General features: G+C 39.2%; 3 protein-coding genes and 1 pseudogene across 8 annotated transcripts; 3 read left to right on the top strand and 1 right to left on the bottom strand.

Moving 5' to 3' along the window:
- Positions 1 to 41647: 41647 nt before the first annotated feature.
- Positions 41648 to 77487, top strand: GABRR3 (gamma-aminobutyric acid type A receptor subunit rho3; the record flags this gene model as incomplete). Its single annotated transcript, XM_080803581.1, has 8 exons — positions 41648 to 41753; positions 48435 to 48502; positions 50877 to 51100; positions 54981 to 55063; positions 56739 to 56879; positions 63462 to 63614; positions 72861 to 73057; positions 77185 to 77487. The coding sequence occupies exons 1-8, from the start codon at positions 41657 to 41659 to the stop codon at positions 77485 to 77487; spliced, it is 1266 nt and encodes a 421-aa protein (XP_080659707.1). The 5' UTR covers positions 41648 to 41656.
- A 13141-nt stretch (positions 77488 to 90628) lies between these two features.
- Positions 90629 to 124537, top strand: RIOX2 (ribosomal oxygenase 2). Of its 4 annotated transcripts, XM_080800743.1 has the most exons (11): positions 90661 to 90746; positions 91518 to 91637; positions 95958 to 96429; positions 109659 to 109778; positions 110871 to 110999; positions 115888 to 115991; positions 119144 to 119246; positions 119679 to 119850; positions 121596 to 121684; positions 122972 to 123058; positions 123499 to 124537. In XM_080800743.1, the coding sequence occupies exons 3-11, from the start codon at positions 95992 to 95994 to the stop codon at positions 123655 to 123657; spliced, it is 1401 nt and encodes a 466-aa protein (XP_080656869.1). In that variant the 5' UTR covers positions 90661 to 90746; positions 91518 to 91637; positions 95958 to 95991; the 3' UTR covers positions 123658 to 124537. The 4 variants fall into 4 exon arrangements, with proteins under 4 accessions (XP_080656867.1, XP_080656870.1, XP_080656869.1 ...); XM_080800741.1 differs by lacking the exon at positions 91518 to 91637 and having other exon boundaries at positions 90629 to 90667; XM_080800744.1 differs by lacking the exon at positions 91518 to 91637 and having other exon boundaries at positions 90629 to 90667; positions 119682 to 119850; positions 123499 to 124124.
- CRYBG3 (crystallin beta-gamma domain containing 3) lies at positions 123863 to 240929 on the bottom strand. 2 transcript variants are annotated; one of them, XM_080800720.1, is made up of 23 exons: positions 240565 to 240929; positions 223802 to 223868; positions 206933 to 207360; positions 196390 to 198332; positions 192074 to 194064; positions 190731 to 190775; positions 189858 to 189973; positions 188768 to 188915; positions 183033 to 183169; positions 181597 to 181711; positions 179803 to 179838; positions 177680 to 177813; positions 173484 to 173610; positions 164458 to 164600; positions 164223 to 164349; positions 163124 to 163156; positions 157279 to 157388; positions 153610 to 153736; positions 135837 to 135976; positions 133049 to 133172; positions 127701 to 127859; positions 126297 to 126456; positions 123863 to 125549 (listed from the first exon to the last, which is right to left on the bottom strand). In XM_080800720.1, exons 1-23 carry the CDS (start codon positions 240711 to 240713, stop codon positions 125461 to 125463), a joined length of 6648 nt encoding a protein of 2215 aa, XP_080656846.1. In that variant the 5' UTR covers positions 240714 to 240929; the 3' UTR covers positions 123863 to 125460. The 2 variants fall into 2 exon arrangements, with proteins under 2 accessions (XP_080656846.1, XP_080656845.1); XM_080800719.1 differs by having other exon boundaries at positions 192074 to 198332.
- On the top strand, positions 201233 to 201994 carry LOC308350024 (glyceraldehyde-3-phosphate dehydrogenase-like; annotated as a pseudogene). Its single transcript has 2 exons — positions 201233 to 201385; positions 201490 to 201994. The product of its transcript is annotated as a glyceraldehyde-3-phosphate dehydrogenase-like (transcript).
- Positions 240930 to 266789: the final 25860 nt, after the last annotated feature.

Here is a 266789-nt window from a genome sequence, read left to right as displayed (position 1 = left end):
AAGCAAGGGCAAAAATGAACTATTGGGATTTCATCAAGATCAAAAGCTTTTGCACAGCAAAGGAAACAGTTAACAAAACCAAAAGACAACTGACAGAATGGGAGAAGATATTTGCAAACGACATATCAGATAAAGGGCTCGTATCCAAAATCTATAAAGAGCTTATCAAACTCAATACCCAAAGAACAAATAATCCAGTCAAGAAATGGGCAGAGGACATGAACAGACATTTCTGCAAGGAAGACATCCAGATGGCCAACAGACACATGAAAAAATGCTCCACATCACTCGGCATCAGGGAAATACAAATCAAAACCACAATGAGATACCACCTCACACCAGTCAGAATGGCTAAAATTAACAAGTCAAGAAATGACAGATGCTGGCGAGGATGCGGAGAGAGGGGAACCCTCCTACACTGTTGGTGGGAATGCAAGCTGGTGCAACCACTCTGGAAAACAGTGTGGAGGTTCCTCAAAAAACTGAAAATAGAGCTACCCTACGACCCAGCAATTGCACTCCTGGGTATATATCCTAAAGATACAAACGTGGTGCTCCGAAGGGGCACGTGCACCCGAATGTTTATAGCAGCAATGTCCACAATAGCCAAACTGTGGAAAGCGCCTAGATGTCCATCAACAGATGAATGGATAAAGAAGATGTGGTATATATACACAATGGAATACTATGCAGCCATCAAAAGACATGAAATCTTGCCATTTGCGACGACGTGGATGGAACTAGAGGGTATCATGCTTAGCGAAATAAGTCAATCGGAGAAATATAACTATCATATGATCTCTTTGATATGAGGAAGTGGAGATGCAAGGTGGGGGGGTTTGGGGGGAGGTAGGAAAAGAAAAAATGAAAAGATGGGATTGGGAGGGAGACAAACCATAAAAGACTCAATCTCAAGAAACAGACTGAGGGTTGCGGGGGGGAAGGGGGATGGGAGAGGGTGGTGGGGAAATGGACATTGGGGAGGGTATGTGCTATGATGAGTGCTGTGAAATGTGTAAACCAGACGATTCACAGACCTGTACCCCTGGGGATAAAAATACATTATATGTTTATTAAAATAAAAAAATTAAAAAAAAATAAAAATAAATAAAAAAAATAAATAAATAAATAAATAAATAAAATCTTAAAAAAAAAATCAGGGTGAATGAAACATTACAAATGGAAACACAGCTGAAAAAATAACGAGTGTTTTGAAAAGGTGGATTCAATTTAAATAGTAAAAATTATAAGTCCTAAAAGAAATTGAAGAAGACACAAAAAGATGGAAGACCATTCCATGCTCTTGGATGGGAAGAATAAACATCGTTAAAATGTCTATACTGCCCAGAGCAATCTATACTTTTAATGCCATTCCAATCAAAATTCCACCAGTATTTTTCAAAGAGCTGGAGCAAATAATCCTAAAATTTGTATGGAATCAGAAGAGACCCCGAATTGCTAAGGAAATGTTGAAAAACAAAAATAAAACTGGTGGCATCACGTTACCTGATTTCAAGCTTTACTACAAAGCTGTGATCACCAAGACAGCATGGTACTGGCATAAAAACAGACACATGGACCAGTGGAACAGAGTAGAGAGCCCAGATATGGACCCTCAACTCTATGGTCAAATAATCTTTGACAAAACAGGAAAAAATATCCAGTGGAAAAAAGACAGTCTCTTCAATAAATGGTGCTGGGAAAACTGGACAGCTATATGTAGAAGAATGAAACTTGACCATTCTCTTACACCGTACACAAAGATAAACTCGAAATGGATAAGAGACCTCAACGTGAGACAGGAATCCATCAGAATCCTTGAAGAGAACATAGGGAGTAACCTCTTTGATATCAGCCACAGCAACTTCTTTCAAGATATGTCTCCAAAGGCGAAGGAAACAAAGGCAAAGATGAACTTCTGGGACCTCATCAAGATAAAAAGCTTCTGCACAGCAAAAGAAACAGTCATCAAAACAAAGAGGCAACCCACGGAATGGGAGAAGATATTTGCAAATGACAGTACAGATAAAAGGTTGATATCCAGGATCTATAAAGAACTCCTCAAACTCAACACACACAAAACAGATAATCATATTAAAAAATGGGCAGAAGATATGAACAGACACTTCTCCAAGGAAGACATACAAATGGCTACCAGACACATGAAAAAATGTTCATCATCACTAGCCATCAGGGAGATTCAAATCAAAACCACATTGAGATACCACCTTACACCAGTTAGAATGGCCAAAATTAGCAAGACAGGAAACAACGTGTGTTGGAGGGGATGTGGAGAAAGGGGAACCCTCTTACACTGTTGGTGGGAATGCAAACTGGTGCAGCCACTTTGGAGAACAGTGTGGAGATTCCTCAGGAAATTAAAAATAGATCTTCCCTATGACCCTGCAATTGCACTGCTGGGTATTTACCCCAAAGATACAGATGTAGTGAAAAGAAGGGCCATCTGTACCCCAATGTTTATAGCAGCAATGGCCACGGTCGCCAAACTGTGGAAAGAACCAAGATGCCCTTCAACGGATGAATGGATAAGGAAGATGTGGTCCATATACACTATGGAGTATTATGCCTCCATCAGAAAGGACGAATACCCAACTTTTGTAGCAACATGGACAGGACTGGAAGAGATTATGCTGAGTGAAATAAGTCAAACAGAGAAAGTCAAGTATCATATGGTTTCACTTATTGGTGGAGCATAACAAATAATATAGAGGACAAGGGTAGATGGAGAGGAGAAGGGAGTTGAGGGAAATTGGAAGGGGAGGTGAACCATGAGAGACTATGGACTCTGAAAAACAACCTGAGGGTTTTGAAGGGGCGGGGTGGGAGGGTGGGGGAACCAGGTGGTGGGTATTAGGGAGGGCACAGATTGCATGGAGCACTGGGTGTGGTGAAAAAACAATGAATACTGTTACGCTGAAAATAAATAAAAAATTAAAAAAAAAAAGAAAAAAAAATTATAAGTTCTGTTTAAAAGGTAAATCAGATAAGAAAAGATGACAGTCAAGGCAGATAAGAGCCCCTAACTACAAATGGATCCATGAGGTTTATGAGCCCGGCAAGCAAGTGAGAAGGCTGGGTTCTGTGGACACCCAAGAGAAAAAAAACCTCGGTCCTCATCATCACAGTGCATTTCATCAATGACAAATTATGCACAAGTCTAAACATAGAATATGTTTTATGCCCTCTCTTACTATCTAAAGCAGGGTCTATGCATTTACAAACAGCTGATCTAATATATAATCATTCAAGGGACTATTTACCAGTCTTGGATTCACAGCTCCCAGGCTTTTATGAAAAGACTATCCAAGTGGGTGTCATTCCAACACATGTTAACTTCCAGACCTAGTCACCAATTCTGTACAGAAGTGAAGACTTTATTCTCCAAGTCTCTGCTGGCCTGAAACATTACCCTAACGTGCCTGCTTGGTAATTCAAAGGTAGGAAATGTACCAAAAATTGAGGGAAGACAGGGTTTGTTAAAAACTCAGTTCTAATGAGACTAATGCTTGAACAATAAAAATATATGGAAAAATTGTATAATGTTCTATAAAAAGGCACCTGGAGGTTTTTCCCCTGTAAAAGAGAAGCTAGTTTGAGCAAAACTGTTCTTCTCCCTTTTCACTGGAAGTAAGAAAAGAGAAAATTTGTTTGAGACTTATGCTAAACATGAAGAAACACCAGCAGAGAGGCTGGTCAGAGCGGCAGTAATCACCGAGCAAGCATACTGCTGTCTAGCGCCTGCAAGAACCTGATTATCCTTTTTTTTTTTTTAATTTCTTTTCAGCATAACAGTATTCATTGTTTTTGCACCACACCCAGTGCTCCATGCAATACGTGCCCTCCCTAATACCCACCACCTGGCTCCCCCAACCTCCCCCCCACCGCCCCTTCAAAACCCTCAGGTTGTTTTTCAGAGTCCATAGTCTCTCATGGTTCACCTCCCCTTCCAATTTCCCTCAACTCCCTTTTCCTCTCCTTCTCCCCATGTCCTCCATGTTATTTGTTATGCTCCACAAATAAGTGAAACCATATGATAATTGACTCTCTGATTATCCTTTATAACAATGGGTGGTGCCTCTCAATACTTGTGGTGAACTTTTTCTTTTTTTGCATATTTCCAGCAAGTATCATCTTAAAGAAGATTCAAATTGAAGGGGAAGTCACAGACTCCCTTAAAAAGCCCCATAACTCTATGATTCTTAAGTCAGAAATCTTCCTCATTCTGTTTGAGTTCCAATGTAAGTTAAATGACAGAATGAATTTTAATTAACAAAGACACAAAAAATACTAAAAGATTGTTTCTGTAATTCATTATCCTGGCCCCCAAAAAAAGTTAATAAAAATGTAACAAAATTTCAGATGCCTTGAATCTCAGTTCTACCTCTAAATTACTACATGATTATTAGCTTTATGACCCTTGTTTTGAAGTTCTCCTCTAAAGCACTGGATTTCCTCAGATACATTTCCACCCACAGCCTGTGTGACCATGACTCCTCTCTGCTACTTACCAGGTAGCATGAGATGGTGGTGAAGCACACAGTGCTATAATTGATTTGCATGGGTTCAATTCTTCATGTTACAAACATATATCTTCATATCCAAAAGTTTTCAGAGGAAATAAACATAATGTTTATTTTCTATTTAATTCAGGATATTCCATTTGAAATATAAATCATCTGAAAAATATTTTTCATTAATTTGTTACATCATGGAAAAACTCTTGGTACTCAAATGATATTTCCTATCATGTTTTCATGGAAAGAATAATTGTAATAAAATAAAGCACCGCATTCTCACCCAATTCTTGTAAGAAGATGCAGAGATGCCATAAAATATAAACTTTCATGAAGAGCTCTTAAGATACAAGAACAAAAATGTCAAAGCCCACTATTTTTCTCCCGTTATTTTTCCTTGAAAAATGCAGTTTGGAAGGAAAGATATTTATTTCTTTCCATCTTCAAACCCATTTATGAGGAGAATACTGAAACTCCCTCAATGCCACCAAAAGATTCCCTGTAGAATGAAATCAATCTACTGGGCATTATAGACTAATCAACAAATCACTTATAACATCCTTTAGTAACTATTATTTTTGTAGCTTAGATCCTTTTTCTGCAAACAAAAGCATTACAGGTTAAAGGTAGGAAAAAAACGAAAATGTAAAAAAGCAGAAAGAGAACAAATTGCTTTCATTTCACTAATCACTGATGAGTATAGTTAACTTAGTGTGTATATAGATATATATATAGTAAATATATACATATATTTAGTATATATTTCCCCTATCATTTACCCATACATGTATTTATGCATACTTTATTATATGTAATTAACATATATTTGTATTTGTATATCTTATATTTTATATATATTTGTATATAGTACATAAACATTTTATAGATACATATAAAAATAAAATTATGGCACTACTGTACATAATTTTTCATAAACTTTTTTTTATTTAAGTATGACATACAATATTGTATTAGTTTCAGGTGTACAACATGGTGGTTTGACATTTGTATACATTATGAAATGATCACCATCTAAGTATAGTTAACATCTGTAATCATATATAGTTATTACAATATTATTGACTATTTTGTACTTTACATCTCCATGACTCATTTATTTTGTAACAGGAGATTTATAGCTCTTAGTTGCTACTGATTTAGCCCATCCCCCTATCCTTTTCCTTATTTGTTCCAAATATTTTTGGTGGAATCGTTAGGATTTCTATGTATAGTATCTTTTCATTTACAAATAGTAAGAGTTTTGTTTCTTCTTTCCCAATTTGGGTGCTTTTTATTTCTTTTTCTTGTTTCATTTGTAAGGTAAATTTTCCTATTAAGAAAAAAAGAAGAATTCAAAATCTAAGGTGATGGTTATGAATATTTGAGCAATTTTAGTGCTTCGTCTCTCAAAATGTGACCCAAATCCCATTGGCAACAGAATCACCTGGGATGCTTCTGAATAATGCAGTATCTCAAGCCCACCAATGATCTATTAAATCTAATACCTATGGGCTCATGTACACTGAAGTTTAAGAACGAAAACCTCAAATGAAAATCTCTGTACCATTGGCTTCTCTTCGCTTAACTGGCCAGCTATAAATGCTAAATAGAGGCTATTCACTTCACTCAAACTATATAAATTAAGTAACTAGTGTATGCTTTGAATATCTCAACTGATAGTCAATGAATTTATTTATATACTTCATTATAATAAAAACAAAAAAGGAGAACTGTCCCTCATAAATAAAATATCTGCTGAAATATGAGACTCTTAGAAGGCAAGAGAAATATTTCTTAGTAAAGAATTCCAGTTAGGTTTTTGTGAACTGTCTGTATAAGTATAGCCTTTCACCCCAAACTGATTATCTGATGACATACTGAAAGAAAGTAGTGTCATCTGTAATTTTTTCATGAATGTACTTGTTTTTAGGCAGCAAATTCCATGTCCAATTCACTACCATAGAGACAGTTTTGCTGGATCTCCAAAAACAGTAAAAGAATATTCATATGGGATTAAATGGTAATGCTATGTATAAATCTTATATCATTACATTTAAGATTTTATTTATTTATTGGAGAAAGAGACAGCGAGAGAGGAAGCACAAGCAGGGGGAGTGGGAGAGGGAGAAGCAAGCTTCCCACCAAGCAGGGAGCCTGATGCAAGGCTCTATCCCAGGACCCTGGGATCATGACCTGAGCAAAAGGGAGACGCTTAACAACTGAGCCACCCTGGTGCCCCTATCATTGCACTTAAAACAACTAAGGTCATATCTTTCCTTTACTAGGCATTTATTTATTTCAGCACCTACAGTTTCAGCACTTACAGAGCCTATGCTCTGTGGTTTCATACATTTTCAACTCACAATCATGCTGGTTACTAAAAATTGTGAGTGATAGGCTTGCTACATGGTCATAAGAAATTCAGGAATTGAAATGATAATGACTGAGAATTTTCACAAAATTAATATCAGACACCAACACACAGATTCAGGAAGCATAGAAAACACCAAGCAGAAAAATTCCATAAAACTATACCTAAGCATATCATTTTCAAACTCTACAAAATCAAAGATAAATGTCCAAAAGAAGCCAGAGGAAAGAACACCTCACCTATAGAGAAATTAAGAGAAGAATTCACATGTATCAATGCTTTGGCATTTATTTTGTGTGGCTAAATGCCTGCAGAGGCTTTGAACTGATTTTAGCCACTTCTGTGAATACATGCCCTAGATAATACCCCACACAGTAAAGAATGTTAAGTTCCTGTTTGACTTCCACCATACTCCTGGTGATAAACAGTCTCTCCTGCTTCCAAGCTACTTCTTGTGCACTCCTTAGATAAGACCCCTCAGAGCTTACCAAAACCTCAATATTTTTTATTTGAATTGACCAATCCAGCCTTAGGTTGGGGACCCCAGAAACACTTTAACCAAAGACCTCAATAAAGGTGTAAGCCTCAGTTCCCTTTGCTAGCACTCTGCCTGTACCCTGCCTTGATATCCTTGTGTGGCTCCTCAAGCATGCTGTGTACTTCCTCTAGGACCTGTGGGTAATAAACTTTTCTATCTCACTTTCCCCTGTGGTCTTTGTTGACCAGTGGCTCACCATCCAACACTCCACATAAGACTCTACTAAACAAATGTTAATTTAACAAAATTACAACAATCCAACTTCTCCTCAAACACCATGCAATGAATGAGTATAGAGTGAAACATTTTAAGTATTGAGAGAAAAAAACACCCATATGTACACTGCAAAATATCCTTCAAATGTGAAAGACAAATAAAGACATTCTTAGGCAAACAAAAATTGAGGGAATTTGTTCCCAGTTGAGCTGCCTTGTAAGAAATGTTAAAGTTCTTTAGAGGGAGGGAAAATGCTATAGGTCAGAAACTCATATCTACATAAAGTAAGGGAAAAGATCAAAGAAGGAATAGGTGAAGGTAAGATAAAAATTTCTATTTTTGTTATACCTAATTGATCTAACAGGCAATAGTGTATTTAAAATAATATCACCAACAATGTATTTGACTATGTAAGCTTATGTATATATCATATATGTATTTCATATGTTTATGAAGTGAATGACAATAATTATACAGGGATGAGAGGCAAGAATAAGGATTACTTTGTTATTGTAAGGTACTCACACCACCCATGAAGTGGTATAAATGTGGAAGTGGACTTGGATTAGTTGTAAATGTATATTACAAACTCTAGGGCAACCACTAAAAAGTTTTTTTTTTTTAAGGAAGTATAATCAATAAACTAAGAAGAATGGTTGGAATCATATAGAATATTCAATTAAAACCACAAAAGCCAGAAAAACAATAGATGACAAAGTGGGAGAACAATGGCAACAAATAGAAAACAGTAATGACATGGTAGATTTGTTTTTATTTTAATTCCAGCATAGTTAACATGCACGGTTATATCACTTTCTGATGTACAATATAGTGATCCAACAGTTCTGTACATTTCTCAGCGTTCATTATGATGAATATACTCATAATCTCCTTCACCTATATCACCCATTCCCCCACCCATCTCCCCTCTGGTAACCATCTGTTTGTTCTCTATTGTTAAAAGTCTGGTTTTTGGAGATTGTTAACCTACAATATGGACAAACAGAGTATAAATTGTATATTTAGAGTAGGACTTAATTATTCAGCATTATTACTAGGAATAACAATCTCCAAATATTTAAAATCAACTATATCAACTTATCAACAATAAGTCTACTACATTACATAACAGTGATATTTTTTTGAAAATATTTTTATGAAATCCAATACATACCAGTAAAAAGGATGGTCTTGGATTAAATAAAATTTTTTCAGATCTCCCTCAATTAAATGTATCTGGTCACAGCCTGATGCGTTTTAGGGCATTGGCAATTTTGGATAACTTAAGATTCACTAGTACTACAAAATTGAGAGATTTTCTACAATGTTGTAGATCCAGGTCTTTTTTTCCCCCTCCATCTCCTAAAATGCCTCCATTTAGGATATATTTTCTTAATTTGAATACAGATATCACACACGTGCGTGCACGCACACATACACACACACATACACACACACATACCTGTTGTGTCACCTAGGATAGGCTAGATTATACTGTAGAAACAAATATCTCTAACCAATGGTGTCTGTTTCTGGATCAGGATCTTGGACTGACAAAAGCACCATCTCAAAGTGTTCTTCCCCCATCAGTTCGACAAAGGAAAGGGATTTGACCAATGTGTTCTGGCCTTGCAAGTTCCTACTAGAAAGTGGTTGTGAAGGTCAATTTTACCTGTCAAAGTGGTGAGGCTATGGTGTCCAGTTGTTTTGATCAACAGTGAAGTGTCCTGAAAGAGAAGGAATTCTGCCGTCAGATTACAACATTGAAATCCTGGCTGAGTTTCCAGCCTGCTGCCATACAGAATTTGGGCTCAAAACTAAAACACCAACTCTTGTGTAAATATCCAGACTGCTGGTCTGCCATGCCCATTTTCAACTTCCCAGTTGCACAATTGCACAATTCTGTGTTCAACAATTTGAGGAACCATCAAAATGTTTACCATAGCAGCTACACCATTTTAGAGTTCCAATCACAAGGTGTATGGAATTTAATTATTCTATATGCTTGCCAACACAATAGTTGTTTTTTCTCTTTATATTATAACCATTCTAGTGGGGATGAAATGGTAGAAGGTTATTTTTAAATTAAACCAGCTTGGTTTTTTTTCTTACTTCTTGTTTTCCATTTTATGTTTAATGTTGTAAAATTTGGACCACACCTTTATAGTCTATGTCTAATAATTTTATTAAATATGTTCATGTTCCTTTTCTTTAAAAAAAAAAAGTCTGGGTTTTTTTTTTTGGTTTTTTTTTTAATATTTTATTTATTTATTTGATAGAGGTCACAAGTAGGCAGAGAGGCAGGCAGAGAGAGAAGGGGAAGCAGGCTCCCCGCTAAGCAGAGAGTCTGATGCGGGGCTCGATCCCAGGACGCCGGGATCATGACCTGAGCCGAAAGCAGAGACCTTAACCCACTGAGCCACCCAGGTGCCCCAAAAGTCTGTTTTTTGATTTGTCTCTCTTTTTTGTTGTTGTTGTTCATTTGTTTTGTTTCTTAAATTCCACATATGAGTGAAACCACCTGGTATTTGTCTTTCTCTGATTTACTTATGTATTATACCCTCTGGACCCATCTATGTTGTTGCAAATGGCAAGATTTCATTCCTTTTATGGCTGAGTAATATTCCACTCTATCTATCTACATAGATACATACATACATACATACATACACACATACATACCACATCTTCTTTATCTATTCATCTGTCGATGGGCACTTGGTTTGCTTTCATAATTTGAGTATTGTAAATAATGCTGTAATAAACATAAGTGTGCATATATCCCTTTAAATTAGTGTCTTCATATTCTTGGGGTATATTCTCAGTAGTGGAATTATTGGATCTTATGGAAATGCTATTTTTCATTTTTTGAAGAATGTCAAGTGTTTTCCACAATAGCTGCACCAGTTGGCATTACTACCAACAGTGCATAAATGTTCCTTTTTCTCCATATCTTCACTAGCACATGTTTCTTGCATTTCTTATTGTATTCATTCTGACAGGTATGACATATGTCATTTTGGTTATGCTTTGCATTTCCCTGATTATGAGTGATGCTAAGCATCTTTTCTTGTGTCTGTTGACTATCTGTATGTCTTCTTTGGAGAAACAGCTGTTCATGTCTTCTGCCTCTTTTTAATTGGATTATTTGGGGGTCGTTTTTGGTGTTAAGTTGTATATGTTCTTTATATATTTTGGATACTAACCCTTTATCGGACGTGTCATTTACAACTATCTTCCCCCATTCAGGATATTATCTTTTAGTTGTTGATTTTTTTTCCTTTGTTCTGCAGAAGCTTTTTATTTTTATGCAGTCCCAATAATTTGCTTTTGCTTCCCTTGTCTAAGGAGATATCTAGAAAAATGTTGCTACAGCTGATGTCAGAGAATTATTGCCTGTGCTCTCTTCTGGGATTTTTATGGTTTTAGGTCTCAAATTTAAGTCTTTAATCCATTTTGAAGTTTATTTTTGTGTATGGTGTAAGAAGGTGGTCTAGTTTCATTCTTTACATGTAGCTGTCTGGTTTTTTTCAATACCCTTTGTTGAAAAGACTTTTTCCCATTGCATAGTTTTTATTCTTTTGTTGAAAATTAATTGACCATGTATTCATGGGCTTATTTCTGGGTCCTCTATTCTGTTCTATTCATCCACGTCTATTCTTGTTCCAATACCATACTGTTTTGATTACTACAGTTTTGTAGTTTATCTTGAACGCTGGGATTGTGGTACCTCCAGTTTTGTTCTTTTTCAAGAATGGTTTGGCTATTTGGGGTATTTTGTGGTTCCATAAAAAAATTTAGGATTATTTATTCTAGTTCTGTGAAAAATGTTTTTGATTGCTTTGAGTAGTAGGGATATTTTAACAATATTTGTTCTTCCAGTTTAAGAAAATGGAATATCTTTCCATTTGTTCATGTCATCTTCAATTCCTTTCATCAGTGTTTTATAGTTTTCAGAGTGTAAGTCTTTCATCTCTTTGGTTAAGTTTATTTCTAGGTATTTTATTATTTTTGATACAATTGTAAATGAGATTGTTTTCTTAATATCTTTTTTTTGCTGTTTCACTACTAGTGTATAGAAATACTACAGATTTCTGTATATTGATTTTGTATTCTGTGAACTTACTGAATTCATTTATCAATTCTAGTAGTTTTTTGGTGATTTCTTTTTCTATATATAGTATATATATCTTATATATATACTATATATATATATATATTTTTCTATATATAGTATCATGTCATCTGCAAATAGTGAAAGTTTTACTTCTTCCTTACCAGTTTGGATCCCTTTTATTTTTCCTTCTTATCTGATTGCTGTGGCCAGGACTTCCAGTACTATTCTGAATAAAAATGGTGAGAGTGAACATACTTCTCTTATTCCTGATCTTTGGGGAAAGCTCTCAGTTTTTCACAATTGAGTATGATGTTTGCTGTGGGTTTTTCACATATGGCCTTTATTATGTTGAGGTATATTCCCTCTAAACCTATTTTGTTGAGAATTTTTATCATGAATGGGTACTGTACTTTGCCAAATGCTTTCTCTTCATCAATTGAATTGATGATATGGTTTTTATTTTTTTCTTGTTGATGTGATGTACCCCATTGATTTGCAAATATTGAACTATCCTTACATCACAGGAAGAAATCCCATTTGATTGTGGTGAATGAATTTTTCAATTTATTGCTGATTTGGTTTGCTAATATCTATGTTCATTAGAGATATCGGCTTGTAGTTCTTTTTTTTTTTTTAATAGTGTTTTTATCTGGTTTTGGTATCAAGGTAATGCTGGCCTCATAGAATAAATTTGGATGCTTTCATTCCTTCTATTTTTGGGATAGTTTGAGAGGAATAGGTTTTAACTCTTCTTTAAGTGTTTGGTAGAGTTCACCTGTGAAGCCATCTGGTACCGGACTTTTGATTGTTGGGAGTTCTTTGGTTACTGATTCAATTTCATTGCTGGTAATCTGTCTATTCAAATTTTATATTTCTTCCTGATTCAATTTGGGGAGGTTATATATTTCTAGGAATTTATCCATTTCTTCTAGGTTGTCCAGTTTGTTAGCATATTGTTTTTCATAATATTCTCTTATAACCTTTTGTATTTCTGTAGTGTTGGTTTTTCTTTCTCCTCTTTCATTTCTGATTTAGTTTATTTTAGTTCTCTGCCCCCCCTTTCTCTCTCTCTTTTGGGTGAATCTGGCTAAAATTTTATCAATTTTGTTGGTTTTTTAAAAGAACCTGCTCCTGGTTTCATTGATCTGTTTTAGTACTTTTTTAGTTCCTATTTTGTTTATTTCTGACCTAATCTTCATTATCCTTCCTTCTACTGGCTTTGAGGATTTTTGCTGTTGTTGTTGTTTTTCTTCTTCTTCTTTTTCTAGATCCTTTAGGTGTAAGGTTAGGTTGTTATTTGAGACTTTTCTTATTTCTTAAGGTAAGTCCGTATTGCTATAAACTTCCTTCTTAGAACAGCTTTTGCTGCATTTCATAGATTCTTGGGCCATTGTATTTTCATTTACATTTGTCTTCATATATTTTTGACAGTGTAGATATTAACCCAAACATATCAATAATCACTTTTAATGCTAGTGTTCTAAGTGCACCAATTAAAAGACAGAGACTATTAGAATGGATCAAAAAACAGAAGCCAGCTATATGTTGTCTACCAGAAAACCATTTTAAACTCCCAGAACTACTAAGTGATTATAGTAAGGTTTCAGGATCTGAGGTCAATATACAGGAGTTAATGCTTTTCCTATGTATCAGCAATGAACAAGTAGAATTTGAAAATAAGAACAAAATACTGTTTACATTATCACACAAAAAGTGAAATACTCAGATATAAATCTAACAGAATATGCACAAGATATATATGAGAAAACCTACAAAACTCTGATAAATAAAATTAAAAAAAAGAACTAAATAAGTTGAATAATAAATAAGTGGAAAGATACTCCATGCTAATGGGTAGAAAAATCAAAATTATTGAGATGTTAATTTTTCCCAATTTGATCTTTAGACTTAATCAATATCTCAGAAAGTTATTTTGTGGATATCTACAAACTGATTCTGAATTTTATATGGAGAATCAAAGACCCAGAATAGCCAATACAATATTAAAGAAGAGCAAAGTTAGAAAACTTATGTTCCCTAGTACCTAGTAAGCTACTTACTATACTTATTGCTTACTATAAAAATGACAGTAATCAATACAATATGGTATTGGAGATAGAAAAGACAAATCGATCAATGAACAGAACAGAGAGCCAGAAATATACTCACATAAATATAGTCAACTAATCTTTGGCAAAGTAACAAATGTAATACAATGAAACACAGAAAGTGTCTTCAACAAATGGTGCTGGACAAATTGGACATCCACATGCACAAAAATTAATCTGTTCACATACTTTACACCCTTCACAAAATTAACTCAAAATAGATTACAGACATAAATGTAAAATGCAAAACTATAGATCTCCTAGAAGATAACATAAGAGAAAACCTATATGAAATTAGGTATGGTGATGCCTTTTCAGATACAACACCAAAGGCATGATCCATGAAAAAAAATGATAAGCTATCCTTTGTCAAATTTAAAAATTTCTGTGCTGCAAAAAGCAATGTCAAGAGAACAAGAAGACAAGTCACAGACTAGGAAAAATATTTACAAAAGATACAGCTGATAAAGGATAATATCCAAAATTTACGAAGATCTCTCAAATCTCAACGATAAAAAAATAAACAAGCCAATAAAAAATGGGCCAAACATCTTAACAGACACCTCACCAAAGGAGATATACAAATGGCTAATAAGAATATAAAAAGATGGGGCAGCAGGGTGGCCCAGTTGGTTAAGCATCTGCTTTCACTCAGGTCAGTTTCCCAGTGTCCTGGGATCTAGCCCTGTGTTGGGCATCCTGCTCAGCAGAGAGTCCGCTTCTCCCACTCCCTCTGCCCCTTGTGATCTCTCTTTCTCTTTCTCTCTCTCAAATAAATAAAATCTTTTTTTAACTTTATTTTATTTTTTCAGTGTTCCAAGTTTCATTGTTTATGCATCACACCCAGTGCTCCATGCAATAAGTGCCCTCCTTAATACCCACCACCAGGCTCACCCATCTCCCACACCCCTCCCCTCCAAAACCCTCAGTTTGTTTCTCAGAATCCACAGTCTCTCATGGTTTGTCTCCCCCTCTGATTTACCCCAACTCCCTTCTCCTCTCCTTCTCCCAATAACACAGAGGCATGTTATTCTTTATGCTCCACAAGTAAGTGAAACCATATGATAATTGACTCTCTCTGTTTGATTTATTTCACTCAGTAAAATCTCCTCCAGTCCCATCCAATGGAATATTATGCTTCCACCAGAAAGGATGAATATCCAATTTTTGTATCAATAAATAAAATCTTTTTAAAAAAAATATAAAAAGATGCTCCACATCATATGTCACCAGGGAAATACAAGTTTAAAAAACTATGAGATACCACCACAAATCTATTAGACAGCCAAAATCTGGAACAGTGACAACACCTGGCAAAAATGTAGAGCAACATGAACTTTCATTCATTGCTGGTGGATATGCAAAATGGTCCAGCCTTTTTCTAAGACTGTGTGGTGGTGTCTTATAAAATGAAAACATTCTTACTATATGATCCAGCAGTTACACTTGTTGGTATTTACCAAAAGAAGTTGAAAACTTATGTCCACACAAAAACTTGCCCACAGATGTTTATAGAAGCTTTATTCAGGGACTCCTGGGTGGCTCAGTGGGTTAAAGCCTCTGCCTTCAGCTCAGGTCATGATCTCAGGATCCTGGGATCGAGCCCCGCATCTGGCTCTCTGCTCAGCAGGGAGCCTGCTTCCTCCTCTCTTTCTGCCTGCCTCTCTGCCTGCTTGTGATCTCTGTCTGTCAAATAAATAAATAAAATCTTTTAAAAAAAGAGAAGCTTTATTCATAATTGCAAAAACTAGAAAATAACCAAGATGTCCTACATTATTGGTGAATGGATAAATAAACTATGGTACATACAGACAATAAACTACTATTCAGTGCTAAACAGAAATGAGATATCAAAGCCACGAAAAGACATGGAGGAAACTTAAATGCATATTACAAAGTGAAAGAAGCCGACTGAAATCCTGCATACTCTATGGTTCTCATACATAATATTGTGGGGAAAAAAAACAGAACTAGTAAAAACATTGGGTTGCCAGGGTTTGAGGGGAAAGCAATAAACAGGTTTAGCACAGGGGATTTTTATGTCAGTGAAAATACTGTATATGATACTATAAAGGTGAATACATGTCATTATTCATGTATCTGAACCCAGAGAATGCACAACACCAAGAGTGAAGCATAACATAAACTACTGACTTTGGGTAACTATGCTGTATCTACATTAGGGGTCTCAATTATAACAAATTCCCTCTTCTGGTTGAAGATGTTGATAATAGGGAGATTATACATGTGTAAGGGAAGTAACTATGTAGGAATTCTTTGTACCTCCCTCTCAAACTTAAACTTCTGTAAAAAAAATTGTCTTATTTTTTTTTTAAAACAATCTGGAGATGAACAGTGGTGATGATTGCACAATAATTCCAATGTACTTAATAATTCTGAACTGTATACCAAAATACAGTTAAGATGGTAAATTTTATGTTATGTTTTTTACAACAGTTTTAAAAACTGAAGAAATAATGTCATTTTTCTATATGCTGGCAATGTACAATTGGAAGCCAAAACTTTTAAATCAATGCTATTTATAATAACTCCAAAAACATAAAATACATAGATAAATATAACAAAATATGTACTAGACCTATATGCTGCAGACTATAAAACACTGATAGACAAAATCATAAAATACCCAAGTAGAGGCATAAAAGATCTAAGTAGGTGCTTGTTGAGTAGATGATTGATTCTACCACATTGATCCAGGTTTAATGCAATGCCAATGAAAATCCTAGAAGAATTTTTTTTTTTGTAGAAGTAGAAAACTAACTCTAAAACTTGTACAAGGAAAAAAGAACTAGAATAACTAAAACATCTTTGAAAAAGAAGAATAAAGTTGGAGCAATTTAAGATTTATTTACTATGAAGCTACAATGATCAAGACATTGTAGTATTAGCAAAGAGATAACATAAGACTAACATAACAGAATAAAATTTCTCCCATAAGCAATGCAAAAACATTTTTGCCAGAGAAAGGATACTAGAGAAAGAAGTATCATTAATATATACTAGCAACTGCATATAGAAGAGAGTAAACTAGAAAGACTTGGGGCAAGGAGGCTAATTTAGTTATAGATTTATATCAAAGGCAAAAAGGTCTATGCCAAAGGGAATACAAAGGAACTGCAAAAGAAATTTTGAAGGAAAAAAACAAATTTTTTAAAAAAGCAAATCTTGAAAGGGAAGAATCAGAGATTATTTCAAATTTTTAAGACTGGGAGACCGGGAGAATAGTGATAGCATGATCTAAATCATGATGTTGGAAATGCAGACTGTATTAGTAGAAAGCAATAAGATTGGCAGCTAACATGAATTGTAGTGATTGCTATATTTCAATGGACCAGACATGGAGCTAAATGCAATTTATTTTGATAGAAAGTTTCTGTTACACAGTGTCCACTTGTTTTTTTTAATATTTTTACTAACATATAATGTATTATTTGACCCAAGGGTACAGGTCTGTGAATTGTCAGGTTTACACACCTTACAGCACCCACCATATCACATACCCTCCCCAAAGTCCATAACACAACCACCCTCTCCATACCCCTCCTCCCCCCAGCAACCCTCATTTTCTTTTGTGAAATTAAGAATCTCTTAAGGTTTGTCTCACTCCCGATCCCATCTTGTTTCATTTTTTCCTTCCCTACCCTCCAAATCCCCCCACTCTGCCTCTCAATTCCTCATATCAGGGAGATCATATGATATTTGTCTTTCTCTGATTGACTTATTTCGGTCAGCATAATACCCTCTAGTTCCATCCACGTCATTGTAAATGGCAAGATTTTGTTTCTTTTGATGGTTGCATAGTATTCCATTGTATGTATATGTGTGTGTGTGTGTGTGTATGTATATGTGTGTGTGTGTGTATGTGTGTGTGTGTGTGTGTATATATATATATATCTCACCTCTTCTTTATCCATTCATCTGTTGATGGCCATCTAGGTTCTTTCCATAGTTTGGCTATTGTGGACATTGCTGCTATAAACATTCAGGTGCACGTGCCCCTTCAGATCACTACATTTGTATCTTTAGGGTAAATGCCCAGTAGTGCAATTGCTGGTCGTAGGGTAGCTCTATTTTCAACTTTTTGAGGAACCTCCATACTATTGTCCAGAGTAACTGCACCAGTTTGCATTTCCACCAACAATGTAGGAGGATTCCCCTTTCTCCACATCCTCACCAACACCTGTTGTTTCTTGACTGATTAATTTTAACCATTCTGACTGCTGTGAGGTGGTATCTCACTGTGGTTTTGATTTGTGTTTCCCTGATGCAGAGTGATGTTGCACACTTTTTCATTTGCTGTTGGCCACCTGGTTGTCTTTTTTGCAGAAACATCTGTTCATGTCCTCTGCCCATTTCTTGACTGGATTATTTGTTCTTTGGGTGTTGAGTTTGATAAGTTCTTTATAGATTTTGGATACTAGCCCTTTATCTGATATGTCGTTTGCAAATATCTTCTCCCATTCTGTCAGTTGTCTTTTGGTTTTGTTGACTGTTTCCTTTGCTGTGCAAAAGCTTTTGATCTTGATGAAGTCCCAGTAGTTCATTTTTGCCCTGGCTTCCACTGCCTTTGGCAATGTTTCTAGGAAGTAGCTGAGGTCAAAGAGGTTGCTGCCTATGTTCTCCTCAAGGATTTTGATGGATACCTGTCACAGATTGAGGTCTTTCATCCACTTTGAGTCTATTTTTGTGTGTAGTGTAAGGAAGTCCTCCAGGTTAATTCTTCCACATGTGGCTGTCCAATTTTCCCAACACCATTTGTTGAAGAGATTGTCTTTTTTCCATTGGACGTTCTTTCCTGCTTTGTCGAAGATTAGTTGACCATAGAGTTGAGGGTCCATTTCTGGGCTCTCTATTCTGTTCCACTGATCTATGTGTCTGTTTTTGTGCCAGTACCATACTGTCTTGATGATGACAGCTTTGTATTAGAGCTTGAAGTCTGGAATTGTGATGCCACCAACTTTGGCTTTCTTTTTCAACATTCCTCTGGTTATTCGGGGCCTTTTCTGGTTCCATATAAATTGTAGGATTATTTGTCCTATTTCTTTGAAAAAAATGGATGGGATTTTGATAGGGATTGCATTAAATGCATAGATTGCTTTAGGTAGCATAGATATTTTCACAATATTTTTCCTTCCAATCTATGAGCATGGAACATTTTTCCATTTCTTTGTGTCTTCCTCAATTTCTTTCATGAGTACTTTATAGTGTTCTGAGTACAGACTCTTTGCCTCTTTGGGTAGGTTTATTCTTAGGTATCATATGGTTTTGGGTGCAGTTGTAAATGGGATTGACTCCTTAATTTCTCTTTCTTCTGTCTTGCTTTTTGTGTATAGAAATGCAGCTGATTTCTGTGCATTGACTTTATATCCTGACACATTACTGAATTCCTGCATAAGTTCTAGCAGTTTTGGAGTGGAGTCTTTTGGGTTTTCCACATAAAGTATCATATCATCTGCAAAGAGTGAGAGTTTGACTTCTTCTTTGCCGACTCAGATGCCTTTTATTTCTTTTTGTTGTCTGATTGCTGAGGCTAGGACTTCTAGTACTATTTTTTTTTAAGATTTTAAGATTTTTTAAGATTTTAAGACAGAGATCACAAGTAGGCAGAGAGGCGGGCAGACAGAGAGGAGAAAGCAGGCTCCCTGCTGAGCAGAGAGCCCAATGTGGGGCTCAATCCCAGGACCCTGGGACCATGACATGAGCCAAATGCAGAAGCTTTAACCCACTGAGCCACCCAGGGGCCCCTCTAGTACTATTTTGAATAGCAGTGGTGATAGTGGACAGCTCTGCTGTGTTCCTGACCTTAGCAGAAAAGCTCTCAGTTTTTCCCCATTGAGAATGATATTCACTGTGGGTTTTTCATAATTGGCATGAAATTGAGATATGTACCCTCTATCCCTACACTTTGAAGAGTTTTGATCAAGAAAGGATGCTATACTTTGTCAAATTCTTTTTCAGCATCTATTGAGAGTATCATATGGTTCTTATTCTTTCTTTTATGAATGTATTGTATCACATTGATTTGCGGATATTGAACCAAAATTGCAGCCTAGGAATAAATCCCACCTGGTCATGGTGAATAATCCTTTTAATTTACTGTTGGATACTATTGGCTAGTATTTTGCTGAGAATTGTCAAATCTGTGCTCATCAAGGATATTGCTTTGAAATTCTCCTTTTTGGCAGGGTCTTTGTCTGGTTTTGGGATCAAGGTAATGCTGGCCTCATAAAATGAATTTGGAAGTTTTCCTTCCATTTCTATTTTTTGGAACAGTTTCAGGAGACTAGGTATTAATTATTCTTTAAATGTTTGGTAGAATTCCCCTGGAAAGCCATCTGGACATTGACCCTTGTTTGTTTGGAGATTTTTGATGACTGCTTCTATCTCCTTACTGGTTATGGGTCTGCTCAGGTTTTCTATTTCTTCCTGGTTCAGTGTTGGTAGTTTATATGTCTTTAGGAATACATCCATTTCTTCCAGATTGTCAAATTTGCTGGTGTATAATTGCTCATAACATGTTCTTATAATTGTATTTCTTTGGTGTTGGTTGTGATCTCTCCTCTTTCATTCATGATTTTATTTATTTGGGTCCTTTCTCTTTTCTTTTTGATAAGTTTAGCCAGGGGTTTATCAATCTTATTAATTCCTTCAAAGAACAAGCTCCTCATTTTGTTGATTTGTTCTACTGTACTTTTGGTTTCTATTTCATTAATTTCTGCTCTGATCTTTATTATTTCTCTTCTCCTGCTGGGTTTAGGATTTCGTTGCTGCCCTTTCTCCAGCTCCTTTAGGTGTAGGGTTAGGTTGTATTACTTGAGACCTTTTCTGTTTCTTGAGAAAGGCTTGTATTGCTATATAGTTTCCTCTCAGGACCACCTTTGCTGTGTCCCACAGATTTTGAACAGTTGTGTTTTCATTTTCATTTGTTTCCATGATTTTTTTCAATTCTTCTTTAATTTCCTGGTTGACCCATTCATTCTTTAGTAGGATCCTCTTTAGTCTCCATGTATTTGGCTCTTTCCAAATTTCCTCTTGTAATTGAGTTCTAGCTTCAGAGCATTGTGGTCTGAAAATATGCAGGGAATGATCCCAATCTTTTGGTACCAGTTGAGACCTGATTTGTGACCCAGGATTTGATCTATTCTGGAGAATGTTCCATGGGCACTAAAGAAGAATGTGTATTCTGTTGCTTTGGGATGGAATATTCTGAATATATCTGTGATGTCCACCTGGCCCAGTGTGTCACTTAAGGCCTTTATTTCCTTGATGATCTTTTGCTTGTATGATCTGTCCATTTCAGTGAGGTGGGTGTTAAAGTCCCATACTATTATTGTATTGTTGTCAATGAGTTTCTTTGATTTTGTCATTATTTGGTTTATATAGTTGGCCACTCCCATGTTAGGGGCATAGATATTAAAAATTTAGATCTTCTTGTTGGACAGACCCTTTAAGTATGATATTGTGTCCCTTCCTCATATCTTATTATAGTCTTTGGCCTAAAATCTAATTGATCTGACCTAAGGATTGCCACCCCAACTTTCTTTCGATGTCCATTAACATGGTAAATTGTTTTCCACCCCCTTACTTTAAATCTGGAGGTGTCTTTGGGTCTAAAATGAGTTTCTTGTAGACAGCATACTGATGGGTTTTGTTTTGTTTTGTTTTGTTTTGTTTTAATCCATTCTGATACCCTGTGTCTTTTGATTGGGGCATTTAGCCCATTCACATTCAGGAAAACTATTGAAAGATGTGAATTTAGTGCCATTGTATTGTCTGTAAGTTGACTGTTACTGTATATTGTCTCTGTTCCTTTCTGGTCCACTACTTTTTAGGCTCTTTCTTTGCTTAGAGGACCCCTTTCAATATTTCCTGTATGGCTGGTTTGGTGTTTGCAAATTCTTTTAGTTTTTGTTTGCCCTGGATGCTTTTTATCTCTCCTTTTGTTATCAATGATAGCCTAGCTGGATATAATATTCTTGGCTGCATCTTTTTCTCATTTAGTGCTCTGAATATATCATGCCAGTTCTTTCTGGCCTGCCAGGTCTCTGTGGACAAGTCTGTTGCCAATCTAATGTTTTTACCATTGTATGTTACAGATTTCTTGTCCCAAACTGCTTTCAGGATTTTTCTCTTTGTCACTGAGGTTTGTAAGTTTTACTATTAGGTGATGGGGTGTTGACCTGTTTTTATTGATTTTGAGGGGGGTTCTCTGTGCCTCCTGGATTTTGATGTTTGTTCTCTTTGCCATATTAGGGAAATTCTCTACAATATTTTGCTCCAATATACCTTCTGCTCCCCTCTCTCTTTCTTCTTCTTCTATGATCCCAGCTATTCTAATATTGTTTCATCTTATGGTATCACTTATCTCTCGAATTTTCCCCCTATGGTCCAGTAGTTGTTTGTCTCTCTTTTGCTCAGTTCCTTCTTCTATTTTTTTTTAAGATTTTATTTATTTATTTGACAGACAGAGCTCACAAGTAGGCAGAGAGGTGGGGTGGGGGGCGTGGTGGAGCATACTCCTCGCTGAGCAGAGAGCCTGATGTGGGGCTTGATCCCAGGACCCTGGGATCATGACCTGAGCCAAAGACAGAGGCTTTAACCGACTGAGCCACTCAGGTGCCCCTATTTTGTTCAGCTTCTTTATTCTCCATCATTTGGTGTTCTTTATCACTAATTCTCTCTTCTGCCTCATTTATCCTAGCAGTAAGAGCCTCCATTTTTTATTGCACCTCATTAATAGCTTTTTTTATTTCAACTTGGTTAGATTTTAGTTCTTTTATTTCTCTAGAAAGGGCTTTTATTTCTCCAGACACCATTTCTTCAATATCTTCCATGCCTTTTTCAAGCCCAGCTAGCATCTTGAAAATCGTCATTCTGAACTCTAGATCTGACATATGACCAACGTCCATATTGATTAGGTCCCCAGCCATGGGTACTGTGTCTTGTTTTTTTGTGGTGAGTTTTTCTGCCTTGTCATTTTATCCAGATAAGAATATATGAGTGAGAGAATAAAATATTAAAAGGGTGGCAAAGACCCCAGAAAAATGTATGCTAACCAAATCAGAAGAGACCCAAAACTGGGGGGAGAGAAAAGGGGGGGGCATATATATATATATATATATATATATATATATATGATTATATAGAGCTATAGATAGATCTATGTAGATAGATAGATAGATCTACATATATATTAGATTGGTGAGTAGAACAGAGCCACCCACTTGATTTTGGGTATATTTTGGTCTCTTAGAAGAAACTACCTCCCAAAATTTTAAAGAAAGAAAAACATATATGTACAAAAATAAGGGTAAACACGATGAAGGGATGGAATATGACAGTAGAGATGAAAATTTTAAAAGTTCTAAAAAAGGAATTGATAAGATAAGTTGGTTGGAAAAAGAAAAAGAAAAAAAAAAGAGGAGAGAATGTGCTCAGGCTGGAGACTAGAGTCATGTGCTAGATACAGGGTATATTTTTATCTGTAAGAAGAAATTGTATTCCAAAATTTTTTAGAAAAAAAAATACCTATATGTATACAAAAAATAATGTTAAATACAATGAAGGGATAAAATATGACTATAACAATGAAGGTTTAAAAGGGATTTTTTTAGAATGGTATTGTTAAGATAAACTAGTCAAAAAACATTAAAAGAAGAAAGAGGAAAAGTTAAAAAAATAGAATAAGAAAAAAAATTTTTTTAATTTAACTTTGCAAGACTCAAGGATCATGGGGGAAAAGGCGTGAATTCTATGCATTGCTTTCCCCTAGCTCTGGAGTTGAGCTGTTCTCCTTGATCGGTAAGTTTGTTCTTGGCTGAATGTTCTTGCTGTTCTTCTGGGGGAGGGGCCTGTTGTAGTGAGTCTCAAATGTCTTTGCCTGAGGTGGAATTGGACCACCCTTGCCAGGGGCCAAGCTAAGTAATCTGCTCAGTTCGCTCTCAGGAGCTTTTGTTCCCTGAACACTTTCCATAGAGCTCTGGAGGACAGGAATGAAAATGGTGGCCTCCCAATCTCCAACCCAGAGGATCCAAGAGCTCGGGGCCCTGCTCTTCAGTGTGCCCTCAGAGATAAGCAGTCAATCACTCCCACCTCCCTGGTCTCTGGCCGTGCTCTGTGCTCACCTGGCCTGTGACCCAGCGTTTTTACCTCCGGCGCACAGCCCCATTTGGAGTCTCCAAACCCAGCAGATTCCTGCCACACAGCTCCTCCAGGAGGAGGAAGGTGAGTCTCCCCAGATCTGCCACTTGTGGGGTCCCTGCTTGAAGAGCAGTGGCCCAGCAGTGCCTTAGATCATGGTTTAAGGTAACCCCAATCTGAAACCTCACTTCTCAGCTCTGTCTCTGTAGTTGGCTTCCCCACTCTGATACCTGGGAGCTCTGCCACACTCAGGCACCCCTGGACTTTCTGTGACCCCACTGGACCTGAGACCACACTGTCCCCAAGAGGGTTCCACCCCCGCTTAACCTCTGAAGTGATGTCCCTCAGTGGAGCTGATTTCTAAAAGTTCTGATTTTGTGTTCTGCTGCTCCACCGCTTGCTGGGAGCCAGATCCTGCCCCTGCAATCTATCTCCCAGTCAATTTGGATTCACTTCTCCACACATCCTACTTTTCAGGGAGTGGTCAATTTTCTGTTCTTAGAATTGCTGCTCTTCTTCTTTTCTATCTCCTGTTGAGGTTGTAGGTGTTTGAAATGGTTTGATAACTATCTAGCTGAACTCCTGGGACCTGATGTCATATCAGTCTCATAGTCCCCCACCATCTTGCCTCCGTTCCCACCACAGTGTTCAGTTCTACTCCTAGCAGTCCCAGAGATAAAAGTGCCATTCTTACATGTAGGTAAGAAGTGAAACCTTCAAAATATGCTCACTATTCAGAGAAACCACACCATTAGTCAATCTACATTCGAGGTAAATAACTGCCTTTTCCTCTGATAACAGGGAACTTTTTTCTTTGAGTCATTTGGCATTATGCTATTAATCCTTTCCTTTAATTTTGTCTGTGCTGTTAAGCGCAAATCATTGAGATTCACCTTTCTTGAGGAAGAGGACACTAATAGTGGGATCTGGATGGGTATGTGTAGTCTATGCTGCCATCTAGTGATCATATTGTACTATTGCATGGTGATGAAGATTGCTTTGCTTTAATGTCACCCACTTTCCTCTAAAGCTGAGCAAGATTCTTCAGTCTCCTCTCATTCCTCAGCTCCTTCTGTATCTCAGAATTGAAGTTGGGAGGGGACAATAAATGGTGGTAAAAAGAGTAGAAGCTTTACTGGGACCTGGTAATTCTGGAAAAAGGAAAAGAAAACACCATTTCTGAACGAGAACAAAGATTCGGGGGGAGCAAGTGCCCCCTACTGGCTGCTCTTGGCATGGCCAGGTTATATTTCCAAAGAACCAAAGTAAAATAAATGAGAAAACAAATGCAAATGAAATGTATATAATCTCTCCAATCTCAGTTTCTTCATGTATTGAAAAGAGGAGGGGATAGTCTAAATGATCTCCAAAGTTTTTTACCATACCAACATCCTACAACTCTATGATTTTCATCTCAGGATATTCACGCAGATACATCAGGAAATTTCTGGAGGCTTGGACTTTATGGTTGTTTTTCAGATGTTCTTGACCCAGTCTAAATAAGATTTTCACTTCACTTTCCTTTTCCCTCTTTGGAGGCAAAATCATAGCTACATGACCCATGATGAATACATTGAGGACACAGCCAGACTGAGTTTTCTCTTTGGCTCCCTGTCAAAAGGATAGTAACTGACTGATATCATCAGGGTGGACGAAGAGTGAACAAGAGGCAATTTATTCAAGGGGGACTTAAACCATTACACAATTCTCCAGTGACCCTGTGATTCATTTTGTTTCCTTGTAGTTGCCACTTTCTAATTTTGACAGATGTGGTTTTCTGCTTTTCTCTTAAGAAGCTTACTGGGCTTTCACAGAAAGTACTACAGGGATAAGGTTAAGGAGTCGATTCAGTATCAACAGAGACAGATGTCTTATTGTGATTGAACTGAAACCCTAAGACTTTCCACAGGCCAACTCTTTGTAGCCTAGGCCAGTGTCTTATTTATATTTTGATTCAAACCATTTCCCACTTAAAATTCATAGCTGACAAAAATATAAACTACTTTTATTCCTCCCTTAATGTTACTATTGATATGGGTAGTTGGTCTAGCAAAGATCATTCAGTAAAACTGTCAGAAGGATTTGCACCATTGATTCATCCCTACAATGTGGAGAGGGGCACACCAATGTGATTTAAGTGGTAGTGGAAGGCATATGATCTGCTAGAGGTGTCTAAAAAACATGTGCTCCAAAATAGCTCCACTATCACCAAAAATGTAGACAATTTCTGCTTTAGTGCCTCATTCCTTCAGGTTAAAATACTGCTTCAAAATCCCCTTTTAATGTCTTGCTTGATTTTTTTTTTAAGATTTTATTTATTTGATAGAGACAGAGGTCACAAGTAGGCAGAGAGGCAGGCAGAGAGAGAGGAGGACGTAGGCTCCCTGCTGAGCAGTGATTCCTGATGCCGGGCTCGATCCCAGGACCCTGAGATCATGACCCAAGCCAAAGGCAGAGACTTTAACCCACTGAGCCACCCAGGTGCCCCTTAATTTTTTTTTTAATCAGCTACCACAATTATGCTATGAATTCAAAAGTTTAGCAGTCAACAAAAGTAGTCTCAAGATGATGGGACATAACATTTTGATAGGGAGGATGTGTAAAGCAGAGCCTATAAATCAGAATTTCCCAATGGGTGTTCTAGAGGAGCACTCTAATTGAGGAATATTAGTAAGTACTGTAGATTGTCCCCTCCTGATGGTGCATGGGGGAAGAGTGAGGCACAAACAAGTCAGCTGTAAGAGAATGGGAGCAGGGGACAACAGTAGAAAAGACTGTCATCCCGAACAACTCCTCAGTCTCGTAGTTACTAGAAAGTGAGTAATAATCAACAAAGCCGGAGTAGATTACACATTGACCTCATGGTACATGGTCTTGTACATATGTAAGAAGAAAGGCAAAACATGTCTGGTCTTGTAGTACATGACCTACAATGAGCAAGCTCAAAAGAAAGGATTGTCTGACTAACTGCTGATGCTCTCTGGGGAAAGGGAGATAACAGAAAAATGAAGCAGGCGACATTCTGCCCTGAGTGAGCTGGGCATCCCCAGCTGCTCAGTTTCAAGGACGTATATCGTCCTCTCCCCCAGAGTCCTGTTGCCAGTACATATTTTTCTTAAGGCTATATCTAAGCATGCTTGGTAACTAGCATAATTTCTCATAAGTTATATTTTAAGCAGTACGTTGTTCTGAGGGATGGTTACATTAGATTTTTTTTTAAAGATTTTATTTTATTTATTTGTCAGAGAGAGAGTACACACAAGCAGGCAGAGAGGCAGGCAGAGGCAGTGAGAGAAGCAGGCTCCCTGCTGAGCAAGGAGCCCGATGTGGGACTCGATCCCAGGACCCTGGGATCATGACCTGAGCCGAAAGCAGCGAGCGGCTTAACCAACTGAGCCACCCAGGCGTCCTGGATTTTTTTTTAAAAGGAGATCTGAGGCCAACCAAGTTTGGGAAACAGAATTCGGGAAAACTAAACAAGCTCTTTTAATAAGGCTTTGGATGTGTTAATAATCATTCAACTAATATTTATTAAACATGGACTATTTCCCAAAAATTGTTGTGTTTGGAATACTCCAAGGTACAAACAAACAAAGATTGCTCTTTTGTACAGCTTACATTCTAGCAAGGTTAGACAGAAAACAAACAATAAACATAACAATTAAGCTGTATAAAACATGCTAAGGGCCAAAAAAGGTTGACTGTAGCATGGGTTGTTGGAAGAAAGGGAACATACTACTTTTTTTTTGAAGAGTGGTCAAGGTACGTTCCATTGAGTAAATGACATTTGAGCAAAGATAAGGAGTTACCTGGGTACCTGGATAAAGAGTGTGTCAGGCAAGTGTAACAACCTATTTCCATCTCAGTTTCCTGAGGTGGAAACATTCTTGCTAATGTTCAAGGAACAACAGAGGTCTGTGTTTGCAGAACAGCTGATGGGAACGGAAGGAACAGTAGGAGTCAGAGAAGCAAAGAGATGAGGGAGTTGTAGATTATGTGGTGCTTTCCTAGCCATTGTAAAGACTCTGTAAATTGAGAAAAAGGGGAAGCCATTCCAGGGTTTGGAAGAGAGGAGTGACTTTACTTGATCTTTATTTTGAAAGAATCACTGGTTGTCATGAACTAAATGAAACAGAGCAAGGGAAGAAGCAAGCAGACCACTTAGGTCACTGTTGCAAAAATACAAGCAAGATGGTGACTGAAGACCAGAGAAGTGGCTGAGGTGGTAGTGAGAAACATTCAGGTCCTGGATGTATTTTTAAGGTGGATTGGACATGGAATGTAGGAGAGGAGTCAAGAAAGGACAGTATTGTTATCAGTTGTGATAGAGAAAGTTGTAGGTGAATTAGAACAGAAATATTAATGAGCTTACTTTTGGACATGTTGAACTTAAGATACTTATCAGACATCCAAGTAGAAATATTAAGCAGGCAGTTGGATGTGTGTCTTAGTCCATTCAGGCTGCTGTAACATAATACCATCAACAGGGTGACTGATAAATGACAGAAATTTGTTTCTCACGGTTCCGGAGGCTGAAAGTTCGAGATCAGGGTGCTAGTGTGGTCAGATGAGAGTCTCCTGGGTTGCAGATTTTTCGTTGTATACTCACATGGTAGAAGGGGTGAGGATCTCTCTGGTGTCGCTTTAATAAGGGCACTAATCCCATTTTTTGGAGGGCTTCATCCTTTGACCTAATTACCTCCCAAAGGACCCACTTACTAAAACCATCACCTTTGGGGGTTAGGATTTTAACATATGAATTTTGGGGGCCACAAACACCGAGACCATAGCAATATGAGATGGAATTTTGGAAGAAAGACCAATGATATAAATTGGGGAGTGTTGGTATGGTTTTTAAAGCCTTGAGGCTGGATGAGATCCCTAAAGAAGTGAGTTGACAGGAAAGACCAGTGCTACAGTACTGGGGTACTGAGGGTGGGACCTTTCCAATATTATGCAGTCTGATGGAGGATAGAGAATCAGGTAACAGGACTAAGGAAGAATAACCAGAGAGGAAAACAGGAGAGTACAGAATTCCAGAAGGCAGGTGAAGAAAACGTTTCAAATAGGAGGGAGATCAGGTGCGTCAATACTTCTAATAGCCCAAACAAGATAAGGACCAAGACTAGACCATGGAACGAACAACCTCCAAGTTGTTATAGGACAGGAATACTTCCACTGTACCATGTAATGTGAACTATAAATCCCTGAAAGGGTAGTAAAAATCTATTTCCCAAACTCACTTAGCACAGACCAATTTTTCACAAAATATCTCGTGTAGCCATGAACTACTTTGGGACATACTGGTGCAGATAATGGTACTAAGTGAAGAGAACAAACCTATGTAGCATAGAGTGGTAGGCTCAAAGGGTCAGGTCCTGCATCCCACCAGAGCACTGAGGAGCAGAACAAACTGTGACCACAAGGAGGTCCTCCAGCAGCCAAAGTGACAGTAGTTTAAGACCAACAACTCTTCTGGCATGTCTTCTGTTGACAAGCTCTTTGCGGAAGAGGAAAGCTTAGTGGCCCAGAAACACATGAGAAAAGTGCTGACTCGTGGGAAAAGGAGTGAAAGGAAGCCTTCTTTAGAATGGAATCCCCAGGCCAGCAGGGGGCGCTCTCACCCCAACCAGTCCTTGCCAACGGCGGACCCAATAGGAAGAGAGAAACCACACCAGAGGATCCTACTTGAATATCCGGGCAGGAGGAAGAAAGGCTCTCTTGCCGCTGGCCAATGAGAGACTGTCACAACTCTGGCAATGAGAAGCCACTACACTCGGAATTCCCAGTTGATTCCAGCGGACTGTTTATAACAGCCCCTCCCAGCGTTCCCCTTTCCTCCACAAAGGTGAGTTCGTCCCCTTTTTCTATGGACTTGCAGATACCTTGCCGTGGCTTGCTTGTCCCGGACTGCAATTCTCTCCCTGTGTCTGCCCGTAAAATAACAGACAGTTTTATTTCTAAGGTTGACACTTCTCTAGCCAGTAGGGAAATTAAAATTAAAACTACAGCCGCGGGGTGCCTGGGTAGCTTAGTCGTCAACCAGCTGCCTTCGGCTCAGGTCATGATCCCCCGAGTCCTGGGATTAAGCCCCAAATCGGGGTCCTAGAATCAAGCCCCGACATGGGGTCCTGGGATTGAGCCCCACATCCATCTCCCTGCTCAGAGGGAAGCCTGCTTCTCCCTCTCCCACCCCCCCAGCTTGTGTTCCCTCTCTCGCTGTGTCTCTGTCAGATTGAAAACAAAAACAAACAAACAACAACAACAACAACAAAAGAAAAACTACAACAGCCATTGGATTAGGTAATATTTAAAAACCTGATAATACCAAGCTTAAAATAAGAGTTTTAAAAATGAGGACTCTCGTGTTTTAGGGGTGGGGGTGTGAATTGGTATATTGGTTTTATGAGCAATATGGTAGTATCCAGTAAATCTGAAGGTGTGAAAATTGTTCAGCCTCCCAGTTTTACTTCTAGGTATGTACCCTAAAGAAACTCGTACACACGTGCACAAGGAAATATTTACAAATATTCACTGCAAAATCGTTTATAATAGATAGTTTATGATAGAAAAAGAAGAAGTAATGTCTGCCAATAAAATAAGTTAAATGTTAGTTAATCACACACACTGAAATACCATATAGCAATTAAAAAGTGACTTGACTAGAGCTACATCTATCAGCATAATAAATCTCTAAACAAAATGTTAAGAGAAAAAGTAGGTTGCAGAAGTAACAGTATAATAGGACACTTTTTTTAAAGTTTCTGAAACATACAAAAGGTTTGTATGCTATTTATGAATATGTACATGTAATAGTTTGACTGTATATGATGATAAACCCTAGAGGTTAAGGGGAGAGGTAAAAATTTATTACATCATTCTGTATATTTGTAATATTTTGTATTAAGCACATATTTTAAAGAGGAAAGCCATGGCTAGGAAGCATACAAGAAGGTTTTATTACATTGGCTAAGAGAAGATGTAACCTAAGTAAAAATAAATTAATGTGCCAAAGCAATAATATAAGATATAAGGTGTCAAGGAGACAAATCAATTCCAGGAAATTTAAGAATTTCCTTCAACTCTAGCTCTGAGAGGAAAATGGTATTCTTCCTCAATTCTGGTAAACAGGTCAGCTGTAGCTATATTGCTCACTTTGTGATATTCCTGTTGGAGAAATTTAATTTCACTGACATACTCATTCTTTGGACCTTTGCATACATAGAAGAAATGTTTCCAGGGAATATTTCTACTCTATGGGTGCAGAGAACTTTTAGGAATGTGTGTGATCATAATTTAACAGTGACAATGTTCCTTATGCACGGCCCAAGGCTAATTTCTTTTTTATTTATCAGGCTGCTTAACATATTAAATCTTAAATTGAACCATGTATGCTTTCAATGGAATACACAATCATCTTAAAATATGATTATTTGCCCAACAAAAATAATAATTTATTTTTTGTATGCACTATGGCAATCTGTATGCATTTAGGGAGAGAAAGATTAATAATTTCTGGTTGAAAGGGAGCCATGAGAAAAAAAGATCTTCAAATGAATAATTAAAATTAAATTAATCATCTTTGTTCCTTTCAAGCATATTATTTTGCTGGATCATTAAATATATTCAAATGATATTGTGTTGGATTAAGGGGATTTAATGCCTAACCTCTCTTCTGTGTCTGCCGAGCACTGCGGCTGAGAGTTTATTGAGTAGGGGATCAGGCATCCCACTAAGAACCTTCCCTGGAAAGAGGAACTAAAAGATGGAAATGGAAAATGAAAAGATCTGCTTTGTTTTCCCTAAACTGCGGATGAGCCAGACAGATGTTTGCTTGTATGTGATGTGAACCTACTTAATCTACTAAAACAAAAGACACCGCATTGAAGGCAGTGCCTCTCCCTTTTCCTTGATACCTTTACTTTGCCCTCTATTTCCTTTTCCTTTTACTTGACACTCTATTTCCTTTTAAAGAGACGCCTGAAGAAGCACTACGGATCGCAGTATCGGCTGCATCCATCTACATTCCTTTCTTTTGGAAGAGATGAGCCTGGCTTCCCAGTTGGTCTTCTTCACCAGCATCTGGATGGCACTGATGCCAGATAATTGTGCTGCTTCTGAAATCATGAAGTCCCACCCGCAGTGCTCCTCTTCAATGAAAAGATCCCGGTAAGAGAGTCATAGTATATCCGCTCCTCAGTCATTGCCCTCCCGCACCAGCTGCCTCAGACCTATGGGAAACCTAGAAACAAATCTCCACAGGTATCACATATTTGTGGGTGACTGTCTCTAGAGATAGCATTCACCCATCAAAATAAATCACTTCTGGGTAGCATCAGGAAAAGCAGAAGCCTGGGTCTCTCTCTGGCAATTGTATGCTTGTTTTTGGAGAAAACGAGGGCTTGCATAGAGATCTTCTTTCAGGGAATGTATTTCTTCGATGAATAATGCACTTATTGGGGTGCCTGGGTGGCTCAGTGGGTTAAGCCTCTGCCTTCGGCCCAGGTCATGATCTCAGGGCCCTGGGATCGAGCCCCGCATCGGGCTCTCTGCTCGGTGGGGAGCCTGCGTCCCCCCACCCCTGCCTGCCTCTCTGCCTACTTGTCATCTCTCTCTCTCTCAAATAAATACATAAATTTTTTTTAAAAATGCACTTATTACTACTGATAATGACATAAGTTGAAAGTTTCCCCAAATTTGTTTGAGTAGAAATTGGTCTAAGCAACAACTTCTAATGTCAAGGACTTCGAGAGTAGATAGTTCCATATATCAATAACATAGTAATGAAAAGTATTAAAGCCATTTGTTGCCTTCCAAGGTGAGTTTTCATACCTTTGAAATATTACCCTGAATGTCAGTATATTATCATTATTATCTTATGAATAATTGAGAGCATGTGCGCACGTGCTAGCGAAGGCACATGAGCTGGTAGAGTGTTCATCCTGCTTTACCCATGGGTTTTAGTACTAGGGGTCCCAGGCAAAAGGAATGGTTAGTCACCCTCCCATGCAAGTGCCTTTAATAGCCAAAAAGTGACTTCTTGCCTTGGGGAAAGTCTCTCCTTTTCACCAAGTGCAATACTTTGAAAAATACCCAGGAGGGGAAATTGAGGAATTTAGGTGAGTTACATCACCCAGCCAACCTTGGCAATGAATGAGGTGACAGCTGTTTCAGCCAGATTGCCCTCTCATCTTGAATATTTATGAGGCACTCCCAATAAGATCAGGAAAATGAACATGAAATTTTAATAAATCCTTGTGAAGCCTCAGGTTTGATGACCAGAAACAAAGGAAGCGGCGAGGGGGTGGGGTTGGGGAGGCAGGAAAAATTTACTAGACTCCTGATTTCTGCGCTGCTCTTAAAAATCAAGGGCCAGGGCGCCTGGGTGGCTCAGTGGGTTAAAGCCTCTGCCTTCGGCTCAGGTCATGATCCCAGGGTCCTGGGATTGAGCCCCACATTGGGCTCTCTGCTCGGCAGGGAGCCTGCTTCCCTTCCTCTCTCTCTGCCTGCCTCTCTGTCTACTTGTGATCTCTGTCTGTCAAATAAATAAATAAAATCTTTTAAAAAAAAAAAATCAAGGGCCACCTCTCACACTCTTTTTCCATGATTTTTTTCCCCACACTCGGATCTGAGATAATATGAAGTTTTGTCCAATTTTGCCACTTTCTGAGTCTTCTTCAAGGCAGTTAGGCAAGCAATATTTGGGGAGCATAAGGTCATACCACCAGACTGAGGAAAAGAGAGATTGTCATAGGAGCCAACCCATCACACAGACCCACTATCAATGGCAGAGTTGCTGCAGAAACATCTACTATGTGTGGTCCTTTAGGTGTTCTTTAAGGGGCAAGAGGAGAACGTCAGTTCTTTGTGGTGAGGTGCGAATTTTTTTGTTCTTATATTGGAGGTCTCCTTGTTAGACCATATGTAAATGAAGAGGGAATCTCAGGGTATCTGCTTCTCGGGGCCGAACATGTCTTTTTTCACTTCTCCATATCCTAAGTGAGGTACACCTTTCAGCAACAAGCTAGAATATATCTCATTGAAATTTCTATTAGTGTCTTTTGTTCTTCAGAGAAAAATCCTCTCGGGCAATAAGGATTGAATAAACCATCAACCGTGGTTCAAAAGTAGCCACTTAGAATGAAAGCCATCATTTTCCCTGAGTGAACCGAGTAATCCACCAGCCAATTTCTGAGCTGTCATTTGTCAGTCACTCATGCAGATTTGAAGGCATTTTTGACAAAAACACAGAAGTTACTCTATTAGGGTAGTTTCTAGAGTAAGGAGCCCAGGATTCTTAGTATGTGAATAAATACTGTGAGGTTCTTTGCCCCTCACTCAATCTGATTATCAGTAACTAAGTAAGTAATGAATTAGTTAATTAATAATCCATTCTCTTATAACACAAGAGAACTAATAGAATGAACATTGAAGAAAGGCGTGATCTTTCTTTAAAAACTGCAAAGTGGATGCATTTACATAACCTGGCATTCCTGTGTATTATTTTGAGCTGGTTTTCATACAATCAGTCCCTTAAATACTTTGCTATTAATTATTTTCTTTCAGAATATCATCTTACTCTTTACCCAAATATTCCCCTTTTTATCCAAATATTGTGAAAATTGTTTACCTAAAGATACCTTTTGTTTCTTAAAAACAAGACAGGAGGAGAAGGGGAATTGGCGAATAAAGTAAATTCTGGCTGGTGATAAATGTCCCTGTTTGCCTAGGGAAGAGATTTGGCTCCCTGATGATACAAAGAGGATTAGGCATATAGACTCATTGAATATTTATTCATTCTTCCAACAGTTGTATTGAGTGCCCTTTTATATGCCAAGTGCCTGTCGGGGATTAAGGATACTAGGGGAAAGATGCAGTGTCTCTGGCCTCAAGAATAGTGAGTAGAGTGCAGAGTCAGCCTATATTGGCTTGCAAGAGCCAAGTGTTACCATTTCCAAGAAATCTGTTTGCTAGCTGTTGAAAATAAACATCATTAAAAATTAAACTATGTGTATAATTTATAAACATACGATTAAATAATTATTTCTTAAAAAGGTAATAAGGGGCACCTGGGTGGCTCAGTGGGTTAAGTGGCTGCTCAGTTCATGATCTCAGGGTCCTGGGATTGAGCCCCACGTTAGGCTCTCTGCCCAGTGGGGAACCTGCTTCTCCCTCTCCCTCTGCCTGCTGCTCCCCCTACTTGTTCTTTCAATCTCTCTGTGAAGTAAATAAATAAAATCTTTAAAAAAAAAAGGTAGTAAATACTTAAAACTCACTGCTTCCTTATTCCTTTACTATATTTTACTATTACCTCATTCTTTCAGTTATTTACATCTATCCTGTCTGTAAGATAGATATTCTATCTATTACATTAAATCATGTTAAATTACGTTATGTTATATTTTATAACACTACACCATGCCATATGCACATCTGTCATGTCAGTACCTTGAAATCAGCCACATGGAAGTATTGACATTATGGAAATCAGCAAACACACAAATAGGGCTGGGGTTTTTTTATTTTTGTTTTTCTACTCCCGGAGAACAACTTGCTAAACATTTACCAGCACATCCATGAATCTAACATAAAGGGATGGTCCTAGGGATGGCAAGTGCAAGCGCTCCTGCAAGGAAGACAGAAGGCAGTGGTAGAGGTTGGGCCAACTACAGACAGCGTGCTCCTCTGAAGCCCATAGCTGGTCAGGTCCAGCCTTTTCTTGTTGCAAGAAGACTTGACCCTGGTGTTGCCAGATTCTTTGATTTTGTAGAAGACGCAGGAAAGTAAGATTTTCATGTGAAATTTTCCAATTTAATATAAGGGGTGGACTACGCAAAAAAAATACCTGCAGCTCTTATACTGGTCTAATTTGCTTATTTCACAGATGGAGAAACTGAGGCCTTATCACTGAGCTCATGATTAGATAGAGACCCAAGTAAGATATAGAAACTGTCGTGTCTCAAATGGGGCCCTCTCTCTGGGTGGCTCCTCCACAGAAATGTTTCTCTGTATGGGGTTTTTTCCTTTATAAGAGACAGTATGTTGACTAAAGTCAGGTATACCTTCCCAGAATTGGAGAATTCAGGAACAGCTCAGTCAAAGCCACAAGACTTGCTCTATAATATGCACCATGTCCTCCGTAAGAAAGAGCAAGAGCCTCAGGGACCTAGATATAAGCATCAGATCCAGAAGTATGACGGTGGTCCTAGTGATCAAAAACTGGGTCTCCTAATGTTCCTACTTTACTGCATTCATGGATTTGCATCTATGTAGCCCAATAGGACATTTTTGCTTCATTTAGTATTTTTTAAGAGGAAAATAATAAATCTGTGCAAAGAGTTTTTTAAACATTGCCTACACATTATTTGAGACTACTGGGTTTCTTTGGTGTACTGGTTCGTAACAGAGCTCCAGTGAGAAAAAAAAAAAAAACTCCATGTTAAGCAGCAGGACATGCTTCAAGAATGACAAGGAGAATGGAATGATAAGGTGGAGAGTGGTGCCTAAATCCTTCCTTGGAAAAGATCCAAGATGGCAAGTTCAACTTGTTCCCGATAATTTATAAAGCATTTATTACACAAATTCAATAATGGAATTTTACATGGAAACAACACAAAGAATCTCAATTATGCTCTCCCTTTTCCAGGTTCTAATCCTTATTCATATAGCTCCATGATTTTTCATGTTTAAGATTATAGTATAGAAACTATTTTGTATTTTTTTAGATTAATCAATTTCTACATTGTTTCACAGACATTATAATGGTTGGTAATTTTAATCACTCCATAATATTACTTTGAATTAAAGGATCAATTATTATTGAACATTTATTTTCAGTTTTGCACTGTTGTGAATCACAGCAGCAAATATTTTTATGCATGTAGTTTTCCCTGTACCAATAAAAATTACAAAATTCCTGGAAATGAATTATGAGTCAAAGCATATGAATTATCTTCATAGCACTTGAAATTGATTTCTAAAAGGGTTTTGCAAATATTTGCACTGTCACCTACAAAGTATAAATGTTTCCATTTTGTCATACCATTTTAACATGGTTTTAACATGGTTTTAACATGGTTTGCTACTGAGATTTTGTGTTTGGGACTCATTTAATAGGTATAAAATGGTATTGTTCTTAATTGATATCTTGCTGTTAACTCTCTACATTAAGTGTTTTCTATTTTTATTTTTTAAAGGTTTATTTAGGAGAGAGAGAGAGAGAGAGCGAGTGCACACTCACACAGGAGGAGGGGCAGGAGGGGAGGGAGAGAGACAATCCAAGCAGACTCCCCGTGAGACCAGAGCCTGATACTGGGCTAGATCCCAGGACCCTGAGGTCATGACCTGAGCCGAAATCAAGAGTCAGATGCTTAACTGAATGAGTCACCCAGGCACTCCTAGATTAAACATTTTTTTTAATTATGCTTGTTAATTATATCCTTCCTTAGGTAAATAGTCTATTCATGTCAGCTTACTTGTTTTCAACTAGTTTCATCCTAGTAAATTAATCAAATATATAGACCCTTGGGAAAACAGCTTTGTAAATAACCTGCTGAGTGTTAGTGACTCAATTAAAATGAGTTTTTGTCATTCCATTTATTTAACCCCAATGCCTCAGAATGACTTAAATGTATTTACTTTTCCTCATCTGGCTCTAGTACTTTTTAATTCTTTGCATAACATATCCTCCTCAAAGACTCCCTTAATCTCTCTGAATCCACTCAAAATCCAGTCTTTTCCTCCCCCACTTTCTTAATCACAAAATTATAGTAGAGTTTCTGATACGAAGAAGAGGGAGAGCATGGAAATAGGTTTCCTTTGTTTCATCCAGGAAGGAAAAGATTCTAACTCAAAGTGAAAAGTGATGACTATTACAAGACTTACACCTACTCTTCCTCAATATTTGTTACACTTTGTGGGCAAAGACAAAGACTGAGAGTGCTCATGTAAGACTTCCATGAACTGAGACTTCTTTGCTCTATCCTATCAGCACTGAGCCTTTTAGAAGATCCTCTTCTCAGATGTTATCCAAAAACCTTCTTTCAGTAGCTACTAAAAATGAAGTTACTTTTTCTAGAAAAGGGGAGAGGGCAGGAGACACAAAGTGGTTTAAAGTGATATATATATTGAATTAGACCAGAAAGTTCTGAGCTAAACCTGGTGCTCCATCATATATTAACCTCCTTAATAAGCATATTTGCTTCTCTTACTTTCGTCCTATTTTGGTCTTCACTTTATTAATTTTTATGTACATCTTATTTTATAAGCCAGGGTCTTCATGCCAGGACACCTATACTTCTAAAGGTACATGCAAGCTATCAGAGGGGCATGTGGGCACAGATAGTTTTACAACAATCAGTTTCTGGATCTTTGACTTCCTCTGACCTCTTTCTTAGAATTAATCTACCCGGAAAACTTGACTTCAGTCTCCTTCATGATGGCTCTGTCTCATTTGGAAAAATAAAGGTGTACCTCTCCCTCTTCCTGAATATAAAATCCTCCTAGGTACAAAGAGATCATTATAGATATTATTATTAAGTGGTAGTGCATGACTCTCATGTAAATAACACATGGTCTTCCAAACTAGGTGACTTTTTTTTCTTTGTTTTCAATAAAATCGAAGGAAGAACCTAATTAATTTGTCAGGTTACAAATCACTAGAAATAATTATTGATGATAGAGCACAATGTGAGTTTCGGAAAGTAAGAAAGAATTTAATTAAGTTACATTGCTGAAACAATGCTGAAACAGAATTTCTTCAAAATTCATGTATGTATAAGTTTTTTTAATAATTTCATCTATAAAGTAAAGAATGGGAATATAATTTATGCTAGATCTGATTTCATTATAGCAAGGAGTAATATCCATATACATGATATAATTAGGGAAAATATACAATCATTTCATCAAGAAATACCTTTCTAATAAATTTTGTTCATAATTTTCATAAGTATCAACATTAATATGAGTTATGTTTTGCTTCATTTGTATAGTCATATGCTAAAAGAGTTCATTTCAAAGTGAATGCATATATTCTTGCAAAGAAATATATGAGGTGATAAAATTCTATGAAGAAAATAAAATGGAAATACAAGTTCAAAGAAAGCAAAGAATGATAGAAAATTTCTTATTTTTAAAGAGAAGTCTGTTTCGTGTATTTTTTTTAAAGATTTTATTTATTTGAGAGAGCAAGAGTAAGCACGAGTGGCAGGGGTGGAGAGGAGAGGGAGCAACAGACTCCCTGATGAGCCCAGTGTGGGCTGGCATCAAGACCCGAGCCAAAGGCAGATGCTTAATCAACTGGAGCCACCCAGGCACCCCATTTCATGTATTTTAAAATGTATAATGTGAATATGTAGAGTCATTGAATACATTAAGGGGAGGAATATGAGTTTTCTTTTAAATTGTCAATATTTATCAATATTTAAGTAAATTTAAATTTTATAATGAGAAAATCATAGACATCTTTAAATGTGTGAGCACATAGGTTTTCAAAATTCTTTTATAGGGTATATAAGCCACATAATCCTTTTTGCAAAATAGGTAGGGTACAGATAAAGTAAAAAATAAACAGGTATGGGACATCTCACTATGCATCAGAAGAGCCCCTGAGGTAAGAACAGGTGTGTGTCCTTTCGGTACTGCCAAGAGTGCGCTTCTTAAGAGGCTCTGTGTTCAGTGTTCTTGGGATTCTTAATTAAGATCGATCCTTTCCAATCTCATGATGCTTCTGAAAATGTATGCTTCTGAAAAGACACATGAGTGATGACCATTTAGTCGTATTATATTACCAAAGAAGTTCACAAATTTTCATGAGTTTTCACCAAATTTACATTTTATTTTTCCTAAGATAGTAACAATTAGCTAGCTTTGATTAAATGTCTACTATTTTCCAGACCAGTGGTTCTCCTAAAAAATCGTTATAAATGCAAACTCTGGGCATGGGTCCCAGCAAACCAGGTGATTCAAATGCATGCCAAAGAAGATATTATTTAATATTTACCAAACATCCTGGCATGAGACCTTGAACATAGTAGGCATTTAATAAACATATTAGCTGCTATTACTTTTTCAATAAATAGCTCACCCTTGCTCCTGAAAAGAAATGTTCTAATTAATTTGAGATCCTTGGAAGAAATAGTTCTATGTATTCAGTTATTTGTAGGATATAATGACTTCACATGTATAGAATCAAACTCATTGTCTTCTACCCAAGACAGATTTCATCTTCCAACTTCCCCCATTTCTCTCAATGGCAAAAATAAATCTCTGAGGGTCTGTACCAGAAACTTTCCTATTGAAAAACCATTCTGGATGGTGATAGATGCCCATAAGCCTAGACATATTTCTTCATCCAGCTGTTTCAGGATGTGAAATTCTCACCATCACAGGCGCTTTATTGAGCTAAGAAATTGCATCTACAAGTCTTCCATTAAAGTTCACCATGCTTTCTGGAGAAGACATTTATGAATGCAAAAGCATATCAGGAATTCAGGGTAACTGGAATTCACTTAGAAGGCCCCTCAGTGTCTGGCTTGTTATTGCTTTAGCTGCTGCTGCTGACAGTGAGGTTGGCAGGCATCTTTCTCAGGAAGGAGCTGAGCAGAGCTGCTAGCACCTGGGACAAGAGGATTGCTCCACTTCCAGAGGAGCTGTGTTTCCACAGACATCCTGCCTCCACACTTAGCAAACCACTGCGAAGTATGGATCACAGGACCAAAAATGAGTCAAGGAGATTCAGCAACTTTCCCAAGTTCACAGACCCAAGGGAGTAACAGAGTAACTCCCAGATCAGACTCTGCGGGTAGGGGGGAGGGAGTGTTGGGGGGAGGACACCCAAGAGGCCACACCCCACTTTGCCTTTACCCCAGAGAACTGTAGATGAAAATTGACTTCACCTACTTCACAACTGGACCTGACATCAAGTACAATCCAAATACAAAAACAAGTACAATGCCAAATCCATCCATTTTCGCTCTGGATTCCTCTCCATTCCCATTGCCATCCCTCAGGTTTTAGAACCTATTACAGACATTCTGCTCTAATCTCAACTTGCACCTACACTTTCTGCTCATTTTGTCTTTGTAAAACATTATTTTCATCAGTTTACAATTTTGCAGTGTTTTTTGTTTTTATCTTTGTTTTTGTTTTATTGTCTTAGTGCAGAAGTCGTTTGACTTTCGTGACCCCAAGAATCACTTAAGTAACATGTTTAATGCAGGTTCCTAGACCCTGTTTCCTTGGGTTCTGGTTTAAGTGATCTGGGGTGGGATGCGTGGATCCAAGGTGGTAGTGACAAGGTTTTCCTGGTCTAAAAACCTATATTCTGAGAAACATTACCTTCCAGTGCTTTACATCCAGACTTGGTTTATCACCTAAGTTGCTCCAAATTTTGGGTTACCTTACCTGCCCACAATTATATAAATAAAGAGTAAATGTTGGCAGCTCTTTAGTTATTTGTAGTATAAGCTGAGAAAATGAGCTTTAATGGTTATATTTCAGAAGATACCAAGTTGAATGCAGAAGGCTAATCTAAATTAAATTACCCAGAACATGTATATCTCAAAAGTATTTTCCCCCTTTTGTAGGGATAGCAAACAAGAAGCCAGAATGAGGAAAGATGACAGTACCAAAGCATGGCTCCTGCAATACGAGCAACTTCTCCATATAGAGGAACACGACTTTGCAATGAGACCTGGGTTTGGAGGTGAGTATTATCTTCACAAAACTCTTATGCCTCAATCCCTTGCACTGTGAAAATGAAGTAGAAAATTTGAAGCAATTAAAACCAAAACACAAGACCATCAATTAAAAAAAAAAAACAACAATGATATTCTCTTGAATGAGAACAACTGATAAATTTTAAATTGATCAAAAAAAGATAGATAAATATCTCTAGTAAGTATCCATACTATTTACTAATTATAAATAGTGTGTGTTTGGTAAATAGTGAATGGGTAGATCATGCCTATACAGCAACTTATTCTTCAACTAAAACCTATAAATTAGATTCTGTGATGATAGCCATAATATCTTATTGAATAACTTTATGAGCTGGAATGCCTGGCTTTGGTGAAAGGACTAACACACTAAATGCCATGGCTTCCTATGAAAACCTCCGTTCAGATTTTTCTTTTTATTACTTCCAGCACCTTCCAGAATGTTGGAGTGTCAGGCACTGGACTGAGCCTGTTAATGCCCTAGCTTATTCCATCTTCCCAGTGCCTCGTGAGTAGGCACCATCATGATCCCTAATACAGTGTGGAAACTGGGGCGTAGAGAGGTTAGGAGATTTGCCCAAAGCCATGGAAAAACCAATATGTGGTGCAATCAAGATGCAAGGGCAGGTAAGCAGGACTGAAGGAGTCCATGAAAGGACATACTTGGAACAAAGTCTTTCCTGCCCTCAGATTGCTTAACGTGAATCCAGTTGTATCCCTGGGGGTACCAAGTTTTCCAGAGACCCACAGGATGTGGTGGAATCAAGCCGTGAATCTGAACTCTCCGCCTTACTGCTAAATCCATCCTGACACTTCTGAAATTGACCTAAGTCTCCACTCCCACCATGCCTGAGCTAACAACTTTCCATAATACTAGGTGTGGCTATAGCAGAAGTGATTGTGAGGCTGAGGAAGGGGAGGGGGGGCGCTCAGCTATAGGACAGGTGCAGCTTTTTCATAAACAACTCATACTTTAAGTTTTCAGAGTAAGGTAACACCCGTGGCACTGGCTATCTTGTGGTTAGGACCGAGGGAAGCACAGCAGGCATGTAGGTACCTCAGAGAACTCGCTTGTTAGCAGATAAAATAAAACAGCAGGTTAGGAAGTTGTGATGTTGAGGGATGTTTGTTGTTTTTTAATTTCGTGGAATCCATTGGGTTGCAATTCTGAGGGTCTGGCTTTGATTTTATTAGGTTCTTGACTAAAACATTAACAAGCATCAAAGTCACCGAGGGGTTCTTAACAACAGATTGCAGAGCCCCACCCCCACACCCAGGTGGCAATTCCCAGATCTGGGTGGAGCCAACAATGTGCTTTTCTAATCAATTCCAGGGTGATGCTGATACAGCGGGTCTGAGAATCACATTTGATAATTGCTGAATTAGATTCTCAGCATCAGATTAAATGCTGGGGCGTTTCATTTTGTGGTTTTCCAGAGTATTTCTAACACTTATTGAACTTAATTTAAGATTTTAGAAGCCTCGCAATAATCAGGTTTAAAGATGTGTTTGTGTTTTACTTCCGGAACTTCTCCTTTATCTTGTTTTCTTCAACATCACTGCTCCTCAGACATGTCTTCCTTACTGGAATTCTCCCCAAAATGCCTGAGCCCTCAGCTACCATTCCCAACAGACCGTTTCTTTCCCCCAACGAAAGTTTGTCCAAAGTTTGGATCATATACTCTACAGCCATCACGCAATTATTCTGTACCTTGGTGTCCACGATTCTATAAAAAGTTTGTAAAGTCTCTCCTACCAACTTTTAGCTGGAGAAGATGTTACAAAGATAAACTTGCCCCGCCGTGGGCCTTTCAGGCACTAGAGGGCGCCAGTCTCACAGAAATGACTTGGACCTGGCCTTCCCTGAAGAGCAATTAGAAGCTCAAAATGATGTACGCTCTTCAACACCAGTACAAAAAACCGCCTTAATTCCTGTCACTTTAGGTTCCTCAATTAAATGAATTCCTATCTTAGAAGAAAGGGTTCTGTGGGTCTATCTGAGACCACTGAAAGCCAGAAAGATTGAGAGAAAAATGGCTGTCCTTGAATTTGGACCTTGAAACAAGCACTCTAGAAAGGCTTTATCACTCAATGTAGTTCAAGGACTGGCAGCAGAATCACCTGGGAGTTAGTTAAAAATACAGACGCTCAGGCCCCGCTCAGGCTTTCTGAATCAAAATCTGCATTTTAATAAGATCCCCAGGTGATTTGAATCCACTTTACAATTTGAGAGACACTGGAGCAGATGACTGAGGGAGGACTTTCTGCTCTTACCTTAAAACACTTAAATCTTCATTCTCCCTTCCCTAGATCATCCCGGTCCCCCAGAAAAACATAAAACTGACCTTAAATTTCCACTTCTTTTGATCTGTTCGGGATACATGTTAAGATTTTATTTTGAGTGAGAATGCTTTATTAAAAAACAATTATTTTTCCTGAGGCTACATTGTGGGGTTATTAAAAATGCAATTGAAACGTGCTACTTGGTGGCAGGTGGCAAATCATCCCACAATGAAGAAATTTTTCTGACAATCATGGACTGGGGCTAAATGGTGTCCAAATGTCTTATGTGTTCAGTCAGCTCAGGCAGAAAAATCCATAAATTCAGGCAGAATTGTCAGCCTGGTAGTTCCGTGAAAAACAGTCCTTAACCATATCTTGTCTTGGTCAGAACAGCTTCTTCTACCAGTGACCCACTGTTCTCTTAAAGCTGCCTTCCCAGGAAATCAGGCTGCAGGAGATACAAGCCAGGCTTAATTTATCTTCTTCTTTATACTTGTCCATAATATAAACACACGCACATACTTCTTTCCTCTTGAGCTAAATGTAACTTCAGCACTTCTCCTGCCTTAATGTGTTTTCCTAATTAGCTTTAACATTAAAACCAGCTGCTACTGCAGTGTTTTTTACTTTTATAAAGCATTAGAAGATTAATTGACTCATTATGTGGAAACAGGAGGATATAAATTTAGGGGAACTTTTTGTTTAACTTGGGTTATAAATTGCAGCTCATTTTCTTTATGTTTTTCCTACCCTTTACATCTCTCATCACCGAGGGCTTTTGGTTTCAGTCTTAGAGATGATGATTTCTTTGTTTCTTTAAAATGAAATCAATTGAGCGTCTAGATCCTGGTTCCTGAGTCAAGACAAAACCTAACGTTGTGAAAGCCGCGCATGGAATCTATGTTTGTCAAGCACAAGGGCTAGTCTGGGAGCCAGAGGGACCTGGCTGTGTTCCTTCATTAACTAGCCTTGGGTTTCAGGCAAGGCTGCTAACATCTCCGAGTGAGTTACGTCATAAGTCAGATGGAGCTAACATAGGTTCTACCTACCTACCTAACAAACAGCTGTAATGATAGTATGAGATAATATATTGTATCATGTATTTTAAGTGCACTATACACATAAGATATATGACTGTTATTTAACAATCTTTATCCCAGCATGCATAAAAATAGACTGATGGTCTATCTTTATGTATATAAAAAAGACTACAAATGTGTGTGCTACTACCTACATATTGATCCTGGGAAATTAACACATAATGATAATGGCTAATGTTTCCTTATTTTCACTATTTTCCAAATGCTTTATATATGGAATTAATGTGAGTATTTGTGAAATTGTTATTGTTGGTGGTGTTCTACGCATTACTGATCCAACCAATGCTGGACAGTTTGGTCGGTAAGATGTTTGAACATTTAGTCTCACAGCAAGGCTATTAGGTAAGCACCATAGATTTATTTCCCCTATTTTACAGATAAGCAAACTGAGACTTGGGGAAATTAAAGGATTTATGGAAGTTTTGGCTTTAACTCAGGTTTAGTAGCTAGAAATTCCATGATTTTTAATCCATCCGCTTCATTACTACCCTCTCTTTGAGACTCAGGTCCTTATCTGTAAAAAGAATGGTATTTGGAACTATAGCCAGCTCCAAAATTCTGTAATTTTACATCTTGCTTTTACATGGCCCTCCCCCTCACACTGTCCTTGAGAATATATAGATGCCTAGACCCTAAAGTAAGGTACACTTGGGCATGAAGTCCAGAGGAGCCAAAAATGAAGTCAGATGGCATCTGAGGGCAAACACTTTTCTTCAAAACGGAAGCGCTCATTCCCCTAAGAATAGAATTGAATGGATGAAGAAAGAAATCAATAACGTTTCCAGGAATCCGTTCCTGATAGACAGACCATGTTTTTGCCCCACTCTTTACCCCAGACCAGTCTTTCAACAACCCTGAGGGTCTAGTGCTTTCCAGTGGTGGCGTGAATATCTCCGTGAGTGGTGACTTTATGACTTCCCCAGCCTTGCAGGAACAGTCATTAGCAATTGGGCTCTGCTTACAAGTCACAAGACTCTACATGCAAATTGTTCGCAGGTTTTGTCATAAAATAAGTGCTCTGTGAGGAGCTCTGAATCATTTTCTCGTCAGGAGTGGACTGATTATCTAAACGTTTGAGTGCAGGATTGGGACTAGTAGCTTGCAATCCTATGAACAGGTTTGCATTTTTGCTGAATTGCAATAGCAGTAACATTTATTTCGTACCACTTATGGAGCACCAATTAAGTTTACTAACTGTGTATTATTTCTAGTCCTCAAATAAGTCTCCACGGTGAGTACTGCTACTAGGATTTTATAGGTGAGGAAACGAAGCTTAGAAATGTCACTTACCCTGGATCACGGATGAGTGGTAGAGCTGGGTTCAAACCCTACTCTGTGACTCTAATGCCAGAATTTTAACCAGGACATTTCTGTTACCTCTCTAAAATTTCACCAAGCCTTTCAGTCCCTTGGACTATTGGAGTTAATGGGAATATTTACTCATCCTGAAGCAATTCTGAAAGGCCATGAATTTCTATTTTGATATCTCTACTAATTAAAGAAAAAAGTAAACAAGACAAAAGCATCAGAGCTGAACTCAGTATGTAATAGAGTGATCCCAAAGAGTTCCCAAGTTAATGCATAACCATAATTATTATTAAACAATTCTTAAATAGAATTTTCATAATTAATGTATAGAAAGTAATTGATCTAATACTGCAGGAAGTCGTTGGTGGTTAAGATGCAAGCAAAGTGTTCCTGAAGCCCAGAGTGAGAAATGTAGTTGGGTGACAAGCCCAGGCCCTCTCCAGCTGGAACACCTGTAAGTAATGATGTGAGGGCATATTACGGAACATAAAAGGAAATCTGTCTTGATAAAGTGATGGTAACTTCAGCCAATTAATGAGGGGAATCCTAAATGGTGAACAGGGACTGGTGAGGCATATCTTATTTTATAATGTGTTGCGCATTTATTTTTTATCTGTTTTTTAAGAAGATCTTATTTATTTATTTGACAGAGAGAGTGAGGGCTCTCAAGCAGGGGAAGCAGCAGGCAGAGGGAGAAGCAGACTCCCCCGATGAGCGAGGAACCAGATTCAGAACTGGATCCCGGGACACTGAGATCATGACCTGAGCCAAAGGCAGCCACTGAAATAATTGACCCACCCAGGCGTGCCATGTGTTGCGCACTTAAAACGCAATCATGAGGCACTTTGTTGAATGATAGGCACATATATGTCACATATCACAAATCCAGACATTAGTTAACCTCAAGGAGCAAGTTTTCTAGACCAACCATCTCAATCTTAGAATCTTGACTAAAATAGCCACCTGGGATCCACCTAGGCAAGATGTCTGTTTCTTCAAAAATAGTTGAAAGCATTTTTTAAAATTCAGAATTCTACAGAATTAAATTCTTATCCGTGAAGACTACATGTATAAACATATAAATTATTTAACATATATATACAAATTCTGTGCACGGTACTAAAGATAAAAGTTATCATCATCGGTTTACCCTCACACAGGAACTGATGAAACCCTTGGTGAGGTGTAGCAAGGAAGTATCTTGGTCTCTGTCTGGTCTAGATTCTCTTATGGCATTGTCATCCATGTTCTCGGGACCCATGAACTGGATTCATTGAGACCCAACTTCAAACAAATCTTGGCACTTGTCTGAGTTTTCTCCAATTCTGACTTCCAGTACATTCTCATCAAACACATTTCTAAGGATGTTTGCTTCCTCCCAACTGCAGATTATGATTACCGACGTCCTGCAAAGAGACGATTGTGAATGTGTGGCATCCGTGCTTAGCACTGTTCTATCTACCATCTGTTGTCTAGCCTGCCACGCCCTGCCCAAATGAAAGAAGCTGATTTTCTGGCAAGGGAGAAAAGGCTCCAACATTTTTCAGAGTCATGAACTCCACGACTACTCCGGTCCCTGGTTATAAAATACGATCCTTACAATCGAGAATACATAATTCTATATACTCTTGGGCACGGTTTTGAAACATTGTTCTGTTTTGAATCGCTACTAGCTAAAACAACTAGAACAAAAAACAAAAATTGAACCTACTACTTCTATACTCTAAGTATACTATAAGAAGGAAAATATTGAGTTGTTTCTAAGCAATTGTGCAATACTTATTGAAATAACATTTGTTTACATATGTGCCTTTTTATTGTAATGGACTATCTAATAATATATCAATAGATAGTGGAGAAATTTACTGTTAAATTTTTTTAATTAATTCACTTACAACATTGTTCTCTCTCTGCTTTGAATGTTACCAAAATAATTTTAATGATTTCTCAATATATCATTCATTCTTCTTTCTGAAGGGTCTCCAGTGCCAGTAGGTATAGATGTCCAGGTTGAAAGCATTGACAGCATTTCAGAGGTTAACATGGTAAGTTTCTCTATAAGATATTGGTCTTTTCCTGAAACGATAGAGAATAGTGTCAAAATCACTGGTGTTTTAATAAACCAATTTAGTTATGTATATTACTAATATGTATTTTTTCATAGAGTTGAAGTTACTTTGCTCTCTATTCACTTCTTTCTGCTTTAAATTTAGATTTTATATGTTACTTTTCTCATATACAAATACTACAGTTAAAGATAAAATGTAAAAAAAAAAAATAAAGTAGGAAATCTCTTCAGGAAACCAGACCTAGAAAATATAAATCAATTAAATTGGAAGATCAGTAATCTTTTTATATATGTACTTAACATTTTTATTTATAGTGATTCCTGCAACTAGTCATTGCCATCCAAATGTTAACTGAATGAAAAATTATAGAACATATAAAAATTCCAGCAAATTCTAAACAAACTTTCTATGATTTATTTGTTTTGAACTTCAGTTAATGTTCTTCTAGTTCTTATCATTATCGAATTCAATATTTATTTCAAGTTTCACTGTGAAACTTCCTTCATTTTGACCACCTTCCTTCTAAAGGGAATAACACCAATAGTACTCACTACTCAAAAATGCCTTGTTTAGAAAGTTTTGGCTCTTCCCTGACCAAAACCAGCTTCTACCGACATTTTCTTGAGTCTGTTGTACTCCAGGAACAAGTACTGTTTTCCTCTTCCCTGGCATAATCTCTAAATTATCCCCAAATGATGCAGTCTGCATCTAAAATCTCATTGTCTTTACCCCAGTGCCCCTAAAACTAGGCCTCATCCTTCTCTCCTGAATAAGATGAGCTATGGGACTCAGTATCAGCTAAAATGGCACTGGATTCGCCATGCCCAAAGTGAAAATGCTTTCTGATTATCAGTGGCCCCCAGTGTTGGCTTCTTTTTCTTCTCATTTCTCATCTTCCCACCCTGAATTCACTTTCAGTTCCTTGAAGTTTTACCCCACTCTCCTCTCAACATGGTGTTCAGCCTGATTTCTCGTAATGGTGCCCACTAGTGGTGGTGTTGATGTGTCCCTGAAATGTACCAATGTCTGCTATTTGACTACCTAAGCTCAGATCAGATTGAGCACCTAATTCTAAATATATGCTTACTAAAGCAATCCATGCAGTAACCCACACAACTCCCTGTAGAGCAGTGTTAATGGGAATGAATGAATCATTCTATTTATTTGCTCTCACCCTAATTCAAAATTACACATGGCTGGTGTTCCCAGATTAACCTAGAGCAGTAATACAATGTACCTCTATTCTGAACCTTAAAAAAAAAAAGCTCATCATTAATTGGTGACTTATTTGTAGTTTACTGAGTTTTGTCTTTCACTTATATAATAAACGTCAAAGTTCTGTCTCATGTGCTAGTTCAAGAATAATTTGAGTATTGTTGGGAAATAAATGTTAGTAAGAAGTAAACAGTTGTGCAAGGTGAAACACATCATCATCATCCACACCCAATGACTTGGATGTAGCTGGGTGAGTTTTTGTTCAAACAAACAAGATGTTAAATGTAGCATCTGAGAGCCAAACAAAGCTCAAAGTATTGACCAATCATTTTTTTTTTCCTAATAAAATAATGCTAATATTGCTCTGCCCATCCACCATCTTTATCACTTCACAATTGGGTTACACACTAACAATCCAGTTCCCTGAGCCATTTTGGGTCAGAATCTCAGAATACTAGCTTCTGGGGAATGTGCTGTTTTAACAGATTCACAGGTAAGTCTTTTGCACACTAGATTTTGAGAACCACCATTTCTTGGTATTCTTTCTCTCTCTCTCAAGCTGAGGAAAATCGTTGTCTCCATCTCAGGATCTCTGACAGCATGCTTCCTATGAACAACTCTAATAAATGCTGTATCCATTTTTGTGGGACTGTAGTTTATTCAACTTGAAGTCAGGGCTTCTTTAACAAAAAAAAAAAATATATATATATATATATATATGAATTTATAGATACAGAAATCATTATAAAGGTAAATGTTTATTTACAAAGAAACAATAAGTCAAAATAAAATACTGGTCCATGTAGTTCCAAACCCTTTACTTCCAAGATCTCTTTAGGTGATTTACCAGTGCTTACATAGAAATATTTCCTAGTTATAACCTGGCTTCCCTTCCCCAACTTGAATTCTCTATGGTTCCTAGAAAACCAATATTCACCAGATTCTAGGTGAAGGAGAGGCTTTGCAGTTCAAGCTCACTGGCTTCATCCTAAATCTACCTGAAAATACAATATAAGCCATTCACTTTATAGGTCATTAATACCCATGCCAATCAGTCTAGGACTAATGGTATTAATTGATCATCCTGAACCATAGTCCTACTGGCTTTGACTTGTCTCTTTTTCTCTCTGCCTAGGACTTTACAATGACTTTTTATCTCAGACATTACTGGAAAGATGAGAGGCTCTCCTTTCCTAGCACAACAAACAAAAGCATGACCTTTGATCATAGATTGATCAAAAAGATTTGGGTGCCTGACATCTTTTTTGTCCATTCTAAAAGATCCTTCATTCATGATACAACTGTGGAGAACATAATGCTGCGCGTATACCCTGATGGAAATGTCCTCTTCAGTCTCAGGTAAGGTGGGCTCTGTACCTTCTTTGGCTTCCAGGGTTGTCTACACCAAAGCTTAGTGGTTCTCACTTCTGACTAAACTCACAGTATTACTGTTTGTTTAGTCATGTTGAAGATTGGGACACAAGCAGAAAATGTGATTTTTCCTTGTTCTAACTTTCACGTTTTAAAGGCTAGTTTTCTACTTGACTCAGCATATCGTTGGAGAATAATAGAAAATAAGGGTGGACAGAGTGGAGCTGAATTATGGAAATCCCTAAAAGTCTGGCCCACAGTTTTATAGGTGCACAAAATTGCTTTTCTTTTTTATCAACTGAACATGACCAAGCAGTCTTAGAACCTTGGATTAATTAAATAGTTTTCTTAATTCTCTCCTTCATTTTTTACAAGAAGGTATAATCGTCATTCAAATTACTGTGCATTTGTTTACTCCCTTTTCATTTTTTTAATTCAAAACATTGTTTTCTGACACTATGCTATAACAGCCCTCCATCTTTAATTCACAATATGTTCTTTTAGCCTAATGATCCTGTACATACTGAATAGCTTATCATTGGTAATTCTAAAAATGTCTAGTAAATCCAAGTAATTCAATGTTTTTCATGTCTTAGAAATCCCAGAAAGTCTCTAGCAAGACTCTGAAGAAAAAAAAAAAAAATGGCTCCCCAACGGATTCCACATCCTGGTCCTTGGAACGTGTGAAAATTACTTTATTTGGGGGGAAAAAAAAAATCTTTGCAGATGTGATTAAGTTAAGGATCTTGAGATAGGAAAATTATCCTGGATCAATTGGTTGGGACCCAAAGGCTATCAATCAATCATAAGCCTCTTTGTTCATGAAAGGCAACGTGACCATTAAGACAGAGATTGGAATGATAAAACCACTAGCACAGGTCTGCCAGCAGCTGCTGGAAGCTGTAAAAACCAAGGAATGGATTTGTCCCTGAGAGCTTCTGGAGGAGCAGAGCCTTTCTGACACCTTAATTTTAGCATAGTGATACGAATTTCAGACTTCTGTCCTCCAGAACTGCAAGAGGATAAATTTCTGTTGTTTTAAGTCACCAAGTTTGTGGTAGTTTTTTACAGTGGCAATAGAAAATTAATACAGATTCTTTTTGTTCGCCAAAAACACCGTGCTCACTTTAGGACAAAGATGCTGTTGCCATATTGCTGTCAATGTTTTTAAAAAATGCAATGAAAGGACAGTATTACTTTTGATAGAACTTTTAAGTCAGGAGTACCTTGGGACTCGAATACGTACTGGAGTCAGGCCTCACTAGGAATCAGGAGCAGAATGGCAGCATCTGGCCATGGAATCAACTGTTAAAAACTTTTAACTTTTTAAAAGTAATTGTTGTGATGAAAGAATTAACTCTAGTAGATTGTCCTTACCCTGCACATTCCAAATAATGATTTCTGGCTCAATCTCCAAGCCCTTGAAATATCCTGCCTGGTAAGAGGATCTTTTTGACCCTGAGGCTTTGGGCCATAGCAGACAGTCTATGCTAACAACAGGATTTATGGAGGAGGTTTTGAGCTACCTGGTATCACCTTGACCTCTGGACCAGCTGGAGACCAAGTTCAGCTAGACCTATGGAACCAACTCTCAATTAATACTTTGGACCTCAGGGCTCAGGTAACTTCCCTGGTTGGCAGTACCCCACTGGCAGTACCGCACTGTTGGGACAGTAGCACTGCCCACATAACTCCACTAGAACTGGACAGCTGGAAACTTCCTATGGTCTCTACTGGATCCTGTTCTCTGTGCCTTTTCCATTGTTGATTTTTATCTATGTCTTTCTCATTGTAACAGCTTTAATGAGTTCTGTGAGTGCTCCTAGCAAATCATGGAACCGGAGGGTGGTCTTGGGGAATCCCCAAACATAGAAGGACTCAAAATTGTTGCCCACACAGTTATTCTATTTGACAGCACAGCCAGTCCAAGCCTGGAGCTAGGTTACCTGGTTCCAGGCTTTGTTCTGACACCATCGACTGACAAAGCTTCTCTCTTTGGCCAAACTCTGCTGGGCTCCTCTGAACTTTCTTCTCACTTAATCCCTGACTTTTGAGCTTCTGTGTTTGTCTCTCTAAGTGCATTCAGCCAAAATCTTCCATCCACAATATCTGATCACCCTCCAAATCTGATCAGATTCCTCATCTTCCACCACCCCAGGTGATGTCTGATCACCCTGGCCTGCCATTAGCAAGAATCCTGTTAGGACCTTTTAGCCAGAACTCCCCACCCCCACAAACTACCTGTGATGTTTCCTCTGAGTAATGTTTCTTTTCATTGACCCTGGCTATAACCCTGCTCCTTGGCTATAATTTCTACTTTTCCTTGTTGTATTTGGAGTTGGCCCCACTCCTCTCACCCTTGTTAATAAACCAAATTACAGTAGTCCCCCTAAATAAAATCTCCCTTACTGTTCTTGAACAAGGGTCATGAGTAGTTTTTTCTTTACCACCACTTATTTAACCACTGTGGTTGTTAACTTATTCATATCTACTATGAAGGAGGTAGACTCAAAGATTTCACAGGTCCCTTCTGTACATGTCTACTTATATGTGTTTTTTTTTTTGTAAATACAATACGGTAATGTGAATGTATTTTCTTCTATGATTTTCTTAATATTTTCTTCTTTCTAGCTTTACTGTAAGAACACAATATAAAATACATATACAAAATATGTGTTAACTGACTATGTTGTTAGTAAGGCTTTAGTAGTTCAGTTTTTAGGGAGTTAAAAGTTATACATGATTTTCAACTATGCAGAGGTTGGTTCCCCCAACCCCTGCATTGTTCAAAGGTCAGGTGTACCAGGAATATACAAAAAATGAGTATGTTTTGTGACACAGCATCATCCAGATACCTCCTTGGCTTTCATTTTGCTGCATGACTATTGAAGATAAATTGGCTCAACTTCTCTGATTAGCTTGGGGGCACGGGGGTACCTGGGTGGCTCAGTTGGTTAAGCGACAGCCTTCAGCCCAGGTCATGATCCTGGAGTCCCAGGATCAAGTCCTGCATCGGCCTCCCTGCTCAGCAGGGAGTCTGCTTCTCCCTCTGACCCTACCCCATCTCACACTCTCTCCCTCAAATAAATAAATAAAATCTTTAAAAACAAAACAAAACAAAAAACAACTTGGGGGCATCACGGGTAGGAGCAGCTGTTGCCTTTGTTTTGTGCAGACTTGCTCAGGGGCCTTTTGTAAACCTCTGATCTGCTGTTGTGTATACCAGAGTTCGTACTTTGAGGCAGGATCATAGCATAGCAGCCTCTGCCTAAAGCCAGAAAAACCTAGGAGAATATAAAATTTGAAAAAACAATTCTCATCAGTATGCAAGCCTTAATGGCACCTGAATTATGCATTGTGCACATAAATCTATAACTGAAAATGCTCCAGGCTTTCTCCTTCCTTCTGGAAAAAGAATTTTCTCAAGTAAACTTGTTTTGTGAGACAAACCTTCACCCATAGGTTTTTATTACCACCATCCTAGCCCTTTATGACTAGAAAAAAAGTTTGGATCTTCCAAAGAGCAGAAATATTTAAATCTACTTAAAAGTTGTCTCCCTTTGAAGTATGTTTTTCTGAAGACATCAGAGCCAAATAATACAGAGGGTGTGGACTAGGAGACAGTGAGATCAGAAACAATCTTTAGGGTGGGAATTCCTGCGTTAACCCTGTGTTTTCGGCAAATCACACACCTTCCTGGGTTCGTCTCCTTAGACGTTATTTCGATAGAGGATGGCAATGCCTGTTTCCCATTATTCTTGAAAGGCACACAAAACAAACACCACAGTAAGGGAGCTTCAATATTGCATGTTTATTTGGCCATATGGTGACATGATCTGCACTTTTTGTTCTCTCTCTCCTTTTATAGGGTAACTGTGTCAGCCATGTGCCTTATGGATTTCAGCAGGTTTCCTCTTGACACTCAAAGCTGTTCCCTTGAACTGGAAAGCTGTAAGTCTTACTTCCTGATGGAGTGAGTACTCATGATCTGAACATACCATCACATATCTGCATGTATATAAGCATGTACTTACCAAGCATTTACAAATCTTGATATAAGTTAAATATATTGATTCAAAATAATTATTTTTTTTTAAACCAAAGATGATGCAGATTGTCTCTCAAAAGAGAACACCCAGGGAAAGGATGTTTTCATAAGTATGTATTCTGTAGTTTCCACCTGATTATAAAGGAACAAGTTCCCTAAAAGGGTATATTCTTGCTAATGTTATTAACATAGACTGACATACCTCCCAAATTTGGAAAGCTCTGGATTTCGTTTTCCCAAATAAGTCACAATCTTCCATTAAATGTGCATGGGCTCCCTAGAAAAAAGGCAGCTATAGACACAGATCCTCTAATCAAAGCTGTCAAAGGGCTTCTGAGCTGCCTCCTTGTCAATCACTGGTGCTGAGCCCTCAGTGGTTTTTGACACCACATTTTAAAAGCTGACTGCAGGTTTTCGTAATGTGGCCAGAACGCTGGGAATCTCAGTGGATGCTCCTCCCCAAATGCATTAGGAGCTTTCTATAACACTATTTGATTTCAGAAGAAAATTCATTTTTGTTTTTGTTTTTTTCTGGTGAAAAGTTCCTTTTTATTGACACATTCCGTTTTTAAAAACTGTCCCTTGGTCTCTCTTCATCCCCTTATCCCTCCACGTGACAGTCTCCATTCTTTTTAGATTTCTTGTCAGCTAGGTATTAAGTACCTTAAAGCAAATGAAACTGAGGTTAAATGAGCCTTTCTAAGGGGATTTTTTAAATTAACATATACTGTGTTATTTGTTTCAGGGGTACAGGTCTGTGAATCATCAGGTTTACACATTTCAGAACACTCACCATAGCACATACCCTCCCCAATGTCCATCCCCCAGCCACCCTATCCCTCTACCCGCCTCCCCTCCAACAATCCTCAGTTTGTTTCCTGAGATTAAGAGTCTCTTATGGTTTGTCTCCCTCTCTGGTTTCATCGTGTTTTATTTTTCCCTCCCTTCCCCTATGATCCTCTGTCTTGTTTCTCAAATTCCGCATATCGGAGAAATCATATGATAATTGTCTTTCTCTGATTGACTTACTTCGATTAGCATAATACCCTCTAGTTCCATCCACATCATTGCAAATGGCAAGATTTGGGGGTTTTTTTGATACTACATAATATTTCATTGTGTGTGTGTGTGTATATATATATTTTTTCTTCTGAAGATGTGATTATACATATATGTGTATATATATGTATAATCACATCTTCAGAAGAAAATTCTTTATGAATTCAGCTCATTTTGGAATTTCATCCAAGAGAGCTACAAAACTAGAGGGCCTTGATGGCCTGGGGTCAGGCCTCTGACTTGGAGCAGGTGGTTCTGTGTGTGACAGGACTCAGGGCACACAGGGAGGGGAACAGTGATTTGGAGAGTTTTAACAGGACATGTGGGCACAAGAAAGACCACCACACTATGCCAGTGATTAGGCCCCAAGTTTTGGAGATTATTCTTTTCTTTTCTTGGTATGGGTATAATTAGTCTATCAGCAAACGTTTTTCAGGATCCCATATCTACATGTCACCAGACCAGGCACCTCATGATTCCGGTGATTCCGGTGACAGGAATACTATTCTCTTGTTTTAGATGCCTACAATGAAGAGGATCTAATGCTGTACTGGAAACAGGGAAACAGGTCCCTAAATACTGATGAGCATATTTCCCTGTCTCAGTTCTTCATTGAGGACTTCAGTGCATCCAGTGGATTCGCTTTCTACAGCAGCACAGGTGCCTTATATTATGTGGACAGTTCATCAGCATTTACTGAACACCTACTGTTTGCAAAGAACCACAACCTGTGAAGAGACCTGAATCCAAACGCATGTCCCGTTTGACCAGCACCCTCTTTCCTTCTTCACAGGCAGCCTCCTCCACCTTTCCAGTACATGACTTCTCTTCCTTGTGCAGTCACCTCTGAATAAACGCCTTGCTTCCACGCCTGGCCTCTGCAGTCTACTCTGAACACAGTAGACCGAGTGATCTTTGAAAACATAAAGACCACAATCCTTTCTTACTTAAAACCTTCCAGTGTGTTTCTACCACACTTACAACAAAACTCAAGTTTCTCAAATGGCCTACAAGGCCCACATGATCTACCTCTGACCTCACCACTACACCCGCCCCCTCCGCTCTCTGCACACTGGCCTTCTAGCCTGTCCTCAAACACACACCTATCTCATTCTCCCCACACAGCTTCTGCTTCGGCCTTTTCCTCTCTCTGCCTGGAATGATCTTCCCCCAGTTTTCTCATGACCAGCTCCCTCCTCCCATTCAGGGTGTTGTTCAAATACCATCTCACAGAGTGCTTTCTTAACCATCGTGTCTAAGGTAGGCCTCCTTCCTCACTATTCCCTGTCTCTATTTGTCTTCACAGCACTTAACACTACCTAAAATATATCTCTAGTTAACTGCTTTCTTGTCTGAGGGCCTGACTAGAAAGAGTGCACAAAATCTGTCTGCCTTGTTCACCATTTCTTCCCAGCACCTGGAATGGGCACAGCACATGATAGATACTCAATAAATATCTCCATGCTTGCTTCGGCAGCACATATACTCAATAAGTATGGCTGGGGGAGTCAGGCAGAAACACAGAAAGTCCATTCAATAGCAGGCCTATATTGTATACTCTTCACTATGACAGTTGTACTTGTCATTTGGCAACATGTATTCTTGGTACTTTTTAAATTATACTTGATGCCTGTTGATTAAAGTTGGAAGTAGCTTCCTCTTCCCTGGTTATTAGCATTCTGGGTCATTTAAGGAAGAATCCCTATAAAATGCCATTTCATATTTTTGAAGCCTGGAAAATGTATGCTGCCACTGAGTTTCAGAGCTGTCCTGCCTAGAATCTTTTTACCTACTGACTCTTCTCCCTGGAAGTGCTCTATTCTGCCCTTAGACTCTGGAGAGGGTTATCCGAGTGTTATCTAAAAACCTGAATCATTAAGAGAGCAATCAAAAATGTACATCACAGGGAAGGTAAAGGTCTTTCTAGAACCAACAGCTATGTAACCATTTAGATCCAGAACAAATGCTCTGTTTCACTTATTTGTCTATAATGCTTGGGATACAGCAGGTAATGCTACTAACTGTAATAATGCTTAGGGCCTTGTCTAATTATATAAGTAACACACATATTATTTGTTTTAATCATTTGCATACCCTTGGTACATAGTGGATGCTCAATAGGTAATTGCTAAATGAATGCATGAGAGGTAAATAATTTGAAAAAAATTCAGAGATGTTTAAAGAAAAAGCCTTTGTAATCCTACCTCCCGGAGATAAACTGTTATTATTTTTATAAATTTCCTTCTCCTTTTTGTTTTCTCTCTTTGTATTTCTCTATATAGATAGATACAGTTGACCCTCAAACAACACAAGTTTGAGCTGCACAGTGCACTTAAATGTGAATTTTTTTGATACAGTATGGTTCTGCACATGTATTTTCTCTCCCTTATGGGTTTTCTTAACATTTTTTTCTCTAGCTTAATTTATTATAAAAATACACTGCATAGTACATAAAATGTACAAAATATGTTTTACTCAACTGTTATGTTTAGTGAGGCTTCTAAGCAGCAGTAGACTGTTAGTAGTTAGGTTTGGGGGACTGGAAGTTTCTATGTAGATTTCCAACAACACCAGGGCCAGCACTCCTAACCCCTACATTATTCAAGGGTCAACTGTGTGAGTATTTTTATCAGGATTTTTAATGTTCTGAGTCCTAAATTTAATTAATATTTAAACAAAGGAATGCATTCAATGAACAATGATACATACCAGGTATAATTTATAACTATTTTCATTTTGCTGTTATGATGAAATAACTTTGGCACATGATAGACTATGACTAAGTCTCTTCAGTGTTTGAAGCTATTACAATGTCATATATAGGAAGCATAGAAATTCAAGAGTATTGCTTCCTGCACAGAATATATGCTGCATATATAAAATGACAATGTCTCTTCAGATTTTGAAACACACCTATCCAAAATATACACCCAACCATCCTCTTAAAAAGAAAAGTTTAATTTTCATTTCCAAATTCTTATTTCACCAGTATGCCATTCCATTGGCTTCACCATCTTTTTATTTGTCCTAGTCAGGCTTTTTAAGCCCTACCAGACAGGTCCAACACTAGCTTATTTTTTTCTTTTTCTAGTCATGTTTTAGTCTACCTAAAGCCACACAGAATACTTATATCGTAAAACTTATATTGTAAAACTCAGAAAGATGCTTTTAAGTGTTTTAAAATCCACTAAAAATTCTCAACAGTCCAGTGTGGTTACAATTTTTAGAAAAAACATTTTTATTTCTAAGAAAAATTTTAAAAAGAAAAGAATTAGGTTTAAATATACATGGTTTTTATAGCACGATAGAAAATTATCCATGATAATTTTAAAAAATTTTAAATAATGTTATAGAAGAATATATATATAATCTCATATTTGTTATTTTAAAAAGAACTTAATTATGTAGGGGAACCTGGGTGGCTCAATCAGTTAAACGTTTGCCTTTAGCTCAGGTCTTGAGCCCAGGGCCCTGGGATATAGCCCTGCATCATGCTCCCTGCTCTGTGAGGAGTCTGTTCTCCCTCTCCCTCTTCCACTCCCTCTGTTTGTTCTCTCTCACTCTCTTTCTGTCAAATAAATAAATAAAATCTTTTTTTTAAAGGATTTTTATATATGGTTTTTGAAGTCCAGAAAGATTAACAATTGATACTTCTGAGAGTTGAGTATAGAGTGGCGATATTTTCAATTTTATTTCAACATGTCTGTATTTTTAAATTGTTACAACATATACATTTTTTTCTTTTTTTTTAAGATTTTATTTATTTGACATATGGAGATCACAAGTAAGCAGAGAGGCAGGCAGAGAGAGAGGAGGAAGCAGGCTCCCCACCAAGCAGAGAGTCCAATGTGGGGCTCAATCCCAGGACCCTGGGATCATGACCTGAGCCGAAGGCAGAGGCTTATAACCCACTGAGCCACCCAGGCGCCCCCAACATATACATTTTTAATAAGAAAGATTGAAATGTGTTTTAAGACTATAAAAATATAAGAGTAAAGCATTTTGGAAGTTGTAGTCAAATATCGTTTTTTTAAGATTTTATTTATTTATTTATTTATTTGAGAGAGAAAGAGTGGGAGTGCGAAGGGCAGAGGGAGAGGGAGAGAGTCTTAAGCAGACTCCTCACTGAGTGTGGAACCCCACATGGAGCTTGATCTCATAACCCTGAGATCATGACCTGAGCTGAAACCAAGAATGGGATGCTTAACCAACTGCACCACCCAGGTACCTCCAAATATCAAGTTATTAATCATATATGTGTTTATTCAATGATGCTTAGGTTTCAGAAAGATTAACACTTAGAAATTTATTTTAGCTTACAAGTATAGGATAGTTCTGCCTCACATTATCCACGAATTATTAAATATGGTCTCTTGAGACCTAATCCCAAATGTTTTTCTTGGATTAGTATCCTGTTTGAACATATGAGCTTCATCAGAAATAATCTGTTTATATTTTATCTTCATCCTAGCATTATAACAACCCCCATAACCTCTGTATGGTTATACAGCTATACAGAAAAACTGCACTTCTGGTTCTGGTTAGAAGAGCCAGAAATAGAGTTATAATTATACAACTTTAGTTTCCATTTGATAGCTGAACCATCAGTTCCCACTTTTTCCTTGGCATCTTTACCACCTCCTGAGAATATTAACAAGCAGGGGAGGGCTTCTGCCCTCTCTTGACTTTCAATGTCCCTCACAATCATGCACTATAAATTTACAAAGAAAAACAAAAATGACTCCTGCCCCTAAAGAATGCATTGATAATTACTCTTTATTGCAGCATAACATAGTGGCTAAAAGTTCAAGTTTTGGAGATGCACTGCATGAGTTCAAATCCCGCCCCTGCCACTTACTAGAAATGTAGGCAAGTTGCTTAGTCTCCCTAAGCCTCAATGTCTTCATCTTTAAATTGGTTTTATAACACTCTCTACCTCATGGAGTTGTGAAGATACGTGATTTAATACATTTAAATAATTTAGAATACTGTATGCCATAAATACCTTTGAATACTGTCTGCCGTATGGTAAGTGCTCAGGAAATATTAGCTAGTATAGCTAGTATTAGCTCATCACTGTTTTCATCAACAACATCACCAGGATCCTTTCCAAACAGAATGCGGCCTTTAGTGTCACAGGCCATTGAAGGTGACAGTCTCCACATATAAAAACCTTCTCGAACATTGTCTTGAGACTGACTCCTCAGTCACTTCCCCTCTCTTGCATTTTCCTGGCTGCCAACTCTCTAGCCTTCTTCTCCCTTTCATAAACTCCTCTTCTTTCTACCATGCAGCAACCTGGTGGAGTCTGATAGGCCGTTCCGCCCAAAATGTGGTTCAGATGTCAAAATTGATGATGCCACACACATAGCAAAAGGGTAAAAAAGAGATTTATTACACACATTATGCGGTTTTCTAGAGAGAGCAGGGTAGGCTCCCAAGTAGGTCTGAAAATGGCTTGAGAAAATGGGGAGGGGTGACTGGTTTGGGGTTTTATGGTGGTTAGAGGGTGGGGCTAGGTGATGTCTCCCTTGCATGGTTTGAACTTCCCATGCATGCCAAAAGAGAGAGCACCCAGCTTTCTTATTGGTTTGCCCAGATGTGGGACAGAATGGGGAGGGAAAGTAGGGCTTGGGAGATACAAGAAATCAAATATCAAAAGTAGAGTCAGACTCTTTATCACACGATCCAAAATGAGGGTTCCACATCTTTTCAAGGCAGCACCACCTTTCCTGGTGGTGGAGAGAGCTCTTCCTGGCCCATAGCTTCAACCACAATACCATCCCTAGTCTCCCCTGCCCTGAAGAACCACACAACAGAACAGGATTTCTCCTGCTCGGTTGACAAAAACAAAGTTATTATTCAGAAAATTATGAACAAAGAAAGGACCCTGTTACCAAAATTTCATTCATAGTTAAAACCATATAAACTAACAGTGTCTTTCTTTATGAAATTCTTCCACAACTTTTCCTTATCTCCTTTAATCTCATGATAATTATATGAAAGTGTAATATCAGGGAGGCTGTTATCCCACTCTACAGCTATAATCAAAATTCTCAGCTGCACACAATAATGGAGTAGGACTGTAACATGGGTAATATTAGACAATGAATAGTTCAAAAAATAATGTATATTCTGACTTTACAATGCACTATGTAATGTGTCGTTTATTTCCCTTGGGAATGAAATTTTTTGCTATTCCTGGAACATATATATATCAACTGATGGTGAGAGAGAACTCCAGAACAGATAGGGACAAGAAGGGTCATCAGCATGTAACTGAGAATAGAATACTAAGAAGAGAGTCTGCCAGTTCAGGGTGGGTTCGCTGGACTTATGTTTTGGGCTGAATGCCTAAATAGTGACCTGATCCATCTAATAAGTGTGCCATCTTGAGTTTCCTAAGAAATTGCTATTGAGACTGGTACAAAATGTTCTCTAAACCCTTTTGCAATGCTCGTGATTTTGCTTTATAAGGACCTATAGTCCTTGTTTTTTTGGCTTTACACTTCCTTCCAGCCAGTGTGAAAAAGGAAACCTGAAAAAAAGTGTATGGATGTGACCGTAATTATTCCTTCTGATCAGCATGAATCAATCGATATTACCAACATGAGTTTATATAATTCCAACCAGAAGCAAAGAAACATCATCATTTGATGACTTTTTTCAGATTTATTATAGATGAATTAATGGTACCCACCAGTGTCTGAAATAATACCGTTTACAGATATTCCTTTCACCCACTCCCATTATGAATCCGTTGCTATCTAGATTCCAACTTGGAATCCAATGACTCAGTAGCTACTGTGAATCTTTTCCTTCAGATAAAATGTTCCCTTTCATTCGTTAAAGCTAATAAATGGTTTATTGGCTATTGCCCCAGTCATTAGTCATGTATTGAAGACTTGCCCACTTGCAGAAACAATGCAAACACAATATATTTTGGAGAAAGGTTTTTAAAGGCCATTCCACAAAATATAATTACCAGTCACTCCTGAATAACAGCTATGAAATTTAAGGGGAATCTTCGAATCACAAAACTAAGCAGACTACAGGTCAGTTCAACAAACACTGATGGAGCGACAGGCTCAAGCCCTGTCCTCCTGCTGGGTAAACAAGGGTGAGTGTGTTCAGTTCCATGTTCCCTTAGAGCTTAGAGTTTAAAGAAGCATGTGATTTCACTTAGTGTGATGTTTACACTGGGACACCTGTTCTAAGGAAAACTCTGGCTTTTTCTCATAGGTTGGTACAATAGGCTTTTCATCAACTTTGTGCTAAGGAGGCATATTTTCTTCTTCGTGCTGCAAACCTATTTTCCAGCTATGCTGATGGTGATGCTTTCGTGGGTTTCATTTTGGATTGACCAGAGAGCTGTCCCTGCAAGAGTTTCCCTGGGTAAGTGTCTTTGTGAAATGTTAATATCAGAGAAAGTTCCAGAAGATTTAAAAAAAAAAAAATGGAGAGGAAAAGAGTCATGGTTTAGTAGGTGTGGTTAGAGACACGCATTCAGGTTACAACGTTTATCTTCACAACCTCAGGGGCAAACTGTAATTGGACTCTTTCCTTGGGAACTGAGGCATTAGGTATGAAGCCTGCACCAGCTGACCAAAAGGGAAACAATAAGGTGAAATTATGAAACTACACAGCATAAACAGCCTCACTTTAGAAACCTATCTCCTCACTTTCAAGGAAACCTCCTTATCCTTGCCCGAACCCACTTCACTTTGTGTGACAAACCTTTGCATCCTAAAAAAAAGAACCTTCAAACTAACTTACACTGTACTATTGGTATTTTAATACATGAGTTCTTGGGTAGGGGGCAATGTTAATTAGACATCGGGGCTTAACCTAAACACCAAAAATCAGAACCAACCACAGTGAAGTTCCAGTTACTGTGGCTCTTTACTTGGCAAGAGATTCAGGGGCCGGGGTGGGAGGGAGACATCGCCAGCTTCATTAAGTCATCACACAGGTATGATTATCTACTCCATCTAGCATGCCACGTGCCACTGTCACACATACTGATTTATGGGAACGATTTCAGGCCCGCTTAGTGGTGACTGAGCTCTTATAATGTGGAAGATGCCTGGCTAAGCACTTCGATAACCTGTCACTGAATCAGAACCCAAGAGTCAATCCCACTTGCCTTCTCAGTTGTTTAAGGGCAGAGCTCCCTCATTTCAGCTGATTTTGTTCTTTGACCTGTAATGCTCTACCCAGACAGAAGATTGTTATAAGTGCTTCCCAATCATTGTAATTATCACACAATTCATTCCAGAAAGGGTGATTTCTAAGCTAATGTTCACAAATTATATGCATACTTCAAAAGATCATTTGAAAGACATAAATTGTCATTAATATTAATAATTTGTTCACCTCTTTCCCCTATTAAAAGCTTCAATCTATAAGCACTTGAGGCTTGACTATCTTCATGGGAAAAAATACCACCTGAATGAGTAATTAAATTATTGCGGCTGGGCCTTCACATCGGAGCAGTCGCGCCCTGACCTCACTACACAGTGGGGCAGGGGAGAGCTGCACAGGAGATGAGAGGCACATTTCCAGCCCTCAAGACAGAATGAGAAAGACGTTCAGTCTCTAAAGGTTTATGAACATGATTTTCAATCAGATTCGTGAAGCCGACGGCTCAGCTCCTACACTTTGAAAACGACAAGTAATAAAAGCTGGTTCCAGGGCGGGCTGGGGAGAATGGAGAACACTGAAGTGCCTTTAAGTCGCCCCTGAAATTCTATGCTTGTTGCATCTACATCTGATTCCCTAAGGTGTTGGGAAATTGCTATGCAGATTTATGTAAAATAATATATAAATCAGAACTGTCTCTCTCCCCTCTTAATAAAGGGAACTATAGTATTCCTATTCCACTGCTATCCTCTCAGGCTTTTGGTTCCTAACACCCTCAAGTTTTTTCAAAGATATTTTGTGCTCTGGGGGCACCTGGGTGTCTCAGTCTGTTAAGCATCTGACTCTTGATTTCAGCTCAAGTCATGAGATCAAGCCCTACGTCAAGCTCTGTGCTGGGCCTGGAGCCTGCTAAAGATTTTCTCTCTCCCTTTCCCTTCCCCTCAATGTTCTCTCTCTCTCTCTCTGTGTCTCGCTCTTAGAAAAATAAAATAAGATAAAGATATTTTGCACTCTGCTTTACTAGCTGTTTCCAAATACTGGGCCACCTGATCCTCCAGAAATTCCTTCTAACTGTCTATCTCATTTGCCTTTTCTCAGTTGTTTCCCCTTCATCACACCCTGAGGTATTTAACACTATTAAGCCTCCTCACCAAATTCAGAACCAAGGGTAGTGGTCAAAACCCCTGCCTCCTCTTTCTCATGTGCAAAATGAGATGATTAATACAGCCTTCTAAGGTCACTTATTACAGAATAAGCCTTCTGAAATGAATGGGAGCACTCGTCTCAATGGCCTGGCCCATAGTGTTTGATAAAACTAAACAAACAAGCAGTAAATTTGTTTGCAGTACTCTGCGCTAGCCTACGTTTTTTCCTCTTTTAGACTTTTCTTTCACTTGTCTTCCTTGCACTCCTTGAGTCTGGGATAACTCCCTCCCAAGGTTTTGCTTGCTTTTGATTCTCTCATCAAGTGGAACAAGCCTCTTGTTTCTGACTACTGTCTCTACGGGAAAAAAAGGAAAAAAATCCCAAATCTAAGTCTTTGTCTCAGATCCTTCTCTCAGGTTCCAGATAGTATTCCCAGCTGCCTGCTGCACTTCATCTCCAGGTACTGCAAGCACTCCACATTTTCAAAACCCAGCAGGTTATTATTGCCCCCTCCACCATCCCTGCCCTAACTCCATTTTTTCCTCTTGGTTTTTCTTGCTCTTTTAAGGGCTCCCAAGGTGTTGAATCTTTCATATTTGGATCCTCAATTTCCTTCTTAGTCTTTAGCAGTCATTCTTAGGTATTATCAGGAACCCCAGAGAGCTTTAGTTTTTGTGGGTTATGTCTATCATTATTAGCCATGTTGGATATTCAAACAGAATTTTTTTAAAATATGTGTTAGTCTATTTAAAATAACAATAATCATCTCATTACAAGTTAACACATTCTATGAAAAATAACTTTTTTCTAAAACAAAAAAATTAGTGAGAGGAGAATTATTATTGTACATCTTTGCAGATCTTTAATATCTGGCCTTCTGGAGAGCAGTTGGATTCTCATCTCTGCTTCTTCAATCTGTTGTAAAAGTTTCAGTTGAAATACAGGGGAAAAAAACTGGCCTTGCTCAGATATGTGGTTGGAGAAAAAAAAGCCATATTTCAATAGTGTTTTCCAGTAATTGTGCATAGTCTTCCTTGACACTGTACCAAAACTCAGCAAGTGACAGTTTCATAAAGGTTAGTTACAGTGTGGAATCTGAAACCATATCAATGAATTTTTTTCTATTCTATTAGATTAAAATGCATTGATCTACCTTGCATTTTGACTGGATCTTTTTACCTAGGCATCAATCATTTGAAAACTATTAGTGCACTGAACTATATCTTCCCAAAGCTCACGTAATTCACTATACAATGTCAAAAAATCACATTTGGGGCATCTGGGAGGGTCAGTCAGCTAAGCATCCAATTCTTTATTTTGGCTTAGGTCATGATCTCAGAGCCCTGTGTTGGGCTCTGTGCTCAATGGGGAGTCTGCTTGACATTCTCTCTCTCCCTCTCCCTTTGCCCCTCCCTCTGCTCACACTAAATAAATAAGTAAAATCTTCTAAAAAGTCACATTCATTAATGTCACCATTAATCTCGTGAAAAAGTATTTGAGTATTGGGAAGCTCTCAAGCTTATAGTGATGGATATGTATTTAACATCATTCGAGTTTTTATTTGAAAGCTCAAATTTTATTATTAGATAACAAATATCAGGGTTGTTTTACTTCAAGTGAGAGGCTTACATTACTCAGTTTTGAGAAATGTCTGCCAGATACCCAAATCTGGACAACCATAATTTGTCTGTGAGTTGTTACTTTAAGTGAAAGTGGTGCTCCATTTTTCAAAATGTCTGGTGTTCAGTGTGTAACTCAATGGCCTGAGTCCTTTTCCTCCAGATAGCCATTGCTCTTTGGTATGCAAAAGTGCCTTCTATATATCTCTCATTTCATCAACCAGAATATTAAGAAGGCATATACACAAGGGTTATAATGTAATAAAATTAACAGCTTTTCCTGATTTTTTTTATTGTGATGCTAAAAGCTAAAGAACACAGTGACTGTTAGAGTAGTTGGGTGCTTCTGCCTTAATTCATGTGAAGGCAACAATAGCTTTTCCCACCAGTGCTTCACACCATTGCAAATATCAACATAATGAAAAAGGTAAATAATATCTTAGTGTGAAACCCATCTTCACTACACAGACCCTCTGAAAATGTCTTGGAGAGCCCAAAGGGCCCACTGACCACACTTTGAGAACTATGGCTATAAGGTATCTAAATCTTCAGAGTCAGCCTTCTTAATAATATCCTTGTGTTTTCTTTCCCATTCCTCTTGCCTTGACCAGACCTGGGACCCTTGTTAATTTTCCCTAAATTCCTCTAACCTCTACCTACCCAGGGTCATCTTGCAAGGCTGTGAAATCTGACCCAGATGGAAGTAGGGAGCAGAACGTCCAGCCCAAGCTCCATGGAACATGGTTTGGGGTGACATCCTTCAGAAAAAGCGGGTGATATCCTCCAAAAAATTTATTAATTTGCACAAAGCTGTAGTCTGGGCTTGTAAAGGCCTTACAGTTGCTTATTTCATTTCCTACTCTTATGCAATTCAACCCTACTACCAGAGTAATATCTCAGAACTCAACTGTGATCACAATACTCTCATCTCAAATGCCATTGGAATAAATACTCTCAGTTTGGAATCCAAGGTGTCACTTGAAAGTTGCCAAATGAAATAAGGGACACTTGGTTAAATTTGAGTTTTAGACGAGGATCAAATAATGTTTTATAAAAGTATATCCTAAATATTGCATGGGATATACTTATACTAAAACATTATTTGTTGTTTATCTGAAATGCAGATATAACTAAGTGTCTTGTATTTTTATTTGCTACATCTTCAACCATATTCCTGCCCCAGTACAGTTGCCCTAAGCTTCAACCAGTTTGAATATTCAGTGTTCTCAAACAGCTACCCATGCCTAACTGCTTATCTTCCTGACAGTACTTTGGTACCTTTATTCTTGTTCTTACTCTACCTAGGATGCTCTCTACACCTATCGTTCTCTGTCAAACTCTTGCCATTTCTCAAGCCACAAGCTTTTACTAATAGCTCCAGGCAGACATGGTGTCTCCCATATTTGAACCACATGGTGCTTTGTATCTCTCCTAAGGTATCTCTTCTAAGGTATCTCCTAAGGTATCTAAGGTATCTTAGGTATCTCCTAAGGTATCTCTTCTACTTCCTCTATTTTGTATGTATCCATGGAGTGCCTTGGTAGCTTATCTTGTGTCCTCTATTAGAAGGTGGATTCCTTAAGGACAAGGATCATTATAACCATCTTTTTTGTTCCTAGGTGACTAACACAATACTCTGCACATATTTGTGCTCAATACATAGTTGTTAAATTGCCAATGTGTAGCCCACCATGTTTTTAGTTAACTATATTTTAGTTACTAACTGAAAACAATGATGATTCATTGCTGGCTAAGACCTTTCCACATTTGGACTCATTTGTGAATTAAGGATGAATCATTTGCTGGTTAAAATCCTTTCACAGTTGTCATGTTTCAAATGAAAAACGATAGAGGCTAAACAGCATGGAAGTAACCCTTGTGACTTAAGACATAATAGCTACCATAACTTGGAATGTGGGATGGGTTAAAATACTAATCTATCTTTCTGTTTGATTTGGTGTAGAGAGGAAGTGAGACTATTAGAAAGCTGTCCAATGATGTCCTAACCCTCATGGAAGGATGAGTAATATTGTACTTTCATCTCTTCCTCTATGTCCTTCCTTTTCTTGCCTCCATTTTTCTCATTTGGCCCCCCTGCATGGGGTATGCCATCTGTGTACAGCATATTATATCTTGGGGTCATTTACCAGGAAACAGACAACTAAAGTGTTCAGGCATGTCATCACTGATAAAGAAAAATGTCTCCTAACAGGGAATATAACATATAACTGAAAAAGTAAGTACTTAGGAGCAATTCATTTAACCATCATAGAGGTTACCAGAATTCCAGGCACTGGACTCTGGCACCACCTTCGTGGGATAATGGTTGTGGTTTTTGGCCATAGAGTGGTGGTGGTAGGATATCCAGCCTGCCTTTCTTTCTCTCACATCACTTAATATTTTCTTTCTGCTTAGGCTTACACGGAAAGTGTTTTTACTCATTTAAAGGCGAATGTAGATACCTATCCCTTCAAAAGAGCTACCCACAACACAACTACTGAAGGGATGAACTGACTCAGTAGTTCTACAAGTCATGCATACATGCCCTACTATCATCACACCAGCCAATGAACCTCTCCTTCATATATGGCCCAAAATGGCCAATGAAACACAAAAAGGAGTAACTTTTGACAGACCAAAGGGTTTTGTAGGGCCCTAAACGTGTCCTTAAGAGTTAATACAGTGAAACACTGTGGGCTAGGGGAGTTGAGTCCCATGTACCAGACTAAATATAGTGTCCTAACATTTTCCTGACCATGCCCAGCAATATCAGTAGGTGAGAAAATAATTTTCTAATTCCAGCATAGAAACTTTATTTGACTAAATGGTCACTTTATATATTTAAAATGCCTTTACTAGGATGTTAACTTTAATGGATTTGAAAGGAATACATTTTGTTAAGATTAATGTATTTCTAAGGAGTGGCTCAAGATGTAAGTGTGTTTAATTAGTAGCTGTAATACTCCTGACTCAAATTCTTTTGCCTTAAGAATTTATATATCAGCTTTCTCATCCTTTACTTGCAAACTCAAAAAAGCCCTCCTCCCCACTCTCATTTTTTTTATTGCTCATTTTAAACAAGGAAAATCTAAGATATTGGTTTCAAAAGAAATAAAGCTATGGCAAATTAGCTGCACTTACCCTTTGAAGGAAAATGACTGATAGTTACTGCTCTCTGGCAAAAAAATAGATAATGCAGTTTCCTTTACTGGCCCCATAATCATCAATTTAAAATGCATGACAATACCTGCCTGGCATATATACTCACATGTTTGTTCTAAATCCTTATTTTGTCCATTAAGCCGCATGTTACTGTCCATTGAAAAAAATCAAGTTCTATCTTAGAAGACCAGTAAGAAAAGACACTGAAAATTTTTTGAACTAATAAGGAAAGCTACTGAATATGAATGTTAATGTAGGATTCAGTTTTACCAGTAGTGTCTTGAAAAGAGTGAGACTTTTAGCTTTTTGAAAAACACAAAGTACCTTCACACTTCCTGACATAATTTCTACCCTGTTTTGTTTTGCTTTTTAAGATTCTATTTATTTATTTTGAGAGAGAGAGAGAGCATGAGCAGGGGCGGGGCACAGAGGGAGAAGGAGAATATCTCAAACAGACTCCACACTGAGTGCAAAGCCCAATGTGGGGTTCGATCTCATGATCTTGAGGTCATGACTTAAACCAAAAACAAGAGTCGGACACTTAACTGACTGAGCCACCCAGGTACCCCTTTACCCTCAGGTGTGTAGTGTCTTCTCTCAGAGATGCTTCATGTAAAGAGATTGGTTTATAACCTTTTTTTAAAAAGGTTTTATTTATTTATCTTAGAGAAAGAGAGAATGAGAGTGAGTGGGGAGAGGGGCAGAGGCAGAAGGAGAGAATCTTAAGCAGACTGTGCTGAGGGCAGAGCATGAGATGGGGCTCAATCCCACAACCCTGAGATCATGACCCCTGTGGACATCAAGAGTGAGATGCTCAACCAACGGTTGAGGCACCCAGGTGCCCTGAGATTGGTTTATAAGACTGAAAACAAAAAGAGATTCCCTTTACAGATCTAGAATAAGAGGCAGCAGCTTTGCCTGTAAAAAGTATGGGTTCTACATTCAAACAGAAATGTTCCGATCCTGCTCCTGACAAAACTTAGGCCAGTTACTTACCCACTCCCAGCTCACATTTTTTTCTGCAACGTGTGGCTAATATTTACCTAGGTGGTGGGTAAACATTCAATAAAGGCAAGGAAGCTTTATTTAATCATCTTGGCTTCAGCTACTTGTACACCTGTAATGGGAATAAAAAAATTCACATCTCCACGCTTACGTAGCAAGGACTGCAAACAGCATCCCCCAATACTCGGACTCTGGATATTACAGTTGTTGGGGAAGCCTGGGACTCAGTGAGACCGTGGCCTGCATTCAGTGGTATGAGCTACAATGGCACTCAGGTGTCTTCTCCCGGAGTTCAAACCAGTGTGAAGGTGAGATCCCCCCCACCTCCTGTGGTAACTGCCAAATTGCCACATCGTGTTTGGTCTGGATCATACAAACACAAAAACTTAATTTGAAATTGAATAGCTCTGTAGATTCATCATTGTCTTTGATATGGGCTCCCTCAGACAAGAACCTTGAAGAATTATTGTACAAAGGGTAGAAATGCGTTGGTGAAAGCTGTCTACATGCTGTGTCTGTACATTTAGGAGTAAATCACGGCGTTCTTCCTGCTGTTTGGGACTCTGTCTGTTGACATTAAAATGTCCTCACAACTTATAAAAATCATTAAGGACTCCATTTGTGCCTCCCTGGTGGGAAGTTAGGAAATAAAGCCATGCCAGCTAGTGTACATTTCAAATATTTACAATACTGTACTTTCTCTCCAGGCAGCACTCTCGCAGCAACCCTCTGAGAAATTAGTGCAGACACAGACTAGCCCTCCCCCAGGCCAGCATTTTATTAAGGAAATCTCGGAGTCAGTCTTTCTCCATTGTCCCCCAGAACGCTGATATCATCACCTCTGTAGCTTATGCCTGAGAATAAAGAAAGGAAAGGACGGGAGAAAGGGAGGGGGAAGGAGAAAGAAAGGTGGGGGGGGGGAGTAACTGGCATTTCACAGGTTCATGGTAAGTATTTACACTGAACTGAGTCTCCGCCAGCACACTTCATTCTAAATCTCAATTGAACTATAGTTTCAGTAATGAAGGACAACATAATAGCAATACTGATGGCTCGTAAGTATTCTATTCGAAAGAAAAATATGAAACATGACAAGATCACTCCCTGATGAATGAAAGATAAAAGACTGACTCAAAGACAATTTCTTTAACAGGAAAAGTGTAAAATGATGGGAAAAGGTAGTAGGAAAGGCTTTAGAATTTGTTTCTCCGGAGATTTTTAAAATTGAACACATTTTTATTTTTCTGGGTTGGTTTAAAGAGGCCCAGCGGAAACAAAGGAATGCATCCTTAGAGATATGTATGAGCCTGTGAAGTCTTTCCATGGAGGGAAGGAAACACTACGGATAGTTGGGGTAAGGGCAAGAAAAAGATAGAAAGACAGATCCAAGGAGAGCTTCTTGCTTGGGCTCATGCTGTGTATGAGGGTAACGTGCAGGGATTCCTCCCCCCATCCCAACCTTGCTCACCAGATATTGTGGGCAAATACATCCACTGGTATAATCCAGCACCAGATCCCAGAACGGAATGGTTATGTCTCTGACCTTGTCGCTACTCTCCAATGGCAGGAATCACGACGGTGCTGACTATGTCCACCATCATCTCTGGCATGAGCCCCTCCATGCCCCAGGTGTCCTACATCAAGGCCGTGGACGTGTACCTGTGGGTCAGCTCCCTGTTTGTGTTCCTGTCAGTCATTGAGTATGCAGCTGTGAACTACCTCACCACCATGGAAGAGCAGAAACATTCCAACAAGACAGGGAAGGTACTGCCTGGCTTTTGGAATATGAAAAAGACTCTCTTTACCTATAATCCCCTCCTGACAGTGTCGTAGGCCCTTGTATTAAGTCTCCATGCCTTGGCCAGATACAAGTTTACAGGATTTAATATTGAACCTTATTCTGTCTGTGCTGGCTGCTTTCCTCAGCATCCTTACTCACCTTTGCCAGGAGTTTTTTTGTGTGAGGAATTTCTCTCAGTGTGCCCTCTCCATTGACTCTATCCTTTGAAGAGAAGTGTTGATGTGCAAACTATACCTTTCAAGTAGGTGATGACGATGATGACAATGATGAGAATAGCTACCATGTAATGTGAGTTTATTATGTATTGGTATCATACTAACCACCTACCATACAGTATGTCATTTAATTCTGAGTAACCCCAAGAGGTTATATCTTTCTATATCACCTTCATTTTACAGAGGAGAAATGGGAGCAGATAGGGAGTAACTCGGCCAAGGTCACACAGCGCAAGAGGAATCAGGATTTGTTTCTGGCTCTCTCTCATTCCAATGGCTGTGCTCTCAATTCCTAAATGATATATTTCTCTCCACCAGAGCTGGGATTTATGTTTCTCTTCTTGTCACTTGCGGGAGTGGTAGAACATAAAGAGAGGTTCTCCTCTCCAGAGGATACTGGGAATAAAAGGTGTCTTTTGGGTTCTAAATGTCATCACATGTTTCTTGAGCCATCGTTTAATAAATATGGGTAGATTGACATCTACCTGCTTCATTTCACAAAGGACTGGGGCACCAGTTAGCTGTTATTATGAGAACTGATATAAGATATAGTACTTCAGAAACCTAATTGATCATATCAATTTGTTTTTAGCCTACACTTGAGACTATGTGTGTGTGTGTGTGCATACACACAGATATGCACATAATTTTAATGTAATATATTCACATTGGTTTAAGAAATTCTTATATGCACAATTATACATGCCCAAAACATTATTTAATATTTGTTACACTTGTGGTGAAAGCATTTCTTACTTTTCAGAGTGTTTTATAGCCTCTTTTCAAATTAAACCTTCATATCAGCTCCAGGAGGTAGGCCTAGAGATTAGTATCTCTATTTTTAAAATGAAGCAGCAGAGTTTTAGTGAAGGAAAGTGATTTGCCAAAAGATTCACAGCCAAGAGAGAGGCAATTGCAATTCAGATCTCCTGTAATGCTACTTCATTCTTCTATTATATATCCTTTGAGTTAAATCTGTAATAGGGGCTGATTTTGCTTTATTGCTGACGCTTCCATTTCTTTTGTTGACAACGTGTGAGTATGTGTTCCTGACACATACATACCCACGGTGACAGCTTGGCAGGTGTGAGGAAACCAGGAACTTTTAGACAAGAATGCAGTAATGGGTGTGTACACATCACCTGGGATTTGTTCAGATTTTTGTTCAGGGTGTGGGATCAGTGAGTCTGCATTTCTAATGAGCCCCAGCTGCTGTTGATCCATTACCCACACTGCCAATAGTCATGATTTAGATAATCCATGAAGTAAAAAGCAACAGAGAAAAAATGTGTGATGAGGAAAAGAATTTTGTTGTTGTTCTGTTTCGTTTTATGTGGGAAGTGGTTAACTCAAGTAAGAGGCACTGTAGTAATCCAGGGCCACCTCTCTCTAGACTTTTGACTCCAAACTTGTCTACATCTCCCCACACCCACCAGCCACAGAGCCCATGTGTTCACACTACTGAATTTCCTTTTTCATTAGATGGGGTTGTACAAACTCTTCTTGTGTACCACTAAGAAGAAAGTCTTTTGAGTTAATAAGCATCATATGTTTTTGAAGATTTTTTTTTATTGGGGTAAAATCCATATAATGTAGAAGTTACTATCTTAACTGTCTGTAAGTAGTGTTAAGAATATTTACCTGGTTGTGCAAGCAATCTCCAGAACTTATTCATCTGACAAAACTGAAACACTATGGCATTACACAACTCCCCATTTTCCCCTTTCCCCAGCCTCTGGAAACTACTAGGCAGTACCTTCCCTGTCTTTACAAGGTGAGTCCTGAATTGAATTGAATATGTAGGTTTAGTACAGTGATGAAGTATTAGTGAGACCTCCTGGTCACATATCTAAGGCACTTCCTCCCCACTGCTTTATCAACAACAAAGGTGACATCATCCTCTGTGTCTGTTCCCTACATCTTTCTCTCTCTAAAACTCAGGTATAGAGGAGAGAAGTATCACTGGTTATCCCCCAAAACTATAGACATGTCTTTCTACCCTGCGCCTCACCAGGGCATTCTACCCCTTTAACCATTTCTCATCTCAGACAGCCAGTCCCACTATCCTTGTTAAAACTGCTATTCTTGTTAAAACTGCCTGGGCACTCATTGCAATAAGAACTTAGCATTTGTGTCGCATTCTATAGTTTGCAAAAGTTTCATACCCATTTGTTACACCATTTACAACTGCCTTGTGAGATAAATAGGAGAGAAATGCCAATATTCTGAAAATTAAGAATGATGTTTAGGAGACAACCTAAAACACAGAGCTAGGAAGTAGTGGCGTTAGGTTTGGCATCACTTCTTCGGACTCCAAATCTTGTGCTCTTTCCTATTGCCCCACAAATAGAGGAATGGCAGGTAGGACTCTTCTTTGAGATAATTGCACCTTTGAAGGAGGTGGTTTCACTAGTGTGAAAAATTAAAGACCCATTCTAAAACTGTTTCTACTAGAACAACCAACTTACACATTTGTGGAAATTAGCACCTTACTGGTAAATTGTATACTCTAAGATTTAATCAGTTATATTATTGTTCTAAATTATCATAATGTCCAGTAGGATAAGCCTGCAGTGTTCTGGGTGACTATAGTGAAACCACTGAAGAGACTGTATTAGTTATTCTATCCTCAGATCCAGAGTTCAATGTATTAGTAATGTTATTTCTGCTCTCTGAAGTTAGTTTTTGAGTCTTGATCTATTTTCATTTTACTATGAGAAGTTTCTACGGCTAAAACAAAAAAAAAAAAAAAGGACAACATAACTTGAGTATGGGTCTTTGGTTAGTTTACTGACTACAAAAAAAATTCTCTGTCTCATTAATTCAGTAGAATATTGGGTTTTTAACTGCTATGAACCAAATACATGTCCTGGCAGAACTTACTCTGTAGCTCCAATTTGAATTCCGAATAATTTCATCCAGTGGTAGCCTGTTCATATTTGTTTGTTTCTTAACTTCACTATAGTTCAAGAAGTGATTCAATTTTCTCAGAAAGAAATTAGTAACAGCTGCTTTGTAGACACTGTTCTGTATCAGCAAGAACCAAGATCTCCTTTAAAGTAAAACCTTAAGGAAATATGGTAGTTCAGATTCAATCAGGCACTGGAGTTAGAAAGCACTGATAATTCTCTCCTGAAAAATAAGCCAGTTTCAAGTTGTTTAATTGGGCCATGACAGTATCATTTATAGGTACTTCCCAGCAAAAATGGGAAGACTTGGCCAATTTGCATTTAAAAAGAGCAGCTAAAGTAATTTCCATCCCCTACTCCAAATTTAAGCATAAACGGATCACCGGATGATATTGTTCTGGTTTTGGGCAAAAAAAAAAACCAAAAAACAAAAAAACCTACACTGACTGGGTGTATTGCTATGTTTTCTCTAAAGAGAAAAATATGTTGAAAAGCAAATCCAACTGGCTTATATTGCTCTTCTGATAAATCATATTCAATTTCAACTTAAACTTATGGCAAATAATTCATATGACTCAGAAACAAAGGGAAAACCTGAAACAGTATTCCTTTCTGGGGAAACATTTGAGTGTTCCAGTCTATCAGGCCAGAACTAAATTAGAAGACATTGACGTTATAATTGTGAAACATTTATTTGTATAATGTTCAAATATCTCTATAGAGATAATAATAAACCTTGCTAAATCCTTATTAAAAACAAATCTCTATGATGATGTTTTCCATTTATTATTAAAATGACTTTTAGCCAGATACCAAAAACAAAACTGGAATTCTATTCTCTAAAATAAGCAAAACATTCTTAGCATTTCTTGGAACTATTTTAAAAATCTAATTGTTTAGACTTTTACTGTAATTCCTACGTACAGAACCATATTCATGACTTACTAACAAAAGTCTTTTTGTCAGCCTTCTGGAATGTATAATATTGATAGAGTTCAAGCCATGGCCTTCGATGGTTGTTACCATGACAGCAAGACTGAAATGGACCAGACTTCCTTTTCTCTACACTCAGAAGAGGACTCCGTACAAGAAAGATCCACAGGCAGTCCCAGCACAAATTCATCTCAGATAAAGAGAAGGCAATGCTTAGGAGAGGATGTTGGTAGAATCATTCTGGAGAATAACCATGTCATCGACACATATTCAAGGATTTTTTTCCCCATTGTGTATATTATATTTAATTTGTTTTATTGGGGTATATATGTGTGAGGAGAAATTCCCAATATATAATACTTGTTTGGGAACAGATTATGTTAAAAAAAAACAACAGCAACAAACAATTCTTCACTATCAGTTTGACAGTACTAGACTAAACTGGGAGTCAGCCAGTCAAGTCTCCTGGATTACAAAAGATTTGAAAGTTGACTGGTTTACATCTAGGCAAGAGTTTAAGGTCCCAGAAGAATTTGACTCCATATATAAGAGTCACAGGCGTGCACATGACAGAAAAACAATTTCCATAAGGAAGGACTTTGTAACTACATCTCCTAGATCTTCCTTGCTTTATAAATATAAACTTTGTATTTACCTAAGGAATAAAGCTATGACAATAATTTGAGAAACATTTATTCCTTAGTGCTAGTCAAGTACCAGATTTCCTAACAGAGTTGAACCCTTGTAAGGAAGAACATGAGCATCAAGGTGGTACTATGGATACTCTGGACAGCTGAGATGCCCATGAAGAACCACCCTGTGTGTCTCCAACCAAGTCTTTTATCTTATTTCAGTATTATGTTTTATATATTGTTGACTCCAAGAGCAGAAAATCTAAACTTTGCTCCTATCCTAGTATTAAATTAATACATCAATCTTCAATAATAGGACCTTACATTTTGTAGTTGAGTTATAGTTTTATAGCTTTGGGGAGGCATTTAATTAAGTAGTTACTATATTCACCAAATATTTATTGACCTCCCACCTGTGCCAGACACTTTATTAGGTGTTATGTAGTTTAAAAAAAATACAAAATGACGTTCCTGCTGTCAGTGAATACTCAGCCTATCAGCAATAGTGAACTGGTAGCTTTCATAAATAATAAATGCAATAGCTGTAAAAGTAGAGGTTTATACACTATACTGAGTTCTGAAAAGCAGATACCAAAAGAAGGAAAAGAACATGCATGAAGCATTGGACTCTCAATTTATAAGCAGCTAAAAATGCTTCCAGACATGGCATTGAGTGAAAATTGAATGAAATTTATGTACCCCGCAGTAATCCCATAGTAACTTTGGTTGAACCAAATAAATCAGGTCTAGTGGGTATTAAATAAATGTATGTTAAGTAGAAAAACCTCCAATGATCAACATTCATTTTGTAGACTGGGAGTGTGCATGCTTTTGTGTTAAGTATTTTGTGAAAAAATTCCATTTAGAGATCAGCCCTCAGTAGGAAGTATGAAATAGTCCCCTTCGTATTTTGATTTCTGGCATTGAATTAAGGGAAATAAATTAAATGGTGTGTTACTTTCAGTGTATTGCCATTTATTTCTCCATAAAGTGAACCAAAATCATTTGAGTTATTTTGTGCCGGGTGAAGAGATAAGTAACTTCCTGCTTATTTACCAATAACATTGATTTTGGTTCTTTGCTGTGAATAGACAGGTACTAGAAAACTTATTTTCCTTTTTGGTGCAAGATTTTTTTTTTTTTAAGATTTTATTTATTTATTTGACAGAGATCACAAGTAGGCAGAGAGGCAGGCAGAAAGAGAGGGGGAAGCAGGCTCCCCGCTGAGCAGAGAGCCCGATGCGGGGCTCGATCCCAGGACGCTGAGATCATGACCTGAACGGAAGGCAGAGGCTTAACCCACTGAGCCACCCAGGTGCCCCGGTGCAAAAGATTTTAAGGCAAATTCCATTTCTATCATAACTTCTCTAAGTATCTGGGATACTCCATTCTATTGTTTTTTTCTTTTTTCTTTTTTTTAAAAAGATTTTTTTTTTTAATTTATTTATTTACCAGAGAGAGAAAGAGAGAGAGAGACAAGCAGGGGGAGCAGCAGGCAGAGGCAGAAGCAGGCTCCCTGCTCTACAGGGAGGCTGATGTGAGGCTTGATCCCAGAACGCTGGGATCACGACCTGAGCCAAAGGCAGAGGCTTAACCGACTGAGCGACCCAGGTGCCCCCTCATTCTATTTTTATTTATCTTTTTAAACTTCTTTTCAGTGTTCCAGAATTCATTGTTTATGTACCACATCATAATACCCACCACCTGGCTCATCCAACTTCCCATCCCCCTCCCCTCCAAAACCTTCAGTTTGTTTCTCAGGGTCCACAGTGTCTCATGGTTCATTTCCCCCTCCAATTTCCCCCAACTCACTTCTCCTCATTCTATTTTCTTAACACAAGTTTGGTAATTCTTTCAAAACTTTTCAAGGATTATATTTTTCTAAGAAACTGCCCCAAATTGAGGTAATATAATTTATGAAAATCCTTCTCCATATAATTATACATAGACCATAAATACATTTTAAAACTATTTATCTAATAGTTTAAAAGTTTGACTTAAAAGGAATAGTTAATTTTGTAGGATTATATTTTCATATATAGAATTGGTTAATATCCTGGGTGGTTCTTTGAGAATGTGTAGTTATTATTTGAGCAGAGCACTACAGTTGGGTTAATACTTCTGATTCTGACATACTCTGTATATAACTGATGTTAAAAAAAACAAAAACAGACAATTCTATAAATGAACAGAACAAATCTACACTGTTCCCTTCTAACTTTCTGGTTCTTCAGCTATGACTGTTTTTCTTCTACTTTGAACTATGCCATTCAGGATGTCTAAAGCTTCCCCTGCACATATTCTTTTCACAATTTCAAATCAAATGGATCCCTGAATACATTTGGCAGTCTAGGCTAGAAGAATAGGTCTCCACCACGCTACTCATATACTCGGCATTCCTCCTAAGGAGCATTAATGCACAATTGTTAGCCAATCAAACGTAGCTTTTGTTAATGTCTAGAAATGGTCTTTGCACTCTTCAGTAATATCTAAAATATGTTTGCTGCTCAAGAGAATTATTAGCATTCAGAATGAGCCCCTGGGATTTTGGCCAGTTTTCATCTCCTTAAATCAGTGGCTTGTGAAGACTGTGAAGACAGAACTGTTCCTGTGAACTTGATTTCTACCAGGGAGCACCAAGGGTTCTGGTTCTGTTATTTCAGAAAGAATGAAATCACAGCTACCTGAGAAATGTATGAGTGACAGCATATAATAGTTACCTCATTTTGATTTTCACTTCATTTACTGATCGCAATCCAGAACAGATTGCGTGTGATTGTTCAGTGAGAGATAAGCTTGGATAAAATGTGAGGATTTAAGAAAATAAGCTGCTTTCCAAGATTTAAGAAAAAGCCAGCCAGCTCTGTAAACTGCCTAAATATAGAAATAGGGTACTTTATAGGGATTGCTCTGGAAAAATCTATGCAAAGATATATTTTTAACTTATTTTTTATTGTTTTCTGATTACAAAAAAATATAATTTCATTACAAAAATTAAAAATAGCAAATGGCAAAAAACATCTACTTGGAATAAATTAACATTTTAATACATATTCTTAGAGTTTTTCTATGACAACATACATTTTTCTAATGGAATCATTTTGTATACACTTGCATGTATTAATTTAAACCCTTATATCATACCAAACACTGTGTTGGGCATACAGTAAAGATGGACACTCCCTAACCTATTGAACTTACATTCTAATTGGGAATGTGTCTAACTTATGCAATTTGTAGCCAGGTTTTCTTCTCTGGATCATAAGCAACATTTCTTTTAAGTTATTTAAATTTTTTTCATAAACAACTTTTTATGTTATTTTTTTCCTGCAAAATAATTTTTATATGCTACAGACCAGTCCACTGAATGAGTATACTATAGTTTATTTAACCCATCTCTTCTTGTGGAACATTTGCTTTATTTCCTACTGCCTGTGATTATAATGGGCTGCAATTAACAACATAAAGAATATTTAAAAGTAGGGGCGCCTGGGTGGCTCAGTCAGTAGGTTAAGTGGTTAAGCATCTGTCTTTGGCTCAGGTCATGATCTCAGGGTCCTGGGGATCCAGCCCCATGTTGGGCTCCTTGGTTAGTGGGGCATCTGCTTCTCCCTCTCCCCCATCCCTCCCCTTTCTCTGTGCACTCTGTCTCTCTGTCTGAAATAAATAAATAAAATCTTTTTAAAAAAGAATATTTCAAAGTAAAATTATTTTAGAAACAAATACAATTTTTAGCCATACCCAAATTTCAACGTTTATTTCCTTTATAAGAATTCCTATTTGCCACTAGAATCTGCCATATCAGACTCACTTACCTGTCTGTTTAAATGGGTATATATCCCATTTAGACATTGTATGAAACATCTATATTAAACCAGTCCTATTTATTGAAATTCTACTTTCTTCCATGACTGTGATTTCCATCACAAGCCCTTTTTGTAAGTAGGAAGTAATTGAGATTGCAAATATTTGTATATGAGTTGCTACATAATCATAATGTATGGTTACATTGTCTTAATCCTTGCAAGTGGATTAGTTTTCACGAATCAGGTCTATAATTTTGTATTGTGCCACTCATAATCCCGTTGTAGTTACTCACACCCACACATACAATCTTTTAACATGGAGATTAATGAGGAAAGAAATCATACCTAATTCTATAGTCATTACTAAAGTCAAAATTCCACTGAGATTAACAACACCCTCAAAGAAGTAAGAGAAAAAGGTGGTAAGGAAATTGCTATTTCAACCTCCATCCTATACCTGGTGCTGCTGTTACTTCCTGGCAGCATCTTAGGCAACACAGTCAATGTCACAGTCCATCTATCTCATTTGTGAAATGGAGCCACCTAATCGCTCTTTGTAAAACACTGCTTTAAAAGAGCCAAACTGTAACATCCTGGTCATTTTATTTATTTATTTTTTCATTTTATTTTATTTCTTTTCAGTGTTCCAGCATTCGTTTTTTGTGCATCACACCCAGTGCTCCATGCAATACGTGCCCTCCATAATGCCCACCACCAGGCTCACCCAAACCCCCACCTCCCTCCCCTCTAAAACCCTCAGTTTGTTTCTCAGAGCCCACAGTCTCTCATAGTTCGTCTCCCCCTCCAATTTTCCCCACCTCCCTTCTCCTCTCCTTCTCCCCATGTCCTCTGTGTTATTCCTTGTGTTCCACAAGTAAGTGAAACCATATGATAATTGACTCTCTGCTTGACTTATTTCACTCAGCATAATCTCTTCCAGTCCCGTCCATCTGGATACAAAAGTTGGGTATTCATCCTTTCTGATGGAGGCATAATATTCCATTGTATGTATGGACCATATCTTCTTTATCCATTCATCTGCCGAAGGGCATCTTGGTTCTTTCCACAGTTTGGCGACTGTGGCCATTGCTGCTATGAACATTGGGTTACAGTTTACCCCAAAGATACTGATGTAGTGAAAAGAAGGGCCACCTGGTCATTTTAAAATTATATCACTCTCCAACTGCAGTTTGACTTCCCTGAACTTGACAAAGAACTTGAACATTTTGTTTTCTCTTGTGAAGAAACTGAAAGACAAAATGCGCTGGGAGGATATTTGTTAATGAGCAACATCTCAAAATAAAGGAAGGGGGCCCAGAAATCAAAACAAAAACAAAAACAAAAAACAGAAAAACAAGGGAGTCTTATTCAGAGGTGGAGGTGGAAGTGGTCGAGGCAACCCTTACCTTAGAATATACGACAGCAGCATGGTCATTTCTCAGAAGATAAAATGGTGTGTGTGGGGGGGCAGATTTTCTGACTCTTGCTTCTTTCCAGGAATCAGGGGCTTCAGATAAAGTTCAACATTGTCACTTGTTTTTCCAATTCTAATCTACTGCTGAATCACAACGTTTTTTGATCAATAATGGGGCCAAGTGCGGAAAAGAGATTTCAGTCACTGAGAAAAATTACCATAGTTTTCTTTTCAATATATTGATACTTAATGTGATGTAGGAAACATTGAACTACATTTTGTTATCAATTAGGTCACTTGATGGATGAGCTATTATTTTTGGTCCCAGGATCGATACAGTTCATTATAGAAACTTATTTTCTACAAGAGTGCTCCAAAGGCTTTCTACAAAATTATGCAGCTAGTTGTTCACTCCTTGCCTTAGGCAATCAACAGGAGATGAAGTTATAATATCATTAGCTAGTATTCTTAAACCTATTGGGAAGCAATAACAGTTTCTCAAGTTTGATAGATAAGCCTGAGTCCTGTAAAAGGGACAGATAGGTTTTAATATTTCCAAGAAGACTAGCTACTGAACCAGGCCCCCTAGGAAACAAACTGGTTGCACACATTCATTTCTTCTCTTCTTCAGAGAACATTAATGCAGGTGTTTCAAGTGTTTTACACTTTTAAGAAGTGTTACGAACACAAACCTGCACATCAGATAAATTTTTAGAGCAATCACACCACCCCAGAATAACTTAGAATAGGTTTTGTTAATTAGGTTGTAGCTTGGATGAAGTCATATTTAAATTAAATGCTGAATCATTGTGAAAGAAGCCTCAGAACCTGCTAAAGAGCTTTTAAATGAACATGCAGTTCAGGTACACAGTAAAGAAAGAGATGGTTTTGTGAAAATGAGCTCTAATAATTTAATGTGACTTATAAAGATAATGTGAATTTGAAGCAGGAGCGAAAAAAAGGCAAAAGAAAGAGAACGGTAGGAGCAAAAAACGTGGTTGATTCATAAAATGAACTCAGAGTTCCATAGTGTGTGTCTTAAGGGAAGATTTGGATTTGAAGGTAGAATTAATTATATTTTATTATTTTGGATAATATCCTGGTCTAGATTAATGCAATCAGATGATTATTGCTCATTTGTACAAAAGATGGTGTGTCTTTGGGCAATCAAAGTAATTAATTGCATGTTGGTCCCCAAGTAATCAATGTAATATGCCATCCTGACCGAAATAATCAAATTATTCAAGTTATTAGGATCATCTGATTCTCTCTTGACATTATCTCTTACCCCTTTTATGCAGTATATTTAGTGGTAGAATTTCTACTTGATTCATGTGGATTAACCATTTATTATATAGCAGAACCCTATTTTGTATGAAATATTCTGAACTCGTTGGGTGTACAGATAGAATGACTTTATTTTTAATATACTTTATTGGCTATTACTTCTCTGCCCCTTGCTGGCATCTCAGGTAGATCCCACAGCTTTTTGGATACTTTTGAGTTATTGATCAACCAGCCAATCAATCAGCAACCATATATAGACACACATACATGCATACATACATATAAAACACTCACTTTGATGATGGAGATTCAAGTATAAAATATAGACTGATTTAAGTGTGTCTTCACTTTTCTCACCTCAGTCTTAAATCCTGAACTGTGGAAATTGTCCTAGGAAAAAGGTAAAATTTGCTCTAGTACATGCCTCTCTCCTACCCTCCTCCATTCCACCAGGTTCAGCGACAAGAGATGGATGGGGACGATTAGGGAAAGAACTGGCAAAAGTCTTTTCAGTGATACGTGTTTTAGTTCTTTTCATTGGTTGATGTCCACTGGGTGACAGGTAGGCCTGGTGTCATGGGCATGAAACCAGTATCCTTACACAAGGCCTCACCCATGGGTTTAATGCGCACAGTTGCCATCTTGAATTTCTTAATAATGTAATCTTTGAATGCCTTTTGTAAGTGAAGTCTGTTGGAACAACGGCCCATGTACCAAGGCCCAGGGCGTGTAGTTCTGCTTCTGGCCCTGTGGGATGGGTTCTGGACCTTGCTTTCCTGCTTCCCTCTTCCAGCCCCACCAGAGCCCCACACTACCCCCGGCCCTGATGGGGACCTATATACCAATCCACACATCCCACAGTAGTTCCCTGCCCTAGTCTGATGGTACCATGCTGTGTTTAAAGAAGTCCTGGACTGGAGCAAGGCTGTCACCCACCTCCTATGCAGGGACAGTATGAGCCTGGGGTTAGAGGTGACAATTTCCTGAGTTTGGTCAATCTGCTTTGGGTTGGGGCCTGACCAGTGCATCAGGAAGTTTTATTTCCCCATCCCCGGCCTGGACACAGCAGTGTTGGTCCAGTGGTTAGCAGGAGGGGGTACTCAGTAGCCTGTGAGCCATGTGCTTCTGTGCGAATGTGGATGCTGAGTGCCACTATAGGGCCGTCCTATGCCTGTGAAGGTATGCACTCACCTTTCAAGTAGTCCTGTGTTTGCTAGAACATGAGATTGAATAGCAAAAACAAAACAAAACAAAACAAAACAAAACAAAACCCCCACCACCATTATAGTGAAGAGAGAACCTGCAAAGGAAATAAATCATTCTATATTTTAGTACCTTTAATGGCACTTCCCCTTACCTTTGGAACAAGACATTTATGTTTTCATTTTTTACACAGCCCTGCCAATGATGTAGTCGTTCCTGGTGGCGGGTGTTCAAATACCGAAGCTTTCCAGGGATACTGGTGATGGGTCTTTAGAGGTCTACACACTGTAGTTCATTGAAGTTAACCCTGAGATCTCTGACTGACCTCATGTGATTTCATACTCCTTTTCCATCCATGCCAAAGTTTATGCATCTATTTTTATAAGTAACAGGAGTCTCTAATTTTCTTTTTTTAAGAGTTATTTTCCTTTTCTATATTCAGAAGCAGTTTATGTAAAGTATATTTTTCTCTTCCTTGAAAGTTTAAAAAGATTCATTAGTAGTTCTGTCAGTTACCAACTACTGCCACCTTAGAGATTAAGCAATTGGTCATTATTAGGTCATTATGAGCCACCCTGGCGCCCACCTGTTTACTTTTTAACAAAGCAATCCAAGAAGCATGAACGTAAAGTACCTGTGTAGGAGCATATCTTATTTTTATAAGAATCATGGACAAGGGGTATCTGGGTGGCTCAGTGGGTTAAAGCCTCTGCCTTCCACTCGGGTCATGATCCCAGGGTCCTGGGATCAAGCCCCGCATCGGGCTCTCTACTCAGTGGGGAGACTGCTTCCTCCTCTGTCTCTGCCTGCTTCTCTACCTACTTGTGATCTCTGTCTGTCAAATAAATAAATAAATAAATCTTTAAAAAAAAAATCATGGACAAGTTTGTTTCAGGGTTTATGGGTAACATATTTAGTGACAAAACTCTGAGGAAAACAGTCACTGGTCAAAACCCAGGGTGTATTTTATTTATTTACTTATTAAACTTTTTTTTAAAAAAGATTTTATTTATTTGAGAGAGAGAGAGCACAAAAGGGGGAGGAGCAGAGGGAGAGGAAGAAGCAGACTCCCCACTGAGCAGGGAGCCCAATGCCGGGGCTGGATCCCAGGATTCAAGCTAAACAGCCTATCACTGACTTTCCTGTAGATGTAGGCTGTAAAAGAAATTAGACTATAAGCAAGACAAGAAAATGGGAATACTAACCCAATCCAATTTTGTAAGAATTGAGTAACTACACTGTGCAAAGCTCTGTCCTAGTTTTCAGAACAAATGAAAGCAATTTCCTGGCTCCAAAGAGTTTATTTATTTATTTAAGATTTACTTATTTATATTTAGAGAGAGAGAGAGGGCGACATAAGCTTCATCAGACTCCCTACTGAGCATGGAGTCCAATGGGAGGCTTGATCTCAAGACCCCGAGATTGTGACCTGAGCCAAAACCAAGGGTTGGATGCTCAACGGACTAAGCCAAGCAAGTGCTCCATAGCTCCATGGAGTTTAAAACATAGTTATAGAAATATGTAAAATATAATTCCAAACAGTAATTGTATACTTCTTTCAAGTCAGTTGGATTGATTTCAATGAGATGTATCACAGCTATAACTTTGGAATACTTCAGCCTGGGTCATTAAAAAAAAAAAAAAAAATGTGGTGCTTCCGAAGTTACCATAAGTCCAACCAAGATTATTCCATGGTAATATGGCTATGTTGGTTAGAAGGTGACTTGCTGGAGAAGTGTAGTCAATGAAGTGAAACATATATGTGTAAAAGGCTCAGTTGCATTTAATTCATCATATGAATCATGTTCAAGATCTTGTAGTGGATTTAACAATAATGCCTCTGAGGAGAATAGCATTTTAAAGTTTTTTTTAAAAGATTTTATTTATTTATTTGACAAAGACAGTGAGAGAAGGAATACAAGCAGGGGGAGCAGCAGAGGGAGAGGGAGAAGCAGGCTCCCCGCTGAGCAGGGAGCCGGATCTGGGGCTCAATCCCAGGACCCTGAGTTCATGACCTGAGCGGAAGGCAGATGCTTAAGGACTTAGCCACCCAGATACCCCTAGCATTTTAACGTTTTAACATTCTTCTGCCTGCCTTATCTCACCTGAGACTCACAGCAGCTTTGTGAGTTGGACAAATTAAGCAAAATTAACCATTTTTACACATGCAGAAAATGACTCCGAAAAGAGTCGATAGCATGGGGTTTTGACTTAAGCCCCGGATCTGCTCTCCAGTGGTTGTATAACTTTGAGCAAGTTATTTAACCTTGTTATGCTTTGGCTTCCTTATATTATATAAATTGTTTCCAAAAGTTAGGATGATAGTAATTATGGCACAGATATTTAATAAAATCATATATAAGAAGGAAATTACTTAGATCTTTTCTGGACCAAAGTGAATACAAATACATAGGGGGCACTATTCACACAGTTTAAAACAATGTCCGTGCTTTCTGGAATTCTGCAATGGCATAGTCCTATAAAATAAAAGTAAGTTTGGAAACAAAAATTCCTAATACAAATATTAGTCACCTTACAAGCTCCTCAGTGTATATAGACTGAATGAATGATTCCAGTCAGACTGATTTTTCTCATAATATCCTGTGGAAATTGGTGCACAGACCCTTAGGCTTATAGAATCTGAGAGCCAATAGGGGTAAGAATTGTTTGGTTCAATCTCACTTTATAAGTGAGGAAACTGACCATTAGCAAAAAGAGAAAGCTAAGTTCATATACTGGGCATCTCCTCCCCTGAGTTAGAGCCAGTAACCTTAAAAAGGACACTCACACACCATGATTCTAAGATTCTTCATGTCCATCCTGAGTGGAGGTGGAGGAAGGACAGAGATGTGCTGGTGCAGCCTGAAGCCCAGGCAGGGCTGCCTCAGTGGGGAGCAGCAGTGAGGTGCTCCCTAGGAGGAACAGCTTAGGAGATCACAGGAGAGGATGACACACTTGGCTTTTAAAGGGCAACACAAAGGTCATACACACAAAGCACCCCTACAGGACTGCAGTTTATTTTTTGTAAGAATCCTAGACAAGTCTATTCAGGTTTCTGTCCAAGACAAGATAAGGATGGAATCCTCTGCTCTCTCCTATCATCTCGGCAGCTCGCTGCCAGGCTCCACAGGAGGATCACTAGGCTATTGGATTCAGATATGTGGGGGCTTCTGCAGGCTTGTCTGGGCAGGGCTGGGTCCCTAACCATCCATGACTCAGCTATCTATGACATCGTTTTCATGAGGAAATGGATTACAGAAACAAAATAACCAACTTCTTAATAACTCTGGAATAAATAAGCTGGAGACTGCAGAGCAGTCTGCTGCTTGTCCTCTGGAAGAACTTTATTTTTTTTTTTTAAAGATTTTATTTATTTATTCAACAGACAGAGATCACAAGCAGGCAGAGAAGCAGGCAGAGAGAGAGGACAGAGCAGAGAGCCCGATGTAGGGCTCGATCCCAGGACCCTGGGATCATGACCCAAGCCGAAGGCAGAGGCTTTAACCCACTGAGCCACCCAGGCGCCCCTGGAAGAACTTTAAACTCAAAGGACTAAAAGCAAAAGATGAAGAAACCAATTACTCCCACAGTAGGTTAGGAAGGTCATAGATGCTGGAAGCTCTTCTCTCTCCTCCCCTCCTTTTCCTCACTTTCTCTCCCTCCTCCTTTTCTTTATAGGCATGCCAGCCGCCCTGTTTAGATCTAAAAGAATGAGCATGACTTTCGTTTTGTTTTGTTTTGCTTGTCATGTTAAGAAATCTGGATTATAATGAAAATATCAGAGAGAACACATTGAAAGGCAAAATTTGCAACAGGGGAATTCCTATACACGATGTATGATTTTCCCTAGCAGAGCTGACTTCAGTATGTACTTTTGTTCAGTTAGACATCTTAGGGGCTATTCTATATTCTGGGAAATGGTTTTTTGTGTTGACATTGAGACTTTACGACAAACACAAAGTACTGCTTTTCCATGTAATGGACATGGGTAAGAATTTACCATTTTTTGAATCCTTGTAACATCAATACTGTTCTTACATTATCTTGAGTGGATGTTTTGTAGTCAAAATAAAAAGAAAAGGACATTACCAATATGTCAACTGGATTAGAGGGATTTTTTGTAGTCTTTTATGAAGACAGATCTTTCTGAAAAAGTCTTTGCTGAAAGACAGATCTCCCAGATCTAAACGTGATCTTGTGCAAGCTAACCTCTCCAGACTCCGCTTCCTCTGCTGTAAATGGAGGCAAGCACAAGGTTGAAGTGAGGATGAAGTGAAGAGCACATGAAACACTTCGCAGGGTCCCTGCTAGCAAGAACTCAATTCAAGTTTTGCTATTCCTGTTAGTTTGGGACAAGTGTTAGACAAGGATATACTTTGTTTCCGTTTGCTCACCTGTCAGAAATAGGCATTGGTCTCAATCATTTTGACAGAATGAAATAATTTCCTTTGGGTCTTCTTTGGCTGTCTACAGAGCAAAGGAAACACGCCAGAGCAGAGATGTGCCCTTGAACCCGGTGTCCGGTTGGTCCAGCCTCCCTACCCAAACGTTTCTAATAATGAGTCAGACGTACAGAGCCTCAGGCCGAAATGAAAAAATTGCTGAACTTCCAGTATCCTTTTAAACCAAGATTAATTCTCACTGCGGGAGCAACGCGATATAAATTACCGTTGACAATACAAAACAGCACATCATAGCATAAAGAGCCCAAAAGAAAGCGATGGGAGCACCTGGACCTCTAGTTCCCTAAACTTGGACAGCTCACCTCGCCTCTCTGGGCCTCAATTTCCCCATAGTAAGAACCCGGTTGTACTAAAACTGTTGCCCCAAATCCAGAGGCTCATCCGCCTCCAACTAAAAACAAAACAAAACACAAACACAAACACAAGAACCATCTATGTCTTTTAACACTAAAGGGAAAAACAGGCGGGCGTGAACACCAAACCCGGACGGGTACCCCGGAGCCAGAAGCACGTACCACCAGATCGAAGGGGAGGGGCGGGAAGGCAGCGGCGGCAGCAGGAGCCTGAGCGGGCCGCCCCCCAGCGTGCGCACGCCGGACCGCCCCGCCCCGCCCCGCCCCTCCCCTCCCCCAGCCGCCGCCCCGCCCCGCCCCTCCCCTCCCCCAGCCGCCGCCCCGCCCGCTCGCGGCCGCGCGCAACAGGCCGAGCTGGGTGAGTGCCGTGGTATCCGCCTGCTGTCCCGCGCCGCTCCTGGCGGGGTCGTGAGCGCTCTTCCGCCGCCAGAGCGCGGGTGCGGGTGGGGCCTGGGGGGAGCCCAGAGAACCGAGCCCCGGGAGCCTCGGGGGCCGGGCTGGCGGGCGCTGGTGCTTTCGGGACCGAGGACGCGCGCTGACGCGCTCCGTGATTACGGGGACCGGGGCAGGGAGGACACGCCGGTTCTGGTGCTGCCCGGATGGAGGGGTCGGGTCACGAGTGACCTGGGCACCGAGAGTGGCCCCCATGAGCCGCGGGTGGTCTGGAGACTGGGGCGAGCGCTCGGAAAGTTTGGAGGCTCGGCCGGGAGAGTGACGCTCGCCCTGGCCCCGGCGGCAGGCTGCCTGGGAGCGCGGCCTCCACGTGGGCTGTGCTCCTGGCGTCAGGTCGGGCCTAGGAGACAGGCTTCCCAACGGGGGAACCTGCAGCCCGGGCTGCGGAGCAGGGCAGCTGCGGCCCCTAACTTTAAAATTCCAGCCCCCACGTGCAGTTCACTCAGCACGTGTGACTAGCCTGGTGGCCCGACAATGGGTTGTCCAACAGGTTAGTGAGGCCAGGTTGCTGACTGTTTTCAGGAAGCAGGGGCCTGGGAGTCACGGGATGTGATTAGTCCACTAATTAATTGTAAATTCGGCGCCAGGCCATTGATTTCACTGGACTCGCGTTTAAGTGGAGGAGCCTGATTTTCCCAGCCTCTGCCACAATCTCTTGAATGGATGATTTTGCCTCTCCCGCCTCATCCTTTGTAACGTCGTGGGTCACCAAAATACATGAATGTGGTATAATCCATTTTCTCCTTAAAATGCAGCAAAGAAGATAACTGCCAATTACAGCTTTAGGTCAACAAGAGAACCAGTTTTCCCTCTGGATAAACGTTTCTGTTGAGCAAAAAAAATGGTTTAGGTCAGCGTAGGCGACCTCCTTACAGGTAATATTTCTGTCCTGTGTGTGTGCTTTTGAGCAGAATGACTATCCTCGGTGTGAATGGATCCAAAATTCCTGTGGAGAATTTACTAGTTCATGTGGATTTCTAGGCCCCAGCTACCAGAAGGACTAATCCAATAGGCTTCATATGGGGCCCAGAAATGTGCATGCGAACAAGTATTCCTGGTGACTACCCTGTAAAACACTGCTCTGGAGATTATAAAGACACACCTCCCGCCTCTGGTTGGTAATAACCACTGAGGGCTAATGTGCCATTCAGCTCTTGACAGTGCAGTGGAAAACCCAAACTACAATTGCCATCAGAACAATCCCCACTGAATAAACTGTTTTCCCCCAACCCTGTTTTGTGTAAGGGTTTTGAGGACTTTTCTCTAAAATTATATATAAACGATGAAAAAGGAGAATTCTGCAGACTTTTCTTGGAGACCCATGTGCCACGTTCTGTGCTGGGCGCTGGGAACGTTCAGATAGCTGTTGCCCTCAAGAAGCTGTGTTGACTTCTTGTCAGGGAATATTTCTACAGAAAAGGAGGTTAGGACACTTAAAAATATAAAGGCTCTGTTTATATTTATCAGCCGTGGAATGGTTATCAGTATTGATTTTATTGTAGAGTTCATTCTTTAAAGTTGGTTAGATTAGTTTTTGTTTAATGAACTGAGTTTTGGTTTAATCTTTTTACACTTTAATGTTTATAGTCAACTCAGATTGAGAACATTTGTTTTAACCTTAAAAATTGAAATATAATTGATATATAACATTACTTTCAGGTATTTAACATGATTTTCTATTTGTATACATTGTGGGATACCAGTTGCTGTTTGCTTTTTGTTTGTTTTAAGATTTTATTTATTTATTTATTTGAGAGAGAGTGAGCAAGAGAGGAGAGAGCATAAGCCAGGAGCGGAGCACAGAGAGAGGGAGGAGCAGACTCCCCACTGAGCAGGGAGCCCACTGTGGGACTATATCCAAGACCCCTGGGATCATGACCTGAGCTAAAGGCAGCTGCTTAACAGCCTGAGCCACCCAGGGACGCCCCCCCCCCATTACTTTTTCTTTTTTTTTTTTTTTTTTAAGATTTTATTTATTTATTTGATGCAGAGAGAGATCACAAATAGGCAGAGAGGCAGGTGAGGGGGGCGGGGAAGCAGGCTCCCTGCTGAGCAGAAAGCCTGATATGGGGCTCATTCCAGGACCTTGAGACCTTGACCTGAGCTGAAGGCAGAGGTTTAACCCTCTGAGCCACTCAGGCGCCCCCCCCCCATTACTTTTTTAAAGCTTTTTTTTTTTTTTTTTTTTTTCCCCTGTAGCTTTATAAAAATATTTACTCTAACTTCTGTTTGGGTGGTCTGTGAGGTTTGTGGTCTGGCTTGTGTTGGCTTTACTTTTCTAGAAGAAGGTTTTTCTTGTTTAATTAGTATATTTTTTAGATTCTAAGATAGGCTTTTTTTACTTTTTCTGAAATTGTGATGCATCTTAAGATTTTTACATGTTTAATGTGATAGGGTGTGTCATCTCTTCTCCCCTCCACCCCCAAAAGCTGTTAAAAAGAATGGTTGTCTTACAATATGGGTAGTGTGAGAATCAGAGAAATAGTATATTTTCCCAGTAACCTCTTAGCCAGTTCCCAATTATCTGAGCCTCAAATCATTTCAATATGAACATAGAAAAACAAGATATGCTGTAACTTTTGGCAGTGTTGAGTAGTGAAATTTATATTCTAACAAAAGCATTTGTTATGCAGTCAGTGCTGGGTTTATTTTATTGGTGATTATAGATGGGAAAATGCTTTAAGTGATTTTATTTTCAGCTTAAGTATTTTGTGTACTTCGTTTAACCACACTTCCTGGAGAGTGTGCTTATACTGTATTTATAAATTGTGCTTAAAGAAAAGCCTTTTATTGTCCTCTTCCTGCCGTCCACATCCCTTAAATAAATTTTAAACTGACCAATTGTGAGAGATAAGAGATGTATGGCTAACTATGAAATTACTTTTTCATTATATGATACCTTAATGATACAAACCTTCTGAACCAATTTAACACTTTTTAAAAATTGGGAGCAATGTGTTGGGGGTCTCTAAGACCATCCCTAGGTTCAGTCGTTTGCTGGGACTCACAGCTGATTTATTAAAGCAACAGACTAGGTGCTTAATTGGCCCAGCAACTAGTTGTGACAATACATGTGAAGTATTGCCAACCAGGGAGGCTCATCACACACTTCAGAACTCAGGGTTTTTATTGGGGGCCAACCATGTAGGCATCCTCCGCCTGGCACTAAGCCCCAACCAGAATTCCAGACTCCCAGAAGGAAAACCGGTGTTCATTATAAACCACAGTGCATAAACAATATAGGCACAGTGAGTTACTTTTATTAATTAAAGATGGTGGAAATGCTCCTGAAATCTAAGTTCTCAGACAATAGCCAAACACGGGCCTTTTGAAGGACAGGCAGTAACTCTTCTGCACTAGTTGTGGTCTTTACTGAATCTGTCTTCATAGCTCCTTGTTTCTATACCACATCTGGGTTCTAAATACTAGCAATACTTTGTCTCACTGAAGCCTTGATTCTTCAGTTGAGAAATCAAACTGGTCTCAGGAACTTAGGAGGAATAGGGAATGTGGCTTATGGATGACATATCCTAAAACTCCGAAAAAAAAATTTTTTCCCCTAAGCTTAAGCTCTTATTCCTCCAATGCAAGCTTTTAGTGTCGATTTGTAATCGTTTTCCACCTCAGTCCTGTGTTTTCCTATCAAAAGCACTTGATTTGAGCTGTTTATGGGTACAAAGTTAGAAGCTAAAATGAGGCCACTAGAGTTGCTGTATATTTTGATGTTTCCACTTCCTAAACTGCTCCATTTACATTTGGGCTGCGTTCATTTATAAATTAGTTGTTACAGTGTGTAACACGTATTTCCAGGTACTTTTTTGCCAGGCCAGACCACTAATTCTACTTAGTTCACTGTGTAGCTGAAATATACCTTAGTTATAATAACAAAAGAGCAGAAAACAGTGTTCTTACAATTCTGCTAGCCCTACAAAACAGAAAACCATAACATCTATAAGTTACTGGACTTTGGGAAAAATTGTTTTTTATAAACATAATGGTTCTTAGCCTTTTTGGGGGGCCAAAAACTCCTTTAAGAATCGGGTGAGAGCAATGTGCCTACCCCCCAAATATACAGGGACACATACACTTTGAAATAGAATCTTGCAGTTTCTGAAAAGTAATTTGAAATACCATCCTTGAATCCCAGGTGAAGGACAGCAGCATCATAAATGTGACAGTAGTTGCGGTTTGGGGGCAGTTCTGAGAGAGGCTCAGCAAAGCTGGGTGTCGCTACTCAGATGTGGGCCGTGGACCAGCAGCAGCATTATTACCTGGGAGCTTGTTAGAAATGCAGAACCTCAGCCCTGTCTCAGCTCTAGATGCCCAGGTGATGGGCGTGCATGTTAAAGTTGGGGGGAGCACTGTGTCTGAGGTTGCTGATGTGGGTATTTTATTGTGTCTTCTCTTAGTTTAAAAGTTAAAGCTTTTTAAAGATGGGGTATACCTATCTTTAGCTTTTACTCTGCAGCCTCTAACTCGTGTTTTTTTGGTTTGTTTGTTTTTTTGTTTTTTTTTGGTTTTTTAATGGGAGCGGGGTTTCCCATAACGTAGCAATTTTCAAGAATAAGCTGCAAATCAAAAGTGAGGAGGTTTATGTGGTGAGGAAAAAAGATTTGGGAACAGGCAGCTTCTCGCTCCCGCCACCAGGTGACGCCACTGGCCCAGGGCACATTGGTCGCCTTCCTGAACAGCAGTTGGGGGTGGTGCTGTGCCGAGGAGCACTTGGCAGTAGGCCCCTCTTGGTAGTTCTCGAGGCAAGTGTTCATAACTCAAGAGTACATCTAATTAGGTTTGGGACCTGGTGCTGACAGAAGCCAAATTTGGGATTTTTGACTGCCGTGTCAAGGGCTGCCGGCTGAACCTGTGACCAGGAACTGCCAAGACAGCAGAACCATTCATTTGGGATCATTATACCTCCTAATAAACAGACAACGAATTTCACGACTTAGCGCTGATGTACAAGAAAAACATGCTTTCCTTTAGATGAATATGTAATTGGAGTGGTTGAGGCTGAATCCTATCTTGGGACTTGTGGTGTTGGCTGGAGGCTCTGTCACATCCCAGAGGAGATGGCATTGACTTCCAAATTCTCCTGAAAGTGTCATGGTCACACAAGCTGTGTGTGCATGATCTGCTAACACAGACACTGGCACCCCTAGTTAGCCTAACCATGTGTGTGCTTTGTTCTTTGGTAGGTCCATTTCCTCACTGCTTTGTCTTGAGAACACAATGATGCCGAAGAAAGCAAAGCCCACAGGGAAGGGGAAGGAAGAGGGATCTGTTCCCTGTAAGCAGTTGAAGATGGAGGCAGCTGGTGGACCCTGCTCCACTTTGAATTTTGAAAGCCCCAGTGATCTTTTTGAAAGTTTAATCTCCCCCATCAAGACAGAGACTTTCTTCAAGGAATTCTGGGAGAAGAAGCCCCTTCTCATTCAGAGAGATGACCCTTCGGTGGCCACATATTACCAGTCTCTGTTCAGGCTGTCAGATCTGAAGATTCTCTGCAGCCGGGGTATGTACTATGGAAGAGACGTGAATGTGTGCCGCTGTGTCAACGGGAAGAAGAAGGTTTTAAATAAAGATGGCAAAGTGCACTTCCTTCAGCTGAGAAAAGATTTTGACCAGAAAAGGGCAACAATTCAGTTTCACCAACCTCAGAGATTTAAGGTAACAGGTTCTCCCCATCACAGAATCGTTTTGTGTGTTAAAGTGCTAACATTTGGCCCCAGATCAGCTCAGGGATGAACCTGGGATGATTAGCGTCCTGCCAGTTTAAATGCTCTTTAAATCCATTCCAGATTAGGAGATCCTGTGTTATCTTTTGGCTAAACTGTTAGAATCACCCAACAACTCAGGGAGACATAATTCAGTATCATCACACTGCAAAAACTGTATTGCAAGTTTATAAATTAACATTAAACCTCCAGGAGCATGTTCTGTGGGTGGCTTATGTTTCAGTGTGTATGGTAGATGTTTCTATTTGGTTTGTCCTATCATTATAATTTAAGACATGATAGTGTCAGGGTGATCATTTTCTTCTTGAAGTTGGTTCCCTTTACTGCTCACATTGAGCTAAGCAGAGGCTTTGGAGCTGTGACCAGATAAAGTACCAGATGCATGTTTAAGAAAGAGACTTTACCCTTATTAACAGCCTCCAGGTAACTTGGAGGGTGTGGGTCCTGGAACTACTCCCAGGGAGGCCATAATAGGTGGAAAGTAGCTTTGATTTGCAAGTCTGGGAGTCTTGGCTTACTTTTTATTTATTTTATATCAGGCTTAACATTCAAGAAATAATTGACTTTGTCTCTGCTCAGTTTCTGCTTCATAAAATAGAATCTTAGCTAATCTGCTTTTGTAGAGGTTTGAGATCTTTAGGTGACAGGTGGCCCAGAACAAATGAGGGCCTCTTTTCAGTTCAGAAATCCCCTTTCATGACCCATGGCTGAACCAAAATGGCAGCATGGGAGGAGGAGGAGAGCTGTCTATGAGGTTCCCTGGTGAGGATTCTGGCTGTGTGGTGGCTCCTGGGTCTTTGTCATCAGTTATCAGTACTGTTTCCTATGACTGAATTTAGTTGCTTTGTTGGAGCCCATTGGCCAGATCTAGTGAATGCCTTTTCCTCTCTTGTCCAGAGGAACTTGAACCTATTTATGCTTTGGATAAAGTATAAGTATTCTTAGATGTTTCAGTACAAGTCCTGATTTCAGATAGTCTATCTCATGCAGTCATAAGAAGTTGAATTGTTCCAGGAATGCCAACCTTTTGGCCCAAACACTGAAAAAGAATTTATAAATAACTTGCCAGACCAAGTCATGATTTTAATTCAGGAAATATGGATACCATGGTGCTTCTCTCTGAGCTAGTCCTTGACTCTTTCCTTGGATAGAATCAGCACTTTTTTAAAAAAGTGGGTTTTAGACACTTAGTAACTATGAACATAAAAGGTCAACGAAGTTGATTATATGTAATTTGGTAACAAACTAGTAAAAGGTTATTATTTGCCATATGTGTGGTGTCCTTAGTGGCTGTCATTACTCTAGAATCATCTTGGGCTTTTCCCTGCTCATCTCTTAAGTCCTGCACATTTCTCCTCTGATTCCAGGTGGCCAAGAATGTATTTCCTTTGCCCTGTTGACTCAGCTCTTTGGCCAGGTTTAGGAAAGTGGGAAGGTTGAGCTTTCTTGGTCAAAAGTCAGCCCCCTGGCTAGACTGGGATGTACCCTGCTAATTTTCTCTTTCCACCACTTGAGAGACCTATAGGAGCTCACCCTCTTACAGTGGATGCTGGGTTCTAAATAGTTTATTATGAGGAGGTTTAGTGTGTGTGTGTGTTTAGGAATGTGCATATTAATATCAGGATAGAAAAAGTCTAGAGGCAGTTCATCACTGGCTAGGTTGAGAGATTGTTAGAGTAGACAGTGTCTTATTTGTTGACTTTCAGAATGTGTACAAATTCTTATTCTAGTTGGTCTGGAAGTGAATAAGGAGGTAATCAGAGAGCCCTAAGTTGTTCCCCACCTTCTTTGGATAATCCATATGTCAGAGGTCTGAGTGTGTTTACCAAATCCACATGTGTTCACTTTTGAATTGTCTTTTTTTATATTATTTATTTATTTGAGAGAGAGAGCAGGAGCAGGGGAAGGGTGGAGGAAGAGGGAGAAGTAGACTCTCCCCATAGAGCACAGAGCCCAATCCCAGGAGCCCAAGATCATGACCCGAGCTGAAGTCAGACGCATAACCTACTGAGGCACGCAAGTGCCCCACTTTGGAACCTTCTAACAGACATTTGAAATAAGGCATTCACTGTGGTCTCTATTTTGTATGTGAAAATATTGGAGTTCAGAGCTATGGACCTTTTCCATAGCTGCTAAGTAAGGACTTCTGACTCCAAATCTGAGGCATTTTCCTGCCATACTTTTAAAGATGTTGATTGCTACGTAGCAGGGCTTTGCCATGTTTGTTTTTGCCTTTCTTTAGGTGTACCCATGGGCTTCTGGTTCCACAAGCAGTTGCATTCAATTTTGATTTTTATGAGTAGGTCGATGGAGAGAGAAGGTTGTACCTGGCTAGGGGAGAAGCTTCTACCTTCCCTTTTCACTGCTCTGGGGTTCTCACTGTCATCTCCAGACAAAGTTGGGAATCCTGACTTAAAGAAGACAGGTTTTGATTGCCTGGATGGCTCAGTCAGTTAGGTGTCTGCCTTTAGCTCAGGTCATGATCCTGGGGTCCTGGGATCGAGTCATGCATTGGGCTCCCTGCTCTGCAGGGAGCTTGCTTCTCCCTCTGCCCACCCCCTCTTTCTCTCTCTCACATGAATAAATAAATTTTTTAAAAAATCTTCAAAAAAAGAGGTGTTTTGTTTTGTTTTAAGATTTTATTCATTTATTTGACAAAGAAAAGAGCACAAGCAGGAGGAGCAGGAGAGGGAGGAAGAGGCTCCCTGCTCGGCGGGAAGCCGGACATGGGGCTCGATCCCAGTACCCTGGGATCGTGACCTGAGCCAAAGGCAGACACATAATGACTGAGCCACCCAGGTGCCCCAGAAGACAGGTTTTAAGAGCCTTGTTTGTGCCTAAGTAAGTCAGTGTTGGTGAGGCAATAACACTTGTATATTGCCTTGCAATTAAGTTGTTTTATCAGTCAGTGGGGGAGTACTCATTTTATAATAAAGATGCTAAAGTCATTTAGTTTGTAACTTCAACTTGGATTGAGGTGGTTTGACTTCATATCTCTTTCTACTAGGCTGTACTTAGCAGAATCAGAAGCTAAAGGTCCAGGAGAAATGGAAAAATTATGCAACCGATAGACCCAGATGCTTGAGCTGGGAGCCATAAAGTCACCCATCTGGTCCTGAGATGCCTCTCAGGCCATCAGAAGGAGTAGTCCTGGTTTTCTAATGGTTCCAGTTATAGTATGGGTGTAATTACAGAGCCAGATCCTGCTGGCCCCTCCCTGGTATAAATTAGGCTCTTTGGGGGCTCTCTTAACTCCTTGGAGCTACTCAGAAGCCATTAAGTTATTCTTCCTCTGTTAAGTAGAACCCTTGATCAGTAGCCCAGTGGTCTTTATAAAGGTGTCTCCTAAAGTGCTTGTCCTACTGACCTAATTCTTTCCCACTTGATACTTTTAATACTGTAGATCCTTTTTCAGTCAAATGGTAAGACTGACTCCCAAGCTGTGGTCATTGGCTGACTCCCCAAATTTTTAAAAATACATTTTAGTGTCTTTTGTGTGCCAAGCATTGTACATTTGTATCCTTGAGACTGAATGTCTTTAATATCCGTTAGTGTCCTCGTAGTGACTTGTGTTTCCTTTAAGATGATTCCTAAAGAGGCAGTATGGGGCTAGGGCTAAAGGGCTCTAGCCAGACTGCCTGGATTTCAATCCTGACTCCGTCATATGTTAGCTGTGTGTTCTCGTGCTTTGGTTTCCTCATCTGTGAACCAATCATTAAGACATTGCTCCCCTTATGGAACAGGATTGTTGGGAGGGTTATATAACAAGTGTATGTAAAGCACTTAGAAACAGGGCCTGGCAGAGAAGAGGGGCTAATACCTGCCTGGCCTGATTGCTCCCCTCCTCTCCTCATCTGCTTGGGAAAATCAGCATTCATAGTCTCTCTCTCAGGAACTACTGTAGAACTCTCCCTGCACACCCCCGCACCGCTCCCCACCTGCAAAAAAATTCTTGTTCTTTAACAAGTCTTTCCCATTTCAGTAAGGTGAAGCAGGCACTAATTAATTACCCAGGCAAATCTAGATGGGTTTTAATCCCCTTCCCAAACCCCATCGTACTTCGTCATAATCCTTCACAGCCCGTGCTACTTCCAGGGTACATCTCCACCTCCTCTTCCCCCCACCACCCTGCTCATCTCTGGCCCGGGCTCCTGCCTTAATAGCTTCCCGACTGATGTCTCTTGGTTTTCTCCAGGCCACTCTCCACACAGTAGCCAGAGTGAGCTTTCAGAAATGTACATTAGCTCTCGACTCTATGGTCAACTAATCTTTGACAAATCAGGAAAGAATGTCCAGTGGAAAAAAGACAGTCTCTTCAACAAATGGTGTTGGGAAAATTGAAGAGCCACATGCAGAAGAATGAAACTGGACCATTTCCTTATACCGCACACAAAAACAGACTCAAAACGGATGAAGGACCTCAATGTGAGACAGGAATCCATCAAAATCCTCGAGGAGAACACAGGCAGCAACCTCTTCGACCTCAGCCACAGCAACTTCTTCCTAGAAACATCACCAAAGGCAAGAGAAGCAAGGGAAAAAATGAACTACTGGGACTTCATCAAGATCAAAAGCTTTTGCACAGCAAAGGAAACAGTCAACAAAACCAAAAGACAACTGACAGAATGGGAGAAGATATTTGCAAACGACATATCAGATAAAGGGCTAGTATCCAAAATCTATAAAGAACTTATCAAACCCAACACCCAAAGAACAAATAATCCAGTCAAGAAATGGGCAGAGGACATGAACAGACATTTCTGCAAAGAAGACATCCAGATGGCCAACAGACACATGAAAAAATGCTCCACATCACTTGGCATCAGGGAAATACAAATCAAAACCACAGTGAGATACCACCTCACACCAGTAGAATGGCTAAAATTAACCAGTCAGGAAATAACAGGTATTGGTGAGGATGCCGAGAAAGGGGAGCCCTCCTACATTGTTGTTGGGGATGCCAGCTGGTGCAGCCACTCTGGAAAACAGCATAGAGTTTCCTCAAAAAGTTGAAAAGAGAGCTACCCTATGACCCAGCAATTGCACTACTGGTTATTTACCCTAAAGATACAAATGTAGTGATCCCAAGGGGCACGTGCACCTGATGTTTATAGCAGCAACGTCCACAATAGCCAAACTATAGAAAGAACCTAGATGTCCATCAACAGATGAATGGATAAAGAAGAGGTGGTATATATATACAATGGAATACTATGCAGCCATCAAAAGAAATTAAATCTTGCCATTTGCGATGACGTGGATGGAACTAGAGGGTATTATACTTAGCGAAATAAGTCAATCAGAGAATGACAATTATCATATGGTCTCCCTGATATGAGGAAGTTGAGGGCAATGTGAGGAGTTTGGGGGGTAGGAAAAGAATAAATGAAACAAGATGGGATTGTTAGGGAGATAAACCATAAGAGACTCTTAATCTCACAAAACAAACTTAGGGTTGCCAGGGAGAGGGTGGTGGGGTTATGGTCACTGGGGAAGGTATGTGCTATGATGAGTGCTGTGAAGTGTGTAAACCTGGTGATTCACAGACCTGTACCCCTGGGGCTAATAATACATTATATGTTAATAAATTAAAAATTTTAAAAAATATATATACATTAGATCTTGTCATGTCCCTGCTTAAAATCCTGCATGACTCCTGATTCCCTGCCTTGCCGATTTCTCGGTTTTCTGTAGTCTGCACTAGGGTGGAAGCTTCTTTTTTTTTTTAATTAACATATAATGTATTATTTGCCCCAGGGGTACAGGTCTGTGAATCATCAGTCTTACACAATTTACAGCACTCACCATAGCACATACCCTCCCCAGTGTCCTTCACCCAGCCACCCTGTCCCTACTGCCCACTGCCCTCCAGTAGCCCTCAGTTTGTTTCCTGAGATAAGAGTTGCTTATGGTTTGTCTCCCTCCCTGGTCCCATCTTGTTTCATTTTTCCCTCTATTCCCACCACAAGCCCCTGTCCTGCCTATCACACTCCTCATATCAGAGAGATCATATGATAGTTGTCTTTCTCTGACTTAGTTCACTTAGCATAATACCCTCTAGTTTCATTCACGTTGTTGCAAATGGCAAGATTTCGGGGTTTTGATGGCTGCATAGTATTCGTGTGTGTGTGTGTGTGTGTATGTGTGTGTGTATGTGTACCACATCTTCTTTATCCATTCATCTGTTGATGGACATCTAGGTTGTTTCCATAGTTTGGCTGTTGTGGACATTGCTGCTATAAACATTCGGGTGCACGTGCCCTTTGGGATCACACTAATGTATCTTTAGGATACATACCTAGTAGTGCGATTACTGGGTCATAGGGTAGGTCTCTTTTCAACTTTTTGAAGAACCTCTAAGCTGTTTTCCAGAGTGGCTGCACCAGCTGGCATCCCCAACAATGTAGGAGGGCTCCCCTTTCTCGGCATCCTCGCCAACATCTGTCATTTCCTGACTGGTTAATTTTAGCCATTCTACTGGTGTGAGGTGGTATCTCACTGTGGTTTTGATTTGTATTTCCCTGATGCCAAGTGATGTGGAGCACTTTTTCATGTGTCTGTTGGCCATCTGGATGTCTTCTTTGCAGAAATGTCTGTTCATGTCCTCTGCCCATTTCTTGACTGGATTATTTGTTCTTTGGGTGTTGGGTTTGATAAGTTCTTTATAGATTTTGGATACTAGCCCTTTATCTGATATGTCGTTTGCAAATATCTTCTCCCATTCTGTCAGTTGTCTTTTGGTTTTGTTGACTGTTTCCTTTGCTGTGCAAAAGCTTTTGATCTTGATGAAGTCCCAGTAGTTCATTTTTTCCCTTGCTTCTCTTTGGTGATGTTTCTAGGAAGAAGTTGCTGTGGCTGAGGTCGAAGAGGTTGCCTGTGTTCTCCTCGAGGATTTTGATGGATTCCTGTCTCACATTGAGGTCTTTCATCCATTTTTTGAGTCTGTTTTTGTGTGCGGTATAAGGAAATGGTCCAGTTTCATTCTTCTGCATGTGGCTCTTCAATTTTCCCAACACCATTTTTTGAAGAGATTGTCTATTTTCCATTGGACATTCTTTCCTGCCTTGTCGAAGATTAGTTGACCATGGAGTTGAGGGTCCATTTCTGGGCTCTCTATTCTGTATCAGTGATCTCTGTGTCTGTTTTTGTGCCAGTACCATACCATCTTGATGATGACAGCTTTGTAATAGAGCTTGAAGTCTTGAATTGTGATGCCACCAACTTTGGCTTTCTTTTTCAACATTCCTCTGGCTATTCAGGGCCTTTTCTGGTTCCATATAAATTTTAGGATTATTTATTCTCTTTCTTTGAAAAAAAAATTGATGGTATTTTGATAGGGATTGCATTAATTGCTTTAGGTAGATTGCATAGATTGCTTTAGGTAGCATAGGCATTTTCACAATATTTTTTCTTCCAATTTATGAACATGGAATATTTTTCCATTTCTTTGTGTCTTCCTCAATTTCTTTCATGAGTACTTTATACAGTTACAGTATATAGTACAGTTATCTGAGTACAGACTCTTTGCCTCTTTGGGTAGGTTTATTCTTAGGTATCTTGTGGCTTTGGGTGCAATTGTAAATGGGATTGACTCCTTAATTTCTCTTTCTTCTGTTTTGCTGTTGGTGTATAGAAATGCAGCTGATTTCTGTGCATTGACTATATATCCTGACACTTTACTGAATTCCTGTATGAGTCCTAGCAGTTTTAGAGTGGAGTCATTTGGGTTTTCCACATAAAGTATCATATCATCTGCAAAGAGTGAGAGTTTGACTTCTTGGCCGACTTGGATGCCTTTTATTTCTTTTTGTTGTCTGATTGCTGAAGCTAGGTCTTCTAGTACTATGTTGAATAGCAGTGGTGATAGTGGACAGCCCTGCTGTGTTCCTGACCTTAGTAGAAAAACTCTCACTTTTTCCCCATTGAGAATGATATTCGCTGTGGGTTTTTCATACCTTTGATGATATTGAGGTATGTACCCTCTATCCCCACACTGTGAAGTTTTAGTCAAGAAAGGATGTTGTACTTTGTCAAATGATTTTTCAGCATCTATTGAGAGTATCATATGGTTCTTGTTCTTTCTTTTATTAATGCATTCTATCACATCGATTTGCAGATATTGAAGCAACCTTAAAGCCCAGGAATAAATCCCACTTGGTTGTGGTGAATAATCCTTTTAGTGTACTGTTGGATACTATTGGCTAGTATTTTGGTGAGAATTTTTGCATGTGTGTTCATCAGGGATATTGGACTGTAATTCTCCTTTTTTGATGGGGTCTTTGTATGGTTTGGGGATCAAGGTAATGCCTCATAAAATGAGTTTGGAAGTTTTCCTTCCATTTCTACTTTTTGGAACAGTTTCAGGAGAATAGGTATTAATTCTTCTTTAAATATTTGGTAGAATTCCCCTGGGATGTCATCTGGCCCTGGGCTCTTGTTGGGAGATTTTTGATGACTGCTTCAATCTCCTTACTGGTTATGGGTCTGTTCAGGTTTTCTATTTCTTCCTGGTTCTGTTTTGGTAGTTTATACGCCTCTAGGAATGCATCCATTTCTTTCAGATTGTCACATTTGCTGGTGTATAGTTGCTCGTAATAATTGTTTGTATTTCTTTGGTGTTGGTTGTGATCTCTCCTCTTTCATCCATGATTTTATTAATTTGGGTCCTTTCTCTTTTCTTTTGGGTAAGTCTGGCCAGGGGTTTATCAACCTTATTAATTCTTTCAAAGAACCAGCTCCTAGTTTCGTTGATATGTTCTACTGTTCTTTTGGTTTCTATTTCATTGGTTTCTGCTCTGATCTTTATTATTTCTCTTCTCCTGCTGGGTTTAGGCTTTCTTTGCTGTTCTTTCTCTAGCTCCTTTAGGTGTAGGTTAGGTTGTATACTTGAGACTTTTCTTGTTTCTTGAGAAAAGCTTGTATTGCTGTATACTTTCAGGACCACCTTTGCTGTGTCCCACAGATTTTGAACAGTTGTGTTTTCATTTTTATTTGTTTCTGTGAATTTTTTCAATTCTTCTTTAATTTCCTGGTTGACCCATTCATTCTTTAGTAGGGTGCTCTTTAGCCTCCTTGTATTTGAGTTCTTTCCAACTTTCTTCATGTGGTTGAGTTCTAGTTTCAAAGCACTGTGGTCCGAAAATATGCAGAGAATGATCCCAATCTTTTGGTACCAGTTGAGACCTGATTTGTGACTCAGGATATGATCTATTCTGGAGAATGTCCCATGGGTACTAGAGAAGAATGTGTATTCTGTTGCTTTGGGATGGAATGTTCTGAATATATCTGTGATGTCCATCTGGTCCAGTGTGTCATTTAAAGCCTTTATTTCCTTGCTGATCTTTTGCTTAGATTATCTGGCCATTTCAGTAAGGGGGTTGTTAAAGTCCCCTACTATTATCATATTATTGTCAATGTGTTTCTTTGATTTTGTTATTAATTGGCTTATATAATTGGTTGATCCCATGTTAGGGGCATAGATATTTAAAATTGTTAGATCTTCTTGTTGGATAGACCTTTTAAGGTTGATATAATGTCCTTCCTCATCTATTATTGTGGTCTTTGGCTTAAAATTTAATTTATCTGATACAAGGATCGCCACCCCAGCTTTCATTTGGTGTCCATTAGCATGGTAAATTGTTTTCCACCTCCTCACTTTAAATCTGGAGGTGTCTTTGGGTCTGAAATGACTTTCTTGCAGACAGCATATCAATGGGTCTTGTTTTTTTTTTTTTTAATCCATTTTGATATCCTGTGTCTTTTGACTGGAGGCATTTAGCACATTTACATTCAAGGTAACTATTGAAAGATATGAATTTAGTGTCATTGTATTGTCTGTAAGGTGACTATTACTGTATATTGTCTCTGTTCCTTTCTGTTCTATTACTTTTAGGCTCTCTCTTTGTTTAGAGGACGCCTTTCAATATTTCCTGTAGGACTGGTTTGGTGTTTGCAAATTCTTTTAGTTTTTGTTTGTCCCGGGAGTTTGTTATCTCTCCGTTTATTTTCAGTGATAGTCTAGCTGGATATAGTATTCTTGGCTGCATATTTTTCTCGTTTTGTGCTCTGAATATATCATGCCAGCATGAATATATCATGCCAGTATATCATGGCAGTCCTGGCCTGCCAGGTCTCTGTGGATGGGTCTGCTGCCAGTCTAGTATTTCTACCATTGTATGTTACAGACTTCTTGTTCCGAGCTACTTTCAGGATTTTCTCTTTGTCACTGAGACTTGTGAGTTTTACTATTAGATGACGGGGGTGTTGATCTATTTTTATTGAATTTGAGGGGGGTTCTGTGTGTCTCCTGGATTTTGATGCTTGTTCCCTTAGCCAAATGAGTGAAATTCTGCACTGTAATTTGCTCTAATATACCTTCTGCTCTCCTCTCTCTTTTTCTTCTTCTTCTGGGATCCCAATTATTCTAATATTGTATCACTTATCTCTCGAGCTCTCCCCTCATGGTCAAGTAGTTTGTTTGTCTCTCTTTTTCTCAGCTTCTTTATTCTCCATCATTTGGTCTTCTGTATCACTAATTGTCTCTTCTGCCTCATTTATCCTAGCAGTTAAGAGCCTCCACTTTTTATTGCACCTCATTAATAGCTTTTTAGATTTCAACTTGGTTAGGTTTTAGTTCTTTTATTTATCCAGAAAGGGTTTTTTCTTCCCCCCTCCGGAAAGGGATTCTCTAGTATCTTCTATGCTTTTTTCAAGCCCAGCTAGCATCTTGATAATCGTCATTCTGAACTCTGGTTCTAACATATTACTAATGTCCATATTGATTAGGTTCCTAGCCGTTATTACTGCCTCTTGTTCTTTTCTTTTGAGGTGAGTTTTCCTGACTTGTCATTTTATCCAGATAAGAATAGATGAATGAGAGAAAAAATACTAAAAGGGTAGCAATGACCCCAGAAAAATATAATCTAAGCAATTCAGAAGAGACCCGAAATTGGGGAGAAAAGAAAGGAGAAAGAAGGAAAAAAATACACACACACACACACACACACACACATATATGCTTATATATATATATATATATGATTAGAACAGAGCCACACACTTGATTTTGGGTGTATTTTGGTCTGTTAGAAGAAACTGCCTCCCCAAATTTTAAAGAAAGAAAAACATATATAGAAAAAAAACATATAAAGAATGAAAAACATAGGTATACAAAAATAAACATGATGAAGGAATGGAATATGACTGTAAAGATGAAAATGAAAAAAGATTCTAAAAAAGGAATTGATAAGACAAGAAGTTGGTTGAATAAAGAAAAAAGGAAAGAAAGAAAGAAAGAAGAGAATGTGATCAGCCTGGAGACTAGAACAAACCCATACGTTAGATTTAGGGTATATTTTGATCTGTTAGAAGAAACTGTATACCAACATTTTAAAGAAAGTAAAATTTACATGTATACAAAAAATAAGGTTAAATACAATAGAGGGATAGAATATTATTATAAAAATGAAAATTAAGGGGCGCCTGGGTGGCTCAGTGGGTTAAAGCCTCTGCCTTCGGCTCAGGTCATGATCCCAGGGTCCTGGGATCGAGCCCCGCATCGGGCTCTCCGCTCAGCAGGGGGCCTGCTTCCTCCCTCTCTCTCTGCCTGCCTCTCTGCCTACTTGTGATCTCTGTCTGTCAAATAATAATAAAATATTTTTTTTAATATTTTATTTATTTATTTGACAGAGGTCACAAGTAGGCAGAGAGGCAGGCAGAGAGAGAAGGGGAAGCAGGCTCCCCGCTAAGCAGACAGTCTGATGCGGGGCTCGATCCCAGGACCCTGGGATCATGACCTGAGCCGAAGGCAGAGGCTTTAACCCACTGAGCCACCCAGGCGCCCCAATAATAAAATATTTTTAAAAAAAAAGAAAAGAAAGATTTTTAAAATGCTATTGATAAGATAAAGTAGTTTAAAAAGGTTAAAATAGGAAAGAGGAAAAATTAACAGAAATAGAATAAGAAAAAAATAAAATTTAAGAAATTTAACTTTGAAAGACTAAAGAATCATGGGGAAAAAACCATGAATTCTATGTGCTATGTTCCCCTATGTCTGGAGTTCCGCTGTTCTCATTGATCGTGAACTTGGTCTTGGCTGGATGTTCTTCTTGATCTTCTGGGGGAGGGGCCTGTTGCAGTGATTCGCAGATGTCTTTGTCCTAGGTGGAACTTCACCACCCTTGCCAGGGGCCAGGCTGAGTAATCTGTGTGGGTTTGCCTCTGTAGCTTTTGTTTCCTGAATTCTTTGCGTACAACTTTAGAGGACGGGAATGAGGATAGCGGCCTCAGATTTCTAGCCCCATAGGAGCCAAGAGCTCAGAGCCCCACTCCTCACTGCACCCTCAGAGAAAAAGAGTCAATCACTCTTGTCTCCCTGGTCTCTGGTTGCACTCTGTGCTCTCCCAGCCTGTGACCAAGTGTTTCTGTCTCTGGCACACAACCCCGTTTGGAGTCTCCAAACCCAGCAGATTCCTACAGCGTGCTCCCGCACTGCTCCTCCCAGAGGGGGAAGGAAGGGGTCTCCTCGGATCTGCCACTTGTGGGGTCCCTGCTCAAAGAGCACTGGCCCAGTGGTGCCAGAAATCATGGTTTATGGCAACCCTGAGATGAGAGCCCACTCCTTGGTTTCGTCTCTGCAGCCGACTTCCCTACTCTAATACCTGGGGGCTTTGCAACATTCAGATATCCCCAGTCTTTCTTTGACCCTGAGGGTCCTGAGACCACACTGTCCCCATGAGCCCCCCCCCCCCCCCGCTTGCCAGGAGCCGGCCCCTCCCCCCATGGACTATTTTCCTGTATGTTGCCTCGGATTCACTTCTCCGCACATCCTACTTTCCAGAAAGTGGTCGCTTTTCTGTTCCTAGAATTGCTGCTATTCTTTTCTTCGATCTCCTGTTGAGTTTTAGGTGTTCAGAATGGTTTGATAACTATGTAGATGATTCCTGGGACCCGATGAAATTTAGATCTCCTACTCCTCCACCATCTTCAGGATGGAAGCTTCTTGAGCGCAGAACTATTGGCTCTTTCACTGCTGAATTTTCAGGTATCTGGAACATGATAGCTGTGCAGTAAAGACTTGCTAAGTGAATAAGAACATGTTCTTGCTCTTGTTTCTGACATATTTTTCACCTCTTCTCCCACCTTTCTTCCTTTCTTTTTAAGGATGAGCTTTGGAGGATCCAGGAGAAGCTAGAATGCTACTTTGGCTCCTTGGTTGGCTCGAATGTGTACATAACCCCTGCAGGATCCCAGGGCCTCCCACCCCATTATGATGATGTGGAGGTAAGAGGAAGAAAAGTGTTCTGCTCAGGGAAGGAGTCACTGCAAGTGACTGAGTTAGATGTTGGGATTCAGTTCAGCTCCCTGTCCTTCTTGCTGTGTGGTCCCAGAGATCTTGACTTCACCTAGATGTTGGGTCAGATCAATTCCACCAAACTGGTTTCTTGCTCCTTCTCAAAGGGGAGAGGTGGTTCCTTGGTTTACTAATATAAAGAGCTACATACTCCTATGAACAGGTATTTATTGAATCTGTCTATAGAAAAGCGTGATTGGCTTTTTCTCTAATTTCACGACGTAAGGTTTTTAGTAAAGTGAGGTCACAAGTAATCCTTACATCTGCTTTCATTTTGTCCTTTTTCTGGAGCTGCCAAAAATAGATAATTTTTTCCATTTGCGAAAATCTCAGGGCAGCTTGAACAAAGGTCATGGTTTCACTTAAGGTCTGGCCCCTTGACAAGTGTTGGTTCACTGTCATGTGGCTGCCAAACAAGTTAACTCTTTGGCCTAGGGAGTCTGTTGCTTTCCTTTTATGCTAAGACAGGTTATGAACACAGAGTTATTAGTAAAAAGCCCCTTTTCGCCCCTTTGAAAGCACTTTCATACCAATACATTGCCTAAAAGTTTTTGGTTTTGTTGTTAATATTTTAAGCAGAGCTTTGAGATACCTTTGGCTGAATGAAGAATAAAAAACTTGAAGTTTTCTTGTCTGCCAAGGATGATATTCAGGATTTTAGACCCTGAGGAATATATGAAGCTTGGCTTTTCCATCGGAGATTATGGGCTTTCAGCTGTCTGATGGAAGATTTAAAGGCAGGAGATGGGGGGATATAAAGAACTCAGTGAGGCTTTATTACAGTGAAGAGAATGAATATCCTTCCAGTATTGGGGCTCATGATTACCTGTTTTTAAAAGTGAAAACCGGCGGTGGCAACTTTTAAGTGTAGAGTGAAATGCCTCACTAATCTCTCATTTTTATTTTTTATCTGAAACTTGTAATCCATCTGAGCCTTTAGAGGGCTAATCCTCTAGCACCACTCTGCCACGTGAATTGTCAGGAAGCTCGCTGACACTCCTGGGCCCTGTGGCTCTCTGTAGGTCTTCATCCTGCAGCTGGAAGGAGAGAAACACTGGCGTCTCTACCACCCGACTGTGCCTCTGGCCCGGGAGTACAGCGTGGAGTCCGAGGACAGGATTGGGAGGCCGACCCACGAGTTCATGTTGAAGGTACGGGACTTCTGTCCTGGCTGCTGCTCCTGACACAGGTTTCAGTTTGGGTTTTAGTGTGTGTTCACTGGTCCCCGTGGGAATATATGCAAGAGTGTGGGGTCAGGCTGGCTCTCGCTCGTTAGCATGTGCAGCTTCTAAAGGAGACTTGGTGTTTGTACCTGTAGAACGACTGAGGAAACGTTAAGTTCATTTTCCAAACAACCTGTCTCCAAATATAATCCAAGTTCAACACGAATGGATTGTGAATTGGCTGACCACTAATTTCTCCAGAGTAGAAGCGGGAGGTTTGGCCTTGGGCAGCTTCACCAAATCTAAGCCAGCCCTCGGGACCTGGCTATAGCTTACTTAGGCAGAGCACAGCCAGGGACCCCTTAGTTTTTTTTGTTGGCGAAATTCTAGCATGACCCACTTTTCTCCTGATAGTACAGTAGACTCTCTGAACTCCCTCGCCTTCTCCCTGTGTATAGTCACCAAAAGAATAGTAGTAGTCTTTTGCATATAGTAATTAAGGAATCTTCCTCAAGGATGCCAGGTGGCTTGATCATGGTGACTAGTTCGCTGGCCTCTTGCTATAGAGGGTCTGTCTTTGAGCAGTTAGCCTGGCTAGGATCACAGCCTATCCCTAGCAGGTGAGACTTCTGAGAAAAAAAATCGTACAGGGATAAGAATAGGTTCATAATTCAACTTTATATGTTGAATTAAGATAAAACAGCTCAAATCATTCAAAAAATTCTACCAACCTGATAGACTTGCATATAGTTATTATTGTTGCATTTCTTGTGTCTTGAACTTGTAATTAGTTATTACTCAGTGCTTTATGGCCCTTTCTTGATTTCAAAAGCTTTTCCTGTTTGCCTGTGACTGGGAGAAATAATCTCCTTTTGTAGGATGTGTGTTTATATTACAGGAGATTTGAATAAATACAATTAAAGGTACCTTTTTTTTTTTTTAAGTTTTTGGTCAGCAGTCAGCAAACTATGGCCCATGGCCCAAACATATGTCCTGTTGCCTTTTTTTCGAAAATCAAGTTTACTGGAACACAGCCACATCCCTTTCTTATTTGCCATCTAGGGCTGCCTTCACATCGCACCTGCAGGGTTGGCTGGTTGCCATGGAGATCACGTGACCTGCAAACCACAACTATTTACTATGGAGGCCTTTACAGAAAGAGTTCACCAACCCTCTCTCTTGGTGAAGCACATTTAATAGGCTCTTGGTTGATTATTTTTAGGCCATAGACTAAGCTGTTCATGGTGTCTGAGGCCAGCGCCGAGTTACCTAGCCTGATGACTGGCTACTTGCTATGCCCAAGAAGGTTGGTCTTCCTAGTGGTCTTCAGGTATAGATGGTGTGGGTTCTGGGAGGCAGTGCTGGGAGACTGGGAGGAGGTGTGGTGATGCCCATTAATCACACCCATCCTATCTCAAGTTCATTAAGAGCAGTCCCGAGTCTCCTGGGAGGAGAAACAAGCATTGTGTACCATGGGTTTTTATTCGAGTTGCATGTCTGTATACATGTGGGGTTTAAATCAGTGATGCTCTTCAAATGAAATCTTGTGTAAATGCCCAGTGTATGAAACAGAGAAGCTGAGTCACTCTGGGTGGGGAGGGCATGAAGGCCACAGTGAGGGTCACCATACCCAGGGTCTCAGGATGAAGACCCCTCCTACAATGGAAACACCACTCTGGTTTGAGGATCTGACACACCTAGGTTTGAATTCAGCTGCTGTTACTTAAGAGCTGTGCATTCTTGGGCATCTTATTTGTCTCAGTCTCAGTTTCTCCTTTTTTGAAAAGGAGATCATAATAGTTACCTTGTAGGTTATAAGAATTAAAAAATGTGTTTCAGTGCCTCTTTGTAATGAAACTCCTTGGAAGAGATGGCTCTATGTCAACATATTTATTGCTGCTTATCAAATTCCCCCAAATTCTCAAGAATTCAGTGGCTTAAAACAACACAGATTTATTAACTTATAGTTGTGCAATTCAGCAGTAAAAAGGGATTTGGTTTCACTTGGCTGAAATCATGTGTTGGCAGGATTGATTCCTTCCAGGGGCTCTAGGGGAAAATTCATTTCCATGCCTTTTCCAGCTTCCAGAGGCCGCCTGCATTCCTTGGCTCACGGCCCCTCCTCCATCTGCAAAGCCAGCAACGCAGAGCCTCGCCTTTCTCCCACTGCCATCTCTGGTTCTCTCTTGCCGTACCCTCTTCCACTTTTAAGTACCTGCCTGGATAATCTGGAATAATTGCCCTGCCGGCAGCCTTCATTGGCCTTGTCCATATGCCCTAAATATTCATAGGTGCCCGGGGTTAGGACGTAGACAGTAGGGACCCTGTCACCCTTCCTGGTCTTCTCTCCTGCTCTCGGGCACTCCTCCCACCATGCTTTCCTCCATTCCTCCAGAACCATTCTCCCCAAGGTTACTGGGGGCCTCCATGTTGTCAAGATCAGTACAGTGCTTACCTGCTGCATCCAGCAGCCCCGTCAGCCTAGCTGGATGCAGTGGGTCATTCCTGCCTTCTTCACTGGGCTTCTGGGATGCCACCCTCTCTTCTCTTGCCCACCTACTGGCTGTTCTTCATTCTCCTTTGCTCTTTTGCCCTCAGTCTGCGTCTCTGAAAGTTAGGGTGCCAGGGCTTATTTCCTGGACCTCTTTCCTCAATCCGTACCTACTCCCATGGTTTTAAATTCCCTCTGGACTGTCATATTTTCTGTGCTATGTTCTGTCTCTAGCCTACATATCTAAACTCTAGACTTATGTCCAGCTACCTACTTAATATCTTCACTAAAAAGGTAAAAGGTATTGCCAGTTTAATATTCTGCAAAGTAAACTCCCATTTCCCACCCTCTCCCTAGCCTCCTTTCCTGTAACTGGCTCTCCATTTTCCTGCTTGTTCAGGATAAAACCCTTGGATGTGGATCTATACAAAAGCCTCCTATTTGGTATCCCCATTGCAGACTTTTTTGACGTAGCAACCATATGATCCTTTTGAGTTCCATTGAACCCTTTGCCCAGAACTTCCTTTTGAGAGCCATTGAACCCTTTGCCCTTTCTTTTAAATCTAGAATAAAAGCTGAAATCCTTAAAACAGCCCAGAATGCCCTGTCATCTGGCCCCTCTACTGCCTTTTCACTTCATCTCCCATCATTTCACCCTCACTACTCTCCTACCATGTTGACCAATGCTTTTCAAAGGTGCCAAGCACATTTTCAACCTCAGGACCTTTGTGCTGCTCTTCCCTCTCCCTGGAATCTTTTCTGCCCAGGTAGTCCCATGCTGGCTTGCTCATTTCCTAAAGTCTCAATTGAAATGTCATTGTAGCAGAGTGAGGTTTCAGTGCCCATCCTGAATAAAAATGGCACCCATTACCCCAGGCACACCCTGCCCCCCCACTCCCATATGCTTCATTCCTCTCCTTCTGCTTCTTTCATTTTCACTGTATTTACCACCGCTGGACCTTATTTATTTACTGCTTTATCTGCCGTGCTCCACTAGAATGTTTTTATGGTATCCGTTGACTCTTCTTTCTCCTCAAATGTTTGCTCTTTGTCTTGAATGAACTACCAAAGGGCAGGCCTTGTTTTGTTTGCCGCTCTATCCCCAGTGCCTAGCATGGTGCCTGGCATAGGAAGAGGATGGAGATTGGTTAATCAGATGTTTGTGGTATGAATAAATGCACAAATGAAGGTCTCATTCAGAGGGGTGGTGCAGAGACAGTCAGTGAGTAATAGGTGTAATTGTGAGTAAAGCATTTGCTTGAAGGAGTAATTTCCCTGTCAGCTTGGTGTCATTCAGGGTGCATGAGCCACCAAGACAGTGCTCACGAATATGTTTAATTGTATATTGTTTCTTGCTTTAAGGAAAATCTTAACATTAAGAAAACTTTTGTTTTCTTTTCTTTTTTTTTGTTTGTTTAAATCTGCTGTTTCTTGAGCTGCCTCTGCAGGGCCCATGCTCTTCACCAGTGAGCTGACTGCTTCCTGTGGTGGCAGTTTTTGGGTTTTTTTTAATCCCGGTGGGATTAAGGAGGGTGTAGCCTCTGGAGTGATTTAGGAAGGATACTTCTGTCCCCTGGGTTGGGCGAGACCTGGGACAGAGTAGAAGAGGTTCACCTGCCCAAGAGCGTGACTAATCTTCCCTCACATCTAGTTTTTAGGTTCAAGTGAAGGGTTAAACATTCATTGAGCCTCTGTTGTATACCTGATGCTTTGGTGGCTCAGGCTCTGGGGAATACATAAAGGACCTTGACCCTGCCTGGAAGAGCTCACCAACTTGCTGGTGAGGAGAGGGCGGGTGGCAGGTAGAAGACTAATTATAGTACAACCTCCTGCCGTCATGGCTCCAGGAACTCTGGAGATGGCATCTCCTTTAATCCTGAAAATAAGTCTGTGATTGTTGGGCCAGTGCCTCTGTTTTACAGGTGGAGGAGCTGAGGCTTAGGGGGGTTCAGTAATTTCCTGGGGTCACTAGCCTGTAAGTGGCAATGTCTGTTTGACTCTAAGGCTCCTACTGTTCACTCCACCACTTGAAGGGTAGACAGAGGAGGGTGCAGGCTCCCCAGGGTGTCACCCGCTTGATCCCAGGATTGGGGCAGGACAGTTTCAGTGTACCTGCTCTTAGCTTGTGAATAAAGAAAGTGGGTACTAAAACCCTCTCCAGGTTTGGGGTTCACAGTGACAGGCTCACAGGCATGGTGAAGCTAGACTAGTGGGACCCCAGGAGCCCAGCACACAGACCACCTCAGGAATCACAAAGTAGGTTTCTAGAATGGAAGACTGAAACCCAGAGCCTATTTTTGTCTCTTTAAGACATGGAGGATTGAAAAGACACCCTCCTTATTAACTCCCTTCTCTCATTTTTTTTTTTTTTTTAATTTCCTTCAGCCAGGTGATTTCCTGTACTTTCCCAGAGGGACCATTCATCAAGCGGACACTCCTCCAGGGCTGGCCCACTCCACTCACGTGACCATCAGCACCTACCAGAACAAGTAAACACTCTCCTCCCAGCCGTCCATCCCAGGGAAGCTCAAGTTGTGGCCCATGGCAGCCACATGCAGAAGGGAATGAGGGGGTTGGCCACTGCTGTCCTGTTTATCCAACCTCAGGGGTTTCCTTCGGGCTCCCTTGCTAACTTCCAGTTCCTTTATAGAGTCCTGCCCATGCCGCGGGCCCATCTGGGGTTCCTCCTGGGAACATCCTGAGCCTAACTGTATAGAACATTGGGAGTTGCCCCATGAGGCTCCCAGAGTTTGGGCAGAAAGAACTGCAGCGGTTCTGTGTTAGTGAAGCCAGGGTGGGCTTGTGGCCTCTCTAACATTTTCTTATTGCAGTTAAATATTTATAACATAGAATATGCCACTTTAATAATTTTTAACTGTACAATTTGGTGACATTAATTATATTCACACTGTTGTGCAACCATCCCCACTGTTTCCAAAACATTTTCATCACCCCACACAGAAACTCTGTATCCACTGAAACCTCCAGATCTCTTTTAAGAGTTCCACTTTTTATAAAGTTCATGAAATTGAGTAGGAAAGGAAGTCTGGAACAGTGAGACCTAAAAGCACATGTGCTGAACACAGTTCTAATTAAAACCGTGTTCCATTTTGGTGAGTGCCGCCTCACAGGACCTGGGCGGCAGCAGCCTCCCTGTGAGCAGTTTCCTGCCAGCAGCCACCTTCCTAGCACCTGCCAGTCGTCGCCGCCCTGCAGCGTGCAGGCACCAGACCCTGTGCAGTTGCTGGGAATGCGGCCTGGGACTGAAGGCGCTTGGAGAGAACTTGCGCTCTGGAAGTGGTGGTAGGAGGGGAGACGGACCGGGACATAGTTAGCACTGGGATAACTCCATCATGGGTGTGCAGAGGAGACTCCTGAGGAGCACAGGGAAGGCTTCAGAAATGACACCCAGGCTGAGTGAGTCTTAAAGGATGAGGAAGCAGAGGTGGGTCAGATGGTCAGGGTAGGAGAGGCATCCCAGTCCCAGTGGACAGCAGGTCCCCTCCTACCTTCAGAGCCATAACTTGCAAAACAAGTAAGCATGACTTCTTCCTCATCTGGCTTTTCTGGGTGACATGAACCCATGTGTTTAAGAGGCTGACCAAAGCAACTAGCTGGAGCCTGGCCTATAGTTAGTGTAGTCCCTACCCACAAGTAGGCCAAAGCTTGTGTTATGCTTCCTTTATGAAAAATGCTCTTCTCACTGTCACTAGGCATAGCCAGGAACAGGTCATCACGGCAGGCTCAAGAAGAGCAGGAGAAATTGCGGAAGTGGGGTTGTAAGAACTGGAGAAGGGCCAGCCCCAGGGAAGCTGGAACCAGAAGTTCACAGTGGGTGTCAAGCAGCTCTGGGCCTTGGCAGCCATCTTGGCCCTGTGGGTGTCTGTGTAGCTTCTGGTGTCCTGCCGTTAATGTGACTAAGCTACTCCCCCATTCTGGGATTCTCTGTCTTTTGCATCCACTTGATGCCTCCAACTAGTTTTCTGGTCAGTGGCTTTTCGTGCACTTGTTTTCCTTCCTCATCTCCTATTTACTCATACCATTGACTCATCCGTAAGCCGTCATCGGTTACTTATCTGACCTCCCTTTATCTCCCTGGATCTAATAGCTTCTACTTCTGCTAAACTATTTGCCAATCCCAAGAGTGAAGATCTGGTGGGCTGCCCCTGGGTCCCACATGTGCCTTCTCTGGTCAGCGGGGGATGTGGACAGTCACCATGATTGAGGAGTCTCAGGTCAGACGCTGACCTGTGCCTTTATCGGTGGTGCTGGAGCTAGAATGGGACAAACTGGAACTCAGGAACCATTGCTCCCCAGAGATATCCCTGTGCCGTGGGCCTGGTACCCCTGACAGCACTGGCACGGTGAGGATTGGGGCCTTTCCCTAAACCCTCTCAAGGGTCAGTTGCTGGGAGTGTCTGGGATCTGGGACAGCAGCAGGTTAATTTAACTGTTTTGCCAAAGTGAACCCCTCAAGAGATATTAATCTCAAATTTTGGCCCAAGATCCATTCTGACTCTAACAAGAGCACAGAGCTCAGTTTAACTGCAATGACCTCTCTTCATGAGTAACTGCTGCACAATTTCACCTATGACCCTGCAAAAGAAGAGCTTCTTTTTGTGCTGGTAAAAGATCTCCAGGAGGCGGCTCATTCAGTCAGATGTGAGGCTGGGTGTAACATTAAGTTGCAAAGTGTGAGGACACCAAATGGTAGACATCTTAGGGAAAGTGTCACTGATGTGACTTTTGTTTTCTGACACTTTTTTGGAAGGAAGCATAAAAGTGTTAATTTTGCTTACTGAATGAGAAGCAAAAGTCATACTGTGAATTCCCATTTTTGCACATAGCCAGCTATTTGAAATCTGGTGATACTGAGGGAAGATTTTAAACAGCTAGAAATATTTAAAGAGAGCAACCCCACAGAGCGTTTCTACAGTGGCACACGTTTAGGAGTGCGCCAACTGTAAATGGCCCAGACAAATTCAGGTAATTGAACACTGATGCTCATCCCTAGATGTTATTTTTGGCCACTGGATTCTACCCTTCTAGCCCTGCTAGAGTTTAACAAGTTGCATATTGACTGTTTTGAAATTAATTGATGTTGGATATTTCACTGAGGAAGAGTGCCCCTCTTTTATAAGGGAAAAAGGAAAATGTAATGTCTAACAGTTCAGATAATGTGTAACAGTCCAGGGATTTTGCTGTTAACCTAAACGTATTTCTTTTGGAATTTTTTAACATAAACTATTTTTTAGGTCCTGTGATTGTTAAAAATTTCCTACAGAGCTCCTCTCATAGACATTTGTGTTACAACTGAAAACATTAAAAATAAATTGGGCCCTTGAACTTCCTACTTACACCTGTTTAGGATTGTGTGGTATCTTTTAAGAAAAGTCGTGAATTAAAGCCTAGCTTCCCACCTTCTAACTTTCCACATGAGTGTCTGGGAAAGGGGAGGGGGAGAAGCAGTGTGATTGATGAAGGCCTTCAAGTTTTTTTGTGCTGAGTAATGTCCAGTTAATGGAACTCACTGTGCCTGGGGAGTCAGAATGTAGTTTGTAACTTTGGGATTTACTAGTAATCAGTGTTTTATGTAGATTCTGTGGGTGTTCACAGTTTTCTTTCTGGGTGCATGTTGCAGTTCGTGGGGAGATTTCCTTTTGGACACCATTTCGGGGCTTGTATTCGACACTGCCAAGGAAGATCTGGAGTTCCGGGCTGGCATACCCCGGCAGCTGCTCCTGGTAAGGAGTAAAGACTTGGGTCGGGGGGTGGGCAGTGGCAGCCCGGGCCAGCAGAAGCTGTGGCCTGCCTCCTCTGGGCTCCAGGATCCTTCTTCCCACTGGAGTCAAGCTCATCTCCTCCTGCACTGCCTGCATCGATGTGTGGTTTGCAGAGACCGTGGCGCTGCACGTTATGTGGGAGCTGAAGGGCTGAGACTGTTGTGTAGACTGCGCGGGGGTCGCTAGAGGGCAGGGTGGGAACGCTGGCTGAGGGAGTGGCTGAATCTGAGTCCCGTGACAGGAGGAGCCATAGCTTCAGTCCACAGGAGTGAGACCTGCATAGGAGCCCCACTGGCCATGCCGGCTGGTGATGCTCCACGGGCTGCTCTGGAGACCAGGACACGCACAGGAAGCCCTGCTGGAGTTCGGGCCAGGACTCACTTCTGCTTCCAGCAGGTGGACGCCACGGCTGTTGCGAGGAGAAGGTTAAGTGGCTTTCTGAGGACCCTTGCCGACCGGCTGGAGGGCACCAAAGAGCTGCTTTCAGCTGACATGAAGAAGGATTTTGTTATGAACAGACTCCCCCCTTACCATATGGGAGACCCAGCGGAGCTTTCAACACCAGGTGCGGCATTTCAAGGCTTTCCTGGATGGGCTCCTCTTTGGACAGGTAGAAAGTGAGCAGCATTTTAGAATTAAGGTGGACCTAGATCTATCTTTAGCATGTTATGTTTGGATGAGACATGCTGTTGCTTTAGGGATCCTGTATCTCACAAGTCTTTTTGTAAAGAACCTGCATCCCAGCATGATGGGGAGAAAGAGCCCTGTGATTGTGGGTGAGAAATATGTGTATTTATGGGCACTCTGGTATTCACCATCTTCAGGAAGCTTTAAGAACTTGAACACTAAAATAATTCCAGCAAGATTATCTCACGGATGGGTGAAATGTAAGAATGCCCAAGGTTGTCACTAACATTCCCAGAGTTCCAAGTGACTATTTTGTGACCAGTTTAGGCTGGAAATGACCTAACCCTTCTGGATAGGTGGTGATAGCAGGCCATCGGTACAACACTCCTGCAGTGGGACAGATGAATTTAGGACTTGTTACAACAGGGAAGACCACACACTGCTGGGAATTGTGGGGCATCTCAGTATAAGATTGTTGGAGGGATTTATATTTATAGCTTGAGTTAGGTGATTTTTCAGGAGGGTTGAGAAAGCAGGGCTTTGTTCTGGGATGGACGCCGTCAGAAAATAAGGAGTCTGTTTGGTCTTGTGTAGGCAGGAGGGATGAAATGAGGCGGAGGTGGCAGTTAGTAAGGGAGGAGATCAGCAGGACAGGGGCATTGGGTCATTTTTGAAGTTTGGACAGTATTCTTGCTTTCGCCTGAGTTCTGACATGATGTTGGGCTGGTCTTGCTTTTGCTTTGCTCTTTCAGAGTAGGCTTGTTGAATGTTGGTGTTCTGTGGAACGGTCTGTGTTCAGCAGGAGAACACTGAGACAGGGCTGTGAGTGCCAGGCCAGCAATCCTGCTGCCTTTCTCCTTCTCTGTAGAGTTGAGACAATTATTTTTACTAAGGTTTATAAAAGCTTCCTTTCTCATGGTTGAGACACACTAAAATAAGACAATCTGTAAGGTCACCTTTAACATTGATTCCACTTTATAATTTTATAATAATTATTCCACTTTAGAATTTCATCTTTCGGGGAAGTTTAGAATTTGTTTTTGCACCTGTTCAAAATAGATTTTACCAACATATGTATTTTAATCTTTAGTAAAACAGTTTTCTGAGTATCAGCTTATAGCACAGAATTATCTTACCAGAACTCTTCCTTGTCTTAGCCGTTAAGAGTCTAACGCTATGTTCCCTCAAGACTCCTTCTTCAACCAGATGACCCTGTAAGTCTGGTCTCTTTTTAGTGGGTAACTTTTGTATGAAGTTAAATCCAACTTGGAAAAGACTTTTTTTTCTGTGAGCTTAATTAGGTGGCTTTCATAATACAATGGTTGACCTCCATGGATGGGGTAAGTTTCTAGGATTACACAACTAGTCCTTGGTGAGGTGGTGTGATATGAACTCAGTTGTTGTACTGCTGGGCTTGACACACAGAGCAAGCGGCAGATGGGGCCTGGAACCTGGGGAAGCCAGTGTTGGGTGCAGAAGGTACAGCTACTCTGCTTCTGTGGCCTCGTTTAGATCTATAAGAATGAGCTCCGTAAGGTTGTAAACTATACTTCAGTATCATTATAAATATGGGGTAAGCCGATACTAGAGTTGGAGGGCACCCCACATTTGGATTCACTGTGCACAAATTTGAGCCTGGGTTTCCTCTAGTGAAGGCTGGCTTTCCTCCTCTGGGTCTTCTAGGTGGACAGTTACCAAAGTTGGACAGCACAGTGAGACTGCAGTTCAAAGACCACGCCATCCTCACAGTAGGGCCGGATCAGGATCAATCTGTGAGTATCCAGAGGGGAGGAGGTCTCCTCTCCCAGGACATTTCCATCACAGACCTCAGGTTATCAAACTAACAGATGGCCCCTACCTTTTCAGACCCACTGGGCAGCCGTCTGTCCTCCTAACATAGTGCCCTGGCTTTACATCAGAGGGTGCCCAGATCTCACTATGCCAAGGATGCCTGCCTCTTGGGCATTGGTGGTGGGCGCTCATGCCCACAGATCCCTCCTTCATTTCCCTCATCCAGTGATGGATGCCTGGTCTCTGCTTCCTGGTTCAGGCCATACTGCACTGGCTCAGACAACTGCAGATCCTTCATGTTCACGCACCTCCCTCACGCACTCTCCCATCCTGTACCTTGCCTAGTCTGTCATCATGTACGATTTTGTTGATGTTCTATCTTCTAGACATGGAGAAGAAAATTTATATCCATAACCTTGCCACCTAGCCCCTTGGTTCCTAAAACTGGCATACTGATCCTAGACACAACTGGAAAACTTTTAGAAATGATAAATTCCTGGGCTTCACTTGATCCGGGTTACAGCTTCCGTATTTATTACTAAAGCTCCCTGCACAATCCTAAGGACCTCCAGCTATGGCTTCACCTTCTTCCTCTTGGCCAGCCATCTTGGGAGGTACTCCATGAGTGACTGGAGGGGCTGAGAGTTAGGGGAGCTAGAGGTGTGCATAACCAGACTGTCACAGCCATCAGGGTCATACCTGGACAGGACTGGTTTATAGTATATACAGAAAATCTCAAAACTCTTGTAGTCTTAAAAAAAAAAAAAAAAAAGTCCTAGTAACCCTTATCTAAGAGGTGACAAGGACTGAGGTTCTGGTCACTGTGTAAGATGGATGAACAGGAGTCTACAGTAATTGGAAGTTTTTATAGATCCCACAGCCGGTATTTCTCAAGAGGTAGTATTCACTCTGTTGGTGTTCATAAATTGCCAGCTTATAACTGGGAATATCATATGGATATAAAAATAGTGCTGGCTGGATTAAATGAAACTTGAATGTTTCATTGATAAGCTGATATGTAAGTAGTTGCTTTTTCATTAAGCCACATTTCTGATGATGCTCTACAAGCTACACTGTTTCATCTTAAAAAAAGACCAGTGCCTATTTGCTATATACAAATAGTAATCTGAGGGATATAGTTTGTGTATATATATATATTCTAACTTTGTGCCAAAAAGATTCTTGGTGTTGAATTTTGTTTTGGAGAACCCTCCTTGTGTTGATCTTCTCAATACTGTGTTGTTGACAACTCTTACCTTTTATTTAAGGATGAAACTCAGAAAAAGATGGTTTACATCTATCATTCCTTGAAGAATAGGAGAGAGACACACATGATGGGAAATGAGGAAACAGAGGTCTGTTCCAACCTAAAATGTCTTTCCTGTGATTTGGTGATGGCTGGGAAGAATGTGTTACCTTTAATTTATGGGGGATGTGCTTTCTTGTGACTGCAGCGTGGGCTTAATGTTTCACACAATTGACAGAGCCCTTGCACAGGGATGATTAAGTCAGACAGTTCTGTGATATACATACACATATATCAACTTTAAAAGATATGAGCTGGGACCCGGTAGCCTGGTAGGAAATGTGTAATATAAATATGAAGCACTTCAAATGACTAATTTCTTAGGATATAAACTCAGAGACCTTTTGTGAAGTCTGAGTTTTTATGTGGGAATTGGCAATTTCTATACATTATCTAGTTGTAAGGGTACCAAAAATACTGAGAACTGTACAAGTTTTTATGAAAATACCACTTTAATAATTTTCATCTGACTAGTTTATCGTCTTTCAGTCCCACGGACTTCGCTTCCCTTTATCACATATGGATGCACTGAAGCAAATTTGGGACCACTCAGCTATTTCTGTCAAGGACCTGAAACTTACCACAGATGAGGAAAAGGAAAACCTGGTGTTATCCCTCTGGACAGAATGCTTAATCCAGGTAGTCTAGTGCCTTCCCAGAATCCAGGATGTACCGTCTCACAGACACACACATGTGCAAAGAAGAGCAATGATTGATGTGGTGCTTTGAGTCAGTCGACTGGGACTGACCTGGTCTTACAACAATTTTCCTCACCTTTGTTTCTAATAACATGAGCCGTACCTGTTTCAGGGAGTTAGGCACACAGAAGAAAGGTGTCTCAGTAACAAAACCGTACTTTTGGAAAACTCATTTATTCCAGTGTGGTAGAAAAGGCACAACTCCAGTAAATGTATCATTGAAATTTAAAGGTCGTTACCTGGCTTTGTCGTTGTTCTTTGGAAGAAACAACTTCTTTAAAGAGCCTCATTGGCCCCTACAGAAATCTTTTAAACAATTAACACAAAGAAAAATTTTAAATTGGTTTTTTACAATGAAAATATACATACCTTCGTGTATACACAACCCCCTCCCCCCATTAAAATAGTTACCCCGATAACATAAGTTTCATTAAATACTGTCACACTAATGAAAGGACTCACATCTATGGGCATATGTGAGTTTTATAGATGCTGCTTCAAAGATGACAAAGAGCCTGAGACTGAAGGAAAAACATTCAGTATTTACATGGAAAGACCAAGTCTCTATAAAAAATGCTCAAAATATAGGGTCTTTGCATTTAAACAATTCACTGTTATTTTACATTCTAAAGTGCTCATAGGCTGATATTTAAAAATATCACTGGAGTATTTAATCTTTCTATATAAAAATAGAGCAGTTTTCTGCTTTTTGGTAAAAGTTTGGGACAAAGGGAACAGTTGTCTCAACTTAAGTATTTTTCCCTCCTGAGTTGGTTTTAAACTTAAGAACTGTATAATTTTTAAAGGTGGTAATGAATACTTGATATCCTACCTGATTTTGCTTAAAAATGGAAATGAAAAACTGAATTTTCAGCCATTAAGTCAAGGTTCAAATACTGCTTGGTTTTAATTTAAACATTTTGGAATTTCCCTTTACTACTTCAGGCAGACAAAGAAAAATGTGACTAAACAGCTCCTTGAGGGCAGGATCAGGCAAAATCTAGGGTGAGGTCTCAGCACCAGGACAGGTGACCACTGGTTAGTCTTGTCACCCGAAGGGCGTCTATTACTAAAGAGAGCAAGGATGGTCACAAGTTATTTGTGCTTTTTTAGTTTGGCCATAGAAAATACACCAGTATTCGAACCTTTTTCCTGAACAAAGCTGAGGTCCTTCCCTGGGGTCAGTTACAAGTACGAATACTTAACGGTGCTTCAGTTATAAAAGCCTCAGTAGAGAAGAACCTTTAAGGCTTATTTAATACAGCAGCTTAATAGGAAGCTTTATTAATAAATATGTTTTCAGGCATTGCTAAAAAAAAATATTCATCTTCTTGCAAAAGGATGACTTGACCTAAAGGAATTTGTTTCCCTATGCTTATTAGCACTCACATACCGTCTCCTAGGATATTAATAGCTAATACAGGCTGACAGTCACCAGTGTCCTACAATGACAGTCAGGAATAGGACTTGTATCTGGTGGATAGGTGAGAAAACACACACTTGAGGGAACTTTCTCACCACACACTGGAGACCAAGCAGGACTAGAACCTTTCGCAGAAATCAGAACATGCTTTTCACAGGACACTACACAACTGGTAAGAATATTTGTGTTTCCATGGTTAAGAGCAATGGTCTTAGAAGCTGGAAGAAAACATCATTCTGCTTAGTGATGTAGGACTGTGAGGATAAGTAACTTCATTTCTGAGGGAGTGAGGTTCCTTCTTTGCTCTTTCTAGAGATGGTGCAGATTCTCTCACAATATTTCAATGTCCCATTTCTGTGTTTCTTCTCCCTCCAGGGGTTGATTTACAATTACATGAGTCTTGTCATAATAATTTCCTCCTAAAATGGGAATTCCAAAAGAAAAGATTATTTGTTCACACAGATGCTCAGCAGTATTCAGCCCACTGTGTGGTGGATTAAGACTTCATTTCCAAAGCAGCCTGGAGTGGGAAGCTGAGTTTAAAAAGCTTAGCTATGATTAACCTCAAGTCAGACCATAGTATGATTCAAATTGAAAAGCTAAGAGGTAAAACAGTTGACTGCAAAAGCCGTGTGCCCAACAATGCAATGCTGGAGAGCAAAGTGCATGGAGAGAGCAGAGCTCGGCCTGAATGTCAGGCACTGTTTCTGTTTCCACAAGGACAGTGGCTGTGACTAAGCCAATTAAAGCAATAGCCCAGACCTTGCTCAATTCCAAACCAAGTTTAAATGATACCTACCATCAATTTTAAGTGAGGGCTTTTAAGGACTACAGCAATTCATGGCAAAAAGAGATTTTTAAGAAATGAGACATTTTATGGCTGATGAAGCTTTAATTTTAGAATTGTTCTCAAAGATCATGTACCAAATGAGAATTTTACAACTGTCCTAATGAAAAAAACCTCAGATTTTGTCCTTAGGCTTTTCCTGCTTGATCCAAGTCACTGATTATTTTGTTTGTTAAAATAGCGTATCTTTTTTCAAGAGTAAGTAGAAATGAATTAGTATTTCTTTTGTGCATCAGGATTTCTTTTACCCAGGAGGAGGAGTTTTGGAATTTAAAATCTACTCAGGGACACAAAATTTTGGATTTCTTCAAAGGCCCACCTTTAACATCCAGGACAAGTTGATCGCTGAGATAGGAGCTGATGGTGCCATTTCTGTTCAGCCTCCACTTTTGCCGGAACTGTCCGTGTTCGGTCCACAGAGCCACTTTAGCCCCAGGGGTGTCCCGGCCTCCAATCACATCGAGGCATGTGTCACTGGCCTAAAGGTTAGAAAGCAGATTGGTGGTACTGTGTTAGCTCCAGTCAAGTGAACTGGGTCCCTTTACACGCTCTGATCTAAAAGAGAAGACTATCCAGCATAGTTACAATTTCACCAACTGCTTAAGTTGTCTTTAGGGCTATAGGTACAGATATAGACCCATGGAAGTAGAGGTGCATCTGGCAACAGATGGTCAGATGGTCAATGAAGGTTTGCTGAATTACAATTAAATATTAAGTCTCTGTTAGCATAAATGTATCAGGTGGACCTTGGTTTCTTTTTTTTTTTTTTTTTTTTAAGCAGGCTCCACACCCAATGGGGCTTGAACTCACGACCCTGAGTTCAAGACCTGAGCTGAAATCAAGAGTCAGATGCTTAACTGACTGAGCCATGCAGGCATCCCTGAGTGTGGTTTTCTTATAAAAGCATTGGATGATGTGCCAGATAGCCATATAATAATTACTTTGAAGTGCTTTTCATTTGTGTTGATGAGACCAAAAGGAGAAAGTCCATTGGTGACATAATAAAACTGGTGTTCTTTTCCCAGAACATCAGATGTAATGGAAGCATTATAAAGAAATGTAAACTTTATTTTCTAAGCTTTTTAGTAACAACTTCTATACTCCTACTTCACTAGGTAGTGTGAAAGTGAAAGTTTCAAGATGTTTAGGATCACAAACAGCTGACTTTATCTGGACCACAGAGAAAGGAATGTGTCACAAGAAAGAGCACAATGGCCAGTTGGATCCAGTTAGTTGTCACTGGTTTTAAAGCGTCATTTAAGCAAAGCCATAGTATGTGATAACCTTAGTTTTTACTTTGAAACAGAAATTGAATTTTCTAGATGAATTTTCTAACATTCTCAGTTAAAAGCTTTAATAATATGGCAGGGTTTTTTTAATTTGTTTGTTTGTTTTATTTGACAGAGAGCGATGCAGCAAGAGAGGGGACACAAGCAGGGGGAGTGGGAGAGGGAGAAGCAGGCTTCCCGCCAGAGCAGGGAGCCTGACGTGAGCCTTGATCCCAGGACCCTGGAATCATGAACTGAGCTGAAGGCAGATGCTTAATTAAAGACTGAGCCACCCAGGTACCCTTACGTGGCAATATTGATATAATCAAGCAACAGAGTGTTTCTAGGAAGTTGCATTATTTTATAATACCATTTGATTAGGCAAGATTCTGGTTTCCAAAAAAAAAATCAAAGGCCAAAAGGTGGGGTACAGAGTTCGTGGGGTGCCTGCTTACCTTAGATTTAAAGAGTCCTCGGCAATAGTGCCAGATCTGAGTTGTCTTCCCGCTGTAGGGAGAAACGCACACGGAGGTGGCCCTTGTGTCGGCAACATTGCCAGTGACTGTCAGATACTCATCCTGGGCCCGGTTCTTTATCCTGATGTACACTGCAGGCTAGGACAGGGGAGAAACAGCCATTTAGAAGGACTTGTGAACCTGGAAATCAGGTTTCATAGAAGGCAAACTTAGAGGCAAGGAGTAAGGGGATCTAGCTTACACACTTTCACTCCTCCTCCCTTTAGCCAGTATGTGTGAATTGCTATTTTTCTATTGATAGGCCTTAGACCACTGAACACATAGATTAAGTTGTACAATAATCTCTATTCTACTTTTCTGAAAAATGCCCTTCTGGAAGGGGAAAAGGTAATAGTTTCATCTACTGAATGCCACATGGCAAGGGGTGGTGCAGTGTTCCAGACTTGCTGGGTTTCATTCAGGAACCACTGTGTCCTAGCTGTGCTGGGGGTGGGAGAGGACCCCAAGCAGGAAGGCAAGGTACAGCCCACCTGCAAGGCTCTCACAGCAACCTAGCCAATGCTGCAGTAATCACACATACCATTTGAGCTATGGTTAAGTGCCAAATGCCTGCTCTGGGAGGTCTTGAAAAACCCAGGTGAAGCTGAGGGCCTGAGCAGCTGTGGTAATGTCTCTTTACCTTTATACTTTGTGGACCTTTACACTAATTCAAGGGAAGAGACCATGCATGTTTAATCACTATGTAAGTATTCAAATATTGGGTAACAACTTAATCCCCTGGGCCTGGAATATAGACCCAAAGTTTTCCAATAAAATATTAAATCTAGGACTTGCCTCTAAGGATAATAGTTAATATTTATTGAGAGCTTAGTGTATGTCAAGCAGTGTGTTAAATACTTTCTGGGCCATTGTATTATCTAAGTTAATAACCAGAAGAACCCTTTAAGAAAGTCCAATTATCGTTCCCGGGTTTCAGCACCCCAAAACACACACACACACACACACACACACAGTCCAATTATAATCTGAATTTTACAAAGTTACCACAGATGTGGAGAAGCTGGGTCAGCCTGCACCAAAACCATCCCTCTTAAGCAGGATGCTCTGAATAAAGTTTGCTGAAATATACTAGTTACCCTCAGACACAGGGAATAAGAGACCAAGTCCAAAGGTGGCAGTGTCAATTAAGTCAGATAATGAAAGGACATCACACAGGATGGAAACTCCCCAGAGACCATTCTTTTGGCCTTAAGCTTCCAGTCTTGATGAATTAAAAGACGGGATATTCAACATCCCCACCTTGGGTCATATGTTGGCATCCTAGGGGGAACTTGGCTAAATAACAAACTATTTACTAAGGAAGCACTTTCACTCTGAGAAATGTGTTAGGGAAATGCAACAATGTAACATGGTAAGCCCACCATATTCTACGCTCTAAACCTGAGATCAACAGGAAGCCAGTTGAATTTTGGTGCACTGCTGCTATGTGAATTTTTTCCTTATTTCTATGGAAATAGACATTCTGGGACAAATTTTTATCTGGTAATTTAAAGCAGGTAAAAAAACCTCTACTAGGCAAAATGTTTTAAATGTTTTCAGAGCACTACTTCCACATTCATAATGCAACAGTAATGTACTTAAATATCTGTGACTGATAATACATCTATATAATTCAGTAAGTCTCCCACTGCAATTATTAATTTCTTGAGGCTTCAGTACATCTTTATTAGTTTCCTTACCTTATATGTAGAAGAAAACAGGTGTGACCTTCACAGAGGACAGAGTTCCAATTATATTAGGACCAAACATCACAGTTTTAATCAATTAACTCAAGTAAAGTACTAATTACCCTTATTATACACTTGTAGTCTGACTCTTCTGTAATTATACTGTAAAATACTGGTTTGCATTATAAGTGCCTTAGTGACTCCCTAATTCCCAAACTCAAAGAGGATCGCATTTTAATTATTACTGATTTTCAAACAAGAATATGAACTACAGCAGTACCAGCAGCCTTACCAAAAAGAAAATGACCCATAGTACCCTTTTAGAAGCCCAGAATTCCTTTGCTGGGTCTTAAAGCTGTGGCCTAAATAAGCAAAGGCAAAATAACCTATAAAAATATTATTTTAAAATAAAATGTTAAACCAGAATATGAATCAGATGGTTTCTAAAGCATAATGAAGAATAGCACAATGTTAATGGCCAAAAAAACTTTTACATAAACTTAGAAGCTATTTTTCTAGTTCTCCTTTATCGCAGGACCCTGAACAATCTCAGAGACATCCTTCCCCAGCAAGGAACCACAAAACAGATAATAATGTCAAAAAATGGGCAGAAGACATGAACAGACACTTCTTCAATGAAGATATACAAATGGCTAACAGACACATGAAAAAATGTTCATCATCACTAGCCATCAGGGAGATTCAAGTCAAAACCACATTGAGATACCACTTTATACCAGTTAGAATGGCCAAAATCAACAAGACAGTAAACAACGTGTTGGAGAGGATGTGGAGAAAGGGGAACCCTCTTATACTGTTGGTGGGAATGCAAGTTGGTACAGCCACTTTGGAAAACAGTGTGGAGATTCCTTAAGAAATTAAAAATAGAGCTTCCCTATGATCCTGCAATTGCACTACTGGGTATTTACCCCAAAGATACAGATGTGGTGAAAAGAAGGGCCATCTGTACCCCAGTGTTCATAGCAGCAATGGCCACAGTCGCCAAACTGTGGAAAGAACCAAGACGCCCTTCAACAGACAAATGGATAAAGAAGATATCGTCCGTATATACAATGGAGTATTATGCCTCCATCAGAAAGGATGAATACCCAACTTTTGTATCAACATGGCCGGGACTGGAAGAGATTATGCTGAGTGAAATAAGTCAAGCAGAGAGAGTCAATTATCATATGGTTTTGCTTATTTGTGGAGCATAAGGAATATCATGGAGGACATGGGAAGATGGAGAGGAGAAGGGAGTTGGGGAAATTGGAGGGGGAGACGAACCATGAGAGACTGTGGACTCTGAGGAACTAACTGAAGGTTTTGGAGGGGCGGAGGAGGGAGGTTGGGTGAGCCTGGTGGTGGATACTGTGGAGGGCACATATTGCATGGAGCACTGGGTGAGATGCATAAAAAACGAATGCTGGAACACTGAAAAGAAATTAAAAAAAAAACAAAAACCACCTTTCAGAAGTGAGGAGAATCATCTCAGCATCCAGCTTGGCTTGTAGAGTTCCTAGCAACATAGGATTAGGCATTATTATATAGCTGATAAAAGCTAAACTGAATTCCCACTTCGGCCTTGCTTTTCCCCAGGGCTTTTCAGTGTGATTACCCCTCATCCCATGTGACAGGAGTGAGGAGTAAGCAATATGTGAGGGTCAGGAAATCCCACACCATAGCCTCTGCCAGGAAAGCCTGCTAAACCTTAGCACCCTCAGAAGAGCATCTTTGATTCTCTCAAGGGACACTATGAATAATGAACTTTCAAAATAAGTTACTGTTACCACAGTAATAATATAAGCCAGATGTTGTGTCAGACTATTTGTATACATTTTTCTTAGTCAATGTTCAAAGCAATACTGAGAGGTAAGCAGTGTGATCACTATTTCACCAGAGGAATTGGATTCCTCACCCAGACTCACACTGCTTACAAGTGGCAGAGCTAGGATTTGAACCAACAGAACCAGAGAGGGGTAGGAATGAGCATGGTGCACGTGTGTGTGCATGTGAGAAAGAGAGGAGGGCAGCAGGACCAATTAGGTTAATTTTTTATTGGCTACTATTTATTTAACACTTAATATGTCCAATATGCACGTCAGAGCCTCAGCACTTACATCCACTCTGCTACCCTCAGCTTGGGGCCTGCAATATATGGTGCCACTCTGCAAATACTGATCTTGTTTTGGAGGAAAGTAGGGTGTGGTTGCTCACACAAAGTTTAGAAGATAAATCTGTGTTCAAGTCCTGGTTCTGACACTTGGATGTCTTTTGCCTATTTGCTTTACCTCTCTGACCCCGATTTTCCCATCTGGAAAATGGGAATAACAACTCCTACCTTAAAGGGCTGTTGACATCAAGTGAGAAATGTTTCTAATTAGGCTTCAAATGGTGTATCCACAGACTCCTGCACGCAACAGCCAGGCTTGGGTTTCTCACCTTCTGTGAAACCTTCCACCACTCCGTACATGCTCATACTCCCTTTCTGTAAACCAGGCATTGCCTGTAGCTTTTTGATGGCTATACACTGTTTTGCATTTTATGGTACCATTTTGAGTTGGACTTGTTTTACCCAACGAACACATAAAAGTTCCAGTAAAGCAGAGATCATGTCTATTCCTTAAATCTTCCACAATTCTTAGCTTCATGTCAAACATCCCTCCATCCATATATTCCTTTGTTCCTCCATTAAACAGTCCCTGAACTCTTACAATGTGCCAGACACTGTGCCAGATACTAGGGGTAGAACTACAAGCAAAACATGCACAGCCCCTGCCTTCCCGGGCATGTGGTAGAGTAAGAACATGCCCTGTCCAACCACAACTGTGTGGTTACAGACTTCATGCCTCATCTTTGTAGGAAAAGAACCAGGTCTTTTAGGATCTAATTCAGACTAGGAGAGAGGGTGAAAGAGGCATCCTGGAAGATGGGACACAGAGATGAGTAGAATTAGCCATGCAAAGAAGGAGGGAAGAAACTTCTAGACAGAGGGCACGCCCTGTGTAAAGAACCTGAGCAGGAAAGCAATTTGCACGTTGGTGGCTGTGTCACGGCCCCATCTGAGTGAGGAGGAGACCAGTGAGGGAACAGGCTGGAGAAGCAAGGGGGCCATAGTACACAGGCACATTGAGAAGATCAGCTCATATCCCAAAGGATAGAGGAAGCTTTTGAACAGAAGACCAACAAGCAGTAGGTGTGTCATAAATACCAAGATTTATCCCGAGTTTTACATAAATAGAGGGAAAAAGTCCCAATACTTAGAAAGTAGAACTAGGGCAGACTCAGAGTTCATTGTTTTCTTTGCTTCCCACAGAGCTTATGCTGCTCATTTTTCCATGAAAAGTCAGTAGGGTCAGTAAGACTTTGGATTCAAAGCTAAAATCCAACACTGACCTTAGATACAACTTAACAAACTGGTTAATGTCTCTAAGATTCCTCATCCTAATTGGAGCCCCTGTAACATAAACGTCAAACTAAATGATCAATATTTCAGTTGCTATGGTTCATGACATTTCTACTAAAAAAAATCAAGCTATTTTGGGTCTTATGGGTTTTTGTTGTTGTTTTTTTTTTTTTTTTTTTTTTTTTTCTCCTTACCTGCTTCATAGGACGGAGGGAACCAATTGTTTTCCATCCACTGAATGCTGTCCAGTTGGGGATCTCATTAGGCTCAAGTAAGATTTGTCTCCCTAAGAAATTGGATCCTTCATAAGCTATCCACCTATATGAGAGCAGGAAAAAAATTAGGGTACTTAAAAATAAAACACAAAACCTTGTCAAAAATACCTTCTTTTATACAAGATTCATTCTTTAAAACTTCTAGGCTTATAGATTTTTAAGGGAAAAAAAGTATAATGGAAAGGCAGGAAGGACTAGGTGAAAGCCCACTGCACTGGGGGCTCAAAAGATTTGCATTCCAACTAGGATTCTGGTTTCTAACCTGCTAAAACAAGGTTCCCACCAGGTCTAAAATTCTGTGTTTCTTTGATAATATTGTCTTTTTTCATAACTGTTCAACCTTCAAAGACAGACCATAGCCTCTCACTGTTTCCAGTTACACAGCACTAGTTCCTGCTCCCACGCCTGGCTGCGTCCTCCCCTGCGCTCCAGGGCCCCTTCTAGGGGCTTCAGAGCCCACTCAGACACACCTCCTCCTATAATTTCCCCAAGGCCACCAGGGACAGCTTCAAATGATCCACAGAAATCCCCTGTCTTGCTTCAAGGCCCAAGAGCTTTTGCAAATCAATACCCCTGGGGCCTTCCACTTGGGCCAAGTGAGAGCACATAGAAGCCTACATGGCCCTGAGGCGAGTCTTGAGACCTCTGGGGCATGCAGCCGTGCCCGTTCCTTTACTGACTGACACCAGCTGCATCCGCCCCACAGCATCGCCCCGAATAGTCGTGAGGGAGATGGGAGGGCCAACAGACCAAAAATGCCATCTGGTCCCTTCCAGAGAAAGTTTGCTGAGCCCTGATGTAGGTGGTTATCAAGCTGAATAGCGAAGGGGAGTAAGCTGGGACTACCAAGAAGATCTAATTCTCAGGACTCCAGGTCACCACAAACAGTGCTTTCGGAACTTAAGTGTGGAAGACAGGGTGGCTACCTTGCTTGGTTGAGAAAGAGCACCCTGCCCCCACAGTTAAGATCAGGCTTGGCCTGGTTTTTCACAGATGGATGATAGGACAGATGACCTTCCCTCTACCCCTTCTTGCCTACACAAATCTAAGCCATCAGACTGGTGCAGAGTCAGGACAGCGTGACCATGGAAATGCTTATCTATCTCCCCAGCTGTGTAGACTTTTTAAATAGGCAGGGGAATTTCAGTTATAAAACCTAGGCAAGACTTTATAAATTGCACCTCTCTCTATATTAATCTCAGCAAATTCCACAACCAAAAGGCATTAAAGCTTGACTGTTATTATAATCACAAATCAGAGATGTGCAATAATATGGGGATTAAACAAAACAAAACGTCACTGAGGGTAGCTGGCTGTGCACTGTCGTATTCTAAGCCATCTGTAGCCTAAGAAAATCTTTCGACAGCCTTCCCTATTCCTTACTGTGTTCCCATTCTCTTACCGAGAATCCAGAACAGGGAGAGTAGGTGGATAATAAGCTAAGGAGAAGAAATAAAGTCAAGGTAAAAAAGTGCCAGTTTTCTACAAAAGACTGAAATAAGTTGGTAAGAAATTATACCAAGTGAGTCAGTAATTATCAGTTCCATGTAGGAGTATAAAGAAAAGTATAAAAATGCTGTGCAAGTCCTGTATCACAGGGATGTAGCTTTCAATTCCAACAGACTTAGTTCAGTGGTAAATAATGTACTGGTATATAGTATGGGGATTATTATGCTTAGAGACAGTGAGTCAATTTACATTTAAGAAACACCAATGTCAAATGCTTTGAAGAAAAATTGCTATACATGTGAATAATTCAAAAGCCATTTATTATAATAGTTGACTTATTTTTCAAATCAATTTATATTCTTGGCTATGTTATCCCCAAATATTTATATAAGCAGAGTTGATTATCACACAATTTAAAAGTCATAAGAAATAAAAACAATCATCTTTACATTAATCTTCGTGAGCTATGTGTTTTCTTTAAGCTGACTTCTGGTACCCAAACAGCAACAGTAGGGGAGGAGGGGCGGCTTCCGTGCCCACACTCCAGAAATGCCCTGAGAGGCAGATCCCCCAGGAGGCCTTCCAGCCTTCACCTCAAGGCCTCTCACTGGCAGGCCTTTGCCATTTTTGTTCTAAATAAATATGCAAGTTCATACCTAATTTATGTAACCATAATTGTTCATATCTTTGTAAAGCTATCTCCCAAATTGTGTAAGTGCAGGCCCCACACACCCCGGATGCACCCTGACAACCTATATGAACAGCAACACTGGTGGGTGGGCCGGGTCCACCAGGATCTTCAGTGTGAAGATAAGTACCTGGAACAAAGTTCTAGAGCAAACAAGATGCCAAATCAAAAGACAACAAAACACTAAGAGTCTTACAAATAGTTGTCTTAGGCAGGCAATGGTGTCAACCAAAGAGGTTACTGATTTCATTACATATGTCCTGAAAGGGAAGTGGGCTCAACTGGTTAAGGTCATCTGGTCAACCTACACTAAGAAGCAGGCTCCGAGCATACAGCCACCCTTCTCCCCTGAAGGGCCCTTCTCTTGAGACCACCGCGTGCCACTACATACTGGACCTGGTCCACAGTCTCATCTTCTTGGAACAGAAACTATCATTATTACAGTGAGAGAGTAAAGGAGTAGCAGTATCTTCAGATCACACAACAGCAGCAGTGGGCAAATCAAAAGCAACTGTGCAACTCTCTCCTAAGACAGTGACCGAACCAGGCCAAGCACCGTCCCATACTTACAGTCCACTTTTTACCCAGACGGACTGGGTGTAGAAGTGCAGGTCCTTGTTCAGAACGGAGTTCACAGCATCTTCTAGATGCAGCTCTCTTCCCTCACAATGTTCCAGAGCAAAAAGGCTAATGGAGGGTTCTTCAAAAACCTAAGATCACAAAAAAGTGCAAGCATCAACGTACATGGTGACCCCATTTCAGTGACCTCCGAGGCAGCCCACCCAGTGTCCTGGGTCCACTGTGTCCTTGAATGCAAACAGTCCACTGGTCTACCCTCTAATGACGTTACAGTCAAAACTGCACTGGTGAGATTAAATCCTATTCATAATATTTGTTCACTTCTTTAGTAAATTAAAATTAAAGTTCTAGAAAAGCAATCTTAATTTCATAATGAAAATGGACATTTGGTTCCAGTTAAGGTCTGGTTGTGCTGTGATATGGACATCGTGGTCCTGCCAGTGCTCACAGCTGGTAACAGAATAAATATGGGATGGAATGGCGCCCTGGTTTCCCCAGAAGGCCACAGTAGCTGTCAGTGACAGTGCAACACTTGGTGACTCTAGATTCTTAAAAACATTCCCAGGAGGAAGAAAAAGACATTTTTAATTTACAGCAAAAAAAAAAAAAAAAGCCAGAATGCCCAGGGACAGGACTGCTTTTTACATTAGAAGTTAGTATTTCTTGGGGCACCTGGGTGCTCAGTGGGTTAAAGCCTCTGCCTTCAGCTCAGGTCACGGTCCCAGGGTCCTGGGATCAAGCCCCGCATCAGGCTGTCTGCACAGCAGGGAGCCTGCTTCCTCCTCTCTCTCAGCCTGCCTCTCTGCCTACTTGTGATCTCTGTCAAATAAATAAATAAAATCTTTAAAAAAAAAAAAAGAAGTTAGTATTTCTCAACCTCTTGTGTCAAAGAACACAATCAACTTGGCTCTTTTCCATTCATTGGTCTATGCATGGCACCACACTAGAAGGCTTTTCAGGTATGAGAGGACAAAGCAAGGTGCTGTTCCTTGTGTTCGGGGCATTAATAACTAAGTTAGGAGAACTGCACAGACACTGAAATGGAATCCAGGGTAGAAAAGGATATGCCCTGAGAGTACTCAGAATCTAGAAGACTAGATTCTTTTTAGCAAAAGGGAGCAGGAATCGAGGAAGCTCCATGGATGTGGATGCTGTGGTATGTGAGTTCGGTCTTCAAGGAGGCAGTGGGTTTGCACAGGCCCAGAGAGAATGGAGGGAAGGCACTCTATACAAAGGAAGGGAGACAAATGCACAGAGAAACATGTTAAGGGAAAGGCAAATAGACCCACTTGTCCAGATTGAGTCCGACAGAAAAGTGTGTCAGGTGCCCTCACTGTTTGCTATGGATATTGAATTGTCTGCTTCTCCTTGCCACTGACAGGGCAGAGACGGATCTACTGCCAACAGGGAGTCCTTGAAGGCTCTTGGATGGGGACCTAAGAGTGGGCTGGTACATGAGAAGCAGAGCACTGGTGGCAGGGACTGTGGATGTTCAAAGAACTGTAAATAAACAACTAAGAGCAAAGTGAATTATGAAAGCCTTATTCTTTGCTGCACTGTTTGGAATAACAAAGGATGGGAAATGACTTAATTGTCTATCAAAAGGAGACTGGCTAGATAAGTTATGGTACTTTCATAGAGAGATATGGTTGTAAAAAAGAACGAGGAGATCTTTATGAAAGATCTCCAAAACACATTCTTTAGAGGCGAATACACAGTGAAGAGCAGTGTGGAAGGATGTACTTCTTATGCTTCCACTTTGTAGAAACTCATGCACATGTATACACATAATCCGAATGTATATACATGAACAATTTTTTAAAACAAACAAACAAAAAAACCCCATGAAACTACTCCATGACTACCTGTCAGGAGACTAGGATCTGAGAAGATAAAAGACACAAGTGAGAGCTGAAGTTTTGACTACATGCCTTTTGTACTTTTTGATTTTTGAACCATAGAAATATATGCATTCAGAAATTTAAGTTGGTGATTATTAATGTACATTTTGCACGTTTGGTTTTTTGTGTGTATTTTTCTTTAAATGGACTTCAAGAAATCAGACAACAACATGAGTGAAGAATAAAGAATGGAATAAATGGAAGTATATGGGGAAAATACTCTAGTCCAAAGAAAAAGAGGGCCAGACCTACTAGTGTGTTTTGGTGGGGGAGGCTGCTGGAAGGTTAGGACAGGTGAATAAGGGATGCCCAGAAAAACCATCACAGTGATAAAATAGATAGAATAAGGCAAACTTATGGAAGGAATAAATACAGAAAAAGATGCGAAAAGATGTGGCTGGGGCATGGTGGTGTAATTTATTATATATGAGGAAATCTGGAGGCAAAATGTACCCAGAAGCTAAGAACTTCTATTTAGGACTGAATGTTTTAATGCTGAGGTAGACACAGGATAATCCGAACAGAAGTGTCTACCAAACACTGGACTATTTGATCTGGAGGTCAGGAAAACAAATCCAATGTAGGCATGGTAAGTATGGCAACTCCCCACAGCTGGGAAACACTAGCGGGGGGTGGGGGGGGGCGGGATATGGAGGAGGACAGACCTGTGAGGGGGCGCAAGTGTACTAGCAGAGGAAAGCCCAAAGACAAAACACTCCAGAAGACAAGGGGAAAGGGAAGGATGAGGAAGAGTTGTCCACAGTGTCAAATTCTCCCATGGTGAGGAAGAGGGTGGCTGTGACGAGGCTGCCACAGTCTGGCGATCAGGAGGCAGCTCGAAACCTGTAAGAAAATTCTGAGTGGCGCGGAGGAGAGGAGAGTGGAATCTAGGCTGTAAGAATCGTAGATGGGGTGCACAGGCTATTTTTCAGAGACCTTTGGTGAAGAGAAGGAGGGAAATGGGCTAGTGGCTCAGGCCCATGTTTGCAGGCACAGTGGAAGGTGACAGGGGCTGACTACTGCAAGACAAGAGGGATGGTACTACGGAAGAAGAGAGTGGTCCAGCCCACTGTTTCCCATCAGTTCAGAACCTCTGACTAGAATCAGTCCATGAGGGAAAAGAGCACTTTGAAAGGATGAAATACAAGGAAAGATAGAAAAAGAATGCCAAAGGAATGTCCAGGTTTTTAAATAGGTGAGTCATTTCCTCTTTACATTCTGTGGCGAAGGTTCCCTGCTGACTAGGGAAGGTCTGAAGTGGTGTCCAATGGAACCATCTGCAGTGAGAGAAAGGTTGCGTATCTGCGCTCTTCCACATGTGGCTACTGATCATGTGAAATGTGGCTTGTGTGTGTGGCCACGGGACTGAACTTGTTTACTTTATTGAACTAAATATTAAATATAAATATTACAGATATAAATAGTAAATAACCACATGTGGCTCGTGCTGTGGTAATGGACAATACAGATTTAGGGATTAGAGGATACTGGAAAAGAATGTACCAGTCACTGTGTGAAGTGAGACAATAAGGCAGGCATAAATGGGCTGCCCAGAAGCATTGATCTTCCTTCAGTAAACACCATAAACTAGGTCAGGAATAGACATTCATCTCTAGTCACTGAAAGACCACAGACAAGATTCGGCACCTCCTCTGCTACCTATAAAATCAAAATTGGAAGCATCCCAAGAGCTTATAGAGGAAATATCCTTATCGGAGTCCAGAACAGCAGGTTAGAAATGTAGAAATGTAGCTAACATCAGACTCTAAATTACCCACTAGAACTGGTGACTGATGGTGGACAATCAAAATTCACACATAAGCTCCTGAGCTTTAACTTGATCACACATTATTCACATTATATGTGAATTTTGAATTATTTAACTTGATCCTTCTCTGATTAAATTGTTTAAATTTAAGTGGTTTTAATTTATAAAATATACTTAAATTTATAAATGCCCTTGATTTAAAAATGTACATAAAGGTTAGGAAGGTCAATGTAAGTGCTAATGTGGACAGGATGATGGAGGGGGACTGGCAGGTCATCAGTCAGAAATAAAGAACCCTGAAGACCTATCTTAAAAATCACATTTGTTTCTGATACATTTTTCAGACATGAAAGTAGGAATATAAACTATTAATAGTCTTCAAAACTGCAAACTATAGAATAAGCTGAACTTTGCAAGGATAATAGGAAACACCAGAACTTAACTACAATCTGAGCTCTACAAATGTCTTGGCCTCTGTCCATGTTAACTTAAAAGACAGCCCACCATTTGGGGCCAAAAGCTCTTCTTAGGTGTCAGCAGTAACAGGACATTCCTGCTGGGTCAAGTCTAAGCCAGGCAAAGACCAGACATCTTTACTAAAAAGAGGACATAGTTAAGAAAGAAAAGGAATACTTGAACAAATTGTATAAAAGAACTTTTAATAAAAAAAAAAAAACCTACACATCCCTCATCATCCCATCAAGTAAAATACATTTTAAATGACAATACCAGTAATAACTAAGATATATAGCACCTTCCTGTATGCCAGGCATTATATATAAAAATATCCACCCATGGAGAGGAGTCAAGATGGCAGAGAAGTAGCAGGCTGAGACAACATCGGGTAGCAGGAGATCAGCTAGATAGCTTATCTAACCATTGTGAACACCTACAAATCCAACGGGAAATCGAAGAGAAGAAGAGCAACAATTCTAGAAACAGAAAATCGATCACTTTCTGAAAGGTAGGACCTGCGGAGAAGTGAATCCAAAGTGACGGGAAGATAGACCCCGGGGGGAGGGGCCGGCTCCCGGCAAGCGGCGGAGCAACGGAGCACAAAATCGGGACTTTTAAAAGTCGGCTCCACTGGGAGACATCGCTCCAGAGGCTAAACCGGGGGGAAACCCAGGCGGGGTCAGCATAACCCCAGGTCCCGCGGGGTCACAGAAGGACTGGGGGTGTCTGAGTGCCGCAGAGCTCGCAGGTATTAGAGCGGGGAAGCCGGCTACAGCGACAAAACCGAGGAAGTGAGCTCTCAGCCTGGGGTTACCTTGTGCCGGTCGCAGGCTGGGTGGGCTCGGAGCACGGCCGGAGGCCACGGAGACAGAAGCGACCGGGAGCTTTTCTCCAGGTTCCAGCAATTGACTGCTTTCCTCAAGGCGCGACCACAGGCCAGGGAGGCGGGGCGACTGGGCGCTTTTCTCTAGGGCGCACTGAGGAGCGAAACCCCAAGCTCTCAGCTCCTCTGGGCCCAGAGATTGGGAGGCCGCCATCTTCATTCCTGTCCTCCGGACTCTACGGAAAGCGCTCAGGGAACAAAAGCTTGCAAAAGCGAACCCGAGCGGATTACTTAGCCTGGCCCCTGGCAAGGGCAGTGCAACTCCGCCTGCGGCAAAGACACTTGAGAATCACTACAACAGGCCCCTCCCCCAGCAGATCAACAAGAAACCCATTCAAAACCAACGTCACTCATCAATAACAGCGGAATTCCACAGCAGGAGAAAGCAAATCTTATCTGGACAAAATGACAAGGCGGAAAAACTCACCTCAAAAAAAAAAAAAAAAACAAGAGGCCGTACCGAAGGCTGGAGACCTAATCAATACGGACATTGGTAACATGACAGATCTAGAGTTCAGAATGACAATTCTCAAGGTTCTACACGGGCTCGAAAAAGGCATAGAAGATATTAGAGAAACCCTTTCCGGAGAGATAAAAGCCCTTTCTGGAGAAATAAAAGAACTAAAATCTAACCAAGTTGAAATCAAAAAAGCTATTAATGAGGTGCAATCAAAAATGGAAGCTCTCACTGCTAGGATAAATGAGGCAGAAGAAAGAATTAGTGACATAGAAGACCAAATGACAGAGAATAAAGAAGCTGAGCAAAAGAGACAAACAAATACTGGACCCCAAGGAGAGAATTCGAGAGATAAGCGACATCATAAGATGACACGACATTAGAATAATTGGGATTCCAGAAGAAGAAGAAAGAGAGAGGGGAGCAGAAGGTATATTGGAGACAATTATTGGAGAGAATTTCCCTAATATGGCAAAGGGAACAAACATCAAAATCCAGGAGCTAAGAAGGCCCCTCAAAATCAATAAAAATAGGTCCACACCTCGTCACCTGATAGTAAAATTTACAAGTCTTAGTGACAAAGAGAAAATCCTGAGAGCAGCCCGGGAAAATAAGTCGGTAACATACAAGGGTAAAAACATTAGATTGGCAGCGGACCTATCCACAGAGACCTGGCAGGCCAGAAAGAACTGGCATGATATATTCAGAGCACTAAACGAGAAAAACATGCAGCCAAGAATACTATATCCGGCTAGGCTATCATTGAAAATAGAAGGAGAGATAAAGAGCTTCCAGGACAAACAAAAGCTGAAAGAATTTGCAAACACCAAACCAGCTCTACAGGAAATATTGAAAAAGGTCCTCTAAGCAAAGAGAGACCCTAAAAGTAGTAGATCAGAAAGAAACAGAGACAATATACAGTAACAGTCACCTTACAGGCAATACAATGGCACTCAATTCATATCTCTCAATAGTTATCCTGAATGTTAATGGGCTAAATGCCCCAATCAAAAGACACAGGGTATCAGAATGGATAAAAAAACAAAACCCATCAATATGCTGCCTACAAGACAGACCCAAAGACACCTCCAGATTTAAAATGAGGGGGTGGAAAACAATGTACCATGTATTAGCATGTACCATGCTAATGGACATCAGAAGAAAGCTGGGGTGGCAATCCTTATTTCAGAACAATTAGATTTTAAGCTAAGGACTATAATAAGAGAAGAGGAAGGACACTGTATCATACTCAAAGGGTCTGTCCAACAAGAAGACCTAACAATCTTAAATATCTATGCCCCTAACATGGGAGCAGCCAACTATATAAACCAATTAATAACAAAATCAAAGAAATACATCGACAGTAATACAATAATAGCAGGGGACTTTAACACTCCCCTCACTGAAATGGACAGATCATCTAAGCAAAAGATCAACAAGGAAATAAAGGCCTTAAATGACACACTGGACCAGATGGACATCACAGATATATTCAGAACATTCCATCCCAAAGCAACAGAATATACATTCTTCTCTAGTGCACATGGAACATTCTCCAGAATAGACCACATCCTGGGTCATAAATCAGGTCTCAATCGGTACCAAAAGATTGAGATCATTCCCTGCATATTTTCAGACCACAATGCTCTTAAGCTAGAACTCAATCACAAGAGGAAATTTGGAAAGAACGCAAATACATGGAGACTAAACAGCATCCTTCTAAAAAATGAATGGGTCAACCAGGAAATTAAAGAAGAATTGAAAAAATTCATGGAAACAAATGATAATGAAAACACAACGGTTCAAAATCTGTGGGACACAACAAAGGCAGTCCTGAGAGGAAAATATATAGCGGTGCAAGCCTTTCTCAAGAAACAAGAAAGGTCTCAAATACACAACCTAACCCTACACCTAAAGAAGCTGGAGAGAGAACAACAAAGAAAGCCTAAACCCAGCAGGAGAAGAGAAATCATAAAGATCAGAGCAGAAATCAATGAAATAGAAACTAAAAAACAACAGAACAAATCAACGAATCTAGGAGCTGGTTCTTTGAAAGAATTAATAAGATTGACAAACCCCTGGCCAGACTTATCAAAAAGAAAAGAGAAAGGATGCAAATAAATAAAATCATGAATGAAAGAGGAGAGATCACAACCAACACCAAAGAAATACAAACAATTATAAGAACATACTACGAGCAACTCTACGCCAACAAATTTGACAATCTGGAAGAAATGGATACATTTCTAGAGACATATAAACTACCACAACTGAACCAGGAAGAAATAGATAACCTGAACAGACCCATAACCAGTAAGGAGATTGAAACAGTCATCAAAAATCTCCAAACAAACAAAAGTCCAGGACCAGACGGCTTTCCAGGGGAATTCTACCAAACATTTAAAGAAGAATTAATTCCTATTCTCCTGAAACTGTTCCAAAAAATAAAAATGGAAGGAAAACTTCCAAACTCATTCTATGAGGCCAGCATCATCTTGATCCCAAAACCAGACAACGATCCCACCAAAAAAGAGAATTACAGACCCATATCCTTGATGAACACAGATGCGAAAATTCTCACTAAAATACTGCCCAGTAGGATCCAACAGTACATTAAAAGGATTATTCACCACAACCAAGTGGGATTTATTCCAGGGCTGCAAGGTTGGTTCAACATCCGCAAATCCATCAATGTGATACAATACATTAATAAAAGAAAGAACAAGAACCATATGATACTCTCAATAGATGCTGAAAAAGCATTTGACGAAGTGCAGCATCCCTTCCTGATTAAAACTCTTCAAAGTGCAGGGATAGAAGGCACATACCTCAATATTATCAAAGCCATCTATGAAAAACCCACCGCAAATATCATTCTCAATGGAGAAAAACTGAAAGCTTTTCCGCTAAGGTCAGGAACACGGCAGGGATGTCCGTTATCACCACTGCTGTTCAACATAGTACTAGAAATCCTAGCCTCAGCAATCAGACAACAAAAAGAAATTAAAGGCATCCAAATTGGCAAAGAAGAAGTCAAACTATCACTCTTTGCAGATGATATGATACTATATGTGGAAAACCCAAACGGCTCCACTCCAAAACTGCTAGAACTTGTACAGGAATTCAGTAAAGTGTCAGGATATAAAGTCAATGCACAGAAATCAGTCGCATTTCTTTACACTAACAACAACACAGAAGAAAGAGAAATTGAGGAGTCAGTCCCATTTACAATTGCACCCAAAACCATAAGATACCTAGGAATAAATCTAACCAAAGAGGCAAAGAATCTGTACTCAGAAAACTATAAAGTACTCATGAAAGAAATTGGGGAAGACACAAAGAAATGGAAAAATATTCCATGCTCATGGATTGGAAGAACAAATATTGTGAAAATGTCTATTCTACCTAAAGCAATCTATACATTTAATGCAATCCCTATCAAAATCCCATCCATTTTTTTTAAAGAAATAGAACAAATAATCCTAAAATTTATATGGAACCAGAAAAGACCTCGAATAGCCAAAGGAATATTGAAAAAGAAAGCCAAAGTCGGTGGCATCACAATTCCGGACTTCAAGCTCTATTACAAAGCTGTCATCATCAAGACAGTCTGGTACTGGCACAAAAACAGACATAGATCAATGGAACAGAATAGAAAGCCCAGAAATAGACCCTCAACTCTATGGTCAACTAATCTTCGACAAAGCAAGAAAGAATGTCCAATGGAAAAAAGACAGCCTCTTCAACAAATGGTGCTGGGAAAATTGGACAGCCACATGCAGAAAAATGAAATTGGATTATTTCCTTACACCACACATGAAAATAGACTCAAAATGGATGAAGGACCTCAATGTGAGAAAGGAATCTATCAAAATCCTTGAGGAGAATGCAGGCAGCAACCTCTTTGACCTCAACCGCAGCTACTTCTTCCTAGGAACATCGCCAAAGGCAACAGAAGCAAGGGCAAAAATGAACTATTGGGATTTCATCAAGATCAAAAGCTTTTGCACAGCAAAGGAAACAGTTAACAAAACCAAAAGACAACTGACAGAATTGGAGAAGATATTTGCAAACAACATATCAGATAAAGCGCTAGTGTCCAAAATCTATAAAGAGCTTAGCAAACTCAATACCCAAAGAACAAATAATCCAATCAAGAAACGGGCAGAGGACATGAACAGACATTTCTTCAAAGAAGACATCCAGATGGCCAACAGACACATGAAAAAATGCTCCACATCACTCGGCACCAGGGAAATACAAATCAAAACCACAATGAGATACCACCTCACACCAGTCAAAATGTGTCTGACTGGTCAAGAAATGACAGATGCTGGCGAGGATGCGGAGAGAGGGGAACCCTCCTACACTGCTGGTGGGAATGCAAGCTGGTGCAACCACTCTGGAAAAGTGTGTGGAGGTTCCTCAAAAAACTGAAAATAGAGCTACCCTATGACCCAGCAATTGCACTACTGGGTATATATCCTAAAGATACAAACGTGGTGCTCCGAAGGGGCACGTGCACCCAAATGTTTATAGCAGCAATGTCCACAATAGCCAAACTGTGGAAAGAGTCTAGATGTCCACCAACAGATGAATGGATAAAGAAGATGTGGTATATATACACAATGGAATACTATGCAGCCATCAAAAGACATGAAATCTTGCCATTTGCGATGACATGGATGGAACTAGAGGGTTATCATGCTTAGCGAAATAAGTCAATCGGAGAAAGACAACTATCATATGATCTCTTTGATATGAGGAAGTGGAGATGCAATGCGGGGGGGTTGGGGGAAGTAGGAAAAGAAAAAAATGAAAAGATGGGATTGGGAGGGAGACAAACCATAAAAGACTCAATCTCAAAAAACAGACTGAGGGTTGCTGGGGGGAGGCGGGACGGGAGAGGGTGGTGGGGAAATGGACATTGGGGAGGGTATGTGCTGTGATGAGTGCTGTGAAATGTGTAAACCTGGCGATCAAAGACCTGTACCCCTGGGGATAAAAATACATAATATGTTTATTAAAATTAAAAAAAATTATTAAACAAAAATAGAACACACACACACACACACACACACACACACAAATATCCACCCATGACCCCTCCCATCCAAGCACCAACCAGGCCCAACCCTGCTTAGCTTCTGGCATCCGCAACCCCTTATCCATAATTCTGAACCCAAAGAAGCTCTAAAACTAATTTTTCCCCCCTAATTCAATTGGTGACAAAACCTGACCTGAATAAGTGGGAGGCTACTTATACTATTTCTCCAGTATGTGTAGCTATAAATATATTTGCTATAGTAATAGGAATGAGTTTAATTATGCGGGGCTATTTCAAACCCTTTGGGACCCTTTGGGAATATTTCCTTAAAGGCTATGTGTGAATCATACCACTATTTAAAAGGGGAAAAATCCCAAATCCCCACATACACTGAGATTAGGGGACTGTGAATTTGTTCACTTTTTAATCCATACAAGTTCTCACTGATGTGGGTGGTATTTTTATCCTCACTTTACAGATGAAGAGTCAAGGCCCAGGTGACACACAGCAGTGGAAGAGCTTGCATTTGAATCCAGAGAGCAGGACCTCAGAGGCCATGTTCTTCACTCCTACACTATAGCTCTAACAGATTCTAAAAGCAGTGATTGTAACATAGAATACTATTTCTGATTGGCTTCTGTTGTCTGGAGCACTTGACTCCAACTTGCTTGGCTGGGGAATACATATGTCCCCTATTCTTACCTCCCTCTGTGGCTTGAAAAGTGTGTCAACCACCTGAACTGGAAGTTCTGAGATCCTGGTACAAGTACTCTGCTACAAGGACCACATTTACATCTACATACTTTTTTTTTTTTTTTAAGATTTTATTTATCAGCTAGAGATCACAAGTAGGCAGAGAGGCAAGCAGAGAGAGAGAGGAAGGGAAGCAGACTCCCTGCTGAGCAGAGAGCCTGATGCGGGGCTCGATCCCAGGACCCTGAGATCATGACCTGAGCCGAAGGCAGAGGCTTTAACCCACTGAGCCACCCAGGCGCCCCTGTACATACTTTTAATATAATTGGATAAATCTAATTTTTGACTTGAAACTACAGATCTTTACTTTGGCAACTGTATAGTTCTTTGAGTTTCAAATCACCACTTATCTGGAAAAGGTGTTGATAGTACCCTCAGGATTACATTACTTGGTTAGACTCTAAGTATAACATACACTCTTCAAAATATTCAGCCATCAGCTACTGATAACAGCCATATCTGTATAGCCTGATAACATCGCTTCATCTCAATCTTTGCCAAAAGAACCATGGTGAAAACACTAAGTACAACTTAAGTGAATTAAAGAAAAATAACCATAATGCATACCTCTAATACCACTCTGTTCCAGAGCAGTACTAAACAGTGTGCTGGCAAAAAGTTATGTGAAATGATACAAATTTAACAGAAGGCTCATAAAGCTCTCGTAAGACTCTAATCTGGAATCTTTTAAGTCTGGCCTATTAAAAACAAAAACATATAAATCCCTTTAGCCTACCAAGTTCATGGTAGTCTTGATGTTGCATAACACATATTAATTATTGTCTGTGAGCTGTTCTAGTACTGAGTGCTTACCATGAGCTAAAGGCTGCACATGTACTAGCTTGTTTAAACCTCACATTTTATTAGATAAGAAAGTTGAGACGTGGGGTAGTCAGAAACATGCCCAGGTCCACTCAGCTGATAAGTAAGGATCTATCAGGCTCTTAAACCAGAATCTTCAGTGAACTATAATCCTCCTCAGAGAACTGCTTTCATTTGGCTTAGAAAATCGGTTTCACTATAGATCTACCTTTTCCAATTGGTTTCCCTTTAAAAATAAATTATGCTACATTTGAAAAAGAATATATAGATAACCATGTAACCAACACCCAAAAATAATATTTTTTTATATTTGTATTGAATTTTATAAATACATAAAACATAACAGGTATGGCTAAATTTGAACCTCTCCTCCTCTGTAAAGGTAACCACTATGCTGAAGATGTGAATCCTTCCAGCTCGTATTTTTATACTTCACTAATGGTCATGCATCCCTAGTTTTTAAATATCACTGAAATGTATCTTACAATAACACCCTTTAGTAATACCTGGATCTCACTTTTCATCCATCAGTGCTGCAACATTCTTGTTCCACCACCCTGCTCCATGTAACCGACCCTCCTTCCAAAAGCTGTGCATGAATAACTCCATTTCTTTCCCACCCACCAAACCCAGGTGTTGTCAGACATTCAAATGTTCATATCTCAACTAAGGTAATGTTACCTAATTATTGTTTTATTTTTCATTTACTTGATTACTAGTGAGGTTTAACATTTTTGGCATATCCTTAGCCATTTTCCTCTCTTCTACGAACTGCCTTTTTGTGTCCTCTTGCCAAGTTTTGAAATAGGCTTTCCTTTTTTCTCAGCTGATTTAAAAGAGTTCTTTTTATATTCTGTACACTAAACCTTTGCAGGTTTTATAAGGGCTGCAAATATATTCTCCCAGTCTGAGGCTTGCTGTGATAGGCTAAAAAATTAATATTCCCCCACCTCCACACCTCCCACCCCCACTCCACTCCCCAAATATTCACATCCTCATCCCTGGAACCTGTAAATATGTTTCCTGATGTGATAAAGGGGACTTTGCAGATGTGATTAAAAATTAAAAATCCTGAGGTGGAGATACTAGTCTGGATTATCCAAAGAGGCCTAAAATACAATCACAAGGGTCCTTATAAGAGAAAGGCAGGAGGGTCAGAGGACAGAGAGAAGTTGGGGTGATACATTCTGAAGACAGATTAATGGCCATGAGCCAAGGAATGCTAAGGACCTTGAGAAGCTGGAAAATTCATAAGGAAACAGATACTCCCCTTAGCATTTTCTGGAAGGAATGCAGTCCTGCCAGCATCTTCATTTTACCACACTAAGACCATTGAGATCTCTAGAACGGTGAGACAGTTTGTTGTTGTAAGCCACTAAGTTTGTGGTAATTGGTTATAGCAGCAATAGGAGATGAATATACTTGCCTTTTACTTTTCTTCTACTGACCTGCACATTTTTTTTTCCAAATCCATCGTACTCCATTATCATCAGGTGAGTTTCCATATTTTCTTCTAAGTTTTAAAGCTTGTTTTTCACATTTAGATGGCCATAATCCATCTGGAACTTATTTTTGTGTTTGGAGTAAACCCAGATTCTAACTCTGTTTTTTTTTTCCATGTAAAGAGCCAACTGTCCCAACACTATTTATTTAATAGCTCATAATATCCTCATTGTAATGCTATTTCGGTCAGCTTCCAATTCCATTATTCATGAAGGTCAGTTTCTATGCTCTCCGCTTCCATTCTTCCATTGTCTCTCCTTCCATGTCCACCCACCATCTTAATTATTATTGTTATAAGTGCAATATATACTTGGGAAGACAAATGATCTTGCCTGTTGTTCTTATGAATTACCTTGGCTATTTTGGATCCCTGTCTTCTCCAAATCTAGGATAAGTTTCTCATGTGTTCCCATCCCACCCTAAAAAAACACTCTCCTAGAAAGACGAAGATTCTATAAGCATTTTGCCTGAAAGTGTATTAATTTGGAGAGGATCACAACTTCACAATATTGAATCTTCTCAATCTATAAAAGGTTACATCGCTTCATCATTTTACACCTTTCAATAAAGGACTTATTAGCACTTTGTTAGATTCTTAAGTACCTGGTAGTTTAATTGGCATTTTCTTTATATCCAGAAACTAAAACTTCATATTAACTCTAAGAATTTGTCTGTACATACTATTGATAATTTTGTTTCTTCTTTATGTTTTTGTTTGGTTTGGTTTTAATCTTATTCAAGTGGCTGTGGCTCCAGAATACTATTGAATAGAAATGGTGATTATAGAGACCTTGTTCTTCCGCCTGAATTTATAGGGAAATGCTACAACTGTCTTACTAGGAACTGTGAGGTTTACTCTGCAGGGTTTTGCTAGCCTTCCTTTTTAAAATGTACAAAAGAGTTAATACTATTAACTCAATATGGATTCAACTGAAAAATTTAATAGTAACCAAATTCTTCTACACTTTATGAACTCATTGCTTCCTTTCATTCTGGGACTGGACTGACAGTCTTCTACTATTTCTAGCTGGGGCCCCTGATTCAGCACCCTTGCACGGCCTTGCCAATTCTTATTCTACCTCTAATATTATGTATGTCTTCACAGTTATCATTTCATTTGAAGTTTTCCTACAGCCTCTTGTTACAATGTTTCTTTTGCTTTGGCTGCTGCTAGCAGCCAGGACTGGATTATTACTTCAAAGGAGGCCATGTCCATGCCAGGCTACCACAGAGACACTACAGAAGCAGTGGGTTGAAGGCCACTTGCATGGAAACACAGTAAAGGCAGGTTACTCCACACACTACAAGGCCAATGCCTCAAGCATTTACGTGGGCTCCCCACTCACCTCCAGCTGCTAACCAAGTGTTCTGGGGACTGTTCTATGGCATAACCTTACTGAAAGCTAATATACTACGTTATTCCCTCAGACCACAGGAGTCCTAATAATGGATACCTTGTTTTTTATATTCAATTAGAAATATATCCAGATACTTATTTGCAACAGAACTAAAGACAGACAAAGATTTGAAAATACCTATTCTAACAGTTTCTTTACAGATGAGTTAAGGGAGGTACAAATAAATTAAGTGATTTTTCCCAGTGTCATGGTAAGTAAGAAGCAGAACTATCAACTATGCTCCCAAGGTCCTGCCACTGTAAAATGACTGCAAATTATCCACGGGTCTCTAGAATGTAACATAAATCTGGGCAAACAAATCAACCTGGAGCAAAGAGTCATTTGCAAAACATACTGATCTTGTATGAAGATGGAATCTTTAAGACTTCTCAATATTACACCGTTATGACTTTTTAACAGTAATTCATAGTGTGTCTAGAAATGCCAGCTATAGGCAACACCTTCATAATTCTGCAGTTGTAACTAATTAACAGAATCATGAGGTTGGCTCATGTATATATGTAAAGGCAACTCAACTGGACAGAAACATTTCCCAGAATTAATCCAGAAACCCACTGGACTGTGGCTTACGCTATAGCATTACAAATCTGGAGGAAAAGGCCAGGGGAGAGGTGACTGAATCAGAGAAGCAGGATAGGTAGAGTGTGTCTCACATTTTCCAGGGAAAGACAACACAATTTGGAGCACGCACACAACTGAGACCCTTAAGAGTCTCTTTTGTGGGGAATGTTAGCTGAGTTAACTAATCTCAAGATAACTAACTTCACTTTACCTAAAACTTATGCTCAACAAATAACCTTCTGAGGACTAATTCAGTTTCCCTTGTTCCCTTAGAGAGGGAGAAAAATGCTCAGGACAGAATTCTCAAGCACTGCAGCCATGAGAATCCACCTACTACAGATTAGTGTACTGACCTGGTTCACATATCAGTTTCCTAGGTCTGATCAATTCAGGGCATCAGGGCCACCAGGGGTAGCATGGTTGACTTCACCAAGAAAACGTTACTCTGTTAAGGCTTCTTCATGCTCAATCTGGGTGTCTCTGCTGGGATGCCCACCCTCACATCACATTCCCTCCAGTTCAAAACCAAACCTACTGCCTAAATGCATCCTCAACAAAGACTTTTCCAAGATTTAAAACACTCCATGTAAAGGCATTAAGAAGATAAATGTGTTGCCCTTACGTAACCTGAATATATTCAGCTTTCTAAATCTGTTCTTGGAGTGAAACTTTAATCAGTTCTTGGAGTGAAAAGGTTCTGTCTATAGCTCCCGGCCCTTCCCAAGAGATACCTTCACTTACCCTGCTTGGGTTCCACGGAACCCAAACAGTGACATGCGACTGTGCAGTAAAACTTAAAAACATTTTTCTATTTTCATTCTTAATTCTTCACTTTTGACTTCATGAATGTAAAATTGTAATTCTTCAAAGAAAAATAACACTCATTCATTTTGACTGTTTCTAAAATGCGCTCACTAGAAATTTAGTTGGTTTAGCTTGCTGAATTAGAAGTCCTACAAAATCCTTTCAAGATGGTACTTTCATACTGAGAGCTATCTATTTTGCTTTTAGTTAATACCAAGTAAGTATCTGTCTGCTGGTTTGACCACAAAAATTGCTAAGAAAATTCCTTTCCCAGTAAATATGAACTGCTTTCCGTGCCTTTTTCAGCCTTATCAATACTTGGGAGACTGACCAGACCACATTCTTTTCTCTCCACTGGTTTTTGTCCAACAGACAGGAAGTGTCAGTAGCCACTTAGTCTTTCCCAGTTGGTATCTAAAGGGCCACTGAGAGAGACCACAGACTGTTTCTATTCTTGTTCCTCACCCAAGACTATTCTTAGCCTGATACCCAGAATACTCTATCCAGGAATGTCTTGTGAAATAAGACTACACTGCTTAGGTTGGGATCAAAGTTTCTGAGTATGATGATCATCTCTGGAGTCAGCTCTGGTTGAAAGGTCTCAGTCACTACTACCGTTACACAGGGCTTAAAATCACCTCTGTGTAAACCTCAGCTCTGACTAAATGCCCTGATGAAATGATCATAATCAGACATCTTGATAATCCCAGATCCTCATTACTTCCTCTGCATAGACCCTATAAACATGGAGTGTGAACTAATGCTGCAAAGTAGTGATCCTGTTTTGCTCCAATTTAAAATTCTGAGTAAATACGATAGAAGGGAGAAACTAACAACCCTATAAATGTGGGTCTCCAAGGTGACACAGGTAACTGCACAAACCAGGCAAATTATCGTGTAACTTATCTAGTAGAGTAATAAAATGAACAGGTTATTATTGTTATTAAGCAACTGCTACAATTATGGCCAAAAATTTACCGCTAATTAATAGCTAACATTTAATAAGTGCTCACCATGTGCTAGGCATTTTATAACAGTCATCTCATTCAATATCCCAGTGGCCTTACAAAATAGTATTATTTTTCATAGATGAAGCAAGTGAGTAACTTTATTAAATGTCATCCAAAATGGTTAAAGCATCAAACTGGGATTTAAGCCCAGGTCTCTACACATTATTCTAGTTCCTGTGTTTTGAATTCTCATTTAAATATATAAATCAGTCTACATTTTGGTTGGATTTCATGAGTGAATCCCAACTTTACAGTCCATGAATAAATTATTCATATTTTTATATTTACCCATGTATCACTTCTGCCAACGTCATGTCATTCATGGTAATTAAACTGGACAAGAAAAAATCTTGTAATTATGCATTCAAGCAAAGTACTTACATAATCAATGGGCTTGAGTGATTTAACCCTTGATGTTGGGCAGCCACAGGAAGTAAGGTCAGCATAGAGGCCTTCTTCTAACACACACTGATTATCAGAAACGTCCTCTTGGTAATACAGGAGCCAGCTTAAAAACAGGCAGTGAGACAATCAGTCAAATTGCATCAGTTGGGAGGGCAGGCTCATCATCGTGCTGTGGGAACTGGGGGAGGAGTAGGACACAAACAACCAAAACTATCCTTTACTGACTGCTTACCTGCCCTGTGCCATATAGGGGTTAGATACGTAACCTGTATTACTACATTGTGTCCTCAATTCTATGAAGTAGAAACACATCCTTATTTTTATAGGCAACAAAACTAAGGATTAGAAAGGTTAGATGATTTGTCCAAGGTCTTCTCAACTGCTAAATGGCAGAGCTGAAATTTGAAACAGGACATCTGCTCTAGGCTACCAATATTAGCTTCATTCAGTGTCTTCACGTACAAAACCCTGGGATCAGATTATAGTGATTATTAAGTACTTGAACAGATTAGAAGTTCTTTTAGGGAAAAAAATCACTTCTATCCTCATTTAATGATGGGCTTGCTGTCAGTCTGGGGAATACAGAAACTAGGCTCTAAAAATCACACAGCAGTATATAAAATCTGTCACCTATACATCTACTAATGGAAATTTTTTTTTTTTTTTTTTTTTTTTTACAAAAGAATTAAGTCCATTAGAATCTTTGATAGTGGTATCTTCAATATATCACTCATCAGAAGTTTGGTTAGGAAATGCCTTTTTGAAAAGAAAGAGCCCAAGGGAGAAATGAAGGGGCGCTTCCTACTTCACGTCCAGTGTGTTTAAGTCCTAGCCCGACTCTCTAAGACCACCAGAACTGTCTTTGTGCTAGGCCAGGTTCACTCTGGACCACCAAAGAGATGCTCTGTAACATTATAACTTACTGTCATATCTCCTATGTAACTAGGCATTTTATCAAATGTTTCTAATATGTCAGGCATGGAGTTTCAGCCCTTCATATGCAATATGCATCATTTATTTGGCCCTTATAAAAATCCTTCGAGGGGCACCTGGGTGGCTCCGTAGGTTAAGGCCTCTGCCTTCAGCTCAGGTCACGGTCCCAGAGGGTCCTGGGATCAAGCCCCGCATGGGGCTCTCCGCTCAGCGGGGAGCCTGCCTCCCTCTCTCTCTCTGCCTACTTGTGATCTCTGTCAAATAAATAAATAAAATCTTAAAAAAAAGAAATCCTTTGAGGTAGGTACCATTATTATCCCTCCTTTACAGGATGAAACAACTAATTTTGGATAGTAATCCAATTTAAGGTTATGTATCTAGGAAGTGGTAGAACTGGGCTTCCATCCAGGTCTTCCAAGTACTTACACAACTGCCAGGGTTCCTATATTCTATTATTAAACTGCAGTTTAATAAACTACACACAGATATATACATATATAAAATGTATATTCTCTATATAAAGTGAACATATGGCTAATTTGTCCTAGATTTCAGTGTCAAGAAAAAACATTTTCCACCAAAAAACCTTCAATATTTCCCTTTATTAGAAAATGAAAATATATCTTATAAAACAATTTCTTTTATCTTAGTGGAGAAGAAACTCAGAGCCAAATACTAGTAACAAAGTTATTTCAGGTGCCCAGTATACATTTCTCTCTCACTACAGAGTTGGAGATAATCTAACTTATAGTGTCCTATCTTATGTGTTTTAATATTATAAATACCTTCATATCCTTTTAACATGCAGAGACAAGTTCAAACTAGTAAGAGCTATAGAAAATCTGGGAGAGAAAGACTGGTGGAATTAGGGTTAATCAAAAAGACTGACAGAGGGAATGGGGATGGGCTGACCCATAAATATATACTTGGTTTAGTATTAAATGGGGGCAACAAGCTTACATACCTATAAGAGGCCTGGCAGGTAATGTACATGAAAAGTATACCAGGTTAAAAACAAAACAAAACAAACTTGGAATATATTCTATAGCACATTGGAATCACATATGCCATTTAGTTAACACTCACTAATTACTCCCAAAGGTGAATGCTTCTCAAAGTTTTCAAATCTTCTGGGTTTTTTTTTTTAAAAGGTGAAAAAACCCTAACCCAAAATGTTGATAAATTTTTTTAACAGCGTGTGTAGGCCGAACAAATAATATCTGCTGGCTAGGTTTCCCTGAAACTTAGAGCCATTCATCGGGATCAGGGTTAGCAAAGTACAGCCTGTGGGCCATCTGTCCAACTGCCAGTTTCTGTACAGATCAGAAGCCAAGTCTGCTTTTCATGAGCTTAAATAATTTAAAAAAATTAAAAGAGCAGCTTGTGATATGTGAATATGCTATATGACTGAAATTTCAATACCCATAGAGTTTTCCTGAAACATAGTTGAGCCGTTCATTTGTGTAATGTCTGTGGCTGCGTCTGTGCTCGTAACAGCAGTACTGCGTAGCTGGGACAGAGCCTGCAAGGCTCACAAAGCCAAAAACACTTACTACCTGACCCTGAAAGAAAAGGGCTGTGGACTGACCCCTGATATAGAGGGTAAGGCAGAAAATACTCGGCGGAGTCAATATGGGAAGAGGGGAAGAGAGGGAGACACTGGAAGGACAGAATGGGGAACGGGTGGGGCAGGTAAGACTAACTGACAGTAAATCTGGAAAAGGATGCATCTGAACTCGATCTGACTGGTAGTAGAGGAGGACTGGGGAATGTAAAGCAGAGTAATAAAAATAATAAGCTGGATTGTGGGACAAATAATTGGGCTATGACCGGTTTCTGGTAAAGGATGGAAGGAAGATAATACTGGAGTGAAGCTAATCAGGAGACGAGTTCTTCAAGTAGAAGAAATGATTCAAAAGGAAAAGGAGAACTGACGAATCCAAGACATCTTAAAGAATGAACAGAAAATTCTGATGAGTTATTAGGTAGATACATGAAACAGACCTACCACTTAACTGCACACTTCAAATGGTTAATATGGTAAATTGTATTTTATGTGTATTTTACAATTAAAAAAATGAGGAAATATGTATTAGCCTTGGGAATCACATACAGTTCATTTACATCTGAAAAAGATCTAATATATGGCTATAGCTCAAAGAACGCAAGAGTTAATTTAAATTTATTAGAATTAATTTAATTAAATTTTTAAAAAATGACTAAAGTAATCATGGGTCTGACATTTGGTACGTGATCATGTGATCATAGGAAACCCTAACTTTGAAATCAGGAGTTCTCATCTGTGAGATGAGATTGATACATACTTTAAATAATTTTTTTTAATTTCACTGTAATAGGTCTACTATGGACAAAACACTAGTTTTTATATAACTTTCTATTATGCTATCCAATAGCATACAATATAAGCATTCAAAATATTTAGGAAATAATCTAAAATAACAGTAAGAAAATAAAATGACCACAATGCTCCCAAAGTTAGCTAATCAGCATTTTTTCCCTTTGTATTACACAATGGCCCATAATACAAGACAGGCAAAATTACTATAGGCTAATTAGCAACTGACCAAGGACTAAAAGACTTTAATTCACTGTGAATCAAAAATAATAATAAAACAAGTCAAGTATCTGTAAATTTAAAGGAAATTCAGTTATTAAACATTAGTAGAAAACACTCAAAACAAGCATACTTACCAACCCCGAAGAACTTTAAAAGAACATGGCGTGAATGAAGTCAAATCAGAAATTTCTTCTGTAAAATCTACACATTCACCTTGGAACCCTGGTTTACTGAATGCTTTGAGCTATGAGAATAACACAACAATTTAACAGAAAACAACTGCTTGACATTATCACAAAAGCAAATGAAAACCTTTCATTTTTTATAATTGTAAAAAATTCAGCAAAATTGGAGCACCTGGGTGGTTTAGTCAGTTAAGCGTCCAACTCTCGATCTCAGCTTAGGTCATGATCTCGGGCTCATGAGACTGAGCCCCCCATCAGGCTCCACGCTCATGGCGAGTCTGCCTGAGCATTTCTCTCCCTGTCCCTCTGCCACTCCTCCTGCTGTGCTCTAAAATAAATCAATCTTTTGTAGGTGCCTCATTAGCGCAGTAGGTAGTACGTCAATCTCATAAAATAAATCTTTTAAAAATTAAAATTCAGCAAAATATGAGTGTTTTATCTATTACCAATGGATCCTTGTTAAGGATAATATTCTCTTTAAACTTCCGTTGTTTCCTTACCCATTTCTGGAAATGTCACACTTACCATTTTCATCCATCTTTTTTTTTTTTTAAATGTTTTATTTCTTTTCAGCGTAACAGTATTCATTGTTTTTTCACCACACCCAGCGCTCCATGCAATCCGTGCCCTCCCTAGTACCCACCACCTGGTTCCCCCAACCTCCCACCCCCTGCCCCTTCAAAACCCTCAGGTTGTTTTTCAGAGTCCATAGTCTCTCATGGTTCACCTCCCACCCATCTTTTCCACCAGATTCTGGACACAGAGGCCCAGAAAACAATTCTACCTGTAAGATTAAATCAGAATCCCTTCTCCACTAACATGTGGTCCTTGCCCATTGTATCAATTATCCCTTGTGCTGAGACTACATGTTTAAGATAAAAAGCAATTTAGTTCTAAATATGAAGGCAGTTTCAGTTAGTATGAGGAGTGGTTGGTAAGCCTTTTCTCTTCCCAAGTCTCACTGATCCAGTTAATAAAAGGTTACAGGACAGAGTATGAGTGAATGCAGGCAAATGGGCCTGAGAGAACAAAGGGGCAGATGGCAGAGAAGATAACGACAATGAGATTAGCAGAAGATTTATGGTGAAAAAAGAAAGACATCCATGTATTTCAGCCAACGGGATCCCTTTTACTGTTAAGACTATCTTAAATATAAAGCTTACAGCTATATACAAGCACATTTCTACTTTAGTCCCTTTTGTTGAAAAATCCATGAAATCTCAACTATGATTCCCTTCAGACCAGATACACAATGATCTGCAACTCTAGTGGCCTTGGATCTATATAAGAGGGAAGAAAGAATTAATGAGCCCTATAAATATTTCAAAATACACTGGCGCTTTGAAATAAAACGGCCCACAGGTTCATCTTGCACAGGCTCGCATTGTAGCTAATAATCCATCATACTGAGGGCTGGGCAGCACTGTCCTTTCTCCCGCTCGTGTTGTATCAAGAACAAAGCAGCTTTGAGCCACTGATGTTTGCCTCCTTCATCTTCCCAAGAGTCCTCTTAGAGGCTGATAGCCTCTAAGTTCTGAGGAACCGCTTCTTGACTATCTCCTTCTGCTCTGACATCAAAGACCACCAAAAATCAGGGAAGGGGAGAATCAGCTCCCCTGGACCAACCATGGCGTGGTACAACCTGATTTGCCACTGTGAAACCAGTCTGCATTTGAAGCATTCAAACACCAAGGGATTCCCTGCCTTAAGGAGGTATAACCAGCAAGTTTCCATCATGGTCCTTCTGGTGGATACAGAGGCTAGCAACAACCAGGAAGTCCAAAATGAGACAGACTTCTGAAACAATTCCTTGTAGAAAAACAACTCCGTGTGTCCAGGGAAACTGCCCCTCATTTCCTTGATAAACACATATTTTGGTAAGTCATTTTCCAAACTATGTGTTTTAACTTAAAGACTTATAAAACAAAAGACTGAGAAGTAAATCACAATTTTACTTCCAAAAAATGCAATTTCTTCTACATGCCAATATCTTAATTCATGATTAAGAGTTGGAAAAGCCACATGAGAACAGAGGTCACAGCTGTTTTGTTTACTCTGCAACTACCCAGTTTGTTCATTGTTTTTATGTTGCTGAGCATAAGATTTATACTTCACAATTTCACTGTAAATCCAGACAAGTGACCATGCAAGTTAACCATATTTTGGATGGCGTATATATAGTAGCCAACTCTAGTGTTTAGTCTGTCTTTAGTCCCAGGAGCATTAATTAAAATATACACAGACACACAAACACACACACATTTGCCATAAAATACTTTTTGGATTTGATGGGTTAATTCTTTGCCCAAACTGAAAAACCAGGCTTAATGCTGATCTGAGCTTTTTTAAAATTTTTACTCCCCAAATGATACACAGTGCCATAGGGTTCACCCAAAATTCGATCAACCCCAGAGAAGTAATGCCTCATTTTGATTACCCTACAAATGTCTTGGAATAGAATTCTCATAATAATGTTCTGAGAATGTCCATATAGAAACTAATTCTGAAAAAAAAATTTAAAAAGAAACCAATTCTGTGCTTATTAATTATAATAATTGTGATTGCTACTCCTAGTGAAATTAAGTAACAATGCCTTGGTAAAATTAAGACCTGGGAAAAGCTAGGTGGAGAAGTCATATTCTGGTTTCCTTTTCAATATCTACCAGCCTCCCAAACAGAATTGTACAGAAAACACACATACACATATACACACACACGGTACCTCGGTTCTGCAGTGCCAACTGCCTTTTCATATATATTACTTCTTGGAACTACCAGTTCAGATAGAAACTACCACCATTTTATGAGGAACTTTTTGCACAGAGGCTTATTACGTACTTCTCATTTATGATCTACATGAATATAAATGTAATAGCTCTTTAATCTTACAAACTGAGAACTCAGAATTTTAATTACTGACCAAACACATAAATTGTGCTCAATTTCACAATATCAGAATAATTTCTTCAATGTAACTTTATTTTTTCCAATGCTATGATAATTTCTATGAGAAACTTTCTATTGCATATTTGACTTTCTGCAGCCCTGGGGCTTTCCTCACACAAACATGTTAATTGTTAAACAAGGAACAGTCTTGTTTCTATCAGTTTCTATTCTTCTATAACATCATAGTGTCTCAGGTGGTAGCGTTATGTATTCCTCACATCAAATACTTACTACACAGTAATTTTACTTCCCTGATTACTCATAGAGGGCTTTTTTTACTTAGAAAAGTAGCTATTCTTATTTCTGGTCTTTGAATTCTATAAAAATGGTCTGACTGCAACACCACGAAGAAGTGTTTTCCTTTAGTATTCTTCAATCTTATTGATATTTGCCTAAAACTGTCACTTTCCTATCCCCCATTCATGGTAACTGTTATAGATCCTATGACAACTCTAAAATTCAATGTGGCCAAATTACACAATATAAAAAATATCCAGTTGCTTTTTTCTCAGCTACGATCACATATAAAATGGGAGGGGCTCAATATCCAAAGAAACCAAAGTTTGTAATAACATTTGCAAATGGATTTGAAAAATATTCTAAGGGAAAAAAAAAGTCCTTAATTGTATCAAAGGGAATAACTTGTTAGAATTTGTAGAGAACTGTGCCTGACTACAACCTCCCTGAAAACTAAACTCAATTTTATAGGATTTAATCTAGTGAGATGTCTGATCTGCTAAGATAAAGAGATGGTGACATTATGAACATAATCCATATTGTTTTTTGTTTTCTTTGGAGAGAAAGTAAAAAAATTAAATGCCAGCTGCTATTATGAAGAACTATATAACAATACTGTATATTTTGAGTTGTCAGTTAGACTTGGTGATTGGTCTTCAGCCAGAGGACAAATAAGAATCTTTCAAAGGAGGTGTTCTGGGTCTCAAATAAGACATACCTCATTATAATATGGTGACACATCAAAAATTATATATTTATCAGAGTAACACTCATGTTTATTTATATCTATACATATGCATATTCTGGCTTTTCCCTTCTTATGTTGCTTGAGGTTCCATTTAAAATCACCAGCATTAAAAACAAAACAAAACAAAACAAAACAAAAAAAAACGCCTTGGACTTGAACTCTGAGATGTTATTTCCTCCTTAGTCCTCAGGGAAAATAACTATCCCATCTGAGCACAGCATCTGAATAGTCAATCTGACTATGAGAGCTATTTGTGAAGGAGAAAACACTTTCTAGTTACTGAATGGAACCAGAGTTTGCCAAGTTAGCCAAGAATCTCTTTCTCTCCCCAAGTAAAAACAAGCAAAACATTCTGAAAATTTGGTCCAGTGAAAATAATACAAACTTTGATACTAGGTAAACTAAGGAGGCTTTGTCTGCATGTTATTAAATATCTGGCTATCATACACCTGTCAGAAACACTTATTTCACAAGGCGATGGCTGAGTCAGATCCAGAAATATGAAGTGGGGCTGATTTCACTCAGTGTTTTCTGCTGCTTCCTCTCTCTTCAAGTCGGACTGGAAATACTATAAAGAAAATCCTTCAAGCAGTCTGCCCCAAACAAGGAAGTCCGTAAAAAAGAATAGGAATGTAGGAGGGAAAAAACAGAACTTACAAGAATGTGACTTTTATCTGCACTTAAACCTCAGAAAATGTGCAGTTAGGAATTATCCCTGCTTAACTCTTTAATTGCTCATGTAATGCTGATTCATGTACAAGTTCTTTACAAGTTCACCATAGGAGTTTTCAAAGATCTGAAATAAAGATCTCGCAGGAAGCATCTCCAAGTATAACAACTTAACTATATTCAAAAAGGAAATGTTCCCAATAGGCCTGCGCTAACTAACTAGAAAATAAGAAACCTGAAAACACTATGAACAGAAACATGGTTACAACTAAGCTAACTTGAAATAGAGAAACACTGACATGAACATGAAAAATAAAAACACTCAGAGAAAAAGATTTAGCATTATCTAAAGTCAGCAAATGTCAAATATTTAAAATTAATCACTCAATTGGGTTTTAATAGAAATTTTTCCAAATTTGTTAAAATAAGACAGAAGAAGCAAGGTCTCTCATTCCCTCTTACTCCTGTGGATGTACTGATTACATGATAGGTCTTCCTCTGATGCAAAATCCTGAAAATGCTCTAGCTGAGTGGAGTCAGATGCTAAACAATGCCTATTTTCCTACTTCTAGCTGTGTGAAATGACACTTACGTTCTAAATCTTTGTTTTCTCATCAATAACTGGGATTAATTTTGACCTCACTGAGTTTTTAGAAGCATAAAGTAAGTGCAATTTGTAGCCCTCAATGGGTAATAAACGTCAGGCTCCAGAGTGTTGCCCAATCCTTCAAACCATTAACACACTAGAAATAAGCAGGGCTACAGTTTTACTTGTGCTTTTAAGAAATGTTTGATTTAGGTATTAAAAATACATTTACATAATAAGCATGCCCAGACAGCCAGTTCTCCATGTTAAGTTTGCTCCTCCAAAGACAGCAGAAGGTGCTGTGCTGAACAAGAATGTGACATTGAAGAACGGACAGGCAGGAGGAAAGGAGGGGCAGAGGTTCAAAATGATCCCAAAGTGGTCAGAGCTAAAGCTCTATGGGGAGAAAACAAAAGGAAATGTGACAAGTCCAGGCCAACAGAACCTGTCATGGAGATGGGTACTCTGCTGCCCACAGGTACCAAGTACCAAATAAACTGCCCTGATTTATAGACATAAGAAATTTATCTGATGGAAAGAGAAAGAATTAAGACAAAGAGCACAAATGCTTTTAATAAATAGTAAATCAAGAAAATTGTGAAACATACCAAATGTGGAGGCTCATTTATTCCAAGTGGTTCCTGAAACATATATGAAAACATTTTAAAAACCATCATCATGTAATCTTAGTTGCCTTTTTGAAAGTTTTAAGATACCATTTTAAAAAAAGGGGAAAAAAGGTCTAATTTACTAGATTTCTTGAACTGGTTATGACCCTCAAATAATTTATTGGATTATAATAATTTTAGTATTTATTCCTTACTAATGCATTTTGAGTAATGTAGTGGGGGGGGGGGTAAATATGTGTATCAATGACCATCAGAGAGAGAGAGTCTGAGCTTCTTGCCCTTACCATTCCCACACTGTATCATGGGCACCCTTCTTGGGGTATGTATTTTCCACACTGGCCACACTCTTTCATAACTGCATGACTCTGCACATGAGATTATTTCCCTCTTTGAGGATTGCCTTTTCTGTGCCACTCCATTGTCTAGCAAAAGTGCTTTTATCCCTTAAGATATCACTTAATGCAGGAGTGGCATGATGCCCAACTCCCAGGCTCTGAGGGCTCCTTCACTGGCTCCCGCAGCGCTGCCTACACACTCCACCTCACTAATCATACCACAACCACCTACACATTAATCTCCTCTAAGAGACAGAGGCCCATCAGGGCAATCTTATTCATCTTGTATCTCCAGTGATCAGTAGTGTCTGACATATGAGGCATGAAATAAATACTGTTAAAACAATGATCAAATTATAGTCATTGATGTGCTCCTACCACCTATTACAAGCTCCCTATAGAGTCTAAGAAAATTCATATGCTATTTCATTTTCTCTGTATATTCACATAACATAATCCAGCAGTTTCGCTTTTAAAAATCCTGTTCCAGGGACGCCTGAGTGGCTCAGCTGGTTAAGCAGCTGCCTTCAGCTCAGATCATGATCCCAGCATCCTGGGATCGAGTCCCACATCGGGCTCCTTGCTCGGCAGGGAGCCTGCTTCTCCCTCTGCCTCTGCCTACCACTCTGTCTGCCTGTGCTCGCTCGCACTAACAAATAAATAAAAATTTAAAAATCCTGCTCCACATAGTCAAGTTATGCCATTATATGCTCTGGAATTGGTTATGGTCATTCTTAACTCACCAGTTGGATAGGTCGTATTGACATGATTATATTATTTGATCCTCCCCAGTCAAAAAAGCATTTGTATTTCCCTTTCTCTAAAATGTACTGTTCTCCACAAAAGAACTTCTGCTGGTAAGCAACCCATCTAGTAGGGGAAAAAAGGGAAAAAGAACAGAGGTAATACAAACGCGAGCAACCGACATTTTTAAAACCAAAGAACCTCTCAAAGTTCCCAGAATAGGAGACAACTTACACGCCACTTTTAACATGAATGGATCTTGTTTCACTGCCAAAGCCGACTTCTTCCAAGTCAGAAATTTCCTGATTTGTAATGTCAATAAACTTCCCACTTTCTAGGTCAGAGTCAAATAATGTGACAGAAGATTCTATAAAATTCTAAAAAGAGGAAGAGGAAAGGTAAGGAAAACATATGGATTTTGTTTCTTATGCTGCTGCATCTTAGCACAATTTCCACATGGGATAATTTTACACAAATAACTCCAGGAAAAATTTTAAATGGAACTGGAACAATTTTAATAGTTGCTACTCTTCAATACTTTAAAGAAAAAATGAGTTTGGATTTACTTTAATCAGGAAAACAACATTTTTATATATAAGTGGGAATTAACCAAGAGTTGGTAAATTTCTGGGACTCACAAACTATTTATTATATGTTACACTAATAATAAAGGAAACTAAAGTTTCACTTGTGCCTAAAGAGTAAAAGCCACAGCATGAAATAGAGTTAACATACAATGTGCAATTGGCATTTTGGGGGAGAGGATTTTATAAGCTTAAATGTAAAAGAAAAAATGATGGGTATTAAGGAGGGCACATATGGCACAGAGCACTGGGTGTTATATGCAAACAATGAATCATGTAACATTACATCAAAAACTAATGATATATTGTATGGTAACTAGCATAAAAAAATGAAACTTCCTTGACAAAAGATCAAAAAAATAAAAAGGGAAAAATTTTAAACCCTTTATAGTTAGATGAAATATTTAAAACAAAAAATATCAGAAGAAATTTTAAGACCCTAGTTGATAAGTCAGCCAAAGACATAGACAATTCATGAAAAAGATAAGCATTAAAAACAAATAAGCAGGGGTGCCTAGGTGGCTCATTGGGTTTAGCCTCTGCCTTCGGCTCACATCATGATCCCAGGGTCCTGGGGTCCAGCCCCGCATAGGGCTCTCTGCTCAGCAGGAAGCCTGCTTCCCCCCTCTCTCTGCCTGGCTCTCTGCCTACTCATGATCTCTCTGTCAAATAAATAAATAAAATCTTTAAAACAAAACAAAGCAAAAAACCAAATAAGCTAATGCCAAATTTCACCAGTAAAAATGAAGAAATTCAAATTAAAACCATTATAAATTTTCACTTTTTAAAGTAAGTTAAGAAGAACCTAAAAATCCAGTTTTGTCTGATAACACTGCTGGTAGAAAAATAAATTGGATAGCTATTTTAGAAAGTAATTTATAAATACATTTTAAAAGACTAGTATTTTTAAACTCTCCAATACTGTTGAAATTTTCTTAGGCTAGAAAAAATTTCCTAAAACTAAACAATGGGCAATTTATATGCAAAGATGCATTTTTTTATAATACTGAAAAGCTATAAACAGTGTAAATGCCCAAATGATGTATAAACATATACCTTTATGCATCTTACCTACGGCTTGATGGAATATAATTAAGAAGAAGCTAACAGTACATTCAATACTACTGGCTAAGAGCTTTATGTGCATTATTTCCAAAAGAACTACCACATGAGATTATATTACTATCATTCTCATTTTCCAGCTAAGGAAAGTAACTAATTTGCCTGAGGTTAACACAGCTACTGAGTGGCAGAGATTGAATTTGAGTCCAAATTTATCTTCCTATCTACTACCCTAAGCTCTTAATCCCTGTCGGATAGAATGAAAGAACTTAACTTACATTTTTTCAGCTCTTTATAATAGATTTCATAGTTGGAAAACACAGAATACATCATTTTAAAAAAAAGAAACATGGGTGCCTGGGTGGTTCAGTTGGTTAAGCATCTAACTTCCACTCAGGTCCTGATCTCAGAGTCCTAGGATGGAGCCCCCATTTTGGGCTTTCTGCTAAGTGGGAAGCCTGCTTCTCCCTCCCCACCCCACTACCACTTGGGCTCTTTCACTCTCTCTCTCAAATAAAACCTTAAAAAAATAAATAAATAAACAAAATCTCTTCCTCGGTCCCTACTACTTTGTTGTAAGTTTCAGATCTATGGGAAATGTTATCAACTTCTATAAGTCTCAATATCAGTTTTTCTCCCCCCTTTAAAAATACTATAAATTTGGGGTGCCTGGGTGGCTCAGCTGGTTAAGCATCTGCCATTGGCTCAGGTCATGATCTCGGGGTCTTGGGATCCAGCCCCACATCAAACTCCTTGTATCTCCCCCTCCCTCTGCCGCTCCCCCTGCTTGTGCTCTCTCTCGAATAAATAAAATCTTTATACACATATATATTCTTAGGTTACATTTGCTATATACATATATATAGTAAATGTAACCTAAGAAAAGATTTCTGAGATAAACGTTCACTTTATATGAACAGGCAAAACAGTGTCAGAAACAAAAACCAAAGCATCCGTAAGAAGAGGGAAAATACACTTAAAATAATTTCCTCATTTACTACTCAGTTGTCAAATTCCAAGGATTTAAAGATTGTTCATGTAACGAGATCAAATTTCATTTAGACTTTTTTTTTTTTATTTTATTTATTTATTTGGCAGACAGAGATCACAAGCAGGCAGAGAGGCAGGCAGAGAGAGAGGAAGGAAAGCAGGCTCCCTGCTGAGCAGAGAGCCCGATGCGGGGCTCGATCCCAGGACCCTGAGATCATGACCCAAGCCAAAGGCAGAGGCTTAACCCACTGAGCCACCCAGACGCCCCATCATTTAGACTTTAGGATAAAAGATAACAAAGGATTTTTACCTGAAATCTTTATTATAATTCATAACCCATAATTATATTTTTAATTTCCCCTTGACAGTAAACCTTTGAAACCTGAGGATATGTGTTCCCTTCGTTACTTTCACAGGGTTCTTAAAAAAAAAAAGAGAGCTGCTGGGGATCTGGGTGGCACAGCCAGTTAAGTGTCTGCCTTTGGCTTGGGTCATGATCCTGGAGTTCTGGGATTGAGCCCTGCATCAGGCTCCCTGCTCAGCGGGGAGCCTGCTTCTCTCTGTGTCCTTCACCCCCCTCTTACTCCCTCTCTCAAATAAGTAAAATCTTAAAAAAAGAAAAAAAAAAAAATCACCCAGCTCTCATTTACCTCACCGTCCCCATCCCTCCTTCTATTAACATAACATGTTATTCTCAAAACACTTGTACTTTTTTATCATTATTGAGCTCCCTTGAGCCCTGAAATTTTACATATATGTGTAATATACATGCATAAACATGCACATATATACATATATAAGCACACACATTATCTATTTTGACACAGATTTGCTATTTTGCCAATATAAACATATATAAATGTAAACACACACACACACACGTGTGTGTGTGTGTGTTTACATTTATATATGTTTATATTGGCAAAATAGCAAATCTGTGTCATATATGTGTGTGTGTGTGTGTTTACATTTATATATGTTTATATTGGCAAAATAGCAAATCTGTGTCATATATGTGTGTGTGTGTGTATGTATATAAATATATATATATATATATATATATAAATATATATATATATATAAATATATATATATATATATATATATATATCTTAAAGCAAGGCTTTAATAGCCCATGAGTGATTTGCCTTAAAGTCCTCAGGGTAAGCCTTCCAACTGAAATACATTTACAGCCTGGGTGGCACACCAGCAAATCTGGTTGTCCTGACAACATAAACTTCCATCATCTGAAGAACCGGAACATGACTGTTTCACATGAAAGTACGTAACTAGCTCAAGGTGGCCATGAGGATACAATGTGATGAGCTGAAGGGGGCCCTGTCTGGGTCCTGGGCAGGAACCACTATCAACAGCCACTAACCAATCAGGCCCAACCATAATGGGAGGGTCTTCAGCAGTTCTCAAAAATTTATATGGACCTCTCCTCCCCTAATCTGGTGACTCTGGAATGTCCCATCTCTGCTTCTACTTCTGCCCCTACAACTGTTCTGTACTCTCCATGACGGCTGCAGGAATAGGGGAGCGAGGATAAGCTGAAATGCCAAGGTTATTACTTTGTGTTGGAGTAAAACAGGACAAGACATTAAGAAATAAATATGGACATGTGCAGATGTGCTGTGTCTGTGCCCTTTCATTAACAAATAACTTATGATGCGATGTACTTTACTTGAGCAATGATTTGCACAAGTCCTACCGTGTGGGTTGTGGGAGAGTGAGCCGGCAAGCAGGCTGGGGCTGCTTGGCAACAAGGCTGGAGGTGAGCAGGGAAGGAAGAAGGGATCTGCTATCACAGGACCCAGTCCAAGAGCTGACAGCATACGATTTCACAAACAAATGTACTCGTGTGACTTGAGTTTGTGTCCTTTCTACTCTGCCTGCTACTCCCAGAGACCTGGCTGAGGGCCACAGGCCCCTCTTAAGTAGCATCACTCTCTTCTTTACATTTGCTTTTGTGTATTCATGGCTTTGCTTGCCTTACTAAAGCTTTTGCCTTCTATCTTATTTCTAAGTACTTTTCTGAGCCATTCTCCTGGTTTTCACACTCTCCGCATTTTGCTCTCAAACCAACCAAATATACAGTGTCTGATCTGGTTGACTAGTTACCATCAATACGGTGTCCCTGAGCTCTAACTCTAAGCCAAATCCAATCACCTGGGGCTAAATCTCCAGGGATCACATGTATGAAGTGTGATATAAAATATGCAAAAACCTACAAAACGCAAAAACCAAAACCTCTAACTGCCTTGTTCAGAAGGTGACTGCAACAGGCACTCAGAATCATGTCCATGGTAAGCATTATGAGGTTTCCAGGTTACTAGCATCTTGCTTTACCAGGCACAATTAAAATAATTATGAAAGTCGTAAGTGGAGCTCTGTTGCTTAAGAATGAATAATGATGAAACGAACTCAAATCTGTACTCTGCTTTCCATTTTGAAAGCATTTACATCCAAGGGAAAATCTGGATAGCTTACTATGGTCTCTAGTACAGAACTCCCCACTGTCAAAAACAAAAACAAAAACCAATGAGCAGATGCTTCAGGACCAAAGATATGCCTTTTTAAGGATTTATAATTGGGTGTTCTTAAATTCCATAAAATCCTACAGCTGAACTGCCCTGGAGCCCTTGTGCTATAACCCTCTGGTGGACAAAGTAATGTGAGACACCAGTGGAGATCTGGTATACCCATTAATTCAGAAGAAATAATGATCTCCATTGCATACCACCTGGTTTCAAAGATCTGAAAAGAGGCCCCAAGACTGAAAATCTTAATAAAAGCAAATCCAAAAGTTAAGCTAGTATAAAACTGAGGAAAAATAAGCATACCAAGAAAGTTTTACCCAGGAAGCCAAGGAAAAAAAAATTCCTTTTTAATCCCTGGAGCCTAATACTCCTATATTCTTCTGGACCTCTCCTTAAAAAAAAAAAAAAAAAAAAAAAAAAAAAAAAAAAAAAATTAACTCAAAGTCATTATGTATCTGCCTAACTCATTTGGAATTAGAAACATATTTCCCGTTGTCTTCTCCAAGTGCTCTGTGACACAGATTACATTATCCCTAAGGAAAATGTCCAGAATTTGACCTTAGTAGATCCAGAGTGTTCTGCATACTGAAGCCAAGACATTAGAAAATTGCATTGTATTGTACAGTTTCTCTATCCTTTTGTTTATATTATTTCAACTTAGATCTTACATGTAGCCCTTCATTCCTTCCCAGGTTAGGAACACTAGGAGAATTGATATCAAAAGATGTCACATGTCAACTCTACCTTCAATAGTTACCTTCAACAGTTACCTTCAATAGGCTATGAGAACCATAAGAGGTTTTTTTCTTTTTAAAGATTTTATTATTTATTTGATATAGGGATAATAGCGGGGGCGGGGAGGAGAAGCAGATTCCCTTGAGCAGGGAGCCCCTCTTGGGGCTTGATCTCAGGACCCCAAGATCATGATGACCTGATCCAAAGGCAGACGCTTAACTGACTAAGCCACCCAGGTGCCCCAACAACCGCAATAGTTTTTAAAATACTATGCCTAACTACATCATAAACTTAAAATTTTCAGAGGTAGATCTTATGTTATGTCTTATCACAAAAAAATTAATAATAAGGGGCAGAAGAAAACTTTGGGAGAAGATGGGTAGGCCTGTCATCTGATGGTGGTGATGGTTTTACAGGTGCACACTTATCCACAAGGTCATTGAATTGTATATATTAAATATGTACAGTTTTTGTATGTTAATAATATCTCAATAAAGTAAAAAAAAAAACAAACTTCTCCCCAACTATATGCTATATCTGAAGAATATAAAGTATTTCAACTGAAAATATTTTAGTGAACATAAAATTACAAACTGTCTGAAAGCCATGTAAATATTTACTATACATATGTATTGATCTGCAATGTGACAGCTACATATGAAATGCTAATAAGCCTTTGGTTGAATGAAATCCAGTTTTCTGCTAAGATATTTTTTTAGTCTAATCATTCTAAAACAACAACAAAAAAGGATAATTTGACATGGGCTCTAGAGTAAGATATCACAGCTCTACACTTGGGCATGGTACCTAACCTCTCAGATCCTCTGTTTCTGTACCTGTAAGATGAAGATCATAAGAGTATCTCATGGTCTTTGTGAAGATTAAGTACAAGTATATATGTAAGGCCATTAATAAGTTCTTGATAAATGTCAGGATTATAATGACGAGGACGATAATATCTTTATAAGCTAGCAAGTAGTCTTTTAATTGTTAAAAAATCTTATTTTAAGAGAACAGAGGATTTTCTAAAAAGGGCATTTTCATTTACTTATATAAAAATGGTATCATTATTTTTGTAAATGCCCAAAACTTTTCTGTGTAACAGTAATCAATGTGCCAATTCCTGCCGATTTTTCCAATGTATATTATCATACTGTCTATACCAAATACCCTCTGATTATTTAACTATATAGTTATAGTATTTATATCTCTTCACATTTTCTACTATTGGGAGACTTCAGTGAGTGACCTAGGGTTTTATTATTTGTTTGTGTGTTTTAGTCACAGTCATCCTGGGAACGTGCCATCACATTCACTGTTGAACATTTCTAGAATCAGCAATGCTTCTGTTCAACTGTTTTTTAAATAAAGAGGGAAAAATTAAAAATTATTCAATATTAGGTGGAAGACACTTTGAATCACGACCCATAGTTCCCTGAATGCATGTGGTCATGAAGACCTAAAATAAAAGATGAAGGTTCTATCTTGTTTTGTCTTGCTTGCCTTTTAGTGGTCAAGTAAGGAAGAGCTAGGTAGAGAAAAACCCTTGCAGAATAGGATTGGTGGACTAAATACCTCAAAAGTTATCCATTGCTCAAGCAAACTCAGTGTCCAGTCTTCAGTGGACTGTCCTATATGTCTTTTAGGTAGAACTGGTTTCCAACTCACGTTCTTACTAAAAAAGATTACTCACTTCCCCCCCCCTCCAAAAAAAGCTCCCTTGTTCCCTATGCTTTTACCATTCTAGCCCTTCCTGCCTGACCAGGTGAAGGGCCCCAACAGACAAAAACCTGAAGGACCAGAGCACACAACCAACCTATGTTTACTCAAAGTCCATACAGACCCCATAATCACTCTTCACTTCAATATCAATTCCTTCAAAAAGGGCTTTGGAAACCATTCCAGACAGTTTAGGGTTTACATGGATACAGATTACTCTGAAAAGAGACTACAGTGGTAAATCTTAAGAAAGTATGTCCCTATGAACACATTAAAAAGTCTCTAGAGCTGGTGAGGAAAATGAGCAATGTTTGACAAACCCTGATATCCTACAGAACTCTCTAACATTTATATATTTTCTGTGACCTCATCAACTTCCACCTGGAGTCCTGTGGTGTTCAGACTTACCTTCTCCACCCCAAGCATTTTCTCAAGAGTTACAAAGAAGATCTTCTGAAACTTCTAATCTAATCTTGCTCAGTAGGCCTAAAATCCATCAGAGGCTCAAGGTCAAATCAAGAAAAAAAAAAATCTAAACTCTTCAATATGCATAAAAGACCCTTCATTATCTGGCTCTTAGTCTCATTTTCCCGAAGTTCTGCTTATTAATATCCTGACTTAATTGCATTTGCCAAACTCACCAGTTTCACTTACATGGGGGTTTCTTAATCTCTGCGCTATTAACATTTTCGATCTGATGACTTTTTTTTTTTTTTAAGGTTATTTTCACAGAGAGAGAGTGTGAACACACACAAGCAGGAGGAGCAGAAGGAGAAAGAGAATCTCAAGCAGACTCTGCTGTGCTCAGTGCAGAGCCCCATGAGGGGCTTGATCTCATGACCCTGAGATCACGACCAGCAGAAAGAAACCAAAAGTTGAACACTGAACCAATTGTGCCATGCAGGTGTCCCTGGACCTAATAACATCTCGTTGTGAGAAGGCCGTCCTGTGAGCTGTGGAGGTTTGGCAGTACCCCTGGCCTCCACCCACTAGATGTCAGTATCACACCCCACCCCGCACCCCAAGTCATAACAATCCAAAATGTCTCCTGACACTGCCAAATGCAGTGGGGTAAAGTCACCTCCAGCTGCGAGCCACTGACTCACATCCTTGCCTTTTATATGTTAATCTCTTGCTAAAATAGCACCTACACCTTTCCTCTTCAGTCAGTCCTGGAACCTCTTCACTTGGCCAATTCTTGAACCTGAAATTTTGTTCAACTGTTATCTTTTCCTATTCCCAAGTGGGAGCAGTTGACATTTCTCTGGTGAGTACTTTGTGCTTGATCCTATCATAGGCAAACATTATCAAGCATTTATGAAAGTACTAGTTTCCCTATCAGACTGCCAGCTCTCCAAAAGCAAGGACAGACACTCTGGCCACCGTTTCATCAGCATCTGACACAATCCGGCTCATGAAACAGGTGCTCAACAAATACTTAAGGAATTGATGGATGAAAAGCAAACCTAAGTATTCATTAAGAAAGGCAGGCAAGCCATATAAGCAGGTCAGCGTAATGCTTTCAGGTATTCCAAACATTTTATAACCTCATGTTCTATCACAACTCATGTTTGGCTTTCATGGACAGAAAACCAACAGAAAATTAAGAATAATGATGGTAACTCACAGCTTGTAAGAACCGGAAAGACAAGATGGGGCCACTTAATGCCCCACAGGCATTACTGTCTTCAAAATCTCCTTCTTCAAGCAAGAATTGCTGGCCTTTAAAATGTTCTTTTTCATAGGCAACCCACCTAGAAATACAAAGGACATCCAACTGAGCCATTAATAAGATTAACTTTAAAAAAAGAGAAAATCATGATAAAGCACCTCATTGTATATCATTGTATTTTAAAAAGCAACACATTTGTTTTGTTACCATTTATAAAGACAGACAGATGTTGTATGCTTCACGGATCAACAGCTTTATAGTTTGGAGGATTTTCCCAACAAAAGGTTGTTACACGATTGTGATAGAGCAATGCTCGCTAAATGTTTGTGGTTTGACCTGATACCACATCTCAATGTGGAGAAAGGATAGTCTGCCAAATAAAAAATAATGGAAAGCACCAATAGCCAATGAGTAAACTTATAAACCCATTTTGAGATTCAAAGATAATTATTCTTATTTTACTGACAAAGCCCTTCTGGAATCACAGAATGATTACTGTATTTAGCATTTATTTAGGTTGTAAATCAAAGGAACCTCTCACTGGGTTTCCTATCAAAAACACATTACCGGTGGGTTTAGCAAAGAGAAATGCAAATGGGCTGACATTAGTCCTGATGGCCTACACATATAAGAATACTTCTGTAAATATTTACAGGTGGGCAGTGTTGCTCCCACCATTTTATCAGTGGTGATAACGGCAATGGGTAGCACTTTAGCAGAGTACTTTCCAGGGACACAAGTTTTTTTGTTTTTGTTTTTATTTTTATTTATTTATTTATTTTTTTTAAAGTAGGCTCCACACCCAGCATGGAACCCAATGCAGGGCTTGAACTCCAGTGACCCTGAGATCAAGACCTGAACTGAGATCAAGAGTTGGACACTTAACTGACTGGACACTTTCTTGACTTCTAATCGAAAACTGTATAGAACACTGATAAACACCATTAGTCGTTAAGTTCCTCCATGAAACTTACCTTTTTAATGGACTAATTCACAGTAGCTAATGAATGTAATGTGGGCATAGATGGTTCATCACACATGCTGACCAGCTTCAATCTGCCTTTTGAAGCACTTTGTTGTTAGAATGGGACCCCCTCCAATGGGGCAGATTCTAGGATGACTACTTTGGGTTGGGGACTTCTGAATTCTGGGGCTTGACAAACAAAGCTGGGTAGGGCTTGACTACTGTTGTTTTGAGAAAATGAAAAAAACTACTCCAAAAATTGTTTCCATAGGGTACAAAACAACAGTAACCACTCAGCAGTCATGAATCCATCCTTGTTCTCACCATGTAGGTGTGTATGTGACTGGGGAAGAAGAGGTCCACATACATTGGAATAAACATCTTATACATCTTAGTGGGTTTGTAATATGTAAAAAGACCAACATTATTTTATTCTTAAACTATTATGTGGAAATAAATTGCACAGGAAAACTTTCAAATTCTAAATGTGGCTTTCATTTATATAAATGTGGCTACTCAGAACATGCCTTTAATATATCTGAATGGGAAAAATAATAAAATATATAGAAGACTTTAATATTAAAGACAGATTAATAAATTATTACATGATGATAGTTCAAAAATCTGCTCAGCTTTTTAAAAAAATTTTAAGAATCAATTTGTATATCCATTTGGAATATTTAAAAACAGATGTTATCTGAGAAAAATGAAGAAACATCAACCTCACTTTCCCTAGATTCCTCAAGATGGGACAGAGTTCCTACTACCTGCAGTTAAACAGTTAAAAAAAAGTGAAAAATGGTAGAAATAGTGGGAAAAAAATGGAAGTTAACTGTTCACTTTTTTTTTTTTATTTGAGAGAGAGAGTGCTCACACAGTGCAAGCCAGGGGAGAGGGAGCAGAGGGAGAGGGAGAAGCAGACTCTGTGCTTAGCAGTGAGCCCAACACAGGACTTGATCCCACGACCCTGAGATCATGAGCTGAGCTGAAATCAAGAGTCAGATGTTTAATCGACTGAGTCACCCAGGAGCCCCTCAACTGTTCACTTTTAAATGGGGACATGAAATTTTTCTCCTGCGTTCTATTTCAAACAATAATATTTTCTTAAAATAAAAATTAAAAATTAAAATTTTTTTTTAAATTAAATAAAATTAAAAATTAAAAAAATTAAATTAAATTACAAAAAAACCTCAGAAAACAATGCAAATCATGATCTAGTTAATGGGAAAAACATTCAGATCCCAAAGGGAAGAAAAGGCAAAAATATTTAGCAGGGTTAACAAGAAGGGTATGTATTCATAGATTAGAGTGCAAATAAATAGGACACAATAAAAATTTATCCAAAACATATTTGTTCTTCAAGGGCCTAAATTTTTTTTTTAATTGAAGGATAAAGAATTAAATGGTTACATTACAATATGTTGACCAATTTTGGATATGTTCTACATATCTAACATATGGCACATTCTCTTTTATTTCCATATTGGCTAGTGTAGCCATCACTAGATTTACTGCCAGAAACTGCAAAGTCTAAGTCTTTAAATATAGATTCTTGAGTGATCTTAGACCAGTCATTTAACACCTATGAATAAAATGGTTTAGTAGCATCTTATGATAGAATAGCATGAACAAGTTTTATAATATTACTGCAAATAATAAGACATCAATACTTAAATTAAAATGAACCAATATTCCAAATAAACCATTGTATCAACAAAGAGACCAACAGTGTTTCTAGAGGAATTCTAGCACTGGGTCGACAATGGCAAATAAACTACGAAGAAAGCTTCTTCTGATTTTTATCTTCCAGGATACAAATACAAAGGCACATCCCAATGCAGTCACAGATTTTTCTGGGGTACCTGCCCCAGAAACTGCTGACTGAGACTACGATGGTAGCAATGATTGGTGACACTTGGGTTTATACTGAGAGGTTCTTGGGGGGGTGCTTCCTCAAAAACAGTACAGGGCCAGAGGGTAACCAATGTTAAAAATCCTTGACTTGGTCAGGAAATGACAGATGCTGGCAAGGATGTGGAGAAAGGGGAACCTTCCTACATTGTCGGTGGGAATGCAAGGTGGTGCAACCACTCTGGAAAACAGCATGGAGGTTCCTCAAAAAGTTGAAAATAGAACAACCCTATGATGCTGCAATCGCACTACTGGGTATTTACCCTAGAGATACAAATGTAGTGAACCAAAGGGGCACGTTCACCTGAATATTTATAGCAGCAATGTCCACAACAGCCAAACTATGGAAAGAACCTAGATGTCCATCAACAGATGAATAGATAAAGAAGAGGTGGTATACACACACACACACACACACACACACACACACAATGGAATACTATGCAGCCATCAAAAGAAATGAAATCTTGCCATTTGTGACAACGTGGATGGAACTAGAGGGTATTATGCTGAGTGAAATAAGTCAATCAGAGAAAGACAATTATCATATGATCTCCCTGATAGGAAGAATTTGAGAGGCAATGTGAGGGGTTTGGCGATAGGGAAGGAAAAAACGAAACAAGATGAGATTGTTAGGGAGACAAACCATAAGAGACTCTTAATCTCAGAAAACAAACTGAGGGTTGGTGGGGTAGGAGGGATGGAGAGGGTGGTTGGGTTATGGACATTGGGGAGGGTATATGCTATGGTGAGTGCTGTGAAGTGTGTAAACCTGGCAATTCACAGACCTGTACCCCTGGGGCTAATAATACGTTATATATTAATAAAAAATAAAAAAGAATTTTAAAAAATCCTTGACTTCGGAAACACACAACCTAGGCTACTTCTTTGATGAAGGACTCACTGCCAAGATCCTCAGCACAGAAGGTCAACTAAGATCCACAGAATAGAGAAAACTGGGGTTCTCATTCATGTCCAAAGTTTGTAAAAATAAATATTTTTTTTTGTAATTTTTATCTTCTATATTGTGTTTAGAAAACTGTTTTAAGTTTTAGAAACTATTTTCTACACTTAATCTACCTCAAACTCTCTAATAAAACAAGAGTTCACAGAAAAGCCAGTAGTGACTAATATTTTTTTTTAAGAGTACCTTCCAGAAGGGAGGTAATATTTTTAGATTAAGACACATTGTTTATGCTTGGCTTGGCACATTTTTTTATGCTGATCTATAAAAATTGACTAAATATTAAATCAAATTTGTAAATATAACACTCACACTCCACCGATGACACGAATTGATCCAATTCCATGAAAATCCCCATTATTTTTTAAAAACTTAGGGACAGAATCTATGTGTTCACTAAACTCTTTGGCCTGTCCACGGAAGTGAGGTTTTTCATAAATAATAACCTGAAAGATATGAAAGAAAATTACTTAACATGCTTGTATTTTGGAATAGACACAAAACTCATTTACTTAAGTGAAACTAAAGACTCCGACATAGGCACCACTGTCCTTCTTATTAATATTTACAATATAGCATGCTGTCTGATATTCACAAGGAATATGTGAGTTATCATAAAGATAAAATATCTTAATAGCATGTTTCTCTCATAATAACAGTCAAATATGATGCCATTGTTCTGGTTACCCAAATCCTAGGACCATCTCAAAGGGTAAACTGTCTTATAACGGACACTTAAATTAACCAAGCTTAGCTCACTGTTTGGAATTTAATACAGACCTGCCTTATATGTGCTGAATTTTCCCTATTAGAAAAAAAAAAAACCTCTCTACAGAGGTTCTATGGCACAATAAATCATCTACTGGATTGAGAAAACATGGCCGCTTCTTATAACCTAACTGCTTCTATGGCAGTTGCTAGGCACTGAAAAAAGATATGCAAATTCCTGAATTTGAATACAAAACTTTCTAATAAAAAGAAGTGATTGAAAAAATTATGGTGTTTTTTTGGATACTAGTTTCATATAGGTGGGGGTAAGTACAGCGGGAAATCCATTCCTAGCATTTCATTTACTTCAAATTTGGATTGGTACAAATATTTCTCTTCTGCCATTTTGGTGCTCTTTACTTTCCAAGTATGACCCACCTGCCCTTAGTATGTGGAAGTGACAACGGCGACAACAGCACTCATCTATCCACACTCTGTCACCTGGTTCTATTTGTGGCTGATGGCATACGTGGTGTACAACGGGCAAAATAAGGCCCCATACTTAAAAGCACTGAACAAGTTATAGCTTCCCTGTTTCCAAAAATTGATAACATCAAACAAGCTGAAAAAAATACACAGTACTGCTCCTATTTTCCAAATATTAAATTTTCACAGGGTGCTATATTTGAAGTGAAGTTATATTTAAGACTTTCTACATATGCTGAACCCAATCAGACTAAGAAGCAGTAATTCTTTGATGAGTAAGCCATCACTGTATGATAGTTATTTCATTCATATACCTCTACAACCTGTCAAACTGCAAACACTGAAGGAAGACCGAGCCTGTCACACCTGAAGAGCCTGAGACAAGAGTCGCTGAGAAAGCGTCAGAGCTAATCCTGTATCTTTTAGGTCACTGGGTTGAAAACCTTGGCTAAGTGTTATTAGAATCACCTGAGGAGCTTTGACCATATCCCAGACCAATACAGGACTAAGTATTTTTTTTAAACTTGGGTATATATGACTCCAACAAGGTTACTAAGTCTTAAAAGATACCACCTATGTGATTAAGAGAATGGTGGTCAGTTCAATCAATTAAGAAGCCTCCAGAAATAGAATTGGAGGAGCTGTGTCTTGTTTTGCAGGACAGGAAAAGGATGGATGAATCCTTCCCACGCCTGCCTCTGGAAGTGCTATAACCTAGACAAGCAGAGGTCTGTTTGCATCTTTGATCACTGCACTGGTTTTCTTTCCATCTCTTTCAGACACATTTTATAATTCCATTTCCTTTTCTTTCCCCAAATGTGCTTAATCCTGGTGCCACTACTGCTCCAATTTTCACTGCCTCGGCTGTTCCCTTCAGATACTTAGACTTACAATGTTGTGAGCATTATTCCCAAACGTCTGCTAGATACCGCCACTAGAATGTCAAGCTGCCACCTCAACTGCCCCCTCCCCATCAACTCAAAAATCAAATCTATCACCCTTCCATCCTGTATTTGGTGTTTGCTGTGCTTGACCTCCATCCTTGCACACTGACCCAATTTGCCCTCACAGCATGCGTCCTCACTGGCCATTCTGTGCCACCACTTCACTCCAACATTCACTAGCTAGATATTATTAGCATATATTCAGCTTTTTTTTTTTTTACTTTAATAGTTCAAAATACTTAAAGATCAACACTCAAACTTTTTATCCTGCTATAAAAGTCCATTTTTAAGACTTACCTTTAAGTTCATAGGCATTTCCACTTTTAGTCCACCCTTAAGATAAGAAATTTTAATATTAGATACAGAAACATTTAGAACACTTGAAAGTAAGTGACATATGTAGGTTATACAAAAAAATCTGATTAGTTCAAGTTATATGTCAGCCAACTTTAACTTGTGGTAACTTTTAAAATTTAAGCACAGGGGCGCCTGGGTGGCTCAGTGGGTTAAGCCACTGCCTTCGGCTCAGGTCATGATCTCGGGGTCCTGGGATTGAGTCCCGCATTGGGCTCTCTGCTCAGCAGGGAGCCTGCTTCCCTCTCATTCTCTCTGCCTGCCTCTTTGCCTACTTGTGATCTCTGTCAAGTAAATAAATAAAATCTTTAAAAAAAAAAAAAATTAAGCACAGAACTCTATGGTAGTCAAAACCAAATCAGACAGCTCATCAATGAAGATGCAGTAAGAAATCTTAAAATATACTTTCCAGGGGCCCCTGGGTGGCTCAGTGGGTTAAAGCCTCTGCCTTCGGCTCAGGTCATGATCCCGGGGTCCTGGGATCGAGCCCCAGGTCGGGCTCTCTGCTCAGCAGGAAGCCTGCTTCCCCCTTCTCTCTCTGTCTGCCTTTCTGCCTACTTGTGATCTCTGTCTGTCAAATAAATAAATTAAAAAAAAAAAAAAAAACTTTCCAGATTAAAACTAGTACAAAGAAGGAAACTGGGCTTTTTAGTCCTTAAGCACACATGACTGAGTAAAGATTTAAGCCCAAGGCAGAGTGTTCCAAGAAACAGAGTGGAGTTGCTAGATTTAAAACATCTCATTTGGCAGAGTAGATTTCCAAACCACTGACCCTGCATTTCCTTCCAACAACTGCTCAGGCTTTCTAAATTAGAAAGTTCCCCTTCCAAGTTCCATCAACACTTTTTATCATTAACTATCTTTGTGACCTCAAGGTTGTAGAGCATAAAAGGTAACCCCTTCCTCAACAAACTAATTCTAGAATTTCCTGGGTTTTTTTTTTTTTTAAGATGTTATTTATTTATTTGACAGAGAGGGACACAGTGAGAGTGGGAACACAAGCAGGGGAAGGGGAAGGGGGAGAAGCAGGCTTCCTGCTGAGCAGGGAGCCCGATGTGGGGCTCGATCCCAGGACCCTGGGATTGTGACCTGAGCTGAAGGCAGACGCTTAACGGCTGAGCTACCCAGGCGCCCCTAGAATTTCCTGTTTTAAATGCTACTCCACATTGTGGTATTTCTTAAAATTTCTTAGTTTTTCCTAGTTTTTATTTTTTAAAGGCACAGAACAGCCAAAAATGGTTTACCACATAGCTAACATTTATTTGAAGAGTTTGCCCCCAATTAAAAATGTTGCAACAAAAACATTGTATACACTTATTAAGAAAGCAACCAAAAAAAAAAAGCAACCGCTGACAGAACTGTCCATTTATTATTAATGCTGAGCTTATCATTCATTACTCTGATGGAAAAGCATAATTAGAAAAGTAGTTTTCTAATAACCATCAAAAAAAATTTCAAAACTGTATTCAAAATTTTCACAGAACAGTACTTATAAGGAAACTGCATGCATTGTAATAACTCGCAGCACAAAGTAAATTCAGACACTTGTCTTCTAGTAAAAATTAAATGTTTTTACACAGATATTCTCTATAATATAGAGGCACGGAAAAATAATGTATAGATTGCTGATCCAATGGTACACATATTCATTTCTCAGGATAGACAGCATAAGCAATCACCACGGTTATTTTAGATTCATGGGCACTTTGGAAAATGCCAGTTTTTAAATTTGCTTACCATTTGAAGTGGATGCAATGATTTTATTTCTGTGGCAGAAATCTCAAAGAGTCCATGGTCTTCCTCCAGAACTATAGCTTGTCCCTTAAAATTAATATCTGGGTAGGCAAGCCAACTAAATAAGAAATGAATGGTTTGTTAAAGTATAATAGGAACACTTTAGTCTGGTACTGTAACAGTTAAAAGTATAAAGGGCTATGAAATAAACAAAAACAAAAAGAACAAAGCAAAACAAACAGAAAACCTTCATGGCAGAATCACAACCAGTAAAACACATTTGAAATGACTTCACTAGACAGCATATAACAAGAGTTAATGTGTTTTTCAGTACTCATATTCAAACACTTTAAGTCTATTATACATACTCCAAGAAGTACATATTACTTTTCTTAGAATTTTCTAGTATTTAGGAGGTTTGACACCCTTGATTCAAGCAGAATATAACTGGAAGGAAAAAAAATTCCACTATATATATATATATATATATTTTTTTTTTTTACAGTGGGGCAATCAAAGGTGGGATTCCATAAGGCCTTTTACATCTTTCCCCTCCTCCCCCAATCAAGGCATTTTACATCTTTGACCCACATTTTTAGAATCAATAATCAGTTCAATTGCCTGCTGCAGGAATAGTATCTGAAATGAGATTCCTGAAAGACAGACCTACCTTGTAACTAAATTTGGTAATTACAGACTTATCTCATGGGAAGGGTCAATTACTGGGTCTGCCCATAGTTCTAATCTGTGGTTGGGAGAGATGAAGAAAGATGTCCTACGGTGACCCCCAAATATCTACACCAACCATCATCAGAGCAAATAAAAAAGAATGAAAGACAGAAAAGGAATCCATGTTGAACTGGCATCACAGAGTTGTGATTCACGCTAATCTGGAACTAAATTAAGACTCAGCTCAGACATACCCATAGTCTAAAAGATACCTTTGGGATCAGAAAGGTTTGGTAGCAGATGCAGGCTGAAGCAAATCATATAATTTCCTCATTTGTAAAATGAGTCGCTCCACCTACCTTACAGGAATACAACAAACAAAAAAATCACCGCGTGTCCACGCTGTGGAGGCACTCAGTAACTACTGGCACCGAGACACCCTTGAAATAGTTCAAGCTCCAGATTTTTAGGCCAGGACATGCTTTTATTTCTCAGTCCCAAAATCTGGTGGATGAAAACATGATGAATGCCTCTATCAAGAACTATGCCTGAGAATCTCTATCTGCTCCTGTGAGTCCCGCATCAGAGACTTAATTGGATCCAAAGGAAGACAGAATCTGTTTTAATCCCTGCAACGGTCTTCCTCGAGTATCCGGGAGCATAAATAAAATCAAAACTTCACAAATATACAGGTCACCCACTGAAATTTGAAGTAAAAAGTTAATTTTGGGGGCCATCAATCGCTGTAATCAGCAGAAACTGATACATACACTCCTGACTTCACAGTGAAGGACACAGATTTGGGGATATTCAGCTCTTCCAAATTGGGGACTGCTCGCTGTATATGGATAGGACAACATGCAGGGTCAGCCTGTGGGCAAAGTTCTATCTCTGGAATGCTGCAATCCTGAAAAAAAAAGAAAAAATTGGCTTTGAAATCATCTGGAGACACACACAATTCAGTATTCTCAATACCCTGGATATACAATTACAATTATTTTCATTGTTCAGTTGAATTTCTTCATAAAAACAACACGAAGAAAATACTGTTTCACTTCACCAGTTTTTTAAAATGAATTTTTTTCTAAGAAGTTACACTGATAACATGAAAATTATAAATATTATCAATTGAAAAAGTATGACTCATTTTTTTCTGCTTTGTTTTTAAAAGTCTTGTTCTATTAAGCAATCAATGTTCAGTTACCAAACTATGTGAGTGCCAGAAGTCTTTAAGCCTTCCTTCTCAGAAGCATAACAAAGCCATAAGGAGGAAGGGAGTTGAATAAAAGCTGATCTCATGGGGGATATAAAAAATAAATAACAGAGAGGCACATTACTCCCTCAGTGTGTTATCTAATTTACATTGACAAAAGAAGTAGGAATTAGAAGTGAGGGTAAAGGAAATCTGTTTTCCTACTTGTGGGATTCTGTTTATTTTAGAACAAGTTGGTTCAAAGAAGAAAGGCATTATGAAATTTCACCCCATCCTCCATCCCAAATTCACTGCCACCATATCCCATCAAACCCTCCCTTAAAATTTCACTTATGTATCTCTCTTTTCTATTCCCACTGTCAAGGCCGTTCATCAAGGCTAAGACTTTGATTATAGGCCTGTATCACGGGTCAAGTACTAGCCACGCTTTATACAGTTGGGCTTGTTAGAGAACACTATTTTCCTCATGACACTCCTTGGCTCAAAACCCAAGCATACGGATGAATGGATAAGGAAGATGTGGTCCATATACACTATGGAGTATTATGCCTCCATCAGAAAGGACGAATACCCAACTTTTGTAGCAACATGGACAGGACTGGAAGAGATTATGCTGAGTGAAATAAGTCAAACAGAGAGAGTCAAGTATCATATGGTTTCACTTATTTGTGGAGCATAACAAATAATATAGAGGACAAGGGGAGATGGAGAGGAGAAGGTAGTTGAGGGAAATTGGAAGGGGAGGTGAGCCATGAGAGACTACAGACTCTGAAAAACAACCTGAGGGTTTTGAAGGGGCGGGGGTGGGGGGGTGGGAGGTTGGGGGAACCAGGTGGTGGGTATTAGGGAGGGCACAGATTGCATGGAGCACTGGGTGTGGTGAAAAAACAATGAATACTGTTATGCTGAAAATAAATATAATAAATAAATAAATAAATAAATAAATAAAAAACCCAAGCATATCAAATTTACATTTGTAAAAAAAAAAAAAAAATTTACATTTGTTTGCCTTTTTACAACATGGTGCCAACCCAGTGACCCTCAGGAACTCCACGCACCTATTCAGCCATACTGGTATCCGTACTCTCCCCACCCCCTTCTTTATATGGCTTCTCTTAGTAAATGTTTTCCCCCATTGCAACTAAAGGGAGAATTTTCTATATTCTTACCTATGAAAATCTTCTAATAGTCAAGTTCTAACACAAAAAAGACTTCAGCTTTTTCTTAGGGAATCAAAGCTACAATTATTTTTCCCTTCTCTGAAATTACGGATGTGTTTCTGTCTGAACACACCAAAACTCCGTAATCATGAGTGTTTAATTATACAACTCAAACTTTCAGTAGCATAATTCTCACCTAAGAAATTGTGAAATTCAAGTGATTATGCTTTAATGAAACAGGTAAATGTGGTAACAATCAGAGGTGACATTAGGCTGAAAAATTGTATTTTTTATTATAATCAGTTTCACAATTTATAACTGCAATTTTGTGATTTTTTAACCTTCTAAACTGAGTTTTCCTATTAATCATTCTTAATCATTCCTATTAATATGTATAAGCAAATTAATATATTTTATTTTTAGAAAGCTAGTTCTAAAATACAATAAAGAGGCATAACCTAAAATATCCTTTAAAGTTTAAAAGTATATTTCTATTTAAAATTTCCTTCCAAAGATAGTCAGCGGCGCCTGGGTGGCTCAGTGGGTTAAGCCTTTGTCTTCAGCTTAGGTCATCTCAGGGTCCTGGGATCGAGCCCCGCATCAGGCTCTCTGCTCAGAAGGGAGCCTGCTTCCCTCTCCCTCTCTCTCTGCCTGCTGCTCTTCCTACTTGTGATCTCTGTTCCTCTGTCAAATAAATAAACAAAACTTAAAAAAAAAAAGATAGCCAGAAACATCCACAATAGTCACCTGTCAATCTTCAAGGTTTTTGTTTGTTATTAATAATAGAGTTCTAGCAACAGTATTTAAAATGCTGCCATATTAATGTTCCCCCAGGGATGGTAGGCACAGTAACAGAATACTTAACTAAGTGTCTCACACAAATAAGTTTCCTCTGCATTGTGTTATACAAACAATGCATGGGTGGTGTGCTTTAAAAGGGAAAAAGCTAAAAGGCATTTGAGTCTGCCACAATGCAGAAGGAAACAGCATAATGGAAAAAAGTATAATGATGGCTAAAAAATGGAAAATAAACAAAAATAAGAATGTTTATGTCCTCAGCCAGAGTATCTGTTTTTTCTCTAGTTAACTAAAAAAAATTTCACCAGTTAAGTTTTATCTCCTTCAGGGTGGCTATTCTCAAAGAAATAATGTCTCTTGCAAGACTTGCCTAATTCTTGATAGACCGGGGCAGTAAACACTAACAACTGAAGGATACTTTATAGTAACCTAGCAACAATGAACAGTTCATTCTTAGCAGTTTGTATGGCTTCCTCCCCAACTTTTCCAGTCACAATATACTTCACAAATATCTTGATGAAACTTGCAAGCTTAGACTACTAAAGCCTTTGTAGGCATGAAGGCAAAACTACAGGAGAGAAACAGGCAAGAACGGATTATAGTTAACAAAACCAGTAAGAAAATCTAATTGACTTCATCTCCCATAAAACACCTTCAGTCCCTGATCTAACAACAGATCTCTCTTCTCAGCAAATTAATGAGGACAAAACCGAAGTAACTTCTGACCATAAGAAAAATGTCATTCCTTTAAAAAAATATTAGCACCATAAACAGTAATTTGCAATAGTCACTTCTAATTTTTGAGAAAAGAAACATCCGACTCAAGAATTACTGCAATGCTATCTCACCCCAATTATCTCTGGGAGCAAAGATGGCCCTCGAGCAGAATCTACAACCACTGCTAACTGCTGGCATCCTCCACAGCTCTTCACAGCAAACTGAAGACATGACCAAAGTATTATCTTTAGAGAACAATGAAGTTTTGACTACTCAGATTGGAGCAAATGAAAGATGATGAAGCAAGATAAGGTTAGTTCTGGGCTTAGGCCTAGGTGAATTTGAAATGGTAACAGTCCCCATGAAAACGAAGCAACCAATAGGGAGAATTTTGACAAGGCTGGAGAAAGGAAGCAGTTTGATGCCTGACTCTTACTTTGTAAAATGTTTAGAACAATGCTAATGCCTTTTCCATTAGATGCTCAATAGTTTTTCCTTCCTCACTGAAAGTTGCTAGCCTGTCCAAGACATGTGGGCACTCACACTGCGATTAAAAAACGATTCCAAGAACAAACACTGGAAGAAGGAAAGAATACAAGCAACACTTATTCTTTCTTTTAATGTAGTCTAAGCAAATAGCAGGTGTGCAAATACCCATTTATATATCCATATTCAACAGACTGAGTTTTTTGCTTGATTTTATTGTAGGTGGATTTCTGGGTGGTGAGAAGGTTGCTGTTTTCAACAACTTATCTTTTTTCCCCACTGGGCTTGGCATGATGCCTGACATTCAGAAGAACAGCACAAAACCATAAGTTACTTAAATCTTACAACATTCTACCTACAAATTATTCATATCAATCTCTAGTGAGTTAGCTAATTAAATGAGACTCAAATGCTGCTTGCTGAGCTGAACTGCTCACAGTTAAATTTTTCAATGAAAACCAACACTGCCCTCAACACTGCAGCCTTCCATCCCCTTGTAATACCACCAATATTCACCTCCGCATCTAAGACAGGCGGCTCTGCCAAGAACTTGCTCACATTTCCCACCCACCTAACCCTTGTTTACTTCTTGAGATTCCAATCAGGTGTCACCTCCTCCAGGTGAGGTACCCCTTTTTTGTACCTTTTTTGAGGTACCCTTTTTTGAGGTACCCCTGCAGAGCATTTTTACTTCGCATGGTTATGTGACTCAGCTGCCCTTCCCCTCAACTTTAAGCAATCTGGAGTATGAGATCATATCTCACTTGTATTTCCATTCCCCATGCCTATCACAGTGTTGGGCCCAAAAGCAGAACACAAATTTATGAAGACACAGGCTTGTTTGCAGTTTTCCAGGAAGGATTAATCCACATAAAATACATGCAGATACCCCTTTCATGATGGCTTTTTCTGTATGCTATCTTTAATTTTTCTCTATGCCATCTGCAGTATCAAGAATTTAATAACATCAACCCAAATCATTGTGATAGGGTCCACCTTAATTTGTATTTTTAGGTATATAAACAAAATCTCCATAACTTGAAAAAATATAGGGGACCCTGGGTGGCTCAGAGGGTTAAGTATCTGCCTTCAGCTCAGGTCATGATCCTAGGGTCCTGGGATCTAGCTCAGCATAGGGCTCCCTGCTCAGCTTGGAGCCTGCTTCTCCCTCTCCCTCTGCCCCTCCCCCTGCTCATGCTCACTCCTGCTTATGCCCTCTCTCACATGCACTCTCTTAGACAAAGTAAATCTTACAAAAAGTAAAAAATATATATCTGTGACTGTCACATTCATAACTGTAGTAAACTATGTGCTATTTTCTTGCTGAGGGAACTCTTTAAGAATATACTGGGAAAAAAAAGAAAAAAAAAAAAAAAAAAAAGAATATACTGGGAAAATTCTGTCCCTATCTGAGATCTTTCCTAATCACTAATTCACCTCTCCCCTAAACCACCACAGCACTTCCCATGAAATGTTTTATTATACTGGGAGACCTTCCTCATGCAAGTATTAAATGATATTTTCTAAACAGAAAATAAAAAAGCAATATACCTACCCTTTGTCTCGCCAGTCTCCCTTCTCTGTTTTTTCCCGTAACACTCATCACTCACACACACACTCTCTCTCTCTCTCCTACACTCAGGAGAGGAGATTACTAAAAAAAAAAATGTGTATATATATATATATATATATATATATACACACACACACACACACACACACACACACACACATATATATCACACACACATATATGCATATGTGTGTGTATATATATATTTGGAAATATCAACTCTTTTCCTAAAGATGCCTGGATGGTATATTCCTATCACTATAAAAAAGTATATATATCTAAATATTATTTATACAGATACATATATATGTTACATATACATATATATCATGTACCATTTCATTTTATGGCCCAGATTACAGGTAACAGTTTAAATTATCATTCACTCTAATACTTCATATGTATAAATTCAAAAGATTATCATCAATATAATAAAAATTAATAAAACTACCACAAATATTAGCAATCACTTCTAAACATTGCTAGGCCAAAGTATAGCTTTACTACATGACAAACAAAACAATACAGAAATTAGGGGAAAATCAATGGTCGTGCTACCTTTAAGACACGTTTGATAGAACCCAATACAAAGTCTCTCTGTGGATGCTTCCTGTTCTGAAGGATCCAGTCACGATTTAACACCTTTTCCCCTTCTTCCAGCACACATTTCTGACCCTGGAAATGTGGCTTCTCATATAAAATCCAGCTGTAAAAAACATAAAAGCATGATTATTTATAATTAATTTTCTAAGAAATGAGGCATAAAACAAATGATAGTTGGTCCACAGACTATCTCACCTACCCAACTTTTAAAACCTGAGCTATTTTCCACCATTAGCATATAATTCTATTTGAAACAATGATATAAGCTAATTTAAGTATAGACAAATAGCATAAGAATAAAAGGGCATACAACTTGGAAATATTCCTGAACATAACCTATGCCTACACATATAAAAGGACACATGCACTTTCTAGATGGTGTATAAACAAACCTATACATTTCTATTAAAACAGCAGCTTAACAATTCCAAATTTTAAATAAAATGGGAGCACATGTATCCCATTTTATTACATGAAGACAACACTACACCATATCACATACATCATGAATATTGATCAGTGAGCAACTGAGACATTGGACAAAGAAATCTTGGCTCCAGCATATCCAAGGATAATGGTCGATTGAGGTTTTCCCTTATTTTTACACCACACAAAGAATCCTTCACTTCTTGACTATGTCAGCTATACAAATGACCCTAAGTATGTGCCCTTCACATTCCTTAGCATCCCACAAATTTTGAACTCACTTTCAAAGCTATGCTTCCTTCAACTCATGCCTTTAACTCAACTTGTCAAATCTATCCTGCTAACAGCATAGTTTCAGAATGGTATTGATTGTATATAATATATATACTAGGTCTTGTCACTTATAGCTGGCTTTAAGCACTGAGAACAACCTATATTTTCTGTCACAGTAGATAAAGAGAACAATTAAATTATAAAGCAGTAATAAGATTTCAAAATATTCTGTCAAAAACTAGACAAAAGGGAATGTGATTTCAATAAAAAATACAAAACCCATAAACAGTAAGAAAACAGACTTAGTTGGGGGGAACACGCTACAAAATTTTAAGAGCTCTCTTACCAGCCCCTTACAACTTTTATCAGTACCCCATTCGGAAAGGACCATGATGTAGCATCAGGAATACTACAGTAGATCTCTTGCTTATATTTACTTCCATGGAGATCATAGATAACCATCTGCAACATACAGTAAGTAGGCACAATAACTAATTTAAAGAATGCATTTAAAATTTCAAAATGTCCTAGAATGTAGAAAATAAAAGATCCTAAATATAGAAAGAAATTTTTACTTTAGATGTTAAATCTGTGAGTAAAATAATCCCTTTTAAAGTCAGTTATGGGCACCTGTGTGGCTCAGTTGGTTAAGCGTCTGCCTTCAGCTCAGGTCATGATCCCAGGATCCTGGGATGGAGCCCCATGTCAGGCTTCATCAAATACATACATACATACAAACATACATAAATATCTCAAAAAAATAAAATTTTTTAAAAAGTCAGTTAAAAGTATTTAAACTCCTCAAACCTGAAGGTAACCTTACTTTTTTTTTTTTTTTTTAAGTCAACTCTGTACCCAGCGTGGGGCTTGAGCTTACAACCACGAGATCAAGAGTCGCATGCCTCCCAAATGAGCCAGCCAGGTGCCCCTAAAATAACCATACACTTCATATTTTATCTCTGTCTATAAGAAACTTATGCTTACTGGGGCACCTGGGTGGCTCAGTCATTTAAGTATCTGCCTTCAGCTCAGGTCATGATCTCAGAGTCCTGGGATTGAGTGCTACATCAGGCTCTTGCTCAGCAGTGCCTGGTTCTCCCTCTCCCTCTCCCTCTCTCCCTCTCTGTCCCTCATGCTCTCTCATGCACTCTCTCTCAAATAAATAAAATCTTTAAAAAGAAAACCAAACAAACAAACAAGAAAAGAAACTTGGGCTTACCTTCCCAGGTCTTGGGTTACACCTCAAAATTTGGTTGTTAATATTCTGAAATAATAAAAGTATAAGAAGGGAAAGCCTTAAGAAGCATCAACAGAAAGCTATATATAGTTCAGTTTCTTAGCAGTCACAAATTTAAGTTATCACGTATATACTTAGGGGCCATTAAATGCAAAGCACACCTCTAGGAACTACAAGGGCTGTCAGGGCAAATATAAAGGAAAATAATGCGTTGTTTGTGCCCTCAAGAAGCTTAGAGCTACAAAGGGGGAAACAGATCACATTCACATGACTCTTCTAAGTGAAGGGCTAAGTTAAACTACAGGTAAAACACAAAAAAGATACCAAGTGATGGCCATAAAGGGAAATGGCACCATCATGGAGGTCAGAGATAGCACAGGGAGGGGCCAAAGGCTTGTCTGAGCAAGTGATATGGAGAAGACCTTGAAAAACAGGATTTCAATAAGTGAAGCAATGTGCCAGGTTGGGGTCAGGGAGTAGAAGGAAAAAAACTTCCATGAAGAGAACATATTGAGGAAAAGTACAGTGATAGGAAACACATGGTGCATGACCAGAGCATGAGGAGACAAGGCTGGACAAAGAGAACCTGGGTGTGTTGTAATGCAGTGACTTGTAATCCACGTGACTTGGTAGGTGATGGGGAATCATCAAAGAAATACTTCTTCAAATCCCACCCTTTCTTTCAAAAAGACTTTGCCTTGCATGCTACTGGTTGAAAGGAAAGTCCCACATTAAGTGCATATTCTATGTTAGACATTTAAATATTTCTAAGGCAAAGAATACATAAAGCTGGATTTCAAGGCATTTCCCAGCTGTAATGCTTCAGCTTTTTCTTTGAATTAGGCTGCTCATTGCCCTACTTTGTATGAACAACATGAGCAATTACAGTGAGGATACTGTGAGGCTGTCACTTAAAATATTTTAAAATACTATGAAATATCTTACTGAGACACATAGGCTCAATGGTGCCAGCAGCAAATTCCCCATATATAGTACCTTCAGAAATTCAGAATGCTGTCACTTAAATTAGCTTGAAAACTAAATATTAACAAAGAACTAGGAAATAACATGCTTCACCCTATGCCTCTTAAATTCTGACTAGATAAATTTGTTTTCTCAATTCAACAGTCCAGCTAAAATACAGGAGTTATGACACACTTCAATTAAAGGATAAAGTAACCTCTGATATATTTTTAAAACAATCTTTACACAACCTCAAAACACTAACTTTCTCAATAAGCTTTCATATCATTTCATGACGCAAAGCACTACCTCACTAGGTAACTAGTTAACTACCTCACTAGTTAATAATCAAAATAACTCACCTCTGTGAACGGGCTTAATCTGCCTGAGATGTCCTGAGCTTGGAAATATTTTGACACTGGTTCCTGAAAAATCCCACCAAATCGGGCTCCTTTCTCTGCGGAATGGGTTTTAGAAGTCTGCAAATACTGATGATAAGCACTCTTTAAAGAAGAATGTAGTTTGGAAGTAAGGTCAGATTTTTGTAGAAATGAAGCCTTTTCTGGCCACAGACCAACTTGCAGGGTGGAGGTAGTAGGTTCATTTGACATTACATATGAATTCTTAGAAATTCCAGTCCTTTCCTGGCTGTCATCTGGGTAAAATGCGATGGAAGGGTCTGGCCGTTTGAAGGTTTCCTTCCTCCTAGCTCTCAGGCTTCCTTTATGTAATGGCTCCTCCTCCTCCTCCTCTTCTTCCTCCTCCTCTTCCTCTACTCCCTGTCTGTCTTCATCAAAATTCATCTTTAAACGCTCTGATACTGACTGGAGAAGGGATAAAACAGAAGAGGGCTGGCTTGCACTCTCTCTTGATTTTGTGGAGCCATGGTGACCAGGAGAGACTTCGCTGGACAGAATGTCCTCCTGAGAACTGTCATCTTCATAAATGGGAGACAAAGCTAAGGGATAAATTTTGTACCTTTTGGCCTCCACTGATAAGAATGACTCTGAACTATCACTATCAGATGTCTCACCTAATTTAGTATCCTTTTCAAAATGATGGACGAGGTCAGTTCTGCTCTCAGACCTCTCGCATGCAAAAACAGGCATGCTGTCAGCGGATGTCTCAGTAAACAAGAGAGAGTGTGTTGTTCTTACTTCTGCAGTAGCACAACTATCCTCATCTTGAAGGGGTTCTTCATATAGTATAGTAAAGGAAGAATTTTCTTGTTCATCCTGAGAAACAAAGGCTAATTTAGATTCTTCTTTTTCACCGCTATAATTATCATCTCTTATTTGGTTATCTACAGCAGTAACAGATAATCTTCTGTCTAGCTTCCCTATGGTACTCTCAGGTTGAAAATCTGGAGTTGCTAAAGCTGGGTAGCCTTCATAATCCTTGCTTAATGTCGGTGATTCATATCCCCTGAAATAGGAGGAGGCAAGTCTGTTGTCACACACTATCAAGCCTTCCTTTCTCTCAGGGGGATCTCTCTCCATTTCCCCAACACTCTGTCCACCAGACTGTTGCGAGCTTTCTTCAGCTTCATGTATGGGAGGCATGGCCTCTGCTTGTGTAACAGGCAATTCCAGATCTGTTCCGTATGTTTTCTGAATGTTTATCATTGTGGATAACACTTTGTGTTTCCTGAGAGCCTCATCAGAATCTTGTGGAGATAGTCTTTCCATTTCTCTTGGAGAGGGCATGGACACAATCATGCCGAGTATCTCTTTAGCCTCTCTCTTACATGGTTTTTCCATTTCTAAGGAGGCAGGGGCTGCTGCCTTGCGTGCTTCTTCCACTTCTATCATTTCAGTTTTCCTAATACCCTCTCCAGCATCCTTCTGATAAGTTATTTCCAACACAGGTCTTACAGTCTTTCCAGTGATGCCTTCGACATCTTTTTCGTAGATATTTACCACTTCTAACATAATGGGCATAACCTCAGCTTTGTCCATAACCCCTTCAGCATCCCTTAGGTAAGTATCTTCCATTTCTAATCCAACAGGTATCACCTCAGTCTCAATATCCCCTTCAGCATCCTCTGGGTAAATATCCTCCATTTCTAATGTGGCAGGTATCAATTCAGTCTTTTCAGTAATCCCCTCAAAGTCCTTTTGGTAGATATCTTCCATTTCTGACATAACCGCTGTAATCCCAGTCTTGCCAACATCACCTTCAGCATGCTTTTGGTAAATATTTCCCATTTCTAATCCAACAGGTGTCACCTCAGTCTTTACAATATCCCCTTCAGCATCCTTTTGGTAAATGTTTTCCATCTCTAACGTGGGAAGTATCATTTCAGTCTTTCCAGTAATTACCTCAGCATCTTTTTGGTAGATATTTTTCACTTCTGAAATAACAGGCAGCATGTCAGTTTTGCCAAGATCCCCTTCAATATCTCTCTTTTTATAAGCTTTTTTCATTCCTAAAATGGCAGGTGATCCCTCAGTTTTTTCAATATACCTCTCAGCATCTACTTGGTATATCTCTCCCACTGTAAGAATGTCAGCTATTGGCTCAGTTTTTGTGATATGCAATTCAGCCTCCTTTTCATATGCTCTTCCCATCTCTGACATAGGAAGGACTGGCTCATATTTCATAATATTCAACTCAGCATCTTTTTTGTTTGTTTCTCCCAGTTCTAACATGGAAGGTCTAAGCTCCATTTTTCCCATATTTACTTCAATATCTTTCTTGTGTACTTTCCCTACTTCTGATGTAAGGAGTGTGCTTTTATTACTGTGTCCCAGTGAGCTTTTTTCAGATATACACACAAGACTATCAGACAAACTGCTTTTGGATGTCCCGGGTACATGAAGGTCATCATTTGCAAATGGAGGCCATTTGAAATTTAATACAAGAGTCCTTGTATTCTCTGTCCCAGTTTTGTGATTATCCACACACTCTATTTCCACTTTCTCTTTAGAGTCCTCTTTGAAAAATAAATGTGTTTTTACCTTATTATCTAACCATGTACGGCATGTGTCTTCAACTAGCAAAACAGTATCTGATTTCAGCAAATTTCTACTATCAGACTGTCCAGCTCCATTTCCAGAAAAAGGGGACTTTTGGTAGAGAACAATTTCTCTTCCTTTAACTGACTCTGCGTCATTAACTAGGTCACTTACGGAGAAGAACCTACCTAATACTTTATTTTCACTAATTTCACACGAGCCTTGATTTACTGCCTGTTCAGACACCAAGAACTCCCTTAATGTATCGTGTGGCTTAACACTATCACTGTTCAGAATTTCTGAAGTATTATCCTTAAGTTCAGAATCCCAGGTATCCTTAGTATCTTCAAAAGCATCATTTGTCAAATTTTCTTGGGCTGAATAAATAATCTCATTGACTAATTCCCTAGCTTGATCTTCTAACAAACAAGATAAATTCATTCTATCAGAATCAAAAAGGAGACTCTTCTCACCAGCTGTAGGTGAAACACAGACCTTTTCTTCCCCTTGGACAGCTGACCTGCTTTCCACACCCTGCTCTTCCAAATGCTCTGTCAATTGGGTCCCTGTCAGTGTGCCTTCTGATGGGTTATTCTCAGGGATGTCTTCTTTCGGAGTACCTGGATTCATTACGCCGTCTGTGGCTATATGCTCCTGGCAGGTAGCAACTATGTGTTTGGATTTTAATTCTTCCCTGACAGAGGTAAAAATTTCACTAATCAACGTATCAGCCTTTTTTAGTAAACCACTTTTGAGGTCCAAAAGTTGGTCATGTGCTCTCCTCCTTGCTTCTATGTGCTCAGCAGATGCTTCAGAACACTGCTGGCTTGAGCGGTTAACTGACGTTGGAGCCCCAGCAACTGCTCCAGTCTCTGCTTCTGTGGGATTGTCAAATTGGGCAGTAGTTGGGAAATCAAGAGATCCCTTCCCAGTAGGATTCCCAAAATGTTTCTGAAATGGGGTCACTTCTGACCCTGTTGGGACAGGTGTTTCCAATTCCAAATAAGAGCTCTTAGGGTACAGCAGGTTGGTTAAAGAGGCACCTTCATGTGTGGCATCCATGGTAACTTTTACAGAACTGAAATTATTTGGGGGATTATGTGAACTTAAAACCATGCTAAGTTCTTCAGAGTTACTGGAGGAAGACATGCTATCAATACTATCACTTAGGAAATGAGGATTCTCTTTCTTTCTATGAAATAAGGCTTTCTTTTCTGATTTCAGCACAGAAGCATTATGAAAGTGTGAATCCTCAGATGCAAAGGCATTTTTTTCTGAACTTTTATCAGAATCCAGAAAAGGTGAATTTACTTTTGTGCTGTCGGTTTCTTGGAATTGTGGGGAAGCACTAGTTAGGCTGAGTTTTGCTGTTTCTGAGAAACCAGACATCTTTCTAGTCCCACAAATATCTGAAGATTGATGAATTACACAAGCACTAGCTTCATAATTCTGTGCCATTTGCCTAGTGACTTTTTCATTAGGAACAGGAGGTAAAATCTCAGATGTATTACTTTTGGGAAAAGCAGGAAAATAAACTAGGGCTTCTGCCTCTGTTTCCTGAATACCTTGGTATTTGGAGGCAGGAAGAGAAACTTCAGTTTGACAATTCTCTTCAGGGCCAGAAAATGAATACTTCTCTTTGCTTTCTTTATGGTCCATCAATTGAAAACTTTTGCTCTGTTCAACCTCTTGGGAACTTAATTTCAATAAAACAAGTTTACCTGGAAGATCTGTAACTTCAAATGGAGAAGAAATTTTATCCTGAGAAACGTCTCTGGGCTCTGTTTGGGAAACAGCTATCTTGGAGAGGGCTACAATGTTCCCTCTTCCAGAATGCAGCTCAATAGGAACACTGTTCTGACCATCAACTTCCACTTTTGATAAAATGTTGGCAATGTTAGGTTTGGTTTTCAAGGAAAGAGAATGAGATTTCTCTATAGTGCTCTTACTTGGTCTTGTGTTTGAAAGCATAAATTCTGCTTTAGTAGGGTCTTGAAATGAAATGGAACTGCGGTCCTCAAAGCAGCTTTCAGACTCCAATCTCGAGTCTGCTCTAGTTACATGAACGTCTCTGGCTTTAAGATCTAGTGGAAACTGGCCTTTTTCACCTTCAGGAAGAACGTCCTTGGATTCTAGAGCTGCAGAGACATGCTTAAGATGAAGGTAAGCAGGAAGACTCTTCCCATCTGCTGCCTCAGCACAATTTGCCACATTTTCTTCTTGACACTGACCAGTCTGAATGGAAATACCAACAATGTTGACATCCCCTGTTTCAGGGAGCACAGAAGAACATTCGTCCTTTAAAACAGGAATATCTAATTTGCTTGGAACTCTGGAAACAAAGGTAGGAGATGAAATACTTAAATCTGATTTTTTACAATCAAGGGTAAGAGATGTTCTGACACCAGGTAATGCTTTGGCTTGTTGAAGACTCTCAGAATCAAGAAGAGATTCTGAAATGTGCTTTCGGGTAGGTTTAAGACTCAGTTCAGGTGCTATTTTACTTTCTGAGCATGCTACAATGGCTGATTCACTGATCTGTTTTATAGAAGCAGGGTTGTTTTGATTTAATCTAACCACGTGAGACATTTTGCCATGTGGCCAAAAATCAGGCTTTTTGGATTCTGTTACAAATGACTGGTCAGTATCTTTGGGTAATGGCTCAATTCTATCTTTTGGAGCTTTTATGAGACTTGAAGCTGTGAGTCCACCAACCAAGGTGCTTTCTGTTTCTTGTTTGATTTTTCTAGCAGCCAGTTTTTTCTGTGAGTCTTGGGCACACAATCTGTCTCCTTCATTTACAGGTTCTGTCACAGCACGTCTCTGAAGAGTGGGGATCCTGGTGTGATTGGCAGCCTGCTCTGCTGAGTTGTCTGCGGTTTGCTTGTCAGAACACTTACTCTCTGGCAACTGTGGATCTTCAAGCCTAATTGATTTATTTGAATTCGGCAAATCTGTACTTCCCTGTTTGGTAGTGTTGCTCCCATCAGATTTCCTACAAGACAAGTCAGAAACAGCAGGGCTCACAGGCTCAACATGCTCTCTTTGTACCAAGGTCCCATCACTCATCACCGAGCTGGCTTCCTTCACTGAAGTCTCTGTTACCCCCTGAAAATCTGAACTGGAAGGAATTTTACTACCATTACTTCCTGTAAACAACACTGAACATAATACCAAATTTCTGTCAGTCTGAGAAACTGGTGCACCATTTAAATGGTGCTGTGAGTCAGATTCTGTAACAGGGGAGCTGGAGTTAGTCCCAGAAGAAGGGGATGACCTACTTCTCACAGGTCCCCCAGGATCATTTTTATTTAAAACATCCTTAGAAAAAGCAGTATTGGGCAATTCTGGGTTGTTTGTCAGATGGCTTTCTGTGTTAAGATCTATTTCACTACAATCAGAGTCTTCTAAAAGGCCTTCGAACAAATGTCCTTTCACAGATACGTCTGTGCTAGCTGATGACAATGACGATGCCATCCTTGCCTCTGTCTCACTTCCAGGGCCAATATGGATGCTTGTACTGGAGTCAGAACTTTCATTTTCTCTGTCCAAGGGAGTCACAGTTTCCAATGCAGTCTGGTGCTTCAAATATTTCCTGATTTGTCTGGGGCCTCGATATGTTGCATATGTTACTGAAGGCCTCTCTGGTTTGCCATCCAGTTGTCTGTAAAAAGCAACAGCACAATAGTATCAGGAAATATAGTTAGTAACACTTAGTAGTAGACCTAGAAAGTGTGGGAAAGTCTATCTTTCCAATTACTCCAACTTTTAATACGTATTAATTGGAGGAGGAGATCCTAAAATGTTTTAGGTTAAACCTGTCTTTGTTAAAAAATAATAATAATAAAAATAAAGATTTGACAAGCAGCATGTGAATGTCAAGGCAGCATCCATGTCTGAGCTCCTTAGAACCTCTCCCCCTTACCTGATTGTACATCTCTCTCACCGTGGTTAATGGAGAGAATGTGGACTGACAAGTCCAAGGCTTGGGCTTTAGTTATAATCTCAAAGGAGTGCTTCACTGGAAGGAATCACACTTCCTGTATGTCTCATACTGGCAAGTTCATGGATACAGATTTCTCCACCATATCAGAGGATCATAGTAAGCTTCTCTTCCTTTACTCTTAGATGTGAATTTAAACAGCAACTTTGAGCACACAGGGAGAGAACTTTTAAAGGAAAACAACTGGTGAGATGTGCAGCCCATGTCAAGCACTCAGTATACATCAGTTAACTCAATGACGGAACTGCCTTAAAAATCCTCTCATGTTAAGGTCTTCAAATATTTGATCAGTGTAGTGAGTATTAAAAACTGCTTGGGTAAGTGCAGGGACTTCTGGGAAAAGTTCTCCACTTCTTCTCAGAGACAACACAAAGTTCCTCGGCTCTCAGCATCCCACTTCCTTTGAAGAATCTGTCTCTGGAAGTGCTCATGCTCTCTGATGCTGCCTACTAACCCTTTATACATACCATTCTCTCCCCTTCAATTCCAGCCTGAGAGAGAAACTCTAGCATCTTCTAAGAGTTCACAAGTTATCTCCAGAGCATACCTATCCCAGGAGCCCTTTCCTAACAGGGCAGTTAGCCTCTGATCTGTGGGTACAAAGAACCCTGAGCACAGCATTTGCCATATTAAATTATAAAGATCTAGGCACTTATTAATTTTCCCCCTGCTCACCTGGTGACTATTTGAAGGAAGGCACTGTGTCTTAATCATCTTTATATTTTTAAATGCCCCCTACAAAATCTGGGAAACATGTGTAATAACTTTCTGTGAATTAACGAATGACTAAATAAAGCAATGACAGTAAATAACAGTAAATTCTTAGTTTGCAATTTATTCCAGACTGTCTTAATTATAACAGAAGATATAAAAGTGTTTTAAATTCTGGAACTCCAGTTTCATTTTAGTGTCTTAACTCTAACAATGGATGGCAGAAAAATTTGATGTTCTAATTTTTTCAGATTAAACATATAATTAACAAAACATGATAGAATCCATGTGAATAAGTAATCCACTTACCAGTATCCCAGTATCTAAAATACATTTTCTCCCCAACTTTAAAGCAGCAACATCAAGAACACTAGACTTGTCTACATGATAAAAGAGAAAGTAAACCTCCTTTGACACAATGTCAAATTTTCATCAACTGTGCCTCGTATGTATTTCTTGAATTTTAGCTGAAATAATGTATTTTGATCTATTTAATTGCTGGCCCCTCAAATACTATCACACCATTGTAAAACTTTGTGTGGTAACATGCACGTTTTTACTGTCCATCAGAAAGCACCTGAAGGAGAAGTACAGAGAAAGGCTTTGCCTTACAAAAGTGGTGTTAGCTTTAGCATGTGTTAAGCTAGATCAAAGACTGTTATGAAACAAACTCAAAAGTAAATAAGGTAACTGTCTATGGAAATACGGAAAAAGAGAAAAATCCATGTAGGTAAATTAATGTTACTGGTGAAATCTGGTATCAAACTATACTAATTATTCAGAAAATACAAAAGCCTTCAGAACAACATATGAAGATCCAGAAGCCTGAATAAATTACAAGAAATTTTATTGTTTGGTTGGTTTTTCTCTCAAAGCTTTAATATTTTATACTTACAACCAACTTCCAACAGGCTGCAGTATTTTTTTCCTCAAAAGACTGATAAAATAAAAATGTCTACACAAAGAAATATGTATAATGTCCAAAGAAACAAGAAATGAGATAGGAATCAGAATTTTATTCTAGGAACCTTAGTTCTCTTACTACCAACTCCCTCCTGAAAACACCTCAACACATTTTATCCTGCTCCAATACAATAATGCACCTTTTCATCTAAAAGGTCTTCCAATAAAATAAGCCAAACAGAAAAACCCATTAAATTTCAACTCCCTCTAATAATGCCTTTTGGTAGTTTTGGAGTCCTTTCAGGGGTGAGGGAAATCATTTTCCTCCATTTTTTAGGACTTGCTGGGTAGTTTCAACTGAAGTGATTGATATACATGAACTAGTTTAAATTTCTAACTAGATAATCTCCTGCAGTACCTGGGTGGAAATGTTATATAATTGTAACTAAAATATGTTCTGTTTATACTGAACAACTATATTATCATGTTTAAAGTACTGAGCATCAAAGTTTCAAGCTTAGCTTCATATACTGTAATTAGTTCTGTCAGGTACTGATGACCTGTACTCCCTCTTTTTAAAAGGTTAGTCATGCCAATGTAGTCTATCTTCTACATCATTCTTTCCCAGGATGCAGCTGAGTCTCCATAATTGAGTAGTATTAAGAATATAAAACTGTTCTTAATTGCCATTTTCTCTAGTAAATAAACTGGAAATGTCAAAAACATGCCACTTTAAAAATAGACTGAAGATGGAAAATTAAAAAGATTTTTCATAAGCTGAAAATAATATTTAGAGAATGTAGAGAAAAGGGAGTATTAATTTCATGTATTATGTAAACTGTGTATAGGACCTATAGTTCATCCTGTATAACCAAAGGTATGTGATCCTAACATAGTAAGAACAAAATAAAACAGGCTCTCTACTCCTCCCCCCTTGACAGAGAGCAATGTCTTCTTGTGCAGTGCCAGCTGCATTCCCAAGACACCAGGGTGAAGGTCAAGTCTCAGATGGACTGGTGTCTGATCTCCAGGGCTGCTCTAACTCTGGCGAGGTGGATACCATTGCCACCAATGATCCCTTCATTGACCTCAACTCTATGGTCTATATATTCTGGTATGATTCCAACCATGTCAAACTCAATGGCACAGTTAAGGCTGAGAACAGGAAACTCGTCATCAATGGAAGTCCATTGTCATCTCTCAGGAGCGAGATCCTCCCAACATCAAATGGAGTGATGCTTGTGCTGAGTATGTTGTGGAGTCCACTGGTGCCTTTACCACCATGGGGAAGGCTGGAATTCTCTTGAAGGGTAGAGCCAAGAGGGTCATCATCTCTGCCCCTTCTGCTCATGCCTCCACGTTTGTGATGAGTGTGAACCATGAGAAGTGTAACAACTTCCTCAAGATTGTCAGCGATGCCTCCTATACCACCAGTGCTTGGCCTCTGTGGCCACAGTCATCCATGACAACTTTGGCATTGTGGAGGGACTCATGACCACAGTCCATTCCATCAGTGCCACCCAGAAGACTGTGACAGCTCTTCTGTGAAGCTGTAGTGTTATAGCCAATGGGCAGCCCAGATCATCATCCCTGTTTCTACTGGCATCACCAAAGTTGTAGGCAAAGTCATCCCTGAGCTGAATGGGAAGCACCCTGGCATGTTGTTCCATGTCCTCACTCTCAACATGTCAGTTGTGGATCTGACCTGACACCTGGAGAAAACCTCCAGAAATGATGACATCAAGAAGGTAGTGAAACAAGCATCAGAGGGTTGTCTCCTGAAACTTCAATAGTAACCCCCACTCTTTCATCTTTGATGCTGGGACTGGCATTGACCTCAAATACCACTTTGTCTAGCTCATTTCCTGGTATAACAATGAAGTTAGCTAGAGAAAACAAGTGGAGGACCTTAAGGTCCACATGGCCTCCAAGGAGGCTTAAAGAGACTCCTGGACCACCAGCTCTAGTAAGAGCACGAGAGGAAGAGAGAAGCTGTTAACTGCTGGGGAGTCATTGCCTCTAACTCATCCCTAACACACAGAGACTATCCCAACCTTGACATTTGTGTTTCCATCCCAGGCCCCCTAAAGAAGTTAGAAAGCCCTACCTTTTCACAGAACAGATAAAAACACTGTATCCAGACCAAAAAAAGGGGGGCGAGGGAGAACAAAATAACATACCTATACATTTCAAGTATTTAAGTAAACATATGAACATACTGGAAATCTGAAAAGGTTTTACGCATTTTAGCCCAAGACATACCTAACATGTAAAGATTTATTAAGCCTCCAAATACCACACAGGACTGTACTCTTTTTTTGTATATATTTGATATACCAAATATTTCAAAGGTCAACCAAAGACATGTGTCATTCTTCAGAGAAAATTCTAAATAACAGCCTAAAAATATTGCCTTAGAGCAAAGTATCTAACTTATTTTTAGGAAAGTATGATTAAGCTACCTTTTCAGCATTAAGACATATTTCATTTCAAATACATAGTTAACAATATCAAAAAAAGCTTGTAACTTTTCCATGTAAAGAAAAGTTGCAAATCCAGCAATTTTTAAATTTTATTTATTTATTTGGGAGATAGGGGCAGGGGGAGAGGGAGAGAATCTTAGGCAGGCTCTAATGCCTAACACAAGGTGGGTGATGCAGGGCTCGATCTCACAGCCCTAAGATCATGACCTGAGCCAAAATCAAGAGCTGGATGCTTAACCGACTGAGCCACCCATGTGCCCACAGCAATATTTTTTAAATCGAAATAAAGCTTTGACAGAAAAAAAAATTCATTATGGATATGAATCTGTTGAAAACAAAAAACCATAGAACTTTTTTAAAATTTCAACCCAACAATGAAGTAGCTTCCTAATTATTCTGGAAGCATAAGTTAATGTTTGGAAGACACTCTAAAAGTTGTTACCAAACAGGTTTAATGAAAGGCTTTATGGATATTAAAAATGAATTCTGCATAGTGAACTATACATAAAAACAATTATAAAGCTGTTTATTATTTTTAAGTAAGTGAAGATGAAATCATTTACAATGACTATTGAGTAGGATTTTTTTTAAAACACTCTTCAAATTATAGGTCATAACTTGCCCAAATTTTGAAAACTGTAATAGTGATTTCAAATGTATGTTTGATATTTTAGTAATAGACAGCATTATACAGCACAGAATATAAACCTGTCTAAATTAAGCTAATTATTAACCATTTTTAGTAGATTCTAACTATAAAAGATCTATAGAGAAAGAACAGTAGGAGCATTTTTATGTGATAAAAATGATGCAAAAACCTCAGTTAATTCACTCTTCCTTATATTAAAAAACGGAAATTTTCTGTGATGCAGAACTCTCCTACTAATTTCAGAAGTATAGACTTTGATGAAAGAAAACACTCTCTAAAGGCCTGAAATACAAGAGAGGCCATTTCAGGTTTCTTTCTGAGTCAGCATGACTGTATGTTAACTTTGTTTAATCCAGAAGCCTGATTTAAGGCTCACCAAGCATACACTGTACACCTGCTTTATAAATGAGTGGCTAACAGAAAACCATCTTGTCCTTAAGATATTGATCAATGGGGGCGCCTGGGTGGCTCAGTGGGTTAAGCCGCTGCCTTCGGCTCAGGTCATGATCTCAGGGTCCTGGGATCGAGTCCCGCATCGGGCTCTCTGCTCAGCAGGGAGCCTGCTTCCCTCTCTCTCTCTCTGCCTGCCTCTCTGCCTACTTGTGACCTCTCTCTATCAAATAAATAAATAAAATCTTTAAAAAAAAAAAAAAAGATATTGATCAATGCTCCTACTCCCTTATATTCTTTGACGTTAAAACCTGTGATTCCTCCTTATATCCTAATCTATAATCTTTTGATGTCAAAAAGTATATAACCTTGTAAAAACTGTTCGTTCCCCAGAGCATTTTCTTCCCTGTGAAGTATGTGTATTACAGCCAGCTGTTCTAACTTGGGCTTGAATAAAACTCTTACTTTCAGAGATTCTACAGGTTCGTTAATTTTACATCAACAAATCATAATTTTAAATCACATTTTATATTTGGAATATCCCCATGATTTTGATTAAAAAATTAAATATATCCTTGCTTTTAGTAAATTTGTATTACAGAACTAAAAGAACTTTAATACTTCTAGTACAGTCTTAAAATTATTAGTAAATATCTTCCCCAGATACAAATGTCTAAAATTGGTTATAAGTAGTTCTTAATCATATTGTCAAGACAAACTATTAAACAAAATGGTATTTTATATGATAATTCCTAAACAAATTGACATTTGTCCATAGGAAGTTACTAACTGCTATTCTACACCTGGCAATTTGTAGGGCTTCTGAAGCTGGGCCAGAGGAAGCTTGTATCTTAGTCAAGACAAAAGCTTTGTGGAGCTGGTTCTGATAATTGCCTTAAGCAATTGTTCTATTAATAAGGAAGGCTTTACCGACAAGAAATAAGAGGCACAGTATCATCTTCCATTTTCTTCTGTCTAGTACCAAAGAAATAAATGACCCACTAATAAAAACCAAAGGGGGATTTAAAAAAAAAAAAAAAAAGGAGGAAAAAAGCACAAACTTTCCAAACCACCTAATTCCCATACAACAACCTCAAAATCCCTACCACTTTAAGTTCTCCGGTACAAAAAGCTATCTGGAGAGTTTGTTAGAAGACTGCTGGGCCCTACTCCCAAGGTAATTTGTATTTCTGATGATTCCCAGGTGATCCTGATGCTGCTAATCAAAACCCCACATTTTAAATAGCACTACTTTAGACAATCCTTTATTACAGAGGTACCTCAATTTAACCATTTCTGCTGTTGGACATTTGTTTCTAATGATATGTTCCCGTAAATAATGTTTCAGCAACAGTCACGTATATCATTAGAAATAACCTACACACTTTTTGAGGTTCTTGACACACATTGCTCTGAACTGTGGCCTCTACTCTGAGCACTTTATATGGCACATCAGCTGTATCAACTCTGAGTAACACCGAAAATCATCATTTAGTATTACTGTTATCGATTCAATAGGAGAAAGGTTACTCCATTGTAGTTTGCATTTCCTTGACTGCTGGTGAGAATAAGCCTTTCTTCCACTTATGTATTAGCCCTCTATATCTGTTTTATTTGTTTATATCAGTTGCTGTTTTCTTCTATCATTGAGCTAGTGTCTAAAATGCTTATCAGTTAAAGCATTCTGACATTTTTTTGTACCTAATTTTTTCACTTGCCCATATAATGTATCATTGTTTATTTTGTTTGACATAGGAGTGTTAAAATTAGAAGTAATCCAATCTACTAATCTCCTTCCTGACACTTTCCATTGCTATCATGCTTAGAAAGCTGTTTCTCATCAAAATAGAATAATTCTCATTTAGCTACTCTCAGCTGTATATTTAAAAAAAAAAATTTGTTCCTCCATTTTGTTTTAATATACCAATGAGTTAAGTATCTAGCTTTTATGTTTTTCTCCAAACTGTTAACCAATTTCACAAAGTCCTCTTTTATATAAACAGGAAAAAAAAATTTAAAAATTTAAAGAAGTTTTTCTCCAAACTGTTAACCAATTTCACAAAGTCCTCTTTCATATAAACAGGAAAAAAAAATTTAAAAATTTTAAAAAGAACATAAAAATGCCACCACATCCATCACATATATACAAGGGTCTACTTCTGGACAATCTATTCTGTTCCATTTAAATGTTTAGTAAATATTACATTAGTATGACATTGTTTCAAATTCAACACACTGACGTTTCTTAGGGCAAGCCCTACCCCCATCAATCTTCATGGGCAAACTGAAATCTATCTGCATCTCAGTTTCTCACAAGTATCAGTTGGATCTGTGTCTACTTCTGAAGCTTGCTATGAGGAATTACCTCAAAATATATACATGAAGACGCTCTGAAACTATAAAGAACTACACAGATATATTTACTGATGACCTCTTCAAATACAATTCACAGGTAGAACTTAAAAATAAAATATTAGCTAAGAATGAATACTTCTGTGTTACACAAAATGGTTAATGGACTAAACATTGTTATACATATTTCCTGTGTAGAAAATAATCCTTAAAGCTCATTTGAGTAAAAGAAAAACAAGTTGGTGCCTGTTTGCTAGTCAAAGAAAGAAAAAAGGGATGGTGAAATAATCTTTATATGTTTGTAAGATTTCAGTTTCTCAGCTGTGGAAATGGATCACAAGGCCAGTTTTACAAGTAGAGTCAATTTAAAGTTTCTAACCCCTCTAATTTCATTCCACAAAGATATTAACAGAATGTGAATACAAACCTTAGAATCATTTTTGTTCCCAAAATGCAGATCCTGAACTCACTGCCTGCCCTAATACAGGAAGAATTCAGACAACAGAAAACACTCTCATTCAAGGAAGTCTTAAATTAGAAATAAAACTTGCACTATAACAAAGTTAGCACCTAAAAGGTATCAGTACTGCCCCTTAAAATAGATCCTAAGGCCCTAGATGATATGTATGATACACAGAATCATTAATTTTTTTTTCTACCTAGTAGCAAGGACATTACAGAATACTTTTTCCATTCCCCTTAATTAATAAGAGTAGAACTGAGGCTTAACGCTAGGTCCAAAAGCTCAGTTTTTTGGCTAACTGTAAACTTACTTTAGTAAATCACTGGTTTCCTGTTCACTGTCTTGTGTTGTGTCCAGAGAAAAGGCATCTGAGGGTTCATCTGAGTTCTCCACTTCTTCTGCTGGAAGCGTCTTTGTTCCCAGGGAGCCACTAAAAATCTCCCTCTCCCTTCTGACCTCTTCCTCAGGATGGTCACTGGGATTTTGTAGATCTTTTTCAGTTCTGTCATGGTCACCTTTGAAAGAAGACTGCTTGGCATCACTAAGAGATGCTTTTCCTGAGATATTGAATAAGTTACCAAGAAACTGAAAAAAGCTTTCTTTTGGCTGTCTATCGTTTTCTCCTATTTTGGTATCTGAGGTGGAACGGGAAAGGTCATTTGCCTTTTTGGAATCTTCCTGCGTTGGAAGAGTGATTAACTTCTCAGCATGGTTCCTTTTGTCCTCACTTTGGGGAATCTTTGAAAACAAAACAGAGAATAATAAACGTCATCATTTTAAAAATTTTAAAAAATCACACAGATCTACTAATAAAGTATCATATGACACAATTTGTGCCAGATGCCAGGGATACATCTGTGAGTAAGACTGATGGCTTCTGATTCCTCAGGCTGTTTACAGTCTAGGGAAGGGCATGGTCAGCACAACTTAAACAAGGCTATATAGTAAATGTCATGAGGGGAGAAATACACTCCATGTGGGAAGGCAGAACAGGAGTAACTGGTCCAGGTCTGGTGTCAGTGACAGCAGAGGACGTAACACAGAGGAGTATTCCTAGAAGTGCCCTTGGAGGGACACCTACTACGTGACTAAGTGATGCTTGTTCATCCCCCTCTTTCCCTAGCTCTCTTCCTCCCTCCTCCCCCACTCTATTTAGTCATGTGACAGCTTCTAAGAAGTTAAAGATGAATGGAGGTTATGGTACAAAATGAGAAGAGTGAGAGATGCGTAGGGAGAGATAAATAAAGGAACAGATCATAGCAAATTTTATGTATATTTAAATTTAGCCTTCATTACTCAGAACTAATGGACAGTACTTTCAAGTACTCTGTACAATAGGTAAACCTAAATAGACCCCATTTCAGCACTGTCCTAACCCACAAAGAAGCTGCCACATTGTATAAAATTGTTTCTCAAAAAGATGAGAAAAGTCAGCAACATGGTGCATCAATTCAGAGGAAAAGCCCATTATCCTTAATAGTAAACTACCAAATCCTCAGATGTGCATTAACACAAACCTGCACAGTACTGGGAATTCCTGCAGATGTTCAACACTTCCCGGGTGTGTTTTACTGCTCATAATGAAATTACTAGCAAAACAGACTCACACTCATGTGTACTCTCTCTGAGGCAAGACGGAACTGCTCTATCAAGGAGCTTGTTGGCATTCCTTGTCACACTCTTCCCTGAAGCTTCATTAACCTTAGGCCCATGTGCCAACTCAGCCTGCCTTCCAAACATGCCTGCTCACCTACTTGTAGAAGGAATGCCTGTCTGACAGTATCTGTCAGATGTCATGCTCACTAGTCCTTATAAAAGAAAAGCTCCAGTGTGAGTCAGAAAAAAGATCAGTACAGCAAGGTAAAGTCACCTTAGGCCACTGTGAGTTCACATGACAGTTTTATAAAGGCTGATCTTCAAGCAGGCAAGAGCATTATGATCTCAATGTTATTTGTTTACCTCTTTCCATATTTTAATTCAAATTCAAAACAGTTTTAATTCAGTGTTCCATTAACCACTAACAAAACTTAACATATGAAAGCTTGAGAAAAGGTTTATAACCTATTACCCCAGGAAATTAGTTTCAAGCACTATTTTTTTTTAAGATTTTTATTTATTTATTTGACAGAGATCACAAGTAGGCAGAGAGGCAGGCAGAGAGAGGGGAAAGCAGGCTCCCCGCCAAGCAGAGAGCCCGATGCAGGGCTCGATCCCAGGACTCTGAGATCATGACCTGAGCCTAAGGCAGAGGCTTTTACCCACTGAACCACCCAGGTGCCCCACAAGCAGTATTATAAGTCTGTTCCCCACCTTCGGAGTCAGAGGGTATTTTTGAGGAAACACACAGATAGCATTTTTCTATGTGTTAGGAACTTAATAAAACTTGTGAGTCTCTACATTTAGAATATGACCAACCTTCCAGAGTCATTCTAAGTCTCACCTTTTACTGGTTTCAACTGCAACTCACTCCCACTTGTCTCCATCTCATCCCTCCAACCTTGTGCTCATTAATGGAGAATGCGCTATAAATTAGCTGTGTCCTCTCCTGACATAATGGCTCTCTCAGTTTAGCAAAAGAAATGTTAGTTGACATCCTGAAAATATCTTGATACACATAAATTTTTTTGTCCTTTAACCATGCCATTTAATTTGTTGTAATTAGCAGCCACAACATTTCTTCCTGAGTCAAAATGAATTAAGACTGTAACATGAACAGAACAATGATTTTTTTTTCTATAGCTAGTATGAACAACTGCTCTTCCTGAGTAGCTATCTGAAGGACGTAAACTATAGGCCATTCATTAGAATATCATAAATATTCTTAAAAATTTTCAGAAATTCATAAGAGTCATAAAATTGGGGCAATGGTTTACAAAAGGGGGAACATTAAAAGAACATGGAAATTACATTTTTAAAAAGATTTTATTTAGTATTTGACAGAGAGAGACACAATGAGAGAAGGAACACAAGCAGGGGGAGTGGGAGAGGGAGAAGCAGGCTCCAGGCTGAGCAGGGCTCAATCCCAGGACCTTGGGATCATGACCTGAGCCAAAAGCAGACACTTAATGACTGAGCCACCCAGGCGCCCCAGGAAATTACATTTTTTGACATCGATAAAATCTCAAGACAAGGGACGCCTGGGTGGCTCAGTGGGTTGAAGCCTCTGCCTTCGGCTCGGGTCATGATCCCAGAGTCCTGGGATTGAGCCCCGCATTGAGCTCTCTGTTCAGCGGGAAGCCTGCTTCCTCCTCTCTCTCTGCCTGCCTCTCTGCCTACTTGTGATCTCTGTCAAATAAATAAATAAAATCTTAAAAAAAAAAAATCTCAAGACGATTTGTCAAAAATATTATTTCACTGCCTCAACTATTTTTTATAATTCCTTTCAAAATACAATAAACTGCTTTCTCAACAAAAGAGATACATTTTGCTAAACAACTGAAAACCTTTACATTTAACCTTTTTATTTCTTAAAAGATTTCATTTATGTATGTATGTATTTGAGAGAGACAGAGTGAACAGGAGAGAAACAGAGGGAGATGGACAAACAGACTCCACTGAGAACATGGAGCATGGGGCTTGATCTCATGACCCTAAGGATCATGACCTGAGCTGAAATCAAGAGTTAAGAGGCTTAACTGACTGAGGCACCAGGTGCCCCCAGATTTAACTTTTACATACATAATTTGGGGTGCCTGGGTGCCTCAGTTGGTTAAGTGACTGCCTTCAACTCAGGTCATGATCCTGGAGTCCCAGAATCAAGATCCCAGCATGGAGTCCTGCATCTGGCTCCCTGCTCAGCAGGAAGTCTGCTTCTCACTCTGACCCTCGACAGCTCATGCTCTTTCATTCCCTCTCTCAAATAAATAAAATCTTAAAAAAAAAAAGAAAGAATATACATATAATCTTTTTAAAAATCCCTTTTTTCTCCTTCCCTTTATTTTCAGCTTCTTTGCTATTCCAGAATCTTTGTATCTTCAGTTCACTGAAGAGCACTTTTTGTCCTTGGAGGTCTTCATTTCTTAACTTTTCCCTAATACTCTTCTGAGAAACTTCTATCAGTGAAATACTCCCAACAAGAAAAAGGTATCTAAAATAGCAACAAAAACTAGCAGAAAAGAGCACTGCTATTTGAAGTAAACACAATAAATTCTTAATTTATAGAATTAAAATTTTAAGTCTGATCTAAAACAGCTGCTCTTTCCCCTCAGCCTAAACAACAATAAAATTCAGCCTGCCACAAGCGAGGGCCAATGCTGCCTGCCAACAGGACTGCCTGCCAATGTTCCAACAAGGAGAATGAAAGCAGTCAGGATTCAAGCAAACAAAACATCAATTCCAGTTGCTCTCAAAGATGTTGGTATTCCACATATAACAACAAAGGCTACTGAGAAGGCATATGTAACTGGGGAATTTGAAATTTTTTCCCTTCACACTCAATATGCTATAATGCAGTGCCCTTAGGTCAATTTCTATCCAACTATCTCCTCTATTTGCTATGTGCCTAATACAGGAAGCACAGGAAAGCATCAGAGACACTGATTAGGAAGACGTAGTTTCAGCTTCAAGGAGCTTACAGTCTAGCAAGAAGCTCATTGCTGTTATCACTGTGTGGGGCTTAGAAGAGAATCCACTGCATAGAAGACAAAACATTTGAGCTTGCTCCTGAAGGATGAGAAGAGCATCCTAAACACTCAGTATAACATATACAAAGATACAGAATTGTGAACTCTGTATATCATGGCAAGGGTGTGGTTGAAGATGAATGGGGTACAGGGAATAGAGAATGAGGTGGAGAAGATGAATAACAGAAGCAGACGTTGAGGGATAAAGTCATAGATAACTAAGTTTTCTGAACTGGATAACAATTTGAGTAAAGTAAAAAATGGACACGGGAAATAGGAGAGGTGAGAGCAGGGCCTTTGCGGGGATGGGAGGAGGTAAGGCAACAAATTACTTAGATGTCACTGAATGTTTGGTTCCCTGCTGTTGTACAAGAGGAGATGTCTGGAAAGCAGTCAGAAGCACAGTTTAAGAATGCAATTTGGCCATACACGGTGTATGCAGGATAAAAAGGGGACCAACAAAAAAGCTCTAGGGAAAAAAAAAGAGAGAGAGATTAAAAGGAGTTACAAATTAGAGAAGGAATCAGAGAGAGATGGAGAAGGCAAAAACCAGACCGGGTCATACCTCCAGAATACTGGTCTCCAAAGGCAAAGGACAAAGAATATTTCCGAAAGCAAATGGGGAGTAAATGCCAAATGCCATTGTGAGGTCTAGAAAGATGACTATCCTACCCCACTGTTCTTCAAAAACATGAGGCACACTCATGCCTCAAGAATTGTACATCCACTCTTCTCTGCTTAGAATTTTCTTCTCCCACGTAGAAATATGACTCACTCCCCCTCACCTACCTCAGATCTTTATTTACAAGTCATCTCTTCATTAAAAGCTTCCCCAGTCACTCCAAAATTGCCAATTCCTCCACTCTGAAAGTGCCAATATCTTTTCTTTGTACTTGCTAGTGTCAAATACACACACACACACACACACATTTTTTAATATCTGTTTCTTCTTCTAGAAAGTAAAAGCCACAAGTGCAGGGATTTTTGTCTATTTTATTCAGTGTAGTATCTCTAGCACCTCGAAATGTGTCTGACAATAAGAGGTGCTCCAACAGTTGTTAGATTAGTAAATAAGGAATAAGGACTACACAGAAGCACTAGGAATGCAGGAGAAATAGTCTTAACAGCTCAGGAATTTGTGAGTACAGCCCTAAACTCAAAGTGTTAAGCTGTGAGTAGGTAGGCAAGGGGATAGGAAGAGTCGGTAAATAGACAAAAGGCAAAACTTAGAGAAATTAGAAAAAAAAGAATATGACAGTTTAAGGTCTAAGACAGAATGGCTTTTTGTTCTTGTTTTGCAGATTAGCTCTACACCTATTAGAGAATAACTGTTGTACAAGAGAATGGAAAGCATAAATTGAGATAAAGAGACCAGTAAAGCCTCTAATACTTTTTCTAATAAGAAAGGGAGGGGCGCCTTGGTGGCTCAGTGGGTTAAAGCCTCTGCCTTTGGCTCAGGTCATGGTCTCAGGGTCCTGGGATCGAGCTCCGCGGGCTCTCTGCTCAGCGGGGAGCCTTCTTCCTCCTCTCTCTCTCTGCCTGCCTCTCTGCCTACTTGTGATCTTTATCGGGTAAATAAGTAAAATCTTTAAAAAAAAAAAAAAAAAAGAAAGGGAAAGTATTAGCCTTGAAGAGGAGTATGGACACGTCCTCTTCCAGGTAAAGAGGTAAGGAAGTGACTGAGGCTTGAGCAATTCTGTAAATGAAGAAGACGAAGAGCAAGGTCCAACAAGTGGCTCTGACCTCAGTAAGTGAGAGGGGAGACGGCAAGCCAAAGGAGGGACAGGCAGGTGGAACTGGGAAACAGAGAAGACTTGGACTAATGTCTCTGGGGAATGCAGTAACAGGCTGCAAGTAGTAGGTAGGGTCCATGCAAGCTTGAAAGCATTCACTCATTCATTCAGTAAATAACGAACAGCACCATACCATTCCAGGTGTTCAGATGCAACAGTAAAAACAAACAAACAAACAAACAAAACCCCACAACACCAATAGCCCTGCTTTCATGAAGCCCGCATTCTAGTGATGTAAGAATTTATTTGCAAGTCCAACTGGTATGAGTTTGTCACCTCCTCAAATAGCCTAGAGCAGGTGGCAGGTGCTGTGCCAACATGGTAAGTGGCACAGGGAATAAGATCAAAAAGGTCACAGGATAGAGACGGTCACCAAAGAGCCTGTTGAATGGAAAATAATGAAGAGCCAGGTGACTCTTCTTTTACTGTGTCAAGCACTGGGCCTGTCATCCTTTCTACCTCAGACTCTGCCTTTATTGGGCGTAGCAAGGATAATCCTTCAGAATACCCTGACTTCTAGTTCCTTAACATCCTCAACTCCGGTAACTTCCACTTCCACTCTTCTTGCCTCTTTCATAAGCTCTGACCCTAGTTAGTCCCCCATAACTGCATCCCCTCCCAAACTCAATCTCAGGCATTCCCCGTGTGCACACCCTCTCCCCATTTCATCTGTTTTACCCCGCTGTCCCAGGTATACCCACCACACCACTCCTCCTGCCCTAATACAGCTTCTGTCTTCCCTTACACTGTCCCTTTCAGTTCCCACAAAGTTTCCTAGCTTCTCTATCCAGCCATCAAATATAACCAGTAACCTTAAAGTCTCAGTTGTACTCCTTGCTCATCCCCACTCAGAAAAATTCCAATTTTATCTTTTTCTAAGTGAGTGAGTCTTGCTTTAAAAAGCCACAAGGATATGCACACTATGCAGATTTAGGCTACGAACAGTTCACAATTTATAGCCCCAGCTGGAAATCTCTCTCTAACCTTTCCTCATTTTCTACAGCAGCTCTTTCACCTATCGCCCCCCCCATTCCACTATCCCACCACCTTGCTCAGCAGAGGTCCCTACTCTCCATTTCATGCAGACATTCCCTCATAGTCCTGACTGCCAATAGCATCGGCACGCCTCCTTCACTCACTGCCATGCTTCACCAGGAAGGATGGACTCCTCCCAAGGTGAATTTCCCCACCAGGACACCACTGCACAATCCTTGTCTCCTCGAGAACCACAGTTCCTCATCTGTCCCTTCCAGAAGCCCATCATTCAAACGTAAATGCACAAGGATAGCCCTCTCCTCTACCAACCTCCTCAAAAAAGGGTTCCTAATCTTCACCACCTTCTTTCCCTTTCCTCCCAATCACTTACAATCGGGCTTCCTCTCTAGTTGTGCTGATCACTGTCTCTAAGAAACACTGTCCCACTTGCTAATTCAATACACTTCTTACACGGTGCATCTGCAGAATGTGAGACTGAATCTCATTCTGATAACCAGTCTTCTATTCACTTCCATGACACTACTCTGAGATTTTCCTCCTTCCTCTCAAACACCTTCTCCATCTCTCCAACTTCACATCATTCTAGCCATTCCTTACCGAACATATTTCTCCAATTTCTAGCCTGGGTCTGCTTTATCTTCATGACCTTCTTACAAGGTTTTATTTCCCACAGATTAATCAGATAAGATTCCCAGGTTTTTATCTGCAGCTCAGACAGTAGGTTCCACTATCAATCAGGCGTCCATAGCCACTTGGATACTTCACCGGAATCCCAAGCTCAGTACATCCAAAACTGAATGTGACCATGTTTTGTCTCCATTCTTTCATTTTCTGCAAATCTTAACATTTCCGCTTGTTAAAAAGTCAGAAAAAACATCATCTGTTTCCTTGCTTGCACTGCCCCCAGTCCATTCTCCAGACAAAAACTAGAGCAATCTTTTAGAATTCAAATCTGACTATCCTTAACGGCCTTTAATCACGATCACAGCTCCGCTGTCGGGATAAAATCCCAACTCTCAAGCATGGCATTCAAGGTGTCGGTGGGTCTAGTCCCCTGTGTCTTTCCCCAGTTTCATCTCTTGCCACTCACAATGCTTGCAAATACCTAAAGTCATCATACCCAGCCTCACTCATTCTTTCCCCTTCTCTCTTCTCCTCTCTCTCTCTTCCTACAGAACATCTTTGCATTAACACTACTCCCACTGCTGAGACCACTTACTCTTTGGCCTCTTTGTCTGGGAAATTTCTACTACAACAGAAGTTTTTTCAGAATAGAAACTGCCTATGTACATGTTCCTCCAGTGAACATTCGTAAGACTGTTTTCCTTGTTATCACAAGGTGAAAGCAAACAATTTTATACATTTTCATCCTGAATATGACTATCACCTAAATTATTAATACATACTAAAATCTGGCACTCATAAACTAAAACCAGCTGCTTACTTGAGAATTCAGTTAGTTTTCTCCTTAGACATCTGGTTGAAACATATTACTCGGCAAATTTGTCAATATTTGAAATTCTACCACCAACAGTTAAAATTTCCTCAATTTTGAGGAAAATAATTATTATCAGATTATTGCTGATATCCTGAGTTAAGCTATAGTTTAATTTTAAATCAAAATTACTGTTTACCTTCATCCTAATGGATTTAATTTGTGGTGGGATGCCAGATTAATTCCATATAAACTACCGATACATATTTGCATGAATGAAATTTCTCAATAAATGGATTTCGAGACTAATGGTAAGGTGCAAAGATGAGCAATTTTTACCCCCACTGTTAAAGTAATTTTGCTTGAAAGATAACATTACATTTTTATCACAGCATTATTTTTCCACTAAAAAATTAGAACAGGTGAGCAAGTTGGCCAACTATTTTGCTCTAAGCTGGTTATTGTTTAACATAACAAATTACCTGCAACTTTAATGTCATGATTCTGTGCTGTGATCAGTTCTGACATGTCACAGATAATTTGTTACTAAAGTTACTTAAAAGTTGAAATTTCACTTTTTAAAAATGCTCTAAAATGGAATTAAGGTTTTACCTGAGGTGTTACTTTCAGTTTTTCATTTCCATGTAATTTCTGATAAAGGGATGTAGTTATATATGGTATACCAAATAAGGGCCCTTAACCATAAGTGACCCAGGACAGTCATCTGTTTTATGTGTCAGAACAAACAACACAGGAGTAAAAACTGTTGATGTAAAAGAGAAAAGTCTGTGGGGTGCCTGGGTGGCTCAGTCGTTAAGCATCTGCCTTCAGCTCAGGTCATGATCCCAAGGTCCTGGGATCGAGCCCCGAGTCCGGCTCCCTGCTCAGCAGGAAGCCTGCTTCTCCCTCTCCCTCTGCTTGTGTTCCCTCTCTTACTGTGTCTCTTTCTGTCGGGAAAAAAAAAAAAAAAATCTTTAAAAAAAAAAAGAGAAAAGTCTGAACTATAGAATAGCAAAGGGTATGGACAGGAAGAAAGGGCTGTTGATGGTCCCTGGCACAATGGGGATGGAGACAAAATGATAGAATCATTTCTAAACATCAAGACTGGGTAATTGGTAGCACTTTTTAGCAGGACATGAACACAGAAAGAGAAAAAAATTAGGATAAAATAGTCTGAGTTCAACTTTGAGTATGACAAATCTTATACCCAGCAACACTGGCAGGAAAGGTGTAAAGAATTGGTTCTATTACCCTGATGCTCAGCAAAACATGTTGGGCTGGAAAGACAGGTGAGAGCTTTGTCACAGGCTATGATGCAGGTAGAAATCAAATCAACCAGGGCAGGTGTGGAAAGACGGAAGAAAAAAGGAACAAAATGACACAAGATAGGAGAAAAGCCACTCCTTTCTGTTACCATATAAAGAGTTCTCCAGGGAAAACACTGGGCAAGAATAATAAATGTTTTTGTTTCTAGGAGAGCTTTTCAGAACCCCCTCTAATGTTCTTGAGTCAATATCTGGCACCCATGGAGGTCAATGTACTCACAAAATCTGCAGTATGTACATGACCTTCCTTAGTCTGTTTCCATTTTGACAAAGTACTGAATCATACACAAAGTAGGACCACTACAGTTCTATGATAGAATGAGCCACTGCAAATCAAAGCAGGTACTTCAAAACACCTGCAACACCCAGGAACTATAAGATATCAAGGCCCCAGACCAGCCCCAGCCATACTGACAGGCTGCAGCCCTGCCAGTCCCTTTGGGCATATGCACCACAGAGTGGCATGGTGGGATCTCTACTTTAGGCTCCCTGACACCACTCAGTCTTTATAGAAGTTTGAATCAAGGGGTGAATATTTTTGACTTCTAGCTAAATTTCAATATGTTTATCTCCATGTATGCCCCTTTTCAAATGTGATAGAGAATCAATGTTTTTAATAGCTTTTCTATACTATTCACCCAGAAAAAACCAGCACCATTCTCAAACAAAGAGTTATTTCTAAGTTTTAGCCTGACTTTATATGGCAAGAAGGCACCTCTTTCCCTGGGTACCCATTTTGTGCTCAGCATTGTGTAGTGCTCTACAGGTTATCTCAGTTATTCCAAAACACTTCCATGAAACAGGACTGAACAACCCTCCCCCACCCAATACAGATCAGCAAACCAAAGTTTAAAGAGGTTGAGTAAATTTTCCGAGATTACAAAACTACCACATGGAAAGCTGGGATTTAGGCCCAGATTTGCCTGATTCCAAAGGCTGTTCTTTCCATCACTGCATATGTTAATTTTAAAACATTTCCAAGGGGGCCCATAGTTGGCAGAGGCAGAGAAATAGTGGCTCACTATGAGACAACTCATTCCTCTCATCAACATTCCCATCAATTAAAGTTAATCTATTTATAAATGGGCTCCAAATGCAAATAAGTCGAAATTTTTTTTTAAAGGAGTTCCAGTATTTGAAAATCTTTATAAGTTGATGTCATACTGCTGCTGTTATCTATATTGATGAGAAAAAAGGATAGCCAAGCATTTATTAAGGCCACAATTTATTTTAAAAATTAGTTCAATGGGGCACCTGGGTGGCTCAGTGGGTTAAAGCCCCGGCCTTCAGCTCAGGTCATGGTCCCAGGATCCTGGGATCGAGCCCCGCATGGGGCTCTCTGCTCGGCGGGGAGCCTGCTTCTCCCTCTCCCTCTGCCTACTTATGATCTGTCTGTTAAATAAATAAATAAAATCTTTAAAAAAAAATTAGTTCAATAATCAATTTTCCCCTAACCTAACCAAGAAAAAATTTAATGCATTTACATTTGATTATCATATCACTTTTGGCCAAGAGAATGTTGAAAAACATCATTCAGGAAAGAAGAGTTACACAAATCAAAATATGATCAGATGTATAAATTTAATATATCCATCTTCTAAACAGCACTGTTCATTCAATATAGGATTAATATAAAAAACAATGAGTGACTATTTTTCTTCAGTAAGATATTCTTGAGCTACAATGTTTCCATCTTTACCTATCAGTAAACAGAGGTAACAGTTAAAAAAAAAAAGTGTAGCTCTTTGTTGTAAATTATTTGCTTCTAAGATTAAAAATAAGTGTTACAAATCTTAAGTAAAAATAATACACACTTGATACTCTTTGATTATTCATAGAACATCATAAGCATCTATCAACCACTGCCTTTTAAAAACCACTCCAGAACCTTCATCAGATTTGTAGGATTAGTTATAAACAACAATTCTAAAATGGAACAAAAGTTAAATTTTATATAAAGCAGATGTCAAGCTGCTGAGAATAAGCCTAATGATCATCAATTTATTTAGGTCTGGGTTAGAGAATTATAACCTATGATCCAGGTTTGATTCATTTTATTTAGCTCATGACTCACTTCTGAAAACAGACTTACTGCCATAGCTCTCTTAATTTTATAATAAGATTTCTTTTTGGTAAATTTAGTTTATGAATATCTTATAAATTAAGTTCACAAATGGAAAACATTATACAGAACTGCATCTGAATTCTCTTGTCTCCTCTCACTAACTGTGGGTTTTGTTAAGTGCAAATCTTGGAGATTCACTTTCTTCAATTACAAAAAGAGATAAAAATTCTGATTACCACACATACTGATTGCTTTTGTACAAAAATGACAGTAAAGGAACTGTTTCAGTTATAAATACAAAGAGAGGGAGAGAGTAGATACGAGCAGATAAGAGATTTCAAAAAGGGTTTAGAAGGCACAGGCAGATGAAGGCAGAGTAGCTGACCACAGAAAGCTTCTACCCAAGTGTCTGCAAGGGGTAACTCTGATCATGAGGGAAACACTCTGCTCCACAGACAAGCTGAAAAAGTTCAGGTTTTGAAGACACTAGGTACTGCTTAGGACAGTGTGAGACACAGGATTAAAAGTAAAGAGTTTGAAAATCTCTAGATGGAAGGGCACCTGGTGGTTTAGGTGGTGAAGTGTCTGCCTTTGGCTCTGGTCATGGTCCCAGGAAACACTGAGCTCCCTGATCAGCAGGGAGTCAGCTTCTCCCTCTGCCCCTCCCCCCGCTCATGTACTCCCTCATTCTCTCCCCCCACTTTGAAATAAATTTTAAAAAGAAAAAAAAAATTTCCAGATAGAAGGGCTCTTCTTCCATCCCAAGCAGTTAAATGATCCTTCCCACCTCCCACCACTTCCACCTCCCAACCAAATACATGTAGAAAGAACATCTCTGAAGATACTGAGAATTTGGGGCAGACTGAATTCAAGGTATTAAAGGCCATCCATACAGAAATGTCTGGAACCCCAAAAATCAAGCTTAGAGGTTCAAGAAGGATGTCAAGAAGAGATCTGAGAGCCAAAAAATGAAGCAATATGATTGAAAGATATAACTTTGGAAGACTGACATTGAGGAAGATGGAGGACTTTGAGAAACATCTATATGAAAAGTAACTTAACCAGAAAGTCAGAAGGAAACAGGAGGAAATGGCCAGAGGCAGGAATTGCAATGAAGTACAATATTAATGGAAACAAAGATACTAAAGCATATTTCTGGAAAGAAGACAAGACCTGGAAAATCAATGTCTCAACTGGTTAAATAAGAACTAAGAGAAGACTATTGACTGTGGTTAGCAAGCAATCACTGGTTTCATGGAATGACTTTTATGAATATAACTACTTCTTGAGTACTTACGACACATGTACCAGGCACAGTACTAAGTTTCCCATGTCTGAGGGAACTAGAAAAGAGCCAGGAATCAAATTAGAAAGGATTAAGAATTAAAAAGACTTTCATAAGAAATTTTTGGGTAAAAACTGGGAGTGATATAAAACGACAGATTGAAAGGAAATCTGACCCACCAAAGGGAAAAAAACAACTGATTTATTTGCTTATTTTTTAGAGGGGGAGAGAGAGGGAAGTGGGAGGAATCAGGGAAAGGGAGAGAAGGGAGAATCTTAAGCAGGCTCCACTCCCAGCCCAGAGTCCAACACAGGACTCTATCTCACAACTGTGAGATCATGACCTGAGCCAAAATCAAGAGTCAGACACTTAACCAACAGAGCCACCCAGATGCCCCCCAAAGCAACTGTATTTCAGAAAAGAAATAGAAGCCAGTGAAGATGGAGGGATGGATAAGAGAAGGCAGGAAGTAAGAGACCAAAACCAGGGGGACAAAAGCTGGATCAAAACCAAAAGCACGGGGCTTTTGGGAGTTTATCCTAGGAAGGCAACAAGGGATGAAAATTCCTCTGAAGTAGGTAGATGGCAGCAGGGAATTAGAACATGCTTTCCTACTCTTTTAAATAACAATAGACATGAATGCAACAGGACCAAGTGTCTAAGACTACAAGACAAAATTGTAGAACCCACAGAAAAACAAAGGTAGAATATGGACTAAATATCTAGAAGTTTTGCCAGCTTGATACAAGAACCTAAATCAATAAAAATAAATTTATCTATCATTGGAATGATAAATGCTAGCATTAGAAATGGCTACAATGTTAGCAAAACAGCAAACCTTGTATAGCACGTTAAGTGATAACTAAGAATACAATGATGTCCAAAGATAATATAAAGCTTCTATAGTCTCTGTTTGAAAATATAATTGATTTTCATAGTTTAAACTTCTAACCAAACAATCATCAACATCTTGATTTGGCTTCTCAAAGTCAAATAGAAAAAGAAAAGGATAAGAACATTTATTATTCATAAATCTGTTATGTTTCAGACTCAACAGGAAAAATGCTGTATATTTTTTCTTATCACAGAAGGCATTATCATAAAATTCAGATTAACAAGATGGAAGCATGGGAACACAAATATCACATTACAGTGGAGTGCTGCTATAGAAAATTATTCATTAGAAAGAAAACAAATGCACATTTTATTCCACTTGCTAATGAAAATACTTGAATTGAGACTATTTAGAATAACAAGACTGTAAATATGGTGCTAACCCGTTTTCCCCCACAAGGTATGGTGCTATTGGTGTTATTAAAATATGTATTTCTGATGCCTGACAACAGGTATCTAAACCATTGGGGCCTATGTGGCTAGACTGAAGAAATCTTACTAGTAGTTTCTGGAAGGTAAAGCAACAACTAACCACAAGGGCCAAAATGCTCAGGCCACTGCAATGAGAGTGACATGGCTCACTCTACATTAAAGGCTAACTGCGCTGCCTATGTTTAAGTAATGCAATGGGCCTCAAATCCTAAAAGAAACAATCTCATGACAATGAGCCATATTTGCTTGGGGACCCGGATCCCAAAGTGAAATTAACCTGGGCACTCAAACGAAGATATTAAGAATGCACAGAAAAGACGAATCATGGAGGCTCGGACACTATATCTACCCAATGTATATATTTACTGCATCTACAAAGGTATGACTTTCTGGAACAAATCTCTGCAGGTGCAAAGCAGGACTACAGGAAAGGCCAAGTCTGAAGGCTGAAGGTATTTTTTTGTTGCTTTTTTGTTTTTTGTTTTTTAGTAAGATCAGAGCCAAAGTAGTATAGTATCAGTTACAGGCTGAGTGGGGAAACAAGTGGAGCCTCAGACAGGGGAAGGCAGCAAGGAGAGCAGAATGTTTGGCTAAGGTCGGAAGCAATGAGGGATCAGGAGATGGAGTGAAAGGAGTTAGTAGCCAAAGAAACATCAAAGTCTGAGATCTCAAAAGAAAATATTTCCCATAAAACAACTCAAGAGCAAGGCTGCATATATACCATTTGAAGTAAAAGTCTTCATGTAAGGCAACTGAAGACACGCAAAAAGCCTTGCAGTGGTAAACCAGTAGGCTGGCTAACAGTTGGCTAAATTGATAGGAAAAGAGTAGGTAGAGATTTATAAAGCCTGAGAGCAGGATTTTTTTTTCTTTCTTTTTTTTTTTACTTGAGAGAGAGAGAGAGCATGGGGTGGGGGGCGCGCAGAGAGAAGCAGCAGCAGACTCCCCGCTGAGCAGGAAACCTGACACAGGACTTGATCCCAGGACCCTGAGATCATGACCTGAGCCGAAGGCAGATGCTTAAAGGAGTGCGCAACCAAGGTGCTCCTGAAAGCTGGATTTAATAGCCAAACTAGCAAAGGAATGAAAAAAGATAAGGAAAGCAAGGTGATCTTGATTTTCTTTCTTTTGATAAAGTCAAAGAAATCAGATCCCTGCTATTTTCTCTCAAAAAAAATTTATATTGTTAATTATGATAGGGGAAGAATGAAAACAGCTTTATCCTCACCATACCTAATGTCTTTGGACCTTATATAATGTTTAAAAGTCCCCTTATCAGTGATGAAGAATTCAGATGACTTTACGGTCATTCCATTGACCAAGGTAATTTACTCTGAAATTCATGGAAAGCACAAGCATTCTGCTTTACTGATTGTCACAAATCATGTAAAAAGAAAATTGCTGAGTCCAAACTCTATGACTGTGGGACAGCTACGAAAGCTCGATCACATACCTGGCATCACACCACTGAACAACACAAACACTCGGATTCTAGAAAATCACTTATGAGTAAAAAGAAATGGTACAAGGTTCAGTGATTTTTCAAGGATTTTTTTAAAGATTTATTTATTTTAGAGAATGGGAGGGAGCAGGGGAGAAAGGGAGGGAGAGAGAGAGAGAGAAAGCAAGTGGGGGGGAGAGGGGCAGAGGGAGAGACAGAGAATCCCCAAGCTGACTCCCCACTGATTGGGGAGCCCAATGCAGGCCTCCATTCCAGGACCTTCAGATCATGACTAGAGCCAAAATCAAGAGCTGAATGCTCAAATGACTGAGCTACACAGGCACCCCGATTTTTAACCACACTTATCAGTAACTACCTAGGGAGGTAACTACCTAGGGAGGTGTGTAGCTTACACTCTTTTCATGCTTGTCCTGTAGAAGCTGGTTCATATGTGAACTGACCAAAATATCCATCACATACTAAGAACATGTTATTAACTTCCACCTGCCAAAAGCACTATTACATGTCAGCAGCATTTGAAAAACACATCATAAATCAAAGAACATCCTAGGGAAAAGAAACTATGGAGGTTAGACGATCCAATTCACACAGATCAGAAAACTAAGGACAAGGACATTAAATTCCTCAGGTGAAGGCCCCACAGCTGGTTAGTGGCAAAGCTAGAATAAGGACACCCCACTCTCCCCCATGCCCCTCTCCCTCACCCGATCCCACCTAAATTCTATGTCCAACAGAGCTGGGCTGGATTGCCATAAATAATATAGTGCTTTTTTTGAAATGTAAAATATAAAATGAGACAACAGAATCTAAAAGAAGTGGGAACAGAAATTAAGAGAAATACTTGTTTAATATAAAATATTAAAACTATACCTTTACTGCTTCTGGTGAAAGTACATTTTCCTTTTTCTGACTTGTGCTCCTGGGCTCATTTTCAACACTGAAAAATAAAAACCACAGTTTCTCTGAAATTAAAAGAGAATTAATAAAATCATACAGTTCGAGTTTAAAGAAAAATCGAAAGGGCTTTTATATGCAATGCTCAAAAGACTCATGTACCTAATGTAAAAGAATAAGTTGATTTGAACCTCTACAGTTGAAAGCACATTCGAAAATATTCATCCAGGCCTCAGAAATTTTGGTGAGCCTATTATGTGCTACATTTTCCTATGCTGATAATCAGCATCACAGCAATGATGCACCCGAACAAAGAACCAACACTGTACAACTATCACAACCTTGAAAATGATTAACTCTCTACGATTTTATTTATATTAAGGTTCTCCATAGCCTGATCTTTTTTCTAAAGTCCATAGTGAGTACTATACGAGTAGAATCTATTTCTCCTTAGTAAGTCTTTATCAACATACAGGATCATCTAGTGAAGTTTGGGAATACTCAAATGTAAATGCAGGCTTATCTAGCCCCAAATGTGTCCCAGAGGGCACCTTAAGAACCTGATTTTCCAGACTGCCACTTCTAATGATCTTGTCTAGAATACCTTCACAGATGTCTTCTGACAGGTCATAATAAATTATGCTTCCTATTAGGCACACATACATTTCAAATACAAAATTCTGTATTTCTAGGTTTATACATTATCTTGTTTTCATACTTTTATGATGCTAGACAAACTGAACAGCTCCCACTAAAGATTATCATGACCGTCTGCCATACTCACGCCTGGCCTTGAGTATTTAAGGACAAGTAGGTCAGGGTCTTTATAAAACTCAGACTAATAGGGGAGACTGATACACAAACTAATAATACAGTTTGGTAAAAGTTACAGCTGCCAAATGAACAAAATACCATGGAGCACAGAGGAAGCAAGGAACAGCAATTCTGCCTCCTCAGGAAAGTGCCCACAGAGGAGACAAAGGAGGCAGGAATAGAGAACATGGCATTTTCAGGAAACCATGTTTTGTTTGTTTTAATATAAGACTGGAGCACAACAACTTGGCAGAGGTGACTCTGCTAGATATGAGAATGATACCAGAGGCAGTACCTGCCAGAATATGGAGAACCTGCCTGACCCGTTTCAGAACTTGATCTTTGTCCTACCAGCACTGGGAAGCCCTGAGCCAGGGGATAAGCATAAGGTAGGCGGAATGACTGAGAATGGGAAAACACAGGCAACTGTGGTGGCTGCGGCAGAGCAACTGAAAAGGAGTGGTCTCAATAGTTCAGATTAGACAAGATAGAAAGAGAAGACATGATTTAGGCTACTTTAAGGTTCTCTATCCATAACGCCCAGTGCAATTACGTAGACTAACCAAGGAACAAATGGTAATGGTTAAAACACAGATAGAAAGATCACAAGCATGTGGAAAATACAATGAAATTAAAATTTTATTAAGTCTCAGACTCTATGCAGAAATACACAGACCAACAAGACACAGTCATACTCACAAGCCTTTTAAATGTCAACAGCAAAAGCAACCAAGTAAAGAAGATGAATACATGAGCTGTGTGCTTAACAGGTGAAAATTCCATGTGAAAAATCAGGGACAGAATATTGTACAATTCAGAACTGTAACCAAATACATCTATATATCTATAAAATAAGAATGTCTCCAACATTGCTACTTTAAAAGTGAGTGAGTTTTTACCTCCATTCTCTATTTTAGCTTTATTTTTTGTCACAAATTTGTTTACGATTCTTGTTTTAAATTAAAGGTCAAGTCTGGTCTATTTAAGCTCAAAAGAAAAAGAGAGAGAGAGGCGGGCACAATACATGTAAAAAGAGCACATCATAAGAATCTGGAGTATAATCAAGGATAATATTGACCTTAGTGATTTTATAAGTATATTCTTTAACTGCAATCTATTTTGAATGACCCACCTAAAAACTAAACATACAAGGATTTTAGTCTCCTAATTTTTGTGTGTCTTTTTTTTTAAGATTTATTTATTTATTTGAGAGACAGAGAGTGAGCGAGTACAAGCTGAGGGAGGAGAGGGAGAAGCAGGCTCCCGCAGAGCAGGGAGCCCAATGTGGGGCTGGATCCCAGGATCCTGGGATCATGACCTGAGCTAAAAGCAGACAACTCAACAGACTGAATCACCCAGGTGCCCCTAGTCCCCTAGTTCTTTTCAAGATTCCTGAAATTCTACTTAAGAGTGTTAACAGCACTTTCTGTAAACTTACTGCCTTAGTGAATTGGAAATGAAAACGGTAAAAGTTTCCTTTCCAGTACAAAACCTCTGTAGAAAATGTAGCTCCGAGTTCATGGGATTAACACAGATATCAGTATTTCAAGTAGCTATAATTATATCCACTCTACAAACACACACAAAATGCCAGAAAAATATATTCATAGATCAGCACACAAGTATTCCATATTGAGCAAACAACTAAAAGAAACCCAAAAGAATATTTGACACTTCATAAAACGTTCTAAAACTTATAGCCTATGTTTAAGTCTCATGAATCTTACTGTTAAACAAAAATTTCAAAATGTGTTGAGTTCTAAAGTAAACAGCACATTTTAAAGTTTTGGTTTAGCTATAAAAATCAGTGTTTCAATTAAAGCTTTCCCCATCTCTTTTCTAGTTTACTAAAAAAAAAAAGAGTCCTTCTTAATTGATCTCTGGCATCTTCAGGATTGCTCTGTTTTAACACCTTCTTCCTGTCAAAATGATTGTTAAGCTGATCATTCCACTTTGCAGTTTAAAAATCCTTTCAGTAAATCTCTTTCAGTTGATGAATAAAATGAAGAGTCCTTAGGATATAGAAAGTTATTCATATGGCTCCAGATACACCTGCCACACAGAACCACTTCACATTCTCAGAACATGCAAAGAAACCATTTTCTTCTCCTGCCTCCTACATCCTTCAACACCTTGCCCAACTCTTAGCCCTTTACAATTTAATCCTAGATTAATCTCTATTTTGGGGGGTTCTTATTGAACCCAGTGATACCATTCACACACTTCTGCTCTGGCTAACTAGAATTTGAACTCAAATTCAGAAATTGTATTATTCATGTCTGTATCCCACAGCCAAGCACTGTGCCTGGTACTCAAATATTTGTTAAATTTAAAAAAAAATGATATCAAACAGGTTCTCCATTTGTGCCTGCTTAATCAAAAAAATGTTGTATTGGGAACAATGTAATGCAAAACACACACAAAAATAAAACAGAGTAGATGAAAATACTTAGATGTCTACTTAGTTAAAAAATATGTAACAGAAAAAGACTCAAAAGACTTGGAATAGTGTTCTCAGACTCTTTAATATATGAGAGAAAGAAACATGTTCAAATTCAGATGATCTCAAACCTTAAGAAAGTCGACAATCCGTTCTTATTGTTCTTTCACAATTTAACCCCCTTTGGGACCTGGGGAATAGTTCAATAGCAGTATTTTTAGAAAGTACACATTTTGCTCATGGCAGGGGGTGAGGGGCAGGGATCATAACCACACGTAGGCAAGTAAGACTACATTGCATTTCTAAACACCCTCTTCTTAGCTAACAGAACTCTGGAAATTAATCCTTCAAAACAGCCCAGAAAAATATCAAGGTCAAAGTAACAGTGAAGTTCCTTATTTTTGAAGCAACTTGAGTTAAACCATACCTGAAAACAAGGAATCCAATGTGCAGCCATTAACGTTTACTTTCCAGACAAACTAAGACAAACCTCTGGGCCAAGAAAAAAAACGGAGCACATTAACATTCTAGAGTTCAAATAATTTACAAAGAGGAAAGCCCCCATCCTGTCAATGTATCTTTTAGTCTTATTTTTTATTAAATTATAAGAAGGTTCCCCAACCCATAGCAAATAAGAAGCAGAAACTCACTCACCGGATAAGTACTGACCCCTCTGTTTTTAAATGCCCTTTAAGTGCTAGGCACTGTTCTTGAAGCAGGGGTGCAGACAACACACCACATGAAATCCTGCCCCTCACTCCTTCAGAATCCCTACCTAACTGCACCACAGTCAGCTGGGCAATCGTATTTATAAAGCAAATGTGTGTGCCTAATTGTCAAGGATTCCAGTTGGAGTGGGTCCCAGGAATACACATTTCAAGAACCGACTCCCTCTTCTTGGGGTTGTTCTGAAGCAGCTGGCCCTCTGACCACACTCCTGATAAACAATGGTCTGAGAGCCTTTCTATGTTCAGCAGAAGCCAACCACTGAGAGCTGTGTAAGGAAGAGAACGATCTAGTGTGAGAGATCTCCTGTTAGTACTATTTAAATATGTTAAGTGTTGATAAAGGGTAGGTATCCATTATGTAGAAAACTCAAGTCATGTAAAACATCATCAATTTTCCAACCCCCGGGCCCTGCAGAGCTCCTGGCCGCCAAAAAGAGCTGTTGCCCTAATGAGCATGCGAAGCCTCGCCAAGTCCAGAGTGGGACCAACGAGAGAAAGTACCCTCTTTCAGTGTATACCACAGACTGAAGCACAAGGGATGCCGCTGGGCCTCTCCCAGATTCAGTTCCTCACATGGTAAGAACGCAACTTCCTAGATGGTCAACAGACAGACACGCAGGGACAGCACACAGACTCGGAGGATGGGGTGGAGACACAGTGAGGGAGAGGACGGCCCTCCACTCCTCCCTCTCCTGCAGCTGCTGGGCATTGCCTTTACTCTGCCTTTTCTCTCACACATCATTCCTGTGGCTGGATCAAAAAAATCTGGAAATGTTAAAGAATTGAATACAGCTTTCATAACTGTCTTTTGGAGGCTTGCCCATTCTCTACAGATGCAGAAAATCTATTACTTCTTGCCATTTTTAGAAAGGAGGCAATGCTCAGTGCTAAAGACATCTGAATTACTGAATTACTAGCAGTAATTTTGACCATTTCTAAACACAAAGCCACTTAATAAAATGTAGTCCCCTATTTGGGAACGCCCTATACATCTAAACAGTTCCCCAGATTCACTGTCCATGGGGACTTTCCACTGTCCCTAGGGAAACGAAGGATTTCCCTTCTCTCCTTCCTCTTCATCCCACTCAGCCTGATGCTGCCTGAAATCATTTTCCCACTGATTTTCACTTCCATTGTATGAGGTATGGTCTGCAATAGAGGAACCAGCAGACCTGAGGACAGAGAGAGTCAAGGCATATCTTGCTTTCTCGTCTGCCACTAACCTAAACCTCTTCTGGGTCTACTAAACAATATCACCCTCTCCACCACAACTCCAACAGACTTCCTGCCTGGCATGTTGTTCCTCACCTCAGAGCCTACTTGTCACCATTCCTTTGATGAAACTCTAGAAGCAGGGGCGCCTGGGTGGCTCAGTGGGTTAAAGCCTCTGCCTTCGGCTCAGGTCATGATCCCAGGGCCCTGGGATCGAGCCCCGCATCGGGCTCTCTGCTCCGTGGAGAGCCTGCTTTCTCCTCTCTCTCTGCCTGCCTCTCTGCCTACTTGTGATCTCTGTCTGTCAAATAAATAAATAAAAATCTTAAAAAAAAAAAAAAAAAAAAAAAAAGAAAGAAAGAAACTCTAGAAGCAGCCAGAAACTGGCCTTCCTCTGAAATGTGATCAAATCATACTAGGTCCTCCAGGTATGACTTTCCCATGGAGAACTAAACGAAAAAATAATAGAGAACAAGAAGGGGTCTTTTACCTATCCACACCCTTTCCTGCTGTCATTAGTAGCGAAATGCTTTGCAAAATGGACTTATGTTTCAGGGACAGACCTTAGGGACAAAGGTCACTTCAGTCAAAATGCACCTTTCTGAATCCAATTTTTCAAATATGTGACATGAAAGCATCAGCCCAGCTCTCTGCCAGATCTAAAATCCCATATGATCCTCCAGTTGCAGGGAAAATGGAAAAGGAAACAGACTAACGTTGAAGTTTTTGTAGTGAAGGAACAGAGAGACTCTAACCAAGAAACCAGCTCGGTATCAAAATTAATGCTGGGACATTCTGAGAAAGAGACAGAAACTTGTGCAGTCCCTGTTTCCAACCTACTGAAGCCACCCTCGGGGCCTGTTCTGTATTCCCTTAGACTACCCTCTCCACCCACACTTGGGTCCTTAAATACAGTATGGGCTTTCATCCCCATAAACTTTCAAAGGGTCTGCTTCTGCCTTGGGGGCATCTATACTACCTTGGAATTTTTTCTTACAAACACAGCTTCACAAGGCAAGCTTAGAGGTTCTCTTTGTTCTATATTTGACTGCAGGCATGTTATGGATTAAACTGACTTTTGTGCACTGGCCTGGTGCGGCCATCTACCATTTCCAATCCTGCTTCTATGGGGACAGAGTTCCACACTAACGATTTACAAACAGCCATCTGGAAAACTGTCCATTCATAAACAGTGACTGCCAGTGGTAGACTAGTACTTGTATTTTTCAAGTGACCATTAACAGAATATAAAACAGGTGGTTATGGCACTATTTCTGGGCTTCAAATTAAAAGGTAACTAAAAGCTGCAATTTTAAGGCAGTCGAACAGCATGTATTTTAGCTCAGACATCTGGCAAACTCTTCGGAGAAAAACTGGGAGAAGGGAGGAAAGGTAATAGACATGATTATGAAGCTCTGTTGCTCTGCAGCCTTAGCCTCTTCTGACAGTCCCTCCCCATCATGTCCGCCTTCTCCTGTAATTTATGTTTCCACTTGGAAGCTGATTTACTTCCTGTCCCCTATTCCATGCCCCCAAAACAAGACCCATATTTGCAGTTTAGTCACGGGCTAGAGAGGACATTGGTATGTTTGATGTGTGCCTGAGCTGTCTACAGGTGACACCAGTAACTGCTCTTCTCTCCCAAAGTCCTCGACCCTACACTCTCCAGATTCTGAACATTTATGACCTACCCCACATGAATCAACACCCTCAATCTTTTGCTGTGACATGAACTCAAAACAGTGTTCTGGCTGCCCTCTAAAATGGGCACCAATTCATGTAGCATTCATCAAACTGTCCTAAGGAAGAGGCACTGGAAATCCAAGGACAGGCCAGACTGTGCCTTCCCAGCGCCTGACCAAGGCTGACCTCACTTCTAACCTCCAACTCAAATTCTTTCTCACTGCAAATTCTTCCAGACATCAACAAACCAGCAATCTTTGTGAGAATATATAAACATACACACATACATAAACATATATAAGCCTGCATCCAAATGATACTTTCAAAAAGTAAACATCTCAACTCCCTACCTTTGCCTACCTCCTCTGGCCCCCAACTCCCTTCCCCGTGTCATTGACAGCCACTCTCCCTTCCATTCTGTTGTCTCTGCTCACTCTGGCATCTGTGCCAACATGATCCTGCCCCAGGGCCCTGGAATTGGCTGTTCCCACTGCCTGGAAAGTTCTTTTCTCAGATTTCTCTCCCACTCCCAAGTATCATCCAGGTCTCTGCTCAAATGTTATGCAAGAAAGGGGTCTTTCATGACCATTCTCTCTATACCTTACTCCAGTCTCATTACCTCCATCGTGTCCCATTCCCTCACCCTGCTTTATTGTACTTCAGAGCACATTATGTATTATAGAACTTGTTTATTTTCTACCCTCTCCCATTCAAATGCAAACTCTACACAAGCAGAGGCACATTTAGATATTCAAACTGAATTCTGAAAAGTGATGACAAAACAAATTTTTAAAGGACTAAATTTAGAATTATTTTATAATTTGTGTATATATACTATTGCAGAAAATGTTAAAGCATCACTGAGTGAAAAAAAAAATAAAGTTCAAAATCCTGAAGAGAACTTCCACTTTTTGTAAAAAAAAAAAAAAGTATGTATATATGTGGAAATGTACGTAAGAACAGTATTTGAGTGGGTAGGGTTATGAGTTGTACTTCTTTTATGATTTTATAATTTCATACCTGTTTTATAATAGCATATATTACTATTAAAAGGTCAAAAAAATACAAAGTATTATAGTTGTTTTCAAAAAGCAAACAAATGCAGGTTATTGGAAATGAATTTAGCATAGACAAATTACAAAATACTAATACCACAAATTACATAATGGTAATTCCTTTGTATCAATAATATATACAATATTGCCAAATGAGATCCTTATTTGCCTTTGGAGAACAAAGAAATAATCAAAATTATTATAGTATATATTTCTAGTTCAGACTAATAGAGCAGAGTGCCACCCCTCCAACCAGGGTATATTCCTTGGTCATCTGACAAGACAATAAAAGGCTTAGAATTTACATTTTGCCTAACCTGTCCCCAGTTAACAAAATGGAAAACTCATAGTATTCCATTCCTTGTCATAAGAAGCATGGCAATTATAAAGAATTCTCCTCTGCCACTAAGGTAGTATCCATGTTTTGCATAAATTTTAATTCAAAGAATAAAGCACAAATTTCTAACATATATCTTTAGAAATTACATGAAACTACTATTTGTGAGGGCACTTGAATGCCATTTTCACATCATTTCTCGCATTGCCATCTGTGCTACTTGTAAGGAAGATAGAGAAGCTAGTGTGTTGTGTTAATGAAACCAAAATTGTATTTCATAAAAATCTAAAGATTGGCTTTTCGATTTAATTCCAAAAGTACAACAATTATATCGGTTGGATGAGTAACTAAATAGCTAAGTCCTCATCTACCATAACCACAAGTCAGTATAAGTTATCTAAAGCTTATAAATCAAGAAAGAACAGTACAGCATTGTTTAGGCACACATACAAAAATACCAGAAGAAACAGATGAAGCAAGATTAAAACTTTCCACTAGGGGCACCTGGGTGGCTCAGCCAGTTAAGTCACTGACTCTTGGTTTCAGCTCAGGTCATGATCTCAAGGTGCTGATGTGGAGCCCCCAAGCAGGTTCTAGGCTCAGAGGGGAGTCTGCTTGAGGTTCTCTCCCTCTCTGTCCTTCCTCCCACTCACACATGTGAGCACTTTCTCTTAAATATTTAAAAAGTTTCCTCTAAAAAGTGTATCAAGAATGGGCCCACACCTGTTAAGTGCTCCTACAGCCCTGTCACCTCAGCACTTACTTTAAGGGAAGGAAGATTTATGCTATTATCTGCCTTCCCCACTAAACTGCATGTATGCTTTGAGCCAAAGACCATGTTGCAGTGTGCTCACCACCAGATTCGCAGAGCCTAGTACAGTAACTTGTACACGGGGTACTGAATGAATTCTTGGTAAACATGGGTGAAGTTTTCATCCGTGACTTTTCCAGTAAAACAAGTCTTCCTAATATACAGGCATATTGATTTTGTACACACCTATTATTCCATGGAGTTTGGGCTGGTATGCTAAATCTGAAAGAGACTTTAGAGATGAGAGCCACCTGTCTCGATTTTTCACAAAAAGACTGAAAGTATTAATGATATGCCAGGATCATGCTGTTATTCAAAGTGTATGATGGGTGATCTCCCAAAAATGAGGTGATAATTAAGTGCACCCAGTTTTGCATTACAGATTAATAATATAGAAGACTCACTCTTAGAAAAATGTCAAAATATCAAATTTCTCTGCATATAAATATTACTTTATTTACAGCCTTAATTGTAACTTTTCTCATCTGAACAAGTTAATGTAGTTCATTCTTTCTTTGGAAGATTTCTGCCAAGTCAGGATCCTAAATTCTCTTGATTTTTACTCATTTATACACAGATATTCACCAGGTCTTAAATTAGTGTTTCTTTCCCTTTAGTAGGTAATTCACATAATTTTTTTACATATAAAAACGTATAAAATGAAAAGTCTCCCTCCTGTTGCTCATTTCTTGAGCCAGTCTCCCATCCCCCCCTTGTTAACACAGCCAGAGTAAGACTTATTTCACACTCCCTCATTTATATAGGAATGGGAACATACTACACACAGTGATTTCCAGCTTGCTTTTTCTTCCTAATGAATCCTGGAGGTATTTCCTTATCAGTACAAAAAAAAGCTCTGTCATTCCTTTTGGCAGCTGTGTAATATTCTCTTACATGATTGGACCATGATTTATCCCTTTGTCCACTTGATGGCACACAGGTCTATTTCTTCTTTTGCTATTACAGTAACACCGCAAGGGTTAGCCTTGCACAGGCAATGTCAGGCCTGTCTGCGAGCTGTGTACATCTGATGGAATTCCTACAAGGGAAGTGCTGAATCAGAGTATGTGAATACTGAGAGAACCTGTCCAAGGCTGGGGACCAGTTTATTCTCCCACCAGTCACCAATTCCAGTTTACCCACCTCTAACTCAAGTTTTGCTTATCAATTAGATGGAATATGGTATCTTGCTAATACTTCCAGTTTGCATATAATTTGAAGGAGATTGACCCTTTTCATGTGATTCAATGTAAATTTGTCATTTGATAGATACATACATTTGTTTTCCTTTTCTCGGTTGTCAGGACCACAAAGTCTTTATTGTACAGAGTGCTGACCTGAGCCATCTGGGCAGATGGCCAGCTGCACGCCATTGTTTTTTATTTCCATTCGAAACTATTTTCTAGGGCCAGCTTTCTTTTATGGGTCTTCCTAAGTCAAGCAGAGGAAGCAATCACATAATGCTGTAGACTCTGAGTTCAGGAAGGAGAATTTGACTCTACCACAGAGGCTTTGGGACTTCTGACTAACTATTGGACCTCTCCAAGCCTTAAATTATAGATCTGTAAAATGGTGTAAAGATACCTCTCTCAAAGGCTGCTAAGGATTAAGCATATGTGTATATTTAAAGTTCCAGGCACAGGGCTTGGGTCTAATTAAGGTCTTAATAAAGGATGATTTAGTTTTGGTCATCTCTAATCTGTCAGGCAACAACAACAACCGCCCCCCCCCCCAAAAAAAACAAGGGAAAAAACACTTGACTAAGCAAACAGTTGTCTCACTGCGTTGGGGGTACCTGCGATTAAATATCCCCAAGGGATTACACTTTGAGGCATAGTCCTGCTGGAGCTATACCACTGGCCATTCACAACTGCCAACCACACATTAAAGAATGAGTTGTTTCTGGTCGTAAAGCTTCAACTTGTTTTTCTATCAACATCAAGCTATTTTGTGTAAGGATCTCCACTCATGTGAAGTGTTAATTCCCAAGAGGATGTGCTTTTCTGCCTCCATCTAGAACTCGCCAAAGTTGTGGAGTCTAGGAAGAGCAAGAGGAATAGAAGCACTTGCCACTCACCCGGCTGGTCCAGTTACTGTCCCATCTTCCCAGTACTCTGGTTAGCAAAGGATGTTAACCAAACTATGTTCAGAGAAAAGTTAATAATGTGGGAAGATATTCTGAAAGCCCAAATAAAGCTCTCATACAATATTTGATAGTCATGAAACAGTAAGTATGTTCTGAACCAAAAAAGTCACAAATGCCTAAAACATTTTTGGCTTACAATGAGCTCATCTTGAGAACAGAGATGTACCTTTTTGTCTCCTCCATTAATTTATGAACTCTTCAAGAGCACTTTCGGTTATTCACTGATCTTTATCCCCACTGTGTGGTATCATATTTGACACATAGTAGCTATTCAAATTTATGGAATGAACAGAGTCCAAATAAATGATGTTTTAAGCTTCTATTTCATGATGATCTTTTCTTTTCAGGAGATAGCCCAGATTATTTTTCTGAGTTTAAATTTACACCAACCTATGTTTTCTCACTACAACAGTTGTATCAGCATTTCTAGCATATCTAGGCTGCAGTGTGTTTCATCAGAACTCTGGTTAGGAAATGAAATATTTTATCTTGAAGGGAACATTATTTTCCTCATCACAAAATCTGTTAATACCCCTTTACATATTTTCCTCTGAGATGAAAAAAAAAGCTATCATTGTTTCAATACAGTTAGAAGTTCTGAAAAGATAAGCTTATTGTGGGACGTGAGGTACTTGCTACTTTAACATTTAGAATGTACAACTGAGTTAGTTTACAAGGAATGCCCTAACCAAGAAACAGAATCCCCAAATTAGGCAACTGGAAGACACCTTGTTAAATCCCAAAGATAGAAATCTCACTTGAAAGAGAATATAGTTTCAATGCCTTTAAACAGTCTATATTGCTACTCTACTTCCAAAGGTAGCTTCTATGCTTTCAGTCAACCTGGGATTTCAAGATTCTCATTACATATATACTGCTGAGGACTTCTGGAATTTTCCAGTCATCTTTATTACAATGGATATGAACTGTTGATGGGGTCCTTCAAGACCACACAGGTATCCCCTATTCAAATAAACTAGTTACCAAGTATTTTCTATACTGCTTTCAAATCAATGAAAATACAATCACCATGAAATTCAGAGGACACAGCTCCTTTTCCTCACACACCTGATGCTGTGGTCAGCACTGATTCTTTAAGTTGAAGGCCAGCAGCTCTCACGCATCAGGGGCACAGCTGACATTTTTTAATGAGAGTATCTCCTGCACAGCAAGCCACTAGCAGCCTGGCTCCACCCATTTAACACCCTCAGCCATGGTGAGAAGCAAAAATTCTCTGAACTTTAACAGAGAGCCAAACACTGTAGAATCCTTTCAAGATCCCTCACATCTCTAAATGCCCAGCTCAAGAGGGAGGGTACTACTGGCTGAAACCCACTAATAAAGTGCTTTAATACTCATCAACAATGATACACTCCTCACCTGAGCTAGGTAAAGGAAGACACAGTCCCCGTCCTTGGTCTAATGATTGTCTTACCTTATTTCTACCAATAACAATATACTAGAACACTGAAAGGAACAGTTAAAAAAAAAAAGGTATATCTGAAATGGGCCACATTTCTGCCACCCATTCTGGAACAGAGTACGAAAAACTCCAATTGACTTACATATTCGCATGTGTTTTGAATGAGCCTAGTTCAGAACAGTGGTGGGCAAGATGATGGGCAAAAAGAACCAGAGCTTTAGAGTCAGAGAAACAGAGATTCAAATCTCTCCCCTGAAACTTATTACTCTCATGATTTGGAGTAAATATTTTTCTATTGGGAGAGGTATCCTAACTCCCATCCACCTGGGTGGAGGTGTTTGGATTATCCCAATTACTAGAGGATGCTACTGGAAATTAATTAGTGGGTGGGGTCATGGATGAGAAATGTCCTGCAAAGGACAGCAGAGTCCAGTTCCACCAAGAATTGTTCCACCTAAGATACCAACGGTGTTCACCATTAAGAACTTTTCACCCGCAGTTTCCTCAATTGTCAGAATAGTGATAGGCATACCAACCTTCAAGGTTAAAGGTGAGGTTTAAATGAGATGCTGAAAGTAAAAGTACCCAGCCCAGCAGTACATGCACAATTAGCCCTTGCTAAATGCTGATCTCACCTTACTATCCCCTCTCCTGAGTTAAAATGTCATACAGAGTTCCTTTTAAACAGGTCTATCACGTGTGATATAGCAAAGAAACAAAAGTGAGCATTTTCTCTAAGTGGAGAACATTAATAGGTAGGTATTCTCCAAATTTCACATTCTAGCAGTGTCTGTTTAACAGGCTTTCACAATAGTCTAAAATTTAAATTGAGAACCAAATACTGTCTAGAGAATCCCATGACCCACCTCCAATCTTTCTTATTGCGTCTTTCACTCTGTCCCACTAATGTATATAGTCCCCAACAGATCACAACAACCTATAGGCCTTTGCTCAATGTAGAATACCTGTTTCCTATTTCTGTCTTCCTGGCTAAGTTCCCTCCTAAAACACCACCAATGTCTTGAAGAACCAGGTAAAACTCCCTCAACCGTGAAGCCCTCCCTGCTGACCCCTACTACTTGTAATGAGTCCTTTCCTTGTGTGCACATACATTGGGTTAAACATTATAGCAGTGATTCTCAAATTGGAATCCACAGAACTCAGAGTTCTCAAGTTTCCCATGAAAGCTCCAGTCACATTTTTCATTTCTATATGATCTAAAATATAAGCACCTCCTGGACCTGGTCAGTCATCCAAGAAAAGTACTAACAAACAATTCAAGTGTCCATACCTGAATTTGCAGTGTTGATGTAAACAGACCTTTCTTAACTGCCAAAGATTAATGAGAATAGATTAGCAGCAAACTCAATATATAAATGATGTGTTCGCACCAAATGAAGTCCAAATAACTTAGAGCACACCATAAAAGCAAAGGTTTTCCTATGGTTCAAATAAAGAAATATTAGAAGACCTGAATCATGGCAGAGTACAGAGCTGTGGAGTCATGGCAACCACCAAAGACCTTGGGCTTGTTCCAGTTGGTACCACTGCATTGTGTAGGTAACCAAAAAAGAGTTTAAATGCTTAAAAACTGAGTTTTATTGGTCTTATGATTATGTTTATTTTCATTCTGTTCTTAAGGAATTCCGTTCAATCCCATTTCGTATTTGTACATGCATAAATTATATAATAAAATTCACATAAGCAACACTGGGAGTGTAGAAAAGGAGACGGTACAAGTTGGCAGTCTGAGAGAATGCATTTTAAGTACACTGAAAAAATCAGAAAGCAGTTACCAATCCTTAATGTATTTTAAGGGGTCTCAAAGTTCTAGGCACAACATCCGACTTATTACTTGTTCACCGACTGAAAAGTAGCTATGTGCCTTTCTGCAAGTTTAACTCTGTTTTTTACAGTAAAATGAGGACACTGATCATAAAGGTTTGTCCAACTTCAAGTGTAATACCCTTAAAACTACTTTTGTAAATTGTTAAGTGCTAGATACATGCATGAAATGTACTAGTATTTGTTTTCAAATGGTCTTTTCAGCTTACTGTTCCTTGAGAGAGTACTTTTTTTCAGTCATCTTTACATACCTACCACACTGCATGTCTGCTGTTGGGGTTACCAATGTAAAAGGTAAATTGGGCTCCCATTAAAACTACAAGTTTTCACTGCCTCTAAGAGAAACAGCCAAAATACCTTTCATTTTGAAATAAGAACACAGTGACAGATCGCAATTCTGTTTCCAATCGTGTTAACACTAGGGTGTTGTGTTACTAGGACACTGGGTACTACTAAGAGTTTCCATTTGTTTCATTAAACTTTCAATAAAGGCTTCATGTGTTTATACTCTTGAAAAGAAAGATTAAAGCTCGTTTAAAAGGTAAAACACCCACAGAAAGGATTACCATCTCCTTAACAGCTGGCAAGTTCTAAAAAGATGAGGACAAAATTAGTGTTCATATAAGCACAATTAAAATTCTCAGTGTCAAAACGCCACAGCCTGTGCCTATAATGAGAATGGAGAAGTGCTAAATAGACAAGAGGCTAGTTGCTAGAGAGGTTATCCAGAGAGATTAGATTTGATAAGTGTCTGAAGAGCCAAATTAGGGCAGGAAGGTAGGCAGAGTTTCAGCACAATCCTGTTGTGAACCTGAAATTGGCCAGCTTATTCCTTTCTAACAGTGTTAGAGTTGCCAACTTTTGCTGAGTCTACTTAGAATTTCTTTTAAACACTGCTTCCATATTATCCAAGATGATTAGTGTTGTTGGAGGGATGGCAGGCACTTCGGGCTGTCTGCCCACACGAGCAGATCTGACATTCTGGTTGAACCCTGTCAGACTTCAAAACTATTTTTAACTACGATGTAACTTTGAATTTTAAATTCTCCCTTACCAGGGCAACAACAGCTGAAGCTTCCCAGGAAAAGTTTACCCGTTACAGGTGCTTTCTTGGAAAGATGGAGCATTAACAGACTTTCATAATGGAAATGTTTCACAAGTAGGGAAACTGAGGAACACATAAATGCCTAGAGTCAAATCACAAGACCTGAATACTAATGACACCAACACACTCACACAGTTCTGCTTCCTACCCATTTTCCTCTGAAGTCCTCCCGAAGTCTTTAAAATCTGAGGTAAACACAGCTTTCTAGAGAGCGGCCTTCTAATCAAAACGGATTACACAATTCCGGTGCAATTTGGGAGAGGACAGAATATAAGCCTGTCTTCTCATCAAAAATTTAAAACAGTGGGATCTATTTCATTTGACCCCTCTTCCTTCCTCAAAATGGATGAAAAGACTCAGAAACCGGCATTTTAAGGAGACCCGTCTAAAAAAAAAAACTATATATATATATATATATATTCGATTTCACAGCAGGTGGAGGAAGGAGCAATGACTGCAGAGAATGGGCACGTTTTCCACGCTGAAACCAAGACAGGAGTCGTCCTGGTTTTTTTGAAATCTGTTGGGGAACTTGAGGCAAATGTTTCCAAAGAAACAGGGAGAAGGAGGGCGGCATCATTTAAATAAAACTAGCGAGGTTTTTGTATTTTGACGAAGTCCTGGGGACTCATTACCACAATTCTTTAAAAAAAAAAAAAAAAAATCACTTCGAGTGAATTTAACTAGGCTGGCAAAAAGCTGAGGGGGTGGCGCTCCGACGCTTTACCTTTCCCTCCCGAGTGGTTTGGGATCACGCCCGCTCTGCCCCGGCGGGTGGCTCGGCTCGTTCACAACTGTTTCCCATTACTGCCGGCAGGACGCCGGGGGACTCGCTTCTGCCACAGAACTTGGGAGCGCAGACGCCAGTGTGGAACGGGAACAGAATCACGTACGGGGAGGGGAGGTGGGAAGGAAGAGCACCGAGCCGCCTGGGCCCGGTGGGAACGCACCCCGCCGCGGGTCACGAACTTCACCCGGATTTAACTAACCAACGAAAAGGGAGTGAAGCGGCACGGGAACTGGGCGAGGAGGAGGAAACTTCAGCAAAGGAGAACAGAAAGTGGCGAGCGGAGCCTGGCCCCAGAACCGCTGGCTGCAGGCGGTCGGGCTAGGGCCCCCCGACGTCCCCCGCGGCTCCCACCTGGCAGTGCCCTGGCCTGGAGCGGCCGGCTGGCTCGTCCCTGGCCTGTCCTCCTCTTCCTCTTCCTTGTCCCGGGAAGGGCTTCGGGGAGCGAAGAACCGGGAAAAGGTGTGCCAGGGGGCGCCGCCCCTCCTCCGGCCGCCTGACATCTCCCCGGCTCGGCTGCGGGTCCGGGGCCGTCCGCGGGGAACCGGCAAGGCGCTGTCCTGTGCCCGGAGCCCGGCGTAGCGCGACCAGGCAAAGGCAGGACGGACTCGGCACGGGCCGCCCGCGCGGCTCAGTCCATTCCCGGCGGGACGGGCGCGGGCGCGGGCGCGGGCGCGATGCGCTCCCCGCGCGGCTGGCGGTCTAGCCGCGCGCTGGCTCCTCCTACCGCCCCCGACTAGCCCGCCCCCGGGAGGAGCCAGAGACCGCGGCCCCGCCCGGAGCTCAGGCCCAGCGGCAGTCCGCGGGGCTGGCTGGGTCCTCACGGGAGGCGGAAGCCTGAGACCCCGGGTGGGGGGAACGTTAAGTCCGGAACGCCCGGCTGCCGGTTTCCCGCCCAAACGAGTTCAGGCTGCAGCCCTTTTGGCTTTGCGCTCAGTTTTTACTGTATATTACTGATTTGTTTTCCTTTCTCCGGCCAGTGAGCGAAAACAGTACCCAGACTTTTGAAAGAAGCCAATGAACTAGTATGTGAAAACACCTGGTAAAGTGTGGTATCAGAGTGCCTCCGGCTGTTTTTCAGCTAACAGCTACTCCAAAAACACTTTCCACCAGGGTTGCAAAAGAGGTGGTACCCCACGGCGGAGTCCCAGAAGTGAAGGTGGGGGCATAGGTGTCCTGTAGGTCTGTCAACTCCCTTAAGTTTGCAGTAACTTTTCGTAACCCAGAGGCACTTTAAATTTCTCACACTCCATGTTCCCTACTACTCTGCGAACTTCCTACAAAAAACGACACTGATCAAAAACAAGAGATTTAAATTTGTACTTGTTGAAACCTATTTTGTAGTCGTTACACAGACTTAACTGAAATCTGGAAGCCAGTCTTTAAGAATGCTTTTAAAAAGGACAGTCTAAATATGGTACTATGGAATTTATTTTTTTTCATGTTTTATATACAGAAAGCCCTACATAATTAATGTATATATCTTGATGAGTTTGGAGATATACACCCGTGAAACTGTCATCACTATCCATGCCATAAAGGTCCAGAAGTTTCCTTCTGCCCTCTTATTGTTTGAGAACACTTAACTTAAAGTGTGGCTTTTTAGGAAATTTTTAAGTGTACATTACAGTATTGTTAACTATAGGCACAGTGCTGTACAGTAGAACTCTAGGAAGTACTCATTTTTCAAAACAAACTGTACCCTTTGACTAAGAGATCTCTGTTTCCACCCCCATTCCACTCCACAACGATTTTGGCTATATTAGATGGATCATCTAAGTGGTATCATGTAGTATTTGTTCTTCTGTGTCTGTCTTATTTCACTAATAAGAGTAATATGGATTTTCTTAGTTTCTTAATACCCTACTGGCTAGCACAAAAAACAATGAAGCCCCTTCACCCCAGGTGTTTTTTATTTGCTTGCTTTAAAACTAAATTGCTCCTGAGACCGTGTGGAAATCAGAGATATTTACAGAGCTATCAGACATTTACTTGTATAAAAATTGTATACAAGTAAACGAAATGCCCAAGGCAGTTTTGGCTTGGGGGAAGGGAAGAAAGGTACCTTGGGAGTCATCCCTCCTCTATTTTGCGGTGCTAGAGAAGAGAAGGTTGTTTATAAGTAAATTATCCATCTATAAGCCCTAGTCATTTCAGCATCAGCTGGTGACTGTTGAGCTTCCCTGCTATCCTACAGCTGCCTCCTAGAAGCACTCTTCCCCTACTAACTGCAGTACAGCCCAAGGCATGCATTCTAATTTGTTCTGGCTTTGATAGAACCCACCAAATCTAAATCAGCAATTTCCTTCAGCTTGGATTCAAGACTTACCAGTGCTTTCTCACTTGGGAATATTTCCTCCTCCTCTGTGAGTCTGAGAAAATAGGAAAAAGCTGGAATAATATATAGGTCAAGTAAAGTTCCCAGTTCTTGCCTTATTATTTTGGGGGAGAATCTCCACTGAATGCCAACTGACTAGAAAGCCCAGAGAACATGAGAACAAAGAGAAAACGAAGCAAACTGTTCCCTTCCACTAGAAGGCCCACAGAATAATTTATCTCCCCAAAGAAAGTTAGGGGACTATCAGATGTAGCCCCCATATGAACTGTGAAAAGTGGACCCTATACCCTAATGTCCACCCAGCAGGCGAATTGTTTGGGAAGTCTTTCTGGGGATAAATTGGGTGGAACCCAGCAAGATTTAGTACTGAATTTTGGTTTTAACTAATAATAGTTTTCTAAGAATAAGAATTTCTCTGAAAAAGAGCTCTCAAGGAAAATGCTGTGTTAGTCATATTTCTTCAATAGTCAATACTATCCTGCCTAAGTGAGAAGGCATCAGAATCATAATGTGTAACATCCATCATAAAAATTTTCCACTATGATGAGTGCTGTGAAATGTGTAAACCTAGCGATTCACAGACCTGTACCCCTGGGGATAAAAATACATTATATGTTTATTAAAATAAAAAAAATTTCCAGTGTTGGTAAGGATAGTATAAGTAGTAGAAATAATGCTACTCCTCATCCAGCTAGAATCCCTTCTGTTGATGAACAGCTTATAAAGGTATAAGATATTGTAAATGTTATTAAAGGTGCCTAAAGTGAACAGTTGGCCCAATTCATATCTACGATAGATTTTTTTTCTCCAAAGCAACAACTTCATGAAAGAAACGATATCTAATGATACTCTAATATCCACTCCATGGTAGAACAAAGCGACATTCTGAATGAATTGTAAATACGAATGGTGTCCTGCCTCCATTAAGGCAAACTTTGTATATGAAACATTAGTTTAAAACCATAAAACAATGACACCTACATTTTCATCCATTTGCTTTTCTAGTATTTATCGGTTCCTAGATATCTTACATCCTTATATTCTGACACATAACTTCTGAATACTAAGTTATTAGTATTCCTGGCGTTAGGAAGTCTGTAAAAATGTTGAATTTTAGAGTTGTGAGGATGTTAGAGACGAAATTTAGCAAAGTTGTCTTCATTTGATAATTCAGTTGTTCCACAGACATTTAGTGAAGGCGTACAGTACCGGCAATCTCTTCCAATGTGAACTTGGGAATGTGATCACATGGTCATGTGTTTTTGCGAAATTTATAAAAGTAACTTTCAACTACAATCAATTTAGATCACAATTTCTTTCTGCCTGGATTCCCACACCCCTGCCCCCAGTATCCCACTTCTCCTAAAGTCAGTTGGTGTTGAATTTTGGGGGGACATTTTGGCATATTCTGGGGAATTTGAGTAGAAAATATATTTACTTTAGATTTAGTGGGGTATTTATGTGGTTGTCAGTGTCTTCAAAATTTAGTTAAGTTATTGCTTAAATTCCAGTTTGTCTATCGTGCAGCCTGCCAAGCATTATATCCAAGATGCAAGACCAGAGGTCCTATTAAGATATAAACATATCCTAAGACCCCTGACACTGAAAATATGTGGATAGTAGAGGTGAAACAAGATTTGAAATGTATAACAGCAAAAGGGGACTGTGGAAAATTACTTCAGACATCCAAAGACAAAATGCAAAAGGAAGAACCACTTCTAATTGATGTTATTTCTCTCATAGCAGTAATATGTTCAGTAATGCAGAATAGGGGCATGTGGGTGGCTCAGTAGGTTAAACATCTGCCTTTGACTCAGGACATGATCCCAGGGTCATGGGAACCCCTGTTCAGGGGGTGTCTGCTTCTCCCTCTCCCTCTGTGCCAGCGCCCACCCCCCAACCTTGTGTTTGCTCACTCACTCTCCCTCTTGAATAAAGTCTTAAAAAAAAAATGCAGTGTATACAATTTTTATAATTGTAAATGCATCAAACTTTTTAAATGAAAATCATGTAATCTAGAATTTATCAGAATTCCTCATCATAGGGCACAAACCTATAGCAGCAGTAAAGTGGGTATATGTGTGAGAGTATTACATGTTTACATAGCCCTTCCATCAATAATACACTCAACCAAATGTACAGAAAATGATATTAGAAAATCATCGTCAGGGTGCGTGGCTGGCTTAGTCAGTAAAGCATGTGACTCTTGATCTCAGGGTCATGAGTTTGAGCTCCATGTTGGGTATAAAAATTACTTTAAAAAAATCAGTGTCATATGAAAGGCTATCAAAAAATATACTATAAAAATTAAAAGAAAATGGTATTATAGAGGTATGCCAAGGAGTTAATGGAAACTATATTGGTTTTCTAGACTTTGTGATGTTTGTTAAGTCAACTTTTTAAAATTGGTAATTCACATGACTTATTTTTTCACTCATTTATCTAATTTTTATTCTTATTTTTAAACCATTTTTCTTTAAAAAGAACCCCTCAAGTTGTAAAAATCTTCAGGTGCCTCTGAACCTGGATCTGTCCCTAAGTGCCAACTATTATGTCAGATGCATGCTCATTCTTAGAGATACAATGACTTTGATACTTTCCCTCGAGGGGCAAGTTTGATGGGAGACACAGATGAACAAAGAGGGTATAAGAGAGGAAAGCTTTCTATGAGCATACATACAGGATGGACCCCCATTATAATCTAGGAGGTTCCAGTAAGGCTCATAGAGGAAATAACTATCATTATGCTCTCTTCATCTCACCTCCTGTGGACACGATGACTTCCACAAAAAAATTGTAATTCAATAGCATATATCATGAGAAAACCTGAAGTTCATCACACTGCGATTCCCAAAGCATAAGCCCTAAAGTCCTCAAAAGTATGAGAATAGACTAAAAGTGCTGATCCCTGAAGCATTTAAAGAAGGATGCAAGTGTAGTTTAGAAATGCTAAGCTTCTTGTTCTGAAAAGTCCACCAGAGGGATAAGCTTCTGTCTATATCTTAGAGCACAGTGTTTACTATGTGGCAGGTGGCCCAGGAACATTAAGACAGCTGTCAACATCAAGGAAAGCACCAGCCCATGAAAAGCAAGCAGATGGATTGGGGCACTTCACTAGCTGCCTCCTAGAATAATAGCTGTGCATGGCCAAATGAGGCAATGTCATGCTGCCCAGGGCTGCAAAAAGCTATTACTGGATGTAAGCGCTCAATTAGGAGATGGGGCGGGGGAATATCCTCCCCTTTCCTTTGTTTGCATAGCTCAAGTTTTCATTAAGAACAACAGCAGCAAATAAGAAAGGGGGAGAAATGATGTTAGCATTTTTCATCCTGTTATTTTCTGATTATCATGGTTTGTAACATGGGAAAATGCCTTAATCTTGCTGCTTCAATGAGAGCAGATGGTGAAATTTTTAAGTAATTGGTTATTCAGACTTCTATGGGATGCATGAAGTTTTATTGTATTATTTGCTTGGCTTTTGTTTCTAGAACATGTGGAGATTGAGAACTTTCAAATGCACATCTTTCAATGTTTAAATTAAGATGTGTTAGTCTGACCTAAATTACACTTACCCTTTTATTCTCTTGATATGATGATAATTGCAAAGAGAAATGAACTCTATACAAACATATAACATTAACAATTCAATATTTACTTATTAAACAGTAAAAAAATTGATAATACTAAATTATACTCTAAAAAGTATATGAATAGAAGAAGGATTTCTTTGGCAAACATAGATTATGAGATGTATTCCAAAATAGTAATTAATACCAATTCACTTTGATGTGTCTTTTGAATCAAATGCTGTCTAAAATATAAATGCATATGTATAATATTAACTTTTATTAATGCAGCTTCATCAGCATGACACACATAATTGTTCAGAATAAGAATTTACTATTGTATAAGAAACTCAATTCCTGTATTGTTTTCCCTAAATATTTCTTCTAAGTACATAATCTATATACTATGTTGTGCATATCTGATATACAATTTTAAATGGAGCTATTCTGTGAAGAATAATTATAAAGTTCTGAACACTATATTAGTGTTGATTGCAAATTTTATTAGGGCTTCGTGAAACAAAGCTTTAAAGTACAATGATAATTGGTTTGTGAACTGGCTTTCCTTTTTTCTGATTAGTAATATACATGTCCCAGAATCCTGAATTCTCTTATAATGGACACGTTATTCCCAGTTTAATTTGTTACAAATGGTTTAAAAACAAGACAAAGAGGCAGCTGTTATTGTGAACAAATGTTTTGATTAGAGAAAGAAAGCAGCTGGAAATGATACATGCTGTCATATAAGATGGACCACTCTTCACATAGGGACTTTACCTAACTCAAAATTGAGATTAGCATTGGTTCATTTACATGAGTTTTCTTTGTATAGAATGGAATAGAAATCTATTTACTTTGCTTATAATCTGGGGTGATGACATATTCAAATAAATTTGACATACTTATCTATGGAAATCTTACATAATTCATTATGAAATAATATCAATGATAAACTTTCAAAAAATTTCATTTAAAAGTACTGCTCGGGGGCACCTGGGTGGCTCAGTGGGTTAAGCCTCTGCCTTCGGCTCAGGTCATGATCCCAGGGTCCTGGGATCGAGCCCCACATCGGGCTCTCTGCTCAGCAGGGAGCCTGCTTCTCCCTTCCTATCTGCCTGCCTCTCTGCCTACTTGTGATTTCTCTCTCTGTCAAATAAAAAATAAAAAAAAAAAAAGTACTGCTCAATGTAGTAGCAAAAAACTCTGCATAGAGTTTATAAAACCAAGTACTACTGTAATGGATATAATTTTGATTTTTTAAGAAATGTAGCAAGTACATTTCTCAATAATTCCATTTTGAAAGATCTATATAAATTTGTCAAACTATAATGTAAGTAGTTTTGCAAATAATGAACAAAAATATCAAATATTTTCATCAGTCTATCCTTGCAACTGAATTCCTTCTTCACCTCTTCCAGTCAACTTTTCACTGGTAAAAAGAGAAAGGAGTAACCTATGACAAAGGTAAAAGAAGTCAAGAAGTTAAAACAGAAATATTTTGACTCTATGATTACATAGGTAAAAAGATCATTTTCATAATTGACCTCAGAATAATTACCATTCTTAAGTATCAATCACGTCTATATTCTATCTTCTATTTTATTTTTCTTTCAGCTTCTCAAATAAGCGTCTCTAGGTAGTTTCCTTATAAATCATTTGGTTTACCTCTCATACATATAAGTATATTGACATACTTCTTTGAATTTCCAAATCTGGAAGACAATTAAATGAACAAATGGTTTTTTGAACTTCACAGTTGGTATTAATTTAAGTAATTCAAAAAAAAATGATGATTCCATTTCCATCTGGTTCAATAGGAACTCCACTTCAAATGATCAATCATGTATATCATCAAATGAAGTAGCTATCCACACCACAGTAGAGAATTTGTCTATAAAACTATCACCCACATGCAGCTGAGGGGAACGGATATTAACTTACTCATTTTAAATTCTGCCATTTTCATTCCAGTTCTTCCTACCACTTAAGTACATTCTGTAGGTATATTGGGTCTGGATAGCTTAAATAAAACACAATCTAGCTTAGAAAAAAAATGTATCTTTTAAATAAAATTTAACAAGTAACTACTTGTTGGCAAAACTCCTTCTTAGTTGGTCAGGAAGGTATCAGAGAACTTAAAAAAATTTTCATATTTATAGAAAAATCTATTAACCAGCCTACATTTCAGAAAGATGAAGCAAACCCCCCCCAAAATAGGAAATTCTGAAATTTGTAAATAGAATCTAAAGATCTTTGACCTACTATTCATTACTCTCGTGTTACCTGCTTCAACCCTGATTAGGAGATTTGGTGGGAGAAATATATATCAAAAAAGTAAAAGAAAGAAAAATAATATCTCACTTATAAAAAGTTACTTTATAGTCTTCTGCCCACTCAATAACCTTTGGTTGAATACTTCCAAGTCTTGTATTTGGTGATGGGAATAGAACACTGATCTACCATCAAAAAGCTCAGTCTCAGAGAAGGAAGCAGAACTAAGTAAAAGTTACAGATTATGACAATGTAATAATGGAGACACGTACAGGAGCAAAGGGAGAAAAAAGTGCCTAACTGTATCACTTGGGCAGGTTATACTTGGGGTCCAGGATAGATTTCACAAATCACAGCTCCAGAAGTATAGATCATAAAGTCCTGCAACTACAACCAGGTAAAACACCTATTGACATATATTCATATTAGAAATCTATATTAGATAAAAATAATAAATTTATAATCAAATTGATAATTAGATAAAATCTGTGTTAGATGAAAAAGCAGTATTGAAGCCCAGTAAGAGTGCACAAAATACTGGGCCAACAATAGACATATAATTAATATATACTGTCTGATTTTGTGAGAAAATATTGCAATAAAATGGGTGCTACTACATTGTGAATCATCAAATACTATGTGTAACAAGAATATTCAAGGACTTTGGTATGTTAATATGAAACTACCTTTAAGTGAACTCTGCTACATTATTTAAAATAATTGCATAATTAAAAGTTAATGACAAAGATAAGGTATGAGAAATATGCAGGTAGAAAAACTGCTACAATGATTCTAACATGACCTACATAATTTGAGTTTACAGCTGCCAATTATTGACCAAGGCAGGTCAGACCAGTACTTCAGGCAGAAGTCTTACTACTAACCAAATATCTAATTTAGGGCCAAAATCAAGTACATGCAAAAACTAGTTTGACACGTTTGACATTCTTATATAAATTGTCTTTCTTATAGCTATTACCTTGGATTCACTCTAAAAGTTGTTGGGTCGATCTTATTACTACTGTGAAATCCAGAAAGTCAACTGGTCCATCTTTATGATTATGGTTAAAGTGTCCCCCCAAAACAAAAATTGGCAGCAGTACTGTATTTTCTAATATTATATCTGTAAATTTCAAGAATTCTGTAATTCATATAAGTACATCCATATTCACATAATGGTTGCAATTATCAACATATTCAGGTAGACAATTTTTATATGAGCAAAACAATTTCAGACTTTCTTTTATGAAAATAAATTACTCATCTACTGCATTCTGTTCTGATTTTTCTCATGGAGAATGCCATTTTCTTTACATTGTTATTTCATATAAAGTTATTTTTATCTACAGATAATTTTTATTTTGAAATATTTCATACTTATTGAAAAATTACAATAGTACAAAAAACCTCGTTCATTTAATGATTGAGAAAGTATGTTTTCAAAATGATGTCCTATCACCCCTAAATAACTTAATGTCACTTAGTAAACATGACCATTGTCCTAAAATCCTGAATAACCAAAATATAACCCTCAAAATCAAGACATTAAAAAGTACTACCATCTTATCCTCAGACCCTATTCATGTTTTGCCAATTGTCTCATTAATGTCTTTCATGGCAAAGTGATCCAATCCAGAATCACGTATCACATTTGTCATGTCTCTGTAGTCTCCTTCATTCTGGAAAAGTTCCTCAGTCTCTTCTTGACTTTCATGGTTGTGACACTTTTGAATGTTAAGGGCCAGTTTTTTGTTTGTTTTGTTTTGTTGGTTGGCAGTAATGGAGACATCTCTCTATTTGGTGTCTCCTTATGGTTAAATCCTTAGGTCTAGTGTTTTCCTTATGGTTAAATTCAGGCTCTTTTTTGGCAAAAAATACCACGAAAGTAATGTTATGTTCTTCTTGTGTCTGGTGGCACATGATTTTCACTTGTCCTATTATGGATGATGTTTACTTGGATCAGTTGATGAATTCCATTTTAATTTATTGGCATTTTAACATATCTCTTTACATTTTTAAAATAGTTGCTATAGGGCACCTGGGTGGCTCAGTGGGTTAAGCCTCTGCCTTCAGCTCAGGTCATGATCTTAAGGTCCTGGGGTCGAGTCCCGCATCAGGCTCTCTGCTGGGCGGGGAGCCTGCTTCCTCCTCTCTCTCTCTCTGCCTGCCTCTCTGCCTACTTGTATTCTCTCTCTGTCAAGTGAATAAATAAAATCTTTAAAAAAAATATAGTTGCTATAGGATAAAATCTTTAAAAAAATAATAGTTGCTATAGGGATTTTAATATACATTTTTAATTTACACTGCCTACTAGAAATTGATATTCTATCACTTCATGTACAATGTAGTTTTACAACTGTTTAGACCCTTTATGATCTACTCTATCAGTTATACTGAAGTTGCCATATGTCATTTGTATTACACACACACACACACACACACACATTACAAACCTCATGAGAATATGCTCACTTTTTGTTTTAGACATTCACATATACTTCAAGGACATTAAAGCAAAAAAAAAAATCTTTTATATTGACCCAAATATTTGCCATTTCATTGGTTTTATTGTTTCTTGAAAATTAGATTACCTTTAGTATCATTTCCCTTCAGCCGGAGGAACTTATGATAGTGCAGAACAGCTGGTAAATTTTTTTCTAAGTGTTCTATCTTATTATTCTGGATAATTTTTTTCTTTCCTTTCAACACTTTAAATATATCGTACTATAGTCTTCCAGCATAGAGCATTTCTCGTAAGAAATATAATAGTTTACATCACCCAGTATATAAGTATATTCCCTCCATCCGACCCCAGGTATTTCTGAAATTTTCTTTAGTTTTCAGTGATTTGCTATGATGTACCTAGAGGGTTTGTTTTGTTTTGTTTAACTCTGTTGGAGGTTTGCTGAGCTTCTTAAATCTATAAATTATGTCTTTCATTCAGTTTGGGAAATTTTCAGCCATTATTTCTTTAAAAATTTATTCTGCTCCAATCTCTTTCTTTTCCCTGTTGGACTCCCAACTATATATATGCAAAAAATACTTTTGATATTATCCCACAGGATCCTAAGGCTTTGTTTTGTTTTGTTTTTTTTCCCCATATTTCTCTCTTTCTCTTCTCCAGATGGGAAAATTTCTACTGATCTATATCTTCAAGTTTGTTGATTATTTCCTCTGTCATTTTCATTCTACAGTTAGTCTATGCAGTGATTTTTAAATGCCAGACATCATATTTTTCAGTTCTAGAATTTCATTTAGTTTTAATATTTTCTATTTTTCTGCTGAAAATTTCTATTTATAAGCATTTTTCCCTTTATCTCATTAAGTTACTACAGCTGCCTTAAAGTCCTTTTCTGATCATTCTAGTTGAGTCATCTCAGTGTTGACCTTTTAACTTTTCCTTTGAAAATGGTTTTCTGGTCATAGTTTTCTGGTTCTCCATATGTCAACTAAATTTGAATTATCAGATATTTTGTCTCTTAGATATTTTGAATGCTATGGTATAGAAGACTGTGGATTCTATTACATAATTCCAAATTCTATTATATATTTCCATTTTTATTTTATAGAGATACTTTTAAACTCACACTGCAAACTTGGCCTTACTGATTGTTGACAGCAGATCAAATCTCAGTTCATTATTTTAACCCTAGCTATAACCTGCTTTGAGTCTGCCTTGTTTGCTTCTGGTTTGGGACATAGCCAGACACTCAGGAATGTCTATACCTAGAATTTTAGACTCCCATTCTCTGGATCTATCCTTTACTGAATGTTCTTCCCTTCACTTTGCAGTGGTTTTGGTTGTCCCATGCTCTGTCCTCTTTTCTTCAGGGCAAAAATATGGAAAGTTTTTTGTCAGAGGCTTAGCAGCCCAGAGTTTTAGTTATGACTGCTGCTTGTTCTCAGACTAAAAGCCTCAAAATGGAGAGGCGCTTGGGTGGCTCAGTTGGTAGTACATGTGACTCTTGATCTCAGGGTTGTGAGCTCAAGCTCCAAGAGGGGCACAGAGTTTACTAAATAAAAAACAAAACAGAACAAAAAAACCTCAAAATGGGAAACTTACCACATTCAGTGCCACCTTCTAAGTTTCAACTCCCCTCCAAAATATGTTTGCTTTTGTTCACTCTAAAAACCTCAGATACATGGAATTTTTTGTTGCTGCCCAGCATTTACATTTATCTGTAGGAGGGCTGGTCTATCAGAAATTTATTCCACTCTTCCAGAAGCATAATTCAGTCTCAACTTATTTTTTTTAAAGATTTTATTTATTTATTTGGCAGATCACAAGTAGGCAGAGAGGCAGGCAGAGAGAGGAAGGGAAGCAGGCTCCCTGCTGAGCAGAGAGCCCAATGCAGGCTGGATCCCAGGGCCCCGGGATCATGACCTGAGCCGAAGGCAGAGGCTTTAACCCACTGAGCCACCCAGGCACCCCTCAACTTATTTTTAAAATAATGAAAAAGATAATATATTACTAGCTCTGTCCTCATGGCTAGACGCTTAAGAATATCTTTAGGAATAGAAATGGATATATAAAAAGTTAATCACTGAATAATTTAATATCTTGTTTAAATTAACATGGTATTAACCTTCACTAACATTCCAATTTTATTTCCTTATTATGCTCCCAAAATCTGTGGACCATGCAAAAATTACATGTAATATTGGCTTACATATTAACTAATTCAATAAATATGGGCATAATATGTACACCATGCAGTGTCCTAGCCCCTTGTAATGCAGTGTGAACAAATTTTCTGCACTCATGTGGTTTATATCCTAGTGTGAAAGACCAAAAATCTATATATATATAACATATATATATGTAATAATACCAAGTCATGATAAAGTGCAATAAGAAAAAATATAGCAAAATAGAATAGGGGGGAGGTATAGATTCACTAGTTTGAATACAATAGTCAGAGATGACATGTCTAAGGTGTGACTTCAGTGAAATTAGGGAGTGAGGCATGCAAGGATCCAAGGAAAGGCATTCCAGATAGAGGTAAGAAAATAATGGTCTTACAGAGAAAGAGTTTGCCTCATTTGAGAAACAGTAAGCTGGAGTGCAGTAAGTGAGGCCAACCAGTTATTAGGAAGGAGGCTAAAGACAGAGCTAAAACATGTTAGGTAGAAACGTCTATAGGTTCTGGTAATATTTTGGATTTTATGTGATGGAAGCTATTAAAGGTTAAGGATAGAATGACAGGTTTTTTTTTTTAATTCATTCATTTATTTATTTATTTATTTATTTATTTATTTATTTATATATAAACATATAATGTATTTTTATCCCCAGGGGTACAGGTCTATGAATCGCCAGGTTTACACACTTCACAGCACTCACCATAGCACATACCCTCCCCAATGTCCATAACCCCACCCCCTTCTCCCTCCCCCTCTCCCCCTAGCAACCCTCAGTTTGTTTTGTGAGATTAAGAGTCACTTATGATTTGGGGTGCCTGGGTGGCTCAGTGGGTTAAAGCCTCTGCCTCCGGCTCACGTCATGATCCCAGTGTCCTGGGATCGGGCCCCGCATCGGGCTCTCTGCTCAGCAGGGAGCCTGCTTCCTCCCTTCTCTCTCTGTCTGCCTACTTGTGATCTGTCTGTCAAATAAATAAATAAAATCTTTAAAAAAAAAAAAAGAGTCACTTATGATTTGACTTCCTCCCAATTCCATCCTGTTTCATTTATTCTTCTCCTACACCCCTAACCCCCCATGTTGCATCTTCACTTCCTCATATCAGGGAGATCATGTGATAGTTGTCTTTCTCCAATTGACTTATTTCACTAAGCATGGATAGCCTCTAGTTCCATCCACATCATCGCAAATGGCAAGATTTCATTTCTTTTGATGGCTGCATAGTATTCCATTGTATATATATATATATATATATATATATATATATATATATATATACCACCTCTTCTCTATCCATTCATCTGTTCATGGACATCTAGGTTCTTTCCATAGTTTGGCTATTGTAGACATTGCTGCTATAAACATTCGGGTGCACGTGCCCCTTTGGATCACTACGTTTGTATCTTTAGGGTAAATGCCCAGTAGTGCAATTGCTGGGTCATGGGGTAGTTCTATTTTCAACTTTTTGAGGAACCTCCATGCTGCTTTCCAGAGTGGTTGCACCAGCTTGCATTCCCACCAGCAGTGTAGGAGGGTTCCCCTCTCTCCGCATCCTCGCCAGCATCTGTCATTTCCTGACTTGTTAATTTCAGCCATTCTGACTGGTGTGGGGTGATACCTCATTGTGGTTTTGATTTGTATTTCCCTGATGCCAAGTGATGTGGAGCACTTTTTCATGTGTCTGTTGGCCATCTGGATGTCTTCTTTGCAGAAATGTCTGTTCATGTCTTCTGCCCGTTTCTTGATTGGATTATGTCTTCTTTGGGTGTTGAGTTTGCTAAGCTCTTTATAGATTTTGGACACTAGCCCTTTATCTGATATGTCGTTTGCAAATATCTTCTCCCATTCTGTCAGTTATCTTTTGGTTTTGTTAACTGTTTCCTTTGCTGTGCAAAAGCTTTTGATCTTGATGAAATCCCAATAGTTCATTTTTGCCCTTGCTTCTGTTGCCTTTGGCGATGTTCCTAGGAAGAAGTTGCTGTGGCTGAGGTCGAAGAGGTGGCTGCCTGCGTTCTCCTCAAGGATTTTGATGGATTCTTTTCTCACATTGAGGTCCTTCATCCATTTTGAGTCTATTTTCGTGTGTGGTGTAAGGAAATGGTCCAGTTCCATTTTTCTGCATGTGGCCGTCCAATTTTCCCAAACCATTTATTGAAGAGGCTGTCTTTTTTCCATTGGACATTCTTTTCTGCTTTGTCGAAAATTAGTTGACCATAGAGTTGAGGGTCTATTTCTGGGCTCTCTATTCTGTTCCATTGATCTATGTGTCTGTTTTTGTGCCAGTATCATGCTGTCTTCATGATGACAGCTTTGTAATAGAGCGTGAAGTCCGGAATTGTGATGCCACCAACTTTGGCTTTCTTTTTCAATATTCCTTTGGCTATTCGAGGTCTTTTCTGGTTCCATATAAATTTTAGGATGATTTGTTCCATTTCTTTGAAAAAAATGGGTGGGATTTTGATAGGGATTGCATTAAATGTGTAGATTGCTTTAGGTAGCATAGGCATTTTCACAATATTTGTTCTTCCAATCCAGGAGCATGGAATATTTTTCCATTTCTTTGTGTCTTCCTCAATTTCTTTCATGAGTACTTTATAGTTTTCCAAGTATAGATTCTTAGCCTCTTTAGTTAGGTTTATTTCTAGATATTTTATAGTTTTGGGTGCGATTGTAAATGGGATTGACTCCTTAATTTCTCTTCCTTCTGTCTTGTTGTTGGTGTAGACAAATGCAACTGATTTCTGTGCATTGATTTTATGTCCTGACACTTTACTAAATTCCTGTACAAGTTCTAGCAGTTTTGGAGTGGAGTCTTTTGGGTTTTCCACATATAGTATCATATCATCTGCAAAGAGTGATAGTTTGACTTCTTCTTTGCTGATCTGGATGCCTTTAATTTCTTTTTGTTGTCTGATTGCTTAGGCTAGGACTTCTAGTACTATGTTGAATAGCAGTGGTGATAATGGACATCCCTGCCATGTTCCTGACTTTAGAGGAAAAGCTTTCAGTTTTTCTCCATTGAGAATATTTGCGGTGGGTTTTTCATAGATGGCTTTGATAATATTGAGGTATGTGCCCTCTATCCCTACACTTTGAAGAGTTTTGATCAGGAAGGGATGCTGCACTTTGTCAAATGCTTTTTCAGCATCTATTGAGAGTATCATATGGTTCTTACTCTTTCTTTTATTAATGTGTTGTATCACACTGATTGATTTGCGGATGTTGAACCAAACTTGCAGCCCTGGAATAAATCCCACTTGGTCGTGGTGAATAATCCTTTTAAGATACTGTTGAATCCTATTGGCTAGTATTTTGGTGAGAATTTTCACATCTGTGTTCATCAAGGATATTGGTCTGTAATTCTCTTTTTTGATGGGATCCTTATCTGGTTTTGGGATCAACGTGATGCTGGCCTCATAGAATGAGTTTGGAAGTTTTCCTTCCATTGCTATTTTTTGGAACAGTTTCAGGAGAATAGGAATTAGTTCTTCTTTAAATGTTTGGTAGAATTCCCCTGGGAAGCCATCTGGCCCTGGGCTTTTGTTTGTTTGGAGATTTTTGATGACTGTTTCAATCTCTTTACTGGTTATGGGTCTGTTCAGGTTTTCTGTTTCTTCCTGGTTCAGTTGTGATAATTTATATGTCTCTAGGAATGCATCTATTTCTTCCAGATTGTCAAATTTGTTGGCATAGAGTTGCTTGTAGTATGTTCTTATAACTGTTTGTATTTCTTTGGTGTTAGTTGTGATCTCTCCTCTTTCATTCATGATTTTATTTATTTGGGTCCTTTCTCTTTTCTTTTTGATAAGTCTGGCCAGGGGTTTATCAATCTTATTAATTCTTTCAGAGAACCAGCTCCTAGTTTCTTTGATTTGTTCTATTGTTTTTTTGTTTTGTTTTGTTTTGTTTTTGTTGTTGTTGTTTTTTTGGTTTCTATTTCATTGATTTCTGCTCTGATCTTTATTATTTCTCTTCTCCTGCAGGGTTTAGGCTTTCTTCTTGTTCTTCCTCCACCTCCTTTAGATGTAGGGTTAGGTTGTATATTTGAGACCTTTCTTGTTTCTTGAGAAAGGCTTGTACTGCTATATATTTTCCTCTCAGGACTGCCTTTGCTGTGTCCTACAGATTTTGAACCGTTGTGTTTTCATTATCATTTGTTTCCATGAATTTTTTCAATTCTTCTTTAATTTCCTGGTTGACCCATTCATTCTTTAGAAGGATGCTGTTTAGTCTCCATGTATTTGTGTTCTTTCCAAATTTCCTCTTGTGATTGAGTTCTAGCTTCAGAGCATTGTGGTCTGAAAATATGCAGGGAATGATCCCAATCTTTTGATACCAGTTGAGACCTGATTTATGACCCAGGATGTGGTCTATTCTGGAGAATGTTCCATGTGCACTAGAGAAGAATGTGTATTCTGTTGCTTTGGGATGAAATGTTCTGAATATATCTGTGATGTCCACCTGGTCCAGTGTGTCATTTAAGGCCTTTATTTCCTTGTTGATCTTTTGCTTGGATGATCTGTCCATTTCAGTGAGGGCAGTGTTAAAAGTCCCCTATTATTATTGTGTTATTGTTGATGTGTTTCTTTGATTTTGTTATTAATTGGTTTATATAGTTGTCTGCTCCCATGTTGGGGACATAGATATTTAAAATTGTTAGATCTTCTTGTTGGACAGACCCTTTGAGTATGATATAGTGTCCTTCCTAATCTCTTTTATAGTCTTTGGCTTAAAATCTAATTGTTCTGATATAAGGATTGCCACTCCAGCTTTCTTCTGATGTCCATTAGCATGGTACATTGTTTTCCACCCCCTCACTTTAAATCTGGAGGTGTCTTCGGGTCTAAAATGAGTTTCTTGTAGGCAGCATATTGATGGGTTTTGTTTTTTTATCCATTCTGATACCCTGTGTCTTTTGATTGGGCCATTTAGTCCGTTAACATTCAGGGTAACTATTGAGAGATATGAATTTAGTGCCGTTGTATTGCCTGTAAGGTGACTGTTACTGTATATTGTCTCTGTTCCTTTCTGATCTACTGCTTTTAGGGTCTCTCTTTGCTTAGAGGACCCCCTTCAATATTTCCTATAGAGCTGGTTTGGTGTTTGCAAATTCTTTCAGTTTTTGTTTGTCCTGGAAGCTTTTTATCTCTCCTATTTTCAATGATAGCCTAGCTGGATATAGTATTCTTGGCTGCATGTTTTTCTCGTTTAGTGCTCTGATTATATCATGCCAGTTCTTTCTGGCCTGCCAGGTCTCTGTGGATAAGTCCGCTGTCAATCTAATATTTTTACCATTGTATCTTACAGACTTTTTTTCCTGGGCTGCTTTTAGGATTTTCTCTTTGTCACTGAGGTTTGTAAGTTTTACTATTAGGTGACGGGGTGTGGACCTATTCTTGTTGATTTTGAGGGGGGTTCTCTGCTCCTCCTGGATTTTGATGCTTGTTCCCTTTGCCATATTAGGGAAATTCTCTCCAATAAACCTTCTGCTCCCCTCTCTCTTTCTTCTTCTTCTGGAATCCCAATTATTCCAATGTTGTTTTGTCTTATGGTGTCACTTATCTCTCGAATTCTCCCCTCGTGGTCCAGTAGCTGTTTGTCCCTCTTTTGCTCAGCTTCTTTATTCTCTGCCATTTGGTCTTCTATGTCACTAATTCTTTCTTCTGCCTCATTTATCCTAGCATTAAGAGCCTCCATTTTTGATTGCATCTCATTAATAGCTTTTTTAATTTCAACTTGGTTAGATTTTAGTTCTTTTACTTCTCCAGAAAGGGCTTTTATCTCTCCAGAGAGGGTTTCTCTAATATCTTCCATGCCTTTTTCAAGCCCGGCTAGAACCTTGAGAATCGTCATTCTGAACTCTAGATCTGACATATTACCAATGTCTGTATTGATTAGGTCCCTAGGCTTCGGTACTGCCTCTTGTTCTTTTTTTTGTGGTGAGTTTTTCCACCTTGTCATTTTGTCCAGATAAGAGTATATGAAGGAGCAAATAAAATACTAAAAGGGTGGCAAAGACCCCCGGAAAATGCGCTTTAACCAAGTCAGAAGAGACCCCAAATCATGGGGGCTGGGGGGAGGGGATAAATAGAAGTTCAGAAAAAAAAAATTTAAAAAGAAAACAAAGAAAAAATATAATAAAGAAAAAATATATATATTAGATAAACTAGTTAAAAAACGTTTAAAAAGAAAAGGGTAAAAGTTAAAAAAAATTTAGCAGAAGAAAAATTAAGTTAAAAAAAAATTAACTGCAAGACTAAAGAATCATGAGGAGAAAGCCATGAGTTCCGTGCTGTTTTCTCCTCCTCTGGAATTCTGTTGCTCTCCTTGCTAGGTGAAGTTGGTTTTGGCTGGATTTCTTGTTCATCTTCTGGGGGAGGGGCCCGTCGTACTGATTCTCAAGTGTCTTTGCCCGTGGCGGAATTCCACCGCCCTTACCAGGGCCCGGGCTAAGTAATCCGCTCGGGTTCGCTTTCGGGAGCTTTTGTCCCCTGAACGCTTTCCGTAGAGTTCGGGAGGACGGGGAATGAAAATGGCGGCCTCTCAGTCCAGCCCAGAGGAGCTGAGAGCTCGGGGCCTCACTCCTCAGTGTGCCCTCAGAGAAAAGAGCCCAATCACTCCCATCTCTCTGGCCTCTGGCCACGCTCCAAGCTCACCCAGCCTGCGACCGGTTCAAGGTAATCCCGAGCTGAGAGCTCACTCCTCAGCTCTATCTCTGTAGCCGGCTTCCCTGGTCTAATACGTGCGAGCTCTGCGACACTCAGACACCCCCGATCCTTCTGTGACCCCGTGGGACCTGGGGCCACGCTGACCCCGCGTGGGCTTCACCCCGGTTTAGCCTCTGGAGTGATGTTCCTCAGTGGAGCAGACTTTTAAAAGTCCTGATTTAGTGCTCCGTTGCTCCGCCGCTTGCCGGGAGCCAGCCCCTCCCCCCGAGGTCTATCTTCCCATTGCTTTGGATTCACTTCCCTGCCGGTCCTACCTTTCAGAAAGTGGTTGATTTTCTGTTTCTAGAATTGCTCTTCTTCTTCTCTTCAATCTCCCACTGGATTTGTAGGTGTTTGCAATGGTTTGATAAGCTGTCTAGCTGATCTGCTACCTGATGTAGTCTCAGCCTGCTATTTCTCCACCATCTTGACTCCTGACAGGTTTTATTTTTAAAAAACGAAAATGACACTGGTTGCTGTGTAAGGGAGAACATTGTTGTTAAGGTAGAAGGGAAGCAGAGGGACTAACTAGGAAATGAGTTTAGAGGTCCAGACAGCTTACCATAGTTTGGAACAGAACAGTACTAATGCGGGAGGTGTGAGGTCAGAATCTGGATTTCTTTTTTTAAAACAGTTTGCTGATGAATTGCAAAAGGGACATGAGAGAAGAAATTATATCTCTTCTTCATATTTTAATTGTTATGATTATTGATTTTTTGGCATAATGGATAATTTGCATTCAGTGTCATTTTTATTACTTTGCTATCAATGAACCCATTTTTAGTCGCTGATATCTTATTTTAGTTGGCTAAATGAACTAATGCAAGTTGATACATAACATATAGGATATTACTACTTTCATTTGCAAATTAAATGGAATATTGATTATAATGGATAAACTCTGATTTTGACAAGCTTATATAACTTAATACTGTAATTATTCAACTCTCCCACTTGTTTATATACCTTAAATTTTAGGACTGGATACATGATGCCATTTACCTTTACTTAACAGCAGGAAATGAAACTGATTATCAGTACTATTGAAATACAGCCACCCCAGGTTTCTGAAATGTGCATAAGTGAAATTTAAAATTTTGTGGAAACCTCACTAAAAGTTTTAAATATATTATCTTGGTATTTTCAGACAATGAATGTTCTATGAAACTTTAGGGTATCACTTGTATTAGTAAATTACGATTTCTAAGTAGAGATACAAAGAATATTCTTTAAAACTAATTTTATAAAAGATCATATATTTTTTCAGTGTCCTAAATGTCTTGATTCAAACATATAAACAAATGTGTGTTTATATTGGTATCTACACGCACCCATGTGGTCAAAACAGTAGGAGAATAAGAAATAATACAATACTGTGATGCACCACCTGTTTTATTTATTTGGATAAATACCCAGTAATGCAATTGCTGGATTGTAGGGTAGTTCTGTTTTTAACTCTTTGAGGAAACTCCATACTGTTTTCCAAGTGATTGCACCAGTTTGCATTCCCTACCAACAGTGTAAGAAGGATCCTCTTTCTCCACATCCTCCCCAGCACCAATTGTTATGTTTTTGATTTTAGCTATTCTGACAGGTGTGAGGTGATTATCTCATTGTAATTTTTATTTGCATTTCCCTGACGGTAAGTGATGATGAGCATCTTATCATGTGTTTGTTGGTCATGAGTATGTCTTCTTTGGAGAAATATCTGTTCATGTCTTCTGCCCATTTTTAAACTGGATTATTTGTTTTTAGGTTGTTGGGTTATTTAAGTTCTTTATGTATTTTGGATACTAATGCTTTATTATGTCATTTACAAATATTTTCCCCCATTCCACAGGTTGCCTTTTAATTTCACTGTGCAGAAGCTTTTCATTGTGATATAGTCCAAACTGTTTACTTTCCCCTTTTATTTCCCTTGCCTCTGGAGACATATATTTAAAAAAAAAAGTTGCTATGGCTGATGTCAAAGAAGTTACTGCCTGTATTCCAGGATTTTAATGGTTTCAGGTCTCACCTTTAGGTCTTTAATCCATTTTGAATGTATTTTTGTATATGGTGTAAGAAAGTGGTCCAGTTTCTTTCTTCTGCTTATTGCTATCCAGTTTCCCCACCATTTGTTGAAGAGACTTTTTCCTATTGTGTATTCTTTCTTCTTTGTTGAAGATTAATTGACCATACAGTTGTGGGTTTATTTCTGATTTTTCTATTCCGTTCCATTGATCTATATGTCTACTTTTGTGCCCATACCATATTATTCTGATTACTACAGTTTTGTAATGTAACTTGAGGTCCAGAATTGTGATGCCTCCAACTTTGCTTTCCTTTTTTTCAAGATGGCTTTGGCTTTTCAGGGTCTTTTTTGGTTCAATACAAATTTCATTTTAAAGATTTTTTTTATTTATTAATTTATTTATTTGACAGAGAGAGAGAGAGAGAGAGAGAGATGACAAGTAGACAGAGAGGCAGGCGGGGGCCGGGGGAACGGGGAAGGCTCCCTGCTGAGCAGAAAGTCTGATGTGGGGCTCAATCCCAGGACCCTGGGATCATGACCTGAGCTGAAGGCAGAGGCTTAACCCACTGAGCCACCCAAGCGCCCCTCCATACAAATTTTAGAATTGTTTGTTTTAGTTCTGTGAAAAATGCTATTGGTATTTTGGTAGGAATTGAATTAAATGTGTAGATTTCTTTGGGTAGTACAGACATTTTAATAATATTTGTTCTCTCAATCCATGAGCATGGGATGCCTTTCCACTTCTTTGTTTCATCTTCCATTTCTTTCATCAGTGTTTTAAGCTTTCAGAGTACAGGTCTCTTACCTCTTTGGCTAGGTATCTTAGTATTTTTGGTACAACTATAAATTGGATTGTCTTGTTAATTTCTCTTTCTGCTACTTCATTATTGGTGTATAGAAATGCAACAGATTTCTCTAGATTGATTTTGTATCTGCAACTTCACTGAATTTGGTTATCAGTTCCAGCAGTTTTTTTGGTGGACTCTTTTGGGTTTTCTATATATAGTATCATGTCATCTGCAAATAGTAAAAGTTTTTCTTCTTTCTTACCTTTACTTCCTTTTCTTTACTTTTAATACCCCACTTACATCAATGGACAGATCATCTAAATAGAAAATCAAGGAAACAATGGCTTTGAATGACACAGATGAATTTAACAGATATATTCAGAACATTCCATCCTAAAATAGGAGAATATGCATTCAAGTGCATATGGAAATTCCCCCGAATAGATCACATATTAGCCCACAAAATCGCCTCAGCAAATTCAAGAAGATCAAAGTCATACCATGCATCTTTTCTGACCACATGCTATAAAACTAGAAGTCAACCCTAAGAAAAAATCTGGAAAGACCACAAATATACAGAGGTTAAATAACATGTTACTAAACAATGAATGGGTCAACCAGGAAATAAAAAAAGAAATAGAAAAGTACATAGAAACAAATGAAAATGAAAACATAATGGTCTAAACTTCTGGGATGCAGTAAAAGCAGTTTTTTGTTTTGTTTTGTTTTGTTTTAAAGCCAGAGAGTGAGTGGGTGGGGTGGGGGTGCAGAGGAAGAGAGAGAGAAACTCTTAAGTGGGTTCAACACCAGGCACAGAGCCTGATGCAGGGCTTGATCTCATTACCAAGATCATGACCGTAGCCAAAATCAAGAGTGGGATGCTTAACTGACTGAGCCACCCAGGGCACTCCACAAAAGCAATTCTAAGAGAGAAGTTTATAGCAATACAGGCCTATCTCAAGAAACCAGAAAATGGAAACTCAACAACCTAACCTTGCACCTAAAGGATCTAGAAAAGAACAAACAAAACCTAAAAGGAGCAGAAAAAGGGATAACTGAGATTAGAGCAGAAATAAATAATACAGAAACCCCAAAAACACAATAGAACAGATCAATGAAACCAGGAGCTAGTTCTTTGAATAAGGTCAGTAAAATTGATAAACCTCTAGCCAGATTTATCAAGAAAAAAAGAGAAAGCACTCAAACAAATCACAAAGTAACAACCAACACCACAGAAATACAAACAATTAAAAGGGGGTATTATAAAAAACTATACGCTAACAAATTAGACAACCTACAAGAAATGGATAAATTCCTAGAAACATATAAACTACCATAACTGATACAGGAAGAAATAGAAAATTTGAATAGTCTGATAACTAGCAAAGAAGCTGAATCAGTAATAAAAAACTCCCAACAAAGAAAAGTCCAGGACCAGATGGCTTCCCAGGGGACTTTTACCAAACATTTAAAGAATTAATACTGATTCTTCTCAAAGTATTCAAAAAAAAAATGAAAAAAAAAAAAAAAAAAGGAAAACTTCCAAATTCATTGTATGAGGCTGGCATGATCCTGACACCACAACTGGATGAAGTTATCACTAAAAAAGAGAACTACAGGCCCATATCCCTGGTGAACACAGATGGAAAAATCTTCAAAATACTAGCAAACTGAATTCAACAATAAAAAAAAAATTATTCACCATGATCAAGTGGGATTTGTTCCTGGGTTGCAAGGGTCTTCAGTATTTACCTGTCAACAATGTGATATATCACATCAGTAAGATAAAGAGTAAGAAACATATGATCATTTTAATAGAATCAGAAAAGGCATTTAACAAAGTACAACATCCATTCATGATAAAAATCCTCAACAAAGTAGTTTTAGAGGGAATATTACCTCTACATAATAAGGCCCATATATGAAAAACCCACAGCTAATATCATCTTCAATGGGGAAAAACTGAGAGCTTTCCCCCTAAGGCCAACAAGGCAAGGATGTGCACTCTTACATTTCACAGAGTATTGGAAGACCATGCTACAGTAGCCAGACAGCAAAATGAAATCCATGTCATTTTTTTTTTTTTTTTTTAATTTTATTTATTTATTTGAGAGAGAATGAGTGAGAGAGAGCATGAGAGAGGAGAAGATCAGAGGGAGAAGCAGACTCCCCAAAGAGCTAGGAGCCCGATGCGGGATTCGATCCTGGAAGTCCGGGATCATGACCTGAGCCTAAGGCAGTCGCTCAACAAACTGAGCCACCCAGGCACCCGAAATCCATGTCATTTTTATGTCTTAATTGAATCTATCCAGTGAGTTTTTATTCCAGCTCTTGTATGTTTCAGTTTTTAAAATGTCCATTTATCTTTGTTGTTATATCTTCCAGTTCTATACTGAGACTTTATATTTCTCCATTTGTTTCAAGAATGTTCATCTCTACTTTGGGCATTTTTATAATAGCTATTTTAAAGTTAGATAAATATGGAATGCCTGGGTAGCTCAGTGGGTTAAGCCTCTGCCTTTGGCTCAGGTCATGGTCTCAGGGTCCTGGGATCGAGCCCCTTATCCGGCTCTCTGCTCAGCAGGGACCCTGCTTCCCCCTCTCTCTCTGCCTGCTTCTCTGCCTACTTGTGATCTCTGTCAAATAACTAAATAAAATCTTAAAAAAAATAAGTTAGATAAATATGTTAGATAACTCCAACATCTGTGTTACATTGGCGTTGGCATCAGCTGCTTTTTCTTTTCCCATGTGAATGTTTTCCTGGCTTTTGCATACTTAGTAATTTTGCATTGTATCCTGGACATTTCAAATATTATGAGTCTGGGTATTCTTTAAATTCTATGGAGACTGTTGACCATTTTGTTTTAGAAGGCATTCAACCTGGTGGAATTTTTGAATTCAGGTCAAAAGTTCCAACCAGCGTCATAGCAATTATAGTTTCAATGTTATTTCTGTTTTCAAAAACCTTTGTGGTTTTATTCAGATCTAGTCCATGTATGTGCCACCTAGTGGTCAATCTAGAATTTGGGTTGTTGTCCATCCTACAGTTGGGGTCTCAAAGTCTACACACTTATACTCAGATCCATAGTGAGGTTAAGGCTGAAAGTCCATAAACAACTTTATGGAGTAGCTTTGCTGACCTTCTGCTTCTCCCAATCTCCCCTACACCTTCCAGTTCTCTGGGGCTCCCTTTTTTGATTCACCAGCTAGAAAGCTAATGCTTTACAAACCTTATTCTGCCATACTCTTTCCTTGAATATGCTCTTGTCTGGGGCCAAGTGGTTGGAAAACAGAATAAAAGGAACGAGCATTTGCCACAACTTCTTAGGACCGTAAGGACTCTCACTGTAGAGGATGGTTTCCCCTCTTCAGAATTTTAGCTATGAGTTACCCACTGCCGCTGTTGCTACTGTTGAGTACTTGAGATTGGGGGTTCACGCACAATAAGGGGTAGAAAACAATGTAGTATTTCCTTAACTTTTGCTGATCATTAGCGAACTCCTTTCCCACTCTGAGCTGGAATTTCTCCTGGAGCTATGTCTGCACAGATGCTTAGTTCTGGGGTTTTTTTTTTGTTTGTTTTTTTTTTAATGCAGATTTTTATTCTGTAAATCTGGAGGAGTTCTTTTTTTTTTTTTAAATATTTTATGTATTTGGCAGACAGAGATCACAAGTAGGCAGAGAGGCAGGCAGAGAGAGAGGGAGGGGAAGCAGGCCCCCTGCTGAGCAGAGAGCCGGATAAGGGGCTCGATCCCAGGATCCTGAGATCATGACCCGAGCCGATGGCAGAGGCTTAACCCACTGAACCACCCAGGCGCCCCTTAGTTCTGGGTTTTAAGCAGCTTTAAGCCAAGGTGGTGGGGACACCACAGGGGGGAAAAATGGGCATAGTCACTGCTGGCTGGTGGCACACTAAATTCCAGTCTTCTTCAATCTTCCCACTACTATTTACTTCTCAGTCCTCAAGTAGCTGCCCATGCATTCAAAGAGCTGGTCTATGCAGGTTTTACCATTGCATTCAGAGGGGGGACAGGGTGGAGTGTGCTTACTCCAAGTTACCCAGAGCTAGAACTTCCAAGGTAGCTTTCTTAAAAAAATAAATAAATAAATAAATAAAAGATTTTTATTTATTTATTTTAGAGAGGGAGAAACAGAGTGAGCACCCGCAAATAGGGGTAGGGGCAGAGGGAAATTGAGAATCTCAAGCAGACTCCCTGCTGAGTATGGAGCCCCATTCAGGGCTTGACCTCATGACC

The sequence above is a fragment of the Martes martes genome (genome assembly GCF_963455335.1).
Source record: "Martes martes genome assembly, chromosome: 1".
Classification (NCBI taxonomy): Eukaryota; Metazoa; Chordata; class Mammalia; order Carnivora; family Mustelidae; genus Martes; species Martes martes.
Note: the sequence above shows the minus strand (reverse complement) of the source record. Positions and strands in the feature narration are given on the sequence as shown.

Excerpts from the sequence above, each read along its gene's own strand:
- RIOX2 (XM_080800741.1), top strand. The coding sequence starts at position 95,992 with ATGATGCCGAAGAAAGCAAAGCCCACAGGGAAGGGGAAGGAAGAGGGA. Across the intron at positions 96,430-109,658 it reads ACCAACCTCAGAGATTTAAG|GATGAGCTTTGGAGGATCCA; the intron begins GTAACAGGTTCT and ends TTTCTTTTTAAG. Across the intron at positions 111,000-115,887 it reads CCCACGAGTTCATGTTGAAG|CCAGGTGATTTCCTGTACTT; the intron begins GTACGGGACTTC and ends AATTTCCTTCAG.
- CRYBG3 (XM_080800719.1), bottom strand. The coding sequence starts at position 240,713 with ATGTCAGGCGGCCGGAGGAGGGGCGGCGCCCCCTGGCACACCTTTTCC. Across the intron at positions 179,839-181,596 it reads CATTGCATCCACTTCAAATG|GGTGGACTAAAAGTGGAAAT; the intron begins GTAAGCAAATTT and ends TCTTATCTTAAG. Across the intron at positions 127,860-133,048 it reads CCCTCCGTCCTATGAAGCAG|CCTGCAGTGTACATCAGGAT; the intron begins GTAAGGAGAAAA and ends CCCCTGTCCTAG.